The 288,358-nt window shown below is 45.0% G+C and overlaps 2 protein-coding genes across 3 annotated transcripts; both read left to right on the top strand.

Moving 5' to 3' along the window:
• Nucleotides 1–36,055: 36,055 nt before the first annotated feature.
• On the top strand, nt 36,056–44,391 carry NDNF (neuron derived neurotrophic factor; the record flags this gene model as incomplete). Its single annotated transcript, XM_080697712.1, has 3 exons — nt 36,056–36,243; nt 40,651–40,775; nt 42,998–44,391. 3 exons carry the CDS (start codon nt 36,056–36,058, stop codon nt 44,389–44,391), a joined length of 1,707 nt encoding a protein of 568 aa, XP_080553838.1.
• A 49,209-nt stretch (nt 44,392–93,600) lies between these two features.
• Nucleotides 93,601–213,416, top strand: PRDM5 (PR/SET domain 5; the record flags this gene model as incomplete). Of its 2 annotated transcripts, XM_080697311.1 has the most annotated exons (14): nt 93,601–93,693; nt 100,063–100,146; nt 130,036–130,158; nt 142,537–142,714; nt 143,611–143,785; nt 145,691–145,812; nt 149,650–149,726; nt 158,176–158,260; nt 159,427–159,584; nt 171,120–171,213; nt 174,770–174,930; nt 178,031–178,124; nt 188,516–188,601; nt 213,252–213,416. In XM_080697311.1, 14 exons carry the CDS (start codon nt 93,601–93,603, stop codon nt 213,414–213,416), a joined length of 1,695 nt encoding a protein of 564 aa, XP_080553437.1. The 2 variants fall into 2 exon arrangements, with proteins under 2 accessions (XP_080553437.1, XP_080553438.1); XM_080697312.1 differs by lacking the exons at nt 188,516–188,601; nt 213,252–213,416 and adding an exon at nt 208,647–208,669.
• Nucleotides 213,417–288,358: the final 74,942 nt, after the last annotated feature.

Raw genomic sequence — 288,358 nt, 5'->3', positions numbered from 1 at the left:
CTCCGTCCTGGCTTCCAGCTGCCGGTGTTCTTCACACACGGAGGGGCCCGTTCAAAGATACACAGCACAGAGTCCAGGCTGACTCGAGGTTGGAGTCCTCAAACCTACCTCCAGAGACGCTGGCTAGCTGGTTATCATCTAATAGGAAGTGCAGGCTGGCCTGGGTTCTCCACATCCTCTGTTGACTTGGTACCCATCTCCCCCTCGGCCCTGCCCAACACGCTCAGCTCTCTCCCACGGCGGTAGGACTTCTGAGTGCTGGGGTAGCACACCTGTCTTTTTGCCTGGGCAGACGTGGACGAGCATCTGGGCAGAGCCGCCACCAGCTCTTAGCAGCCGCGGGGGCACATGTGAGCTCTGAGGTTCACCGCAATGCTGAGGACCCAAAGCTGGGACTCACCACAAAACACCGACGTCCTCGTGTAAGAGAGGCTCAGCCATAACTCGTCCCCGCTGGGACACTGCAGTGCCATGGGCTTGGACTGCGTCCCGCGCTCCCCTCTAATAGTTCGGAAGAGTTTTATTCCAGAGGCTTCCGTGGAACTCAACAGGTCCCCAGGCATCGACTAGCCTCCAGTTTCAGTCTTTCTCACTTTCTTTACGTGTCTCTACCACACTTACCTCAGCTTTACCTGGCCACTTCCACCATGGAGAAAAGTCACTAAAGTGTGCGGCCTTTCAGATCACTCACGTCTGACTTCTTTTGTGGCTCCTATGGGCGTACGTGATCAAGCGGTACTGAGGCTGCGTGGTCAGACTGTGCACCCCGTGAAGGGAAGGCACAGGAGTGGCTGTGACTCCTCGACAGAGGACATTCAAGGCCCGCTGCTGCACTAGTCTTTATATGCAAGGTGGCCTATTGTCACCCCAAAGGTAGCTGTACAAGGATCCTCGGAGAGATGGTCCTCGCAGAATCTGAGATCCTCGGAGAATCCTTGGGGAGAGAGGTGCGCGAGTGCAAGCCAGGAACATCACGAGGAAGCCCTGGGATTGGTCCAACGTGTGCAGAGCAGGAACAGGGACACTGAGACCCGGACCACCCTGGTCGCTGGGGTGGGTCTGCGTGTCTGCGACCCGCCAGCAGTGCGAGGGGTAAGAGACCCAGCAGCCTCTGCCTCGACCGGCCACCCTCGTATCTGGAGACCCCATCCGTACACACTTTAGAGGATTCACCCCTCGCCTAATCAGTCTGATTTTGAACCAAAATAAAAGTAAATAACGATCCAATCGATTGTTTTGGTCTTTGGCAATGAGATTAATCTTAGACCCACTTCACAGAGCCATCATACGAAGGTTAGGTTTCAAGTTTGTGAGCAGCAGGTTCAGAATGACAAGAATTGCTAGTTCAGGCTTATTTCAAGTGTTGAGAAGTTTACACTGCAGGCCTTCGTATGGCTTTTCAAAAGAATGTAGTTAGGACACTAAACAAAATCAACAAAAGTGTCTAAATGTATTAATGTTTTCAAAGCCTCTAAATGATTAATATTTTAAAAATAAACATCTGAACTGACTGGTTACTTTGCTATTGTGTTGCACATTAGAGCCATTATCAGAGATCAAGTTTTCATTTTTAAATCTCTCCAATGGTTCTAATGAGGTTAGAACAAATAACAGAAATAGGTACAAAGGAGAGATAAGGAAGGAGAAATACAATTTTTATTTAGGCATTCCACATATCTTTTCATGACTGTCACTCCCAAATTTCTGGACTCTCTATAACTCTGTTGTCTGCACATTAATTAACCCCTCCCCCAATAAATAAGCAAAGAGAGATACAATATTTCAGAAACCTATAATTTCAGGTGCTTTTCAACATCGTTTATTGATGAGGTAATAGAAACCATATCAGACTAAGGGTCCTGATCAGACCACTATACACCAGCTTGAGGTCCCGAGAGTCCTGCCATCCTTGTGGACCCTCGCGTATCCACCCGTCACCAAGTTCCTTTTAAAAGAAGAGCCCAGACTCTAAAGTGCGTCTCTCACTGTCAAGATGTGCCAGATTCTCCTTGAAGGTGCACTCTTTCCTTCCTAAGTCAATCTCCGCTGCGCCTCTACTCACACGTGCTAATATTCTTTTCCATCACATATGTCAAGGACCTGGTGGTCCTGAGTCCTGTTCCCGCTCCTCTGGGAGTCCCCGGGACCCTCCAGCAGATCCCTCTTCTCCCAGGACAGACAGTTCATTTTCAATAACCACTGATGCTCACGGGCAGCCTGTCTTGGGCTTCATGAGCGAGGCGTTCGCCAGCACCATCAGGGATCCACAGAGACCGACTGCATGCACAAACACTGTCAGTCTGTGTCTCTGGAAGCTTGTGTACCACATATAGTTCTCAAACTAGTTGTAGTTCATTTCTGACCATAATTCTTTCAAGGCCTGTGTTAGATAGCTTGACTCTACCTCAGCAAGGAAACCACATGTTTACCAAATTTCTAGTAAACACATGTGAGTTTTATTTTCAGGTGCTTTGCAATTTATTCATTTGATTTCTGTATTGTTCACTATAAAATATAATATTTTAAACAAATTATTTCTGTTATTCTCTTTGTGTTTTCCCCTCTATGTGAATTTTAGTAAAAACAAACCAACGAACAAAAGCAGAAACAAAAACACCTGTTAACATTTGACCTGGAAGGTTTGTTTCTAAGTCAAATGTCCACTAGATGGAACTATTGTTTCAAGAGAAAGAGGGTGACGACTTGGCAAGATCTACTAAGAAAGCTTTCCCACTGAGAGATTGTAAAAACTGATAGATAATTCCTCGTTCTTTCCAAATTTTTCTTTTTATATAGTTAGAGTAGCTCTATACATGCATGCCACTTGACAGTTTATATTCTGAGAATCTTTGCATCTCTCTTAAGACTTTAAGATGTCTCACTGCTGAGTTCTCTCGAAAACATTTTTCCTAAATGTTTCACAGGTTTAATGGCAACAAATGAAAATATTTGAGCTGCAAACTGTGCCTTACTTTAGAATCCCAGAACTGTGTTTAATGAGTCATAAATAAAAAATTACTAAGGTTTAAGTAAAAACCCTAAAATGCCTAATAATATTAATAATAATAATACTCTCAAGTGTGGAGAATATACACAAAGACGAAATGTATATGTCTAGCCCACACATCTGTCAGTTTCTCTCAGAGAAAACATCTTTGTATTCACACCCTTTTGCCCAGTGCACACAATTGTATTTCAGTGACATAGTTCACTATTACCTAATGCAAATAGCAAAGTTGCAAATGGCGTTCCATTCTTATTGGCGGTTGCTGTCATAAGTATAAAGACCTCCTTATTGAATGACATCTGCCATGCTTTCCATTATTTGGAATACTTAAGAGTGCTTCTTGGGCAATGTTTTGTTTTCTTACTATAATGTTTATGAAGAATATTTTTAGTGTTTACTCATCTCTTGTGGTATTTTATGCTCTGTGATTCAATGTGGCTTTGGAATGGATTGTTTCTCAGGGAAACACCATTCTGAGGAGGTAATTTCATGGTGTATCATGAAACACTTTAGTTGGCGACATCAGACTTCATGACAAGCTCTGGTCGCGTGTGGCCCCACGAGTGTGCACTTTCACCAGCTGATACCAGGAAATCAATCAGCCCCTTGGCAAATGTTTTGAAGTAATAATTGGAAATATGAAATGGCATGTATTTCAGGAAGCAAGTTTGACTCACTATGATGTCATCAAAAAACATTGGTCCAGCCGGGCATGGTGGCACACGCTTGTAATACCAACATCTGGGAGGCTGAGACAAGAGGATCTTGGTTTGCGGACAGCCTCGGCTACTTAGTGAGGCCCTGTCTCAAAATAAAGAATAAAAAATAGGGCAGGTGGTGTAGCTTGGAGGTTGAATGACCCTGGGTTGCATCCCCAGACCTGCAAAAAAAAAAAAAAAAAAAAAAAATGGTCCTTTTTACTATATGAAAGCTGGGGGCAATTTTAAAATGATACTAAAACAGATCATAATACCCTCTTTAAAGCTCTCACAATTGAACAAGTTATTTTTAAACTTTGAGAGTAAACAGTGTTCCTTATTTACTTGGTGAAGTTTAACAAATAAATGAGGATTCTTGAAGCCTAACATAGTAATGTCATACCCTTTCTTTAAATTGTTAGCCAAAACAAAGTCCCAAGCATTAGGTTTTGATTTAATATATGTGAAAATGCAAAAAAAAATATAGTCTATCACAGTCTGTAAATTTTCCTTACAAAACCTTTGTAGTTTAAAAAGCCTAGAAATTCCTTTTCAAGTCTGAAGGCTAGACAACTCAACTGGTGTACTGGCGACTGTGGGCCTGACTGTGAGTGGGACCGCGCCGCGGACAGGGCTCCGCCAGCGAGGGCCGACTCGGCCCACCCACTCACGCTACGTAAGTGGTCAAGGTGAGCTCCGCCCGCCCGTGGGGCGGCCAAGGAGGACGGTCTGCGGGCTCTTCATCAGTCCATTCCTTTGTTAATACCTGTGCACTTGCTCTACTTTAGAAGGAATCAATGTTTTGAAGTCTTTATGTCTACTATGCTAGATGTCTCATCGGATATTAAAAAGTTCTTCTGTAACTCACTGTGTATTCACAATGAGCCCAGCTCCTCGGCCGGCCGGTATGCTGGCGTTCCTTAGTGCGGCTTCAAAGAGTGTTCCTGGCCACAGTCCATCGATCCTGTATCTCCACCCAGCCTTTCTAGGAATCATCCTGTAAAGACTCCATCACGAATAAGTACCAATATCAGTAGGTATTTTCCTCATGGCTGGGATCCTGTGCTTCACAACGGCCTAGACCTTCAGGTTGTTCAGAAGCTTCAAGACAAATCGCAGGTCAGTCTCCCAATGACACTGCTCCATCCGCGGCCACAAGCACCCTTCTCAGACTTACTCTATCATCCGGTGCCTCTGACCTGTCTCCCCTGCCGCTTACTAATCCCCACAGTTGTCCTCTGCTTCCCCAGCCAACCGAGGCTGGGCCCGCCAAGCTCAAGCTCAAGCTCATCTTCCCCCATCAAAGCCCTGTCAAGCACATCCAACGGCCGCCTGTGTCTGTCACACCCCTCTCTCCCTGCAGGGCTGGCCTTTTCCACCAGGGCACTGCGCCCTGCCCTACCAGGTCTCCTCTCTGTGGCTTCTCCCCTGTCATCAGCAAGGCAGGTGTTGAGCCCCCCTCAAAGCCTTTTGGACCTGACACTCTTTCTTTCAACCTTCGCTCTCTTCTGCACTCAGCAGCCCAGCCTCCAACAGGGCTTTCCGTGCAGGTCGTCAGCACCGGTGCAGGCCCCGCTCTTTTCAACCTCCTGTGATCTGGCTACTGCCCCCATCCTGCAAGTGAAGCTGTGCCCGCACGGGGCACACTGAAGACTAAGCCTGCCACTCAGCCTGGTGGGCGCTTCTCAGTCACCTCACACCTGGAACTGCCTCTCCTTCAATCACAGTCCTCTCTGAGCTGCGGTGATGCTTGGCTTCCTGGACACCCTTCCGTCCCAATTCATGCCTTAGAAAGTGGGCTTGGGCTGGGTACTGTCCTCTCCGCCTAACGCTGCGCACTTTCTGATCGGTCCTCTAAGCCCAAGTAAGTGTCTGATGCCGGGACCAGGGGACTTGTGTGCCTCTCTCTTGGGTCGCTGGCCCAAGTTTCCCTTCTGAGCCTTATACACGCATCGCACAGCCTTTCGGACCTTTCTTTTGGGATGGTTCATGTGCATCCAAAGCATAGCAGTTCCTAAACCCAACCTCACCGGGCCTCCCTTTGCCCAAATCTGCGCTGAGCTTCTGATCCTGGAGGCACTGAAGGGCAGCTGTAAGCACCAGGTGTCCCAGATAAGGACCCAAAGTGCCTTCCTAGAATCGTCCCTCTTCTACTCCACAGACTCTGGCCAAGCACCCGCCTCCACCGAGCTGCGACTGTCTCCCCGCTCCCCGGTCTCCTTCAGTTCCCCAGTGCAGGACGCCGTGGCTTCGCGCCTTGCTTTCTGCCAGCATTTTCTATCAAGTTATTTCTACATCCAGGCTTGCTTTCCAGTCATCGTTTTTTTTTTTTACAATAACGGTAAAATAGACTGGACAAATGCAAATCTGATTGTCCCCTGGGTTAAACACACCCCTCACCCTCATGACCTGGAGGACAAAGTCCCCGGCCTCAGACAGTTTACAGTGCTGTGCAGAACCCCAGGCAGGCAGCGCTGGCCTCCCGTGGTCCTGTCCCTTGGGAATCCACCATTCCAGCTCCTTAACGCCTTCCCTCCGCAGGCCTTGGTCTCTCCTGCATGGGCATCTTCATGAGCGGCTTCCTATCCCTCTGTCCTTCTTAATTCTCACCTCTGGACCCCCATGCGAGGCTCCACCAAGCCCCTGAGCTCACAGAAGCTTCCTCTGAAAACGACTAACGTCCATGGGTCCGGTATGCATCCGATGCACCTCCAGTGGCATTCACACTTGACAGACCAGGCCCCTTGTTTACGAACCCGCAAGCTCAAGGATTAGTCTACAGGACTGTGCGTTTCATGCACAGACGAGACCACAGTGCCTGACAGTGAGCAGAAATCGGTATCTACTGAAGAGTGTAATTATGCAAAAATTACAATCTTAATAGAATAGTGTATGTCCAGCCAGGTGTGGTGGCACACGCTTGTAATCCCAGCATTCGGGAGCCTGAGACAGGAGGATCCGGGTTCGCGGCCAGCCTCAGCTACTTAGTGAGACCCTCTGCGACTTAGTGAGACCCTGTCTCAAAAATAAAGAATAAAAAATTGTGTTGAAGGTGTAGCTCAGAGGTTGAATGACCCTGGATTTCATCCCCAGTACTGCAAAAAAAAAAATATATATATATATATATATATATATATATATATATATATATATATATATTCCAATGTGATGAATCAGGCAGAGGCCTTCAGTGGTTGGTTAGGTTTTTGTCTTTCTTTTTGCCTTGAGACGTCTAAGCAAGTCAAGGACACAGTCACCACACACACACACACACACACACACACACACACACACACACACACACGGCTCACTGTGGACAGGGCGGCAGTTCCTTCCAGGCTGTGTGAACACTAGCTGGAGTGTGGAGGTGCGGGAGAGGTGCTTGGAAACTTTCACGATGACACATCGTGAACCAAACGCTCACTTACTTTATTTTTATTTTACTAGATAGCATATAACTTCACAAAATTCAAGTCTTTCCCATGCCTGTCCTTCCAAGCAGCCCCCTCCCTAGGGACGGCAGATGTCATCGTTTATGTGTTAGTCCTCCTAGAGATCATCTACTTATGTGCAAGCTATTGGGTAATTTTTAAAAAATAACTTCCCTGCTTCCTCCAGCCTCAGGCCACTCGACACCTCTGGGGCCAGCACAGTGGAGCAGACACCTACGGCCCGCTCACGCCATTAGCCGTGTGCGCTATTAAGAGACGCTCAGACCAGGTCTGAAAAATCCATCGTTCTCAGCACACAGTCCCCCCGGAGCCAGGGCGGATGAGCCCCAAAGCTGCGGCATCCTTGGCTTGGAGACGTAATGGTCAAAAGGTTCCTGCGCACCCACATTCTGACGAAAGCTGTGAGCCACAGAAAATCAAGTTTTGCTTCTTTTCCCAGGCCCTGGCTTCATTCGGTTGCATATGAAGTGACATGCTCGGATTTTCTGTTCTGTTTGCTTGAAAAAGGTATTCTTCTTCTTCCTTTGTTTTGCACGTGTGGTATGTGTGGATTGACTGAGAAGTGTCAATGTTGTACAGCTCTTGCCAGTACTTAGGCCTAGTCTACCTTTAGGGGTAGTGTGAGATTCTGATACTGCAGTCTCTCTCATCTTAAAGCACTTCAAATCAGGGATGTGAACCCTGAAACATTTTTCAACATAATGTTATTTAAAGCCTTCTAGTAGACACATCCCAGAATTCTAAGACCACTCAAATTGATCCAGATTAACCTTAGACTGCTACGTTTCCATCCTTGGTACTTTTAGTCAGGCTCCCCCAATTTTACTGAGGTGTAATTGACAAAAACATACCTATTTACGCAGAGTACAGCTGTGATGTTTTGATTTATGTGTATACGCTGTGAAATCACTAAGTAAAACTAAGTAACACACTCATTACCTGGTTTGTGTATTTGGTTTTGTGATGAGAACATTTTGATCTAGCACTCAGCCACTTTTCTGCACAGGACCCATAAGGTTCCTGTGGGCACTGGGCTTCAGGGACCTGCACAGCTCATCCCTCAGTGGCCCGGCACCCTGCACCTTCGACTCACGGCTCCCTGCCCGTGGCGACGCCAGGCTCTCCCTCTGTGGCGGCCCCACGTTCTCTACAGTGAAACCATGTGGTGCTTCTCATTTTGCACCTGACACGTTTCACTGGACACAGTGTCCTCTGGGTTCTCCATGTTATTGCAATGACAGGACTTTCTTTCTTTCTTTCTTTCTTTCTTTCTTTCTTTCTTTCTTTCTTTATTGTGGTGCTGGAATGGAACCCAGGGGCTTTCTACCTCTGGTTTATACTCCCAGACCTATTTTATATTTTATTTGGGAACAGGGTCTCACTAAGTTGCTGAGAGCCTCACTAAAGTGCTGAGGCTGGCTTCGAACCTGCGTGATCCTCCTGTCTCAGCCTCCCAAGTGCTCCTACTCCCTCCCCCAGCCTGGAGTCCTCCACCGTGATGCCTCCCCTGGAGAACCCAGCATGGAGCAGCAGAACAGGGTACGTAAAGTCAGTAAGATACTTAACACGGCTCAAAATGGCATGTCTAACTCAAAAGGCAACCTCATGCCTGTGTAGGATTTGAAAAACAGATAGAAAATTCCCAAACCCAGGAGAGGTAGGAAGCAAACAGCCCGTGTGTATGTGTGTGTGTGTGTGTGTGTGTGTGTGTGTGTGTGTGTGTGTGTGTTGCTTCGGATGAAACCCGGGGGCATTCTACCTCCAAGCTACACCCCCAGCCCGATTTTTTATTCTTTGTTTAGAAACGGGGTCCCACTCAGTTGCAGAGGGCCTCACTAAGTAGCCGAGGCTGGCCGTGAACCTATAATCCTCCTGTCTCAGCCTCCTAGGTATTGGGATTATAAGCGTGCGCCGCCAGGCTTGGCTCAAGTCCTTCATTATTTAAGGATGCCTCCTATGAACTTTCCACCACTTCGTAAATATATTTGCCAATGGAATACTGGTATAGTGTTCTCTTCCATGCGTTTGAGGTATCAATAACATGCTGTGAGTGTTAACGAAACTCTGCCGTGCTACTTTTATTGCTAAGAACGCATTCAGCAGGGTGTAAATCCTTCTGTCTTGTCTGTTCTGAAGCGAAGCTCTAGCTCTACTTCACAGGCCCGTTCATTTGTTGGGGTGTGTGAATTGGCTGAATCCTCTACAAAACAAGGCATTTTGTGTTTTCTTTATGTTAAGATAAAATAGCGTTTAATTTGGTATTCGTGTTGTAAGGTTCTCTAGCAAACATGAACAAGATAATGCAGGACATATGCCCGAGAGGCTAGTGTGTGTGCTGATGGGAGTGTGTCCATATTCCGTATTTCTGGTAGGCTCTGTGAGAACCCACACCCCAGGACAAAAGTGAGAGTTCTGTTTACAGTGGGCTGTGGATGGTCCTCTTCTGCCAAGCTTAGACTTAACGTATCATCTTCCAGGAATAGGGCTGTGGTATAGCTCAGAGGCAAAGTGCTGGCTCAGATGGGTAATGCTCTGGGTCCCCTCCTAGCCCTGCACATTTATTTCAAGTTAGCATTCTTTCTTCTGCCGAAGACTACCTTTGAGTTTTTGAGCAGGTGATTATACAAGCCATAGTAGATTAAAAATGGCCACATGGTTTTTGCAGTCCCTCCCATCAGAGGGAGAGCTTAATCCTCATTTCTGGAATCTGGGCCGGGTTTGTGAATTGCTTTGAACAATAGCTGGGGACAGGAGTGGCGCAGTCCCTCCTCCCAGCAGGCCTCAGGACCCTTGCTCTCTGCCTGTCCTGCCCCATCAGCCCAGCAAGCACTGGGGGCGCTCTTGAGTCCTTGGAATCTTTCAGGGTTTTCTCCCAGGACATAAGGTCAGACAGGACCCCTTTCTTCCTCATAGGACTATCGCCCGCCCCATGTAGACAAAGAAACTAAAACATGAGCTATTATGCTAGGTCATCCCATAGGAAATATATTGTTTATTTTAATGGATATGAAGAGAAGAAAAATGTAACCCGCATAGGAAACAGATACTACGGAGCAGGTTGTTCATTCCCTCTTGATCCATTTCGTAAAAAGAAGGTCTGTGGCTTAAACTCATTAGTCAAGTAAGTAGTAGTAGTAGGGGCTGGGTTAAATACAGAAAGTTTGGAGGTAAATTCTGCTTTAAGGAAAATCGGCTCACATCCCACGTGGCACAGGCATAGGGTCCACTCAGCTGTCTCTTCTCTACCCCACGGACCTCTCTGTCTCTAGGCTCCTCCCCACCCACCTTGCCAACACCTTCCTGCTCACTGAAATTGCCCAGGGAATTGAAGCTTTCTTTGCAACTAGCGAGATGGCGTTTCTAAAAATACACTGCTCTGCCCTGGTAGACAGCTGGGTGCCAGGGCATTGGGCTTCCTCGCGGTGCGATGGCTGGCCCCGTCCTGGCATACAGGCATCGCAATGGCAGGCGCAGGCATCTCCACCTGCCTCCTGCCTCAGGGAGCCCCGCTCTGGCAGCAGCCACCTCTGGTTCTGGGACTAAGCACCACGCCACTCCGTTTCCCTTGGACTCCTGGACTCCTCGCCGCATCGTCCCGGCGCCTGGCTTTCCTCTCTCCTGTGTTTACATCCTCTGCCAGTCTCCAGGACTGTCCATAGCCCCGCGATGCAGCGATGGATCCATCATCAGTGCCCAAGTGCCGGACCGCCATCCCCTTTGCCTTTTCCCTCTTCCCCTTGCATCCCCATTGCTTTCTTCTTTGTGATGTTGTCTCCTTCCTCCAGGAGGCCCTGCTGCCCTTGAGGCACAGATGCAGAGCTGGCCCAAGGCTGCAGGGTGTGCGCAGGGCCCACGTGGGCCCTCGGCTTCTGAGCCTCTTTCTGCATATGAGTTCTACTTCACTTAGGACGAGGCAAAAATTCTGCTCTAAAATTGATCGGCCAAAAGATTACCTCCAGTTCTTGAGTGAGACTCTGTACTTAACACGCATTCCTCAGAGGCTGGCATACAGTTTCCCAGATACACGAGGTCTAAGTACTTTCAAAATCAAAGTCACCCTCCCATGTTTTGACAGATGTACTTTGAGTTTAAGGGTTTCAAGTGACCTGAATTTCAAACTTATTTGAATTCTTATTATGATATTCTCTTCTTATTGAAAAAAACACAGTCCCTACATTTGCAATTTCTTTGACAGAGGGATTTCCTCAGATTTTGACTGAGTACTTTAAGTTTGGAGAATGTAAGTGGTGGAATCCTGTGATTCTCACATTATCGAAATGTACTGGAGTGAATATTACTATGATGTACCAATAAAATCAATTTAAAAAGACATGTTTTGCTTTAAAAAGGTACAGAGCTACTGATATAAGGATAGGTAGGAAGACAAACGATGAAAATCCAGGTCTCTACGTGATTATATTTTAGAGAGAAAATTACATACAAAAATTAAGCTGAAAAAATAAAGAGAATTTAGACTAGATAAATCTAAGCTTACATTAGGGAATATCAAACTTTTCCTTTATTACACCAAGAACTTTCAGAGTCACGTCAGACACCATTGGTACGGAAACTGTTTCCCCAAATTAATGCGATGATTCAATTACAATTTATTATCCAGAGAAAGTGGCTCCGCTCCTTTTAAGTGACCCGAAATAATGCAATTTTTTCTTCAACAGAACATAATGAGAGCCGAGAAGTTTTGCTCAGAAAATGAGGACAAATCCTGTCTCTCAGTACATTCCACGTGCAGATCTTCCGTCGTACAGGGCAATGATTCCTATCTGATCTCCTCTTAGACTAGAATCAGATTTGGCACAGTGCAGTAAATATTAACACCTCTCTTTCCTGCACGTGGCACTTAAAAGTACAATGTGGCAAAATCCAATGTCGATGGGCTTAATCCACTAAGAAATTTAATATATTTGAGTCTGATAATGCACACTGAAAAGCTTAGGATAGTTTCAAAATAATGCTGTCCTACCAAGGTTTTATCCTCTGCCAAGAAAACCTTTCATCTGCCACGCTACCAGAAAGTAGCGGAAGTGGCTGCCCGGGCTCTCCTGTATACACTTGGATGCTTCTCTGATTTGAAGGGAACTATCCTGAACTTATTCTAAAAAGGCAGGATAGGGTGTGATCCTAAAAGCACAGCCGGGGTTCAAATATCTTCTTGGTAGGAAATACGACAGTGTCTGTGGCCGCAGCCCTAACGTGGGATCACAGCAGTACCTACTAAGGACGGCTCTCAGAAGGACAAGCACCCAGGACCCAGCCCCCCCCCTGAACACGGCGAGTAACACCCGGAGATGCTTTGCTCCCAGGTAACTGAGCTCCAGGGCTGACAAGATGCTCGCCACGGAGACAGGCTCTATCAAAGGTGCACGTACCATCACCTGCCGCTTCTTGGGAGCTGGTGATGCTAAGATCTTTCAAAGCACTGCGGTCCTTCCGTCTATCCACGGGCTTTGCCCAGGCAAGCTAGCGTGCTACACATCTTTCGGAAAGGACTCACACTGTGTCCGTGACAGCGCTTAAACGGTCTTCAAATACAGGAGAAGGCTCAAGCAGCCACGCCAGGCTGGACCACCGGCCTCCCCTGGACGTAATCCTCTCCTTTTGTGACCCGCAAGGTTTGTGGCTGGAGGTGCTGAATACGCACAGGTCAGTGCGGAACAGCACCTGTGGTTAGACTGGCTTTTACCAGGTGCCCCGAGGAGCCGACAAATCAGATTCTGGGCAAAATCTTTCTTTATAAGCGACCATTAACATAAGAGCAGGGAGAAAGGACTACGGAGTCTGTGGAAGGAGTTGGCAGAGGGCTGCAGGCCCCATCTGGAGCAGGCTCAGCCAGATCGCAGTGCAGGGCTGGAGCCAGGTAGAAGAGTAAGACCCTGGTCCACACACTTACACCCGTCGCCTCAGTCCCCTCATCTGTGAAATGGGAATGTCTCAAGAATTAGACCACATTTGTGAAAAGTAGAAGATGGTATTTGTTACATTTTATCAAACTTGAAATCAAGCATTTGGCCATCCTAGAGAGGCTGGAGGTTCTGAATGACTTTTTCCTCTATAAATGGTTTTCTGGCCAGGCATGGTGGCACGTGCCTGGAATCCCATTGCTTGGGAGGCGGAGACAGGAGGATCAAAGGTTTGCAGCCAGCCTCAGCAACTCAGGGCGACCCTCAACAACTTGGTGACACCCTGTTTCCAAATTAAAAAATAAAATAGGGGTGGGCAGCAGGTGTAGCTTGGAGACAGAATGCCCCTGGGTTCAATCCCCAGTACTGCAAAAACAAAGAAAGTTCTTTGATCAGGTGGAGGCAAATGCTCTGTGCACTTTGGAGGAAACTGAGTCCAGAGAATTAGCTGGAAATTATTTCGTGTCTATTTTGTTCCAGGTGCTTGATACACTCAAAATAGTTTAACACTGACAATAACCCTATCGGGAAAATTAAATTGTCCCCACTGACAGATGGGGAAACCCAGCCTCTGAGAGATGGAATCACTTTGCAAGCCGGAAGCTCCCAAGTTATTAAGTAGCAGTGAAGGAAGAATCCAGAGTCTTCCTGCTAGGAAGCCTGGGCTCTTCGCACCCACCACACCTGCGCGCCGTTCCTAGTCGCAGCCTTTGAAGAATAACCAGGCTTTGTTCGTGAGTGGCCTCGAGGCAGTATGATATCACTGGCACAAAACCACGAGGAACTGGGACCACAGTGCTCCATGAAGGGTTTTCTTCAGCTGTGACCGAGCAAGCATGGGGCATAGAAAACAAGCGTTTTTTAAGGGAACTGAATTGTGGGAACATCTTTCTCCATCAATGCTGCGCTTGCTGTTCAGTCCAGGCCGCATCTCCACCCTGGTTCTTTCAGCCCCCGAACTCCCTTGGCAGCCAGCGGTTGGTGTCTGGTGCATTTAGCAAGGCTGGAGAATCAACTAGTGCGCCACTGCTGTGCCGCACACCCTCGGAGGGCAGGAGTAACATCTGTCTTTTTATTAATGTATCTTCAGGGTCTCAAAGGTAATAGGCAATCAGTAGGTACCACGTACCCAAAGGAAGAAACAAAAACGCACCTAATCTCATTTTGTATAGACTCCTTTTGGGCAAATAGTAAGTTTTGATTTCTTTGCACTGAGGACTGAGCTCAGTGCCTTGGAAGAAGAATGAATCTAAACATTTTTATGGTGTACTAAATTAATCTTTGGGATTTCATGTGAATTATGGCTGAGGTTTCCAATAAACTCGTTAATCTTTTTCTTTATAAAACAATGATTCTTTTGTGAGATAGTGACAATTCCAATTTAAATTTAATGTAAGTATGCTATGATGTTAAAACTATTCTATTTCTCAAACAATGCAAGGAAAATATGTTGATCTTATCTACGTATGCTTAAAATTAGGCGATTCTCTATAGTGATGGTTAGTTTAGTAGGAGTCTCTGAATGTGTCAAAGTCTACACTATGCCTTCCTCCTTCAAATACCTACTTCCCTTCAACTCAAGAGGAAGGACAGACCCATCCCTTCCTTCTTCTTCTTTTTTTTTTTTTTTTTTTTTTGGTGCTGGTGGTTGAACCCAGGATTATTCTACCTCCAGCTACAGTCTCAGCCCTATTTTATTTTTTACTTGGAAATAGGCTCTCACTAGATTTCGAAGAGCCTCACTAAGTTGCTGAGAGTGACTTCGAACCTATGATCCTCCTGTCTCGGCCTCCCAAGCACTGGCGTTATAGGCATGCTCTGCCACACCTGGCTACCAATCCCATCCTTTTTTAAGTTTAAATTTAAATTTTGGGTTTTATGGTTCTGGGATGGAACCTAGGGCCTTGCACGTGGTTGGCATGTACTCTGCAACTGAGTTCTGCCCCCATCTGTAAATGATACTTTCTTTATCAATCCTTCCCAAAGCCCTGCTCCCACCTAAACCATAATCCCCTTATATACATGGTAATTACCTAATTCCCCAGTGGACTGCAGGTTCCTCAAGGCAAGGGCCGCATGCATTCTTCTATTCCCAGAAGCTAGCCCGGTGTCTGGCAAGTTAGAGGTGCTCAGCAAATATTTATTATGTGACTAACCCTCGAGAAGAATGAAAGGCAATGAAGGCGGGAAGTCTTGCCTTTACGCTGGTAACTGTAAGAGTCACCAAATTAGAGGTAATCATTAATTCTGAGGGACTTTAGAGAATCGCTTCCTGAATTGTGTAAGAACCCCTTTCAGGGAGGAATGGGGGAGGGGAGAGGCTGAAACTAACCAACAGACAGAGAATACCGGCCTCAGGAGGGCCCCGAGTGACCCTGTCTCATCCAACCTTGAGGGTTTTAGGATTTCTACCTGTTTTAATCCTTAGGGCTACTTTGTATGACAGTGGCCCTCAGGACCCCAACGATTTTTTGTTAACGTGGATAATTTATTTCCATACTCAATATATCATGAGTTACAGCAGAAGTCTTTAAAATATTTATCAGTTATATCAAAAACACTACAGTAAGCCTATAACATGTTAACATAAATAGCATCATTCTTGAAAAAAATAATTTTCCAAGGAAAATAGTTCAGTGAGAAAAGCGACGTTGTTTTGTGTTTTTAAGTCTCTTTAATGTCTGGGTTAATAGAACACAGATGGATTCCGGAATCACTCCTATAGTCAAGCGGTTGCGATTTTGTTTGGCACAGATAGACAGTTGGAAATGAGGAGGTATTCTAAAAACCTTTTCAAATACTTCTGGATAATATTCTTCTTCAGTGTTACACCAAAATTCTGTAAGTGGTAGTTTCTTAATCCTTATAATTACTATATGGAAATATGAAACCACATTAGTCAGTTTTTGTACCGTGTTATGTTGAAGTCCAGGGGTCTACGTATTTTGCACTTTGAATGGACCTTTACACTCATGCAGGATTTTAGAACATCATGTATTATTAATCATTTGGAAAATACTGGTTCACGGTATTATGCAAATCTTCCAAATGTTGATATATTTTAGTGTACAATGTCTAAAAGCACACCAAATTGAGATGATCCTGTTACTAGAAGGGACTGTAAGTACTGGGAAACCATCAGGCTCATGGTGGTAGATCAGGCCCTCCAAGTTCTGCTCCAATTCTTTTATTGGAAATCAATATTGATGTTTGCTTACCTTGAAGGAACAGGCTCACTCCATTCGCCTGGAAAAAGAAATGTGTCTCCCAATATACAAACCTAAAAAGCTGGAGTCTGCTGCTTGTGCTTTTGCGTAGAAATACATATGTCATGGAAAAACGCAGCTGATGTAGCTCAGGGCTCAGTGGTCCCCGTGTTTCCGTTCCAGAGGAGCACTGCGGTAGCCCCGCATACAGTGGAGGGCATTCTGAGTACTTCCCATTCTGCCACACAGAATATTAGACTTAGTCAAGGGTTGAAGCTTAATGAAATGAATGATTTTTATTGCTTCATGAAAAACATGCTTAAGTGGCACTGACATTTTCGGCAGCAAAACAGGCCACAACAGTGCGGGCAGTTGATGCTATCACCGGTACCCGAGGGGCCTCCCAGCTTCCCACCATTGTTTCTGTATCATTAGTACCAATGTCAACACAGTTTTTTTTTTTTTAAAAAAAAAGGCAAATTAATGTCTTAGAATTCATAGGAAAATAGCCTTGGCTTTGCAGACCTCCTATGAAGCATTTCAGGAACCCCATGGGGTTCACGGGCCACCCACTGAGGGCCGCCATGTTGGGACAGAGGCTTGACCTGGGTATTTTCAGGAGCAGAACCCAGCTGGGCTTTCCAATTGGACTTTTTTCCCATTGACTGAAGATTTTTGAAATCTAAACATAAGTTTGCATATAAATAAGATCTGCCAAACACTTAAATATGTTACACTGCCCAATCGTCATGAAACATCTGTAAGTCAGCTATAACTTGTTCCATTTTTACATGAAAAGAAATGCTGATGTTCAAGAGAAGTCTTGTCCTATAGCAAATCAATTAAATAATGCATGTGCTGTCTAAAGTGGCTCACTGTCCTAGCCTCTCAAAACCCTCAGAAGACAAACAGGCAGACAGATGAGACAGACAGAGAGAGAGAGAGAGAGAGAGAGAGAGAGAGAGAGAAAGAGAAAGAGGGGGGAGACGGGTTGCCACTAGTTTACCCTATCTTTTTGAAAAGATAGGGTATATTAATATCTGCAAATCCTGATGTTGAAAACATGGGTATTTTTAGAAGTTGTCATAATGCGTCCTTTACAGGTCTGTTGGAGGAGCCCCACATAGACTCAGGTCTGTCATTAATAGGCTGAATTAATGACCAGTCACCGCAATACCTTTCAGACTTGGTTTCTTCCTAATGGCGATCGATCGTCCCTTTGGGGAGACCTGTGAGGGACATGTGGCCCACCCACTGTGCTGAGAAGGGACACCGTGAAGTCCCCGTCCCAGCACCTTCTAGAGGAGAGTGGGCTCCTTCCCCTCCAGGATCCCACAAGGAGGCGCCAGGATGGATTGCAGTGCTGACCACGCGTCCTTGTAAGGCCGTCTCTCCACCAAGGTGGACGCTGCCTCAGAGCTCTCAAGCGGCACCTGAGCCACACCCGCGGCCTGCAGCAGGCTCTTAGTCTGTCAGTGAGTGCCTGGACGCCGGCTGGGCTGGTCCTCTCTTCAGTGCAAAAGTGACTTCTACTGGAAGCTGAGGTCCCCGCGGTCTTTCCCCACTCCCGCCCGTATAACTGCAAAATTAAGCATGCACTGCGAGATCTCAAATGTCCTCTTTAGTGTTTAAAAATCCCAGGGCCTACGCAAAGTGACTCTGAGACACACAAACAATTCCACACGTCCACACAAGGCAGTATTTTTACCTAGCAGCCGCAAAACTCAAGAAGCGAACACTGCCCTCTGTGAAGTGTTCGAGGGATCTGACCAAGAGCACACACCGTCTTGATGTGGTCCTGGTAAAGTTCATTTCCACCCTATTTATCTTCATCTTACTGACAAAACGGGGAGCCGGCAAGTGTGTGTGTGCCTGTGTGTGTGTGTGTGTGTGTGTGTGTGTGTGTGTGTGTGTGTGTGTGTGCGTTTCACTCTTGACACTGCATCTTAATAAACACTCTACAGTCCGTTCTTACCACGCAGCTCTCCCGGAGCCATACTTTAAAACACCCGGGCTCGCTGGAAAGTAGGTCCACCTGCGGAAAGGCGAGCCCCCAATCACCAGGTCCTTTTATTTCCTTCGGGCGGCTTCCCTGGGCGCAGACCGTGCTGCTAATTAGGTAACTTCTCATCTGCACGCTCACCTAGCCGGCCCAGGCTTCCCGCACCCCCGCGGTCCTGCAGGGCCGCTTTTCAATGGTTCACACAGCTGCCGGGTGAGTCTCCAGCCCGGAGCGGAGCCTCGGGAGGGCGGGCCGGGCGGAAAGTGGGGCGCCGGGCGGTGTGCGCACCCCGCTCCCCCGCTCCGCCCGCCTCGGCCGCCTCCCCACCCGGGCAGAGCCCGGCCGGGGGTGCCCCCGGGTCCTGGACGGGGAGAGGCGCAGGGGGAGGAGGAGCAGGAGAGGGGCAAGCCGAGCGCGGGGAGGGATGGAGGGCGGGGGCGGGGGTGGAGGGGGAGGGGGCGGCGGGCGGTGACAGTCGGGGCGAGCACACGCTCGGCGAGTCGAGCGAGGCGGCGCCCTGCACGGCTGCCCGGTGCGCCCGCCCGCGTCCCGGCCGCCCCGGAGTTCGCCGCGCCCGCCGCCAAGTTGGGCGCCCGGCCGCCGCGACCCCTGCGATCGGCCCGGCCGCGGACCCGGCGCCCAGCACCCCCGCCCGCTCGGGGCCGGTCCTCCCCGCTCCCTCCGCCGCAGAGCCGTGAAGGTAAGGGGCGGCCGCGAGCAGCCCGACGGCCCGGACCGCTGGACGGCGGCCCTCGGGCCCGGGGCGGGGGCGCTGCGGGCCGGAGGCCGGCCGGTGGGCAGCCCGTCCCGCCGCGGCGGGGCCCCTCGGCTCGCGCCCGGGTCCGGGGCGCCTGGCGGCCCCCTGGCCCCCCGAGCTGGCCCGGCTCCGGGCAGCGGCGGCCCCCGAGGGCCCGAGCCCGGCGCCGCGCGCCGTCCAGCCCCCCGCTGCTCTCTGGGGTGCTTTGCACACTGCAGGGTTCGGGGGCGGCGGTGCCCCGGCCGAGGTGCGGGTCCCGAGCCCCCCCGGGGCGCCCGCGGGGCTCTTTCGGGGCGCTGTCCACCCCGCTCTGGACAGGGGCCCCTGCCCGCACCCTCCCGGCGCGGGGACCTCGGAGCCACCGCCTCTGCTTTTGTTTCCTGAGTTCTTCTTTAGCAACTTGTTTAGTTTACTAAATGTGTTTACGTCGTCTCTCCATCCCACTGAATCACGAGGAGAATTAATCCTTCTTTTCTTTTAGCTGCGGCCGCCCCAGCCCAGCGCCGGCCCCTTCCCCGCCGCCTCCAGCCTCGCCGCCCCAGCGAGCCCTTTCTTGTTCCCAGGGAGGGCATCTGCACCCTCCGCCGCCGCCCGCCCCGCGCCGTGAGAACCGGGGAGCCCTCAATGGAAGTAAATAGGACCCCGCTCGCTCACTCTCCGCCCCCTTCAAACAAGGAAAATCCTCCCGGGCCGCAAAAAGAGAGATAAAACATCCTCCCGAGGGAGGGGTTGCCCAGGGTTTGATGGAATTGGATTGTTTTATTATCCTGAAAAAGTGTTGGGTGGAGGCGGGAGGGCCTGGGAGCAGAGGGGGGCACCCAGGGCGAGCCGTATTTATTATTATTCATTATTGTCTATCAAGAGCCATAATAGGGCCGTGACCCAGGCGCAGGGCTGTGTTTACACTGGGTTTGAGTTGATGTCAGCCTCTTCTTGTGGTGATTTCAGAAAGCGAAAACGGCATTGATTCCTCATGCTCACAGGATTCATGTCAAAGAGATACTGACTTTTTTTTTTTTAATCAATTTCCTTGCGCGCCAGTGTGGACCAGGTTGCAGTCTTAAAAAACCTCATTCACCTCACCCTGCCTGCGCTTGCTTGAAGTTTAAAAAAACTTCCCAACATAATTAATGACGGTCCCAATTCCCATTTTCAATCTAAACCTACGTTCAGGATTATATTAAAATAGCCCATCGCTTAACAGTGGCACGGGCTTAAGTTCTTGGTGGGGAGGGAAGGACAAGTGGGAAGGGGGGCCCAGAAGTTAGAGAGGCGGGCACTATGTTAAGTGACACTCCGAAGCCCTCGCCTCTTCTTTAAGGAGAGACAAGTTACAGTCTCCTTCCCTGCACAATTCCGCCCCTCCGAGAATGCCCTTAATCTTTTCCACACACTTGGAACAGAACAGCTTCAGTCTGTCTGCTTGTTTTCGTTTTTTGTGTCAGGACGTTTTATTCATTAAACCTGTATGTCAAAGACCCAGGCTCAGCGTGGCAGAAACACTGTTTTAATTAGTAACTATCGTGAAAAAAAGAAGCTAACGCTCTGTAATGGGCCTAAATTGCCGTGCATTATGTGTGGTTTAAATTACGCCATTTATTTCGGCAGAAATGAAACCACGAATATAAAACATCTTTTAATCACTTGCAGATCCGGCTTTTATCTCTGAAGATGTAACAAAATATATAATTGAAAAATCCCCCCTCCCTCCGTTTATTTGTCCTGGGTCTTATTTAACATGTATGTGTGGAGTAAAAATGTGGGAGGCTAACTCGGAGCTTGCCCAAGGCAGGGCCAGGCTGGGCTCCCTGGGTTGGTCCCAAGCCACAGCCAGTCCCTTAAAAAAAAAACTTCCAGGGGACGCTGGAGCCTATCTGTGCTTCTGCTGGCCGCCCTGGCTGCAGAGATCCTGGCCACACAGAGGCTCTGCTGGAATCCATAGGAGCCCTGTGCTGATTCCAGTACCTGAGCTGAGGCAACTGCTTTTCTGTCCCTTGCTTAGCTGCCGGTGAGGAAGGGCTGCATCCAGCGGCTCAGCGCTGGGGTCCGTGGCTTGAATGCGCCTGTGTTCATATCCCATCTTGCTCGAGGGTGACCGCGTTCTTCAGCTGACCATAAAGGCAGCTATATTTCCGGTGGGAGGGGGCTTACTCCGTCTGAGTGTGACCGTGTGTTTGCTGGAGTGTGCAGATGTCCGAGCGTCTTCACACTCTGGAGATAATACCCGGTGTTTCCACAGCCTACACTCTTGACCACTCATATCCTAACCCCAAAGTGCAAGGGACATGCCTTCCTTTTTGTAGATATTTTACTAAAAACTGCAATTTAACAAAGTCAGACATTTCAGTCTTCTGAAATATCTGGAAAACATGCTATTTATCCTTGTGTACGGTAATATTAGTTTTGCCAAGGTTAAAAGCAGTGGGGCTTGTTTTGCATTTAAAAACAAAAGGTACAGGATTTGAGCAGTGTGGGATGGGAGCGAGCGAGCAGCCTCTCTGTAGATGGCTCCCTCTGGATGAAGACAGATTGGACCACAGACCAGCTGGGTACTGGGTCCTGTTACAATGTCTTTTTTTTTTTTCTTTAGGAACTCACTAAACTAGACTTGATTTAAACTTCACTTTAAATTCAACAGACCTCAAGTTTATAAGAAAAGTATAGAAACTTCCAAGATTACCTGTCATTATCCTTTCAATAGTTTCCGGACTCTTTGGAAACAGATTTATTTTAGTAAGCTTGTGAATAGTTCTTGGTTTTATTTGACATTTTTCCCCCTAGCAAATCTGAACATGACTCATATTTAATGTTTCATACATTCCTCTGAAGAGTCAAGTCTCACTTATGAAAACTCTGAAATGAATCTTTTCTTTACAAAAGAAAACACACGGCCACATAATGTAATATAAATATATAGTAAACCTATCAAATGTCTTTTAATTCTAATTTTGAAATAACTTGCTGCCTTTCATAATTATGAAACAAGAACATTTTTAGAAATAATGGGGTTACATAAAGTTTGAAAGGAATTTGGTAAGAACATAATTATGCACTGTTAGAAATTAACTACTTTGAGCAGAACTCTTAGGCACTTTCTCTGTGGCATGGAGACTTTTAAATAACTATAATAACCGAATTCCAGAAATTGAGTTAGCAACTGGCATATTTGTTGACCGGAAGGACTTCAGCTGATATCAAACAGCGGTGAGGACCGTGGTCCACGGAGACCGCACTAGTGTCGTCAGAGTTTCTTCTCCTAAGAGGAAGGGGAGGAAGAAGCTCCCTTCCAGCTGTGCACTCAGAGAACGTATGTGTCGTGGTCCAGACACAGACAAAAATATCCAGCTTGCGTGGATCAGCAGCCCAAAGCCACTGTGCCCGAGTCCTGCTCGGAGTCAGTGCTGTTATCTGCCCAGTGGAGATAAAATGAAACCGAGGGCTAGCATTCTAAAAGAAGCAGAGAAGATCTGAATTCAGAAAAACCTGTAGAGTGTGACGTCTTGTTTTTCAAATCATCAGGACTGTTTGTTTCAGCTCTAGCGCAGGAACCCTGAGCCAGCTGATTGATGCAAGGACCAACTGGCAGTGCCTCCTTCAGACAGTTGGAGGCAACCTTGAGGGGCCTACCTAAAAGTCCTGTGCCTGAGAGGGAGAAGCTGAAGTCCAGGGCCCCGTGTGCTCAGTGGAGTGGTCCCTCCGGTGGAGAAGCTGCAGGCAGCTGAGCGTCCACTGCAGTGGAGCTGGTTGCAATGTACAGCAGGAGCTCGGTTCATATGGACCAGGAACACCAGGCACTGCCAAGAGGAACTCTGTGCGTTGCATTCCAGCAGTAAAATACATTTTTGACTAAATTATCAGCCACACACACACCCTTCCACTCTCTAATATACGTGTGCTTGATCTGTTATCTCCTTAAAAACAGAATGCATTTATAGTTTTTATTTTATCTATTTTTTTGCATGTTTGGGGATGAAACCCAGGGGCATTCAACCTCTGAGCTACACCCCCTGCCCTATTTTTTATTCTTTATTTTGAAACAGGGCCTCACTGACTTGCAGAGGGCCTCACTAAGTAGCTGAGCTGTCCGCAAACCGCGATCCTCCTGTCTCAGCCTCCCGAATGCTGGGATGACAAGTGTGCGCCACCACGCCCGGCTTGCATTTTTTATCAATAAGGATACACTAGTGTGGGTACACAAGCACGTGTGAATTTTATAATGTAGATTTAAGGATTATGTGTGTGTTGATAGCACTCAGTAAATGCTGTAACTTTATATTAAATAATAGCCTTCACCAAACCCCTCAGCATTTTCAGGAGCTTCAAATTCGAAGTGATTCTGCAGTAAACAGACCCCGAGTTGCTGAGATGTGTGCTGCCCAGTGAGCACTGGGCAAAGCCTGCCTCCCTCACCATGAGTTCTCCTGCCCATCCTTCAGAGCTGGTGAAAATAGACCATAAAATACATTACTTTCTATGGAAAACTAAAACCACCTCTTCAGTGGGAGATAGAAGCTTAACTCTAAGGATCCCAGTGGCAGGATATGGCTCCAGTAGACGGGCCATCAGGGCCTCACATGGGAGAGCGGGCCTGAATGGTCCTGAGAAGCCACCCTGTCCTCAAGTATTACCAAGACTTCTCAGGGACTAAAACACTATCTAAAAAAAAAAGGAGCTTTGCTTTTACTTTTCAAATTAGTTTTCCTTTGCCAAATGCCCTATAGATACGAAAGTACTCTGCAGTAAGTAACAGAGAAAAATGACATCTATTACATCTGACTAAGCTATTGATCGGTAGATAAAAGCAGATGACAATGAGGCTATCTTAAGACAAAATTTTAGGGAGAAATGATGCATGCACCCAGCTCCTTTGGCTACCTTCCTTGAGTTTTTCTTCTGATCATTTTGTTTCTTAGGTTTTAATGTAAGTTACACCCAGGCCAGCTTCATGGGTCACACTTAGAATTATACTCAGTTGAATTCTCTTCTGTGACCATCTTGAATGATTTTCAAGGGAGTTTTGCACTGGACCCCACAATTTTTCATTTTACATGAAGCATGAAGAGTCATATAACCTGTCCTTGGTGTGAAATTAAGTCATGGAATTTCAATATCCAGGAGTTAGAACTTTTGAAGTTACCTTTGCAAGGTTAGACCCAGTGAAAACTTGCATTTGCAAATGTGTTGTTGAAATAAATGAAAAATAGAGGATACGCCTTTAAACAATTTTTGAGGTTTCCTGTTGTAAAATCATATTGATTTTACAGCTTCCGATAATGTCACTTTTAGGAAGCAGAAGTCTTTAAAAAGTAGGGGGTCCTTTTACATCATTTTGGTGCCTAAGATTTTGTGTTAGGTATAACCAGGAAATAAAAGATCTATGACTTTTGTTTATTTAAAAAATTAAATTACACACACACACACACACACACACACACACACACACACACACATATATATATATATGTACTGAGGGTGGAACCCAGGGGCTTTTCTACCTCCGAGCTATACTTCCAGACCTATTTTATACTTTATTTGGAAACAGGGTCTAAGTTGCTGAGAGCCTCACTAAGTTGCTGAGGCTGGCTTCGAACCTCTGTGATCCTCCTGTCTCAGCCTCCCAAGTGCTGGGATTACAAGTGTGTGCCTCCACACCTGGCTGGAAGTTTTATGAAAATTAATATACAAATTAATGACAGCATTTTCACTCGGCATATCAGATGGTGACTGGCCAAGATGTTAAAATAATAGAGGGCAAAAATGATTCTAGTCAGCCCTGTACACAACACCTGGAAGTCAACCAGGAAAAGGTGTGAAAAGAACAAGTCCACCCACTATTGATTGATATAATACATTTTAAATAACATTATAATTCTAAGAGACTTGTAGACTGTGCAGTGTAGACAACAAGTTACAGAGGAAGAATTCTTGAGAAGTGAGTGGGAAGCTGAACCTCCCCCAGGTAGTATTAGGTACACGTGACCCATGACATCAAGAGATATCCCAACTGTGCATGGTGACGTACCCAGGAAAAATTGGCAAGCCACAGAATCCCTTTTGGAAGTGGTGATATTTGGTAGTAGTTCACAGCTATTTCACTACCCCACTAATACTTAATATTCTTGAGGGCTAAGAACTGAAGTTAGATCGATTCGCAGATTTTTTAAAGTAAAGTATTTAAAAAAAAAACCGGATGAACTTGGGCATCTAAATGAAATAGTGAGAGTTATTATAAACTAGGCAAAAAGATATTTCAAATGTCCTAAAAGTTTAAAATCCTTTGTAATAATAACAAACCATGAACCTAGACTGGGGAAGATGTATACATACCCGTTCATAGTCACACTTCAGCTGTCAAACTCAGTCTGTAATTCTTAAATCTCTATGTTTAAGTTTTGTCTCCAAGTGATGGGGGCCACCAGGCAGCTTCCAGTGGCCTCTGCTCTTGGCCTGATGTTTGTAAGGATCGCTGAACATGGTTCACCCAGCAGTACCCGCTGTGGTTTCTCCTTACGTTTCCATATGAGGAGAGGAGACCCCCACCACCATAGTATTCCTCTCAGGAGAGAGAGCATGGCTCTAACTGTGGGTCCACATCCCCACCGTGGGTCAGTTAGTGATGTATCATCACTAACTGATGTAGATTTATATGCTTATATCTTTTCATCACAACCCACGGTAAACGCTTCACTTTGACTGCTGGGTCTTTTGGCATCATCTACCTTTTGCAAGCATCCTTTCTTTTAATCTTTTAATCTTTTAATCTGTAAATAATAATGCAGAACATCCCAGGAATGGATCGTAATCCTCACCTCTAATTTCTGCATGTGCATCTAAACCCCTTGCTTGATCCATCGCCTGCGAAGCCTAAGCTCAGTTATGTTTGAGTCAGTTGGCTTCCAATCGAGCTTTGTTTATTGAGTAGTATTGATGTCAGATATAGCGGAGAGAGGCTAATAAAAAGAATACTAAGGTTTTACTCCTCTCTCTGTGATTATCAGAGCCTAGTTATAGGAGAGACCTTCCCTTCACCTGATAGGTAAGTAACAATAGAACAATAACGTGCTGAAACCCTTCTCATCTCTCGATTTTGAAAGCAAGTCAAAACGTGGGCCATTTGCTGTTGAGGACAATTTTGCAGCTAGTTTGAGAAGCTGGCCTACACTCTTTATGGTGAATGGAAACTTTTTTATTTTAAAAGGACATTCACAACCATTATTTCATTTCATCCCCTAACAATCCTGAGAATAGTTGTCTCCATTTCATACGGGAGGAAACAGACTGAAGAGATCCAAAAAGTGGGAACACCAGAGTGGTACCAGAGTGGTTTCATCTGGTCTCTTCCACTCAGATCTCACCCTGCCTCCAGTGGTCTTTGTTTATTTTGCTTTGGTAGCCTTTCAACTCTGCGAGCTTGGATAAACAAAAGTAAAACTTGCATGATACTGAAGTATGCAAGAGTACAAAATGGGCCCAAACTTAAATTCAGGTGCTTGTAAGAAAACACAGAACGGATGGGAAGGCCAAGCAAGGGGTAGGAAAAGCTCCCCTGAGAGATGGCGACATGAGCTAGGAGACAGACACAGAGGGAGAGGGGAGAGGGAGGGAGAGAGAGGAGAGGGGGAAGAGAGAGGGAGAGAAGGAAGGAAAAGGGAGAGAGGAGGGAGAGGAGAGAGGGAAGAAAGAGGGAGAGATAGAGGGAGAGAAGAGAGGAAAAGGGAGAGAGGAGAGAGAGGAAGAGAGAGAGGGAGAGAGAGGAGAGGTGGAAGAGAGAAGGAGAGATAGAGGAGAGAGAGGGGAGAGAGAGGAGATAGGGAGAAAGAGAAAGGGGAGAGAGGAGAGAGAAGGAAAAGAAGAGAGATAGACAGATAGCTGGCGCACCTGTAGTCCCACCCACTGTGGAAGCTGGTTCAGGAGAATCATAAGTTTGAGCACAGCCTTGGCAATTTATTGAGATGACGTCTCAAATAATAAAATAGGATGGGGATGTGGCTCAATGGTAGAGTGCTTGCTTAGCAGGCATGAGGCCCTGGGTTCCCTCCCAGCACCATGGGAGGAAAAAAGCAGTCTTTCTAGTTCTCCTTCCCGCTAGGTTCTCCATATTATCAGGAACCAGTATCTTTGCAGTATGTTATTGAATCTTTTTAAAGACGTATCTTTGTTTTTAAGAAATCTGGGATTTTATAAAAGAACTGGTAGAAGGCCATGGTAAAGACTGCTATTTTCAAGTTTGTTCCTTTTTTGCAGAAACAACTACATACACATGAGTTCCCCCTTTCTCTTTTTTCCTAGAACTAAGAATGGTTTAGTATTTGGCCCTTTATCCATGCCAGGTTCTTGGCACATCTGCCACTTATCTGTGTACAGTTTATAATATCTTCACTATAATCATTTGTGTGTTACAGTTCTAGGTATCTCAATGTTTTGGGGAGTTTCAAAGTAAAAGTCCATGTGAATCCTAGGGTTAGGAAAGACAAAGTCCTCTATAACCTGACCACCCCGGCAGCCCACCCGGGCGTGGAGGCACAGGCCTGCAATCCCAGTACTTGGGAGGCTGAGACAGGAGGATTGCAGGTTTGAGAATAGCATCAGCAACTTATCAAGACCCTGTGTCAAAATAAAAAATAAAATAAGTCTGGGGTATAGTTCTGAAGTAGAACACTCCTGGCCTCCATCCCCAGCACCACAAAGTGCAGTCCCTAAAACTGTTAACAGAGCCATATCCTGGGAAATTGCCAGAAAGGACCAGTCTCAGAACCTATCCCAGACCTTTTGAATTGCAATCTTTATTTTAGTGGAAAACTTGGGTGTTTTGCATGCATATCGAGGTTTGAGTTGCTCTGCTCAGTACTGTTCCTGTTCTCAATGCATCCCACCAACCAGGATGCACAGGACTTCAGGGGAGGCCAGTGCTCGTGCGCACGCCTTTATCCTCAACAGGACATTCCTGTGCTCCTAAGGGGACGCGGTATCTGCCTACCACCCCCGCATCCGGCACACACTTTCTGCCTCCATGGCCATGTCCACGTGCTGTACACTCCAAAGCCCCAAAGAGACACCTCTAGGCAACCTGCTTCATAGCGATCTCGTAGGTTCAGCAGTCATAAAACTGTCAACACATCCGTACCGTATTTCTTATTTCACGTGTGTTATTATTTGGTGAAACAGTTCCATACTGAGAGCAAGAGTCAGTCTTGATATTCTTGATTTCACCGCATCCATTATATCGCGCGAAACCTTAGGGCGTCTTCTTGGCGTTGGCGCTGGTATCTGCACTGGGCCCGTGGAGATATGAATAGCACCTCCTCCGCTCTCGGGGGGTCAGGGCGGTGTGACCAGGATTTACCAGGCTTCTCAGCAAAAGAGGGAGCAGAAAGTCAGATGCCGGGCCTTACACCGCAGTAGAACCTGCCACCCAGGGAAGCGGGGCACATCCTAGCTGAGGTGGGTGCTGTGCCCCGCGCTGGAGGCGCCTGCTGGCAACCGGAAGTGGCTCAGGAGGAGGTCTTGGGAACACAGGGATGGAGGGCGGAGGACCTTCCACGCGCAGACTCCGTCATTCGGCTACAGGGAGGCCATTGGGCCTGTGGTCAGCCACAGAGTGAGGCAGTTGTTGGGGGGTAGCAAGGGTGTCCTGTAGACAGAGGGACGAGGGATGCTGCAGGTGAGGAGGCCCTGGGGAGGCAGGATGCAGGAAGTGGAGAGTTGAGGTTGGCTATTTGGATGGAGAAGGGAGAAGGAGCGTGTGCAGCAGGATTTGAGTGTTGTCAGGACGTGGGGACTGAGAACTCCAACTCGGTGGCACTCAGATCCCCAACTTGGGATCTGGAAGGAAGGGAGGTGCTGCCGAAAGTGTAGGTTATAGTGAGTGCGTAAACTGAGTCTCAGAGCGGCCCAGGCTCTGCCAGTCATGGTAGAAAGGGGGTGTCCTGGCAGAGGGGGCATGGGGCTCAGTCTCCAACAAGCCCAACTCTGGCCAAGCAGCTCGAGAGGTGAGGATCAGGTGCCTGGCTCCAGAAGGAGCGTGCTCGGGAGCTGAGAAGGAGCCTAGAGTCAGCCGGCAGCCTTTCCCGACTTCCTCCCACATCCAGAACATTCCAAAGATTTCACATTTTCTTCTTTTGTGAAGAAAGAAGAAACCCAGGGTGGGTTTCTATGGATGGAACCCAGGGCTTGTCACAGGCTGTGCAAATTCTCCACCACGGAGCCACAACCGCAGCCCAGTGGAAAGCTTTCAAATAGGGATAAAAAATGGACATAAAATGCTTATAGATCATGTGAGTTAAGAAGGGACTAGAAGAAACAGGGTCGGTTTTAGATGGTCTGGTTTTAGAGGGACAAGGATTTTGCCTTATCAGCCCCTGGGGCCCCCAGAGGGCTTGCAGCAGGGACTTAGTAAACACAGTTAACCAAGTGACCTTGGACAGAGAGCTCAGATAAGAAGCCATCTAAGTAAACAGCAAGCTGCCCCATCCGCCCTCCAGTCTCCTGGACACTTTAGAGCACTCTGTCTTGGTCTCTCACTCCAGAGAGTCAGGACGAATCTGAGTCCAGCACCTCCTTGGGTTTGAGCACGCCCTCAAGTGAGCTGGCCGGGCCCCAGGGCTGTGCTCCACCCTGAAGCCACGGCCAGGGACTAGCTCCTCCAGCCTTTAGCCCATGACAGTGGGCTTTAAGGTGCCTGATGTCCTCCTGGGCTTAGCACAGAGGCTGGGAGCCGGGGCCAGGGCCTGTCTCTGGTCCCCAGGGCTCTCCTGGTGACTGATCTTCCCCACCCCAGGGAAGCCATTCCAGGTGTGGCGCCTGGGAGACACCTGTCCTCCCCTTCTCTCTCTATGTCCTCTCTGGTGAAAGTCCTTGACTTCCAGCACACTGGGCTCTGCCTCTTATTCCCCTCCCTCCCTGGCACCCACGCCTGCCCTCCTAGGAGGCCTGGCGTTGCCCTGCCCTTTCTATTTTATTCTGAGACAGGGACTCACTAAGTTGCCCAGGCTGGCTTCAGCCTTGGGACCCTCCTGCCTCAGCCTCAGTCCCTGGGATCAGGCAGGAGATTGTGTGTGTGTGTGTGTGTGTGTGTGTGTGTGTGTGTGTGTGTGTATTTCTCATCATATGAAGGGAACACCTTCCTCTTTTCTCCTCTGCCCCACTATTTAATATAAGGATTAGTTTAAAATAAATATATTTTGTGCTACTGGGGATGGAACTCAGGGGCATTCTACCTCCGAGCTACACCCCCAGCCCTATCTTTTTATTTTTTATTTTGAAACAGGGTCTCACTCACTGAGTTGCAGAGGGCCTCACTAAGTAGCTGAAGCTGTCTGTGAACCACGATCCTCCTGTCTCAGCCTCCCGAATGCTGGGATGACAAGTGTGTGTCACCACGCCTGGCAGGATTTTTATATTTTTGACCCAAACACCTTAGGCTCTCACACCTTGCCTTGCCTTCCTTTCTGGTCCTCATCACTTGTGGGAACACCTTCCTCTTTCCCCCTAGGCCCCACCATTTCATATAAGGATTAGTTTTCAAAGCTGCATGTAAAGATGGCCAGCCGTTCCTAAGTCACTCCACGCCCTTGCGCTCACCTCGCCGGATTCTTCTCCGTTACGCCTGTGTCCCCCCGCTTAGGGTCTCAGTGCCGTGTGACGGCCATCAGTGTGTTCTGGGATCCCCTTCCTAACTCCAGCCCACCTGCACGTCCCCGCGGTCGGGTCACCTCTCTCACCCTCTGTCTCCTCCACAAAGCTCCAGCCTCCCTCCCTCTGTGTGGACAACTGCAGTCGTCTTCCTCCAACCCTTTCATGTCCACAGAAACCAGATGGCTTTGCATTTGCCTTTCTAAGCTTCTTTTCACTAAAATCCATTTTCTATACAATAGGCAGTTATTGCTAAAACAACAAAGCCCTGCATGGATTAGACCGAGGTCCTGCCGGCTCCAGGGCTCCCCATCATACCCAGGCTGCAGTCCAGCCGGCCGGGGCTGCAGAGTGCCCTGGGACCTGCGCTTTGCCCTCCTTGTCCCCCAGCCCCTCTGTTCCACACTGGCGGTCTTTCCTTCTGTCAATACTCTCAGCTTCGTGCCACCGCAGGGCCTTTGCACCAACCATCTCTCCACCCAGAAAGCCCTTCCCCTGCCATTTGATACCCAGGCTTCCTCTCATCCTTTAACTCTCAGGGCAAACGCCATTTCCCTTCAAAACCTTCTCTAAACATTCCGTCTGAGGTTATCCTCCTTGAACACTCTTCTATGCAAGGCTGGGTTAATTCTCTGCACTGTGATGGATATCTGCCAGTCATGTTTCAGTGTGTGTGTGCGCGTGCGCACGGGTGTTATCTGTCAGTCTCCAAGGAACGCATACTCATGATCTTATCACCGTCCCTCAAAGGTAGCCTGACTCTTGGCAAGGATTCAGGACACGAAGGTCAAATGCAAACAGTAATGAGTGAATGGCTGACAGTACTGGGCTCTGCTTCCTAGACGTGGACGCTGTGTCTTCATTAGCAGACTCTGAATGTCTAGGGGCTTCTATGAGCTCATACCTAACACAGCTGAGTATGGAGCACTCGCCGGCATTTGGCAAATTGATTATCAGCATCTTCTCCATCCTCTTGATTTTTGCACCTTTGGCCATATTCGAATTTTGATAGATACCTGTGGAATCCAAGGAGGATCTCCCTGATCAGTTCTTAGATAAAACAACTATTTCAAAAAAATCAGACGTGAGAGTGCTGCCTCCTACCCACCAGTGTCGGAGGACCATGAGGATTCTGTCTCGGCTTCCGGGCTGTAGCTCAAGCCTTACCGTGCGCCCAGGCTCCATCGTTGCTGTATTCAACTGGAGCATACATGTGCAGCTTTCAAACTGCTTTGGGGGACACTGTGCATGCAGAGAGCTGCTTCTATCCATCCTGTTTTAGATGCACAAAAAAGAAGGCTCAGTTGCCAAATAAAAGCAAGAATAGCAACCAAGTACATAATTACTCCTCCTGGCACTGAGCATTTCTGCCGAAGATGCACCTTAAACCAAACCTAACCCTAACTCAACCATAACCAACCCTAACCCTAACCCACCCTAAGCCAGCATGGCTTTCTCCCAAGATGGACAGCCTCTCAGCTGTGCACGTGCGCAGACAGAGATGGGGCCCACTCATGATCTCCCAGGTCACCGATGAACTCCATCCATCACATCTCCCAGTCACTCGCCAGCTAGTTTCAGACCTCCCCTTCTTCCTCCAGGAAACTGAGTCTGGCTTCTGGGTCAGAGATGTGCCTCTCCCCGACCCACTTATTTTGGCTAGTTCTCTGCTAATTGTGCTTTGGTTGGCACCGATGGTGGCAGGAAACTTATTTCCAATATGTTCCTCGTGAGTGGTTCTCGCACTGTAGGGATGGCTGTCTTTTAAAATCGAAATGCCCCAACTTTGGCCTTGCCCGGCCGGTGCCCCAGCAGGATCGGAGTGGGTGGGTGACCGAATGGAAACCTGACTCGAGTCCTTGCCAGGTTCTGACGTGCCATTGCTCTTTTATATTAATTCAGCTTCCTTTCCAGATGGAAGGCAGCGGTCATTTCGGGAGGCTCGATGGCTACAGCTGAAGTGCGGGGAGGCCCCTAATCCAGGAATGACCCTCGTAGCGAGCCCGGCCCCACCGTGACCCACTCGATGACCATGGCCTGTCCTCAGAGAGCTTGAGCACGGGCCGCGGCTCTCCTTCGTGGGGCTGGGCGCTGGCACGTTTCCACCGCACCCTCCCGTGGGCATATTTCCACTGCAGAAAGTGAGCTCACCAGGCATTCGACTCGCTAGAGATCGTGCCTCAGGGCAGCTAGGGCTCCTTCACATCCTGCTGCCGTCATCCTCTCCTCACAAATATGGAAACACTGGCCACGTGATTCTTCCTGTCCCTCTAATTTCCATCCACAGCAGAGGGTATTGTTGGCCTTTTACCAACAACCAGCTAACTTCAGTCAACATCTTCATTGTTTGCAAAAGAAAACAAAATAAGACAGCTTCTGAGAAACAGCCATTTTTACCACTGCGTCTCTGCTTTACGGGGCCCTCCACCTCAGATTCATTATCAGACGTGGCACGGACGATCCAAACCAAAACAGATGCCCTGGAGTTTAAAAATAGAAGTTAAAAGACTAAATATTTGCATTTAAAGAGGAAAAGAAAATAACTGAAATCTCCGTGGCAGTCCATTTCTTGACATTCTCCCCCCTAAATTATAATCATGCACTTTCGACTCTGTAATTAAGCATTAGATTTCATTTATTCCAGATGCGTTTGCTTCCAGTGACTCAGGATACCCCCTTCTCTTTGGCCTCTGAGAAGCTCTTCGAGTGTGTGGCCTGTGTGTGACAGAGCGCGGCTGGTTTCTAAGCGACTCTCCTTGCTGTGCTTTATCATTAGACACTCTGCAAAGCAGGTTTGCACAGATGACTTTGATCTTTAACGTGATGTCGATAGACACACTTGGCGACATTCTTAATAAATATGTTCCTATGTTTTGCAAGGAACTCGCAGGCCTTTGGTTACAGCTGTTAGAGCAGTAGAGGAATTTGCTTTGATCTAGTATCACAGGTGGGTAGAACTTTCCGCTGCCTGGTGGCCGCTGTCACCCCTGGGCAAGGCCACCGTGCCTTCGTTACATCACACCACGCCTTCTATGCAGAAAGCCCGCACAGCTCCATATAAACGCAAGGAACTTTTTATTTATGACATGCGCAGAGTATTTGGTGGGGTACTGTAACTAAATAACCATCTCTAACTATTAATGGCAAGCATTTTAGTGATTTGAAACATTTCTCTACTCTGAAGATTTTTAGTTAGTACTTGTGGTTAAATTCATCGAGTACATTTTTAAGTAGTAAAAAGCTAGCCAGATGTATATACTTATCACCATTTACCCAATTTCAAATAATGAAGTTTGGTGTTCACTAAGTGGAACAGTAGCTTCACCAAGAAACCTAGAGATGCCCAGGAGCAAATCTTGTTTACTTCCTTTGCTCTTAAGTGTATCGTGTGTTTCGTGGAGATGGCGGGCATCCTGGGAGTTCGGTTAATACAGGGCAAATTATCCAAGTGCCCTTTAAGTTTCTGTTTGCTTATTATCCGACTACTTTGCAATCCATGAGCGCTTCCACAAGTTTGTGGGGAAGGAGGGTCAGTTGGACCACTAGTTTAGTGGCCCTAACGGTTCCATAGAATCAGAAGTTCAAATTAATGCTGAAGATTTTGTTTTAGGATGTTTGTACCTTTCCAATGATCATTTTCTCTATTCCTTACACCACAAAACAGTGGTACCATTCATTGATTTACTGCATGCTCTTTCAAACTGGTCCGCAGCTCACTCACCTCTTGAGTCTGAGCCCCTCAAGGGTCCCCCAGAGATGCTGAATAAAAGGGGAGACACAGCCTTAAAGCTTTGAAAAGAAAACCACTCCGAGTGAGGCGTGGTGGCACACACTTGTAATCCCAGTACTTGGGAGGCTGAGACAGGAGGATTGCAGATTCCCGGCCAGCCTCGGCAACTTTGTGAGGCCCCGTTTCCAAATTAAAAATAAAACAGGGGTGTAGCCTGAAAGTAGAAGGGCTCTGGGTTTCTTCCCAGTACCACCAAAAGGAAGGGAAGGAAGGAGGGAGGGAGGGAGACAGACGGACAGGCGGGCAGGAAGGAAGGAAGGGAAGAAAGAAGGAAGGAAGAAAAGGAAGAAAAATAAAGCACTCTGAAGACGAACGTTCTTGGAGCTGTAGTGTTAGTTGCTCACCAGAGGGAGCAGTAAATGGCTCAGTTTTTAAATTATTTTTAAAAGACCTTTTTTTCCAGCTGTGGTGGCCCATGCCTGTAATCCCAGTACTGAGGGAGGAGGGCCAGAGGCTTGAGACCAGCCTTGGCAATTTAGTGAGATCCTCAGAAATTTAATGAATTCTGCTTAAAAATAAAAGCTGAAGGTGTAGCTTGGAGGTAGATAAAACCTTTCAGGACCATTACTCATTTATCTTTACCTTCATATCAATTAATTGGACTCATAATGTTTCTAAATATTTTGACCTAGAAAATGTGTGTCTACATACATACGCCTCATGACTGAACATATTTAGAGCCATTTACTCTGTGGCCACACTGTTCAGATTTGTAAGTGTAGAATGCATGGTTAATCTTCACACAATTCTATTTCAGAAACAACTTTTCCTCTTAGCCTGGGACACACTGGCATTCCAAAGTCTAAACCATCTCTCCTAGTTTGTTTGTTTATTGTGGTACTGGGGATGGAACCCAGGTGCATTCTACCTCCAAGCAACATCTCCAGCTCTATGTTTTAGTCTTCATTTTGAAACAGGGTCTCAGTGAGTTGAAAAAGGGCCTCACTAAGTAGCCAAGGCTGTCCTGGAATCACGATCCTCCTGACTCAGCCTCCCAAGTGCTGGGATTACAAGCGTGCACCACCACGCCCAGCTCTCCTAGTTTATTTTCCAAAGATGGAGGTATATCATATGATTCACTCCTTTTCTTCTTCTCCATGGGTCTTGGCAGCATGGGAAGGTGTGGGCAAAGGACGGGGAAGGCCTCTGACAGCCCACTCAACCCCAGAATTCCAGATTACTATACAAGCTTCGAAGCTTCATTCCCCCTTGCCCGTCCTCAGGAGGACAGTCCGCTTCCTCACAGCAGGGTAGCAGCACGCTTTTCCTGGGTCGTGGACAGTTGTGCAGCCAGATCCAGTGTCTAGCGGCCTTCTACCCGACCTCAGAGGCCAGCCTCTGCTATAGAGGCAGCCAGAGCCCCACTATATAGACAGTTTCCTGCATCAGCCAGCAGGCGGCCCCAAAGGAAGTCACACTGAAACAAATCCTGGTTAATGTTACTGAACTTAAACTTTAGGTCTGGACGAGTTCTAGCTACCCAGGATATGTCTCTGGCTTTTTGTCAAAACTAAAATAGCGTGATTTTCTGAAGTGTGTGGCCTTCCCGGCTTGCCTGCAGAGCTAACACCAGTGGTCCTTTCTGTTGCCCAGGATGGTGCTGCCCCCCTGGCGTCTGCTGTGGCTGCTCTTACCACTCAGCTCCCGGGCCCAGAAGCTGCCCACCCGAGATGAGGAGCTCTTCCAGATGCAGATCCGAGACAAGGCGCTTTTCCACGACTCATCAGTCATTCCAGATGGAGCTGAAATCAGCAGTTATCTCTTCAGAGATACACCTAAAAGGTATTCTCCCTGCTGTGCGTTCTGTACCATGAGCTCATGAGGGACACCTCCAGATGCAGGTTAGGTCATTTGCAGATCAACCTACGAACAGCTTTACCTATATTTCTCTAATTGCAACTTCTAATTGTTAATGGAGGCTGTTGGAATTTTGCTGATTGTGAGCTCCTATGGGATAAAAGAGGCAACCCTTGCATTTTTTACATCTGAAGATGATTATTTTCTTACTTGTAGGGAGTAGAAAAATTCCAAGAAGGAACTCTGTGGGATTAAAGGCATTTAATTGAGTAGCTAGGATTCTTCAAGAGTTTGCATTGCTTTATAAGAATAATATTTATTTATCAAATGTCAGATTCTGAGAGAATCAAACCCAAACATTGATAAGAACTAACATTGTTCATTTACCTCAACATCAACAAATTGGCCTTATATAATATTTCTAAATATTTTGACTTTTAAAAGTTATATGTATACATATTTCATATAATACATATTACAAATGAATTTACATTTGAAGTTATTTTCTTTGCCATTCTCTAACTCCTCTCTGCCTTTTACAGTTAATGTTTGGATGACTACATTTCAAAAACAACTTCCTTTAACCTGAGACATATTGACATTTCAAAAGATAAAACTATCAATCCATTGGTAACTCATTTTCCAAAGATGGAGGTGTATCAGATCTTGGGTCATCCTTTTAGTTTGGTTGACAACGGTGATGGAAGGCGGTGCTCTAAGCCCGTCTGCTTCGTGGCCCAGGTGTACCACCGCTGCTCCGCTGGGATGAGGGCAGGCAGCCAGTTTTCCTGTTTTGAGTGTTGTGAAGTATCATGTGGGTGTCCTTTCATCGCCTCCGAGTGAAATGGTTGTGTGAATGAGTGCGACAGACTAGCACCGGTCTGAGTAGAACCAACTCTGAATATTCAACTGGCATTCGTAAGAGTAAAGGGGGGCTGTGTGGAAGGACCTTGCCCTCCACAAGGGCTCACTTTGTGAACACGAAAAGAACACAGAAGCCCGGACAGTACTTCAGGTCACCACTAATATGAATGGAATTTTCACCAAACATTGTTTGCTTTTCATCTGATGTTGTCCCTTGACATTTTTTTGAGTGAATCAGACCAAACTGAAGTTTCCCTTTAGGAATCACTCCCACCTCCCAGCTGCAGTGGATACTGCTCTACAATTCTTACCTGCTACAGAACTCCACAGTGACAATCAGACGCTTTGCTCTTCCAGAAGCTTAAAAATAAAATAAGCCTTAGTCTTAAGAGTTGTGCTAAACCTACATCCTGTTTTTTAAATACAACATGTTTATTTATTTGTGTATTTAGTGGTTCCTCTAACCTACGCCCCCAGCCCTATTTTATCTTTTATTTTGAAACAGGGTCTTGCTAAATTGTTGAAACTGTTCTCAAACCTGAAATCCTCCTGTCTTGGCCTCCCAAGTACTGGGATCATCAGCTTGTGCCACCGAATGCTGCTAAAGAACATATTTTATATGAGATGTCACACAGCAGTACCTGTCCTTTCCCTCTCTTTATCTCTCTTTCATTTGCTCATTATTTATTTTCATTGTTTGCATTGCTGAGGCCCTTGGTATCCACATTTGAGCAAAACATGTGTTTCCACCAGTTAGTAAAGAGTTGCAGCTGCCTCTCTACGGGCAGGTTGAGGAGTGTGCTGTGTAAGGAATGTAATATTCCAACTAAAGATGGATGGAGTTTTGATACACTTAGTAGTGGTGTAAAGAACAAGACAAGAGATAGTTAACATAATCTCATATTGGCACATAAAGTCCCAAAGCACAGAGGCCTGTGGTCGGTTACCCCTCAGCCTGAGCCTGCTTCTCCCTTGGTCTGTTTCTGTCCACCCCATTGGACAGTGGAAGTCTGGACAGCGATTGTGTCCTATCCTCTCTGCTCACACTCTCTTCAGTGTGGCTTGTTTGTGTTAACATTTATTCCTCATCCTAAATGCTTTTATATTAAAATACCAACTTAGAGGCGCTTTCTGCTGTTTGAATGGTGTCACGATTACCTTGGAGAATGCAAGCATTGTTGGGTTTGGTGCTAATTGTCTCTGCCTGTTTAAGTTACCCAGACACAGGTGCTCACTGGGGAGAAGTGCCACTTCCTTGCTTAAAAGCTGGACAGAGCCGGGCGTGGTGGACACGCTTGTAATCCCCACACTTGGGAGGCCGAGACAGGAGGATCGCGCATGTTCGAAGCCAGCCTCGTTGGCTTAAGAGACCCTGTTTCCAAATAAAAAATATAAAATAGGTCTGGGAGTGTAGCCCGGAGGTAGAAGGCCTCTGGGTTCCATCCCCAGTACCGCCCCCCCCCCCAAAAAAAAAGAATTATTATTTTCGTCCCTGAGTCTACCTACTCTGATGAACCCGAAGTCTTGCTCTCTGGTAACTTTCATTTTAGTTAAGGAGATGAAGAAAGGAAAGCATAAAGAAAGAAATATATATGTTAGTTAGGGATGAGTGCTTGGCTGGGACGTGGGGTGAAGGAGAGCGTTGTGGTAAGAAGGTGGTGATTCACAGGATCCCAGTGGCCATGGGGTGGGTGGTTAGGCTGTTGCCTGCATGCAGGGCCTCTGGGTGCCGGGCCAGCAGGCTCGGGCTGAGGCAGGAATCTGCACATCTGCTCTGAAGCGCCGAGGTCCTACTGGAAATCAGCCCAAGCCAGAGAACTTCAGGTCCTTATAAGACTCAAATTCTGCAGCTCTGGGGATCTTGAGCCAGGGAGGGTTGTGTCTACAAAACGCTCTGCTACCGAGGGAGGAATGGTCCAGGGATCAAGAGTAGGACCTCCAGGCAGGCTGCTACAGGCTCAGGGAAGAGATGGTGAAGGCCAGAGCCAGGCGCCCCAAGTCCATCGGTTCTGGATATGCTTTAAAAGTGGAGCCAAAAGTGCTGCTGACCCGTGGTCTACAGGGTGGAGAAGAAAGAGAAACCAAGAAGGGCCCCAAATACCAGTGGCCGGAAGGTCGGAGCTGGCATCTACTGAGAAGGGATAGACCGCAGGGGAAGCGGATGTGGGGAGAAAATCAGAAGTTGAGTGAAATGTCTTGAGTTGGAAACTCTCTTAACTTCCTAGAAAGATGGCAGGAGGCTGGCTGCACCTGGAAGGCGGTGGGAGCGCAGGCTAAACCATCAGGTTTAAATCTGGGAGCTGTTCATGTTGGAGAGCTGCAGCGCAGAGCCTGTGGGATCTCACGGGGAAGGAAGGGAGGTCGCAGAGCCTTCCTGCACAACGGCTGGGCTCAGCGAGGTGTGGGAGCTTGTACATGGTGGATGTGGAGAGCAGGGTGCACAGCAGAACCTGCTGTTTTTTGCCATGAAAGCTGTGAGCAGGTCTGGGCTAGAATCACGCTTCCTCATTTGCAAGATTATAGGCTTTACAAGATAATTAAGTGGAATAATCTTTGTTATCTGGAATAGCAGTACACAGCATTTTCATTGCGAAGCAGTATTGTTACTGTCCTTTAAAAGTCTTTTGAGGTCTCATAAAAAATTGCTGAAAGGAAGAGACAGAGCCGACTGTCTTGACTTTTAAAATTCTGTTTTCAAGCTTAGCTCAATGGAAAACCTGAGGGAGAAAGAAATGCTAAAAAGGTGTGTCTTCCTGCTGACGGACACAAGGAGCTTTATTTTAAGCATTGTTTTCCAAACAATGATTCGATTCCTCTCTCCAACACAGTATGGACTAGTAAAGCTGTGGACAGACATCACTACCATGAGGTGTGGGGACAGTATCGTCTTGCCGGAGATGGGCACACATTTTAGAACTAGGTTGTTCTGGGAACAATCCTTTTTAAATTTTTTTCAGTACTGGGGATAGAACCCAGGAACATTCTACCTTTGAGCTATACTCCCAGCGCTATTTTTTATTTTTTATTTGGAAACAGGGTCTCACTGAGCTGCAAAGGGCCTCGCTAAGAAGCTGAGGCTGTCTGCGAACCGTGATCCTCCTGTCTCAGCCTCCTAAATGCTGGGATGTCAAGCGTGCGCCACCACGCCCGGCTAGAGCACAATCTTTTGAGCTGGTGGGTGACTGTCCGTGTGCCCTGAGGGTAATGTCCCTTGTGTCACCCAGCATCTGTGGCCCACACACCGGTCCACAGGTGACTTACTTCCCAATGGGCAGGCCTGTGTTAACTCTTACACGCAGGTGAGGGTTGGTCCCTAACTCAGAGGACTTCTGCTTCACTGTCTCTTTCATCTGTTGATGGTAACTCTGTTTGCAAAACATTGCTTGGGGGCGTAGCTCTCCCACGGGGAAATCTGTATCACGTTTTGGTGTCCAGTAGCATGAATACAAAGGAAAGCTAGGCATTTTCCAGTGAGCCCTGGCTGCCAGCGTTGGAATGCTGGCGTCTGAACTGGCCTCTTTTCCACAGATACTTCTTCGTGGTGGAGGAGGACAACACGCCCCTGTCGGTCACGGTGACCCCCTGCGACGCGCCCCTGGAGTGGACGCTGAGCCTCCAGGAGCTGCCGGAGGAGGCCAGCGGGGAAGGCTCAGGTGAGCAGCGGAGGCTGGCACACTGGGAGGCTCGGGAAATGCAGGGCTTCTTTAAGTAAGGAGCACCAGCCTGGAGCGTGGGTGAAGTCGGACACCTCGGGATAGAGATGTAGGTGGCAGGGTGGCCTCAGAGGACACTGACCTTGGCACCGCAGGGGGTCGGGAGAGACCAGCAGAGGCAAAGACCACACCGGAGCCCTGGCCTCTGTGGGGGCCTCTTGCAGTCTTCCTGAACTGTCAGTCGCACAGCTGGGGGGCGTTAAGGATCACAGCTGCCTTGGTTCCCCCCAGGGGTTCTGATGCAATAGTGTCCTGGAGCTGGGGATCTTTAAAGCATCTCACAGGTAGCTCTGGTTTGCAGCCAAGGTCAAGGATCTCTGGGCTGCGGGGAAGGATGAGTGGAAATAGAGGAACAGAGACACTTGTCACTGCGACACAAAGTCACAACGAGCAGGTCAGCGGAGTGGGCTGGGCATTCAAAGACGCAGGTGGAGAGAAGCCAGGAGAGGAGGGCAGTGGGCGTCTGCCTGGGGCCTGTGTGCGCAGGCTTGCTGCCTCTTTTATGATGTCAGAGCTTAAAGGAGCAAGGGACGCCTGCATCGTAGCTCCTAGAACGAGGGGCAGACACTGAGCAGCCATGGGAAGGCTGCATTCATCCCTATTCTGGGATGACCAATTTCTGCATAGCTCACTGTCAGCCTGCAGCAGAGAGGCAGGAAAAGGTCCGTACCGGGCTGGGTACCGTCCTCCCCAGGCCCGGTACACACTGATGTCTGTGGCCGCTGACGTTAACAGTCACCAGAGATGAAGAGCGTTACATTGGTTTCCGGCCTTCTCTGTAACATTCCTGGCCACGCATTCTGGACACTGGACCCTAACTGCGCGTACAGATGCTTTAATGTCTGCATCTAAATCAAGGTGTCCAGTCCGGCTACCAGCAGTAGTGAGGTAACCCACCATCGACGTGCAAACTAATAGAGTCCTTTTGGTAAGTGGAATGACTGACGGAATGAGCCATCTCTGCAAAGTTTGCAGTCTTCCACTAAATGGAATCTGTCTGGAAGAAATCACTTCAACTCAGAAAAGCCTTCCACATGTTTAAGAGCGTTACTTATAGTGGTTGAAAATCGACCAGCAGTTTTGTTTTTATGAATATAATGTTACAGACGATAAGTAGAATTCAGAGAGCAGAGGTTGGCTGGGCGTGGTGGTCCACGCTTGTCATCCCAGTGCTTGGGAGGCTGAGACAGAAGGATCGGAGGTTTGAAGCCAGCCTTGGCAATTTAGCAAGGCTCTCCGGGACTTAGTGAGACCCTGTTTCCAAATAAGAAATAAAATCTGCTGGGCGTGGTGGCGCACGCTTGTAATCCCCACGCTTGGGAGGCGGAGACAGGAGGATCGCGCAGGTTCGAAGCCAGCCGCGCTGGCGTAAGAGACCCTGCTTCAAAAACATAAAATAGGTCTGGGAGTGTAGCCCGGAGGTAGAAGGGCTTCCAGGAACCCCAGTACCACCCCCCCCCAAAAAAAAAAAAGAAAGAAAGAAAGAAAAAGAAATAAAATTTGGCTGGGAGTATAACTTGGAGGTAGAATGCTTCTGGGTTCAATCCACAGCACCAAAATACATATATACATACATACATACATACATACATACATACATACGCACGCATGCAAGCAAAGGTTTCTCTAGGTCCACACATGCCAAAGGAGAAAAGTGATTAAGCTATAGAGAAAAAAGAGAAAAGAATATCAGCTGCACACAAATGAGAAGAAATGGCTGGCTGGGAACAAGCACTGTAGCAATGAGGGGCTGTCTCTGGATAAGGAGTCAAGGGGTGGTCTTCTAGCTCGTTAGTTCTTTTGCTTTCCTTTCCTTTCTTCTTTGTCTTGTGGTACTGAGGATAGAACCAGAGACATTCTACCTCTGAGATACATCCCCCAGCCCTATTTTATATTTATTTGGAAACAGGCTCTCAGTAAGTTGCTGAGTCTGGCCACTAACCTGCAGTCCTCCCGGCTCAGCCTCCCAGGTAGCGGGATCACAGGCATGTTCCACGATGCCCGGCTTCTTGTTATTTTCCTCTGTTGTCCAGTTTCCTCCCATGAGCGTGTATTGTGGTCATTACCGTGGAGATCATTTCAGGCCTGGAGGAAGGCAGACCTGGTTTGAGGCCGGCTAGCCGCAGCGAGTGACGCAGTCTGTGTCCCTCCTCATCTTGCAGGCGATCACGAGCCCCTGGAGCAGCAGAGACAGCAGGCCACCAGCCAGGAGAGCACGGAGCTCTTCTCCTACAAGGGCAACGATGTGGAGGCCTTCGCGTCCTCCAGCTCGCCGTCCGGCCTCTATCAGCTGGAGCTCCTTTCGACAGAGAAGGACACACATTTCAAAGTGTACGCCACCACCACCCCAGAGTCGGACCAGCCGTACCCCGAGTTACCCTACGACCCCAGAGTAGACGTGACCTCCGTGGGCCGCACCACGGTCACGCTGGCCTGGAAGCCGAGCCCCACCGCCTCTGTGCTGAAGCAGCCCGTCCAGTACTGCGTGGTCATCAACAGGGAGCACAACTTCAAAAGCCTGTGTGCGGCGGAAGCGAAGCTGGGCGCGGACGACACCTTCATGATGGTGCCGAAGCCGGGTCTGGACTTCAGCCCCTTCGACTTTGTTCATTTTGGATTCCCTTCGGATAATTTGGGGAAAGAACGCGGCTTCCTGGCAAAGCCTTCTCCCAAGCTGGGCCGTCCTGTGTACTCGAGGCCCAAGGCCGACATTCAGAAGATCTGCATCGGAAGCAAGAACATCTTCACCGTCTCGGACCTGAAGCCCGACACGCAGCACTACTTCGACGTCTTTGTGGTGAACACCAACAGCAACACCAGCACGGCCTACGTGGGCACCTTTGCCAGGACCAAGGAGGAAGCCAGGCAGAAGACGGTGGAGCTCAAAGATGGGAAGGTGACGGATGTGTTCGTTAAGAGGAAGGGAGCTAAGTTTCTGCGGTTTGCTCCGGTCTCTTCTCACCAAAAGGTCACCTTCTTCATCCACTCCTGTCTGGACGCCGTGCAGATGCAAGTGCGGCGAGACGGGAAGTTGCTTCTGTCCCAGAACGTGGAAGGCATTCGGCAGTTCCAGCTCAGAGGAAAACCTAAAGCAAAATATCTTGTCCGACTGAAAGGGAACAAGAAAGGCGCTTCCATGTTGAAAATCCTGGCGACCACGAGGCCCGGCAAGCAGTCCTTCCCCGCCCTCCCCGAGGACACCCGGGTCAAAGCCTTCGACAAGCTCCGCACCTGCACGTCAGCCACCATTGCGTGGCTGGGCACTCAGGAGAGGAACAAGTTTTGCATCTACCAGAGAGAAGTGGGTGAGAACCACAGTGAAGACCAGAAGAGGAGAGGGCACAACCGGTGCCTGGGGCCGGAGACGAGGCGGAAGTCGGAGAAGGTTCTCTGTAAGTTCTTCCACAGCCAGAGCCTGCAGAAGGCGGTGACCACAGAAACCATTAGAGGTCTCCAGCCGGGCAAGTCCTATCTGCTGGACGTGTATGTCATAGGACACGGGGGCCACTCTGTGAAGTACCAGAGTAAAATTGTGAAAACCAGGAAGATGTGTTAGTTACCCGTACCCAGGTGTGCTGCTGAGAGCTCCCGGAAGGACGTCCGTCACTTTACCTGTGAACTGAGTACTCCTGACCTGTAGGAAGTCTCCACCCGGCGCGGACCGTGGAAGGAAGGATGTCAGCATGTATATCGATGTTTACATAAGTGACCAGAAGGAGACTCGTTCTAGTGTACCCCGTGGTCCCTGGCGTCTAAGACGAAGGACAGCTGGAGGGGACTGCTATCCCCTCTGACCACTGCATGAGCTGCTTCTAAGTTATTTTATTACCTAAAAATTTAAAATATGCCATTCATTGCACACACCAACAAATGCAACCATCCCTCTCTATAGATGCTAGGATATACATATATATAAATATATATATAAATTATTTTATAAAGTTGCGTTTTAAATGTCAGTGTTTCTATGATTGTAAACTATTCAGTTCTTTTCCTGTTGAAGAACAGAGCTAAGTATTATCAAGTGGACAGCCCCCTAGTCAGTAATATTGCTATTGTACATTCTTATTTGTTGAGTAAGATGTTTAAATACTGTATGTATCTCATGTACAAAGTTGACGTACAGTGTATTCATGTACATAAAATTAAAGATATTAGATTATATACCGTCCATTTACCCAAGCAGCTACTTTGGTGTGTTCAGTTTCTAATGTGTCCCTAGAACTGCGCCTTTCTGTAATTTGGCACCAAAATTGACCCTTTTTTTTTAACAGTTACCAGGAAATGCCCCCCTACGGTTACTGTGGCATTAGGAACGGTTGCTAAAATGCGGATTTTGACATTTAACAGGAGCCAGCAGTTGTGAGGGCTGACGGTGCACCCCGAGACTTGTTTCAACAGAATAAGATGAGCCAAACACTGTTAGCTTGATAAACAGTCAACAAATCGTCCCTGACAACTAAAATATATCGCATTTTAAGCATGTGTCTCAAGCACAAAGTTGAGATGTTCCAAGCATTTTCCATCTGCTTGAATACTTGTAAAAGGATTCATCTAGCCCCTGTTGGCAACAGCTTACCGAACACCCGTCAGGACTTGGGTTAGGAACAAGAACACATGGAAGCTGCTATTTTATAACATCAGCAGCCTGCTACTTTCAACTTTGATTGTTCATGGGCTTTAGGAAGTAATTTAGGCATGGGATAAAACGTAGGCAAATCGTAAGCAAAGCTGTTTATTGAGTCGGCAAGAAGGTAGGTTGGAAGCAGTTGCATTCTCTACAGATGCTGATATAAATCACAAGTGTAGCTGGGTGTGTGGCCACGCCTAGAATCTCAGCACTGAAGAGGCAAGAGACGGGACGGTCACAGGTTTGAGGCCAGCTTCTACAACTTAATGAGATTCTGTTTCAAAAATATATAAATAATAGGGGCTAAAGCTCAGAGGTAGAATGCCCCTGGGTTCAACCCCCATCACCCCCCAAAAATCATGAGGTACCACGAAAATTTAGAAGCATCTGGAATGTAAAGTCACCTAAAACAGTATGATGTCAGGAATGAACAGTATGTGAGTCCCCGCCACCTCCTCTGCCCATCTATAGACATCGGTGCAACAGATTGGATAAATGACATTGTTAGATGCCTTTTCCCACCTGTTTGGGTTGCCTTTTGTCAAGTTCTATGACTGTCAATCAGAACGGCTTGTGACCACAGGTGGGGATGGGGTAATCCCTCCGCCTCCTCTCTGTCCCTGTGAGCTGGCTCTACCTTTCACAGAGTGGCATTTCTGAGCAGTACCCTACAGCCTACAGCCGAGGTCATGGGATGCTGGGTCTGAAGAAATGTGCTCTGCTCCTCTTAGGAGAAAATGTCTCTGGAGAGCATGTCACCCAGTCCCTTGATGTCAAGATACTCAAATGAATTCAACTGCACCTGAAAGATCTGTTAAAATGAGGAATGTATGCCCAGTGATGGTGCAGGCAGCCACTATGGAAGGAGAGACTTCACAATGGATTGCGCCCCAGTGATGTTAGATCCCAAGTTGTGAGCGTGGGGCCTGAGAAGCAGCCTCAGGTAGACACAGCTCTTGCCACCGAGTGATGTGCTAACGGGGCTCCCATGGGCCAGGGAGCGATATTGCCCATGCGTGGAAAACCCTGGGAACCAGCCAAGGCAATTACCCCCAGCTTTTCCTTTTCAGCCAGCTATGATGGTGGTTTCTATGTAGTCAAGGTAAATCCAAGAATCCGTTCGTGCCCTCAGTGAAATTTGCCTCGTTAAAATTGTAGAAAAATGGCATACACGCTTCATTCATTGAAATTTCTATCATTGACAATGGGGAGAACCTGGTAAAATCAAGCTCTGATATTTACTAATGTGCTCAGGCTTTGGGGGAATTCTGGATAACTAGAGACAAAGAAAAACTTGCTCTTAATTAACGAAAGAACTGGAAACTAGCTAATAATAAGCCTCAGCCTTGTGGCCTATCCACGCACTTGCAGTCCTAAGAGATCATTGTCATGCGTCCTTGAGGAACCTCTGGGCAATTAGTTCACTATCTTTAGAAGTGCACAAAACAGAAATTAAACATCAGAGAAGGAAACACAAATGTAAAGTTCTCACGGAAACAACTAAATGGTGGCAGTGTCCAGCTCCTAAATCCTAACCAGAATATAAATCACCCATTCTTGGTATTAAACAAAATTGTAGAACATTTCCAAAAGGAAAAGTCTTTTTGTGTTATTTATAATTTCAGAGCAACTTACTCAAGACCATTTCCGATTTCCTTACGTATGTGTGTGTTGCCTATAACTGACCACTTCAAACTTGTGAGATTTTTATGGTCATGCTGTTGTTTTTAGAGTCACAAAGTATCTCTAGACTAAGTTTGCATGCACAGAGATTCAAGCTGTAAGATCATTAGTCCACTGCTTTCATGATGATCCCTTGAATCTAAAACTACTCAGCATCTATAAACATTTAAATCAACTGTTTTCTTGGTTAGCTTACTTTATAATCATATTAATCTTATCCAGATTAATTTTTTAACATTCATTAAAGGATTGGTGCTGGAAAAGATGTATACTTTCCTGATGTTGGTGAGAACACAGCAGAAAACTTACAGTTTTAGCATCTGAGAAACCATATGATGATACTTCGGCAAAAAAAAAAAGATAAATAAGTAAACAAATTTTAGAGTTTGAAATGGCTTAAAGACTCTTACTGGTAACGAAGCCACACCACACGCACACTTTGGGTATACAATTCAAGGGATAGGATGGATGAACCTAAAACCAACCCAGGATACTTCTCAACACTTCACCAACCCCTTCTAGAAGCCTCTAGCTTTACCGTGACACTTTTCAGATGAGAAAATGGAGGCCCAATTAAGATGAGAGCCCAGGCTCCCTGACCCCTGGTTCACGTTCACTCAGGCCTTCTTACCAGCTCCTCTTCACTCTAGAAGCCTGCAGGGACTCCTCCAGGGTACAGTCCTTTCTCTCAATACTCTAATGTTAAAGCCAAACAAAGCAAACACAGGTGTGCAGTGAGCCCCCACCTCCTCCCTGCTGTGATTTGGTGCTGGAGGTAAGGCCCTGGGATTACCCTTCTTCCTTCCCCAGGGCTGTGGAGTTCTGCTACAGACCTGAGTCCCTCCATCTGTGGTTTCTGCAGGACCTGGGGGCTTCTTCTGTGTCTCCCCAGAGGTTTTGGGCCAGAAAAGTGCACATTGATGTGGGCTTAGAACCTTTGCTGCTACTTTAAAGTGGGAAGGGAAGGGGAGCAGAGAGAGAGGAAGCAGGATGTGTAAGGAGGGCAGTGTTACACAATTTCTGGAAGGATCAAGAAAAGCAAGAGATCTGGCATGGCTTGGCTTGAGTACGGCTTTGGACTCTGTCCTGCATGCAGCTCTGGAGACACTGACCTGGACCACTGTTCTCTCTACTGAAATCATATTCACTGATAGACGTTTTTCATTGCCTGGAACGACCAATCATTGATTTTCATTTTCATTTTCCATTCCCAACCTTTTACTGTTTTGTTTTTTAATTTTTTTTTTATTGGTTCATTGTAGCCATACATCTTAATGGGTACAAGATGGTGGAGGCATACATGCACACGTCACTCAATTAGCCCTTCCCCAATTCTCACCCCCATTAGCTCCCCCTCCCCCTTCTCATGTTTGGCTCAGTGATTGACTTTGACATGTTTGTCAGTGTGCGGTATATTAGGGCATTTCCCTCTCCCCCTCCCATGCCCCTTATTTGCTCATCTATGGTTTCTCTTCCTTTGTCTAGACTTTCTCCTATGACCCATTTTCTCCCTAGCTTCTGCATATTAGAGAAAGCATCCGATTTCTTACTTTTTGTGACTGGCTAATATCACTTAGCATAATGTTCTCCAATTCCATTAATTTGAACAACAAAAAACCCAGAATAGCCAAAGTAGTTCTCAGCAACAAAAACCATGGAGGAAGAATCACAATACCTGACTTTAAACTATAATACAAAGCCATAGTAATAAAAATAGCATGATACTGGCACAAAAACAGATACATAGACCAGTGGAGCAGAATGGAAGACTCAGAAACAAATCTGCACATTTATAGCCAACTGATTTTTGGCAAAAAGGCCAAAAACATATGCTGGAAAAAAGCCTTCTCAACAAGTGGTATTGGCAAAACTGGTTAACCATATGCTGAAAAGTGGAAATAAAACCCCACTTTCTCACCCTATACCCTTTGGGAAACTATTTCAGGAATCAAAATTTAGAATATCTCTTCAGATCTTCCATACACATGATGGTGCATGCTTGTGCTCCCAGTACTTAGGAGGCTGAGACAGGAGGATCACAGGTTAGCAGCCAGCCTCAGGAACTAAGAGAGGCCCTCCTCAACTTAGTGAAACTCTGATTCAAAATTTTAAAAATAATAATAAAATAGGACTGGGGGTATAGCTCAGAGGTAGAATGCACCTGGGTTCAATCCTCAGTGCCACAAAAAAGGGAACTAAAGAGAGAAAAAGGCATTTTGAAGTAGTGTTTCAAAATGCAAAAGAAATAAAAGGCCTTCAGTCTACATCACAGAAAAATAATTGGTCCAAGACCACAGAGTGCAAGGTCTCTGGCATGGTGGAATTGGTACAGTTTTACGGATCCTGAAGGAGACGGAACAGGATCAGCTAAACCACAGAGCCAGAGGAGGGGCAGTGCAGAGAAAGACCAAGTCCTAGCGAAAGACCCATTGAAAACAGGACTAAGAAGCAGCAGAAGAGCAGGATGCAGTCTTCACCCCACTGAGCAACAGAGGAGGACTCTCAGGAAAGTGGAGAGCCTTCTTGGAACTGGAAAGTTAGCTGAGAGCCAGGCGTGGCGGCGCACGCTTATAATCCCAGCATTCAGGAGGCTGAGACAGGAGGATCGTGGTTTGAGGCCAGCCTTGGCTACTTTGTGAGGCTCTTTGCAACCCAGCAAAACCCTGTTTCAAAATAAAGAATAAAAATAGGTCTGGGAATGTAGAATGCCCCTGGGTTCCACCCCCAGTCCCGCAAAAAAAAAAAAAAAAAAAAAAGAAAAGAAAAGAAAAGAAAAAAAGGTTGTTGAGAGAACCAAGCCAGGAAGGGCAAACCTGACATCAGGCAGCCTCCCAGAATTCAGCCCAGACTCTTCACACCTGGGGATCACTTCTGAATGAAGGCAGCGGAGCCAGAGTAGGCTGGTTTTGGTTAGGGTTGATGTAATCAAAATAGAACAGTCTAGAAAGCTCAACCATCCCACAACTAAGAGATACGATTTGTTTTTTAAGACTGGTATAAAAAAGTTTTAAGCAGTAATCTCAAAATGTTGCTTTCTTCTCTTCTTCTGTATTCTCAGATATACCTGCCAAGATTAATATCCAATCAAACTGCCATGATTTGGAAATAAGCAAATACCCATGTCTTGCCTATAATTATCTCTTGGTGCAACCTCTCTATGTAAATCAGGCAGAATAGAACCAACCGTTGTTTCAAGATATACTTGGCAAAACCTCTAAATATTCAAGTTGAATTGTAACTCTGACTGCATCTTCCTCATGAGAAAAATAGTTTGCAACAAACGGAACCAAGCCCTTTCATACTTAGCAGGCAGAGGGATTTGACTGTTCCGCCTTCTACAGAAGGGCTCTGACCTGCTAAGTAGGATTTAGCACATTAGCCGCTTTTACCCCGCAGGCCCAGATGCCACGATGCCAGAGAAACTGAAGATCTCTGCAGATCCTCGTGGCTCAATAATTCAGAGCCATAACAACAGACGTAGGTGGCTGTACTGCCTATGTGGTAGGAGTGGCTGACTGCGGGTACCAGGCCCCGCTCCAGTCTAGGTGTCTCTACCAGCTGCAGCTGCAGGAAGCCAGAGCAGCATCGCCCTAGATGTAGCAGGCACTTCGGTGGGACAGACAAACACGCACACACAATTTGTAAATAACTAAGTAGAGCTGTGCGGGATGAGGCATGCGTGTGATCTTAGTAAAGCTGTGGGTGTTGGTGCACACCCGCAATCCTAGTACTTGAGCCACTCAGATAGGACGATCGCATTCCCCGGCCAGCCTCAGCAACTTAGCCATACCCTGTTTCAAAATGAAAAAGCAATAAAAATGATTGGGAATGTGGCTCCGAGGTAGACTGCCCCTAGATTAAAGCTCCCCGTTAAAAACATGAAATCCAGCCAGTTTTATCCGGGTGAAATGTCACTTTTGGAAAACCTGGAATAGAAACATGATCTCTTTTGATTGGCCATGATTAAGTGATAATATTGAATATCTCCTTCCTGCCGAAGAAAGACTGTCATGTTTCCTCAAATAAAGAGGCCGTGCTGTAAATTACAGCTTGCTGAATCCTGCTGCCCCATCTCGAGCATCCTGTGTGCTCAGTTCGTCTCTGGGTGACCATCCGAGATATGAAAGCAGAGAGAGAATAAAAACATTTACTCTTAAATCGCACTGTGTCCAAGTCCCACCAACTAGTGGCGGAGAACTGTGCCTTAGAGAGCTGGGCCCGGCGGTTTCGCTCCTCTCGGTGCTGATGCCGGGTCCTTGCCAACCCCACAGGCAGGCATCCAGGAGCCCAAAGCCAAAATAAGTTCAAATAAGTGTGCCTTTCTGGAGTTTCTCGTGCCAAAGCATACAGAACACTTAGGTCCTGCTATGGAAACCTTGGAAGAACGGAACTTCTGTTTTTAATATCTCCGAGGACTTAAAAGAGTTCTTAGACCACTTACTACCTTTTGTAAAGCTCACTCCTGCTTTAAAAGGCTCCTGGTGGCTTCCCTATATTAAAAAGAGGAAAAGAATAGAGTTTTGATTGTGCTGGGTTTCTTCTCTGCTGAAGGTATGCAAGCTGAATAATTATAATAATAAAAGGGAAGCAGCTGGGTGCTTGAACTGGGACTGGGGGTGTTTTTCTATCTCTGTGGTCTTAGGTCTACTTCTCATTTGTAGAAGCCTGATGATCTTCGAGTTTCTTTGTGGGGAAAGCAGAGATGTTAAGGGCCTCTGAGCAGATGCCAAGTGCCAGGCATTGGAACCCCAACCCTGCAATCCTTGTAACAGCCTCAGAGGAAGACCCCCTGTTTTCCCATTGAACAGACTAGAGGAAAAAGACATTAGATGGTGTGCTCATGGTTGGAGAGACAATACAAGGTGAAGCCGGAATGCGTACATCTGGCTTCAAGTACATGCAGCTTTCTCCATCCCCATGCAGTGTGGTGAGCTCTGCTGCTCATGTGTGAACCAGAATTCACCAGAATAAAAACACGATGAGTTGGTGGACAGAAAGGGGAAAGTTATCCCCCTTTCATCTGGGCCTAGACACTTGTTAACCAATTGTCTTTGACCTGGGTAAATACAGGGAACTAGAGGAGGAAGAGAAGTAATTGACTTAGCATCATTAAGTTAGTCTTTAGTGTAGATTTCTCCATCTTCTATCGTATCCTACCACAATAAGTATTTGCTTATATCTTTTATTCTGTAGAAGTTGCTATAATGCTACCGTATGATAGAATTGTATCTGCACTATGATGTTAATAAAGCCTTAATGTTTTCGCTGAGGAACACAGAGCTACCTGTGGTGCTTTCTGTTTCTCTTTGGCCCCTGCCTGTATCTGCCTTCTTTTGTCCTGGTTGCTTTAATGGCCGTTACCCCTTGGACGGTCACCCTGTGGACCGTGTGCCATGCCCTGAGTTGAGAGAAACTGTCTTTCTTCCACATGACCACCTTAGGAAGCTGACACTGCTCCTCTCTACAGCTTACTGATGAAGACTCAGAAGCTACGTAACTCCCTCAATTTCGTGCTGCTAATCACAGGAGCAGCTCTGAGTCCAATTCCATCCTTGGTTACAAACGCCACCAGGCTGGTAGGGAAGGTTCTCTGACCCTGACACAGAGTTCCCCGGCTCTGCTTTACAGTTTGTTGGACTTGGGCTTTTCTACGCGGGACTTGCTGTGATGGCACGTTGGGAGCGTGCTATTGATGTTCTTCTGAAGTGCTTTACTACGGCTTCATTCCCATATAGATTCTTCTTTATGTAATTGGCATTTAAGAAGGTCTCATCCATGAGGCCCTGGGTTCCATCCCCAGTAGAGTAGGTAAGAAGAAGAAGGGGAAGAGGAAGAGGAGAGGGAGGGAGAGGAGAAGGAGGGAGAGGAGGAAGAGGGAGAGAAAGAGGAGGAGGGAGAAGAGGAGGGGGAGGAAGAGGAGAAGGAGGGAGAGGAGGAGGAGAGAGAAGGAAGAGGGAGAGAAAGAGGAGGGAGAAGAGGAGGGGGAGGAAGAGGAGGAGAAAGGGGGAGGAGGAGGGAGAGCAGGAGGAAAAGGGGGAAGAAGAGAAGGGGGAGGAAAAAGAAGAGAAAGAGGAGGAGGAGGAGACAGAGGAGGAAGAGGAAGAAGAGGAGAAGGAAGAAGAAGAGGAGGAGGAAGAGGAGGAAGAGGAGGAGATGGAGGAGGGAGAGGAGGAAGGAGAGGAGGAGGGGGAGGAGGAGGGGGAGAAGGAGGGAGAGAAAGAGGAGGAGAAAGGGGGAGGAGGAGGGAAAGCAGGAGGAAAAGGGGGAAGAAGAGAAGGGGAAGGAAAAAGAAGAGAAAGAGGAGGAGGAGGAGACAGAGGAGGAAGAGGAAGAAGAGGAGAAGGAAGAAGAGGAGGAGGAGGAAGAAGAAGAGGAGGAACAGGAGGAGATGGAGGAGGAACAGGAGGAGGAAGAGGAGGAGGGGGTGAGGAGGAGGAGACCCCTCCTCCTTTAGATGGAGTCCTGCAGTGTTGGCCTTTCCTTGCCTGGCTTTCGCACTGAGCCTGGCCCACCCATGTCTCTGTGTAGCAGAAAGCGCTTCTCTCCCAGGCTGCATGGCCCTGTACCTGTACGCCACACCGCGCTTACGCTTGCATCTGTCGGTGGGCATCTAGGTTCCCTGTCTCCACTACTGTATGAAATGCTGCAGTGAATAGGCAAGTATAAGACCTTTTGAAGACCCTGATTCTAATGTTTCAGATCAATACCCAGCAGTTGGATTTCTGGATGGCATGGTAGTTTTATTTTTAATTTTTGGAAGTAGCTTCCATTCTGTCTTTTGTTTAGTTTTCTTGTTTTGGTAACAGCTGTCCCAATTGCTGTGAAGTGGTGTTTCCTTGTGGTTCTGACTTGCATTTCCCTGGCTCAGCATCTTTCCACATACCGTTTTTGGCCATTTGTGTGTCTTCTCCAAAGAAATGTCCACTCCAGCCCTTGGCCCATTTTAAACGTGGTTATTAGCTTTTCACTACCATGTTGCAGGCGCTTTCCTATACATTTTTGCAATTGTATCCTCATCGTTTGCATGGCTCGCAAGTATTTTTTCCTCTCGTTCCTCGATCGCCCCTGGGCTCTGTCGACTGTTTCCTCTGCAGTACGGGTTTTCGTTTGCACAGCCTCGCTTGTTTGTGTTGGTTGGACCCCTGTGCCTGCAGCCGCAGGTCCATCCTTCCAAGGTAAGTCTCCACTGCACATGTGTTTGGAACCACAGTCAGACAGTCCAGGCGCTCGGGGTTTCCTGCTGGATGGGTCTTGGGAAAGAAAAGACATACCCTTGTACTCTTTCCTGCCGAGCAGTTATCTGAGGGGGATAAGAACATCTTCAGGTCACTGTGGGGGTCTCCCCTTGGAGTGCTGCTCTAGGGCTGACAGGAGGTGGGTACCTAAGAGAGTGGAGAGCCAGGTTCGGTATATAGACCCCCCAGGGGTTAAATGTCATAACATTTGTCTCTTCAAGAGCTTGAATAAAATACCTTACATTTTCTACTCTTGAGAGAGCTCTACAGGACTCAACTAAGTGCCATGGTATATTTAAAGAGCATATACTGAAAAGATGACTTCATCAGCACTTTGGGTAAGATAAAATACACAGTTACCACTAACAACTGGCTTGTCCTACAAGTCCTGATTTTATATGCATTTACCAAAAATTATGTATATATTACATAAGTGCACAGAAGATCTAAAGTTGTTGATAAAAATCATGTAGAGAGCCGGGCGTGGTGGCGCACGCTTGTAATCCCAGCATTCGGGAGGCTGAGACCTGGAGGATCGCGGTTCGTGGACAGCCTCAGCTACTTAGTGAGGCCCTCTGCAACTCCGTGAGACCCGGTTTCAAAATAAAGAATAAAAAATAGGGCAGGGGGTGTAGCTCGGAGGTCAAATGCCCCTGGGTTCCATCCTCAGACTCGCAAAAAAAAAAAAAAAGTAGAGAATATAATAACAATGACACGTGACTTTGATGTCTGCTTTCAGGTGCCAGATGAGGGATGCCTTTTGATTTTTCTTTCTTATTGTGCGTTTGTCTGGTTTTCTTATATAAAGGTTTTCCTTGCCTCACAAATGTAATTAGGAAGCATTACTTCTCATTCTCAGAAACACTTTGTGTAATATTGGGGCTATTGTTTTCTTACCATTTGATTTAAAAAGCCACTGTGAAACATCTCGTTCCATCATCTTTCAGAGTTTTATGGCACTTGTTCTGTTATTTGCTGATTGCGCCCTATTCAGGTGTTCTATTTTTTCCTGAGTCAAATTTTAAATTCATATTTTCCCTTGAAATTTGCCACTTACAATCTCAAATTTACAGCTCCAAATTTGGCCATAGTATTAATTTGAGAGTTTTACACATTTTACCTAGTTACGGTTTTTTATTGTTTATGAAATGGTGTTTTGTTTATCTTGCAATCTTCCCAAGGCCATCGACTTTACTGTCTGTTGGTTATCTGTCATTCTTCCTACAGAAGGTAACTTCTGGCTCCGTTAATCTTTTAAATTTCCTTTGTTTTAAATTGTATTGATGTATAATCTTTATTTTTTCTTTCTTCTGCTATCTTGTATTTATACTGTATGTAATGGCATGAGTCGATCATTTGACTTACTTACTCTGCCAGGCACCGTGGCGTGCGCCTGTAGTCCCAGCTCCTCGAGGGACTGAGGCGGGAGGATCCCTTGAGCTCAGGAATTCTGAGCTGCAGTGCACTGTGTGATCAGGTGTCCACACTTTCATCAATACGGTGACCTGCTGGAAGTAAGGGACAACCAGATTGCTGAAGGAGGGGTACAGCTGCCCAGGTTGGTCACTTATTTATTTTACTTTTTAGATCTTCATAATACATACATTTCCTTCCAGGTGTCACAAAGGCATCCGTTCCAAGTACAACCCAAGCTGTTCAATGCTTGTTTTTATATGAAGTGTGTTTTGTTATGCTATAAGACACTCATAATTCTCACTGTGATATCCTCAATGATCCATGAATTGGGGTATTATGTTTTGGTTATTTGCATACACTTAATTTTCTGGTGGTCAGAGAATGTGGTCTGTGTGCAATCAATTCTTTAAAAGTTTAAAGATTTTTTTTGTGGCTGCTACATGTTCAATTTGTAGAAATGTTCCACGAGAGTTTATAAAGAATGTATATTCTCAGACTATTAAGTTTGAATCGGCAGAATGCCTTTTCATACAGTTTATAAATTGAATAGTTAGCCGGGCGTGGTGGCGCACGCTTGTAATCCCCGCGCTTGGGAGGCTGAGACAGGAGAATCACACAGGTTCAAAGCCAGCCTCAGCTACTTAGTGAGGCTCTCAGCAACTTAGTGAGACCCTGTTTCCAAATAAAATATAAGAAAAGGTCTGGGAGTATAGCCCGGGGGTAGAAAGCCTCTGGGTTCCACCCCCAGTACCACAAAAAATAAAATCAATTGAATAGTTTCAGTATTGCATATACATCTCTTTTCTTGGTCTGTTTGATGCATCGCTTTCTGAGAGAAGTATGTTAAAATCTTCAATAGCTACATGTGTCAAATAGTCCATTTAATGATGCTAAATTTCATCTCTGTGTTACGAAGTTGTGGTGTTAACACATATAGGCTCATGGTTTTATAACTATAAGGAACATCGTTTACATCATTAAGGGATAGTATTTATACTAGATGGTTATTTCCTCAATCAATCTGTTGTCTAATACCATTATTTCTATTCCAACATTTTTCAGGTTAGCATTTGGTACCTATGTCTTTGTCCCTATAAAATATTTTAACTTATATTTTATGTCAACAACAAAATAGAAAAGAAGTGAGACTACACAATTAGCGATAGTGATATATTGATTATAAAGGCCAGGTAGTTATTCAAGTTGGAATTTTAAATTCTGAGCTCTTCCTGAAGGTCAGAGCTGAAAGGGAGACAAGGCCAGTTGTAGACTTTATTGCCATGGGAAAAAAAAAGGTATCCTATCCATTCCTTAAAGAAATAAAGTTTTAACCTAGCACTAAATTCCAAATAAAATTGGCTGTGAGAGTACTCAGCAGTGGCCTGGCCCCTTCTCCTTGCCAAGGTCTATTTCTGTCCCTCAGCTATGACACTGCCATATGCATTCTGTGCTGTGTGCAAAGACGTGAACTTTCCCCCATCTGAATCTTTCAAAAGCTCTCTATAAAACATGCCTACAATTCTGACGTGGTGCTCCTCATTGGAGGACAGAGAGGAATGAGTTGATAGCAGAGGTCTTCAGCAGCCTATCTGTCATGAATACAGTGAGGGGATAAGATGGTCGCTGCTTCTAATCCCTCAATAAAACACCAGAGTATAAGGTTGTTTGAGTGTGTGTGTGTGTGTGTGTGTGTGTGTGTGTGTGTGTGTGTGTGTGTCTGGTACTGGGGATCAAGCCTAAGTGCTAGGCAAGCACTCTCCACTGAACTTTATGCCCAGCCCAAGACAAAACTTTTAAATCCAAGGTCCAAAGCTGGGTGTGGTGGTGCATGCTTGTAATCTTAGCATTTGGGAGACTGAGACCAGAGGATCACAGTTCACAGACAGCCTCAGCTACTTAGCAAGGCCCTTTGCAACTCGGTGAGACTGTTTCAAAAATAATGAATTAAAAAGAAAAAAAACCCAAGGTCCATGACATCCTGGACCAGCTTGCACCTGGAGACCTGACTTGTTGGAACTCCAGACAATCTCATCAAGATTAGGAGTCCATTGCCACTGACTGGTGCTCACACACGTGCTGACATGTGGCCCCCTCCCCCGTGGGCTCTCGCATCAGCTCAACACACAGCTGGCCCGGGTTATGGGTGCAGATGGGAGCTGTAGACAGAACACAGCCCAGGAGCCTTTGGACCTAAAGCCCTCTGGTCCTGCAGAAACATCTCATCATAAAATGAGCAGCAGCCAGAATTACCGAGCATTCTAGAAAAAAGTAGAGACTTCTAGTGAAATCGACCTGTGTTGAATCCCCGTCTATATGTGGACCATATGTGAGACATGGATCTTTTTCCTAAGAAAACAGAAATTAAGTTAGTGCAGGCTTAAAGTCAGGTGGGCTTCAGTTTCAGTGCGGGGTTGTCTACACATTAACCAGGACACCTTGGATAAGTCACTTAAGTAAAGAAACGAAGGCTGGAAATGGTTCAGAGAGACCGCATAGTTCACACGGTGGGACTGAACTCTGACTTTGACACCAGCTCTGCCACTCTGCAGCGCTGCCCCAAGCAGGAGCCCTGGGGGACTGAGCCTCATCACCCAGGGTCCAGCTGCTGTTCCCAAGGAGGCCAGAGTGTGAGCAGGAGCTCACAGTCCTGCACACACTCACACTCGCCTCCTTCCCCAGTGGGAGAGGTCCGCTTCCTTTGTGGTGTGCCACAGAGCACTAAAGGGATGGCTCAACTGCATAACAATACCTGTATAAAAAGTTCAAGTCTTAGGGAAAAAAAAGCCCAACAATATCTCTTACTTTCTTTTGCTTAGAATTGGCATTCTAATGTTCTGAATCCATTTGAACTGGGTGCTTGTTTGATTTCTACTGGTGGATGCAGAAGCATTCCTGGCATCCAGGAGCATATTTAAGCTTCTTGTCAGCAAGCTGACTAACAGGAGCATGTTTTAGGTCATTCAACTAAGATGAACTGCACAGAATCAAACAGCAAGGAGGAATATTATATTCCTACAGTGAGCCGTAGCACCAAAGGAACATTTGCTTTCAGAAGTGGGAAAGGCAGAGAAGATGGGCTAGACGTCCCCTCATTTCTCCGCTCCTGTGACTGGCAGTTACTGGGAAAGATTGTTGTCCCATTCAGCCGAGGACCGCGAGTATGTGCACCCTCGCGGGGGTCCAGGCGCTCCAGAGAAGTTTGGGATCCGCACACTTCGCCAAAGCGAGGCTCCATATTTTCACTCCCGTGCTGTTGACTGCTTGGAAAGCCAACATTTCCAGCCCATTGACCTCCCATTCATTGCATGACAAGGTGTTATTTTGACCGGCCAGCACCCCGTGTCCCTCCTGGAGCAGCTGCCGATTCCTCAGTAATTAGGACCCTTGTGGGGAGAGCAGGAAGCGCCTTGTATGTCATTTGCTCCTTAGTTGGGGCTTTCACTCCTACTGGCCGTTGTTTAGGCTCGTCGCAGGGAATGCGGGCAGGAGAGTTGTGGTGTCTGTAATGCTGTGTTAACAAAGCGCATGGAATTTGGAAACCCAAACAAATATCTCTTCATCATTTTCTATGGATGAGAGAAAGATACTGCTAACAAAACAGGCTGCTCGGTTGTGACGAGGATCGGATCTTCAAGTTTAGGCAAAAGAGGCTCTGGCTTCAGAAGCTTTCGGGACGGTTGTCACTATTAAGGGAGCCCTCTGAGTTTTCTAGTAGGCACAGAACCTACGTATCAGGAACTCAGCAAGGCAGAACCCATCTGTGCCGTGACTTCCTTTCATAGGTGGGTTAATCCTCACTGCAGATTCAAGACCCAACTGAACATTGCTGAGTGGGGAACATCACTATCCTTCTCAGGTTTATTGTTTTTTTTTAATGAGTATATTGTAATTATACATCATAGTGAAATCAATAGAAACATATGTACACAGCACTTGGAAGTTTTACTTTTATTATTTATTTATTTATTTATTTATTTATTTATTGCGGTACCAGGGATGGAACCCCCAGGCCTATTTTTTTTATTCTGTATTTAGAAACAGAGTCTCACTGAGTTGCAAAGGGCCTCACTAAGTAGCTGGGGCTGTTTGTGAACCATGATTCTCCTGTCTCTGCCTCCCAAATCCTGGGATTGCAAGCGGGCACCACCACACCCAGCTTAAGCTTTACTATTTGTGACTTCAGCTAGCTCTCCCCAAATTCAACTTACCGGGACACATGGGCAGGCCTACGTGGATACACGGGCACAGACTTACACATCACAATTCCTCACAGTCCCCTCTCATTTCTCCTCTTCACAGAGGCCGTCATTGCTAAGTCACTGAAGGGGGCAGCGAGAGCTGCCTCCCCTCAATTCTACTCCAGACTGACCTTTATTCCAGGCACGATGGGAAGCCTGGTACCAGGCCGCAGAGCTCGACACACCAAGGAGCCATAAAGCAACTCAAAGTTGCCGCCACCGCTGCAGACAGCGGCCTCGGGAGGGGAAAGCACAGCACCGGAAGGACGCCTGGTTTCAGATAAAATAAGACCTTTGCCTCCACGCTTTGTTTTTTTCTTCTGTTGACGTGAGTTTTGCCTGTTTCTTTTTCACTGTCTTCGCTTGCTCCGCAACCAGAATGGAGTCCTTGAGAAACACGGCCAGAACAGGGGCTTACGTGTATCTCGAAACTGTAAAACTCAGTGGCTCTCCTTTGACAACCTCCCCTCATAATCGCGAAGAACTTGTTACTTCCATAAAAGAAGGGAAAGTGTGTTATAACAGAGTGTGCGTCTGCAGCTGCCAAGCCCTGCCCTTTAAACCTAGTGTGCAAACGTTACTGTCTACCTCGGCTCAGCCAGAGCGTCTGCTTTAGAGCGCAAAGGCCCTGTGTGGGGTCTGCCTGGTGTTGACCAGAGCTTCTGCGATGAGTTTCCTTCCCCTGCGCCTGTGATGAGAAGCTTATGTAGCGGTCCTGCGTGTGGCGGGAGGTCCTGACATTAAAAGCGCTCTGTGACCCTCTGCATTTGCAATCTAGAGAACTCGGGGTGTTGGAAGCGTGGGCTGTAAATCTGCAATGTTGGGAACCAGATGGGCTTGAACGATGAAGCGTGTGACTTGTTAACTCAGAAACCGAATGGAAACCATCTCACCCTCCACGCACGGAGGTGTCTAGTAGCTCCCCAAGTCCCTGAGATAGAGTGTTAGAGATGAGGAATCCTTGAAGAGCCCCCTAATCCAGCCTAACACCTCACTTTAAAGAGAGACTTAGCCAGGCGTGGTGGCGCACCCTTGTAATCTCAGCATTTGGGAGGCTGAGACAGGATGATCACAGTTCAGCTCCTTAGTGAGGCCTTTTGCAACTCCAAATAAAGAATAAAAATAGGGTTGGGGCATGTAGCTCAGAGGTCAAATGCCCCTGGGTTCCATTCTCAGTACTACAATAAATAAATAAGTAAAATAAATTAATAGACTCAGAATGGGGATGCAGGTAGCTCAGGATCACACAGCAAGTGACACAGTCTGTTTTGAGATCCCTCCTCAAAGGCTTTTTTCCTACCCTATTTCCTTCATTTATCTCTTCGGTTCACTGACAACGGCTTCAAAATTAGCTAACAAACCTTGACCCAAAAGTCATATTATCCTTCAAAAATATCTTCAGTGATCAAAATTCTGTGCAAATCAGAAGTTCAGATGTAACTGGTAAAAGCACTGGCCAGGAGTGAAAAGTCTCTGCCCTACATTTTCCAACTTGCAACCACATGGGTCATTTAACATACTTTCATGGAGCTTTACTTTAGAAATAACGATCGCGGCCATAAAAACAGGACCGTGAGTGATGAACACGTAACTCAGTTCTCCTACCTGCCTACCCACCCTCCACCGGTCCGTGCCTCACAGAATCTGATTTCTCTCCATAAATAAGTCAAGCCTGACCCTTGCAGGGAGCAGCAATCATTAGTAAAAGCCTTGCCAAACTTATAAGGTACCTGTTGCTGGCGGGCCTCTGGATGCATCTAAAACACCCTGGCTTTTGCCCCACTTTATCAGACCTTCAGCTCCAAGTCCGCGGCGTAGATCCTCAGATTCTCCTGGACTAGCAGGTAGGAACTTGACCTCTCCAGACACATTCAGTATTCCTGCTGCGGCTTCCCAGGTGACTTTGTGTTCTACGCAAAAGTCAAAGCAGCATTTCATCCGTGTGTCTGTCTAACAAGTGCTAGAATTAAGAAGCCAAGGATGCCCACATGACACTATCAGCTTTTGCTGTAAGTGGGGTGCCAGAGGCCACAGTTCTGAGAAGGGCCTCATCTCAGTCCTGAGGGATGGCGTCTGTGGAGGCATGGGAGCTTCATGGACACTGCTTTATGCCAAAGGAGAACAAAGAATGGGAAGATCCATATGGGAAAAGATCAGACTCACCAAAGTTTAGCATAGCATTAAACCTTGGTCCGATAAGGGACTTAGCGTGCTTAGCGGTGATTTCCACAAAGCGGTATCTTCTGCTAATAAGCCATATCTTCATGCCTGCAATCCCTGCAGACCAGGAGAGCTGGATTTGAAACCAACCAGCCAAAACCCACTAAGGATACTCAAAGAACAAAACTCTTTTGGCTGCACTCATGTGATCAGCCAGGCTATGAAAAGGTTTTCAGAAACTACTGAAATGACTTTCAGTTGCCGACCTGCAGCCCAGAGCCAGGCTGGCTCCGCTTCCCAAGAAGCTCCGCTCTTGTGAGGCTCTGTCCCGCTCTGCCTGGCACCCTGTGCGGTGCTGCTAGACCTGCCCCAGGACTCTGGGAAGGTACAGAGCTCTGTGGACAGGCCGGGGAGCAAGAACTGCAGTCAGGGAGCGTCTTGGGCTGCCTGGGGCGGCTTACAGTTGCATCCGTGTGTGCAGCAGGCCAGTGGGGAAAGCGCGGGGAGAGCTGCTGGCGTGGCGCACAGGGAGGCTGGAAGGATGGATGCTGGGCACAGAGCGCGTGGAGGAAAAGACTCACAGGCACAGAGGAAGGCCAGGTGACACCGTCACGGCTTGGACAGAGCTTGGCCATCGCGCTAAAGCGGCACGGGAGGTCACTGCTAAGAGATCAGATGGGGGCGTGGTGGCGCACGCCTGCAACTCCAGTGCTTGGGAGGCTGAGACAGGAGGATTGCAGGTTCACAGCCAGCCTCGGCTACCTGGTGAGGCCTTCTGCAACTGAGTGAGACCCTGTTTTAAGATAAAAAATAAAAAAATAATAGGGGTGGGGGTGTAGCTCAGAAGTAGAATGCCCCTGGGTTCAATCCCTGGTAACGCAAAAAAAAAAAAAAAAAAAAAAAAAAGGGAGAGACCAGATGTTCATCTCTGGCCCTTAGAGAAAAGGCTTGCTGCCCCTCCCCTGGAGAGCAAAGGCAGTTCCAGGGGCAGGAAGGACCTTGAAGGACTGAGTTTTAATATCTTGATCTTGTGTTCTGGGCCATGGGAAGATGCTGGTGTGTTTTAGACACGAGTGTCAAGACCAGGAAAATATTATTTAAAGAGCATCCCGGCTTCTGTGAATAAACAGACATGTGTGGAACCTCAGTAGGGCCCAGCTGTACCTCTCCTGGGACCTCCCAAAGGAAACGCCACTAGAATATCATAGCCAAGCACGCTTATCCAGGTTCACAGCAGCACAGGGCACAGCTGTCATATCCTGGAGCCAACCTAGGTGTCTACAGAAGATGAACAGATAAAAAATGTGGTACGTACACACAGTGGAGTCTCACTCGGACATAAAGAAAAGCAAAATTATGTCAGTTGCAGGAAAATGGATAGACCTCGAGCACATTGTGCGGAGCGAGACTTCCGGCCACTTTCAGGAAGCCGAGGGCTGTATGTTTACTCTCATGTGGAAACGAGAGAGAAAACAGAAAGCATGAGGGTCTTCAGATAGATGAGGGAGAGAGTGGAGAATGGTGGAGGGGCTGGGGGAGGGTGGAGGACGGGGGGAGGGGGGTGGTTTAAATACTGCCGCATCCACACATGTCACTAACGTGACCAGGAGGAAACACGCCAGGTGCCGTGTGCACGCGTCCTTGGATCACATCGGACCCCGCTACGGTGTGTAACCACAACGCACCAGCGGAAGCTAGAATAGGTTAAGATAAGGGTGTAAACGGAAGTGCAGAAACCAGGCGGGAGCTCGCTTGGTGTTGCAAAGAGGTGCTGGCAGCGCGGGCTTGGATGAATTTAGTGAAACTGAGCTTAGGGAGTATAAAGGGCGTGCGATGTCTAGGAATTTAGGGACTCATCTGATGTGAGGATGTGGGGGAGCGAGGCACCAAGGATTCTCTCCTCTACCAGTCATCTTGCCTCAGGGGCACCAACTGGAATTAGGAAAAGTGGAATAGGAGCTTCTCGAGGTCTCTTAGTTGTAAAATCTACCATGTTGTAATGTTAAGTTTATACTCTGATAGCTGTTACTTGTGGTTAGAGTTCTTGTAAATTTACAACTTAGAGCACCTGAAATATAACTACAGTTTAAAATGTTGACTATAAGGAAAATATAAAGTCAGGATGCATAAAGATATTGTTTAGCTCACTAATATGTGAGAAGGAATACCCCTCTCTCTCATTCTCTCCTCCCCCTTCTATTTCTCATCTATTTGTAATTTCTCAAAAGAAATGTTAAGATTATGAAATCAGATGCTCCTTCGGTTAGTGTCTTAGAGGATGGTTAGCATTGAGGGGTTTATCCAGCTAATTTTGTGGACAAAAATTAGCCACATCTCCAATAGACAGAGCTCTATAAGCCAGCGTTTGCTATGGCATCTCTGTGAAGTGTTCACTGCGGTGTGAAAGCCACCCAGCAGCCTCTTCTGACATCTCAAGTTCACAGGACTGTTCGTCAGGCTGTGAGCGAGGCCATTTAAGGGGACTGGCATAGTGTGCACTCGGGCTCCTCCATTTATCTCCTGTCATACTTGGCTCCAAGACGGGTAGAGCATAGATGCCTTGGGCATCAACAGGATCAGCCAGAAAGTGAGTTGTATGTAGAATAGTGGTTAGAATATTTCTTTTGGCTTTTAAGAGCAAGTTTTCCATTTCTTAGCTATTTGCTAAAAAATCACTTTAAATCCAGAAGTTTCAGTCCATAAAGTCAAATTTAGGGTAGAAAAAGGCCCACTCTGCTTCTTAAAATGAAGAGTGAAATTCATGATGCCTTCCTGCAGGCAAAAGCAAGACCGAAGATGGTTTCCCCGTAATGTTTGCCTGGCCCCCGCCTGCCCGCTTGGCAGCTGGGAGGGCTGGAGGAGGCCTGTGGTGAGCTGAAGGCTAACTCAGGTTCTGGAAGATCATCAGGACCGTGGTCTCTTGAGCCAGCTGCATGCTGAACCTTCCTGTCCTCATCTAAGTAGAACACTTCTCGTGACTAGCCACGAAGCCTAAATGGCTGAACGTTTTCATACTCCATGTTGATCTCAGACTTCTCCCCCTCTCAGAGACTCCCTTTGGGGCTGTGACCTGTTGGCATCTGCTCACCTCCCTGGGGCAGTCTGAGCCACAGAGACAGACACGCAGGTGTGGGCTCCTCTACGTGTAGGAGAAGCCACAGATGTCTTACTGAGGAGCTGAAGGAGTCCTATCTTGAGGATACAGTACTGAGGTATGGATTCCCACAAAGGTATTTTAAGTGGTAAAAAATAAAAAAATCCTGCACTGAATACTTCTATGGAGGAATTCAAAGACGCTGACTTTCTAGGAGGTGTTGCTCATGGTGTGCTTCCTTGTGAACTTGGATCAGAGAATCCCTGCAAGGCACTTTTAGACAACAGGGTGAGAAGGAGGCGTGGCCTCTGCAGCTTCAAATTTGGAGAATGGCCGTTGAATTCTCCCAGCATCAGAATTTGTCTGGCGTTTATCACTAAGTAAGCTCAAACGCCCAAGTCCCTTCTCTTCTTAGTAAAACAAAAGGTGAAAGAAAACCATCTATTTCTCACTGAATCTATACAGTTTTAGGATGCAAAGCAGATGCCCGTGTGGTGTGACTACTTTGGTTTGTGGCATGCCTATCAGTCATGCTTGCATGTTGATTTCTTGGGTTAGAGTCAAAAGCCTCCTTTCTTTTCTATGGGTCATTTAAAAAAACAGATCAGTACCTTCTCCCAAGACTTGGGACCAGGGAAACGGGAGCCACCCTCCCCAGATGAGGAAGCGTTCAGGTGTTTCACAGCTATCTCAAAGGTCAAAATACGGAGTTTTCCACCGTGAACATCCACCATTCTCTAAGGCAGATTGAACTTTACAAAAACATTAAAAAAATATTGGCTAAGTAAGAGTAACCAAGACCCTGTTCTTCGGATAGTCCCATGGCCGAGAGCAGTGGCTGCGGTTCTGAGCCCCCATGAATCCTGAACACTGGCTTGCCGCTTTCTGCTCTTTCTGGAGCTCTTGCCCACTTCTGGGTTGTCATGGAGCCGGGAGTTCTCTGAGTACGTCCTCCAGCCAGTGTGCAGTGACTCTGCACTTAATCGGTCTCTGCGTCTGTCCTGGGGTCAACTTTGTGGGATGCTTTTCAACATATGAAGAAAAAAAAAACTATAGGTTTGTGGTAATATTCATACAGAGTGAATTCTTTGCGTATTTTTACATGTACTTTTAGTTATGAAAATAGTCTGAATGTGTCCATCTTTGTGTCAATAAGAATATTACCTCCCTGGAGGTCAAACTGAAGTCTGTCTCTTAAGAATGGCAACCATCCTGTCAACTGTTTATCGTCTACCAGACATGACTTAATAAATTATGAGGTTAACCCAGTAACTCACACTCCATATTAATCGTGAATTTGCATGGATCACTTAGGAAAGTTTTGGTTCTGCATGGACACACTCCTTTGCTTATGGAAAAATCCCAAAAAGAATTTGAATTTTGTGTCCAAGGATACAAGCACTGATAAAATTCAATAAGAATTTATTGCACATTTGTACTGCCAAATATAGGGAGTTAACCCATAGACTACAACAGTCTATGTCAGAATGCAATTTAGGGGGTTTCCCAAAAGGACAGTCCCCACGCTGGGGAAAAGAAGCCAAGACCTCTGAATCATCCTGGAGCCACTCAACCACCAGCTCACTGTTCTACACAGCGAATAAATCCTGTGACTTTTGAGGCCACGCGGGCTCTTGAAATGCCTGCCTGCATGCCTGCACCTGACCTTGTGTTGTGCTTGGATGACAGAGCAGACAGCTCCCGCTCAGACCACAGAGAGCTCTGCGCAACTTGGGCTACTCTTGTTTGCTTTTCTACTCAGTTATGTTTGGCCTCGGTGACCCAGACGTAAACTAGTGCCAAATATATGGAGTTCAGTACAGCTTGAAGAATAACCATCTAGGCTTGATTCTCATAGACTTAGAATTTGGATAGTTTCTGATCATTGCTCATTATCCTCAAATTTATGCACTAGGAACTAACACAGCTTATGTTAGGGCACTATCTTTCAGATCTAGTTTAAAAATGCTGTCTATACACCCACCCTTCCATCCACCCACCCATCCACTCACCCACCCACCCACCTATCCACCCATCCACCCATCCATCCACCCACCCACCCACCCACTCATCCATCCATCCACCCACCCACCCACCTATCCACCCACCTACCCACCCACCTATCCACCCATCCACCCATCCATCCACCCACCCACCCACTCATCCATCCATCCATCTATCCATCCACCCATCCATCCACCCACCCACTCATCCATTCTACATTTGTTGGACTTCTCTATGCTGAAAGCATTGTATATTAGTTGTTATAGATTTTACCACAATGCAAAAGATTGCTGAAGAGTATATGATTCCCAGTTCACAAGTTCAAAAAAACAAAATTAAAAATTGTATTTCTTTATTTTCTTTTAGGGGCGTTCTACCTCCGAGCTACACCCTCAGCCCTATTTTTTATTCTTCATTTTGAAACAGGGTCTCACTGAGTTGCAAAGGGCCTCACTAAGTAGCTGAGGCTGTCTGCAAACCGCGATCCTCCTTTATTAGCCTCCCAAATGCTGAGATTACAAGTGTACATGCCAGCCATTAAAGTGTTTACACATGGATTTTCCACTTTGGTTCAGAATATACCCATCTAATAGCCATGATGCATCAGTATGCTGACTATACCATGTAGGAAACAGTATCATTACAGCTTTGTCGCTGAGAATAGCAACCAGTAGAGTATAGCTGAAGAAAGAAGGCAATGAGATGATCCTAGAAGTGTGTCCCAACTCGGTGTGTTTTTATTTCCACATATTGGAATGCTTGGGATGTCTGTGGCTTCTTAAAATTTCTTTTGGAGAGTAACTTGTATACTATAAAATGCACATGTCTTTTCTCAGCTACTTAAAAATGTTTCTCTTTCTCATTTTCAATAAAGTCTCAGTTTCATATTCCACTTGGGGTTTATAATTTCATATTCTCTTCCCATGATTGCATGAGCACTAGACCCAGCAGAAGCCAGCCAGCCCGGCAGTTCATGAGGACTGTAGAGCAGGTGGGAAGATGTGCGCTGTGTGCTGCAGCAGCTAGCCTCCAGTGTTCAGTGTCTTCTGTCTACCCACTTCTATCTCTATGCATGCACAGAAAATATATGTCTACGAGGAATCCTGAATGGTACGTGGCTATTCTTTCATTCTTCATGGATTTCTGTGTATTTCAAGTCTTCTACCATAGACGTGTTTTCAGAACATAATTCCTTTAATTGCTTGGAACCCTGCACTCAGAGGTAGCAATGTTAAAGTTTGAGAGTGAATGCTGTACTCCTCAGATTCAAGATCCATTTGGCCAACACTCAGAGAACTTGCTTTTCTAGTTTCAAATTCCTTGTTATGCAAACAGCTGCCCTTACCCTCTAGCCCTGTCCTTGGTTCAATCCTAACTTTTTTTCTTTCAGTTCTGATATTTGTTCTTTGTTCTCACTTAGAAAGAGATCAGCTGGCGTGGAGATACACACACACACAGGCAAGGCACAGATTTTGCGTGTGAGTAAAAACAACAGTTTACAGATCCCAACCCAAGCCTGCTCTCAGCTCTGTAAAATAAAAAATATTGTGCCCAGAAAACACATGTCTACATGGAACCCTGGATGCCGTGTGGCTAGTCTTTCCTTCTTCATACCGTATTGTGGAATGCCAAGTGTTCCGCAGTAGACATGTTTTCAGAAAAAAATGCTTTAAAAACTAAATAGCTCAGAAATTCACTTCATGTAGCTGTTTTTAAAGAGGAGAAAGCGCCTTTAACAAAAGGTATCCTCATTCAGACTTCCTGAGCCCTCCTTGACTGTGGCCTTCTAATTGGAGCTTAGAGGCAGGAACCTGCCCCCTGTGGTCCAGCCCAGGAGCGGCAGTAGCTCATTCAGGGCTAACCTCTTCACTTAACCTTTCAGCCCTCCCTTTGTAAAAGGAGGATAATAGCCATTCTTGAAGGATTCTAATGGCAAATTAGCTTAGGTTTGTAAAGCGGTCCAGAGATGAATCGCGGTATTAAATACCTTTGTATTGGGGGCATTATTTAGAGAAATAATGAGGATGGTAATTAATTACCCAGAGTGTCTATGTGGTCAAAGAAAGCCCGGCTTCTTTAGAATGTATATAGCTAAGACGTGGAATGGAGGCAAGGGCCTGACGAATGAGAGCAGGCACGGTCAGGAATGAGAGTCAGATGCGAACATCAGAGTGTGCGTCCTTCCCCGTATCTGTGCTTCTTTCAGAAGTTCTACTTGTTTGAGGCTGATTGAAGGTCAGGGGAACCTGAGATGACAGAAAAGACGCTGTCACATGCAGCGTGACTTAAATGTGCGTAGGACAGGCACCAGCACCGAGGCGCCGGCGATTGTTTAATGGAAGCCCCTCCCGTGCATGGTAACACACACACAGTTTGCTCTCCCCGCTGCCCAGGAGTGAAAGTGTCCAAGCCTGACCCAAGCTCACCTGGCTGGAGAGGTGTTTGTACTACAGCTTCCGAGGTTTCAGAACATAAGAGGCGAATCTCAATACTGACTAAAGTCAAGTGGTTTTGAAGTAATGTCTAGAAGCAAAACTTACCCACTTCTATCTTCATAAATCACGGGCTTGTAGCAAATCAAAATATATTAGAGGGGGGAAAATTGTGTTCTTTAAATTGTGAGAAGGGTAGGAAAGAACAGGGGAGCGGGGGAGGCTGTAGCTTTTTTCCTAAGGGTGGAAGGACCTTCTTCCATCCTGACGAAAGGCCCAGCTAATTGTGTAAGAAAGTAGATTATGTCTTTGATTTCTTTGGAGGGACGCAGAGTTCAAAATCGGTAGTGAACATGTGGTTTGTGTTGAATTCATGTCAGTGTGATTCGTTCCAGGTCTTATTCCCGCACCGTCTCATTCCTCTTTACACCAGACTGGGGAGGGAGCAGGGACTCGAGAGGTTCCACGCTTCTGAAGCAGAACGTGGCAGCCGGGATGTGGGATGACTTAGCCCACGCCCCGCAGTGATACCGCATCTTGCCCTAACCCTCGCGACGGACTCCCTCTCGCTGGGCAGTCACTGTGAAGTACAGGAGCTGTCAAAGCAACTCTATAAAGCCAGGAGTTGCCTTCCACACTTCTATCCAGAGACAGCCGAAAACTGGCCCGACAGCAACCACAATCTCACCTGCAGCCCAGGAAAAGGCTGCCTTTATCGTGTTGTGGTTTGTCTTTCAAAAGTTTTGGCTCTAATTTGCTGTTTTTGAACATCAAACTAGACCTTCCAGAAATCTCTTTCGGGTTTGCAGTTTCCTTGCCCTATGTTTCTGGCTTTGTCACTTTGATGAACAGTAAGCGAAAACATGACTCGATGTTAGGAAATTTGATGTACATGCTTGCTGAACATAATATTTACAGAGTTCTTCCACTGTGCCAACAAGAACCCATAGTTTCACAAGCCACGGGCCTGTACCTATGGTGTCAGAGAAACAAACGCTCCTACCTGAGGATCTTTGACTCTCCTTCTAGACTATGAATCAGGTATTCTTTTTCTTTCTTTCTGATTATCCTAACAAGTACTGTTCCAGTTATTCAAAATAAAAGGATAGCACAAGGGTCAGAGAAAAGTTTGTTTCCCATATTTCCTATTATTTTTACTAGTAAATGCCTTATCAATGGAGTATGAATTTTTAGCCAGCTAGTCAATAAAGATTCATTATTCTCTCAGGAATATTAATAACAGAATAAAGGTCAAGCATTGTGGAACAACATTAAGGCACCGTATATTGGCTATTTTAATAACCTAACATCTTTTATAGTTTGACCTTTATACTAAAGGCCTTGACCTTCTGAGACGTCAGACTTACAGTATTTTGCATGTGTTTTGCATAAGCAAATAAATGTGAAGAGAATTAAAAGCTGAACTGAAATCTGGAAATACTTAAGACTTTCTTTTTAAAGTTTTTATTTCTCAGCAAATGGGTTCCCTAAGAAGTTGTTTGAAAAGTAGTGAATGCAGTGGTCCAGTTACCTAAATAAAACCCAGAGAGCATTAGGCTTCCACATCAGCTCTCGTGGTCTAAAAGAAAAGAGCATGCTTCCACCAGCTCATAGAAACAGGCTTCAGGCCCTCTCAACTTTATAAACTGTGATATTATCACATCTTCATACATCTTCTGGCCACTGGCCAGAAATACTGACAGGGAAAGAGAATGGAGACCCTTCCTCATTTAATCAGGCTTCGAGATACATCTTTTGGTGCCCGGTTGTGCCTAATCTACCCCCAGCACACTTGTCAAAATGCTGACCATTGTGTGGGGAAGCACCTGCTTCTTATGCAAGCTGCGAGGGAAGGATTAGTGCTCACCCAGACCACTTTCATCACACACGGACAGCTACTCTTTTGTTTCTTTTGCATTATACTTACTGCCGTGGGCCATTTGCTCAGGAGTGCTTCTCCTTTGAGTTCCATCCCGTGGCACTTGGTCGGTCTTCCCCTCTGGGGGCTCATGATAGACCACGAGGAGAGCAGGTTGGGCTGCCTGTGAGCAGCTCCTCCTGGGTTCTCTCAAATAAACAATGGGAATTGTTTGGGAAGAAAGTAGGGTTGTATATTTGTAATGGCAAAATAAATCATGACCATCAGTAATATACCATCATTTGTCCAGTTTTAAATCCTTGTGGGTTAATAAGACCTTAGGAATGAGTAATGACTAATATTTACTGCGTGCTTAGTCTATGTCAGGCTGTATCTTTAGATTTTATAGCCATCATTTTGCTTACTCTGCACAACCTTGATAATTACTGTGATATTTGTGATAAATCTTTTCTTTCTTTACAAACAATTAACAGTTTGGACACAACACCTGTCTTGGGCTTCACTGAATTATGCAGTGCTAGCTAAAGTGGACGTCTCATGAGGGTCCACCTAATTACCTTTATGAGTTTTGTCAGAATCCAGGCAAATACTACGGTTCAAGTTTTTGCATCTGGATGACTTTTCTAAGCGGTCAAGGACTGATTCTGTGTTTGTAAAACAAAAGAGAAAGTTGCTGTGAGAATTCAGTGGGTGCTTAGTAATAAGCGCTCAGTAGACACCACTTCTATTGTGGCTGCTATTTCATCACCCATTCATTTATTTAATAGCACTTATTTGGAGAGTCCCATGAGCTCCAAACAGTGGGAGCTACAACTGCAAATAGCGCAGACAGAAATCACAGTCCAGCCATGAATAATAGCACTAAACCTTGTGTCTACAATTTCTGATAGACACACAAATGGGCAAAGCAGGGGGGATATTCAAGGTGTGGACACGAGACGTTGACAAGCAGAGGGTGGTGGTTGCCACTCCTGCCGCCTGCACGAGGAGGCGCAGTCAGCTGTGTGGCCCTCTGGGCCCTGTTGCAGTCCACCAGAGGGGCTCCTGGGAGCCAGTGATGCTGTGTCTTCTGAATGCTGAATAATGCCTCTTGGCCCACCCCCTGGTCTTTAGAAAAGCAAAGGTCAGAAGAGGCATTTGTGAACTCAGACAAAGACTCTGAGCCTGAATGTCTTGATTTATGAGCTTGTGGCCTGGGGTAGAGAAGGGGTGAATTAGATGCAGAGAGAACATTCAGAGGGAAATGGGCTTGGACCAGTGGGCAGGCCCAGACCTAGTGGTGGTGGGCACTGAGGATGGGCGGTATGCCTGCTGGGTGGCCCCTGGACAGGACTGACCCCCCTTGCACGAGGAATGATGGAGACTAGAAGGGGTGTTCCCTCGTGTTTACTTCTAGAGGAATGGATTTCTTCTTGTTTTAGCTTTTAAAGGATGATAAAACTGTGTATGTCACTTGGGAAAGACATTAAGATTCAGTTTGAAGTCTAAGGGCTTAAGGAGCTGTGATACAAACCTGCCTGTGAGAACAGCCATTGCCAAGGAAGAGAAAGGAAAGGACTTTGTTTTAAACAAAATTTTAGCCAGAGCTTTTCCACTACAAATAACCTTTGTAGAAGTGGATTTTTTCAATGCTTGATATACAATGATATTATTTAAGATAGTATAAAATGTTTATTAATGTGTTTTTGAGTATACTGATTGTAAAAAATTTCAAAATAAACTTCTGAGCAATAAAAAATAAACAAAATCCCATGTGTTCTATTCTGCTGAGATATAATGCTGGGTTTTGCAATAAGGGTTTTGAGAGACTCTACATGTTCTCTGGTCATTCACATGAGAGAAGATGCTCATCGACTTTCTTCTAGAAGGAACATGAAAAATGCCCGGGGTTCTTATTCTAAGCAGAAATGCAGTATTTAAGGTATTCCTTTTTAGTTGTTTCATTAAATGCTAGTAAGTATAAGGCATAGATATCATATTGTATGAGTCATCCATCTCTTGCTGTGTCAAATACTAAAGGACCAAATTCCAAGTTAGACTGTACTGTTCTTTAGAGAGCCCCAGTTGTTTTATTTATTTACAGAAGACTGTGAAATAGCTACATAAATATGAAGATACTCGCCACCGACACCTTCTTCTGCAAGGGCATTGGCTCTCTGGGGTGGACTTAGATGGAGCTATGAGTTTCTAGCCTGGGCAGCCATCTGAGTACTGGCCCCTCCCCTGCACAAAGAAGGAAAGAGGGAGCTGGCAAGTAAGGGACCAAGCGCAGGGCCTGTGTCAGGAAAGAAACAAGGGAACGCTGCAGATGGGCGGCCACGCGAGCAAACAGCAAAGAAACAAGGGAACGCTGCAGATGGGCGGCCACGCGAGCAAACAGCGAAGAAACAAGGGAACGCTGCAGATGGGCGGCCACGCGAGCAAACAGCGAAGAAACAAGGGAACGCTGCAGATGGGCGGCCACGCGAGCAAACAGCGAAGAAACAAGGGAACGCTGCAGATGGGCGGCCACGCGAGCAAACAGCGAAGAAACAAGGGAACGCTGCAGATGGGCGGCCACGCGAGCAAACAGCGAAGAAACAAGGGAACGCTGCAGATGGGCGGCCACGCGAGCAAACAGCGAAGAAACAAGGGAACGCTGCAGATGGGCGGCCACGCGAGCAAACAGCGAAGAAACAAGGGAACGCTGCAGATGGGCGGCCACGCGAGCAAACAGCGAAGAAACAAGGGAACGCTGCAGATGGGCGGCCACGCGAGCAAACAGCGAAGAAACAAGGGAACGCTGCAGATGGGCGGCCACGCGAGCAAACAGCGAAGAAACAAGGGAACGCTGCAGATGGGCGGCCACGCGAGCAAACAGCGAAGAAACAAGGGAACGCTGCAGATGGGCGGCCACGCGAGCAAACAGCGAAGAAACAAGGGAACGCTGCAGATGGGCGGCCACGCGAGCAAACAGCGAAGAAACAAGGGAACGCTGCAGATGGGCGGCCACGCGAGCAAACAGCGAAGAAACAAGGGAACGCTGCAGATGGGCGGCCACGCGAGCAAACAGCGAAGAAACAAGGGAACGCTGCAGATGGGCGGCCACGCGAGCAAACAGCGAAGAAACAAGGGAACGCTGCAGATGGGCGGCCACGCGAGCAAACAGCGAAGAAACAAGGGAACGCTGCAGATGGGCGGCCACGCGAGCAAACAGCGAAGAAACAAGGGAACGCTGCAGATGGGCGGCCACGCGAGCAAACAGCGAAGAAACAAGGGAACGCTGCAGATGGGCGGCCACGCGAGCAAACAGCGAAGAAACAAGGGAACGCTGCAGATGGGCGGCCACGCGAGCAAACAGCGAAGAAACAAGGGAACGCTGCAGATGGGCGGCCACGCGAGCAAACAGCGAAGAAACAAGGGAACGCTGCAGATGGGCGGCCACGCGAGCAAACAGCGAAGAAACAAGGGAACGCTGCAGATGGGCGGCCACGCGAGCAAACAGCGAAGAAACAAGGGAACGCTGCAGATGGGCGGCCACGCGAGCAAACAGCGAAGAAACAAGGGAACGCTGCAGATGGGCGGCCACGCGAGCAAACAGCGAAGAAACAAGGGAACGCTGCAGATGGGCGGCCACGCGAGCAAACAGCGAAGAAACAAGGGAACGCTGCAGATGGGCGGCCACGCGAGCAAACAGCGAAGAAACAAGGGAACGCTGCAGATGGGCGGCCACGCGAGCAAACAGCGAAGAAACAAGGGAACGCTGCAGATGGGCGGCCACGCGAGCAAACAGCGAAGAAACAAGGGAACGCTGCAGATGGGCGGCCACGCGAGCAAACAGCGAAGAAACAAGGGAACGCTGCAGATGGGCGGCCACGCGAGCAAACAGCGAAGAAACAAGGGAACGCTGCAGATGGGCGGCCACGCGAGCAAACAGCGAAGAAACAAGGGAACGCTGCAGATGGGCGGCCACGCGAGCAAACAGCGAAGAAACAAGGGAACGCTGCAGATGGGCGGCCACGCGAGCAAACAGCGAAGAAACAAGGGAACGCTGCAGATGGGCGGCCACGCGAGCAAACAGCACAAGGCATTGAAGAAGGCTTCTCTCGCCAGGAGGAGACGCGCTTGGGAGACAAGGAGAAGGTCGAGCGGGCAGCTGAGAGCTGGTCATGGAGAGGAGGCTCTGTCCCCAGTCAGGGCGAGGTAGGCACCGCTAAAGATTGCTGGCATTTGGTATTGTAATCGCTGTTTGGATCGAATGAGCACTTACCACCTGTGAGACGAAAGACTCGCAAAGCAGACGCGTTCACTTGGCAGGTAAATTCCCCCAACATTTTTATAAATTTGCATTTCCTCGGGGTCTGGGAAGTAGGGTGAGGGTTATTCCCTGTAGAAGCCCTATTTGACTTTTTATTTTGAAACAAGGTCTCACAAACTTTCTGAGATGCTGGCGTCGAACCTGAATCCTCCTTTATCAGCTTCTCAGATACTAGGATTACTGGTGTGTGCCCCCACACCTGGGTACAAATAATTTACTTCTAAAAGAAGGACTATTCATGGTAGTTCATGAGCACTGCAATTTGTGTAGTCTTATATTAAATAAGAGTTTTTATTAGAAATTAAACTATTCAAAGCCGGGCATGGTGGCACACACTTGTAATCCCAGCATTTGGGAGGCTGAGACGGGAGGATCATGGTTTGTGGCCAGCCTCAGCTACTTAGGCCCTTTGCAACTCAATGAGACCCTGTTTCAAAATAAAGAATCAAAAATAGGGTGGGGGGTGTAGCTTGGAGGTAGAATGGCCCTGGGTTCCATCCCCAGTACTGCAAAAAAAAAAAAAAAAAAAAAAGAAAAGGATTCAAATAAAACTCTACACATTGTTATACTTTTAGAATGAATTACTTCTAGATCCTTCAAAAAAATCAACAAGTTACTTGTTTAGTTAGTGAAACTGAAATGCTGGTTCCATATTGAGCATGGACAAGTGTCTATTGATATTTTATGAGCTTCTTGGAAGCCACGGTGAATGACTTAATAAAGACACCAGGCTGATGCGCTCAGGCGGTCAGAGGCCTGCTCGCCTCAGGTGAAGATGGGGTGAGTGTTGTGCAGGGCTCAGGGCAGGGCGGTGAGACCCAGGCTGCACTCTGAGTTCTACACTGTGTTCCACCTGGACGCCATCGCCGGCTTTCGAGTTTATCCAGTTTATCTGGCCCAGAGAAATTTACGTTCAGAATCTAACTCTGACTCCAAATGAAGATTTTTTTTGTCCCTAAGAAAACGCTAATAACCTGTCACCGCTTCAGTGCGTCACATCCCCTCTTTGAGGTGATATCAGAATGTTTCCGAGTCCACAAACATGGAGGGCGGGAGGAGCTCTGGCAGCCCCCCAGTACGAATGCTGGCTCCGCTCCTTTAAGTTTCTTCTTGAATGGATTGGTGAAGCCCATGAGCTCACAGATGGGCTTGACGATTCAGAACAGAGCTGAAAGACAGAAGACATCGTCTCCTAGCAATAAGTTTATTTAAGAAAATCCGTCAGTGCTACACTTATTACACAAGAAATGTGCTTCGTATCTGGCTTGAATCTGTCCTCAAAACTTCATCACCAGATTAGCTTCACAAAGGCATTGCATTTTGCAAATTCCAAGAGGTTAAAAGGGGGTAATCAGGCTGGAGAGAGAAACAGGAGAGAACTTGGCGCGTGGTTTGCAGAACGGCCGTCTTCAAAGGGGTCCTTTCAGTGGCGCATCATGAGACATGACTTAATATCAGGGCCCATGTTAGTGGGCGCGTTATTATGGCTTGAATGAGTTCATGTGTCTTTGAGATGTGAATATATCCCTATTTTTCAGTCGGGTCTGATAAAACTGTGCCTCAGATATTTCTTATTAGATTGTTTTCCTTACATTCTTTCGGGGCAGGTGATTCTGGTCAACTGTCAATTATACTTAGTGGTGAAGGCCAGGGTAGTAGAAAATTGAAATCTACAGAGTAGACAAGCAATTCAATTTAGCTATTAATTTTTCATAGAGAATTGTGGTCCAGGGCACAGATGTAAAGTTAGGCTGTCTCTACACATTTAGCTGTGTGGTTTTAAGCTTTAGCTTCCACTTAGGAAAAATGGAAATAATAATAAATCCAGCTCATTCTAAGATTGCTGTGAGGATTAGACAAAAATGCATGTTAAGTGTGTTTAGCTCTGTCTGGCCTGTGCTGAGCAGCCAGCCATGCGGTGTGTGTGTGAGTGTCTGGTAAAGGGACTCTGTGTTAAATGGTTCATCAAAGTGGCCTTTGATTCTGCTTTTTCCTCTTTTAGTGACCATGCTCAGCAGTGCTCAGGAGCAAAGAGACTTGAGCAATCACAGTAAATACAGACTGAAGAGTTGACTGAATTTTTTTGATAAAATCAGGAAAACTATGGCTTCAGAGACTCCTTCAAATCACATTATCATTTATTTCAACGTGTGTGTGTGTGTGTGTGTGTGTGTGTGTGTGTGTGTGTTATTGTGGATTGAACCTAGGGGCATTCTACCTTCAAGCTACACTCCAGCTATATTTTATTTTATTTTTTTTTGAAACAGGGTCTCACTAAGTTGTTGAGGGCCTCATTACTTTTCAGAGGCTGGCTGTGAACCTGCAATCCTCCTGTCTGAGCCTCCCCAAGTACTGGAAGCATCATTTAATGATCTTTACAACATTAAAATGTATAGGGTTAAAATATTGGTGAAATGTCATTCTAGCTCCACATTTCTCATTTAATAGGAATATGGAATTATAATTGCATAAAAGTTTTAAGCTAAGTAGTATGAATGAATGCCCTATTTCAACATGGTGAGTTTAGTGTGTACTTTTGGAAGGATGAATTCCATTGGGTGGATTGTGTCTCTTCCAAATTTATACATTGAACTTCTAACCCCTGGTACCTCAGACCATGATTTTATTTGAAAATAGGATTGCTAGTAGATACAATTATGTAAGATAGAGTCAACCTGGAGTAAGGTGGGACCCGAGTCGACTAGGACCTTTGTCCTAAGAGAGCCCCGTGAACATGGAGGACGCCAGAAACACCCCATGTGAAGTAAAGGCAGAAATCTAGGCACTGCACCACAGTCAAGAGATGCCAACGTTGCCGGCAAGCCCCCAAATCTAGAAGAGCATGGAGCAGGCTTTCCTCATGGCCCCGAAGGAAGCAGACCCACGCCACCTTGCCCTCGGATGCCTGTCTCCAGAGCTGTGAGATGGCACATGTCTGTGTTGAACCCATCCCCGTGCCGTCCTTTGTCAGAGCATCTCTAATAACTAATACAAGGAGGAGAAAATATGAAATTAGGAAATAAGGACTTACACATTCCAGCAACACGTTACAGTTGCCAGTTCTTAGAACTGAAGCAATCTTGGAGATGCACTGGCTCAATTCCCTTGTCCTGCACCCAAGGAACTGAGTTATGAGGAGATCTCTATATAGATAGACGGTACCTTGGGAATAGGGCAGGATCCCATTTCTGGTCCTGGGCTCTGTTACTTATGACTTGAGAGGGACAGTACCTATAGCCAAGGTCAAGAAAGACTATAAATAAAATGGCATCTGGGTTAGGCAAAGACTACCTGTCTAGAATGTTCAAGGGAGGTTGAGCAGAGGGGGCAGGGCGTGTGTGCATTTCTGTGTGTGGTTTCTGTGCCTATCTTAATCTGGGAGTGAAAAGGACAAGCAGGGATCCTTGCAGAGTGTGGAAGGAGGACATTTCATTGGGAGCAACCTGCAGGGGTGTGCAGGTTGGATGTAAGAACACAGTGTCCTTGGAAACGACGAGGGGCCGATTAGACTTGTCCATAGGGTTCCTGAGGAGAGTCAGCAGTAAACAAAGCTGGGAAGGTGGTGTGGGCCATCCTGCCTGCCTCAGAGCTGGGGAGGAGAGCCCTGCCATGGACGGTGCTGTCAGGCTTTGCTGGCTGAGACGGTAGACTCTGATGTGGGCCCACGGGTCCCTTCCATCAGGTTCTCAGCAGGGCATGCTTGCCACTGGGTAATTCAGATCTGATCGTAATAGCATCTGGGAATTCCTATAATTTTTTGCATGAGTGAACACATATGTGGTGTCTATGCACGTGGGAGAGACCTCCACACGAAGCCCCAAGCACCGCACTTTTGTTTGAAAACTGTCAGCTGATCTCAAGGTCTTCTGGGCTTTAGACTACTTTTAAAACCATGAGAAGAATTCCCATGATTCCCCAAAGAGAGAAATGGTTTTGGGAGCAGATTATGTCTATTTATCCTTGTACATCCCTAAGAGAAAAACTGTTAAAAGAAGCTTTGCATTATACAAATGCTCACTGATAGCCATTTTGATTACCTATCCTGTTTCAGCCAGCATGCTCAGGCTTTGAGCCAGAGTACTTGATGACCACAACTTAGGAGGAAGAAAGATTGATTTTCTCACAGTTCCGGAGGTTTCCAGCCATGCTCGGCCTGGCAGAGAGAGCAAGGGGAGGGGACAAGGCCACCTTCGTCACCCACCTCCTCTGGCCACACACCGCCTGCCTACATTATCAACCAGTACATCCATTAGTCCATCAATGGTATCACCACTGATAATATGGGAACATCTGATTCAGCCATGCCACCTTGGAAGACTCTGGACTGTCGACACCCAGGGTCCTCCAGGGGATACTCCATGTCTAAACCACAGCACGTGTGCTAAGAATCCTTGCGATGCCAACACACAGGTTTTATTTTTAGCATGCTACCCTTGCCAGGCACTTAGATCATGCAGCAATCACTGTGGGATGAACTGTATTTAGGTTATCACAAGGGGAAGTGTTAATGACTGCATGGTACCTTCCGTTTCTGGGTGAGGAAAATACTATTTTTTGAATCAGGGACTAATCAAATCCAAGTTGAAGCAATAACACTTCATAAATAATGCCTTCTTACCCCCAAATTGTTAAATATTTTACAAATATCATTTTTCCTCAATCTTTTTAGACTATTATTGTTGTTATTATTATTTTAGATCTTGGGAATTGCTGTCTTTATTTTTTCTATGAGCTGAAGGTATGTATTTCCAAAATTTATATGTTGAACTCTTAACTCTCAAGGAAATAGCATGGGAGATGACTGGGGAGAAAAGACAGAACTCTCATAAGTGGAGCCACTGCCCTTGTAAAGGAGGCCTGGGAACCAGGTGCCATGACCCACGACTGTAATCCCAGTACCTGGGAGGCTGACATGGGAGGATTGCAAGTTTGAGAAGAGCCTCCGCCATGTAATGAGACTCTCGGCAGCTTAGTGAGACTCTGTTTTAGGACAAATAATTAAACAAAGCCCTGGAGTTTGAGCTCAGAGGTAGAATGCCTCTGGGTTCAATCTCTAATCGCACACACACACACACACACACACACACACACACACACACACACACTCACCTGAGAGACCCCAGGCCTTTTCAGCACCTGTGTGTTCAGCTAGAACATACTGCATGTAAACCAGGAAGTAGGCTCTCATTAGAACCAAGCCTGCTGCTGATTGACTGTGGACTCCCAAGTCTATTAAACTATGAAAAATAAGTTATTCTTACTTATAGGCCATACAGTTTGTGGTACTTGGCTATAGCAGTCAGAATGAACTAAGATTTTTTTAAAATGGGTCAACTGAGCCAGGAATGGTGGCTCATTCTTGTAATCCCAGTACTTGGGAGGCTGAGACAGGAAGATCACAAATTCTTGGCCAGCCTCAGTTACCTAGTGAGACCCTGTGCAACTTAGTGAGCTCCTGTTTCAAAAAAAAAAAAATGGGCTTGGGATGTAGGTCGAAGGAAGAATGCCCCTGGGTTCAATCCCCAGTACTGAAAAAAAAAAAGAAAGAAAGAAAGAAAAAATCAATTTATAGCAAAATATTTCAACGTGTATCCATAATCTCATTTCAACATGTTACATATCATTTGTAAGGCCATAGGTTTTTTTAGACATATTCTCTCTGTTGTAACTTGCACACTGGAACTTTGTTTTTTTTTTTAAGGTATATTTCATGACTCTATGGAACTATGCATCTCAAATACTCGCATCTAACTCACATTAAAATAGTTCATAAATAACTGAGAATAAAGTTAGTCCCAAATGTTTATCTCCAAGTTACAGATGTTTTCTTTCTTTTTCTTCTTACATGCATTAGAATCCTTTTAAACTTTATAATCAGAGTTAAATAAATAAACGTTTCCACTGGGAAAATCCTGGACTTTCACCAGCTGTGAACTTCCCTGCATTGGTAAATTTATGTATATTCTGTAGTAAAACAACAGTGTGTGGCACTGGGATGAATGCACAGCTAGAATCTAATCTGTTTAATTGGACAAGTTCAGTCTGAGTTCCTTGTGTCCTTTATGAAACCCGATTTGGACATTTTACGATGCTGACAGCCTCTGAGTTATAGCTCGGTGCTTGGCCTGGGAATATCCACAGGATTATTCAGAAAGTAATATTCCAGTTGGGGGTACTTTATCTTTTTACAATGGTATATTTAATTTTGCTGTGCCTAGGAATATTTGTCAAACAGACAAAAAATGTTTTGGCAAAGATCTTTGGTTCTTTTCACTAGTTTCCTAAGGTAATTCGTGAATGATATTTCAGTTTCTTTGACTAAAGACGGAAGCATTTTATGAATTTGAAAGGGAAGTCAAGGTTGTAAGCAGGTTCAATGTTTGAACTCAAGTATCAGGGGCTCAGGTATTGGGTTCTTTTCTTGGTCACATGCGTCTTGGGTGGACCAAATGTAACTTGAAGCAGTGCTGCCGCACAGATTTCAGACACCACTGCACTTGCTCTGTTTCATCGGATGAGAAGACGAGGAAGCTGGCATTGATTTTTCAGCATCTACGGTAAGCAAGCTTCCTGCTCTCAGTGCTGCAAACAGTAATTCACTCCATACTCCCTCGGGCGCTCTCTCACCCACACACTCTCACACCAGCATCTCAGTCAATAAAAGAGCAACCCCATGTCCAAAGACTTCATTTTTCAACACACAGCCAGAAGTATTTTAAAAAATTTCATGTTTATAGTTCTATTTTTTTTACCTTTCCCTTCATTTTATGTTTAATAGCACAAAAATTGCAAAAAAATTCATTCTTCTTATTAAAAAAAAAAAGAAGAAAGTTAGAACAATATGTTAAAAGCTGGAATCCCGAGTCAGGCGTGGTGGCGCACACTTGTAATCCCAGTGCTTGGGAGGTGGAGACAGGAGGATCGCGCAGGTTCAAAGCCAGACGTGCTGTCTTAAGAGATCCTGTTTCCAAGTTTCCAAATAAAAAAAATATAAAATAGGTCTGGGAGTGTAGCCCGGAGGTATAAGGGTTCCATCCCAAATGCCACCAAAAAAAAAAAAAAAAAGAAAAGTTGGAATTCCTTTAAAAGCTCTCTCTTGTCCTGATCATATTTCTTTGTTACGGTTTGTCTATAAACTGTCCCCTGGAAAAACTCATGCAGTAGCAATACAAACAGGTTCAGAGGTAAAATAATTAAATTATGGGGTTCTCATTTTATCTGCAAATAAATCCATTGATGGGCTAGTGGATTATTTGGGTGGTAATCTAGACAGGTAGGGTGTAGATGGAGCATGTAGGTCCTTGAGAGTATGGCCTTGGGGACCACATGTGCTCCTCCCTGCTTGGTCATTCTGCTCTGGCCTCTGTGATTTAGTGTGAAAGCAGGTCCCCCCCCCATATCTGGGGAGTGCTTCTGAACCAATTAAGGGTAAATGATTCCTGTGATGCCATAGGGCAGGCAAGCTGTTGGCATAGCAACAAAGAAAAGATGAATAAAGACACTGAGCCTAGAAAGTCATGGGCACTGGGACTTAAGGGGATTGGGAATACCATGTATCCCTCACCCAGTTGCTGACTAAGCTATACCCTGTTTGGTGATGTTAGCCCAGCCCAGCCTGTCTTTGTAAAGATAAGGACCAAGTCCTAAATATAAGACCCGGCATCTAGGGAGTGGCAGTGCTTCTCTTTGGGATACTCCACCCGCTTCTCTCTATGTGGTGCTTTACTTTCACTTTGCAATAAATCTCTTAGCTTTGCAATTGAGATTTCTGGCTCTTTATTTCTATATTTGGCAGAGAAAAAGAACCCATGGTAAACACGCTTCAAACTGTAATAGTACCTACCATTTTTGCTTTGGGGTTAGTCCTGTGTAGAGAGACGTTGGCAATCAGGAGCTCCAGGAAACCTTTCTAATTCTCAGCTTTGAGCTTCTGGTCTTTATATCACAGTGGAGAGAATTCACTGATTCACTCCCTTCTACTGAGATGCACAGGTTTATACGTGTAGGGTGTGTGTAGGCTTTTGTCAACCTTTTCCATCCACTTTTAAAAGGTTCAGATCCTTTCAGTATTTTACTTACATCTACATCCCCATACATGTAGGGTGTGTGTAGGCTTTTGTGAACCTTTTTCCATCCACTTTTAAAAGGTCAGATCCTTTCAGTATTTTACTTACATCTACATCCCCATACAGGTGTCTAACATGGAGAGGTGGGATTTGATATTCTTCATGTGATGGTCTGCTGCAGAAGTAATTGGTTGAGTGGCACTATGGCTTCCCGGTCCAAGGCTGAGACCCAGTTCATTCACATCAGCCTGATTTAGACGTCTGTGAGACCCTGACACATGTTTTGGAGTTCTCTTTCCCTGTTGGGGAGAATTTATCCCTCCAATACCAGGAGGACAGTCTCTTCCACCCATACTCTCCTGCCTCTGGAGAAGTGAGAAGCTTCTGGGGAATTTCTGGGTCAAAGACAACGTGCATTTTTAAGTTTGACAGATATTGTTCAGTTTATACCCAAAGTAGCCCTACTGGTTTTGACTTATACAAAATGTGTGCTAGCACCTGTTTGTCTACACATCCCTGACATTTGGGGCTCTAGCAGCCAGCCCAGATTTTGCCTAGCTGGTGGGATTAAAAGTATTATTTGATGGTCGTTTCCATCTGTGTTTCCATGACTACTATAGATACGAACTGTCCTTTCAGTAACTTTATATTTTTACTTCTAGTCAATTTTTGTCAATTTTTCTTTCAGGTATTTGTCTTTTTCTTATGGATATGTTGTTCATTATATATGGAAATTATTGTTCTTAGTCCATAGTTTGTCTTTCAACATTTTATGATTTCTTGAATTGTTTAGGTTTTAAAGTTTAATGTGTTCTCCCATTTGTGCAAATAATATCTGCACATTTTAAAACATTTTTATTCCTTAAGAAGGGTTTCTCTACTTCAAGTTTATAAGACAGTCTTCTCTCTTGTATCCTAGTAAGTTTAAAGTTTTTAGTTTTATGCATTGGACGGTCATCGATGGTGTGAAATATTGATTGAAACCTTTGGTCCCTTGAGGTTACCAAATAGTGCAAGGCTGATAGTGGAGACAAATCCCTATAGGAACAAAGCATTACTTTTTCACTGGATTCACACAGAGTGTAGCGCCTGGTGCTTGGTTCCTAGTTTGACACCAAGTTTCAGTGAGGTTGGACCCTGCTAACGCCTTTGCCAATGAGGCGTCTGGAAGGGAGTTGGAACTGAAAGTGCGCTCTGTGTGTTTAGAAGTACAACATTTTGTTCTCCATCTGAGAGGTTGGGGAAAATGAAAGAGATGTGTCTGTTGAACAGAATAGTATAAACCTAAAGACTGAAGACCACAAAAGGAATACTTCTGTTCTTGCTGGACTTGAAGCGGCCAGGTACAACACGGATAGGTGGAGGGTTTAATCTGTAAATGTCACACCAACACCCCTTTTTTTTTTTTTTTTCCTGTGAGCCTTCAAATCCTGGAAGGTTCCAATATTTTCCTATGACTTCACTTGAAAGAGCAAGCTCAAAGCTATGGGTCTACTAAGGGCCCTTCACTCAAGGGATGGTAGTTCTAACTTGGAGAACTACCAAGGGGGTGGCAGGGGGACCCCCCACCTGAACGCTGTAAAGAAGATAGTGGTTCTCGGGACAGACGGGTTGTCACTGTGTTGGCAATACACCCAGGGAAAGCTGAGCCAGTCCCTGAGAACACAGACCTCACACCAGGTGCACTGGAGGCCGGCGACAGAGAGGGGACATCCTAGTAGACAGAGAACAGAGGCGGGAAGGATGCAGACCACGCCCACTTCTCACTGGTGGCAGGGACAGGAGTCCCTGTGCAGGGACATGGATGGAGGAAGGATGCAGCTCCTACCTTCCGAGGAGCTCTTCACGTGTACATCACTGTGCAATTCCCACTGTGTTTGCTTCAGATCTCTGCCTCATGTCTATTCTCAGATTAAACAAGTTCCCTTCGACCTCTCATTTGTGTATGTAAAAAGTAAAATTCATAGGTGTTTTATTTGACTCTTATTTGAAGAATTGGGGTGACTATGTAGGTTACAAGCTGTAGTTTAGTCAGGCGTGGTGGCGCACACTTGTAATTCTAGCATTTGGGAGGCTGAGACAGGAGGATCTCGGTTCACCGACAGCCTCAGGTACTTAGCAAGGCCCACTGCAACTCAGTAAGACCCTGTTTCAAAATAAAAATAAAAAACAAATAGCTGGGCGTAGCTCAGAGGCTGGTTCCATCTCTATTACTGCAAAGCAAACAAAAAATAAAACCAACACACACAAAAAAAACAGTAGTTTGTTAATTTATTAATATAGGGAATTAAAATGGTAGATTTTTCTAACGTGAAATCACCCTTGCAGCCTATCTTAAGCCCCACATATTGTTGCATATTGTTGGGTTTTCTTTCCTAATATATTAATGCATTAATCAGGAGTTTTTATTCACCCTCAAAAGTGAATTTTTTTTTCTGTAGTGTCTATTTTTGTTGTTAGGCTATTGAAGGTTGTGATATCGGTTGTTTAGATTTAATATGTTTTCTAATTACAGATATGTTCACATAAAGGGAGTTTACCGGCTCCTTGATCTGTCTTGAGTTCAATAACTTTTGTGTAGATAAAATGTTAATTTACCTGTTGAATTTTTTTTATCGTTGTTTTATTACTACGTCCTGAGACAGTTTAAAAATTGTATTTCCTAGAAAAAAATTATTCTCTTCCTGCAGGTGACATGCACAAGTTCACCGGCACCAGATTACCAAGGGTACCAGCCGAAAACCCGCAGCTCTGCCAAATTTTTTGACTCAGGTACTCTTTTTACATGATTGCTTTAGTATCCTCATGTTTTTCTTGAATGTAGTTTCCCTGAATTTTTTTTTCCAAATAAGCCCCCTTTAAAATCAACCTATTTTTTTTTATTGTTTTCTGTCTGACTACTTTATTATTTTATCGTCATGTGTTTTTCCTTATAGTTCTTGGGCTTAATTTATTTCCCCTCTTGCTTCCTGGTTACAAGATATAGCTCATTCATTTTTATTTTTTGAATTAATTAAAAAATTTCCTTTGCAGTTAATTACCACTGTGCTTCCACTCTATGGGTTTTGTTTTATAGTTTTTTGTTTTCTTGCTAATATATTCTATTTTATTATTATTGATTTTTTGTTTTGTTGCTCTGCTCAACATATTTTGTCTATGTGACATAAATTCAGGTTTTCTAAATTTAAGACTAACATACACTGTGGTTGGTTTAGCTCTTAGGCTCTAAGAACAGGGATGCTGATTTTGACTCTGTGCTTTAGAGGGTCTTGGCTTTTAATTTCTAAACCCAATTAACTCAGTCCATCTTTTTAAGGTATCCTCCTCTTTGTATATGTTTATCTTAGAACCAGTGTTAGGATCTTGTGCGGATGACTAAACATATTCCATAGAGTAAATACTTCTTTTATGCTAAATAGTAAGGAATTATTGGAGCTGCTTCATATCTTATGTTAGAACTAATTCTCACATGGAGTCACATTGGGCAAGAAAACCTTTATCCTCTATAAAAAGTGAGGTTGGTGTAAATTATTATTTTGAGTGAGTGAAAACATTCTCTACTAAGTGTTTTCTTTAAGTAAGTTGCCAGGCATGGTGGCTCATCCCTGTAGTCTCAGCTCTTGGGAGACTGAGACAGGAGGGTCACAGGTTTGAGGCCAGTCTCAGCAATTTAGTGGGACTCTCAGCAACAAAAGAGACCCCATTTCAAAATAATAAAAAATAATAAAAGGACTGGAAGTATAGCTGGAAAATAGGTCACCCCTAGATTCAGTCCCCAGTACCATAAACACACACACACACACACACACACACACACACACACACACACACGTTAAAACCTTTCAAGGTAGCGAAATTAAAAACTTCTTTTAAATTGAATTTTGCTGTACTGTGAGTTTTGTAATGTATTCCTTTTGAAAGTTTCCCAGCTAATGTAAAATCACAAGCATAAGAAATATTTTACCTATCCTAACTACCCGACAACGATTTTAAATTTCATGGACCAAGTTCTCACCACAGATCTATTTTTTATAACTCCCACTGAAGTGAGTGGAAATTGAGTTAGACTATCTGAGGGCAAAATTGGAAATTACATTTGCAAAGATATTGGCTTTTCCTGACTCCTGTTTTATTGAGAAATTGGACATTTAAACTGGCAAGGATTATCTGTATTAGAGCATTTGAACTCGATCACACTTAGACATATTGGGAAAGGGAAAATATTTTCTATGGGTTGATACTTTTCAGATTTTGATTTTCATTTGCCATAAAAAATCTAAAGCTGGAGAATTAAATACCTCCACATTTCCCCCTACTGAACCTGACTGTTAAAAAGCATTGCAATTGCATGAGTAAAATATTTTTACATCGTATAAAAGTAATGGAGCGCAAGGAGACAGGCAGAGGGAAGAGGGGAAGGGAGAGGGGACGTGCATAACATATTGGACCCAAGAACCCAAATAAATTTCCCAAAGACTTGTAAGGTTAACTCAGACTCTTTCGTGCCTGCTCATTTTGTGAACATTAATACAAAGCTTCCAACTATTCCTGGTATTTTTTGTGTCCACCTTAGTTATCCCGTCATAGAGCACACATATGCAAAACTCGGTCTCCCGTGGACAGAGTTCTGCAGGAATGGTGGTTTCCTGTGCTTTGCCGACGGGGACCACCGGCTGCTGTTGAAAAAACGCAGCTAGAAGACATTTGATTTTGTTGTAGCTATTTTATTAGCTTTCCAAAGCACATGAAAAGCACCTTACTTTCAAAACTAGCTGATAATATGAGTGATGCACTATTATTTCAACCTACTGAATGGACAAACCCTAAAAAATAACCAGCATTGTGGAGCCTATGTGGCTTCTAAGCTCTTGATGGATGTGCAGGTTGGGAATAGCTTCCTGGAAAGATATTTCGTGTCATGTGTCATGCTATTTTTTTCCTTTTAATGTTGTATTTTTAAGTGATACATAATAATCACATATTTAAGGGACACAGTGTGACATTTTGGTACATGCTTCCAAGTGCAATAAGATTAAGTGACCTGTCTATTACTCAAACAATGTCAATTTCTTTCTGGTTATAGACCAAGAGTGTCTGTTCAGTGACTCAAAATTAAAGAAAGTTGCTCATTTATGTCTTAACCAAGGACACGAGTTGTCCTCCAAAGAATGTTTGAAAAGAGGAAGCTTTCCACAGGATCTAAAACTACTCAAAGTCTTAATGTTTTGAAATGTGTGAGTAATTGTTGGCAACCATAGTTACCAGCGGCTGTAGACCAGAACCCAAGAGCAAGGTCAGACAGGATTGTGGATTACACCCCGTTTGTAGAGAAGTCGCTGACCATTGCCAGCTCCCGGTCTGGGAAGGCTGTTTGAGTGTCTTTCTCTTCTCCATATTTAGAGTAGTTTTAGATCCTGTGGAAAGCTTCCTCTTTTCAAACAATATTTGGATGACAACTCTTGTGTCCTTGGTTAAGACATAAAAGACCGACTGTCTTTAATTTTGAGTTACCTGACAGGCACTCTTGGTCTATAACCAAAAGAAAAAAAAAAAAAAAAGGAGTTCAAGAAGCCAGGCTTAGTGGTGCATGCTTGCAAGCTCAGTGCTTGGGCAGCTGAGACAGGAGGATCACAGGTTTGTGGCCAACCTCTGCACTTAGTGATGCCCCCTGCAACTTAGTGAGGCCCTGTTTCAAAATAAAGAATAAAAATCACAGGGCTGAGGGGTTTCACTTGAAGGTAGAATGCCTCTGGGTTCCATCCCCAATACCTAGAAAGAAAGAAAGAAAGAAAGAAAGAAAGAAAGAAAGAAAGAAAGAAAGAAAGAAAAGAAAAGAAGTGGGCTGAGGGTATAGCTCAGAGCTAGAATGCCTATGGGTTCTATCCCCATACCAAAAACAAAAAGGAGTTTAATGCTGCCAGCAAGATTGTCCCAGTGAAATCCCAGTCATGAGCTCTGCAGGGTGTTTTTAGAGTATTATGACCAGAAGTTGTACTAATTGGAAGCTGATATTCAGGTTATTGGTAAATATATTCAAAGGCCTCCACCCTCTGGGCTCAGCCCTGCTCTGATGAGAGCTGTGTTGACTGGGCCCTTCTCCACTACGGGGGGCAGTGCTTCCCCTGCCCTACCCGCTCTCTTCTTGTTGGAGACTCCAGCAGGGCTGTGGGCTCAGAGGTTTCTGGGCTATTCCCGGCCTCCTCCCAAGCCCCGCGGCTTCCTGTAACCTTCGCGCTGGGATGTGAAGCAGCATGGCTTTGGGTGATGCGACCTGGTACCCACTTACCCTTCGATTTTTATTTATTTTATTTATTTATTTATTTATTTATTTATTTATTTATTTATTTATTTTGGTGGTACTGGGGTTCCTGGAAGCCCTTCTACCTCCGGGCTACACTCCCAGACCTATTTTATATTTTTGAAACAGGGTCTCTTACGCCAGCGCGGCTGGCTTCGAACCTGCGCGATCCTCCTGTCTCCGCCTCCCAAGCGCGGGGATGACAAGCGTGCGCCACCACGCCCGGCTACCCTTCAATTTTTAAATGACGTAACTTACTTTAGTTTCAACAGTCCGTGGATTTTTTTCCAGTTAAAAGATTTAATGATTCTTCTCTGCACACTGTGGTACTGCACACCAGTGTGTGGTAGAGTAAGAGATGTAGGGAATTTGATGTCTGGAACATTTCAGGCTTCAAGGGTCTCTTTCCTGCGGTTACTGCTCGTGTGGAATTAGTGCTGAGGAGAGATGGGTTCAGCAGAAGAATAGGATACTCCTAGGCTGGGTGTTATCCTTCCTCCCTCCCTTCCTTCCTTCCTTCCTTCCTTCCTTCCCTCTTGGCTCACACCAAATACATCTTTATTCTTTTCTCCTCCAGAAGCGTGGTTTCATATTCATGGGCCACAGCACCCCTCTCACTCTCATGAAATTAAAAATAAAACCTGTGTTGTTGTTCTTGTCTTGTTTTTGTTAGACTTTTATTCTACCATGGCACTGGGAACAGTCCTTGGTATGGAGACAGTCGAAAAGTCAATGGCATGCATGTGTCGTAAAATAATCATTATGAAAATGTAATTCAAGTCTTCTCTCATATGGTAAAAAAACAGGACCTGCCTACGTATATGAGTTTCAATGTAATAACTGGAGTTGCTTTAGGCATATCAATGAAAAGAATCCTCCAAAAGCGAACTTGAAAGAAAGGAGAAATGTGTTTGGAATCATTTCTCCTTTGTCCAGATCATGCAATATTTTCTGAATAAGCAAGTCAGGTGCGTGGCAGTACTTTAAATATCAACTTTTTGATTTTCTTATTTAATTTTTAAGACTGGATTTAAAAATTTGATATAAAGCAGACTTTTAATTTCCCGTTTTTCAAAGATAATATTGAAAGGTCACTCTAGCTTTTAAAGTTTTCAGAAATGACTCATTGTATTACCACTGTCTTACAAGGCTTCAAAATCAAATTTCCAGTCCATATTGTGTATTTTGATTTGGCAAACATATCCTTTTCCGTGCGCTGTAATGGAGCTTATTATGAAAAACTATCGCTGGCTCCCAGGTTGGAGTCAGATCTTCAGAACAGTCAATTCATTTGTGGATTAAAAGGACACTGGCTGCTTTAATGAGAGACACCGAATGCTTGGGTCTGTTGTCAGACAAGCTTCTGACAAAGATTCACAGAAGATTCCGAGTTTCTCTTGTTCTCAGCTTTGCCCTTCCACATTTGTGTATCCGGACCATTTCTTATTTGTAAAGATGCCACTTTCAAAAGCGAACTTTCTAAAGCTGGCTACTTTGTTCTCCAGAACCACCACACCAGCCCAAGAAATAAACTGTGCCCAAGAGGGGTCAGTGGTGTAGGAGGGCTCTGAGATCAACAGCAAAGACGGACTCTCTTCCTCTCTAGTGACCTTTAGAGCTGTGGGCTGTGGGCCATCTGTGCCCAGAGGCGTGGCGGCTCATTTGACAGAGAACAGGCCTGGCTGGCAGGGGAGGATACCCCCACCTCTTCATGGCCTCTGCTTCCAGCCTGGCCAGTGGCTCAACTCTGACCCCGTTTCAGTCCTGGTTCCAAGGATCTGGGGAGATCTACCCTGAGAGCAAAGACCTGCCCTTGCGTGGAGCAAAGTGAATCCCAGCTCTCCGGAGCAGGTTGGAACTCGGATCAGCCTCAGTGTGGCTTGCATTCAGGGCTCATTTTCGAACACCTACTCAGTGTTTCTTCTAAATCCAATCCCCACCCCCAAAGAAACTTGCTGCTTTACTGACTCACTCACTTCCTGATACAGAAGCGACATATAATCTTCTATGGGAAGGGAACAGAACTCAGAGTCATCAGAACCTTGTCCCCTCTTCCCCGGGCAAAGCTACCCTTAGACTTCTTGGAGAGATTCACTTATTCTTTTTTTTAAAAAAGTTTCAAAGCTAGGCATGGTGGTGGCGCACACTTGTAATCCTAGTACTTGGGAGGCTGAAACCGGAGGATCAGGGTTCACCACCAGCCTCAGCTACTTGTGAGGCCCTCTGCAACTTAGTGAGACCTTGTTTCAAAATAAAGAATAAAAAATAGGGCTGGGGGTATAGCTCAGAGGTAGAATGCCCCTGGGTTCCATTTCCAGGACCACACACACACAAATGAATCTTGCAATTACACGAACATTTTTCATGATGTCGTGTGTGTGTGTGTGTGTGTGTGTGTGTGTGTGTGTGTTACTATTTCCCAATCTCAAATCATGACCTACCACTTAACTGTGCTCCAATGCTCTCTTCAACCCTGAAGAAACAGGGCCTATTTTCATGCAGTGTGTGTGTCTGTGAAATGACTAATAGAAGCGTCAGTTGAGACCATCAAAAGCTTTCAGAGCAGAAAATCACCCACATATTAAGAGAAACGGGTGGAATGCAGCCGGACCTTGAAGGCCACGGCGGGCTCCCAAGCTCCGCTGAGGGCCCGGTCCCACCTGCCCACAGCATCCTAAGATCACCTGGGCAGCACCTGGGGCTGGAGGTCATGGTGGCCACACCTGAGCGCTCCCTGGAGGTGCCTAGTAGGTCGGGGGTCTTCCACCAAGGAGGACGCAGGACTAGTGTCTCTCCCTAAGAGTGAGAACTTCTGGGGGCCATGAGCACGAAGGAACTGGCTTCTGCCGCTTCAGGTATTAATACCTTATGTTGTTTGGGACAGGTTCTCAACTGGAAACCGGTTAGTTCTCCGCCTATTAAGGAACTTTCTCATCTCTCGCCATCGGCAACCTCTGAAACAGGCCTGGAGGCCACAAAGATGCCCCAGGCCGCTCACCTGCGGGCAGGTGGCCATTGCCAGCCCTGGAGGACGGTGCCAAGTGGTCGCCTGGGTGCTCTGGGCCCGGGGCTGGATGAGTGGCTGAGCCAGGGCGCGGGCAGCGGGGCCCAGGCCCGCGGGGTTTGCATCCCTCGGAGGCCAGATCCCGAGGCGCGGCCGGCTGGGCTGGGCCCGAGCGCCATCACCTGCCCCGCCGGGCCGGCCCCGCGGCCAGGCCGGGCGGGCGAGGAGGGGCCGGCGGGGGATCCGGAATCGGCGGGAGGTGGGGATTCTGGGAGGAGAGCTCCATTTCCTCCTTCCCGCCGGCTGCGCCGCCCGCGGCTTGGGGCAGAATGCGCGGCATGTACGTGCCCGACAGGTTCGCCCTGAAGGCGTCCCGCGTGCAGGACGGGATGGGGCTCTACACGGCCCGCAGAGTGACCAAGGTGGGTGCGGCGCCCGCCACGTAGGTCGGGCAGCCGGGCCGGCCTCCTCCTCCTCCTCCTCCTCCTCCTCCTCCTCCTCCTCCTCCTCCTCCTCCTCCTCCGGCCGGGCAGGCAGGCAGGGCCCCCGCCGGCCTCCGGGTGCAGGGGGATCTGAGGACGCTCCGCCATGGGGCCCGGCGGCCAGCGCAGGCCTGGCCAAGGGAGCCCCAGCTGGGCCAGAGCGCATGCCGTGGCCTCCGGAGGAAACACACCCTCCCTCCTGTCTCCTCTCTCCACGCTCTCTCCCCCTCTCCTTGCGGTGCAAATGTTCTCAGACTTGAGCTCTTCCCTTGCAGAAGTTTAGGGGCCTGCTGGAGGCGAGGGGTGTGGCTGGCAGCCGGGGCCACCGAAGTGCTCCAAGCCCTGGGGTTTGAGCCCAGAGGCTCAGGGGCTGGGACCTGCTCCAAGCCCTGGGGTTTGAGCTCAGAGGCTCAGGGGCTGGGACCGGCCAGCAGTGAAGGCCGGGTTCTGAGCTGGTCACCCAGGGTCACTGTGCACGCTCCGCGCTTGGTGGACCGACCGCCTGGCTGGGTGGCTTCGCGGTTGCCCAGTCTGGGTGCAGTTACACTTCCTGTGCAGTGAGTGAGTTGGGCTTCAAATCCGTGGCTTCTGGGTCTGAAGCTCCTGTTCTTGGCAGGATAGCCGTTGTCCCTTATGGAAGAACGCAGGCGTTAGAACCCCTGCCCCAGCCTCTCCCAGCGCTTGTTAGCAGAGATTTTGAAAGATGGAGGTTTGGGCAGGCACAGGCTTCTGGGTTAGGTGTGGAGGATGTACCTGGACACATCGGTGGCTTCCTCTGAGTGTGTCTTCTGCCCACACCTCAGCAGCAGGCTCAGAAGCGTGGACCATGCTACTAAACTTCCAAAGAGTGGTCCATTCACAGCAAGACCTACAAACATCCTCCAGAGTGAACCTGGCAAAAGTAAACCTTGCATTTACTTTTTTGAATGGGAATTAGGGAGACTGCGCCATGCTAACAGGAGTAAATACTTATCTGAATTAGAGATTATCCAGCAGGTGTTGACAAATGGACAAAAGTTAAAACCAACACCCCCAAAGCTGAAGGCAGCCATTGCCAATGACTTGCCCACCAACGTGAAGGTCCGCTTTTATTTCATTCTGGTAAGAGAGGAAGAATTCCCAAATGGAATTTCCTTGAAGACCTCTGGCATAAATGTAATTGTCTAGAATATTAAGCACAGTTCCTAAGAGTCATTCTGTTTAATGTTATAAATAGTAAGATACCTAACAATTCTTTAAAGACTGGAATTATTACATAATTCTTGTGTTTTATATTGCTATGGAGAGTTTAGAAACAGCTGGCCAATAGATTTTCTTCGGCCATTTTTGGTAACTTCAACTTTTTTTGATGCATTTGATTATTTGGAAGTACTTAATTATTTGGAAGATAAACAGTTTCTGAAATCATCATGTATTACTGTGGAATTGAACTTTGGGCTTGGTAGACACTTATCTTTTCTTGGCTAATGTAACTTTAGTATATAAAACAAATTTTCATCTAGATTACAGCTAGAATGCTCTTTCTCAAAATGACTGTGCAGATGTTTGCAATAAATCCACACTACTATCGACAGTTTACTTAAGATGCCAGGACATTCTATCACAAGCTCACGGGCAGGTTCATGGGTACCAGAAATCACCCCAAGGGAGCTTGTGTCTTCTTCACCTTCTACAGGCCGAAGATAGAGTGAGGATTCTGGACAGACTCCAGAGGACTTGCCAGGTGCTGCTGAGTACCAGCATCTCCCTTGCCCACCTGTGTACAGCAGCCACTCAGTACTTAAACATCTCCCAGGTTATCCCAGGATCAGGGCTTCAGAAAAGACACAGTTTTATCACAGCGAATACTAAGGACCTTAGTTAAAGGTTTTCTTTTCTCAGTTCCCTCAGTTTCTGCAGTGTTCCCTAGAGTGGGGATCCTGCAGCGGAATCATGGGATTCCTGGCCCTTACACCCTGGCTAGAGCTCCTTGGCTTACGGCCTCCTCCTCCTCCTCTCCTCTTGCCTCTACAGTGTTTTTTAATGTAAAAATGTATGTAGTGGCAACAACCAGAAAAGGAGAGTCTGTCGGAAAGTCCTAGATCAGCCCTCCAGAAGAAGGCCTGAGCCATCTGCACGGCCACACATCGCAGGTGGCTAACGATAAGACTAAACTCTAATGTGGTTGGTCTTTCTGCTCTCCACGTGCCAGGCCTCGTTCTCTGGGCTTGCACGGTTTTGCGCGTCAATAAAGACTTTAAATTTCAGGTCTGAAGCAGCTTGACATTACCAAGCTGATTCACTAAGTGTACAACCACATGTCAAGCAAACACCTTGCTTGACCATTCTTTTGTATCCTGGTCATGCTCCCTTGTCGGCTGATGGGATAACCAGTGGGTGCTGGTTTTGGGCCTTAGGCTTGTGGATCAGCTTAGCCGGTGATGCTCTTAAAGAAGCAGTGGGTTTTTATCCTAAGGCTAGAGCTCTGCCAGCAGGCGTGTGCTTGCATTTCCTGGTGGCTGGAGATACCTACTCTGGAAACAGTCAGAGAGAAGGCATAGTCGAGCCTCTGCCCTCTTCTGTGCTCTCCGTCACTCCGACACATTTCTCATAGCCACCTGGTCCCTCTCTGTGTTTCCTGCTGTCATTACAGGGGCAAAACGATGCACAGCCAATGCCCCGGAGCCAGTGTTTCCTGGGGAACGCTCTGATTTGTTTGATGATAGCAGTGACTGTTAATGAACTCATCCCACAGCCCCCCCGGGCAGTTGTGGAGGTGGGACTGTCCTCCTGGCAGTGTGCAGACAGCAGGTACTGGGTGCTCTGCTCCGCGCCCCAGGAGCCTGCTCCAGCCTCAAGGGGCTTTGTGACCCATCCTTCAGGAGGGAACTGAGGCTGGGATGGGCCCTCAATAACCCTTGCACTTGGCAGAATTTGAAAGCAGGTCATTTCATTCCTGGGTTGAGTGTCCTGCGCCTGACACGTACAGTGACCCAGAGTCTGAAGCTTTTTGATGACTAGCTGGTGCACAAGTGGAAAATCCCACAGCAGAGCCACCTGTGATGGGCCACAGTCAAAACACAAGTGTCCAGGGGATCGTGTATAAGACTACCTCCAGGCTGTGGATAAAAGATGTTGTGAAACACAAATGAATTGTGTGCTTACACTTGGCTCCCATCCCCAAGTACTTAAAAATTAAGAATCTGAAATCCAGCTTCAGGTCCCAAGCATTTCAGATAGAAATACCAAAACTGTATCCTCTTCATTATAGAGAAAAATGATTACAATGAGAAAAGCCCTGTAATGATAAAATGCTATATCCAAATACGAACACTGTCATGCTTGCACACCTAAAAGTTATTCAGAAGAGTATAAAAATTATACTCTCATTCAGCGGTGTCTTGTAGAAGTCCGGCGATGTATCTCCCGTGGCTCTTCTGTTCTGCATGACTGAGTCTGTCTGTGCCGGAGATGTGCTGCAGCCTCCACCCATGCAGGTCTCATCCTGCACCAACGGACCTTTATCACAGTGAATGTCGAGACCCTTACTGGCTATTTTGGATCCAAAAGTGAAAAAGTTCTGGCTTTCATCACACTTGCTTCTGAGTGAAAGAAGACAGATAGGGCAGGTACCTAGTCGGCAAATGTTATACTATGTTGAAATGTGATTAAAGCCATAAAAAAAAGAAAAGGGAAAAGTAGGGCTGGGTATGGTTGACTTGCCCAGAACGTGTGCCGGGTCTTTGTGGTGAATGGTGTCCATTAGGGAACCCCGGTAACTCTGACTAGGTGAAGTCTGGGCATATTTTGAAGGATGACAGGAAATCAGCCTTGTTTCTAAGGGAAGGGCATTCCAGGGGGCAGGGAGTGCTGACTTTGCTGCTGTTCCAGAAGAAGGAAACCAGAGTGGCTGAGATGGTCTCCAGGGGCCCAGGCACCCAGGAGCACTCAGGAGTTGTGGGAAGAGCACTGGGGGAGCACGTCTGTTAGTCTGCGCTGGGCTTGGCACTCACTTTTATTGGATGGGGAGCCACGGTGGGGTCTTGAGCACAGGAGGGGTGTATGTTTATCAAGGGCTACTCTGGTCGCCGTGTGGAGGCTGGTGGACCGCAGGGCCCGCGTGTAGATGGAGACTTACTAGAGACCCACTGAGAGGCTTCATCTAAGATGGTGGCAACGTGGGCAGAGGCTTCTGAAGGCGGGGGAACCAGATAGGCCAGCAGCAGAGGACACAGGGGGAAAGGAAAGGAGATCTATGCCAAGGGTCTCAGCCTGAGGGACCGGAGGGATTGGATCGCCAGTCAGCGACTCACATGGGGACACTTTGCATCTCCGTGCCCCTGTTCACACCCTTGGGCCACACCTGATGTTCACAGGCTGAAGTCTTCCCAGTCAAGCCTGGCCCACGCCTTCCCATTCATAGGCTGGCCACGCCTTTCCACTCTAGGCTGGCCACGCCTTCCCACTCTAGGCTGGCCACGCCTTCCCATTCAAAGGCTGGGCCCTACCTTCCCATTTATAGGCTGGGCCTCGCCCTCCCATTCATAGGCTGGCCACGCCTTCCCACTCTAGGCTGGCTACGCCTTCTCATTCATAGGCTTGGCCCCACCTTTCCACTCTAGGCCTTCCCATTTATAGGCTGGGCCCCACCTTCCCACTCTAGGCTGGCCACGCCTTCCCATTCATAGGCTTGGCCCCACCTTTCCACTCTAGGCCTTCCCATTTATAGGCTGGGCCCCACCTTCCCACTCTAGGCTAGCCACGCCTTCCCATTCATAGGCTGGGCCCCACCTTCCCATTCATAGGCTGGGCCCCACCTTCCCACTCTAGGCTGGCCACGCCTTCCCATTCATAGGCTGGGCCCCACCTTCTCATTCATAGGCTTGGCCCCACCTTTCCACTCTAGGCCTTCCCATTTATAGGCTGGGCCCCACCTTCCCACTCTAGGCTAGCCACGCCTTCCCATTCATAGGCTGGGCCCCACCTTCCCATTCATAGGCTGGGCCCCACCTTCCCACTCTAGGCTGGCCACGCCTTCCCATTCATAGGCTGGGCCCCACCTTCTCATTCATAGGCTTGGCCCCACCTTTCCACTCTAGGCCTTCCCATTTATAGGCTGGGCCCCACCTTCCCACTCTAGGCTAGCCACGCCTTCCCATTCATAGGCTGGGCCCCACCTTCCCATTCATAGGCTGGGCCCCACCTTCCCACTCTAGGCTGGCCACGCCTTCCCATTCAGTCATGGGCTCAGCCTTCCCATTCACACACTCAGGCCACACCTTCTGGTTCACAGGTGTGGGGCAGGCCTTTTTTTGAATGTGTTTCCTACACTTGGGCCACACCTTAGGGTGTGCACACTTGGGGCCATTCCTGATGGTGTACACACTGGGGGCTCCTGTCATGGTTCACAGCTCAAGGCTGTGCCTATGGCTTGCACACACAGGGTGGACACCCGTGGTTCTCACCCAGCTGCGCCTTGTGCTCAAACACTTGGGTCTCTTGTATCTCACCCCCTGTTCTGCGCTACAGCCCTGGATTTTGTATCAGAGCAAACAACCTTACGACTCTTGTGCAGTGTCCTCAAAGTGCACACTCCGAGCAACCCTGGAGCAGTGTGCCCACCTCTCTGTTTGAAAGATTGGCAGGCAGAGTTAAATTTTATTTACGAACTCTCTTCCTCTGAGAATGGCAAACAAACTTCTTTCTTGTGCAAAATCGCAATGAATTTATGGTTTTTATGGAAACCAGGTGAGTTTCTGCCTGGTGGGCTTGTCTCTCAAGTAAGGAAAAACTCGAGTGATTTTCATTTTGAGGCACTTGGCAGGGGCTATGCAGAGGGCCGAAACCTGAAGTATGATGTCCCGCCTGGCCGGAATTGCAGAGTTAGGCAGTTTAACCCTTTAGGTTGGCTCCTGTATCGTGGATCCAGACTTTTAGGGAGAGAACAGATTAGGTTGGATTTTAAATGTGTGAATATGTTTTGTCGTGTAAATTAGTTGATATTTAAGCCAGACGTGGTGGGGCACGCTGGTAATCCCAGCATTCAGGACGCTGAGACAGGAGGATGATGGTTCATGGCCAGCCTCAGCTACTTAGGCCCTCTGCAACTCAGTGAGACCCTGTTTCAAAATAAAGAATAAAAAATAGGAGGGGTAGCTCGGAGGTAGAATGCCCCTGGGCTCCATCCCTAGTACCACACACACATACACACAAAAATGTCTTAATCACTTAATCATCGGGAGGGGGAAAAAACAGTTCGAGAAGATGAGAGATGGCGTATGGCCATAACTAACCTCTCTGCTATCCCCTCAACGTCACCATCTCTCCCAGGGTGAGAAGTTCGGCCCCTTCGCCGGGGAGAAGAGGATGCCGGAGGACCTGGACGAGAACATGGACTGCAGACTCATGTGGGAGGTGAGCAGGCTGTGGCCCCCACACTGGAAATGACCCCGTTTACAGTGCAGAATGCCGTCCTGAGGCCCTGCGCCTTCGTACTGATTCCAGTTCAATTCAGCCCCATTGAAATTTGCCCCCGTGAAAGCATTGGCACGGCTTCATCTTGAACTTTAGTATTTAAAACTAAATGGATCAATGAAAGCCTTTTCTAGACATTTCTTTCAGATCTCTGGAATGTATAGTTGACCACTGAAAGATTTTTTTCACATATAAGGATGTTTTAGATTTTAAAATTATCATGCATCTTATTTAGAGTTAGATTTCTGTAAGTGAAATTCTGTTTCTTTCTTCTGTTGTTGTTGTTGTACTGGGGATTGAACCCAGGAGCATTTTACCTCTGAGCTACACCCCCAGTACTATTTTTTTTTTATTTTAAAACAGGGTCTCGCTAAGTTGCAGAGCCTGTGATTCTTCTGCCTCAGCCTTCCAAGTACGAGGATTACAAGCGTGCACCACCACTCCTGCCTGTTTTTTCTTTTTCTTTTTTTTTTTCTTTTTTCTTTTGGTGGTACTGGGGTTCCTGGAAGCCCTTCTACCTCCGGGCTACACTCCCAGACCTATTTTTACATTTTTTTTATTTGGAAACAGGGTCTCCTAAGCCAGCACCCGCGGCTGGCTTCGAACCTGCGCGATCCTCCTGTCTCCGCCTCCCAAGTGCGGGGATTACAAGCGTGCGCCACCACGCCCGGCTTGCCTGTTTTTTCTTTAACTTTTATTTACCCAATGCGGTTCTAATTGTATAGGAACAATTCTGAGTTCTATGTGTGCGAGGAAAAAAAATCTTAAAATGTCCCCAATGTTTAAAAACATGTGTTCAAGGAACACTGCCCATGGTCTTCTCAGTCTCTCCTCCAGGATCATCTGTATGTTCAAGTGTGAGTCGCTGTAACATGAGGATTCTCATCATAGTTTAGGTCAGTTACATTCATCGCTGTTTTTTTCTAATATTGGAGTGGGCTGAGGGATAGAGATGGGGAAGCAGAGGTGTAAAGAAAAGTTTGGAAAACTTGGCCCCAAGAGTTCTGTTTGATGGTTCTTAGGAGGAAAAGAGCCCAGAGCCAGGTAGGCAGAGAGGAGGTCCTTAGAGGTCACAATTCAGAAAAGGTGGGGGTACTAGAACCGAGAACGGCCCACAGTCAGGTCTCCAGAGACACAGGCGCTGGGGATTTTACAGATATTTAAGAAGAGACTTATTTCAAGGGATTTTCTTATGCATTTGTGGGGTACGAGTCTGAGCTCTGTAGGCAGGCCCCCAGGCTGAAGGCTCAGACCAGGGAGGTAATACTGCAGAGAGAGGCAGAACGTCTTCTTTTGGGAAGCTCAGTGATGCCCTACTGCGATGGGCTGATTGGTGAGTCTCCCTGGCCCTGGAGGGTAATCCTTACTCAGAGTCAACTTGCTGTCCAAGTCCACTGCATCTGCCAAGCAACGACCCAGCCATAGATTAGTGTTGTGCAGACACTGGGTGGGACTGCTTAGCCACGCTGACCCGGAAGAGCATCCTATTGTACTATCTGCAGACAAAATACATTTATAAGCATCTGCCCTTTTACGGAAACCGCTGGGGACCGGGAATGGGAATGTCTGGGAAAGGATTCTGAAGGGTTTCTGTAAAGGTGCAAGTGATGGGAATGGAAATTAAAACACAGTTCTAGCTATAATATCACGACCTAATGTAGCATGCTGTTTTTATTGTTTGCTTTGATGATCCTAAAATATTTTTACTGGCTTTCACTATTTTTCAATAAGGTGTTAATTTTCTCAGCAGTTCTTTCTTAAAGCAAACGTTTATGCGACAAAAGATAACCCAAATAAGTCACAAATGATAATATATATAGCACTATTTAACAGGTTACTAATGACTCTTGATATTTGTTTTATGGCCTGAATATATTAGTGTGATAGGTTAATGTTTTGCACAGCTGGTTATGAGGCATTAAACACATAATGATTATAATTTTCATTTCAAAAGAAAAACTTGCAGACAGGAAGCTTCAGACTGCTTTTGTGCAGTCATGTGGCAGTTTCATAGTAAGCCATCTATTTTTTCATTGTGTGTGCGTGTGTGTGTGTGTGTGTGTGTGTGTGTGTGTGGTTACTGAGGATGGAGCCCAGGGGCATTCTACCTCCGAGCTACACCCCCAGCTCTATTTTCTATTCTTTAATTTGAAACAGGGTCTTATGAGTTGCAAAGGGCCTCACTTAGTAGAGGAGGCCGTCCGCAAACATGATCCTCCTGTCTCAGCCTCCGGAATGCTGGGATTACAAGCGTGCGCCTCCATGCCAGGCTCTGGGAAGACTTTTAAAAACAGCAGGTGCCTTTGGAACTGCAAAGGTTCCCTGGCCCTTGTCAAGTGATTGTCTTTGAGTCTTGCTTTTGTTTTAGTTTGGAGAGGCTGAGAGTCAGAAGGAGTACCACGCCCAGAGCTCAGGGTAGCTGGCTCTGCTACTCTTGGCTCTCCTGGGGCCCCTCATACCCTCTCAAAGGGAGATGGGGAGCCTCCCTCCTGGTGGGCACATTGGAGCTGGTCATTCCAGGCAGTTCTGGTAAGCCTAGTGTGATGGCTCATCCTGCCCCAGCTGGCCTCAACTTGTGCTGGGTTTGTGGACCTGAGCTGGTGCTAGTGTTGGTGTTGGTGCTGGCGGCGGCAGCAGCTATAAGTGGTGGCACACAGGGATGCGTGCAGTGTGGCTTGGTTCTGGAAGAGGCCCGGAGACCTTGAGTGGCCACTTCATACCAAAGGGCATGAGGGGCTGGGCAGGTCGAGCCTGAGGGCTCTCAGGCCGCATGGGGCAGTGTGTCAAGGGTTCCTGGGGTGCATGGGAAGCCCAGACACCTGCTGCGAGCGCCCCTCCTTCCATAGTGACCTGGGGCAGTGCTCCTGAGTGGCCTTGTGCCTCCATCTCTTCTGGGACTAGAATGTAGTGTCCAAAGAGGCCCAGTCTTGTCTGTCTTAATGCCTTGGTAACCTCTGTTTTCCTCTTTTCTTTTCTCTTTCTTTCTTTCTTTCTTTCTTTCTTTCTTTCTTTCTTTCTTTCCTTCCTTCCTTCCTTCCTTCCTTCCTTCCTTCCTTTTTTTTTTTTTGTGTGTGGTGTTGGGGATTGAACCTAGGAGCATTCTACCTTTGAGCCACACCCCAACCATAATTTTTATTCTTTATTTTGAAACAGGGTCTTACTAAGTTGCAGAGGGCCTCGCTAAGTAGTAGCCGAGGCTGGCCATGATCCTCAATCCTCCCATCTCAGCCTCCCAAGTACTGGGATTACAAGCGTGCGCCACCACACCCGGCTCCACTTTTATTTTAAAATGAGAGCATTAGCAGAAGGATTCTGTGGTCCCGGGGTGGGGGACCAGGGCTGGCCTGTAGCACCTCGCGGTGATGGCTGGTGGGATGTGCCCGGGTGTCTGGGGAGCTCTCTCCCTCCCCTGGCGGGAGTCTTCTTGCCCGCTCTTTCTGCTTGCTTTTTACTAGGTTGTTTGCAGCTTAAGCTACGTTTCCCTTTGCCCCCTACGCACTTAGACTCCCCTCGGAGACTACAATCTATTCCTGTACAGTTGCCAAAACTCCCAGCAGTCCTTTGTAAATTTCCCAAGTTACACGCTCTCTGCAGCGTCTCCCCTGGTTTTTGAGCCACAGTTCAAACACCTCCTCCTTCGCCGCCGGCACTTTTCTCGCAGTGGGGACCTGAAGCACCCACGTGGTTTGCAGTTTCCTTGCCCCTGCTCAGGCGTGGTCCATGTGTTCCAGAGCGAGCATCATAAATCAGAAGGACCGCTCGGACCCTTCAGGCAGCTCTGTTCCGATGGCTCTGCGCCTTCCCCGCATTCCTGTTCCAGTCAGCTTTCTTGCAGCCATAATCTAAAGACTGACCACGAAACTCAGAGGAAAGAAGACTTATTTTCTTAAGGTTTCAGGTTCAGGCCATGTGAGGTTGGGGACCGTGAATCTCAGGGCATGGCAGCTGGAGACAGAGAGGACATAGGGAGGAGGAACCATTGATATAATCCCAAAGCCACACCCCAGGGACCCACCTCCAGCCACACCCTACGGGTCCAGGTCCACCTGGTACCACACAGGTAAATCTATTACAATGGATGTATCTACTTCTGGGATTACAGTCTTCATGACTCAGTTATATCAGCCCTGAATATTAATAAATGAGCTCTTTAAGGGACATTTTGTATCTAACTAACACTTTCCCAGAGCAGTCCTCTGCTTGACCAGCAAGAACCTTTTTGTAGAAACCAGCCTGGTGAGTCCTTAAACTTGACATTGCCCTCGCATTCCCAGAGACAGCATTTAGTTCTGCACCTTGTGTATCCTCTGAGATCACAGAGGCTCCGCCATGTCCTGGTCTCCCTCCCTCCACGCACGCTGGGTCTCACGGTCTCTCAGCCTTTGAAGGGATTGGCTGGTGTGGCTGGGTGCTCTGTGGTGTGGGTGGGCACCGGAAAAGGTGCTATGTTCTTCATGGTCTCTCTGTGGACAGAACATTCTCGTTGGATAGCTGCTTAAGAACTGGTGCAGAATCCGAGGGAGCCAGATAACCATGGAAGATCTGAAGCCGGCGTGGTGGGCACACTTGTCATCCCAGTACTCGGGAGGCTGAGACAGGAGGGTCCGGGTTTGCAGCCAGCCTCAGTTACTTAGTGAGGCCCTCTGCAACTTAGGGAGACCCTGTTTCAAAATAAAGAATGAGCCGGGCGTGGTGGCGCACGCTTGCAATCCCCTTGGGAGGCGGAGACAGAAGGATCGCGCAGGTTCGAAGCCAGCAGCGCGTGGTGGCTTAGGAGACCCTGTTTCCAAATAAAAAAATGTAAAAATGGGTCTGGGAGTGTAGCCCGGAGGCAGAAGGGCTTCCAGGAACCCCAGTACCACCAAAAAAAAAAAAAATAATAATAATAAATAAATAAAGAAAGAATGAAAAAATAGGGTGAAGGGTATAGCTTGAAGGTAGAGCCCCCTGGGTTCCATCCTCAGACTGCAAAAAAGAAAAAAGAAGCAAAAACGGAAGATTTGAATGAAGTTTCCAAATTCTGGGTGGTATTTTCATGGGGGGAATCTCATTAACTTAGGTGCAGATTGATTTCTTAGTGTTATATCAGCCATGACTCATGCCAAGAAAAGTGTTTATTTCAACGCAAGGAACATGTGGAACAGAACACATAGGGCTTACTTTTGCTTCTCAAAGGCCTCTGCTCTCTGAGGGTAGATATTCTCTCAGTTCTTCATGCCCAACAAGGACTTTTGGCGTTTTACACTTATTTTATTTTTTCTTAAATCTTTCCCATAGTAGCATAGTAGATCAGTGAGGGAAAAAAGGCTATTTTTTTAAGGTCTGAGGCCAGTGGAATTACTAGGCTGTTAGTTATTACAGTCTCTTAGATAACTGTATTATCAAATGCAGCTGTCAAGTTATCTTAGTTTCACTTATTTTTGCCAACAGAGAAGACTGTACCTCTGGGTGAATAACATGTTTCCAGAACATAGCTGTCAAGCTATTTGATTATGAGACGTGCAGGTGTTTTTATACAAATCATTACCCTCCTATGGTCAAAGTAAATTGTTATTGCAAAATAACGATACATACCAGGTGAGCTGGGGCCCCTTCTGCAACTGACAGGCTTTAAGGCATTTTCGTGTCAGCTAAAATGCATGCAGGTTGCTTGTGGGGTGTCTTTCTGAGCCCCGGCCCCACTTGGCTTACACACTGGCAGCGGTCCTCCATTGGCAGCTCTTCCCCTTAGTGGTGTTCAATGCAGAGCAGATAGACGGGAGCCAGGCGTGGACAAAGACCTGCTTCATCAATGAGGTCCAGTAACTCTGTCATATGCATGTGGTCCAGAATCTGGATGGAGAATGTGGCTGAGTTTCTTAAATCTGACCTTTGTACCACCTGTGAGAAAAACTGGGTCTGTAGGTTAGACTCGAATGAACTCAGCCATCAGGAGTCTGGGAGTCTCAGCTTCCTGAGACCCAGCGGGCAGCAGAGCGGGAGAGGCGCCAGCCTGGAATCAAGGCGACTGGTTCTGACAGGAGGTCGCTTCCTACATGGTGGGAAGACCAGGGCATAGAGGAAGCCCTGGTCTGCATCTCCCTGAAGAAGAGTCACCAAAAGTAAGTTTTTGGCCCCGTGACTGTCAACAAAAAGCCAAAGAAAGAGCTAAGAGGTAGAGAAGCCTGACGGCCTCATTCAGAAGCCTGACACGCCTCTCTTCTAGACTGTTCCTCTCCTGAGGAAGGAAGGAAGGAAATAGGAAGAGAGGAAAAGGGTTCTTTACTGAGAACTCCTAGGTGCAGAATAAGTCTTTTCTCTTTCTCATATTTAAAAACTGATGAGTTTCTCTTAAATTCTTTTTTTCTTTTTGTAGTAATAGGGATGGAGCCCAGGGGCATTCTATCCCCAAGCTACACCCCCAGCCCTATTTTTTATTCTTTATTTTGAAACAGGGTCTCACTAAGTTGTGAAGGGCCTCACTAAGTAGCTGAGGCTGGCCCTGAACCCATAATCTTCCTGTTTCAGCCTCCCAAGTACTGGAATTACAAGCATGCGCCACCACGCCCAGCTTCTTTGGAATTCTTCCCCAAGCAAGGGAATGAACAAATGAAGACAAACCCAGCAAAAACAAAACTAAACAAAAACTCTGGGCAGGAGAGGGCAAGGATGTCAGTGTCAGGCGTCTGCAGTTTATTCCTGAGGGTGCAGCGAAGCCTGCTTCAGGGCTTATGTTTCAGTAGGGTCAAGTCAAGGTAAAACAACTTTCAGTAAATATAATGCTAGCCGGGCGTGGTGTCGCACGCTTGTAATCCTGTGCTTGGGAGGCTGAGACAGGAGGATCGAGCAGGTTTGAACCCAGCCTCAGCTACTTAGTGAGGCTCTCAGCAACTTAGTGAGACCCTGTTTCCAAATAAAGTATAAAATAGTCTGGAAGTATAGCCCGGAGGTAGAAAGTCTCCCAGTACCACCAAAATAATAATAATAAATAATAATAATAATAATAATAATAATAATAATATAATAGGTAGTGATGTAGGATGTATATAAAGTAGAATAGGGTAGGAAAATTGCTCTCTGATAAGAACTTGAGCACAGATATCACTGCTCTGAACAATTGCAGAATAAGAAATATCTAACTACTCGTCTAAGGAAATCAAAGCCGGGATATGATTTGGCAGGTAGATTGATAATCTGCAGTCTCTGTTCCCTTGGGGAAGTGGTCAGATATTTGCTGAATCTGAGAGGCTAAAAGTCTGAGCCCAGCATCTTTAGAAAGTGTTAGTACTGGCCGGGCCTGGTGGCGCACGCTTGTAATCCTCGCGCTTGGGAGGTGGAGACAGGAGGATCGCGCAGGTTCGAAGCCAGCTGCACTGGATTAAGAGACCCTGTTGCCAAATAAAAAGTATAAAATAGGTCTGGGAGTGTAGCCTGGATGTAGAAGGGTTTCCAGGAACCCCAGTACCATAAAAAAAAGTGAAAGTGAATGTGATAGTATTGGCAGAAAGGAGCAGGTGGAGCTTTGGGGACCTTGTGTGTCTGAAGGATGGTATTGCAGACCCAGAACATTGCTGGCCCTTCTAGAGACGTTAGAGACGTCAGAATCATGGCACTTTGTGGCAGAAGGCTGGAAACCTAACATGCACACTCCTGGAGAGCAGAGAATTCCACTCTCCTCGGAGGCCTCGGTGCACACCTTTACCTGGAGGCATTGTTGGACGGGATGGGTCCCACTGGGGTAAACTGACATAAGTAGCCCGTCCTAAATCAGCCCACTTTCTGATTGGCTCAAGGGGAACAGTTTTCGCTCTGCCTGGCATAGGCCCGGGGAGCTTGTTTTGGAGAAACATATCTAGATCTTTAAAAATTCTTTAATATAAAATACCTAGTATTCAGTAAAAAATGACCAGATGCTGGACAATAGGACCATAAGGCCAAAACCAAGAGAAAAGGTGGGTGATGGAAACAGACCCAAGAGTGATCAGAAGACTTGGAAATAACCATGTCCGGTTATTGTTATGTCCTATCAAATGAAAGAAAAGAAGAAGCAGACAGATGGGAGGCTGAAGGGGTCTACTAAAAAGTGGGAGTGTGAGTGGCAAATGGATATTCTAGAACAGAAAAATATAACTGAAGTTGAGAACTCGGTGCTGGAAGTCGATGGTACATGTGACAGCAAAAGGCGGGATTAATGAAAAGGAAAAATCTAAGAGAAAATGTTGAAAATGAAGCACAGAAACTAAAGTACATTTAGATGTGAAAATACCTAATATAGATGTAATGTTAGGACCTGTTAGTGTTAGAAAAAGAGGAGAGAGATGGGCAGAAGCGAATTTGATAAGGGCTGAGAATTTTCCAGGACTTGAAACTATAACCTGGGAAATCAAAGTTCTTGAATTTCAAGCAGTGTCAGTATAAAGAAAACCGCACCTATGTGCATCTGAGTAAAACAATTAAAAACTAAGAAAATTGTAAAAGCAGCCAAGAACAAAAACAAAATAAAATGAGAGATGAACGCTACTTTTCAGAACGTAGCAGTAAGATCGACAGCTGTCATTTAACAGAAGAAGTAAGATAGTAGACACCTGAATGATATTTTTACGGTATTGAAAGAAAATGGCCACCAATCTAGTATTCTATACCCAGCCAGAATATCATTGGAAAAATGGGGCATAGTCTTCTACATCTTTGGACATCTTTCCAGGTGACTGGTTCTTCGAATTTTTCTCACAGTATTAGCATTAAACATAAATCTTTGTTCAATTTTCAAATGAGAAAACTAAGACCGCTTTCACATCTTAGTCACTCTGAAGTCACTGAAGGGACAAGAGGAGTGGCAGAGGGCGTTGCAGCACACAGGACTGAGATGGGTGCTGCAGACACGCCAGGAGGAGATGTCCAGAACAGAGCATGGGAAACTCAGCAAACCATTTGGAAGCTGCTGATTGATCTCCTGAATCCCAGGTGCAGGCGGCCTTTGCTGACTCTGTGAGATGCCTGCCCTGCTTGGGGATGGGGGAAGAAGAGCCCTGCAGTGTCAGAGTTTGAAGACACAAATTCTTGATGTAGATTTTTATTTTGCTGAAAATCATTATTTTATTATTTATTTATTTATTTTTGGTGGTACCGGGGCCCCTGGAAACCCTTCTACCTCCGGGGTATACTCCCAGGCCTATTTTATATATTTTTAAAATTTGGAAACGGTCTCTTAAGCCAGTGAGGGTGGCTTCGAACCTGCGCCATCCTCCCGTCTCCGTCTCCCAAGCGCAGGGATTACAAGCGTGTGCCACCACGCCCGTCTTGAAAATCATTATTTTAAAATAAAGTTCTGTCCAATAAAGTTCATCTCACTTAGAGTGGTAACTCATCTTCAGAGTTGGCTGCATCAGATGTAACTCTGAGAAGGACTTGGAATGTTGATGTCAGACATAAAATATTGCAGGAGGCGACGTGACGTGTCTCAGGTCTTCCTCACTCCGTTTGTCAGTGGTTCTGAAGCAATGGTGGTATTAAAAAAAGGGAAAAAAGCAAATAAAGATGTTTTCAAACAAAGAATAACCAAGAGAATATTGCCAGCAGTTTGCTCAAGAGAAATGCAGGTGGCGCATCCCTGATCCAAAGTCTGAAATGATACTGCCTGGCGTTATTAGAAAATCCGTAACTTGAAGGTTTAAAAAAGAAACAGCTTATTGATTCCCACAGTACTTTCCAGGCTTGGGTTTGCCATTTTGTAGATATTTTTCTTTTCTTTCTCACAAAGATGGTAATTTGACTGAAATGTAGTTTTTAAAGAAGTCAATTGGTTGGATATTAAAGTGGACATTTTGTTTACATGTTTTTCTCTCTCTTTGCAGTTATTTTGTGATTACAGCTGTTCTGCTGTTGGGATCTTGACTCCATACCAGGTTTCCAATGTGTTTTAGTTTTTGCAGAAAATGTTTTCAATTGTTTAAAATCTTTTATTTTTTTTATTGTTTAGAGAAGTCCTTTTAGGTGTTTGGAACAAAGAAGTCTTTTTACCAAATGTTTTTCTTTTGCGGATGATAACATTTTGTCTTAGGTTCCAAACGGAACCACTTAGCGTAGACGGTAGTGGAGAAATGCCACCCAGGAAGCCATGGAGAGGGCTGCCCCTGCTAGGCAAACGGCATGTGCCAACAACCTGGCACAGGCCCCCTGGGAAAACAAAGCAACGGATGTGCCGTGTCTTCTGGAAGGCATGTGGTTGTCCTCTTACCTGCGTTTCACAAAATGGCTCCTACCGAAGTGTTCAGCCCAACTTCTGTCCATCCAGCCAATTGGACTCAAGATTAGCAGCGCACTGGCAATCCACGCCCAGCTGTCTAAGAGAACCCTGGACCAGCTCCGGCGCGGTTGGAGGGTTCCACGGTCTGGGTGGTTCTGAGCTCAGCTCATGGTGCTGTAGCAGTCCCAGACCCCAGCTCCAGCTCGTGCACAGGATAAGGACGCACATTCTGTGAGCCAGGAGGGCACGGGCAGTTGATGAATCCGAGACCTCCCGGGTCCCCACCTTGCCCACCTTGGCAGTGGGGACAGGTTCCCTCAGGTCTAGGCAGGATGGCTTTCTCGGGGAGCATTGTTTCAAGAGCCCTCGCGACAGCTGGCCTCTCTCACTGTCGGGTGGACTCGTGCGCTCCTGCTCTAGCAGAGGGAACGCGGTTGCAGGCACTCAGCCCAGCTTAGCTGGAGCAGCCTCTCCTCACGGTGCGTCCAGGAGGGAAGGTGGCCGTAGGTCAGCTTCAGCATGCTCAGGGAGGCGATGGGCGTGTGTACTCAGCGTCCACACGAAGGGCCATGTATGTCCTTTGTGTATGCGGCAAGTATGTCCCCATACCTTACTCTGTGCAGAGGTGTATTAGGTGTGGGGTTTACCTGTAGAAAGAAGGACCTAGCAGAGAGGACGGCTGGTGTGGAGTCCCCCATTTGCTTTATTTCCATGTTCTCCAGAAGGTTTTGATTAGGGAGCAGAGCAAGCACACTTAATGAAAAAGCTTTTGGTTCGAAGAACTATTAAAAAGAACAGTGCTTCTATGTGTGTCCAGAGGTCGGGGAGGAGTTTTCAGGTAGAGATAGAGTAAAATGAAAGTAGAAATGAAGGGGTGCATAAGCCGAGCAGTTATTGCGGTTCAGAGGCATTTCTTTTTCGTCACATGGGTCGCCATTGTGTAAAGAAGTAGAGCAGTTGTCCTGCTCCGTGTCTTTTGCATTATATAACAATGCCTGAGACTGGACCGTTGATGGGCCTTCGAGAATTTCATTTTGGTTCATGTTTTTGGAGACTGGAGAACATGCTGCGGTTTGGCACGGACATTCACAAGTGCCGGTGAGGGCTTCAGGGCAGAAAGGCAGAGGGAAGCTGAAGTCACCCTCAGGAGAGGGCGCCGAATGTCCACCAGGCTCCGACCCCACCTCCCCCTCTCGACCCTCTGTCAGGCCCTCCTCCCGCACGGCCAAGATAAGTGCCACGAGTGCTGCGGGGACGGACAACACTGAGACCCTCTCAGCCGGCCGCATGAGGCTAACATCCAGGGGATCTTGTTTTCTGGGTGTCCACTCTGCTGGTATTTTTGTGTGCATGCCCGTGGACATTCAGGATTGAAAGGTGTGTATGAGTGTTTAAAAGAATATCTTATGTTGATGTTTGCACCAGTAATAATCCTTGCCTGATAGGTGGTCACCAGGAGTCTTGTGCTTGTTCTTTGCATACTTGTAAATGGGATTTGTGAAATTTTTATAGTTGTTTGCTTTATCTATTATCTATTTATCTATCATCCATCTATCTATCATCTATGTATCATCCAACCATCTATCTATCTATCTATCTATCTATCATCTTGGTAGGGCGGGTAAAACCCAGGGGCATTCTACCTCTGAGCTACGCACCCAGATATATTTTACTTGGGAGGCTGAGACAGGACAATGACAGGTTCAGGGCAGGCTCAGCAACTTAGACCCTGTTTTAAAATAAAAATAGAGCCAGGTGTGGTGGCACAGCTTGTAATCCTAGCCTTTGGGAGGCTGAGACAGAAACTTGGTGAGGGGTGGCAGTTAACCCAGCCTGGCTTTCACAGGGCAGTTTGGGGTGGAGGGGTCTGGCAATTCCCAGGACCTGGGGCTTGACATCTGCCCCATGATCTTATCATGAGATAGCCTTGGGATGCTTCCCTCGCTCAGCCCCCTTTCTTTGGTCTGTTCTAAACACACGCATATCCGTGAGCTCACTACCAGTGCACAGGATGGTTTCATAAGCGGATGAATTTCCAGTAGCTAAGATTATAAGTGAAGATTTGCATATTCTAAAAAGATTTGGGATTGACAGGCCTGGGAGAGCGTACTGGCTGGGGCGAAGGTGTGAAGAGCTGGAGCGCAGCTGTCAGATGAGAGCTGTAATCTTCTTTTCCCTCTGTTCATCTCTGTTTTTCCTGTCCTTTCTTTCTTCTCTCCTACCTTGGAAGCACAGCCAGAAAAGCACAGTAAGGAGTGTAAAAGAAGAGTTGATCCCATGAGCACAAATGCACTGTAGCTACAGCACAAAACACGATGTACTGATCACAGTGTGTGCAAGAGAAAAACTTGATATTAGCTGGGCGTGGTGGTGCATGCTTATAATCTCAGCATTTGGGAGGCTGAGATAGGAGGATGGTGGTTCGTAGAGACCCTGCTTCAAAATAAAGAATAAAATATAGGGCTGGGAAGTAGCTCAGAGGTAGAATGCCCCTGGGTTCATCCCCAGTATTGCAAAAACAAAACAAAACAAAACAAAACAAAACAAAAACGTGATATCTGCTTCCTATATAATAAGCTCACTGTGCCCACACTGAACACTGCTCTGAAACTAAGCGTCCACTAGTGAGATAATTGAAGGCAACACTCGTGTGTGTGAGACAGCGAGTGTGGGGTTGCAGGGAGCCCATCCGAGGGAGACTGTCCAGACACAGGCGGGCTGGGCTTGGTGTGTTTGCAATATCCTCTTGCGAGAACCACCTCCTGAGTGGTTCTGTAGGAGATGAAAAGAATCCAGGCTTGTGGCATTTTTAAAGCTGGAAACTAATGTTTCCCATATTAGCTTGTTCTACTTTACAATATACATGAAGATTGGTTGAGAGTTCTGTTCACATCTTTTGCCCATTTTTAAAAAATTGGACTGTTTTCTTATTTGAGTTTTAAGAGTTCCTTGTATCTTTGGAATACCAAGAAAGACCATCTGTCAGGCGGGAGCTTGTCTTTAGAGTGTCTTTCATGGAGCAAATGCTTTTAGTTCTAATAAAGTCCCATTTATCCAAGTTTCTTTCATGGATTCATTCTTGGCATTGGACTTAGAACGTCATCATCATCATCCGCTACCTGGGTGTGGTCAAGCACAACTGGAACCCTTGTATTTTGGAGGCAAAGACAGGAGAATCATACATTCGAGGCCGGCATGGCAACTTTGTGAGGCTCTATTTCAAAATGAAAAAAATAAAAAGGGCTAGGGGTTAGCTCAGTGGTAGAATGCCCCTGAGCTCAATCCTCACTGCTGCCAAAAATATATATTTTTATACTTCTGTTGGCACTTTGTAATTACACATCATATTGAGGTTCAAAATGAAACAAATCAATACACTAATAAAATACAGCATCATTACCAAACCTAAGGTTACCCTGATTTTCTCTCTGTATTATATTCTAGGAGTTTCATCTTTTTGCATTATTCATTAAGGGCATGTGAAATAATTCATTTTGAAAAGTTGATGAGAAGACTAGCTTTTTCCTGTGGACTTGTTTTGGCACCTTTTACCAACTTCTTTTTCTGATTATTATTGTTTGATGAAAATTCTTGCAGATTCCTCTCTAATCAGGTTTCTGGTTTTCTAAAATTTTGAATCTTAGAAAAAACCCAAAGCTGTTGGGTTTCTCATCATCTATACTTTGGGTAAATAAAGTTGGGAATGCTTTCATTTCAGCCTGAATTATATCAGACGTGACACTCATTTCCTTCTCAAATGTTTCCAACTTGTTCACTTTGCAGATCTCCGGCTTTTAGACCCGTTTCTTTTGCCTCGTTGGTCACAGAGCCCTTTCCGCTGTAATGCAGTATGTATTTCTAAACACCACCCTTTTGGGCTTTGTTGCTCAATAAAAATCACAGGCTGATGGGAGAAATGGGCTTCAGGGTACAATACACAAAATCTACAACCTTGACTTATAAAAGACAGGAATTTAATAAAACTGGTAGCACCGTTTAGTGATTAAGAAATGATCAATTCTACAATAAATATAGCAATTCACTTTTAGAAAGACTGGATGTTTCCTTGTAGAAATGAGGAGTTGCTGTGTGTGGTGGAAGGCAGGTTATGTGAAATTGGATGGAAGGTTCTAGCATCTGACGTGGGGGTGTTCATCTTATAAAACGTGGCTCTTTGGGTGCGATTGCTTTGTGTGTTTCTCTGTGGCTTATTTCAACTGGGTTCAGTTTTCTGTATTCGCCTCGTATTTCTGGGAGACAAAATTGTGCATGGACCAATTCAGAATTTGTGTAAGGCTCAGATTATATCCTAATTCTCAGGTTAGAACAGTTGACAATTTAAGTTTTGTAGCATAACAAGCTATCGACACTTTTATTTGGTCTGATGTGATTATAAATCAGAGTGAGTTAGAGAGTGACAGAAACATACACACACTCAACTCCTGGAGCGCTTCCTCCCCGTTCCACCCTTCCCCTTACGTGGCTTTGAGATTGGAACTGGTAATTTTATACACCTACATAGCATTATTTCAGCTTTATGGTCTTCAAAATACTGATGGTTTTATGGCTTAGTAGTGTTTTAGAAACACTTGGGTACAAATGACTTACCTACTCCATCATGGTACCAACCCTTTAAGCAGCTGTTCTCTACAACGAAACCACCACCACCACCACCATCAACAACAAAATGCCCCAACAACACCTAGAAGCACTTTTTCACCTAGGGAATAGCTGCCAAAAACGTTCAGCCCTCTGTCCTTCACTCTCAACATGCACGCCCATTCGAGCCACCAAGCCTGTCTAGCCATTTTGACTTCGCCTGTTACCGCCTGGGTTTTATATGCCACACTCCTCCAGCCCTTAAAGTCTTCATGCCCTGCAGGTCCATGGAGATCTGTCTTTGGCTTGTCTTGCTCTATGGCCAGTTTCCTCATGGACACTTACTTGTTTGATTCCTGTTCTCAGTTGACCTGGCCTCTGGAAACTAGCCAGCCTTTGCTGCTGTGGCTCCTGGGAGGGGACGATGCCTTCAGGGCTGAGCCTGTGGGCATTTGAGGCGACCCTTGCTTGGGAAGCAGCTCCTGCCCTTCACCTGCCGCCCATGATCTGCTGGTGTGAACCCAAGGACCAAATGCCGCCGGCCCCTTGGAGTCAGCCTGCAGGCTGCAGTCTTTCTCCTGTCGCATGTTAGCCTGTTTTCTGTGTTCACACGGGCTCTGGCTTGGCTTCCAGGGTGGCGTGCACCCAAGTTCTGGCTTGGCTCATAAGAAGGTCAGAACCCATCCTCGCCTGTTAGATCACGCCTTCCCGACATCACCACCTATGGAGAACACTGTTCACCTGCTGCCTGTCCAGGGAGAGGCTCCCCTTCAGCCAGGAGGACCAGGGCCCTCTGCGTCTGCTGTCATTAGAACAGGACCCGCCGTGGCTTCCTGAGCAGAAGCTGAGGCGCAGGCCTGGGAAGTTCACACACAGATGGTCGGGGCTGGAGGCCCAGTTGCTTCTGAGATGTGAACAGAGCCCTGTGGCCTGGGCAGCTCCACCCACACTGCGGTGTTGGAGAGAAGGTCTCAGCTCTCCAGCCCGGCCCCACTTTGGCTAGAATCTTTTTCAGAAGGGTGTTCAGCAGCAGTGGTAATGATAAGCAGGCTGCGTCAGTCCTGATTTAATGTCATTGTTCATACATTTCCCCCTTCAGAGTATGGGCTTTGATTTAAATTTGTGGTTGTTTTAATTTTTAAATGATCTTTTATTCTTAGTGAACTGAATTTTTTTTTTTTAAAATCGGGAATGTCATGGGTGAGAAATGAAACCAGCTCAGTAGATTGAAGGCACATGATGCTTCATTGGCTTTAAGCTTCTCTTGCGATTCTGAAGCCGAGAGCCCAGTTTAGTTTTACCTATTTAACTTGACTTCCATTGTGTCTAATAAGACCAAGAGAAAAGACAACCTTTCCTGTCCCTCACTCCCTGCGCCCGCTAATCACCATTGTTATGTACCTCACGCATGCATTCTCCATTGCAACAATTTACCGTGGGATGTCTGGAGACCTGGTTTTGATGACTCGGGAAACTGACTGTAAAAATCTTCATTAATAAAAACAACTAGACCTTCAAGAAAGTGTAACCCAGAAGCATGCACGTCAATAAAAAGGCACCCATTAAAACGCTTGCATCTCCAGTCCCTGGAAATCATCTACTTTGGTGGTGAAAGAAGAAGAAATAGCCATTTCTGCAGAAGATTTCTGTCATGTTTGGAGAAGTCATGGAAAATGGGGCAAATGGAGCCTCTAGAGGGGGGAAAGGTAGATTTTAGGAATTATTAAGTTCTCCAGCTACACAGTTTGAGTGAAAGAGCAGGCACATTGTCCAAGCGCATTCAGGACGGTGGCGGCACTGGCAGCCTGCGGGGTGCACAGAATCTGAATTAGGCCGACCCGGCTCAGTGGTTGCATAAGCCCAGGAGAGCCCAGCAGACACAACGGCTTTGGACTCAGTGAAGCTCTTGGCAGTGGTGATCCTGGTAACTTTCTGCGGGAGACAGAGAAGTGTGGGCTGGGTGGCCTTAGAAGGATTGCTGGCCGGCTGGCCACCGAGCGCCACAGTGCCATTGGATTTTAATTAAAAGGCAGTGTCTGCCTTGCCTCTTCCAGCTGAATGCTTTTATCCAAGACTCATGAAAGTTGAATATAAACTTGATCCCAGGCTCTGTATGAGCTTGGCTGAGGCTACATAGAGTGTAGATATTATCTCTCTTCCTTAGTTGTGGCAAAAAAACCCCATTATCTACAAATTTGCCATTTTCATTGTATATTTACAAGTTTGGTTTTCTTTCTGCAGTGCCAGGGACAGAACCCAGGCACTCATGCCACGTGGGCAAGTGCCCTGCCACCGAGCTGCCCCCACCGTGTACACTGCCGTTACAGGCACCGGGCAGTGTTCAGCACGTCTACACTGTGGTGAACCATCACTCCAGAACTTCTTATCTTGCAAGCGTGAACCTCCAGACCCACGCAACGTCCCCTTTTCCCTCGGTGACTGCTCTGCTTCTCTGCGAAGGGGACTGCTTTGGATATGTCAACTAAGTGGATTCATACGGGGTTGATTTGTCTTCACTGCGATGGGCTCATTTCCTGTAGCATGTTTTCATAGTTCATCTGTGCTGTAGTGTGTAGCAGAATGTCCCTCCTATTTAAGGCTGAACCATACTCCATGGTATGGACATGGCCTATTTCCTTTATCCCGTTGTCTGGTGATGGGGTTTCTTCTACCGCTTGGCTATTGTGAGTAGTGTTACCCTGACAACCTGTCTACAAATTTCTCTTTTTTTTTTTTTTGGTGGTACTGGGGTTCCTGGAAGCCCTTCTACCTCTGGACTACACTCCCAGACCTATTTTTATATTTTTGAAACAGGGTCTCTTACGCCAGCATGGCTGGCTTCGAACCTGCGCAATCCTCCTGTCTCTGCCTCCCAAGCGCAGGGATTACAAGCGTGCGCCACCACGCCCGGCCCTACAAATTTCTCTTTAAGACCCTTCTCCCACTTTCTTTAAGCTTATACCCAGAAGTGAATTTTCTGTTGCATAATGGTAGTTCTATTTTTAATTTTTTGGAAACTCGATTTTTTTCCATCCCAATAACACAAAGCACTGGAGTTCCAATGTCTTCCTGTCTTTATCGGGGCTTTCTAATTTTGTAACTAGTAGCTATTCTCATGGGTGTGCGATACAGGCACTCTTTTAAAGTACCTGTTCGGTGTTCTGTTGGTGTCTTGAGTCACAATCTCGGGGTGCAGGGTGGTGGAGGCACACATGCACACACCTCCCCTGTAGCCCTTCCCCAGCTTGCTCCCTCCCTCCTTCTCACGTCTGGCTTAGTGATGATTCTGACGTGTTTGTGGATGTACATGATGTACAGTAGGGAATTTTCCTCTTCCCTCCTCCCGTCCCCTCAGCTCAGCTGCCTATTTGCTCATCTATGGCTTCTTCCTTGTCTAGAGTTCCTCCTATGTCCCTTCTTCCTACCTCCTGCATATTAGAGAGAGCATCTGAGTTTTTTCTTTCTGTGATTGACTGACTAATCTCACTTAGCGTAATGTTCTCCTGTTCCATCTATTTCTCTGCAAATGACACATATTCCAAAATAGTTATCAGCTAGAGTGATGAGCCGGTTGTGTCTGTGATGGAGCTCTGGGGTGGGGCCTGGGCTCGATGCTCACTGTACAGACGTCTTCAGGGTTGGCTGGACCCGTGTGAACGTTTGGGTTAATGGCATTATCCGACAGCTAAGACGACACTCAGGGTTCAATATAAGGAGAACACTCAGATTATGGGGGAGTCGGTGCTCCTGTGGGATCACGTGGACCACACAGTCTGCAGGGAAGGGCCTGGAGCCTGTGGCCTTAGTCAAGGTCAGCCTGAAGGGCAGACACAAAGAGGGGTCTGTGTGTGACTCAGAGTGTGTCATGGGGACGCTGGCGAAGGCTTAGCTTTCCTCTTTGAGGATGGACCTAACAGGTGAAACCAAACAAACAGAACACCACTATGTGGAACCAGAGAACTGTGTTTGTCATCAATGCTGGAGAAAACGTGCTGGTCACCATGCCTGAGTTGTCCTGCCTGCCTCCCTCAGGGGTGGCGAAGAGCACAACAGTCCCTCACACTGTTAGCGGAGCTGAGGCAGGGGCCAGTTGGCCTGTTCAGCCCAAGCTGGACTCTGGGTGGATTCTTCTCCCCTTAGGAGGAATCTGGAATCTTGCCGAGCAGTGGGAGTTTACTCAGGTGCAATGGTGAGCCGCATCCACTCCACACAGGGACCCCGGGGTATCTGGAGCCCTGGCCCTGTGCTCGCAGGCGCTGGTCTTCAGCATTTCCTGCCTAGCCAGCCTCTGCATTCGCCCGTCTCCTGGCTGCCTGGAAACTCCTCTCTTGAGACCACCCACTCGGTATTGCTCTGGCTGCTCTCATGCCAGTGGCGGGGCAGGGGGCTGGAGCTGGTCCCCGCGCCTCCCTTGCTGGACCACGAGCTACTCCACAGCAGAGAGCGGGTGTTACTCTCTTGACTTCTTTGTGCAAACAACCTGTGCTCATTGAAAAGGGATGCCTTTGTGCATCCTCTGCTGAGTGCTGTGCTGGGCGTGTGGGTGCGCAGTGTTGATTGGAATACAGGAAGAGCTGAGTACTTTTTTCAGTTTAGGTCATACAGTTGTCCTGTGGGTCTGAAGATCCTGCATGTTGCTGGAGAACATTCTTCTTCATCTCCATCCTCTCTCTCTCCCCCATTTCCCCCCTCTTTTATACAGTGCACTCTACACAAGCCTTTAAGCAGATTCTGGCAGACTTTTTTGCTTTGCAGTTCATGCATCAGATGTCTGAACTGAGCATGCCCCAGGACCCCAGGCGTACAGACCCTAACAGAGGTCCCAGACCTCTGGGTGCTGAGACAAGGGCTTCCCCAGTTGCGAGAAAGGAGGTTCCCCGCTCCCTGGTTCCGGCTCCGTGCAGTGCTACGCCTCCCTGATGCCAGCCATCTGCTGAGCCTTTGGTATTAGAGCGTCCCAGGCTCTGTTTGTATTCCTGGTGGCTCACATTCCCAAGCCTGGCAGGACCTTTTGCTGTTTCTACTTAGTAAATTAAATGTGAGAGGTGCAGGCTGGCGGGCTGCCTCTGTGAGCAGCTTCGGTTTACTACCATCGGGTACAGAGCTGTTGTGAGGTTACTTACTGTATGTTTGGTTAACAACTTGTAGCTCTGATTTATGTTTAACATAGCAAATTTGGAGCCATGATTTTTTTTTCTGAAGTTCAATGTGTTTTTTTTTTTTCCCCCACAAGTCAAAGATACCAGCAAGCCCTTTGTCACAGTAGAGATTTGCCATTTAGCCAAGCACGGCTGGAAGTTTGCAAAAAAAAAAAAAAAAAAATTCTACTGTGAAATTCTCGTTTTTTTTTTTAATATGAAGAAGATTAATGTGCATGGGCTTGAATAAATTGCATGTAATTTGACCTGTAATTTCTCTACTGTATGATAAATGACTACGCACAAGTGCTTTTGTCCTCTGAGGAATTTCTACAGAAGTTTAGATAATTAATGTTTTGATGTGCCTCTGTGTTAACTTCAGATTTAATGAATCATGTGTTTGTAAAAGTCTTTGCTTCTGTCAGTCCTTATTGAAACTCAGATGTATTCTTTTGTTGTCTGCATTTAGGATGGTAGTCGTGTATTTTATTAATCTCAGGTGTTTCACAACCCGAAGGAGGGCTGTGCTGACATACTGCCCGGGACTTGGACTTGCTCCCAGCCTGCTTACGCATACGTGGACTGCAAGGGACCGGAAAATGAGCGCACGCCTAGGCAGGGATTATGATTCTAGATACCCTCCTTTATCTACGGGCTTCACACTCAGGTCAAAGAGAATATAGGGCAGCTTTCCACAAAGGAAATCTGTTTTCTTGGAGGTGGTGGTGCAGAGCTGGGCTGCGTTAGCTGCTCTCCACGCCCCCTTACAGACTCAGCACATCGAGGCCCTCTGCTCCCAGGCAGCCCACAAGCCCTCCTCACCTTTGCGTTCTGTGCGTCTCCCCGGTGCCATAGCCCGGCCACCTGTCATCCCAAAGGAAAAGCAGCCTAATGGCTTGTCAGATCACCCACCTCGACCTCACAGTCTAGACCCTTATCTGGACCCATGAGACCCTCCGGAATTCTGAGAACCAGTTCTTCTTATCTCACCAGCAGACTGACTTGAATGTGTGAGGCAGGGTGGCCTTTGGTTACATTTAGCGACAGAGCTGTGGATGGGCCAGGTCTCAGGGCGATGTCCAAAGCCCCGCAAGATTGGGCTTGTGTGTACAATGTCTGCAGCATCTCCCTTTCTCGGGTAAACTGGAAGGAGCAGCTTTCTAACACAGCTGTTTGTATTAGAATTGTGACGTCGGGGACACATTTCAAATTCTGGTTTAGGTAGATGCCTAAGAACTATAGTTATTTCTGTAGGTGAGGGTGCTTCAAAGCAAATTTAATAGAGCAACAGTATGTGAATCCAGCGGGCCTTAGTAGTAAGGGATTCTCACGGCCAAGGGTTAAGTGTTAACCGTGTCCATGAGGACGGCGTGCTGTCTGCCTTTGAAGTTGTTCCGCCTTACAGGGGTTCACCGGCAACAGCCGGATGCTGTCTCCACGTCACCTGTGAGTGTGGCTGTGTGGAGCGGGGGTACACTTTGCTGATCATTGGAGTTTAATATTAGGGCTTTTGTTTGTGCAGCGAACCAATGTCTCTCACCTCTCTTCTAATGAAGAAGGCTGCTGATGAAGCGAGAGATCTTTGGACAAGGAAAGGGCTTCGGTTGCTTTCTAATTTTAGGTGACTTATTTTATAGGGTACTTTGTGGCAAAATTCAGACGTTCCCTTCTGGAAAGCCTTGGATTTGGAAGCACGTTTTAAGAGCCCAGGCTAAAGTTATGTTTACCTTTTGAGCGTCAGTCGCTCCAGCTTCGCCTCTTAATTGTGTTCTACATCTGTAATTTTAATGGTTTATTATGTCTTTATGAGGTGTAAAGAGCAATAGAAACACATTTATGGATGATCGTTTCCTTGTGTGCTTCATTCTGGGTACAAGTTGGATACAGCCATAGACACTGGTGAAAATATACTTAGGTGGTTTATGTAACACGTGGGAAAAACCCAGCCATGTAGTCTACAGCTTAAGATGTGGAGAAAATGAATGGAATGGGAATTGTAGAAACATTGTTTTAAAAATATTTTTATATTATAAATGGAACCGATGATCTGTTTGTAACCCGAGAGTTAGCAGTAAAATACATAAAGGACAGGTAGCGTTTCCTGTCCCTTCCCTTTGACTTCACTTAATATTAAACTAATTCCTTACATTAAAATGTTTATTCCACTTAAAGGAATTTGCACTATTTTTACATAATGAATGATATTTGGAGATTACAAGTCATCTTTATTATCTCAAATCAAACAAAAGAAGCAAAACAAATGAGGGCTCAGTCCTATAACTGCAGGGATCTGGGATAGAACCAATACCCTGGGGGAGCTTGGATACAGATTCCTTCAGGAAGCCATTCCTACCAACCCCGACAGAGTTCCACATAATCCCATCCAGCTCAGGCCTGTAGATCTGTGAGAGAAGAAACAGGCATTGCTTTAAGCTGCTTTATTTTTTATTTATTTAAGCTGTGTTAATAACATATTGTCATGATAGTCTATGCAACAATAAGAAACAAGTCTAGATTTTGGTACCAGGAGTGGGGTATTTGTTTTCTCTTATTGTCTCACACACAAGCTTAGTGGCTTAGGATAACATTTTTTTTTTTTTAACTATCTTATGGTTCTGTAGGGCAGAAGTCCATGTATGTCTTATTGGGTCACGTTTAGGTGCTGGCAGGGCTGGGCTTTTTGCCTAGAGGCCTTGAGGAACCATCTGATTCCAAGTAGGGTGAGATTACTGGCTGGATTCAGTTCCGTGATGCTGTGGGAGCCAGGTCTTTGCTTTATTTTGATTGTTGGTCAGAGACTGCTTGGCCCTAATTCTCTTAGTGATATACAAAAAGGTCCCACCCATACTCAAACAGGCTGCATCTCATAAGGTGTGTTCATGGGAGTTGGCCTTAGAATTCTACTTACCAGCTGGTATCTTGGTATCCTTATCCAGGTCATAAGTAAGTAAGGTAGACTAACATGGCGTCCCGAGTGGTAGCGTTGGTGGACTGAGATAGACGGGAAGCCCCAGGTCTCTGGAAAGGACCACATCCCTGAAGATGTGCATCCCCCAGACAGTCCCAGGTCCCTTCCTTAGGACTCCCCTCTGGGAGTCCCCGCGGCCCAGGTGTGTGATAACTCCAGTGCAGGAAGATCAGGTGGAGGGAGGAGCCCGGTTTTGTTCATTTGCTGCCAAGGTCAGCCCAGGTTTGGACGGCCTTTTGTGCCAGACTTTGTTGGCAGAGCACTTCTTGATGTCAGCCACTGAGATCCTCCCTCCTGGTGACATGAGCCCTTCTGCAGAGTTAGAAAGTGAGCTCGGGTCAGCAGTGGACCAGCATGAGCTCCGTGATTCTCTGTTTCCATTGGGTTGCAGGAATCAAGGGCTTCTCTGAGCCTTGAATGAAGAAATGAATTTCTTCAGGAGTGAGCAGAGATCAACTCCTTGGAGAAAGTTCTTTTTTTGGTGCGCTCTAACCTGGCATGTTCTGTAAGTCACCCACCTGCACTGCAGCCATTCCATGTTCTCCAGGACCTTCTGTGGGCGAGAGGTGAGGGCCGCGGGTACCATCTCTCCACTCCTGTACATCACTCCTGGGAGTGGAGCATCCTTGGTGAGCTTGGCAGGGGAGGGAGGATGGCTTAAGAAGAATTTTCTGCTGTTTTTTTTTTTTTTTCTTTTTGCTTGCATATCACAAATATTTCTCAATCTTGTCTGTACTTACCTCAGTGGTGCCTGCCCTGGTGTGAACTGCCTGGGATTAAAAACTTCCATCTCATCTTTTTCTTCGATGAGATTAGATGCCAGCTTTATGCAAAGCCTACAAAGCCCTGCTTCCCCTTCTCACTATCTCCTTATCTCTGTTTCTCAATTTTAAAAAAATTGCTTACCGAGAAAGAGTGTTACTTTTTAGAATCTAGCCTAGGACTATGATTACAGGATGATTCAGGGGTTATCTTAGCAATCTGGAGGTATTTGGCCATCTTAAGTGTGTTTTTATAGTAAGATCACTGGTTTGTTTCTGTGTTGTTTCAAAGATGTGAATGAAGGGATAACAGTTAGACTTAATGTCAGGTGGATTCAATTTTAATAGCTATAAAAATTACATATTTAGGAAAAAGGTGAAAACATATTACTACGAAAGAAGAATTGGGTTAGGAGATCAAGGTTAGAGGAAATATGATGTTTTTTTAGGTCCCATTTCTTTCTCCTGGACTACACCATGCTATTATTATTCAGTGTTTCTGTAGCCTTTGCCAGAAGTTTTTGGATACAAAGCATTTTCTTGAAAACACCATCAAAACTAAAATCTCTGGAATTTGAAGACTGTCATCCTTATTTATTCTCCTGGATGTTACATATGATATCATGTCTGATAATAAGAATTTTGTTACCAAAACTTGCTTATTATGATTTGGCACATTTTCATAAGCCCTTTTAATAGGCTGCAGGGAGACTTTTCAAAAGCTGACTACAATTATAAGTCTGTGCAAGCCTCAAACCTGTATTAAAGCCTCAAGTACCACTGAAGTCTCATAACATTTTAAACATATTTCAATGTTTTGTAAGCAATGCTGATGGATCCAGCGAATGCCGTGACACTGCCAAAAGGCGCGCTGCTTTATTATTGTGCTTTTCTGATTTCCCGGTGGGACAGCACTTCACCTAAAGGACTCTTCAAGGCAAAGTCCGAACTGCCTTTACATGTTTACATTAAATTCCTTCTTATCTCCTAAAAATATTTTTCAACTTTCAAAGGTAATAAAGGCAAGGCTCATTTAAAAATATACACATTAACAGAGCTATTAATGTATAAAATATTTATGGAGAACATTCCAAATAAGAGGCTTCCACCTCAGAGTGGCCAGCTGCCCGGGTATGGATTTTCTCAGCTTCATCCACCAGGCAAAGTGGCTCTGTCCATCTGGTCTTTGCGCATCTTTGATGTACCATGGGGCCTTCCTCAACACAGGCTAATCGACTATCGAGGCAACTTCAGCTAAATGGAAGATGTGGCGACCCAAAGGGCTTTGTGATTTTTAAGCCGTGTTGATAGAAGACCATAATGTCCTTGTGCATTGACCCCTGTCTCGTGTTGAGAGACTTGACCAGATGCTGTGTGACTTTAAGAGGACAGCCAAGACCGTGAAGACACTGGCGACTCTCATCAGACGCGAAAGGAGGCATCTGTCCTGCAGAAGAGAAGATGGAGAAGGGACGATTCCTGCCTCGGGACTTGGAATGGCCAGCATATTGCAAAGAGAAGCCGGAGGGAGGCAGAGCTGGTGCGCACGAGTGGGCCACCGAGTGCCTGCTCAGTGGGCATCAGAGGACTGTCGGCTCGCTGCCGTGGCAGCAAGGATCACTGTGCCACGCCGACCTCGGGTGTTCAAGCAGAAACCATTGCGCTGGCATTTGGGAAGGCGCGCCCTTTGCCTGCAACAGTAGGTCCCGCAGTTTCCTAGCGTTGAGCCCTCCGGTTTAGGCTCGGCTCCGACAGCCCTCCTCCGAGCGCTGAGCTCTGTGCCCTTCTTCAGGGATGCCAAGCGTGCCTGACGTTGTGACATTCTGGCTGATTGAACACTGCGGGGGTGGCCTGTGCCCTCACCTCACTGAGAGTTGCAGACAGCGTGCCTGAGATCCACATGTAATGACACGATGGCGCTTAGTCCTCTGAGGACGCTTGTGCTCCAAGTACGAGTGCTCGAAATTACTGCTCTTGAAAAGCCCTGTTGGAAGACAGGAAGGAGTGTATTTTCTTTAGCAAAGAAATCACACAGGATTTCTCATGATGTTTATGAAGGACCTTCTTGCCGTCCATTTTGGAACTGTGTTTTACTGCCATTAAGACCCTTTTGCCCTCGGAACCTTGCTGGGGGCGGGCAGCTGGAGAATGATTCTCGCGTGTTTAGCTTACAGAAGGAAATGACGGAGTGAGTCGTGTTCCAGACACTTCTCCTTCAAAACTAACCATCCCAGTCGCAAAAGAACTTTTGTCTACAGTTGACCAGCTTACCCAATATATTACTGAAATTTGGGGAATGCGTTCTACTGACTACCTATCTTTAGTATGGTTTTCTCTAATTTAGCTGAATCTTCGTTGCGGCGTCTTCTGCTCTTGTCTGGGCGGGGAGAGGCAGCCGCTGTGACACACCAGCAATGCCTTCTTGAGTCTGGGCAAGGGTGCAGGTCCCAGGTAGCGAGGACCTTTTCTTTTCTTTTCTTTTTTAGTACTAGGGATGGAACCCAGGGGCACTCTACCTCCAAGCTACACCCCCAGCCATAGTTTTTCTTTATTCTTTATTTTGAAACAGGGTCTCACTGAGTTGCAAAGGGCCTCACTAAGTAGCTGAGGCTGTCTGCGAACCGTAATTCTGCTGTCTCAGCCTCCAGAATGCTCAGATTACAAGTGTGTGCTGCCACACCTGGCTCACAGTTTTTCTCTTAAGCACTTGCAAGGTGACGTTGACCACATTTAAGAGGGCTGGTGGCTGCAGGGTCCCACGTGGGTATAGTTTGCACTCCGTGTGAAGTGGCAAAGCCACTGGGATACGATGTGGTGAGGCCTGGAGTTTTCCTTTTCATCTGAGCGCTTTGTTCCTTCGTGTATTTCAGCTGATGGCTCTGTGTAGCTGATTTAGGAAAGAAGAAACAGACTTTGGAATTGAGGTGGTTTTTACTGATGGGTGATAATGGTGAATCTATGCTGGGTCCATGTCTAAGAAGGTCTTAGGTGAGACCGAGACAATGCTCTTCTCTTCCATAAGGAAAGCTTATGGTGTTTGGAAGACTAATTTTGACAGGAATAAAAGATACACTTTGTCTACAGAGACCCATGAGATGCTGGGACATGGTGCCAGGAGGAATTCTCCATCTTCTTTATTCCTTATACATTATAACTGTTCAGTTCATTGCCCCAGAGCTCAGTAGCAAATTAAAACAGATAAATGGAGGCTTTAATAATAGCCATCTGTCTGGAGCCGTCGGGTTTGGTGGATCTGGGAGACGAGGTGGCTTTGATTACCCTTGGTTGCCTCTTGCTCGGCGACCCCTCCACTGTGGTAAGGAGCAGAGGATGAAAGTCATCCCAGCGGGTGCAGGCCAGTGGAGCGGGGATAGCCTGCAGAGAGCAGGGCCTGCTGGGACCTAACCTCCGCCGGGCTAGGGTGTTTGGAGTGAACCAGGCAGGAACTCTGTGAGCACACAAAAGTAGCTCTTGAGCATGAACACGTCGTCACAGACGGTGAGGGTGTCACAAGAACAAAAGTAACACTCAACTCGTCAAGGTGCACACACTCGGATCCACAGTGACACCTCGGGGGAGTTTTAGGGTTGAATCGTGCATTTCTTTCAAGATAGACTATTGCGTGAGAGGCTAAGGGACAGAGAGTGCACACAAGCTAACAGATGAAAGAGAAGCCAGGGAGCACCGGGGGCGGAGAGAAAGCCCAAACACATCAAGAACAAACAGGGCTCCTGCTAAGCGCTCCCCGGTGCTCACCGCTGAAACGCACAGCTGTATTCCTTGCATCCTTGAGGAGGGGATTCCAGACGTCAGCCATGTCTGATCTATATATTGTGCTTGCTTCTGGGTAACCAAGTGTGACCAGGAGGCCCCCGTCTGCCCTCCTGAGCACCCGCTGCCGACAGGTGCGCTGACCTCTCCCCCCGCAGATGTTGGTGAGTTTGTGTGGACTTCTACAGCAGTTATGGGCTAAACAGTTCTCTTGAGAAATATAATCTTTCAAGCATCTAGTCACATGGCCACCGGCCATGCTTAGTTTAGCGATTGGTTAGTCTAAACAGTTTTGCTGTCGTGGCTGTGACGTTTCCGGGAGGAAGGACTTTACTTTGATATATGGAACTATTTGCCTTCTCTGCCGAGGGAAATGTGGACCGGGGTCGTCTTTGAGGAAGGGGCACAGGTGTGCTTCCTGCCCCTCTACAGCAGTGCTGGTTGGTGTTGGCATCTCCCGGGGCAGTGAGGACTCTGAACCGGGGGACCAGCAGGGAGGGAGGGCAGTTTCAATGTGAGTCTGAGATGTGGCGAGACATCAAATCATTTCCCACAGCTTCACGCCTAAGCATGTGAAATATTAGTAGGAGGTATTTACCAGCCCCAATTTTTCTTTTAGAGAAAATGATAAAAATTGAAAATTAAATTCCTGCTTCCCAGTCAGGTCCTGGCATTGCATTAAAGGGACTTTTCAAGGGTCCTTGAGGCTCTTTGGGCATTTAAGAACACAGGAACAATTTGAGACGCCTGCGGGGTATCAGGCAGCAGGAGCCAGCTAAGCAATTATTTTCCTGTGCAATATATGTTGGGAGCTCGTCTCAGTCTTTGTAGGGCACAGAGCAGATAATTTTTTGTAATTTTTTTTTGCTACTGGAGATGGAACCCAGGGGCATTATACTCCAAGCTACACCCCCAGCCCTAATTTTATTCTTTATTTTGTAACAGGGTCTCCCTGAGTTGCAAAGGGCCTCACTAAGTAGCCAAGGCTGTCCGTGAACCGCGATCCTCCAGTCTCAGCCTCTCAAATGCTGGGATGACAAGCGTGCACCACCATGCCTGGCTGAGCAGATAATTTTATAGCAGGTCTTGGGTGAGAAGAACTCGGTAGGCCCAGTAACTGTACAGGTGGCCCCTGGGTCTGCAGCCTGGGCATGATGTGGCATCTGCCAACTTGGCCAGTGTTAGCGTCCACAACTTTCTGGGTTCCAGTACTGTGACCTTCTTCTGTAAGGACGCTTGCTTTTGGTTCTCAAGCTCATGGTCTCACTACTTGACGAGCCCTCGCTGCTCCCTCTGCCTGGGCACGGCACCGCCTCCCTCTACACTCTACTCAAGGCCCCTCATCAGAGCCCGCCAGCGGCGCCCTCTAACACAGCCCTGCATCCTCCTCTACTCTGCCGTGTGGTCTTCACTCACGCTCTGGCCCATCGTCACAGGAAGTTATTATAGTCTGCGTTTACTTTTCTGTGTGTGACTCGATTACTTTTAAGTGCCATGAGGTCAGGGGCTTCCTCTGTCTTGTTCATAGAAAGAGTGTTAGTCCTCAGCAGTTAAGAACTGAAGCATTGCGTATTGAATGAATGAGCGTACTATGGCTGCCCTCTGTTTTCTAAAATCAGATTGTGGAAATCCAGAATTCACTCTTCCTTGCCTCAGATCTGCAGCAGCGGTAGTGTGGCATTTCTTTATTTTGCTCGAGTGGAGATCTGGAGGGCTGACCCTGTCCCCTTCCCTTCTGCTGGGTTTCAACAGTTTCTAAACACAAAATGTGAGCTGAATGGAGGTCGGCATCTGTGTTTCATAAAAAGGGGCCAATGCCCAGGTACAGGGATTTTGGAGAGATGAGATTCCCAGCATCTTGGACTTGGGAATGTCCAAAGAGAAAAGGAAACTTGCTTTATTCATCCACTAGGAAAGAATGACATCGTGGCCCTCTGGTTAGAGTAGCCGACTCTCCCTTCAGACGCCAGTTCAGGGAACAGGTAGGGTGGGAGAGTGGCTGATGGGACTGCTCCAGCTCCACCCACTTCCCCTGGGATTAACAGGGCTTTTCCCTCTTTGGGAGGTGGGAGAGGGGCAAGCTATCCCCCGAACAGCTGCAAATGCACCATGCATTAAAATACACCTACAGAGAAACAATTCTGACCAGGAAACCACCGTCCACACTGGGTGTTCCTGAGAGTTGATCGTGCTTGAGTGTCGGCTACACATCGGCCGGTGAGACTGTGGACTCTGTAGTCCTTGAAGGGAAGAACACTGCTTAATCCAGGATCGCTTCACATCGGTCAATCACAAAAGCATCTGGTTGGTGTGTTTAGCAGGGCTAAGCTGACCTCAGGTGGACACTCAGGGGCCTTTGTGTTTCAGGTCCGCGGCAGCAAGGGGGAAGTTCTGTACATCCTGGATGCCACCAACCCGAGGCACTCCAACTGGCTTCGCTTCGTTCACGAGGCGCCGTCGCAGGAGCAGAAGAACCTGGCCGCCATCCAGGTGAGCTTCTTCGCCTTGCATTCCTGCTATGCCCTGTGAGGGGCGGATTGATGCATAACTGCCCTCCTGTTTTAAATTGGTTTCCAACGGTCTGCTTTAAGGAACAGCACCCAGCTCACAGAAGCAGGGACGGCTCATGTCTTAGCACGCACGCTCACCCCAGGCCACTCACTGAGTGGACTCTTGGTGCTGGCCCATGCTCTGATGGCACTGTCCTTGACAGACCTTGGTTTAAGGACTTTTACTCCCTTCAGTGACTGTTTCTTGCTGGCACTTTTGGTTCGATTGCTTGTCTGATTCCTAGTATCTATTCTGTTGTTTGAGAAACGCTTCATGGAGAGAGTTTCTTGGGAATCTTACCCGGGATAGACTCTAAAGTCTCTTGAGGGTGGTCGATTACACAGGATTCCCCAGAGAAGCAGAACAGGAGGAAGTATTTGTGTGTATCTATGGAGATTTATTGTAAGGATTGGCTCATGTGATTGTGGAGAAAGCAAGGCTAAATGATGTGGAACGCCTCTCCCAGTTTCAGCTCACAGATTGGAAGCTCTTATGGAACCAGGAAGCCTGCGTGGTGCCCATCAGGCAGGAAGAGGCAGAGCTCAAGGCCGTCACCAGAGCCGTCATACTGGGGCTGAGGTGCAGGGGCAGATTTACATTCTGCTCAGGACTTCAGCTGATTTGATGAGCTCCACACCCGTAATGAAATCAGCACACTTCAGTCAGGTCTACCAGGTTAGGTGCGAATCTCATCCCAAAGCATGCGCACAGACACACCAGAATGATGTCTCACAAAGTATCTATCACCCTCTGGTCCATCTAAGTTGACACATAAAGTGAATCATCAAGGCTTGGAACCATGGTTTTTTTTGTTTGTTTGTTTGTTTTGTTTTGCTTTTTGGTGATACTGGAAGTTGAACTCAGGGCATTCTAACTCTGAGCTAGACCTACCCTCCCAGCCCTGTTTTATTTCTTGTCTTGAAATAGGGTCTCAGTTGCAGCGAGCCTCACGAAATAGCTGAGGCTGGCCGAGAACCTGTGACCCTCCTGTCTCGGCCTCCCAAGTGCTGGGATTAGAGGCGAGCACTGCCATACCTGGCTAATGTTTTTGAATTCTGTTTCCCTGGATCCTAATATTCTGTTTCATATAACATTAGGCTCTGATACAAATTGTGAGTTGAACTTAGGGAATCCATCAATGGAAATAAAGGAAAAAAAAGAGAAGTTGCAGTCATTGGAGGAGACCTACTATTAAAATGGCCAAATGACTAAGAGAATGAGGAAATAATGCATTTCTGCCACAAATTTGAGGTATTACACGTAAAAGCTCAGCCTACTGGGTCCTAACTGCAGAAGAGGACGTAAAGCCGGGGTTGGTGGGAGCAGAGGAGGAGGGAGCATATAAGGGTAATAACAAAATTTGAATATCTACCACACGCACTGCTCTGGAATCTTCAAATACATGTGGTCATTCATGCATAGAAACTCTGAGAGTTTGGCAATTTGTTGAAGATTATTTTGATTTCATCCAATTTTGAGTATAAAATCAAGAGTGACTTAAGGAAAAATTAACAGAATAAAGTTTTAAAGCGGCCAGAAAGCACAGGCATCTAGCACATTCCATTTTCTTTTTTTTTTTTTTTTTTTTTTTTTTTTTTTGCGGGTCTGGGGATGGAACCCAGAGGCATTTGACCTCCGAGCTATACCCCCTGCCCTATTTTTTATTCTTTATTTTGAAACCAGGTCTCACTGAGTTGCAGAGGGCCTCACTAAGTAGCTGAGGCTGTCCGCGAACCGCGATCCTCCAGGTCTCAGCCTCCCGAATGCTGGGATGACAAGCGTGCGCCACCACGCCCAGCTACATTCCATTTTCTAAAGCTTTTTAAAACCAATATTTTTCAGCACAAGTAAGTATTAGTCAATGTGATTGTATTAGTCAGTGTGGTTGTATTAGTGTGGTTGTATTAGTCAGTGTGATTGTATTAGTCAATGTGATTGTATTAGTCAGTGTGATTGTTTAGTCAGTGTGGTTGTATTAGTGTGGTTGTATTAGTCAGTGTGATTATATTAGTCAATGTGGTTGTATTAGTCAGTGTGGTTGTATTAGTCAGTGTGGTTGTATTTTCAATGTGGTTGTATTAGTCATGTGATTGTATTATTCAGTGTAATATTATTAGTCAATGCTGTTGTATTAGTCAGTGTGGTTGTATTAGTCAGTGTGGTTGTATTAGTCAATGTGGTTGTATTAGTCAGTGTGATTGTATTAGTCAGTGTGGTTGTATTAGTGTGGTTGTATTAGTCAGTGTGATTGTATTAGTCAATGTGGTTGTATTAGTCAGTGTGATTGTATTAGTCAATGTGATTTTATTAGTCAGTGTGATTGTATTTTCAATGTGGTTGTATTAGTCATGTGATTGTATTATTCAGTGTAATATTAGTCAATGCTGTTGTATTAGTCAATGTGGTTGTATTAGTCAGTGTGATTGTATTAGTCAGTGTGGTTGTATTAGTCAGTGTGGTTGTATTTTCAATGTGGTTGTATTAGTCATGTGATTGTATTATTCAGTGTAATATTATTAGTCAATGCTGTTGTATTAGTCAATGTGGTTGTATTAGTCAGTGTGATTGTATTAGTCAATGTTGCTGTATTAGTCAGTGTGGTTGTATTAGTCAGTGTGGTTGTATCAGTCAGTGTGATTGTATCGGTCAGTGTGGTTGTATCAGTCAGTGTGGTTGTATCAGTCAGTGTGGTTGTATTAGTCAATGTGGTTGTATTAGTCAATGTGGTTGTATTAGTCAGTGTAATATTATTAGTCAATGATGTTGTATTAGTCAGTGTGGTTGTATTAGTCAGTGTGATTGTATTAGTCAGTGTGGCTGTATTAGTCAGTGTGGCTGTATTAGTCAGTGTGATTGTATTAGTGTGATTGTATTAGTCAGTGTGATTTTCTGTATGCATATGTGAGAGGTAAGTTGTGTCAAACAGCTAAGTTGGCATTTCCATCCATTTTCATCAGTGTGACCAACATACCTAACAGGCACAAGTCAGCAGAGGAAAGGTTGTAGTCACTTGTGGTTTCAGAGGTTACGTCATGGTCAGCCAGCTCCAAGGCAGAAACATCATGGTAGAGGAAAGCTGCTCAACCCATGGCGGACAGGAGAAGAGAGAGGCCGAGAGAGGAGAGGGCGAGGGACGAGCTGTCTCCAGGCCCGCCCCAGCGACCCACCCCCTCAGCCAGGTCTGACCTCCGAACCCTGCTGTGTTGGGGAGCAGCAGGCTTTCCACCCATGAGCTCTGTGGGGGATACTCTAAACTGTAATCGTGATGAAGAAGGATCTTTGGCCACCAGATATTCACGCTGTTTAGAAATTATTCATGACATACCTTAATCCAACCACAAGTTTAAACAGACTTATTATTTTGTTACGGGAAGGGATTAATTTGGTTATTTCAAGTGTATTCATATTTTTTCATGACTTCCTGAAGCATTTTCCTCTTACCATGGGACCTTTGGTGATGCCATCATTTTTTACTTAAAGACTTGGTGGGTTTCTTCATAAATGTTGCTACTATTAAGATTGCCTAGAGAAGAGGGAATTTAAACCAGCCTATTGTTTTGATAAGTTCTTCATTCTTACCCTTGTAGAAAATATTTTCTTTCCCTATGCTTGAATAGTGGCTTTAAGATTTCCCCAAACTCATGCCAGGTGTGGTGGCGCACACTTGTAATCCCCGCGCTTGGGAGGCAGAGACAGGAGAATTGCTCAGGTTCGAAGTCAGCCATGCTGGCTTAAGAGACCCTCTTTCCAAATGAAAAGTATAAAAATAGGTCTGGGAGTGTAGCCCGGAGGTAGAAGGGCTTCCAGGAACCCCAGTACCACCAAAAAAAAAAAAAGATTTCCCAAACTCCCTTAGCTTGAAATTTTCCCGGATTGTCTGATATTTCCATAGAAGCAATGGCCTTCCCCACTTGCTCCGACACTCGGGGTGTGATGTGCTCGTCTCTGGTTTTTGCTGACTGCAGGTAGTCCTCGTTCAGGTGCCCTCGACTGTACCCTGCCGATGCTGATCCCTCGGTTCATGGAGAAGCTTGTCACGGTGTTTACCCTGGTACTTGACTGTCCTGTCCTACCACGGTATGGACCTCTGTGTGCCCTGGATTTTAGTAACCACTCTCTAAGTCCTGCACCGTTTTCACGCGTGCTTGCTGCAGTCAAAGCAGTACTTCTCTTCCTCTATGTTCAGTGGGGTTCTTTTTTGTGTGTGTGTGGTACTAGGGGTGGAACCCAGAGGCTTTCTACCTCCAGGATATACTCCCAGACTTTTTTATATTTTATTTGGAAACAGGGTCTCACTAAGTAGCCGAGGCTGGCTTCGAACCTGTGTGATCCTCCTGCCTCAGCCTCCCAAGCGCAGGGATTACAAGCGTGCGCCACCACGCCCGGCAGTGGGGTTCTTTTTAAAGAGTATAGGCAACAACCCAAAGTCAGTTGTGGTTTTAGGACCTCAGATAGCCACACGTGGAGCCAGGTGAGGGCCGGGTGATCCGAGGACCAGAGGCTCTGGGAAACTTCACTCTTGCACTGATTACGCTCCAGAGCCGTGGTGAGAGTCTTTGGCACAGAAGCAGTGGCGCTGGCTTGAATTTCCCTAAACATCGTCTTCCCAGCAGGGATTGAGTTCATTGTTTTCAGCGTTTTTTTGGTTGTTGTCAGGGAACACACCAGGGATCTTAGTGAGCTCCTTCAGGTAACATCTTTCTTATTTGAACAGTAGCTGGACTTCAGGATTGCCAGGTTCAAAGTCACGTCTGAGCTGGGGGCAAAGGGTGCCCTGGCTGGGTCATGGTCTGGAAGCAACGTAAGCCTTCTAATTGGCTGGGACGACCCGCAGGGGCTGTGTTCAAGAAACACCGAGTTGGTAAGAGAAGATCATAATGTTTTTGCATTACATTATGAGTCACTTGCATTCCAAATTGCATCTGAAATTTGGGGTATTGAGGAAATTTTTTATTTGAGCTGTGTGTCCCAGGAGTGGAGCAAATGAGAAACATTTGTGGCTATGTGGCTTGCTCGGTGGAAAACGTCAACACTGGGTCCAATTCTTTTGGACAAGGGATTAAGAATTTGAGTCTGTTTTGGCAGGGACTAGAACTCCTTCTCGGAGACTCAGTTGTATTTCTAGTTTTGCAATTTATTTGATTTGGGGAATTTGCTTTGGAAATGATGATTTAAGTATCTGAATTACCAAAGAAGGATCTAGTAAGCAAACAGTACTTCCCACATGCTCACTTCAGAAAAATCAGCTGGATGTATGTTCAGACTTTTGAAAAGTTTCGAACTATGACTAGAAAATAACAAATGTGAAATACGGGGCTTAAAATGAACCCAAGACATTCTGAAGTGCCATAAGAAATGGGTTCTTATTCAGTGTTGATTTTGTTGCACTAATCCTTTAGTTCAACAAATATATAAATATATATATGTATTAATAAGAAATGCATATATATTTAAATAAATATATGTGTATTTTATTGCACTAATCCTTTAGTGCAACATGTGTGTGTGTGTGTGTGTGTGTGTGTGTGTGTGTATTATTTAAGAAAGTATTTTTTGACTTGTTAGTGTTTTTCAGGCTCTTAAAAATTTTGATTTTTTTTTTTTTTTTTTTTTTTTTTTGCTGGCTGCAGTGGCATCTGCCTGTAATCCCAGTACTTGGGAGGCTGAGACAGGAGGATCGTAGATTTTAGGTCAGCCTCAGCAACTTAGTGAGACCTTGTTTCAAAATAAAAAATAAAATAGAACTGGAGGTGTAGCTTGGAGGTAAAATGTCCCTAGGTTCAATCTGCAGTACCAAAACAAAACAACAAAAAGCCCAAACACAAACTTTGGTTTGTGGGTTTTTTTTTTTTTAATAGAAGACTATGTAGTTAATTCTACTTAGTTAAAATACTGAATTATGCCATTTAGAATTGAAACTTCGAGTGTTTAGGAAATTTCAGAGATAGAGTGTTCATCTTGGGTTCTTAAGGACTGCCTTCTCTGTAACTGTTTGCTGTCGACCTTCAGCACACGTGGAAAGCTGGCTTGGCAAGAGAGTCCTGGTCCCCTCTCGAGGGGCGTCAGGGCGCGAGGGGTAAGTGAGTCGAGGAGGACCTGGAGACCGAGCTGAGGCATCAGCACAGCCTCATGCTGACGCAGCTCCAGGTAGGGTTCGTGGCTCCGGGAGAACTGGTCTCTCACAGGCGCTTGCTTCTCCTTGCCTGGACCGTCCTCAGTCTTCTCTGGTGCTCCAGAAAATATCAGTATGGTGGCCGAGAGGTCACGTGTGGCTCTTTAAGCTGAGAAGTGACATTGGCATTTTTAAAGCACAGATAAGACTTTCTCCACTGTCAACAAGCCACCAGCCCACAGGCGGCTCACCGAGATTCGGTGCAGAATTCGAGTGGAAGCGGTGCCCAGTTAGTGGAGGAGCAAGAGGAGAGGAACTCCTAAGGAGGCCCCGCTTCTGCACAGCGAGGAGGGTCTCACCCGGCTCCGGCTTCTCTATTTCTGTGTTCTTACCAGATTTGTACAGTATTTTCTAGAATCCGTCTGTTGAAGAATAGTATGCTAAAACTGCCAAGTGATTGAATAGCTAGTGGCTCTGCCTTCTTCTCAGAGGTCCCCTTCCAGCAGGCTGTCGGGCGCAGGTGTCTCTCACTAGGGTAGATCACAGCATGCGCTCGGGAGGCCTGTCAGGCAGCCTGGGGATGACAGCCAGGTAGTGTCAGGGGATGAGAAGGTGCCCACTCTTCTCACTGCAGGCATGAGAACTATGAAATGCTCCACTGGTTAATTAGGATATCTAACTCTTCTGCAGTTTGTGTACATACATGTATGTCTACATTTATCTCTGTCTACATATCAGAGCATCATGTTGTACATAAGTATGTTTAATTTTATCTGTCAATTAAAAAGAGTACAGTACAATTGCCAGAAGTGGGTCCTAAATTGGTTTCAACTCTAAGACCTACTTGTTGTCACATGTAGAAGAGTTTAATTGCTTATCACTGTATAATTTTCGTTCAAATTATAGTTTATTGGCAGGGTGAATAGGCAGTCATAGAAATATCCTTATGTGAGGCCCTTTGCGACTCAGCTCAGTGAGACCTTGTTTTAAAATAAGAATAAAAAATAGGGCTGGGGGTGTAGCTCAGAGGTAGAATGCCCCTGGGTTCCATCTCCAGTATTACAAAAAAGAAAAAAAGAAAGATTAAGATGTACGTGAGTCCTTAATGATGGTGACTGTGGTGGTGAGCACCGTGGACTCTGTGCCAAGAAGCAGTTCCATGACATAGCTCTGAAGCTGCTAAAATTTGCAGAACTGTTTGAGAGGCTGAGCCCAGAGGATCGTAGTTTGTGGACAGCCTCAGCTAGTTAGTGAGGCCCTCAGTAACTTAGTGAGACCCTGTTTCAAAATAAAGAATAAAAAAAATAGGGCAGGGCGTGTAGCTCCGAGGTTGAATGCTCCTGGGTTCCATCCCCAGACCCGCAAAAAAAAAAAAAAAAAAAATCTATATCTATATATCTATAGATATAGTAGCCGGGCATGGCAGTGCATGCTTATAATCCCAGTATTTGGGAGGCTGGGACAGGAGGATCATGTTTTGCGGCCCCCCTCAGCTACTTATTGAGGCCCTCCACTACTTAGTTTCTGTTTCAAAATAAGGAAAAAAAAATAGGGCTGGGGGTATAGCTCAGAGGTAGAATGCCCCTGGGTTCCATCCCTATCACAATATATGTATATATATTTATGTATATATATTAGAATAGTTTATATCTTGGGTTCCTGGAGCTTTAAGGCCACCCTATCCTTCTGAATTCCTTGCAAAGCAAGACCCCCTGTCTCCCCCACACAAAGCCCAGGCCTACGCAGCTCCATCCTGGCCTCTTTTTATCTTGCGCTCCCCTGTCCTCTTATTAGGGGTAGCTAATATGTTAAAAGATGTGATGACGTTAGCATGTAGACATCCTGAAGTTCACAGTGGGAGCTTTCAAGATCAAAGCACATCCGGTCAGCTGGGGGGCTTTTCTTCTCCTCCTTCTGTTGCCGCTTTTCTACGCGATGTCAGAGTTGTTTCGTGAGATGCTTCCGCACGCGCGCCTGGAGGAGGACGTGTAGGCCTGTTCGTGATTTGAGACTGACGTTCTTTGTTTGTAGGCTTCGTTTTTTGTTTGATATGGTGTCTTGTTCTTCAGAATCATATCAAGCTGTTCCCAGTTGCAGGCTGATCAGGAGCTACAATTCAAAAGAGACTTTTTTTTCATTTTTCTTTACATGTCTGAAGCTTCCATATCCTTATAGCATGTGATTAATGCAATTTAAACCTAAAATTGGTGTGTTCTGTCCTTGTTACATACAAGCATCATTTTTCTGCTTCAGTTTGTCTTGATTTCCAGAGGTTCTCTTCTTATTGTCCTCAAGATAATAATTCTTGAAAATACTTGCCCAAGTTAGCATATCAGTCACTTTTGCTAAGAAGACCGCTTTAAAGATGGTTCATAGCAACGGAGCCTCATTCCTTGCTGAGACCCCCCTGCCAACTGCTGGGACCCACGCGGGGCCCGAAAGCGGGGCCCTTGCCAGGACTTGTGTTTTCCTGAGGGAGGAAGAACTCAGCGGCCACACTTGCGTTGGCTAAGGCTCCCTTTGCTCTTGCCCGTGTGTCCTGAAGGGGTCTGCCAGTACCTCTGGGTCACATCCCTGCTTGGTGGAGTCCTCTTTCAGGGAGGGGAGCGAATAAATTGGTGTGGGCTCTTACAGTGAGGTCTTATGTTACATAATTTTGGTTTACTCTTAAATTATTATTATTTTCAGTACTGGGAATGGAACCCAGGGGCATTCTAGCTCCGAGCTACACACCCCAGACTTATTTTTTATTTTGAAACAGGGTCACACTGAGTTGCAAAGGGCCTCACTGAGTAGCTGAGGCTGTCCGTGAACCGCGATGCTCCTGTCTCAGCCTCACAAGTTCTGGGATTACAAGTGTGCGCCCCCATGCCCAGCTTACTGTTAAATTATTATGACAGCTCTACTTTGTGAATTTTTCTGTGGCAGTGACTCGTTCCCTGATTTATATTTTTTAGGATCATGCCCTGAGCTCCAGAGAAATGATATTGAAATGCAGTGTGAGACTTATTCCGGGTACGAGTCAAAAACAGTTCAGCGAGCGGACATTAAATAGGAATTTTTTAATCTTTTGTTTAAGTTCTCTTCTTTCCCTTCGTGCCGTGTCTCTGCCACTGCTCTTTGTGTTGGAGGAGGGGTCCAGACCTTTTTCCCTCACGCTGGCATAAAAGGTTACCAAGTGTGGTTTTGCAGATGGGTTCCTTATGCCCGGGTTACTGGTAGTGGCTGAGCTTTACTGGTGTAGCTGGACAGCGTGGGCTTTCAGTGTGCTTTCTTTTCTGCACAGTGCATCGTGCCTGCACCAGTTTTCCACGCCTGATTCTGTTTCTTCATCCACATGTGGTCAGCAGCCGGTCCACAAGTAAGCAAAGCCAAGCCAAGTCGCAGGGAGATGCTACTCAAGTGCCATGTGGTCCGTGGGCTCTCGGGCACTGAATTTATTTGCAGCCAGTGGGGATTAATATTTTCTGTGAAGCTGGGTAGAGTTACTTTAGCTGTTTTGAAATGGCAGAGCTGAAGCGCCGTGCATGGCATTGCTCCTCCTGGGGCGCACGCAGTACTTAAAAAAGACAATGGGCAAATTGTTAGAGACGTGGTAAGTCCTCAGACAGCCAGGGATGTGACATGCTTTAGATGTGGAGCCCTTCTCTGGCCAGGCGGTGGGGGCGACGTGGACCCCACCGTGCTGTCGGTAGGAAAACCCAAGTGGAGAAGCTGACTCCGGGGAGCATCGTGGGCAGAGTTAGGACCAATTGTGCTGGACTCTCCCAGTTTAGCACTGAAAGTTCCATTCCTGGGGAGCTCCTCAGTTGCACTGCACCGAATCCTTGGTCGCTTTTGGTCCAGCTCAGACAGAGTTGGTCTGAGATGTGGAGGTGGAGCAGCAGGCGTCCCGGGCCACAGCACCCTGGCATCCCAGGCCACAGCGCCCTGGCTCGCTCAATCCCACCACATTCTAGTTTGGCCAAGGGCAGCATGACCATATGAAAGTTCATCAAAAGTAGCGCCAACAGTGCAACTTTGAGCAACAGTTTGGTTGAACCACATTTTGAAAAAGATGAAATGTTTTAACCCCTGGCTCTCAAGAGCTGGTAAACAGTGGTCACAGCTACCGTTCACAGGTGCTAGGGTGCTGGAGTTGGCTGGGTTTTATAAATATCCTCACCTTCCATCCTTGCGACCAGCCTGTTGGAGACATTTTCCCCTTCATCCTCCACCCGAGGGCCTGGTGGTTTGAAAGCTTAGGCTGTTGGCTCATTCGTGCCGCTCACTAACCCAGAGGGAAGCGTTGAGCCCGGGCGTCTGCTTGGCCCCAGCAGCACGGCTTCCTGGTGTTAGAGAACAGCTCCAGTATCATTAGTTATTCTCTCTTCCTGCAAAAGCCATGCATTCATCCTAGAAAAATTCCATTCTAGAAAAATCCATTTCATTCTAGGGAGATTGTAAAACATATGCTATGAAATTCAAAAAGCCCACTACAAAGTACTTGCAGCCCCCTCTACTAGAAACAGGCCTATGAACACTTTTGCTTAAATATCTACTTATTGGGGACGTGTTGGCATATATTTTTCTATAAAAGTGATACTTATTAGCTATTTTACCAACAGTTAGACATTTAATTTTCTCCAAACTTCAGTTATTGGAAATTTAGGCAGTTGTAATTTTTTAATATTACAAAGAGCTTATTGGAAAAACAATTAGCCAGAAATTACGTGCATATAAAATGAAGTGGAAGGAGACTTACGAGCATGAAAGACTACATACTGCCGGCAATAACGCCGGCCACGCGCAGAGGTTGTAAACTGTCTTCTGTGATGTATCCAAATCCCAGCACTTTCTGAGCGTTTTCCCCAAAGCTGAGGGGTGCAGCTAATCCCTAAGAGCTGAACACAAGGGGAGACTCTGTGAGGAAGGACTGTGTGGGGGGAGCAGCCAGGGTGTCTCTGAAAGGCCCCTGTGTTGATGGCTTGGTCCCCAGCCTGTGGCACTACTGGAAGGGGGGGGGACCTTTGGAAGGTGAAGCCCAGGGGGAGAAAGTTAAGCTGTTGGGTCAGCGTCAGGGTCAGAAGGCTCAACGGCCATCAACTAAGGGACAGGGCGGCAGCCAGGCCCGCGACACAGGGAGTGGTACGGGTCCAGAGCGCTGGATCCTCCTGCTCACATCCTCCCTGCAGGAGCATGGCCTGGGATGAGCCTGCACTGGAGGAGTTGCTCCAGAGGACTCGGGAGGTCAGGCGCAGGGAGGTTCAGATCATGGGAGGCTGGGAAAGGGAATACGGTCAGGAGGAGTTGTAGGACTTGTGGGGGCCGCGGTTCAGTGAAGACTAGCTCTTCATCCTACGGCAGAATACTTGAGGTCACATCCTTGGCAAGGAGGAAGGTTCATTCTGGCTCACCAGAGCTCACAGAGGTCTCAGCTCACGGTGACCAGGAAGCAGAGAAAGACTGGAAGGGGCCAGGGTCCCAGTGGCCCTCCGAGGTCACACCCCCAACAGCCTAACGTCCTCCCCCTGGGCCTCAGCTTCCAAAGGTCCAGCCTTCCAGTAGCAATCCTGTAGGTAGACCGGGGGCTGCCTTGCGCTTCCTGCTAGGAGTTTGTGAGCAGAAGCGTGTTTGCTCTTTACAGCTACTTTCAGTAACGTTGTTGCGGGTGTATTAAGGTTTTCCTTTTTGATGGACCTCCCTCGGTTAACATCCTACCTGTTTTAGGATTACAGTTTAAGATAATGTGATTGTTTATGAAAATTAAAGTTATCTTTTCCTGGTGCTGTGACTCAATGACTGTGGAAGAGGTTTCCATGAACTTTCTTGGGTATTGATCAGAAAAGCTCCAGGCTTTAGGACTGAAGTCTGATTAGGGAGTCCTGCTTGCACTGGGAGGCACTCTGAGTCCCTGGCTGGCCACCTCTGATTTGATTGGAAGATACATTCTACCTCCGAGCGACACCTCTAGCCCTATTTTATGTTCTTTATTTTGAAACAGGGTCTCACTGAGTTGCAAAGGGCCTCCCTAAGTAGCTGAGGCTGTCTGCAAACCTGTGATCCTCCCGTCTCAGCCTCCCAAATGCTGGGATTACAAAGCACCTGACTCAGCTGGAGTTTTAAAAATGCAGTTATAACTTGCTGTGGACACATGGTACTCAGCCTAACTTAAGATAATTTCTTACCATCAGAAAGTAATTGCTTAATACTATCTTTGCTTCCAGGAAGGAGAGAACATTTTCTACTTGGCGGTTGAAGACATAGAAACAGACACGGAGCTTCTGATTGGCTACCTGGACAGCGACCTGGAGGCGGAGGAGGAAGAGCGGGGGTCGATGGTGACCGGGGTCTCAGAGGGGGACACGGAGAATCTCCGAGGACAGGCAGCAGCCGGCAGGAAAGGTATTCCCTCTTGAAGCTATAGAAGAAACACACTTCGAAGTGTTTGAGGATGGATGCCCAGGATGAGATGTTGAGGCTCTGACGTTAGCTTTCATCAAAGCATCGCTGGGCTGCGCACTGGTCTTTTGTGTGGCAGGGAAGGGCTGCGGATGGGCAGAGATGCGCTTAGGATGGTGGCCAGGGTCAAGGGTGGGCTGGGAATATCATCCTAGTTAGTGACCAAACGCTTCCAGGGAACCAGGGGTAGTGGCGCTCACTTGTAATAACCGCGTTTGGGAGGCTGAGACAGGAGGGTTGCGCAGGTTCGAAGCCAGCCTCAGCTGGCTTAAGAGATCCTTTTTCCAAATAAAAATATAAAATAGGTCTGGGAGTGTAGCCTGGAGGTAGAAGGCCCCTGAGTTCCATCTCCAGTACCACCCCCCCCCAAAAAAAAAAATGCTTACAGGGAGCAGAGGTCACACCTACTTATGTGGCCTGCAGTCCTGGACACAAAGACCGCTTGCTTGTCCCCTTTCTTGTCCCCTGCTGGGAATTGGCTTTTCCTGGCTCTCATATTTTCTGTGTGCAGTGTCAGGCTCAGAAAGGAAGTTTGAGGAACAGATGACCCAGGTTATGCAGGTATTCATGGCTTGTAGCAGGCTGTGGAGTCTGAGTCCATTCGGGCTGGCCTGGTACCTTTTTTTTTTTTTTTTTTTTTTTTGTGGTACTAAGGATGGAACCCAGGGGCATTCTACCTCTGAGCTCTATTCCACAACCTTATTTTATTTTATTTTTTTTGAAAAAGGCCTTGCTAAGTTGCTGAGGGTCCCGCTAAGTTGCTGGCGCTGGCCTCTAACTGCCATTCTCCTATCTTAGCCTAATTTCATCCTGGAAATACCCCCCTCCTCCCTGTGCAGATCACCACGGCTGCGAGGAGGGCTACGCCTGCCCGCAGTGCGAGTCCAGCTTCCCCAGTGAGGAGATTCTTGCCGAGCATCTGCACTCCCTGCACCAGACGCCCACGGAGGAGAAGGAATTCAAGTGCAAGAACTGCGGGAAGAAATTCCCCATCAAGCAGGCTCTGCAAAGACAGTGCGTACCATGAAGGGTATCTTGAAGCTGCGTCATAGCTGACATGTAACAGTTGTAGCTGGCCTGACTCCTAATCATAACGTGTGTGTGTGCGCACGCGCACACGAGATAGACAGACAGAGTCCAGGAATCCTCCACTGGCCTTCTTTGGCCAGCAGCCCGTCTTTTCTGAGTGCAGGGGTTGCTTTTTGCAATGTTCTGATCATAAGGTTTACAAATAAGCATTGTTTATGCAAAGCAGCCTTTGTGCGTTGAGCTGGGCATCCCATATCAAGCTCTTTGCTTTGCTAATCTGATGTTTAGATATGTGTAATTCAGCCCAGCGCTTTGAGGTAGCAGATCAGGCCTCTCTTTTTTCCATTCGACGCTCCGTCTGGAATCAGTCACAGAAAAATTCCAGAAGTGGGAAGAGGGCAGCACTGCCTGTTCCACAGTGACTTTGAAGGGATGATTTCAAGGCAGATAGATATCCACACGAAGTGACAACAAGCTAAACTAAATCCCACACAAGCCTCGGACTCTGCCATTCTAACATTTGCACCACAGAAAATTATGCTCTTACCTAAATATTTTCTATGACCATGAACTATTAAAAGCGAGAATGCAGGTACTTAAACTTGCAAATTTGTATATTTAACAGAATCTCACCTTATATATGAGTAAGAAATCTTTTAACAGGCTAATATTCCTTTTTTGTTTCATTAAAGTAAAACCCTAAAGTATACTGCTTCATATTAAGACCATTTCCATATACTGCATGGACTTATTTTTGCTTATAAATTTGAGAGTAAAAACTTCTACTTAAATTTAGCCAATGTTTAAAATTTTAACATTTTTATAGGAAGTTTAAATATTTAGAGATTTTATTATAGTTTCTTAAAAAAAAGCTAAGCAAGTCTCTCTCTATATCTATGTCTCTCTCTCTATATATATATATATGTATATATAAAATTTTTTTTTGGCAGTACTGTGTCACCATGCCCGGTTGTATATGTATATGTATATGTATATGTATATGTATATGTATATGTATATGTATATATGTATGTATATAGATATTGTATTTATATTTATATTGTATATATATTAGTAAAAACACAAAAAGAGCTTTTAAAACTGCATTCTAGTTAGCTTTACTAGATTTAGTGTTCCACGTGGAAGAGACCCTTGCTGAGCTACAGCTTAGAGTTCAATAAGGCACTATTAAAAATTTCTTAAGCGGGCGTGGTGGGGCATGCTTGTAAACCCAGCATTTGGGAGGCTGAGACAGGAGGATCGTGGTTTGTGGCCAGCCTCAGCTACTTAGTGAGGCCCTTTGCAATTTAGTGAGATTCTGTTTCAAAGTAAAGAAGAAAAAACAGGGTGGGATGTAGCTCGGAGGTAGAGTGCCCCTGGGTTCCATCCCCAGTACCACACACACACACACACACACACACACACACACACACACACACAATTAGAAGAATAAAGCTAGGCGTCGTGCACGTGGCGTTATTCACAGTTGGCCTGTCCTCTGGTGTTCTGTCTCAGAGTTCCCCTCTCCCTCTCTTTCTCCCCCGTCCCTCAGTGTCCTGCAGTGCGCGGCGAAGGCCAGCGTGAAGCGGTCCTCAGGAGGGCTCCAGTGCTCCGCTTGCAGTTCCTCCTTCAGTTCAGCCTTGAGGTTTTGTGTCCGAGTTCTGAGTGGGCTGTGGCGTAAGAGCGGGTCATGCATGCAGTCGGGCTTCCCGTGATCCATCACGACACTAACTTAACTGCGGAGCCTAAGTGCTTCTTTCTCACCTGCGCAGACAACGCATGGGCTGCCCCGGGCCCTCGTAGAAAGCATGCCTTGCCAGCACCTGCTGCGGTGCGGTGCCGGCTTTGCCTTCACCATCTTCTCCCTGTCCCCTCTGCTGTCTCTTGTAGCTTTGATCAGCACCAGGAGACTTGCCGGGGCAACGCCAGGTTTGTGTGCAAGGCTGACAACTGTGGGAAGAAGCTGAAGAGCAGGGACGCGCTGAGGAGACACCAGGAGAATGTGCACACAGGTGAGGAGAACGTGCACACGGGCCAGGAGAACGTGCACAAGGGTTAGGAGAACATGCACACGGGTCAGGAGAACGTGCACACGGGTGAGGAGAACATGTACACGGGTCAGGAGAACATACACATGGGTGAGGAAAACATGCACAAAGGTGAGGAGAACGTGCACATGGGTGAGGAGAATGTGTACACGGGCCAGGAGAACGTGCACAAGGGTCAGGAGAACGTGTATACAGGCCAGGAGAATATGCTCATGGGTGAGGAGAATGTGCACACGGGCCAGGAGAACGTGCACACGGGTGAGGAGAACATGCACACGGGTCAGGAGAACGTGCACACGGGTCAGGAGAACGCGCACATGGGTCAGGAGAACGTTCATCTGGGTCAGGAGAAGGTGCACATGGGTGAGGAGGCGGGAGCGCCTCAGGCAGGCCTCTGCCTGGCCTCGTGGCCTGGCCTTCATCCTCGCGCCCGCATGTTCCACACTGTGCAGGTTGTGTTCTTCCACCCATCACTGTTTCCGGTTGATCTCAGCAGCCTGGTAGTTTTCCCGCCTCTGAATTAATCACCGTGGCGAGCCTACGCTTGCGTCTGATGTCCTTGCCAGTCAGGTGCATGGAGAATTAATAATTTTTTTTATCACAACGTTCGTGCTTCACCGTAGGAAATTCATCTTTCACAAATGGTTGCAATTGCTCATGGTAGATGCGCATTGCAACTACTCAGTGATGCCTTTCTGCCTTACTGTTTTTATAGTAAAATGCAGTTTTTAAAAATGTTTATATTTCTTTAATGCCAGAGAAAATTCCTTACTTTGACCTGGAAGGTGATTCTATTTGGGTGAATAAAACATGCGTGATTTGAATTGTCTCTGATGGCTAGCTAAATAGGAAGCAGGGCACTGAAGAAATATAAACAGCTTTAAAATGCCACTGCCCTGGGTTTTTTCCTAGAAGGTGGCGGAGTGGGTAGGACTGTGTCTCTTTATATGGAAGAAGGTGGATTTTTTTCCCTTCCCTTCTTGTTTAGTCTCACGCTGAGGTGCAAAGTAGAAAGGTACTCGGCACCCATACCTTATGACTCTTTGTCGCCCAAAAGCACCGACTTTAATACTAAAGCTTGGAGATCGGCGTGGATGTGACCGCACGCTCTGGCCTGTGATTTGGTCTGGGCTGTGACTAGCAGGAGCTGCGTGGAAGGCAGAGTCTTCTGAGATACACCTTTGCACTGGTGTCGGCCACGAGGAGTTGGCTGTTTTCTGTCTTTCCTTGTGAGGAACACGGCTGATATGTGGCCGAGGCATTTCTCTGAATTCATAGAATACTGGGGCCTTCCCTATGGTTGTAGAAGGCAACAATCACTTCTTGATAGACTTGCCTCTGGGCCCAATCTTCAGTACTGCAAAAAAAAAAAAAATAATAATTAAATTAAAAAATACTGCTCTGGTGCCTGACGTGGTGGCACATGCTTGTAATCCCAGCATTTGAGAGGCTGAGGCAAGAGGATCTGGGTTCGTGGCCAGCCTCAGTTACTTAGTGAGGCCCTTGGCACCTCAGTGAGACCCTGTTTCAAAAATAAAGAATAAAAAAAAAGTATGGCTGGGATGTAGCTCAGAGATACATCTCCAGTACTGAAAAAAAATTTTTAATTAAATTGCTGCTTTAAATTTTCCCCATCTATGTCTGCAATGTATTGTAACAAAATTTTCATGTCAGCTTTAAAGTTAACTCTGCTGAGACAAGTGAAAAACCAGATGCATACCTCGGTTCTGGAAACTTCTGCGACCTTGTAACTGGGCATGTATCTAGGCATTGTTGCTCGAAGCCTCTTGTAATTGGCCTCGGATATCCCAATATTACTGTTCCTGGAAATTCATGGATATTTGGTAGGAAATCATTCATAAAAGGAAATTGTTTTATTATTACTTTTCCTGTGTTTGCAGATCATATAAAATGTGGAATCTTGCTGTATTTTAGCCAAAATATGCATACCTTTTACTGGGTTGGCCCGTGATTTCAGTTTCTCATTTGTGGTCTCTCTGAGCTACTCAGGCATTTGGGGAAAGAATATTCTCTATTGAGCAAATAAAGCAGAATTCACATGTAAGCAGAACCTGCATGTAAGGTGATAGAATTCTTCATTATAGAAAGACAAAGGCGTTCAGAGGCATAGAGGGTCTGGAGGCCTCTATGTATGACGGCATACTGCCTTGTTAGGTGATTTCAAATGACAGTGCTGGGAGAAAAGCAAGCTGTGTATTTAAAAATGGGCCCCATCGTCCCACAGAAGCCATGGCACACGGCAGGCAGGTTTTTCGACTCCTAGAAGCACACTTACCCGACAGCACGTCAGGTCCTGGAGTGTGTTCAGCAGAGTCCTGTGAACGCCCATCCCATCACCTGCTGCTCCCCTGTGCTTCTCAATCTTCTCCTCACATGCTGGACATTGAGCCAGGGCTTTGCAGTGCTAAGCAAGCACTCTGCCTCCCAGCTACATCTCCAGCCCTCCTGAATATTTTTGAGTTAAATGTGAAATCAAGTATCAGATTTACCTGTATATAGGAAAACCAGTCTCTAAGATCGGGCTTTGGCTTGGGCAGGCGCGTTGCCCTTGAAGCTAAGGAAGCTGGTAGGTGGTGAGAATCTTCAGTCACCCGAGAGGCTGGGTGCTGGACTCGCTTCCCATCTTCCCCAGAGGCTTAATTGTGTGGATGCCAACAAACAGAGTATTGTTCTAGGGTATGGCATTTATCTGTCTTCTCAGACCAACAGTCCAGTCGCGAGCTTTGTTGCATTACTTTTCAAAGAACCTAGATTCCAGTTCTAGGTTGAAGAAGAAATGACAAGAGGAGCAGAGGTCAGGCTGGATTGTGGCTGACCAGTGTCACCTGAGGCAGGGGTGCGGCTAGGGGCAAAGGGCGAGGGATGCTCGGGGGCACCTGCTTCTTCCCCTCCCCTGCCTCCTCTGACTGACCTTCTAGGAGAGTGTAGTCTCAAGGAGCAGCTGCTCTGAAGGACGGGGTGACAGGGAAGAGCTCAGGGTGGAGGATGGACAGTCTCATCTCGCGGGAGCTGGAGAAGAGGGCACGCTCTTTCTCAGTGGCCCATCACCTATTATAGCTCTCTATAGGGAATTGATAAACAAATCCATGTGCTCTAGTACTGGATTGGCTTGGGAGGATTTTCTCCTTTGGTGGCACTCCACTTGTCGGTCACCAAGAAGGTTTTTCTGGCTGTCCCTTTAGCATCCCCAAACCCATGCACGGATTGGAGGTGCTGTTTCCTTGAGTATCTTGGTAGTTTGAAAAATAAGATGGAAATTCTTTTGTTTTTATTTTTCAAGTGTGTTTCTCTTGCATAAGCACAGCCCTGTAATGCAGCCAAGTCACCTCATAGTATTGATTTTACTTGCTGTGGATTTGCTTCAAAGGAAGAGAGAAGTATGTGTTTATTTGTTTCTATCTGAAATCAGTCAGTGAAAAGACTGTGATTATTTATGAGGGACAGATATACTGCTACCGCACCATATTAAAGAATGTTCATTGAGTCTTTTCACTTCTATAACCATTTGTATTTAGAAGAGCTAATATAAATTTAATCACTATGCAAGAAGACAAAATGTAGAAAGTAGTATATCAAATTGACAATTTCTTAAATGTGAAAAGAGTATCTGAAATACACCCGATTCTTTCTCCGAGCTTAATGGGTATCTGCGCAGCCATTCTGAGTTGCTGGAGTATTCTAAACTATGAAGATGAAATTGCATACCATGTAGAAACACCAAATCTGTTTGTCTCCTAGTAGTCTCGTTGAATTCCCAAAGGTATTTCACTTCTCTTCTAGATCCTAAGAGAAAGCTCATCTGTTCAGTGTGCAGTAAGAAGTGCTCCTCAGCCTCGAGCCTACAGGATCATAGAAAGGTCAGTAAGACAAGCCCGCACCATGGCACAAGACTCCGTGGTTTGTGCTGTCTGCCGCATCTCAAGCTTTTAGTTGATTTTATATATTAAGACAAAGTTTTGTCATTAATCCAAATGATAACCTGTTTAGAGTGTAGAAAAGCGAACTGAAAAAGGGTGTTTTGAGTTGTGCATTGTTCAGAGTTAGTTCAAGTGTGTCTTCTGCACTGGGGGTCATGCCTAGATTTACCCCTCTCAGGCACCCTCCCCTGGCCTCAAGCTTCATCGTGTGCTGCTTTTTCGGATATATAAATTAGTGAGAAAAGCCATACATTTTTGTATATGTATAATGTGCTGGGAAGTGGGCTTTGGTTTTTAAAAAGAATGCTTATAGTCTAGTCTGGCACAAGAAAGATGAGAGCTGCATTATAATATGATGTAGTAATATGAATTGCCAATATAATGTTTTGTTGAATTTGATATCACTTTGATTTTTTTCTGGAACTTACTTATCTTTTACAAAATGTATATACTATTATTTGGAGCATTGTAATTATATATCCCTCCTGAGGTATAGAGTTGTAAGAGCAGACATGCACACAGCACTTGGAACACTTTTGTTTTGTTTTTTTGTGGCACTGAGAATGGACCCCAGGGGCCTTCTACCTCTGAGCCACACCCCCAGCCCTAGTTTTTATTCTTTATTTTGAAACAGTCTCACTGAGGGCCTCACTAAGTAGCTGAGGCTGTCCGCAGACCACGATCCTGCTGTCTCAGCCTCTAGAATGCTGGGATGACAAGCGTGCCCCCACGGCGGGCTACTTGGAGCACTTTTCTCCGGATCCTACCCACCCTCCCTCCCACTTCCCATACATGTCCTTGAGATTGGAACTGGTAATTTTATATACATACATAGGATTATTTCGACTGTTCTATCCCCTGGCATCCCTCCCTCAGGCCCCTCGATCACTCCATTAAAGTCTCTGCTCTTGTATTTGATGTTACCCGTGTTTCCCAATTTATATCTAGCTCCCACACATAAGAGGAAATGTACAAATTATTCATTTTTCTGAGACTGGGAAATTTTGCTTAGCATAATGTTCTCGAGTTCTGTCCATTTTCCTGAAAATGACTTAAGTTTGTTCTTTATGGCTGGGTAAAATTCCATCGTGTGTATGCTGTGATCCATTCATCTGTTGGTGGACACCCAAGCTGCTTCCACAATCTGGCTCTTGTGAATCGGGCTGCTAGAGACACGGGTATGCATGTATTGCTATGATATTCGAACTTCAGTTGTAAAGGAGCTTTGCAAAGTTCAGTTCCTTTGCAAAGAACCAGTACCACTGTCATCCAGTCTTCTGAGAAACCTCCACACTGATCTAGAGCACTGCACTAGTCCCCCAACAGGGTGTAAGCGTTCCTGTTTCCCCACGTCCCCTCCAGCATTTACTATTGTTCGTGTTCCTGATGACTGCCATTCTAACTGGAGTTAATTAGATTTCAGTGCAGTTTGATTTTGATTTCCCAAATTGCTAATAATATTGAACTTTTTTCATTTCTTTATTGGTCACTTGTATTTCTTCTTTTGAGAAGTGTCTATTCAGTTCAATTGCCTACTTATTTATTTGTTTGGTTATTTATGTTTAGTGTTGAGTTTTTAAGCTCTCTGTGTATTCTAAGTATTGGTCATCTACCAGAGGGGTGAGTGACAAAGATCTTTTCCCGTTCTGTCGGCTCTCTCTGTAGACTCTAAGTAGTTTCTTTTGATGCACAGAAGCTTTTTAATTTAGTGCCATTTCATTTATTAATTCTTGTTTTAGTTTCCTAAACTTTTGGGATCGCATTCTGGATGTCTCTGACAGTAACTCTGTATTAGGATATTGGTTCTCTTTCCTTTTCTAGAGTTTCAGAGATCCTGGTCTAGTTTCTAGTGTTTGATCCATCTTGAGTTGACTCTTGTGCAGAGTGAGAGGTTGCCGTTTAATTTTCTACAAATGGATAACCAGCTTTTCTAACACCAGCTGTTGAAAAGGCTGTCTTTTCTCCAGTGTATGCGCTTGGTATCTTTATTAAAAGTCAACTGGCTATAAATATGAGAATTTGGGGGGGAGTCTTTTATTCTGTTATGTACCAGTACCATACTATTCTTATTACTACCACTTTGTAGTGTAATTTGAAATTAGGTATTTCAAGCCCGGCATGGTGGCACACGCTTGTAATCCCGGCGCTTGGGAGGCAGAGACAGGAGGATTGCACAGGTTCAAAGCCAGCGGCGCATGCTGGCTTAGGAGACCCTGTTTCCAAATTAAAAAAAATGTAAAAATAGGTCTGGGAGTGTAGCCCGGAGGTAGAAGGGCTTTCAGGAACCCCAGTACCACCAAAAAAAAAAAAAAAAAAAAAAGAAAAGAAATTAGGTATTTCAATGCTTTGACATGATTCTTATTGCTGAGAATTGCTTTGGCTATTCTGGGTCTTTTGTTTTTTCATAGGAATTTTGCAACTGATTTCTCTAGATCTGTGAGGAATGACATAGGTATTTTAACGGGGATTGCATTAAATATGTAGGTCACTTTTGGATGGATGACCATTTTGATTATATTTATTTTACCTATCCAAGGGCTTCAGAGGTCTTTTTATCTTCTAAGAACTTCCTCAATTTCTTTTAGTGTTTTATAATTTTCATTGTAGAGATCTTTTACCTCCTTGGTTAAATTTAGTCCTAAGTATTATATAATTTTTGAGATTATTGTGAATGGAATTGCTTTCCGGACTTTTTTTTCAGTGAATTCGTGATTGGTGTATAGGTCCACTAGTGGTTTTCCTAAGCTGATTTTGTATCTGGCTACTTTGTTGAAGCTGTTTATCACCTCTAGAAGTCTTCTGGTTGAATTTTTTTGGGTCTTCTAAGTAAAGAATCATGTCATTAGTGAACAAAGATAGTTTCAGTTCTTCTTTCCTTATTTGCATTCCTCTAATTTCTTTCTCCTGTCTTATTGCTGTGGTTAGAGTTCCAAGTACTATGTTGAATAGGAGGGGGGACAGTGAGCCTCCTTGTCTAGTTCCTGATCTTAAGGAAAGTTATCTCAGCTTTTCCCACTGATTGTTATGCTGGCTTTGGCTTTATCAGGTATAGCTTTTATGATGCTGAGATAGGCTCTTTCTAGCCCTAATTTCTTCAGCATTTATATCATGAAAGGGTTTGGATTTTGTCAAGTGCTTTTTTGATCTACTGAGATGATGAGGTATTTTTTGTTTTTAGCTCTATTAATGTGGTGGATTATATTTATTAATTTGCATATGTTGAACCAGCCTTGCATTCCTAGAATGAAGCCTACTATTGTACTTTTTATTTCCATTTCATTAATTTCTAATTTTGATTATTTCCTGCCTTCTTTTGGCTTTGGGGTTTGTTTTTGTTTTTAAGGAGCTTTGAATTGCAACATTACACTTCTTACTTGTAATCTTTCAGGTTTTCTTATGTGAGCATGCTATGAATTTTCCTCTTAATACCACATTTAGGGAGTCCCATATATTTTGGTAAGTTGCAGCTCTATTTTCATCTGACTTCAGGAAATTTTAATTTCTCCCTTTATTCCTCCTCTGACCTAGTGTTCACTTAGTAGTGTATCATTCATTCTCTCTCTATTTTTCTGATTCTTCTGGATCTTCTCGTGGTTGACCTCAACTTTCAGTCCATTATGACCTAAAAGGATGCCAAGAATTATATATATATATATATACATATATATATATATATATATATATATATATATTTTTTTTTTTTTTTTTTACTTTGTTCATGCTTGTTTTGTGGCTTAGGATATGGTCTATTTTGGAGAAGCTTCCATAAACAGCTGAAAAGAATGTATAATTCAGCTGTTCCTGGAGGTAATATTCTGTAAATGTCTTTTATGTCTAATTGGTTTTTAGTGTTCTTTAGGTCTGAAGTCTCTTTACTAAGCTTTTGTTCTGAAGACCAATCTAATAGTGTGAAATAAACTGAAGGATTATTGGGTTGGGGTCTATCTGGGTCTTCTGGTCAACAAGTGTTTGTTTGACATAGGTAAGTTTGCCAATGTTAGGGGCATAAATATTTACTATGGTTATGTCTTTATTTTAGATTTTTTTAAAATCAGTAAGAAGTGACCCTCTTTGCCTCTTCTGATAAATGTTGACGTAAAGTTTGCTATGTCAGATGTGAGGGTATCTACCTTCTTCTTTAAGTCTCTATTTGAATGGGAAATCTTTTTCCATCCTTCCACCTTCAGCTTGTAAATATCTCTACCTATACAGCGTGTTTCTTGCAGGTAGCATATAGTTGGGTTATGAGTTTTAATTCAATTGGTCAGTCTATGTCTTTTTTTTGTGGTACTGAGGATGGAACCCAGGGGCATGCTACCTCCAAGCCACACACCCAGCCCTATTTTTTATTCTTTTATTTTTGAAACAAGATCTCACTGAGTTGCAAAGGTCTCGCTAAGTAGTAGCTAAGACTGTCCACAAACCGTGCTCTTCCTGTCTCAGCCTCCCAAATGCTGGGATTATAAGCATGCGCCACCACGCTTGACTTAGTCTATATCTTTTAATTGAGGAGTTGAGACCATTAACATTTAGTGATTTTTTTAATATCAATATGATAAAGCATTCACTCATAGGTTTGTATATCTAAGTGTTATTAGAAGAAACAAATATTAGGAGGATTAAACTTAACATTTTGTAATAAATGTAAAAATTACTGAGCTCTTATTTTTTGTGCAAATTAATATGAAAAATAAATGGCAGTTATTAACTAACAACATTAGCAGTTAATAGAACTAAAATAAAATTAAATATAAAATTAAAATTAAAACAAAATTTTGATTTTTGTTCATCTAAGGAGAGGGTCCAAAAATACTCATTATCTTTTACTATAAGAGATATAAATGATCTCTTCCTAATTTCATATATTTTTTAGAATGTTTAAGAGCAGGAAACATTCTCTTCATGACTAAATTTGCAAGAAAATAGGTGATGGTACTAATAAAATTACTTTTGTGGTTTGCAAAATTAATTTTATCTCTTTGCACATACATATTCTAAAATTATTTGATAGTATTTAAAATTCATATGATTTTTGTTCTAGTAGTTTCAACCATGTTCTGTAAATTAAGTTTATAATATCTGAGATAGATCATTTATTTTTCTGAAACACCTGTCACTATATCCTTTCTATTGACTGCTTTTGATACTTTGATGGAGAGTAATGGAATAATCATGTTCTGGGAGTCAGGGCAGGAGGTTTCTTCTCTGTCGCTACCTCCCAAGTAACCTGGACCTGTTTCTCATTTCTGAAATGGAACATTGAAATAATTAATGTTTTTGTTTTCATTGTTGTTGGCGGTTTCTTCTCATAGTGCCATTATATATTTTTTCTAGCAGTGATTTTATAGATTATTTAGAAATATGAACTGCCTCATGAATTTATATGTCATTTTTGTGCGGGATCATCTCTGTATCATTCAGGTTTCAATATAAGCACATCAATTACATTTAAAAGAAGTTTCGAGCAGAAATGCTCATTCTGAGGTCCCTTTGTTAGTTTTCCTGCCTCTTCTCACCTTTACGACTTGGGAAGCAGAACTCTAGACAAAAAGCTTAAATCTCCTGGAATAGATATTTTCTAAACATCCTCTTACTAGAATTCTATTATTCTTTTATTTTTTTCTTGATCTGTTTAAATCCTAGAGGTTGGAATTTAAGATAATTCACCAAATAAAGTGTTTTAGAAAAACTAGCCTGGAGAATATTTCTTATTTTTTCCCCTGCCTCCCATTTATTTCCTTTTTCCCTGAAAGGAATATCTTGATAGGAGGAGCTTATACCTGGTGTTGGTAGAATATGGGAGCTATAGCTCATGTCTTTGAGCTGAAAACTTACAAAATGTTAATAAAATATTAGCTTTATGCATCCCTTACTGTATTATGACATAGTCACTGAAGCTTAGCTTTTCTGAGTCCAGGATTAGCTCTTACTGATTACAATTTTGACTATCATTTTGGTTGGGTAAGTCTAATGTCTAATAGAGTTTAGTTGCAGTATTTCAGCTCACCAATAGATGGTGCCATAGAACAATGAGAAATTACAGTATAGTATATATACAGTCATGCATTAAAATAAGGTATATTTTAATCTTCCCTTGAAACTATTTAATTTATGACTGAAAATGGTAAAAATATTATGTACAACTAATATGGAAACTGGAAATCTTAGAAAACATATCATTAGGTATAATTTTTTTTATTTTTTTGTTGAGTATATAGTTCTAGAGATTGAACCCAGGAGCACTCTATCTCTGAACTACACCTGATGCCCTATTTTATTTTTTATTTTAAAACAGGGTCTTGATAAGTTGCTAAGGTTATCACTGTGTTGCCAAGGCTGGCTTTGAACCTGCAAACCAGCCTTGGCCAGTCTCAGCCTCCCACGTATGGGGATTACAGGTATGTACCACCACACCCAGCTTCTATTAGGTATAATTAAATGGTATCACTCATTTTCACTTTAAATAGAATTGCCTTATTAAGTCACCTTAGGAGTTTTAAAAAAATAGCTTAGGCATGTTTTCAAGGTTTTTATTTTATTTTGCTTTTATAGTTCTGAGACTACCCATTTTAGTAGCAGTGATATTTAAGAAATGAGTTTTCTGTAGAATGTTGTCTAATGGTTACCATTATTATATAGATTATTTTAACATTTGATATACCAGTTAAATTTAGTATTAAAGGCAAAAATAAATGAAAGTTTTATTGATGTCTGGCTCAGAAGGCTTCTCAGGCTTGCCTTTATAAAACTGCACATTACACGTGACTGAGAGAGAGCTGAGACTACGAGGCCGCCCATGTTTCGGCTGCCGCCACCTCCCCACAGAAGTCGGGCTCTGATGGCCTGAGGTTTCCGCCGCTGCCTGTCCCTCTGCCTCCCCTGGCTCCCCTGTTTTTCCAGTGAGCTTTGGCTCCCTCAAGGTCAGAGCCTGTATGAGTGGTGGAGTGTGGGCAGCCAGGCCCTTCCTTTCCTTCCCGGCCTCGTGGAGCCAGGAGCTGGGCCAGGGCTGGCTGAGTCTCCGTCTCTCCTGCACGGCACCAAACAGGGTTCCTCTCCTGCTGCATGGGTCTCCAGCGCCTCTGCAGTGTGGCAAAGACCCTGGTTTCCTGTAGAAGCGCCTTGGCCTGAGCAGTATTGTGAGTGCACCTTCAACGAGGCCGGAACAGGCGCGTGACTTCACCAAAGCCGTGTCTGCATCTTCAGCCACCGGAGTGGTCGACGTGTCTGCCATATAGCTTCTGACACACTCTCCTTTTAGAACGGAGAGCGCTGCTTCTGATAAGGAGCTGGGCCTCTGCCTCTCTACCAGCGTCTCTGATCTGCAGTCTGGGAGGGAAAGGGCTAACGTAACCTTCACTTGGAATACTTGAATTAGCTAGCTGTTTGCTAAAGTCAGGTCCCCTTTTTGTTTGTTTATTTGTTTTTGTGGTACTGAGGATGGAACCCAGGGGCATTCTACCTCCGAGCTACACCCCCAGCCCTATTTTTTTATTCTTTATTTTGAAACAGGGTCTCACTGAGTTGCAAACATCCTAAGTAACTGAGGCTGTCCTCAAGCCGTGATCCTCCTGTCTCAGCCTCCCAATTGCTGGGATTACAAGCATGCGCCACCATGCCCAGCTTGTTTTGTATTTTTAAACATATTGTATTGTATGTATTTAAGGTATTCAGTATGATACTGACACACATATGCACGTCTAGTAATTATTAGAGTAAAACACATGAACATGTCTGCCACCTTATGGCCACCGTTCCCTTGCCGTGGCCTGAGCAGCCGTGATCTACTCTTTCTGCAAAAGATCTTGGACACAGTCCCTGTTACTGACTACATCCTCTTGTTTTATGTTAGTGCTTGGACCTGTGCAGCCTCATGGCTACTGCTTCTGTACTTTCATCCACATCTCCTGGTTTTTTTATTGCGTCTCTCCCATCAGGGAAGACCTGTGCTGTGAACTACATGCTTTTAGAATCTTGTTTCTTCTGGCCTTTCATTCACATCTTGCTCTAGGCTATTTATGTTTAAGTTTAAAATATTGCAGCCTACTATAAATGGAATAGTATTACCTGCAGGTAATACTAAAGAACAAAAGAGTTCATATAAACGAGGTATAATTTTTATAGAACATATACATGTATCATGCAATAAATAGGTCAGCTGTATTACCCTTCAAATGGCACGAAGCTTGGGTTTTCTTTTTGTGGTATGTTTGTACTATGTAACATACATATTGCATTTTTAATTTCTGTAGGGTAGTATGAACATTAAAGCATAACAGTTTTAATGTATAGTTGGGACACTGCAGTGTGATTCTCCATATGTCTACAGTCTGCCCTATCTCTGGGTAGTTTATTAAGACTTAACAGTTGATTCAACTGTCAATTTTTGCAGATTCATGAGGTATTTGATTGTCAAGAATGTATGAAGAAGTTTATCTCAGCTAATCAGCTGAAACGTCATATGATCACCCACTCAGGTAAGCAGTATGCTCTTTCATTTATCTTGAAATCACTACAAAAGACTTGTTTTGTCATGCTGGGAACTATGAGGGTGACCAGGAGCCCTGGCCCTAAGTTCTAGTTTGGCCATTCGCTCGTCATGTGATTTTGAACGAGTGGCTTAAGTCTTTGGGTCTCAGTTAACTTATAAAGCAAAGGTGGATGGACGAAAGCATAGCATCCATCATCTCAGGCACCATTCAGTGGTGACCTCCTCTTCTCCGAGCCTCGGTTTCTTTGTTCTTGACCTGTGACCCGGGGTCCTGGTGCCCTCCTTTCAAAGTGACTGGAGACTCAGTGAGATCACCTGTGTTCTGTGCTGGCGTGGGACCTGCCATCCAGAGCCAGAAATCATAGTTCCCACATTTATAGATACTTTTACATTCTAACTCTGGTTCTATAAAAGTGAGAATTTATAAGTATGCTTTAAGAAGACATTTTAAAGCCATAGTTACATTTTAAGCAAATTTGAATAATAGGTCTCTGCTATTTATGCAGAATTAAAGAATTTCAAGTCTAAATATTTTTTTGTGCTTTATGGAGTTTCTTTGAAAAAGTTAGGATGTCTGCACTTTGAAGCCATTTAAATACAGAATGGTTTTTAATATCCACATTGTTTAGAGACAGACACAGGTGTTTTAGCAAATTAAAGTCAAAGATCATAAACTGTAAGTCTTAAGGTATGATTTGTTTGATCAGCACAGAATTTTTTTAACTTGGCTGTCAATGTATGAATACTGCATAAATATGGATTTATGTACCTGTCTAAATGTTTCGTTCGTGCTGGGAACCGGAGCTGGGGCTGTGGGGCCTGCAGCGGGTGGGTCTGCCCCAACTCCATCCCGCCAGACCACCAGCACCCAGACCCACCCTGATTTAAACTCACATGTAGCCGCAAGCTTTTCCCGTGGAATTCTTTTTCATATGAAGTTACCTTCAGTTTCAAAATAGGCTGGTGGAAGAGTACGCTCACCTTCTGCTTGTGAATAACACATACCTAGCACAGATGGGTCGGAAGATAGCATTTTAGTTTGATTATGCTTTATATTACCACTGCACCAGGAGTAATCTAAGGCAAGGATGTTTTCCTTTTTATGCTTTGGCTTGATAGAGAGGTGAGATTGTCTCCATCCATTTTTCACAGAAAAACGACCTTATCATTGCGAGATTTGTAATAAATCTTTCAAGAGGCTCGATCAAGTGGGTGCCCACAAAGTCATACACAACAAAGAGAAGCCATATGAATGCAAGCTCTGTGGAAAGGGGTTTGCACACAGAAACGTTTACAAGAACCACAAGAAGGTAAAAGTGTACTCTTTTTTTTTTTTTTTTACGACTTTGCTGATTGTGATTTTCAAGTGTCTTTGGAAGGAGTTTCTGCCGAGTGCCTGGGTCATGTTGCACTCATGAATAGCTAGAGAGACCTTGGTCTGCTTTGTGAGCACTCGCTCAGACATAACTCTCTTCCAGAGTTTCTGTCTTCTATTTTCTGTCAAAACTGTCCTCCCAGCCTGGCGTGGTGGTGCAGGCTTGTCATCCCAGGACCTGGGTGGCCGAGAATCAGGTTCGTGGACAACCTCAGCTACTGAGTGAGGCCCTCCACAACTTAGTGAGACCTTGTTTCAAAGTAAAGAATAAAATAGGGCTGAGGGTGTAGCTTGGAGGTAGACTGCTTCTGGGTACAGCCCCCAATATTACTACCAAAAAAAAGCTGTCTTCCCAAGCAAGTGTCTTTGAGCTATTAGCAAATCAATTAACTAGTGCCCAGCTTTGGTTATTGAGGGTTTCGCTAATGGCTCATACTTCATTCACTCCCTGCCTTCCATAAGTCCCAGCACTCTATTCATGTAACCTTCTTGAGATTGTCTCTGTCTGTGGTGCCCTTATTTTGCTAGGTCTTCTTCAGTTTCTCTGGTATGAGTCAGCTAGTATGAGTCAGCTCGCCCTCCCCGTGACAAAATCCGGAGATTATCATTTTATGGAGAGGAAAGGTTTATGGTGGCCCATGGTTTGGATCCATGGTCGGCTCTGTTGTTCTGGGTCTGTGGCGAGGCAGAGTGCGGTGGTGGAGCAAAGATACTCACCTCGTGGCATCCAAGAGGAAAGGAGAGAGAGGGGAAGCAGCCAGAGTCCCAAAGGCCCCTCAGAGTCTTGCCCTGCGGTGATCTCATGTCCGCCCATCCCTTGGGGCCTGGGTATTCAACACAAAGGCCACTTAGGGACACTTACCCAGGCCGCAGCGACGCCCTCCACCCAGGAGCTTATCCTGGGCGCTTTGCACTGTCCTGTGCTCTTGCCTCCTGAGAAGTGGCCAGTGCACCCGCAGCTTCTGTTATCAAGGTCCAGTGAAGGATTCCAAACAACTCTTTTGCTCTGACAGCAAGCCAAAGGCCCTGCTCTAAACTGCTTACCCCATATGCAAATGGTGTCTTTTTGACAATGCATTTAGCATGCCCCCAGAATGAATTTTTCATCCCTTTTTTTCTCCCCAGATAACTTCTCTTGTGAATTTTCTTCTTTCTACTAATGACAAAAGTGTATAATTATCCAAGTCTCTTTCTTTAGCCTTGGCTCCTCTATAAAATTAAAAGCCAAATCATAAAGTCTGGACCCTCAACATTATCTCGCTACCTGCTACCTTCCAAATCATCCCTTCTCTTTTAACACATAGGCATGCATGCCTGTGTGGTGCTGAAGACTGAACTCAGGCCTCACGCAGGCTAGGCAAGGGCTCTACCACTGAACTGTACCTCCGCCATTTTCTTTCTTTTCTGCCCCAGCATCTTGATAAATTATTTTCGCCTAGATCACTTCTTCCCTACTGATCTAATTAGACTCCTTGGTATTTATTATCGCTCAGTGCCGTCCATCCTGCCAGGTCAACCATCCGGGAGCACAGCCCTGTTCCCTCAGCCTTGTCCTCTAAGGTGATGAGTGGATTTCCAGGCTTAGACTCCCGGTCATGCTCACACAGGTCCTGCTGTGCAGAATTCTCTAGAACCCTCGAGGGCCCTCAGGCTCCCGAGCCGCTCGCCGGCTCTTCGCCACGTGCGCCTTCTTCCTGCTGCTCCTGTCCATCTCCCCTTCCTCTTCAGCTTCTTAGTTTGTGCTCCTGATTTTTGTTTATATCTTCACACTTAGATTTTTCTCCAGTTCTTCTTTCAGACCATGTTTGTTTTGTTGTTTCTGTGTAGATAAAAAATAGTGTTTGAATCGAATTCAGGAAATGTGTCCAAAGATATTCCACATCGCAGAAACATCCATGATGTGACAGATATTTGCTTATGGGTTTGGGTGGATGTGTTTGTGCGTGCTATTATGTAACATGTTTAAAGCAACTTATTTTTTCACTGTAAATAATATTCCATGGGGATTATAGTTACTTCAATATTTATGAGGAACTTTCCAGAAAACAACACTTAATTCTTCTGAAATTAGGATATCAATCTCAGCTTTAGTCCAAGAAGAAAAATTAACGGGAGATTTACCAAGGAATACTCAGGGTTGATTGATAGCAGGCTGAATCGTCTCGGCCCAATCTCTTGCTGACTGCCCCATGAAGGACTGGAGTGTTTTATGTTCAGGGGCAGGGCTGCTTTTATTCCTGCAGCCTTGGAATTTCATGACTGTAAAAAATTATCTGGCTAGTTTCCTGTTCAGTCTCCGGAACCCTCCCGCTCCTTCTTTGATGAAACTGATCTGCCCCCATTTATGAGTTTTTCACACTTTGGCTTATGTTATGTGCCATATGGGAATTTGGCACGGGATCTTTACACCATCTCTCATACTTAAAGCCATAAATCATGTGAAAGGAGTCGCGATGTGGTGGGAAGGCTAGAAGCCATGGTGGCTGTAGCTCCAGAGAAAGCACACCGTGTTCGTTCCCGCACCCGGAGCAAGTGCTGCTTCAGAGCCGGGTCCTGCTGTATGTCTGGTGCGGTTACGCAGAGATATCTGAAATGTTCCCCAAGAACCATGTAGAACATGAATCGATCTTTTCTTACATCAGCAATCATTAATGGCTCGTAGGAAACTGCAAAATAAGGAGATGCTGAAAAAAAATAATAAAGAGCTTCGTGATGTAGGATGCCCAAGACTTAATAGTTAAATAAATATTCTTTAGTTTTTTGGGCATGCATTCTATGCTTTTTATTATACTTATTTATCTGCATTCGAGCCCTTTCTTTTAACAATTGGGTTTGCATGATCGAAGATTATAATTCATTGTGATTAGGACAGTCTGTAGTGAAATTTTGAAGGGGCGGTTTTCATTTTCCAAACGTGTTTACTCATTTCGTGAACTTGCAGGCGTGGAGGCTCATCAGGTGAAAATCAGTGTTTCTCTACTCTTAGCCTTGCTGACCCTCATTTGATGTGGTTTGAAGTTGTCGTTTAAGGTCTAGTTAGAATACTAATCGGGGTCTGAATTTAGCTGCATTTTGGTTAAATCCCAGTTGTACAGATGTTTTGGAGCCACGGGAGACAGACGAACCCAGTCAGTCAGTCATCCCCTTCACTTGCTCCGGTCCAACTGAGCGCAGGGCCCGCGAGCTGGGCACCGCGCATGCGCAGGCCTGCCTTGGCACACGCGTTCAGACGCCCGGGCTGGCGGGGCTCCACAGTGGGCAGCGCTTGCTTGGTGACAGGGCTGAAGACAGAGGGGCCCTGTCCTGTGGGAGCCTTAAGCCAGCTTCCTGGGCACAGGGAGGTGTCCACTCACATAAAGACTTAATTCATCCTCCTTAGGGTAGCCTTCCAGGGGTGAACCAGAGCCCACCCAGGACGCCTGGTCAGTTTTTTCTTAGGATAATTAGGATAATGAGCGTCTCAGTAACGTCTCCTCCAGGGGTGTTCAGACTCTGGGCTGTGAATGCTTGAGCTCTTGAAATCAATTTATTAGGTCATGAATGGCCACTAGAAATAGAATAGGAAAGTAAGACTAAGGGTCGCTTTAGGAAGTAGTGCGGCGAGTGCCAGGAGCCTCCCCATCCCCCGGTACAACCCAGGCTCACACGTACATTTCACACTTAGGCTTGCAGAAGAGGGAGTTCTTTGGGATGCATTAGAGAAGAGTACAGGTTCCAGCCTCTCTTCTGGAAGCCGAGGTTGTGTGGCAGATGGTGTTACAACCTGGGTGCATCATTCAGGAACTTGGCTCTTTGCCTTCACGTGTGGCTGAGGTGTCTCCATTTTGGTTCCTGTAAAGCTACTCGTGTTTTAAACTGACGATCATATCTTGATGCGGGTCTGGGTGTCGGAGGTGTGCATGCATACAGTACTAGCTGAGCCTCCCCCAGTTCCCACCCGCCCTCCTCCCCTCAGTGAGGGCTTTGATGAGTCTGTGTGTACAGTCATGTTCCTTGAGGAATCTCCCTCTTTGGGTCTCCCCTCCCGTCTTTCAAGCTAGGAGCCCTCCCTCCCTGCACTAAGGCCCCCTCCCCGTCTGGAGCCCCCTCCCGTGCTGTGTTACAGTCTCCCCTGGCTTCCACTTGGGAGGAGGACATCTGACCCTTCACTTGTGACTGCTAATCTTACTAGCATAATAGTCTCCAGTTCCATGTATTTCCCTGCAAATGGCATAATTCTATTCTTCTTAATGGCGAGTAGAATTCCGTTGTGTATATACACCATAATTTTATGCCCCATTCATCTGCTGATGGACATCGGGGCTGGTTCCATAGTTCGTCAGTTGTAAATTGTGCGGCCCTAAACATAGATATCCATGCATTACTCTGGCAGGCCAGTTTCAGTGCCCCGGGGTAGATACACAGGAGTGCTGTAACGCAGTCATGCGATAGGTTCCTTCCCATTCTTCCCAGCATCCTCCACACTGTTTTCCAAAGTGGTTGCACTGATTTGCAATCCCACCAACAGTACGTCAGAGTTCCTACTTCTCCGCATCCTTGTCCACACTTATTGTTTGTGTTTTTAATGATTGCCATTCTACTTCGGTGTTGGGTGAAATCTCAGGGTAGTTTTGATTGGCATCTCTCTTATTGATAATGATACTGAACCTTTTTTATACATTTATTGGTCATTTGCATTTCTTCTTTTGTGACGTGTCTGTTTAAGCTACTTACTTCTTAACCTCTGCCATTTTGAACAACACCTTTTGCATAAGATTTCTTAAGCATGTGAAGGGCGTTTCTGCACGTTAGATCTTCTATATGCAATGTCTGGGTTCAATATTTATTTTACATTTCGATTGCTCTTGCCAGCTGCCTTCTTTAAGAGCTCTATTTTCTCCCAGCAGTGGATGGAAAGGCCCCCATCTGTACCCTCACTAGCATTCGAGTGTGCCAATCTCTTTCTAATCTGAGGATTGAAAGTGCTTCTCATGGCATTTTGGGAGTGGTGGGTAAAATGGTGCTTCTTTTTATAAACTTATTTTTTCATTTAACTTCCTACCAAAAAGTTCCTGTACATACTCTTTGCCCATTTTCCTGTTGGGCTAACTGGCTGTTCTCTCATTGGTTTCTAGGAGTTTCATACATACATGAGTTTTAATCCTTTGCTATTTTTGTTTCAAATTATTTCCCTGTCAATCAACTTGCATCTCCCCCCCCCCCTCTCTTTCAGTACTGGGGGTGGAACCCAGGGACATTCTACCTCTGAGCTACACCCCCAGCCCTATTTTCAATCTTTATTTTGAAACAGGGTCTCACTGAGTTGCAAAGGGAATTTGCATCTTTTGAGGAAAAGAGTTTTTCCTTTTTATTTTTAAAGTTTTATACATTTAGAGTTTCATGGTTCTGACTCCTTATTGCTTCTATTTTTTTGTCTTTTTTCATTTGGAAAACTTTCTTACTCCAAGATTATGCAAATATTCATCATTGTTTTTAAAAGTTATTTTAGTTTGTTTCTTTTTAGTATTTTAATCCCTCTAAAGTTTATTTCTAAGGTAAAAAATGAAATATTTATTCCTAAAACTTCTGAAGTGTAAGTCTATTTTCACATCTTGTTCTGTTCTCTTGTGTTATCTTACTATTTTAATAATTTTAATTTATAGTGTTTTAATCTCTGTTGGGTAAGACTGTCTTTGTCATTTTTCTCCTGAATCTCCCTACATGGTGTTTTGGGGATTAATTCTAACAAGCACAATTCCAACTGCTGCTTCGTTCTGTCTTCCTAGAGATGAATATTGCATATTAACTACAGCCCTACTTTACGAAAGCACTTCGTGAAACACTTTCTCTCATGGGTCGTTCAGTTCAAAGAGGCTTGTTCTTTTTTTTTTTTTTTTGGTAGAAAAAGCAGGAAACAGAAACACACCTCCTTTTCCTCTGCACTCTGCAGCTGCTAACGTAATTCCCCACTACCTGTTCATCTCCTTGCTTATTTACTAAAGCCGGCTGTTGAGTCATGACGTGCAACCTTTCCTGTATCATCTTCAGTTTCACCCCACCTGCAATCCTAACAAGTTTGATTCACTCATTTTCCATCCAACATTTCTGCTAGAAGGTTAAATAAAAGAGGACTTGGGGAATCTTAGGTAGGTTAGCAAGAGCAAGGTGGCAGCTTCTAAGAGACAATGCGTGCCTGTGGTGTTGACACTTGAGATAATGGAGAGGGGGCTTAATTGTGCATACATTTTACTATTCACCCCATCAATCTGCCTGTTTCATCTGTCTCTCTATCCATCTGTCCACCTACCTAACTTTGTGTGACTAATTTTCTGTTACTAAACATTATCATTTTAGCATCTCATCTCTGGGGTTTTATGTTACCTAGAAAACAATTGACTACTCAAGAACTGGCATTACTTTAGAGAGGATAATACTTGTAATAGAACTGAAACTGTTCCACTGTTACTGTTACTCTAAAAATCTGAACTTTTTCTCTATGGGTAAAATATGTCAATGAGGAATTACCTCTTTATTTAGGCATCCTGCCAGAAAACAGATTTTCAACTGGAGGGGCTGGTGTGGTGACTACGACTAGTGTAGTTGCCGTAGCTCATAACGACAGATGGGTCATTAAAATTAGGATGCCTGTTTCTACGAGGGAAGCCTTGCTCTTCCACTGTGTGAGGGAAGCCTTGCTCTTCCACTGTGTGGGGAGTGTGGGAACCACACCTTCGTGAGCGGCAGCCACGGCGTCTGTTACCTGGACTGTTGCGGGAGGCCCAGTGGCTCCTGTCCATCGTGGAAGAGTCCACACACTCTGCCTGGACGTAGGTCAGCCGTAGTGAGCGGAGGCCGTGGTAACCAGGCTGAGCTTGCAGCCCGTGGTCACCTGCACCCAGGAGGTCCGCCTGTGTGTGAGCAAGGCACTGGTAGATGTGTCCTTGACTACATGCGGCTCTTCCTGCTCTTCGCAGGTAGCCTGGCTGGGGTGCTCTGGCTCCGTGGTCTCCAGCTTTGTACAAAGGGAGCCGGGGTGCTCAGGCAGAGGGAAGGGGGCCTATGCGTGTCTAATTCTGCAGGAACTTAACCAGAATCTCAGACTCTTAACTTGCCTGTGTGCCGTCGGCTACTCGTTACTCTATGGAAACCAAAGAGACTGCATTTTTCACATTATCTCATATCCCTTGAGTTTCAATTCGTATTTCTGAGGCGGCGGCCTGTTAAAGAAGGTGGTTATAAATTTGGCAGTAAAAATTTAATCCACACACCTTGTAAACTGCTAGATAACACATGTTTCATGTAGCTTTAGGTTTATTATGTTGTTCAGAGGGACAATAATATGCTTATGAAATGTAGGCGTGCTTCTTCAATAACAAAACGTTTTAAAGAATCTTTCTGTTTATGCAGATCACTATTACTGTGAACCACCTTATGATGTGAGACTATAATGCACCAGTAAATGTATGAAAAGAAAAATCTCTTTAATAAACATCTCTGGCTGGTCTTGTTAATTTATTTATCTTAGTTCTTTCTACTTTCATGCGGTTTTCTTGTTTTGGATATGACTCGAGGAGAAACACCATGGGCAGCAAATACTGTGGATATGGAGCAATCCATATTATTGGAAGTCAAGGCTGAGACAGGAGGTTCGCAGGTTCAAAGTCAGCCGCAGCGATTTATCAAGGCTCTGGAAAAGTAATGAGGCCCTGTTCAAAAACAAAATAGAGCTAGGGGTTTTAGCTCTATTTTATTTTTTAAAACCTTTTTTATTTTAAAGATACCCCTGAGGTTCAATTCCTATCACTACACACAGGAAGGAAGGAAGGAAGGAAGGAAGGAAGGAAGGAAGGAAGGAAGGAAGAGAGGGAGGGAGGAAGGAAGGAGAGAAAAGAGAGAGAGGCCACTTTTTCTCGCACTTAGGTACAGCTTTCTTTCTATGTCCCATGAAACCCTCTGCGCTTTGTCCGACATCTTCCTGGACGCCCCTCTGTGTGTGCAAGGTCTCTGTCTAAACCCATATTCTATGTACGAGGTTTTCTTCTACTTTTGACACTCAAAATACGTTATAGGTGCTTTCCCTATTAGAGAAAATAAGTATGTTTGCTATAGTTAACCAGGGACACTTAGAAATTTTCCTTTTGTAATAAAACAATTGTTTGTGAACTTCTCACCAAGACACGGGCTGGTGGGGCTGTCTGCACACTTGTCAACTTGGTACAAAATGCCCCCATTATTACCTAGAAAATATGCATTTCCCATGCCACTATGTGAGATTGCTTTTCTACCTTCAGCAAACACTGGATGACCCATTTTCTTCCTCTTTGCTTTTAATTTTCTTTCATCTTCCAGATACCTTGTCATTAAAATTTTGCCCCCGTCAGCCCACTGACCCACACCTGAGGAGCTGGGCACCACTGGGCATCTCGGCCGGAGCCCTGGTCTCCGCGGGCTCGCACACACCCTCGGCCTGAGCCTGTAGGACTGCCTGTCCTCGCCTTGCTAGGCGCGGGTCTTGGAGGCCTGCTGGCTCCCTCCCTTCCGTGGTGTCTCCTGTTCCCAGGCCCCGCACCGAGCCTGCTCACATCTACAGGATCGCGCCAGGCGGGCGTAGCCTGACCACTGTCACCCTCGCCTGGCATATTGCTCTTTGCCCACCTGTCTGCTTTCCTTGGTCCCCACGCCTGGGAACCAAGGGTCCCAGTCCTCACAGCATCTGTTGACAGTCAGGTGAGACTCTTCAGAGTAAAAGATGAAAGTCTGCCCGGAGCCAGCTGCCCCTCAGGTGTCCCGTTCCTCCGCCCACTCCTTTCAACATGCCTCTGTGCTCCGGGAGCCTCCCGGCCCCACAGCCTCAGCCATGCACAAGCCTGTCCCCTCCTCCAGGGCCGCAGGTCCCTCTCTGCGGTCCCCCTCGCGGCCGTGTTTCCCTGACCTCCTCTTTAAAACCCTTCCTTGTCTTCTCCAGCATTCACCATCTCTCCTCTTCCCTTCTTTTTTTCTTATTTTAATTTTTAATTTTGGGGGGTTTTGGGGATTTGACCCAGGGGCATTCTACCTCTGAGCTGCATCCCAGCCCTTTTTTTAAATTTTGAAACAGGGCCTTGCTAAGTTGTTGAGGCTGGCTTTAAAATGTGATTCACTCAGCCTCCCAGTAGGGGCTTCCAGGCGTGTGCCACCGTTCCCACCTCCCTCTTCCTTTTCCTGCCTAGCATGGTCTCTTCCTAAGTTAGCACGTATTTTATCAGTTTATTGTTATTCTTCTCCTGCTGGTGAGAAGCCTCATGACAGCAGGTGCTGTGTTTTGAGATCGATGCTGTGTGCCCACTATCTAAGCCAGGACTAGCGTCATGAAGGGCTTGGCACAGACCTGGCATGGACCCACTGCTGGATGGAGTTTTATGAGGGCTGTCTGCAAGGAGTTCTTTTACTGGTTTTCTTGAGAAAAGAGAGTCATGTTTTCTTTCTTCATATTAATTTGTTTATTTATTGTTTATTTATGTGTTTATTTATTTAGTAGTGCTAGGGATCGAACCCAGAGCCTCATATTAAGCAAACACTCTAACACTGAGATACACCCCCGCCCAAATTTTATTTTTTTATTGTGCCATAATCACTCTTTTATTAACAATGTATTGAGCCTTTGTTCAATGTTGCAGATATTTTCTTTGCTTGTCACCTATGACTTTGATTTGCAGTCTTAAATTTATTTCTCTCATGTGAAAATGTGGTTTTCTGCCATACTTAGGAAGTCTTGGCCCATTCAAAAATAATTTAAAAAGCCACTCAGACTTCCTTCTCCTACGTTTAGGGTTTTATTCTTCACGTAAAACACACACCTGGACTGATGTGGTACTGAGGCTGCTGTAGAAGCGAGGGCTGCTCCGGCTTCATGTTTCCTGAGTGTCTAGGCAATTCCCCGAGAACATCCAGCACACATTTCACCTGTGCTTCTCCACGGGTTCCCAGTGCCGTGCTTTCTCACCCTGAGCTTCCACACACTTCATGTAATGAAAGAAGCCGACTTGTCTTGTGTCTTACTCATCTACACAATTCCCCGCTCTCCATTTAGTGGCCGTGGCTAACACACACATGTGGCTGTCTTTAGTTCACCCGACTCTCAACCATCTGTGGTTTCCGTACGTTTCACCCTCACAGCTGAGGACGGCCTGCGCCTCCTCCTCGCAGCCTGTGGGGACGGGTCGTGTTGGCACCTTGAGCGGCGTAGGGCCCACGACGCTGTGACGGTGTGGACGTCAGGACTCTGAGCAGCGAGACTCTCCTTCATCCTATTCCCCGGTCCCCAGATGTCATAAAGATGCAGCAGTTTTTACAACATCTTCCATGGTAATAAAAGAGCCTAGTTCAATTTTAAGGCTTTTTTTAAAGGCATTTATGAGCCTCGTTATCTTTCCCTCATGACGTGGCTTTACTCCCCGATGTCTGCCAAGCGCATTTATACCAATGTGCAACAGGAAACAGGTGGACTGGGCACCCTTTGGGGTCTCTGTTTATTTTTATTATTTATTATTATTATTATTATTTTTTCAATACTGAGGATTGAACCCAGGGGCATTCTACCTCCAAGCTACACCACTAGCCCGATTTCTCATTCTTTATTTGGAAACAGGGTCTCACTAAGTTGCAGAGGGCCCAAGTAGCTGAGGCTGCCAGAAACCTGCCATCCTCCTGTCTCAGCCTCCCAAGTACTGGGATTACAAGTGTGTGTGTCACCACGCCCGGCTGGGGGGGTCTTAGTTTGTGGCTCTAGGGTCCAGCTGGAGTTGCCCTGCTTTGTCTCATAGTGGGGTGTTTTGAAGGGATGGCATACCTCAGAGCTTAGCAGGGTCCGCTCCACCTGTAATTGGACCCGTGGTAAGTTAGTGAAGGTTTGCGGACCTTCATTTCCTTGTCTGTGAAATGGTGACAGCAGTAGTACTTTATCCATTGAGTTGCTGTTGGAATTAAATGGAGTAATTCCAATGGAATACTTAACATGGCACTCAACACAAATATTTAATGAATGTCTCTTAGGGTTAATTGTAACATGCATAAACATCATTGTGTAATTGGGGAGGAAAGCAATATTGAGGACTAGAGTATGTGAAATTCTCCAGAGAAGCGTAGGGAAAGGGTGGAAACGTTTCCCTACTAACTACTTCCTTTGCGTGTGTTGGGGATGTTCAGTGTGGTCCAAGTCTGGTTAGAGGAGGTTTACCTGTTAGAGAAATTATACACCATTTTGCCCTGAGAGAAATCTCAGTGTGGCCTGAGATCAGCAACTTAAGATAGGAAGAACAATGTCCATGGCTATTTATCACATTCTTAATTAATACGAGAATTTGATGATAACACGGCTGCTTTTATCCCGGGACACAGGGTATCCGTGTTGACGTTGGGGCGGTGGGGGAGGCTCCTGGAGGAGGCTGCCTCCCTTCCCCTCTGTCCCCCTTCACACCTGAATCCTCATCTCCTCCTCCTGTTTCCTCTGCAGACGCACTCTGAGGAGAGGCCCTTCCAGTGTGACGAATGTAAAGCTTTGTTCCGGACCCCGTTTTCCTTGCAGAGACACCTGCTCATACACAACAGTAAGTCGCAGCCAGGCACTTGTGAGTGGAAGGCGGGACCTCACGCTTTGTCCTTAGACCTTTGACAACACGCAGCCCCTGTGCGCGGCTAGACGACCCGCTTGGAGCAGGCCCAGGCTCATGGTTCTGCCTAACATCTCTTCTTCCTTCATTGCTGCTTGGCTGACTCCTAGGAAGACTGACTGTTTTGCAAGATGGTTCATTTTATATTTTTCTTTCCCGTGTGTCTATGATTTGTGTATAAAATGTGCCCTTGATTCAGTAAAGTATCTTTGGAATTTGATTGGAAATAGACATTTCCCTTTTTATCTGTGATGATTAAGGGAACGTGCCTGCCTTGGTTCTGTTAGCTCATAGACTTTTACATCTAATTTAACCCCATGATTTGAGGGGGTGAAGAATATTAAAATGGTGGAGAGGAGCCATGATGCACAGGGGTGCACGGGGTCAGCGTCCGGGTCTCTGGTTCTTAGTACCTTTCCTGTTTACTATTTGGCCTCTGATTCCTTACATAGTTTAGCAGGGATTTTTTTTTTCTTTTGGATTAAAGTATATAAACATACCATGAAAATCTAACAGTTTCACCGAGTGCTATTTTAGGATTATATAGAATTTATAGCCGTTATCTCTGAAGGGCATGACTACATCAAGAAGAAGAAAATAGTATTGCTAAGCTGAACTTTAAAATGGTCCTCTGTTTAGCTGTTGAGGTAACCAGAGATTTATGCCAGTGGATCAAAAATTCAAGAAAAAGTAGTACAGCACGGGTATAATTGGAACCACTGATTTTTAATTTGAGACACTCAGTAGGCAGAAACTCTTCTGTGCATGTGAAGCTCCACTGTTGCTTAAAGATTCTCTTTCTAAGGAAAGCAAGACAATTAATCAGTCTTGACAATTGGTGGTATAGGACGGTGTCTCAGAAGAAATTTTCTCTGGTCAAGTTGAAGGGTCTAAAATGACAAATTCCAAGGATCTCGAGGTTTGGTGGGTGCTGAGTGTCTGATCATGGCACACCGCGGTCTGCTTCCTGTAGAGAGAGGCCGTGCGAGTTCCCAGGCCGCCTGGGTTCACCTCAGCCTCACGGCTCTGGAGAGCTTGTTAGCAGGGCTTTCCTTTTCCTGCTAAAGAGCAACGGCGTGCTGAAGAAGTAAAGCGTGTGCAACAGCAGGACTTCTCAGCCATTTCACCACCATCTTGCTTAAGAGCAGTAACTGCCGTGAGACGAACGGGTTTCAGCGTGGGAGCATGAGGCAAGCAAGACTCATTCATCCCATGTTAAAATTTATATGCGGAAATCTGGTCTGATGCCCAGGATAGTTTTCTTTACAAAAATGAAGTTGTATTTCTTTTTAATAGCAAGCAATTTGTATCAGAAAGAACCTAACACCTTTAACTTCAGTGTCTGGCTGTCCCAGCTTGAGAGATGGGTTGAAGTGACTGTGTAGACCCTGTGCGTTGTGGACATTCTGAGCATCCGTCAGAGGCATCAGGAACCTGAGTGTTGGTCTCTGGCCAGCCTTCTCACCCTTCCTGAGCTTCTGGAAGGAAGACCAGTGAGTTAGATGGGTGGGAAAGCCAGGAATGGCAGAGTAGAGAGGACAACACAATACGTATGGCCTTAGAAGCTGACATCTGCATTCTGCCTGGAAGTACAACAGCTTGCCGTAATTACCTTGGAAATCATTGCTGTCTCCTAGTGCACTGGAAGCCTGAGCAAGCAGATTTTTGGCTTGCTTCTGGGTGTCAAGAGGGGAGAACTGTGATAAAGCTAAGAGACAGAAATCTGATAAAATGGGAAAAATCCCATATCAGAATATGAAAATTCTGATTTATTCAAGACAAAGACATCTAAGATTACTATACGAAAGAAGGTCAGCACTTCTTTGGTATTTGATATAACTGATGACATTTTTGTACAGGGACCAACAATTTGGCTCATTCGATAGTTTAATGAAGATGCTTTGGTAGAGCCATCTTGAATGTCTTATTTATTTTTAAAAATCTTTTTCAAGCTAGGCGTGGTGGTGCACACTTGCAATCCCATCATTTGGGAGGCTGAGACAGGAGGATTGTGGTTCAAGGAGCCTCAGCTACTTAGTGAGGCTCTTTGCCACTCAGTAAGACCCTGTTTCAAAATAAAGAATAAAAATATAGGGCTGGATGTGTAGTTCAAAAGTAGAATGCTCCTGGGTTCCATTCTAGTACCACAAAAAAAATCTTTTTCAGCATCTGAATCAACTTAATATTATTAGCATTAATACTTACAGTCCTGTATCAACTGATATTTTCTCATTTCTCATAAACAAATCCTAAACATAAAGATTATGTAGTTTATAAGAATAGTGTCCTACAACAAAAACATACAAGTTAACAGGTCAACCAATCTCTGTTTAGATCATGTGAGGGTTGGATTTTGCCTTGTTTTAAGCATCAAATATCTGCAGGACTTTAAAAGATTTTAACTTGCTCGAATTCTATTTGAAAAGACAAGGGAAGATAATTTTTTTCTTGTTTTGTTTTTTCTTAATTTTAGTCTGTCCTTCCTTCCTTCCTTCCTTCCTTCCTTCCTTCCTTCCTTCCTTCAATTTAGAATGAAGAAATCCTGGAATCGCCCCATTTCTAAATTTGGTGCTTGTTCTAAGGGAAGGTAGTTAGATAAGCCTTCTGTATTGTACCTTGTAGTCAATATGAAATACGAATTGAAGCTAACGTTACTGCTCTCTAAAACAGGGAAATAGTCACATGCTCATCTCTCTGGTTCCCGTAACCACGTAGCCGTGTACCACCTGTGTCTTACAATGCCCTGTTATACAACGGTGTTTTCTAACTATGCACTTTCATTGCTGAAGTTATATTTAGAGTGGACCACCAAAAGTTAAGAATGTGTGTTGGGAAGAGCTACAAAGACAGCATCCTAGGAAAGCTTAAAAGCATGGTCAGATCCCTAAACACATTTTCTGGAGTTGCTTTGTTCCAGGTCTAGGCTGGATGATAGACGCAAAAACTCTCGCAGTGCCCAGTGGCTCTGGGTGAAGCCAGCGTAGCTAGCATTCTCTTTTCCCCTGCTCCAGACTGCTCCTACGGGTCAGGGAAACTGTGTCACAAATCTGACTGGGAGTTTCTGAGGTTGTGCTGAGGAAGGGCGGGAGCCAGAGCCTCTCCCTCCAGAACGGGACGGCTGGGACTTTCCTCCCCATCTCCTGGAGGCCAGAGGCCCAGTTGGGAGGGCCCCATGGCATGTCACTTTGCTGGACCGAGGCGTTGTCCAGCCCTGGTCCCTGCTTTGTAAATAAGTACTTTAAAACAAGAGCACAGTGCCTTCAGGGGGGACTAATTGAGTCTCCTCGTTTTTTGCATTGAGGAGACCTCTGGTCACGCAGTGTGTTACTAACTATGGAACTGGGATTGGTTGCAGAAAAAAAAAAGGAAAAAAAAGAAAATGTGCTTTTATGGTACTGATGGGCTGTCAGGACAATGAAGGCGCGCGTGGCGAGGGGAGTGCCTGGGTCCTGCTGCCGTGTCCCACGTTTCTGTCATTGGACTTGTTTTGAAGGTGAGAGGACATTCAAGTGTCCCCACTGCGAGGCCACCTTCAAAAGGAAGGACACGCTGAATGTCCACATCCAGGTGGTGCACGAGCGACACAAGAAGTACAGGTGTGAGCTGTGTAACAAGGCGTTCGTCACGCCCTCCGTGCTCCGAAGCCACAAGAAGGTAGGTGGAGGCCGCCCTGGGCGGGGCCTTGGGGCCCTAGGAACAGGCGCTCATAGGGTGACTGTTGTGGTGGGTTCATATTAATTCATCAAGATATTTGCTCAAATAAAAAATGCACGATTGCATTAGCTCTTGAGAAAATATCTTTGTTCTCCACTTTTCAGAATAGATTTTTCCCCACAAAGAATATCAGTTACATTAGATGTAGATTCCCCATAACCCTTAGCTATGCTGATGAGTATGTCAGGCAGGATATTCACCGAGCAGGAGCTTACCAATTTTTATTAACTGTAGGTTTTGTCTTTAAAAAGCCATCAATAGTGCCTCAATGATGTTATCCTTTATAGTGAATTCAGATGTTCTTGGGAGGTGATCGGTGGGCCTTCCAGGATCTTCGTATCTGGAGAGTACAGGGAAGATTCTGGAGCAGAATGGGGACTCGATACATGTTTGCTCAACTCACAGTAGATGGAATTCTAGCTTATAGGTCATTTGGAGGTGACTTTTTTGCATTATGGTAATTGAATTAGTAGCGACTCAAGCAAATCACCATTTTGTTGTTATTGTTGTTTTGTTTTATTTTTGCGGTACTGAGGATGAAACCCAGGGGCATTCTACTTCCAAGCTATACCCCCAACCCTACTTTTTATTCTTTATTTTGAAATAGGGTCTCACTGAGCATAGCTGAGGCTGTCTGCGAACCGCGATCCTCCTATCTCAGCCTCCCAAATGCTGGGATTACAAGTGTGCATCAACACGCCCGGCTACCAATTTGACTATTTGTTGAATATGTGCATTTAAATATAGTTTTGAGGTAGTGACCTCACGTTGCAGCTGATGCATTATAGACTGAGAGAGGATACGGCTCTCAGGCAGAGGGTGCTCCTGGACAGGCATGGGGCTGAGAGCCCCACCCAGCAGAGCCTCGCCTCTCAAAGGGACCGAGCCAAGCACCTTTTCTCTCCTGTATGTTTCAAGCTGGGAAAGAATAATATTGTCTTCCTCCCAGCATCTCTAAATAGAGCAGCCTTTCAAGCTTTGGGCCACATTACTTTTTGCATGTGTTTAACAAATGTTTTGGTTTCAGGAACTGAAGGGAGGCAAGTTGTCAAGTGATATCTGCGTCAGCCCTGATGGGCCGCCATGAGCGTGTTTTCCAAGTGCAATACCTTCTTTGTCTCACATGTTTGTCCAGCACTGTCCCTACAGTGAGCTGTTTTTAGCCTTTCTTGTCCATATCTAAGGTAGTTTAAGTTTGGACTTTCAATGTCTTTTAAAACCAGACAGCCAGATTCTGTGCTTAATAATAAGATATAATTTTAATTAAACAAAAGGAGTATTTTAGTTAATTTTACTGATATAGGCTTTCTTGATAGAGACTTTATGCCCTTTAGTTTGAAACGTCTACCACAGACACATACTTAGGTCACATAAGTGAACAAAGAAATATTTACATAAAGCAAAAGTCCAGTGGATCCCATGGAGACATGAGGAGTCGGTTGGGAATCACCTGTGTGGAATCATCCAGCCTTGTAATAATGGACATGTACTATTTATAAACGCTCTCACTCTAACCAAGAAAGAATTGCCCAGCTCCCATGTCATAGGATGAGAAGATGGCCTCTTACGTGCTCAAAGGTTGTTCTTCTCACTTTTAGTGGGCAGGCCGAGGGAGCGAGCTTTCCTGAGCTGTAAAGATGCAGAACTCTTCTGTAGACGAGCTTGTAGTGCAAATATAAGACTCAGCGTCTGCCAAGTGCAAAATAAGGACATGTTTGCTCTAGTGCCAGGGTAACAGTGGGTTGGACTACGCTTCTCCAACTTGAATATAGGACGCATTCTGTCAAGGGGAAAAATCTAAAAGACCAAATGAAGATATTTTAGTGTGTACAAATAGGATTGTACACACTCAAATATAGATTATTACACACCCATGGAAATTGGTGGACTAAATGCCAATAAGGTTATGGGGATTATTAAAGTTCACAGTGAGTGACTGTGGGAGGTGAAAGTGTTTTGGAGCCAGCGGTGTGTGCAGGGTGACAGCCATCCATCCACTCGTCTGTCGGCATCCACTGGGTCCCAGCCAGCTCTTCCCTGCTGACAGCAGCCCCTCCTACATCCTTCCTATCCTATTTTTGATAGTCCAGGCGATTCAGATAACATACTTGCCAGTAGTTTGTCCAATAACCAATGCACACACAGGTCCTGGGAGTTCTGTTCTGTGATGCTTTTATTACTTTTAGGTCATTATTAGACCTAAATTAAACAAGGACTGTCAGCCTTGTCTCACAAGGAAATCTGCAGAGACTTGAAGTTGCCCCCCTCTCCTGTCCTTGACCTTCTCCTAAGTTTGAGCAGCACTGGGCTGGACAGCGCTGACCTCTTTTATTAGAATGGTCTGCTTTGCTGTAGCACGGTCTCCTGACGAGATGTGAGGAGAGGCACACATTTTAGACCACGCCAGCCACCCCTTCCCCTTGGGCAGCCACTGCTTTCCTGAACTCCCCGACACCTATCGACACTCGGTTCGCGACCCTCTTCTCCCTTTCGCAGTTGGGTCCCCTGGTGTCTGGATTGCAGGTCTGTCGAGGGAGTAAAGGCTGCTTCAGATTGACTGCTCAGTTAACACCTGCTGCTTTCAAAGGTCGAATTGGATTTATACTCCTTTCTGCTTTGCCGCCAAATCAGTCCAGACAAGCATCACATAAGCAACAAGTGGCTTGATTGAGAATAATTCTGTCCTCGAGAATTAAGTACGCCCGAAGCGTGTGAAAAATGTTTCGAGGGAAGTGTTGCTGGTGGCATCGACAGCGGCTGTAGCTCCATTCGGATTATGTGGTTTCGCTCACGAAGACTGGTCTTCGAGTTAATCACTTTTAGATGGGAGCCCTGTGAAGGCTTAAAAAATTGCTTTTTTTAAAAATTATAGCCAATGCACAACTAGCCATGATAACTTGTCTAAAATCTTGTTGTGATATCAAGACGTTTTAACGAAGCCTAATCCCCGAAAAATGGATTTACTGTTGTCAGAGGCACCTAGTCACCCTGACCCAATTCTTTATACTTATCCTTGGCCTCTTTATTCCTTTCCACATAGACACATACAGGGGAAAAGGAGAAGGTCTGCCCTTACTGTGGCCAGAAGTTTGCCAGCAGCGGGACCCTGCGCGTTCACATCCGGAGCCACACAGGTATGGTTAGCACCCTCCGGGACCACACGTCCGCGCTCCCAGAGGAACTGCTGCTGACGACGCAGTAAAGCAGCTCCTTACCCCTCAGCAACTCTGAATAATTCCATTCCCCAAGCTGAGTAAAATACCTGGACTGGAAATAATTTGTTTAACGTTTGGCTGTATTCTGTGATTTGCCCGATATAGGAGTCTAACAATGGAATAGCGAATGAGAGTTTCACTATTTTTTCTTTAAGAAATCTTTTCTTAATTGGTGCATTGTAACCATACATCACGATGCAGGTCAGGGCGATGGAGGCACACACACAGCACCCACTGAGCCCCCCAAGCCCCCCACTACCCTCTCCCTCTCACCTTCCGAGCTCAGCACAGTGACTGGCTTTGATGAGTCGGTGGGCATCATGTTCACTGAGGTGCTTCCCTCTTCCAATCCTTCTCCCTCCTCTGGTCTCCCTCCAGTACATCCCCTCCCTCACCCCACTAAGGCTTCTCCTCTGTCTGTGTCCCAATTTCTCCCCAGCTTCCACATTCCACCTACTTGACTGACTCATCTCACTCAGCATAACATGTTTTTGTTCTTCTTTATGGCTGAGTAGAATTCTACTGTGTGTATTATCCTACAGTTTTATAATCCACTCATCTGTTGATGGACATCTTGGCTGGTTCCGTAGTTTGGCAATTCTAAATCTCACAGCTCTAAACACAGATATACCTGTGCTCCTTTTCATAGAAGGCTGGAGGCTTCCTCCTCCGCCCCTTCCCCTTACTGGTACCAAGAATGGCCCCGTCAAATTTAAAAAGTCCTGGGAATGCCTTAGAGTGCTTAGGTCGCATTGATTGCAAGCAAGACATATTCTAAAATCCAAAGAATATTTATCAGTGGTTTGATGATTCCGTGTGTGCCTCAAACTGTGCCCAAACGTGTGCAGGTTTTGGCCTATTAACGTGGCTTCAGATCAGGGTAACAGACTGCCTAAAAGCTGACGGGAAAGCTGAGCCAGAGCGGCTGAGGTGCGCATTCCAAGAAGCAAGTGGCCCTGGGGGACAGGGAGGCCAAGGCACAGAGAACCTACAGTCAGCTCTGTAGACAGACAACAGTGTGTGTGTGTGTGTGTGTGTGTGTGTGTGTGTGTGTGTGTGTGTGTCCACGCAGGTAACTGCATGGCCTTGTTTGCGGATGTAGTTACTTACCTGAGACTGGGTTTTTCTGTTCCTGTCCCTGCCCTACACTTCCAGTCTTCTCTCTGATTGCCATGGCTGCCTGGTAGCGTGGCTGGTGGCTCTGTAGGCTCCAGGTGTCTGAGGGCCTGCGACACCAAAGGCCTGGCCATGGCCGCATCTGGATGCACTGCGTCCTGGCACAGGTTTCGCCTCCCGTGTGGACATCTGGTTCTTCCTTCTAGATGGCTCGCTTTTCTCTCCCCCAGATGAGGAGTGGCTGTTGCCTTCCCAAGCTACCGCCTGCTCTGGCCACAGGGCTTCTGCGGCCATTTTGCTGCTCAGACACCAGGGTTCCTCATTATTTAGAGTTTGTTTCTCTTCCTTGGTTTATATTTTTTTGCTACACAATCTTGTAAATTTACTTGGTGCTTGCCTGGTGCCAAATTGAGAAGCATAGGCGAAGGGCTGTGGCCACGCTTCAGGAGGTCCTCGCTGTGGGTGATTAGGGAAAACGTAGGACCGTGGATGAAGATACAGCTGATCAGAGGCGCTGCTTGATAAGGAGGCCCCGGCCTCTGCTGTGGCGGGAAACATGCCCGTCATTGTAAGGCTGGGTCTGGGTGTTAAGGCGCCAGCTGATGCGCGCAAGCTTGCCGTCCCCAGCTCTGCTTTGGGGTAGGAACTGTTTGTTGCTGATGGTTTTCCATGTTATGACTGTAAATAGGGGAACATCAAAGCTTTTCAAACTTGTGCGTATTTGTAGTTGTATTTCAGAACTTTAAAATTTTAAAATTGTTTGCAGAGAGCAAAAGAATGTTCTCCTAGCAAGACATTTATTGACATTTGAAATCGTTTAGCAGTGGCTCCGGGCACTGTGAGTCACCAGGAGCTCAGAGACCTGGCCCTAGCCGTCCGTCCTGCGCGCGGCTCAGGTCTAGGGCGTCTCCACTGCGCCCTCCACGTGGGAGCCCGCCTTGCCTCTGGGCCAGCATCCGGCTTTGGGGACAGCTGACTGGAATTCAGAACCGAGCCCCACCTCTGACCCGCTGCGACTAATTGAGAAAATTTCTCAGCCTCTCTGAACCCCAGTTGGCCATGGAGCAGGGGTCTGTGGGTGCGGCCCCCTGAGATCTGGCTGGAGGAAGCGTGTGCGTGTCCTAAGAGAAGAGATAAAGCAGCCTGGGCAGGCCGCAGCACCAGTGCAATAGTGAAGGCGGTCCCAGACCTGAATCCGCCCTTAACTGAGGATAATGTCGTTTTTCACGTAATATCTAGAAAAATCTATAAAACTCACTTTGAGCACTGACATTCAAGAACTCAGGAAGAAACGCTAACCTGTCCGTCTGAGGGCGGCCAGCAGAGGTGGCGCCGGCCTGGGCTGTGCTCTTCCTCAGGCCTGCCGCCTCACCTCTCCGTGGGTGGATGTCGGGTAGGACAGATCACAGTTGTTACGTGGCTTGAGACCTAGCTTACCACGGATGCACGGCTTAGACAAAGATGCCGCGTGCCTGCGCTGGATGCTGGCTTTCCCTCCGGCGTACGGCTTCTCCTCCTGTCGAGTTCGGAGGCTCCCACGGTTTATTATGTGCAAATCCTCTTCTCAGTTACTTTCTCTTTCCGCGGTACTGTGGGACGAGCCCAGGAGCATTCTACCTCTGAGCTACATCCCCAGCTCTATTTTCTATTCTTTTTAATTCTTTTTGGTGGTACTGGGGGTGGAACCCAGGGGCTTTTACCTCCAGGCTAACTCCCAGACCTATTTTATATCTTATTTGGAAACAGAGTTTCACTGAGTTTCTCTCTGTGAGACTCACTAAGTAGCTGAGGCTGGCTTTGAACCTGTGCGATCCTCCTGTCTCAGCCTCCCAAGCACAAGGATTATAAGCATGCGCCACCATGCCCGGCTTTATGCTTTATTTTGAAACAGGGTCTCACTGAGTTGCAGAGGGCCTCACTAAGTAGCGGAGGCTGTCCATAAACCGCGATCCTCTGGTCTCAGCCTAACGAATGCTGGGATGACAAGTGTGCGCCACCACGCCCGGCTTTCTTCTGTTATTTTATACTTATCTGTTTCCATGACTAGGTCTGTACGTGGTCCACAGAGAACTAAACTAAGGCCTACACTTTTTCTCATATACCGAACCACGGGCATTCTTTTCATTTCTGACTCTTTCTTACATACTCTTCTCTGTACACATAACACTTTTGCTTTTATGCTGAACTTAACCACAGAATCACACACATCCCCTTCATAACATTGGGTGATATTGTGCATGCAGCTTGTTACCCGTGGGCTGAGAACGTAGCTCCAGATAAGAGAAACTCTCCCACCGGAGTGAGCTATAACTTGCTACTTCATATCAGATTCATAGCCAGAGGTGGCTCTGGAGTCAGAACACAGGCTCCAAATCCCCCGTTACATGAACTTCAAGTTCCTTTAGCCTCTCCAAACTTTTATTTATGTATATTTTTTTATTTACTTATAGTACTGATGATAAAACCCAGGGGCCTTCTACCTCCAAGCTACACCCCCAGCCCTTTTTTATATTTTATTTGGAAACAGGGTCTCTCTAAGTTGCAGACAGCCTCACCAAACTGCAGAGGCTGGCTTTGAACCTGCGATCCTCCTGTCTCAGCCTCCCAAGTACTGGGATTATGAGCGTGCGCTACCACGCCCGGTTCTTTTCAAACTTTAGTTTGCTGTGGTCCCAAGTCCACAGAGCTATTTTGGGAACAAATGCAGGTGCGTTTAAGGAACAGTGCAGGCGCCCAGCCCAGGGTGAGCGTGGTACTCGTGAGTTGCCGCTACAGCTCTGGGGATGTGCTCTGTCCTGGGTCTGTCCTTTGCTCGCGGGCCCCTCACCCACATGCACCTGCCCCAGTCTGAGCCTCTGCTTCCCGTGTCCTGGTGCTGATGGTTTTCTAGGCTTCCTCACAGAGCAGCATGACCGTGACTGCCGAGGACAGATGGGGCTTGCAGGCTCCCGCGGCTGAGTGCAGAGCCAGATGCGGCAGACCGGCTGCGGGTCCATTCGCTGTGGTCCTGAGCGAAGCCCAGGTTCAGCGTGGTGTCTGGGGCAGCGCTGTAATCCAGCAGCAGTTCCTATGCTAGCAGGACAGAGATGGTGCCCTGTGGCCCGCTGAAATGGCTGAGTTCTTCCCGAGTTCATGACTGACTGGGTGAGGGACATGGGGGTTCACTCAGCAAGGAAGCCACAGACTGAGGCCCGAGTTACATCAGTGCATAAATCATGACAGGCATCTGAGGACCTGCTTGAGGGGTTTTCTAGCTCCGGGCCAGAAGGTTAATTACTTGCCTGGAGCTCCAACCAGCTTTTCGTGTTGACAGACACCGGCTGCGCTGGCCCCGCTGGCCCAGGCTTGCTCCATGCTGTCGTTGGAATGTAATAATAAATCACTGGCTTCGGACATAATTCAGTATATTTTTTTGGTAAATACTTGTGATCAGCTTAGAAATAAAGGGATTGGTGTATCCCAGTTGACTTGGATTTTAACCAGTGTTTGCTTTCTTCTCTAATAGTATATTTTCTAAAGGGATGAATTCATTGTTTATAGAATGTGTAACATTATAAAACAGGAACTACAGACAATTCTAAGTGATTATAGAACAAGGACGACATTATTAATACACATAGAAGAAGCAGTTAACTAATTATAAACGCAGATAAGATTCCAGCGTGCTCTTCATGTTTCTGTAGGCGTCCGCTGACTCCACGGGTCAGAGGGAGCTCACTCTGTGGTATCTGCTTTCTAGGTTGCTCATGACCAGCCTTAGGACAAATCAAAGGTTCTCCTACCTGCAAATAATCAAGACTGCCAAAGAATCAAAACCCCCTGTGCAGGCGCCTAGCGTCTGGCTGCTAAATCACTCCACGACTACCGTTCAGATACTGCTCACCAAAACCAGGTCAGACGGAAGGTCTGGTCAAAGTCCCCAAGGTGGAAGGCTGCTGGGTTATAGAATGAGTGGTTTTCCCCTCGAGATCTCCTCTCTAAGAACAAAGCCCAGTCAGTAGCTAAGGACTCTCCTCCCTACTATAAACTGTCCCCGCATCTGAGCAGTGCAGAACATCATGGTGGAAGTCCTTCCAGGTGAGAGCCTTTGGAACTCCGGTGGCGCTGTGGCTCCTGTCCTGGTCTTTGTGGCTCTCCCCGGGCTTCTTCCCGCTCCGGCGGCCACGCTCTCGCGGAGGCTCCCACCTCCCATCAGACATCGGCAGTCACAGGGTCATTACGTACGTGGTTGACCAAAGTCTGTGTCCCAACAGGGGGCCTTTTACTTTGTCTTCCTACTAATTATAGTTTTAAAATATTCATTAACTCCTGTCCTTGTTGTTCTCCATCACACATGCCACTTTTCATCACCGTATGCAGTGTCGGTTTTGCCCTTAGTCAATGTCATTCTTGATTATTTCCGACTGAAAGGTCAGTAATCCCGTGGCATTTTTTTCTTTCTTCTTTTCAGTGAACCTTTTTCTTTCTCCTCTTCAACGAACCTCGCTCACTTAGTTTGACACGAGAGGGAGGGATGCTGTGACTATAAGAGTCTTTTGAAAAGCAGGAAGCATCTCTTGAAAAGGGTCCATCTGGTTTGATTCAGGGGCACAATGACTTTGAAAAGTGACGTTCCTCTTATTTTATCTTTACCTTTACCTCCCACTTTCTTGCCCTTGTAAACTCTCCGAGCCGTTAAAATACAGTGAGTATCCTTGTACAGACGCAAGGAGCAAATGTCAGGCCTGGGATTTTACTGTCTTTCTTTCAAAGATGGCGTCCTGAGGTTTAGCTTCTTTGGGTGCAGTGAGACCCCTCCGGGCTCCATTAACAGGAGCGTTCTAGAGGAAGGAGCCGTGGTACAGCAAGGTGAGTGTCTTTCATCGGTCTCCGGCTGAGGGGAAGAGGTATTTCATGCCACAGAAAGGAGCCGAGAACGGACTGGAGGCGCGCCATTGGTCAGGCTAGCGTCTCACCTCTTTCTGGGGCACACTGCTCATTATTAGGTTCCCAGTGCTGGAGGGACAAAAGAGTGCATTGGAAACGGGATTGGGCGGTCCTTCCAAAATAATCACTTTCCAATTTCCATTTAGAGTTGCTTAACTCGCTATTTTATCACAGTTTTTCAGTCCACTGAAGTCAAGCAAGCCAGTCCTCTGATATTTTTGGAAAACAAACGCAATATTCTTCTCTAGAATTCCCATGTAACCTATGTCTTAAGGTGCAGCTGTGTGGAAGCACCTCTGTTTTTTCACTAAACTTAATCTCTGAGATTTTTTTTTCACTTGAAATTGTTGCCTTCTTCCAAATTGATTTTTTATATTTTATTTTATTTTATTTTATTTTATTTTATTTTATTTTATGTGAATCATATTGAAAATGGCATACATTCACACAGTGCTTGGTGCCCTCTCCCCAATTTCCCCATTCCGCCCTCCCAACACTGGGTGTCCAGACTGCCCATGCTACATTCACACTTATACACATATTCGAATTTTATTACCAAATTCAAAGTAAGTGGCCTCCATATCTTTAAACATTTGTTTCAATTATCTCAACTCTTTAATTTGGCCTCATTAAAAATAAATGAGTCCGACTTTATTCTGTTTTAAGGAACACTTTTTCTGTGTGTACATTTTTTGTCTTTTCATAGATTTATGAGAGTTCTCTGAAATCTGTGTTGGGTTTTTGAAATACACTTAATGGCAAAATGAAGTTACTAAAGCACTTCTGAAATGATCTAATTTTACTTGGAATCTCTGAAATCTTGTATATGTACATTATATATTAAGCTTTCCTACTCATTTATCAAACATTTGAAAACATGGAGCACATCAACTATACTCTTTCATAAAAACTGTGATAAAATACACGATTCATTTTCTTAGCCATAATCTTAAGGGTTGATCAAAGTCATGATTAAATCTACTCATCCAGTGTGTTTATTAAACAAAACTTTTATTGCTTAGTCTTCTGTTAGAACGGTCAGGTCCTTTTTGCAAATTAAATTTATAATTTCATGGCAGGATATAAAGACTGAAGTAGCTTGATGGATTTTTATTTATTAATATCATGTCATGCGAACATAGATCTTTAGAAAGATTCATATGGAGATGTTGGACATTGAGGGGCTGTGTGCTAATAATAGATGGATATTCAATGATTCTGTGGCTCCAGGGCCCTTTGTCATTAAGTTGCGTGCTAGTCTAAACATTCACAAGTTTTCATAGGAGGCTGTGTTAATATTGCTATGTTATTAATCTTTTAGACCGGTGTAGAGCTCTTCTATTAAAATTCTATTGCGTAGAACAATGCCTATGGCAAGAAAATGGAATCTTGAAGGCACGTATTAAACTAGAATCTGACTCTTCCTCTCGGTTTCAGCTCTACTTGTGGGTGGGTGGTGGCTGAGGTCAGACCTTCCACGCTGGAGACCCAGGTGACCTGCGTGCGGCCAGGCTGGTTGGGGCGAGGGCCTCGCTGTGGCCCCCAGGTGTGCCTGCTCGGACCACGGCTTCCTTTGGAAGGCTTTGTCCAGAACCTTCCTCCCTCGCACGGCCAAATGCTTTCAGGCTACTTCTGTCTTGGGTGTGCTCACACTCAGAATATGGAGACACTTATTTCAAGCCCAGTAAGCTAGAAACTTAAAGGTGAAGAGTTTGTTTCTTTGAAGTGCTTTTGAGTGATGCGTGGAGGAGCTGCATTCATTCCATATTTTGCTTTGCCCAATGACTTCAGCCGAGGGTCTTCACCCACCTGCTACCCAGCCCAGAGGGCTTTCTTTTCCTCCTTTCTTTCTTCCTTGCTTCTTTCTTCCTTGCTTCTTTCTTTCTCTTTCTTTCTTTCTTTCTTTCTTTCTTTCTTTCTTTCTTTCTTTCTTTCTTCTTTTCTTTTCTTTTCTTTTCTTTCTTTTTTTGTGGTCCTGGGGATGAAATCCAGGGGCATTCTACCTCTGAGCTACACCCCCAGCCTTATTTTTTATTCTTTATTTTGAAACAGGGTCTCACTGAGTTGCAGAGGGCCTCACTAAGTAGCTGAGGCTGTCCGCGAATCGTGATCCTCCAGTCTCAGCGCCTCCCAAATGCTGGGATTACAAGTGTGCGCCACCACGCCCAGGCCCAGGGGTCTTTTTTAAACTTACTTTTTTTGTTGTTTTGTCTTCTTACTATAACTTAATCTTGGTATAACTTAATTTCCACCTGCATTTCCAAATCCCAGGGCAATAACTAGAAGATATTAAGTGCTAAAAAAATCTATTAAAATAATGAATAAATTAACTTCATTGAGTATCCACTTTGCAGCCCTTTAAAATAAACTTAAAATTGAGCTTTTATAGTTACCATGTTTCTTGATGTATTCAAAGGGAAAAAAGAGGTTTTCATTCTATTTGGTGTCAGAATATAAAGACAAAAGGACTGATATAAATATAAAGGCAAAGGACTGATAGCTTTTTATAGTTAAATAAAAAACATTTAGCTGCTAAGCCCACGTCAGTGTTATTTACAGTGCTCATTAAACCTGAGTCTCGGTAGCTAAATCTCGTAGTGGAGTATTTCCCTTTTGAAGCATGCATGTTTTCTCTTTTCTGTTTTTACTGGTGCATTGTGGCCTCAGAACATCACGGAGATCATGTGGAGCGTGGCACGCCTTCACACAGCGCTTGTGTGTTTTCAAGGTGCCGCTCGCTGTGGCCTCCGTATTTGGTCTCTTGCGGAGCCTGCCCTAAAGCAGGGGCGCATTCCCGACCGTCTTCTGCTTTCTCCTAATGAATGTTGATAACTGAAGAGAGCCTGAGTCTCCTCACTGCAAGGATCTGGGGACTGTCACCTGCCATCGTGAGAGGCGGGCTCTGTCATTAACTCCAGAAAGCCTAGCCCAGTTCACACCGAGGCCTGGCCGTATCTTGACTTCTGTGGCCACGTTGGGGTCAGGAGTGGTTCAGACTTTGGTTCCCCCCTTGGACTGTGTCATGTTGAGCAAATGCCGAATCCTTCCCGTGCCTCCGCCTGGCAGGAGCTGCCGTCTCAAGAGCAGCGGCCGAGGCCAGCAAAAGGCGAGCTTGTGGCTGGCTGAGCCCCGGCCCCGTTGCTGCCTGGTGAGGGTGTCCTCTGGGTGACACAGGGAGCCCAAGCTGAATCCGGGGGCCCAGGGAGGAAGGAGGAGTGGCTCTGTCGGGTGGGGCCTGGCTCAGAGGGGAGGGACAGATGGACGGACAGAGGCTGTGTGCACTCAAGACAGATCTTTTGTCTTCTTTTATGATACTTTATCTTGGTGCCCTTTGAATGTAGCTGGACTCCAGCATCCTGCTATGTTTTTTCATTGTTCTATGAAAAGTAAGTTAGTGATTTTGAGTTACTGTCTATTCCACGTCCTCAGGCTTCAACAGGCTGCGCCTTCAAATTCGGCTTGGAGTTAAAATTGTGTCACCGTTCCGTTATTTCACGGTAGTTTCTTTTCTTAACATGACGTTATGTGTCTGCTTGTCTTAAGCATCCTGGTTATTTTCTAAATAACAACGTCTAGGTGAGAGGCCTGTGTCGGACTGCGTGGGTCACTTGTCACGTCGCTTAAATGTCAGTCATTCTGTGGAACATATTCCAGTTTTACGGAATTACTTTGAAGCTCATATCCCTGAGATGAATCTGCTTACAGGAAACCTTTATAAACCAACTAAAACTTATCCATGAACTAGTGAAGGAGACTCCTGTAATGTATACGACAGCAACAGCACAATTTGATTCTTAGGAAAACTTCTTAACAACATCTTTGTGTGTGTGTGTGTGCGGTACTGGAGATGGAACCCAGGGGCATTCTACCTCCAAGGTACACCCCCAGCCCTATTTTTTAGTCTTTTCATTTTGAAACAGGGCCTCACAAAGTTGCAGAGGGCCTCACTAAGTAGCTGAGACTGGCCGCAAACCCGGATTCTCCTGCCTCAGCCTCCCGGATGCTGGGATGACAAGTGTGCGCCACCGCGCCCGGCTGAAAGCATCTTAAAGTTAGGGGAATGGGGCTGAGGTAACAGGAAGACTCTGCCAGGCCTCCTGCTGGCGGGCGCTGGTCTCTGAGGCCAGGAGGTGCCCTGGGTACCCTACCCCAGGTGGAGGGGAGGCCAAGGCCTGTCTTCCAAGCTGTGCTGAACCTTCGTGACACGCGGTACACGCAGCACACTCTGCTCGTGTGTCCCCCTGACGTGGCGCCTCCTTTGTCTGCAGGCGAGCGTCCCTATCAGTGCCCTTACTGCGAGAAAGGATTCAGCAAAAACGACGGACTGAAGATGCACATTCGAACGCACACCAGGGTAAGGTTATGTTCGTTAGCCTTGATCACAACAGCGTATTTACTTTAAAAGGAGTACATTTAACTTCACATGGTTAAAGACATGATGCATCTGGAATTGTTTTGTATATATGGTAGACGTTTGAAGATAATATTTTAAAGGGCAAATCAATGAAATAACCCATGTCCCTCAAAGGCTCTGATTTTTTTTGAATTATGCATCAGTTTCAGGAGTTATAAATGACACACTGCCGGTTAAGTAGATTTTAACGTCTTAATACCAGAACATGAGCAAGCTTTGTCTTACAGACTATTTGCCAGTGATGGGAACCTTTTGAGCAGAGGCACGTCTGTCCACACTGACCACCAAGTATTTCTTAAGCAAGAATATTTGCAAGAAAGACTTTACGGATAATTTAGATCACAGAGAGAGTGGGAGTCATGGGGCAGCTGCGTATTTCCTGCGGTGCCCATCGTTGCCCCATGTCAAAACCACCCACTGGCCTTTGTGCTGTTGCTATGGCTTCTCCAGACTCAAGCGTCTGTCTTCCATGAGTCATAAACAATATGTCACATGCCAGATGCGCCACTGGCTCCCGGGGCAGCTTCAGGGACGATTAGACACTGACTCTGGACTGGAATACCATTTGTGGACTTTGCCCTGACACTCTTGGCAGCCTTCGCTTTTACCTAGCTGACCTGCATTCTGGCTTTTTGAAAGTATCATCACTGGGAGTCCGCTTTTCATTACTGTAGTCAAAATACCTGATGTCAGCAACCTAGAGGAGGAAAGATTGATGTTGACTCCGGGGTGCAGAGGTCAGTCCATGATGGCTGCGTCATTGCTTTAGTCCTGAGGTGAGGCAGGACATCATGGCGGACAGGTGTGGTGGATGGAAGCTACTCAGCTCATGGCAGCCAGGAGGCAGAGGGAGACAGACAGACAGACAGACAACTGAGGACAAAATGTAGTCCCCACAGGCACACCCTCAGTGACCTACTTCCTCCAACCATGCCCCAGCTGTGTACAGTCCACCACCTCCCTGCAGTCCCTTCAGCGGTCACTGGGTCAGTCCACAGTTGAGATCAGAACCCGTCACCCAGTCACATCCCAAAGCCCCACCTCTGCACACCACTGCACCGAGGACCACGCCTTCCACACAGGAGCCTCTGAGACAGTCCATATCCGAGCCACAGCATGGCCTTTAAACAGGTAGACAGAATTGCATTGCTATCCAAATGCTAAGTGATAAGCAAGGTAATAAGGTACTATATGGTTTATTATATAGTAATAGGTAACCAGAGCCAGTGTTAACTATTGTACAGTGTTGATGCTAAGTACTATTGTATTTGTATAATGTGTCTGTACTTGTGTGTGTGTGTGTGTGTGTGTGTGTGTGTGTGTGTGTGTTACTGGGGATGGAACCCAGGGGCTATCTACCTCTGAGCTATACCCAGAGTCCAAGTTTATGTTTTAAGTTGAAATGATCTCACAGAGTTGCTGGGGTTGATCTTGAACCTAGGATCCTCCTGTCTCAGCCTCACAAGTACTGGGATTACAAGTATATGCCACATGACTATCTTTGGGTGTTTTAAAGTGATGGACATTTTTTAACAGAGTGTAAAAGTAAACACTTTCTAAATATTCCTAAACATAAGTTAGCTGATGAATCACAGTATCACCATTTACCAATTGAGATATATTGAAAAAATATGCCTCTTAAACATTGTTATAAAAATAATGCCAGGAATTTTGATGGAAATTTATATTTTCCTTAAGAAGACTTGAGAGACCCAGAAATGTGTGGACTCTAGGTTTCTAATCACAGTTATGTACTACTAAATCTGTACATCTGAAGTTGGATGGCAAATTTGCTTAGGTGTCAGTGAAATTTGTATAAATTGCAAATCAAGTTAAATGAAGAGCCTTTCTTGATGTAGTAGGTAATTAAGGCACATGTTGCTGGAGTATACAGTGGTATCTCAGTCCAGGCATATGGCAGCACTTGCTTTTTTTCATTGGTGCATTGGAGTCATGCATCTTAATGGGGTACGAGATGGTGGAGGCACACATGCACACATCACTCATTCAGCACTTCCCCAGTTCCCGCCCCATTTTCTCCTCTCCCTCCTTCTCATGTCTGGCTTAGTGATTGACATTGACATAGGGAATTCACCTCTCCCCTCCCATCGCTCACCTAGGTCGCCTTATTTGCTCATCTATAGTTTCTCCTCCTTTGTCTAGAGTTTCTCCTGTGACCCACTTTCTCCCTAGCTTCTGCATATGAGGGAGAGCATCCGGTTTCTTATTTTTTGTGGCTGGCTAATCTCTCTTGGCACAGTGATGCTTGCTCTGCTCTAGCCGGCGTGGCACTCAGGCCGCTGATGCTCAGGTGGCTGTGTACCTTGGGCCTGCCCCTGGTAATTCTTCGAGTTCATTTGTGATCCTCCTGCCTCTTGCTCTCTTAAGACAGCCGTAGAGATGGAAATCAATGAACACAGTGCCCGCAGGGGATACAGTTAAAACCCATCTTGTTTGGGAAAGTGAACTAGATTACTTGCCCACTGTGGTACTTTATTATCAACAAGAAATCACTTGTTAAATAGTCGCTGTTCCCGGGTAGTTCATTGGCCAAGGCCTCGAGGTTGCGGCCATTGATCTGAAGGCCCTTGCTTAGGTCTGTGGAGACAGGAGAGTTCATTTATCCTGTGAATTCTTATTAAGCCTAGATTGTTAGGACTGTGCTCGGTCCTAGATCTGCACAGGTGAGTATGTGATGCAGAGTCCCTGGAAGTTTCAGGAAATTCCATATGGCTGGATCGTGGAGTGTACAGAGCATGCAAGAAAAAAAGAAAGATTGAATGAAAAGAAAAAGAGGCTTCTAGGGTCAACAGACGACACATGATGAAGACCCCGCACACGGGAGGGAAGTGTTGGGCTGGTGAGATACCCAGAGCGTCGGTGGCCTCAGAACTTGGGGTTTTCAGGTCCTGCTAATTCTTGTTTTGGTTTTGTCTCTGGCCAATTCCTGACCAGGAGCAGCTCCACCCATCAAGTGGCTCTAACACCAAAGAGCCCTCTCGATTCTCCAGTGAATCCTTCAAGAGTGGCCTCTAGACGCCCCTTAGCCTGCAGGTGAATTTTTCGTCCTGTACAGTGATAAGGGCAGATTCAGCAGGACACTCCTGGGCAGACTCTTTAGAGAAGCGGCACCGCCCATTTCCACGGATGCCGCCCTGGCTCGATGTGCAACTCTTCCCCATATGGCTCCAGAGTGAGTTGGAAACCACATGTTCTACTGCTGAGAGGTTCTGTCTGCTATCCCCCTGTGAACAGACAGGAGAGATGTCTGGGGCCGAAGGGAACAGCGTTTTCTTGCCCCTGCCAAGCTCAGGAGCCCCCAAACCAGGGCCATCCTGAGCACCTGTCCACAGCTCACCTAAGCTCTCAGGACTGGTGCTGTGGCTGGGATGCAGTGTTCTCAGCAGGGTGGCCGGAGCGTGCATCACCATCTGAGCAGGAGAGTGAGGAAAACCTAGACAGCTTTGCACTTGAAGGGATCATCCACGGAAAACTTACTGATTTGTTTTGCTGTTATTAGGAGTAATAGGAAGAAAACCAGTTTGCTGTGTTGGGGAGTTGGAAATCCTTATGAAGACATATGAGCTTTCTTGATTATCTAACACAATGTCCTAGAAAATTAAAAGCAAAGGGAATGCTGTGACAGCTTCAATTTAACTTTTGCTTAACCAGGGCTTCAGATCATTGCTGCCATGTAGAGAACTCCTGATGAAAGTGACCTTGTTTGACTCAATGTCGTGTGATTCCAATTGTAGCTCTTAAAGATTTGGGAATGCACGCTTTAGTCTCAGTAGGCCACCTAAGTTGTACTGAGTCAGCTTGCATGTTGTGTTCTGTGTGCTGAAAGAATGGTTAGGGGAATCTGTGCGGCCCTCATGGATTCTGAGGACGGGGAAATCAAGCAGGAGAGGGGCCTGATGGGAGTATCCAGGGGCGTGGTACCTGCTCATAGGAGGAGCCCACACACAGTGTGTTAGGAGGGCGTAAACAGGGGCGGGGTCAGTAGAAACGGAGGAGAGTTTGAAGGAGAAGCACGCTGTAGGCGCCACATGGGTGGAGGAGAAACTGCTGAACAGCTTTCATGTTCTGACAAAGCAACCAGGGAGCCTCCAGAGGCTGATGGGGACCAGCAGGAGAAGCTAGGGAGTACTGGGGGTACAAGCGGGACTTAAACCCCAGTGGAGCCAGGGAGGTGGGCTGGGCGAAGACAGCGGGGGAGGGAGGATCCATGGAGGAATCACTTCCCTGGCATTGCCCGTATGCAAGAACACCAGTGGCAGTGTCAGTACCACGTGTGGTTCAGAAGCGGGGAGAGGGGAGGGCGCCGGGGAGCCCGCCAAGGGCTGGGTGCATGTGGTCACTGGCACTGTGAACTGCATGGTGATGTGACTATATGCACCAGTAAAAGTGAAAATAAACGAATAAATACAAGTGGGAAGAAGTAAGTACAGATGAGTTAATGACAGTGTAGCTAGTTCTAACAGGAAGCTTGCTTTCTTTATGTGAGTTCTTATATATCATCTTGCTTTAAATTTATTTGGTCATGAAATAAAGGGAAACTGAATAATTGTTTAAGCCAGAAAGCAGATAGACCATTTTTTCTTTTTCCCAATACTCCTACTGAACATCGATCACAAACCTTACCAAAAAAAAAAAGAAAGAAAGAAAGAAAAAAAGAAAGTAAGTAAGTAAGTAAGAAAGAGGAATAAATATAAGGCAGCTATTTTTCTGTATTACCTGCCAACCCAAATTTACAAATTCTCTTTTGGTTTCTGTTCCTAAATAAATCCTTTTTAAAGACTTTTGCTCAGGCAAACAGCCTTGTACATCACCTCCTGACCTGTCACTACCTAGCAGGGAGGGCACTTCTCTGACTCACTATTGTTTTTTGTTGTTGCTTTTATGGCACTGGGGATTGAACCTAGGGTCATTCTTCCTCTCAGTTACACACCCCAGCCCTATTTTATTTTTTGTTTTGAAACACAGTCTCACTGAGTTATGGAAGACCTCACTAAAGTTGCAGAGGCTGGCTGAGAACCTGCGACTCTCCTGTTAGGCCTCCCGAGTACGCGGAGTACAAGTGCTACCACGGCCAGCTGGGGCCAATCTTTGAGCAGTGACCTGCAGGGGGCACTGTCTCTCACCTCACAGGACCTCGTAATGTAGTGCTTGCTGGGGGAACCGCAGGGCCCAGGAGACTGCGGGCGCCCCATAGCATCTCATCCAGTTCCTGCTGAACTCCATGAAGCCTCAGAATCCGAATCTATTCCAAGGGCCTGGGTTGCCTGGCCTCAGAGAACCACTTTACCTCCCTGCATGGGAAGCTCGGCGATAATTAATATGGCTGTTTCAAGGTTGTCCCCTGAACCCTCTGGAAGCTGATATGCCAACTAAGTACATGCGTAGAGCAGTTTGCAGATTTACGTAAAATATAGTTCTATAAATATTTAGCATTTGGGGTTGATTTCTGCTTCACCAGCTCTGTATTATCTTTAGACTTAATAATATACTTTAGGATTAAAAGAAAACGATATTCTGCTTGAAATCTATACAGAGAGTTTTTCTTTGTTTTTAAGAAAGGCAATATACAATTAATTTTTAAAAGACATGGGGCCATTATTCTCAGGAAAGTGATACATTTTTTTCTATATAATTTTCTCTCAAAAAAAAAAAGAATCATCTGCACTCTATTCAGAGTTTTAATTACCGGAATATCATGGAATCTTTTTTTAAATCATAAGAATCTTGAAGAACTATTTATATCACGACCCCATTAACAAATTTTAAGAACAACGCTCCACCGAGGTGCACACGTAATTTTCTTTCTTCCTAAAGTGACCTAGTTTTATTTCATAATCTGGGTGCACTTTTTGATTTATAATTACATTATTTATTCAAATGTGATAGTAAACAGAAGAAAGCATGCTTATCGAACACAGAAAATGCCCTGAGTCGTATGTGCTAAGCATTCTACTGAGCAGAATCCTATGACATAGGTGTAGCATCCCGTGTTAACTGAGGAGGCGAGGCCTAGTGAGATGAAGTAGCTTGTCCAGAGCTTCTTCACTGCAAATGACCGGCCCCAAGAGTGGAAACTGGATGCCCTCGTCTCTAGCAACTGTTCTCCACACTGTGCATACAGCCATCAAGGTGTCCTCGAGTGCGGTGCCCGTGCCACCCCAGCCTTTCAGAACGGTGCCAGTGGCCGTGGCAGCATCCCATGGGTGGTCCACCGGCCTGGCACGTGGTCCTCAGGATGCCTGTCATCAGGGCTCTGATGGGGCGTGCCAGGGTCTCTCTGGAGATGCCAGCCTGGGCTCCTACCCCTCACTTGCACTTTGTAAGAAATGTTGTTAGAGCCGGGCGTGGTGGCTCACGCTTGTAATCCCAGCATTCGGGAGGCTGAGACTGGAAGATCCTGGTTCGCGGACAGCCTCAGCTACTTAGTGAGGCCCTCTGCAACTCAGTGAGACCCTGTTTCAAAATAAAGAATAAAAAAATTGGGCAGGGGGTGTAGCTCAGAGGTCAGATGCCTCTGGGTTTCATCCCCAGACCTGAAAAAAAAAAAAGAAATGTTGTTGGTATTTGGAAGCGCCAGGAAAGGGGGCATCTCGTGTCCCGTCTTTCATTATACAAGTGTCGTTTGAGTGTCGAGAGGTTTATTCTCCACATTACCTACCTCGCTCAGCTTGCCAGTGCTTCACCTCTGGAAATCAGAAGAGCATTTTTTATATCAGGATCTCTCAGACCTCTGAAGATGGCTACATTCAGCCTAATATTTTTGCAGAAAGCCACATGTAGGCCCGCGATGCCCCAGGCAAGCTGACATCAAGGTCGGAGGTCAGGTGGAGCGAGCAGGGCTCTGAAGTGCACCCGACCTGCTCCTCCAGGAGGCTGTTGAAAATGTCACCTCAGCGCTTCCAGGCATTACTGTACTTCACAATGGCTGCGGAGGGGAGGCGGAGGCTTGAGGTCATCTGTGTAGGCTTCCGTTTCAAATAGCTGTGGATGGTCCCTCCTCCTTGCTTTGTCCAGGAAGCAGCTTACACTGATCTTCCTTTGTTGGAAGACACACGCCCAAGGGTGAGCGCGGGTCGCCTCCACAGCATGAGAGGCCCGAGGTCCTTGCAGTCCCTTTCTTCTGGGGAACCTGAAGGAGGGTAGCTAGGGGAATGGCTGGGCGGAGGCCTGGGCTTTCTCTTCCCAGAATGGATGGGTGGTGTCTGACCTTGCCCTCCTAGTGGATCCTCTGTTGACTGAGCATTGTCAGAGTCTCAGGCGGGGAGAGGGGCCCCTGGGATTAAGAGTGTGGCCTCACTGAGGCTTCAGCCTACGGCAGAACACACCCTCTAGGGTGTGCTAGAGATTTTGAACTTTTCAGATTTTAAAACTATATTTTTCCTTCTAATTTTGTCTCCTTTCTACCTAATATTTTATTTCTTTATTCCACCTCAGTCACACTTTGCACAGTGTCTTCTTGTTCCGTCCATTTTCCTGTGAATGACATAATTTCATGCTTTACGACTGAGTAAAATTCCATTGTGCACATATACCACATTTTGTGATCCATTCATCAGTTGACAGACACCCAGATTGTTTCCAAATTCAGCTGTCATGAATTGTGCTATACACATGGATACGGGTGCATTTTAACTTGGATTCTTTTGGAAATATACCAAGAAGCGGCGTGGCTGGGGATACAGTGGTTCCCTTCCTGGTCTTTTGAGGAACCTCCATACTGGTTGTATTAATTTGCAGTCCCACCAGCAGTGAGTAAGCGTTCCTATCCCCCCCCCCATCAGCATTTATTACTTGAGGTTTATATTCTTGAGGATTGCCATTTCAAGTGGAGTTAGAACCTGTGTAGTTTTGATTTGCATCTCCCTAATTACGATTGGTGTTGAACACTTTTTAATCTATTTGTTGGTTATTTGTACTCCTTCTGTCGAGAAATGTCTATTCAGTTTTTGCCCAGTCTTTGACAGGGTCAGGATTTTTTTTAAGTGTTAATTTTTTTAGTTCTTTATATATTCTAGTTATTTGTCCTTTGTCAGAAGAGTGCCTGACACAGGATTTCTCCCATTCTGTAGGCTTTCTTCAGATTCGTGATGGTTTCCTTTGCTGTACAGAAGCTTTTCAATGGGATGCCATGCCGTTTTATTCTCAGTTTTATTTCCTGAACTTTGAGAGTATTTTTAGGGAAGTATCTACCGTGCCTACATGTTAGAGAGCTGGTCATATGCCCTCTTCTAGTAGTTGCAACGTCTCTGGTTTAATTTTTAGATCTTTGGTCCACCTAGAGCTGACTTTTGTGCAGGGTGAGTGATTGGGGGCATCTAATTTTATTCTTCCACATACATAAATATTCTTAATTTAGTTTCCTGTGCCACTCTGTGTTCAAAGTTGTAAATGGAGGCTAGGTGTGGTGGCATCCCCATGCTTGGGAGGCAGAGACAGGAGGATCGCACAGGTTTGAAGCCAGCAGCGCTGGCTTAAGAGACCCTGTTTCCAAATAAAACTCTAAAATAGGTCTGGGAGTATAGCCCGGAGGTAGAAGGGTTTCCAGGAACCCCAGTACCACCAAATAAAGGAAAAAAAGTTGTAAATGGGAATAATAGAAACCAGAGTTGAGAACCATTTTCCAAACACCTTTTCATCACCAAATGTTTATTTATACCATAAAGACATATTGGATAGATAGATTGTTTTCTTTTGTTAACCTCATTCACAGTGATTGACAACAGTGCTGGCCGCTTGTCGCCTTGATGTTATGTTGAAACAGATGACTCGGATAGATTACTGGTGTGAGGTCGGTACTCTGGAAATCGTAAAACAAGGGACGTGAGCACTGGAAAGGCTCCTGTAGCCACAGAGGCTTCTGAAACCTTCACCCAGGGGCACTGATGTATCTGGGGCAAGTTGCGATTGGCATGAGCCGCTCATCCAAGGACCAACTGTTGCCACTGCAGAAAACTGCCAGCGTTCCGATGTTCTGCAGAGGCACTTCATTGCTTCTATCCAGAGCGATAGGGACTGGAGGGCCTCCTTCAGCTTTACGAATATCCTTGAGGGCTACAGAGTGCCAGGCTGCCCCACCCTACCGCTGTGGCACTGGATGTATATAACCCAGTGTGTGTATGCAAGGTGCATGGCGATCTCAGTCCAGAAACTCAGCTGCGCCGTGGGAAGATGCCGGAGGCTTCCCAAGACAAGCCTCCGGTGCTCAGGCGGACTCTGTGTGAGTAGGCCCTCTGTCACCATCACATAGGTCCTACCTGTTCACACACATCCCATCTATCACAGGCGCTCGGCGACCCTGCTCGGTCCTTGGGTACTGCAGTGGGTTGCTGTTTCAGCTCTTTCTTCTGTGTGGGAATGAGCACACTTGGTTCAACCTGCCATTGTAAGTTAAGATTACAGTTTGCTGGGACGTGAAGTGCCTGGCTGCTTTAGATTTATATATAGTTTGGACACAGAGGCAACAGCGAAGGGACTAAAATTTACATGTGTTTTTAGACATGTAAGCAAAGTACTCTGTCATTGCTAAAAAAAAAATGATGTTCCACCTAGAATATAGTCTTTAACATGTGGGACAGTTTATCACCAAGTAGTGGATGACTCAGTGACTGGATTTTGATTTTTTTAAATATGGAGTTCTGTTCCCGTTCCCCCTTTGGCAAGGCATGAGTTAGCTCCCCAGCATCTGTCCCGTGAAGAGTCCTTGCCAGCGCTGCGGGCCACGTGTGTCTGCCACTCATGTGGCACTGGGCTTGAAACCCCAGGGCCTCTTGCCCTCACCCCCGCTGGAACCCAAAGATGGCCTCTTTGTTCTCTGGACAGAGTTCCAGTGGAGATTGTTTGTGGACTTCACTGGACAGGAGGAGCTTGAGCCTCTCTGAGCACTCAGGCCTCATGGTTTCTTAGTTCCTTTATGCACAAAATAAGAATTCTGTTGAGTGACTCTCTGCCAAGAGCATTAGTTACATTGACTTCACAGAGGATAGCCAGCTGCCATAAAAACAGTGGTAAGTGCAGTCTGGAAGGAGAGGGGCCGCCTCTGGGGTGTCCAAACCAGGAAACAAACAGAAAGAATCAAAATAAAAGAACACCCCCTTGGGGTACAAGGGAATGTCTCAGAGCCGAGACTTGTAATCCCATGAGGTTCTGTGTCTTAAGCGTTTGGTAAAAACAAGGACATTGCTTCAAGTCAGTCTTTGACCTGGGCAGTTCGCAAGTAGTTCTCTTCTGTCAGTGTTTTTCCCAGAAACAAAACCAATACAAGGCACCATCTTGCAGGAGAAAGTCTGTGCTTGGCCACTCCAGAACTTGGTACCACCTTGAAGTGCTCCTCCCTGCTCCTCCCTCTCCTTCCCACCCTGCCCAGCAGCACTGGGACCACACGCTCGCTGCCTGGTGCCAGAGCCACTCCCCAGCGAGGGGTCTGCTTGGCGCAGGGGCAGTGGAACGTCTCACGGTGCTTTCCCTAGGCCACCGAGTGCCTTCTGCCAGTGGGCTTTCCGCTGTGACGTTTTACATGGGAAGCCGTGTTAGCAGAATCTTTTCCACTGAGTCCTGGGCACATAGGGATGGTTGTTCACCATGGTTGGCATGGCTCTTGAAATAAATGAGTATAAATGAGTGAGAGGTTCTTTCTGAAGGAACACACCAGACCCCAAACAGCCAAGGCCAAGTAGGTAAAAAGCCGCCACTGCCTATCTAAAGAAAAGGGGACATTAGATCTGTTCCTAGGTCTGTTAATGGCAGCAGGTCCTCTTAGGTCGGAGTTGGGAGTGGCACCTCGCACCGTCAGAATCGGTCTGAACTCTCTATACCTGCTCCAGGGTCTGTACACTTTCATCAGAGAGTGCATGCCATTTCATAAACACCCATTTGTGAAAGAACATTGAGTTCAGATTTGTTGACGGAAAAGAATTGTATCAGATGTAAAGAATAAAGAATAGTGAAGATACAAATTTTTTGAACTTAAAAATTTTTGTGAGATGTCCTTCAGAACTTAAAAGCATTCATGGTACATTTGGAAAATAGGTTTTCCTATTTATTATAATATTCTGCTGTGGGTTTTTCTTTTTGCCTTTTTGCCTTTTTCAGAACATTTTATGATTTCTGAGTGAAGTCACCTTTAGCCAAATCTTCACAGAAAGCTCTGGAATCTCACCTGTGCAAGCAGAGGGGCTGTTTTTCCCAGGTTTTCTGAGGTTCAGAGGCGCAGTTTTCACTGTTAGCTCCCATCACTCGTGTAGTGTCTTGACTCGGGAGTGTCATTTATATTGATAGGATTCCCCCTGACTTCTGCCCACCCCTGGGGGGGATCGCTTCCCTGTGATGTGCGCTTTGCAGAGGTGAACACACGGCTGGACCTGGATTAACTAGCTACAACGTCCGCCACACCTTTCTGCCACACTCTTATTTTTTGCAAACTGATATAATGGGATCAGCATGTTATATCTTCAGACTTCGATCTCCCTTTCATAAGGCTTTGAATCTACACAATCCCTTTCTCCCTCAGACCTCTGAAAAAACTTCATGGTTTTATTAAAAAATGATAGTTCATCTCACCACCCTCCCAGATGTCAGAAACATGCTTGGCATTTTGGGAACAGGCAAATTGAATTAATTCATTTCTCTGGGGACTGGTTGGCTCTGCCCTTTAATTGGACGAGCTTGCAATTGCATTGATTCTGCTTTTCCCATGCTTCTGTCTGCCCTGACATAATGTCCCAACATTGACAGGGGTATTGGTATTGGCTGGCCTCATGGGCACCGACATTCTTGGTGCTGTTATCCAAAACAAATGACCACACAACTTAGAGAAAGGAAGATTTATTTGCTCATAGTTTTTGGAGATTTCAGGATTCAGATCATGTGAGACTAGGGTCTGCACATCTCAGGAAATGGTGTGGTAAGGAGGGAGGGAAAGAGAGAGAGAGAGGAATAAGGAAAAAGAGGAGAAGAAGAAGCAAGAGGAGGAGGAGGAGGAGAAAGAGAAGAAGAGAGAGCTAGCTCTGCTCAGACATCATGGAGACCCAAGTCAAGAGCCAACAATCAAGATGATTCTAAGATAAAAGTAGAATCCCTAAGGTGACACCCCACCTAGCCTAGGTTACCACCCAGTAAATCTTTACACATCGATGAGATTACAGCCCTCATGACTTAATTATACCAACCCTGAACATTAATACAAGAACTCGTTAGGGGACATTCTATACGTAACTATAACAGCTGTATACTGTATTTCAAACTGGACAGCAGCAAGAGCTATGGGTTGATGGGGCAAGTTTGCTGGGACTCCATCTGTCCTGTGTTCTTCCTAAATCCGTGGTACTCTTCCTGAGGGTGAAGGCCACGTGTTGAGCCCCTCTGTGCTTCCCACATGTCTTAGCATCTTGCTCAGTGCCCACTGGAGATTGCTGATGATGCTCAGTTACATCAACATGAGAATTATCTTGATTCCTGTCGGATCGTTGGCAAACAGAGCTCGAAACACTTAAGTTAATTGGTATGTATTTTTTTTTTTGAGGTACTGGGGATTGAATCTAAGGGCATTCTACCTTCAAGCTACACCCCCAGCCCTATTTTTTATTCTTTAATTTGAAACAGGGTCTCACTAAGTTGCAGAGGGAGGGCCTCACTAAGTTTTAGCTGAGGCTGGCGGTGATTTTCCTGTCTCAGCCTTCCAAGTACTGGGATTACAAGCCTATACCACCACACCCAGCTGATATATAAATTTAAAGTATTAACTCCTCTGTAGAAAAAGACCTCCTTTAGAGAAGTAGTTAGTGTTTTTCTTTCTAAGTTTGCCTTTAATGTTGGTGGGATTGCTGTGCCCACCACTGTAAATTACTCAGAAGTATTACACTGGCTAATTAAGCTCCTCGTAACATGGGAAAAAGCCCAAATGTGTGAGACCTTGATTTTTAATAATTTTTTAGCATAAAACAAATAGAAGCAGTGACAACAGTGTATGCCAAAAGAACAGGGCAGTTACATCAGTAACCTGTACACTTGCGACTCTCACAAGCTATTATTCTCATAGTTGACTTCTATTCTAGTATTTAAAACTCAATATTTTTGCCTTGGGCACTGCAACCCGTCTCTGTGTGTAGGTGTGGGCAAGTCTGTTTTCATCTTTCCTATCTCTCTCATCCTTTTATCACATTTACTTTCCTTATCATCCTTTTTCTTTCCTTCATATATTCATCATAATTTGCACTGCTATTTCAAAGTGTGGTCTGTCATTTTCAGCATGGTGGGTATAACTTTTTCCTGATGATGAAATTTTTCCTCTTCAATTAGTTTTCTTTTGTCAGACTTTGGGAGAAAACTCTAAGCAATTAGTAATTATGCAGTAAAAGAAGGAGTTTCTCTTCAGATAATTTCCGTAGTAGCTCCCTTCCTCCTGGCCACCGTTCCTTTTCTCCCGCACAAAGGATGTTCTTTGCAGTGTGCTCTCACTTTGTTCTCAGAGTTGTTATCAGCAGATATATTTTCAGCTCCCTGGATAACTTGTTTTGTGTGTGTGTGTGTGTGTGTGTGTGTGTGTGTGTGTATAAGAAAATGTTGCTGTTTAAAATAACACTCCCATTTTTAGAGCTGGGGTTCTTAAGACTGCGTGGTGCATTGCCATTTTTAATAGCCAGTTACAGACTGAAGTTTCTGTTCATTGTCATTGTACCACGCTTCAGTGTGAGCTGGAAGTGTTTTGCCTCTAGAAGAGGGTGTGAGAATGTGGCCTGGCCATTGGGTACATGTGGACAGGAGTGTGATGTCATCCCTAACTGAAGGAGCCATCCATGTTCGTCCTCGAGGTCCTGCCCTGGAGGATGGTGGACCACATCCCCAAGTTCATCCTCGAGGTCCTGCCCTGGAGGATGGTGGACCACATCCCAAGTTCATCCTCAAGGTCCTGCCTTGGACATGGGTGGGCCTCATCCCAAGTTCATCCTCAAGGTCCTGCCTTGGACATGGGTGGGCCTCATCCCAAGTTCATCCTCAAGGTCCTGCCTTGGACATGGGTGGGCCTCATCCCAAGTTCATCCTCGAGGTCCTGCCTTGGACATGGGTGGGCCTCATCCCAAGTTCATCCTCGAGGTCCTGCCCTGGAGGATGGTGGGCCTCATCCCAAGTTCATCCTCGAGGTCCTGCCCTGGAGGATGGTGGACCACATCCCAAGTTCATCCTCGAGGTCCTGCCTTGGACATGGGTGGGCCTCATCCCAAGTTCATCCTCGAGGTCCTGCCTTGGACATGGGTGGGCCTCATCCCAAGTTCATCCTGGAGGTCCTGCCCTGGAGGATGGTGGACCACATCCCCAAGTTCATCCTCGAGGTCCTGCCCTGGAGGATGGTGGACCACATCCCAAGTTCATCCTCGAGGTCCTGCCTTGGACATGGGTGGGCCTCATCCCAAGTTCATCCTCAAGGTCCTGCCTTGGACATGGGTGGGCCTCATCCCAAGTTCATCCTCAAGGTCCTGCCTTGGACATGGGTGGGCCTCATCCCAAGTTCATCCTCAAGGTCCTGCCTTGGACATGGGTGGGCCTCATCCCAAGTTCATCCTCGAGGTCCTGCCTTGGACATGGGTGGGCCTCATCCCAAGTTCATCCTCGAGTTCCTGCCCTGGAGGATGGTGGGCCTCATCCCAAGTTCATCCTCGAGGTCCTGCCCTGGAGGATGGTGGACCACATCCCAAGTTCATCCTCGAGGTCCTGCCTTGGACATGGGTGGGCCTCATCCCAAGTTCATCCTCGAGGTCCTGCCCTGGAGGATGGTGGGCCTCATCCCAAGTTCATCCTCGAGGTCCTGCCCTGGAGGATGGTGGGCCTCATCACAAGTTCATCCTCGAGGTCCTGCCTTGGACATGGGTGGGCCTCATCCCAAGTTCATCCTCGAGGTCCTGCCCTGGAGGATGGTGGGCCTCATCCCAAGTTCATCCTCGAGGTCCTGCCTTGGACATGGGTGGGCCTCATCCCAAGTTCATCCTTGAGGTCCTGCCCTGGAGGATGGTGGACCACATCCCCAAGTTCATCCTCGAGGTCCTGCCCTGGAGGATGGTGGACCACATCCCAAGTTCATCCTCGAGGTCCTGCCCTGGAGGATGGTGGACCACATCCCCAAGTTCATCCTCGAGGTCCTGCCCTGGAGGATGGTGGACCACATCCCAAGTTCATCCTCAAGGTCCTGCCCTAGAGGATGGTGGGCCTCATCCCAAGTTCATCCTCGAGGTCCTGCCTTGGACATGGGTGGGCCTCATCCCAAGTTCATCCTGGAGGTCCTGCCCTGGAGGATGGTGGGCCTCATCACAAGTTCATCCTCGAGGTCCTGCCTTGGAGGATGGTGGGCCTCATCCCAAGTTCATCCTCGAGGTCCTGCCTTGGACATGGGTGGGCCTCATCCCAAGTTCATCCTCGAGGTCCTGCCCTGGAGGATGGTGGGCCTCATCCCCAAGTTCATCCTCGAGGTCCTGCCTTGGAGGATGGTGGGCCTCATCCCAAGTTTATCCTCGAGGTCCTGCCTTGGAGGTGGGTAGGCCTCATCACAAGTTCTTGCCTCTGATTGTACCTTAGGAACACCCTAAGAGCTTTCAGAACATCAGCACCTAGCCCTGTAGAAACCATTAAACCAGGCAGTCGGATGGCCCCGGGCACCAGTGTTCATTAAAAAGATTCCCAGATGACTCAAAGGTATAGGAACTAGCCTAGAAGTTCGGAGACCGTGAGGAACCGATTAGCTTGGTCCGTTTTGTCTCATTCTTCCAATCAGACAGCTGCAGTTTGGATAATTTGGAGCTAGTCTGGATAATTCTGTGCATGTTTTGTGCCAGACAGGCTCTCCCATCACCCCCACGAGACTGACAGGCCCCCTTGGTTGGTCAGCCATTTCACTTCCACACCTTAGTCTGTGTGTGGCAAGAGGAGATTAGTTGCAAAGGGACCCACTGGCCCCTTGATTCTATTTAAAGACCGTGTGCAATACTTTAATATAAAAATGGGATGCTGTTACTCTGCGTATTTTTAGTTTTCTATATGTCAGTTGTACAATTCATCTTCTCAGTTTATAGAAAGTATGTTTCCCATTAGCCACAATGCAGAACCAATTATGGGTCTGTTGTGTGGAAACCTGCTTTAAATGTTCGCCCAGCTTTCCAAGGCTTCCCTGGGCGTCATGACTTCTAGGTGCTCCGTCTTCTAGGCCACGGGTGTGTTCTGTCATTTGTTGAAAGATCACGCTGGCTATGAAATAAGACCATAAACACAAAGCCACTCGAGCCATGGACATCTGCGAAAGGAGTTTTCGAGCAAGGCTGTTGTTGGCAGGGGCGAGCGTGTGTGGCTAGGGGCACTTGCGCTTTCAGAAATGGGGCCTCTGAGAGGTGCCGTAGACATATGGCATTCTGTCCCCGCTGTGCGTAATGGGGACCCGAGGACCCCATCTGCAGACCCTCCTCGAAATCCCACCTGTGCTTTTGTTGCAAATGTGATGTTTTATGGTTCTGATTGTACCTTAGGAACACCCCATGGAACCCAGCACTGGTCACAAAGCCAGTCTCACTGGAGAAAGTATGGGAGTCCGAAGCTGGCAGGGGTTTCGCAGTCTGCCCCATGAGGGCACAGGTCACAGGCCAGTAGTCAGGGCCAGGCACAGAGCCAGGGTTGCCGCCTGGTTCTCCTTTGTGCTTCAAGCATCTTCTGTGTTTGGTACAGATGTCTCCCAGCCCTGCACATGGCCTGTCCTACAAAAGCCTCAGACACCTCTTGCTGCTGGCTCCCACCACTGGCCCGCACCGCTGGGCTGAGGAGGGGTTCCAGCTCTCCAGGCTGAGGTTTTGTGCCCCTACAAATGGGGCTGTTGCTGGAGCTCCGGGTCATCCCTGAGCAGCTGGGATGATTTACTGTTGACAAAATCCATCTTCCTGATATCAAAAAGTGGCTCCCTGGGTAGAGAAAGGAATGGCTGGGGAAGAGAAGGTTTTATGGTTTTGATAATACATGTGTCGCAGAAAGCTCATGTGTTGGCAATGCAGAATGATTCAGAGGCCAAATGATCAAACTAGGATTCTAACCTCATCGGTGTGAGTCAATTTGTCGATTCATGATTGTGTGTGTGTGTGTGTGTGTGATACTAGGGGTGGAATCCAGAGGCTTTCTACCCCTGGGCTATACTCCCAGACCTATTTTATATTTTATTTGGAAACAGGGTCTCACTAAGTTGCTGAGAGCCTCACTCAGTAGCTGAGGCCGGCATTGAACCTGTGTGATCCTCCTGTCTCAGCCTCCCAAGCATGGAGATTACAAGTGTGTGCCACCACGCCTGGCTGGATTCATGATTTAAATGGACGTTCTGGGTGGTAATTATAGGCAGATGGTAATTATAGTAGATGGCTGGGGTGTGGTCTTGGCCACCGTATCTGACCCCAGGCCTTTCCCCACCCTCTGTCTGCTCCCTCGCTGCCATGAGCTAGACAATGGTCCTCCTCCATTCCCTGCTGCCATGTTTTTGTCTTGGAGTTGGCCGACCATAGACTGAGCCTCTGAATCCATGAGCCACATAAACCCTTTTCCCTATTAAGGTATACTTGTCAGGTACTTAAGACATAGGGACAAAAGACTGACCCATACAGAGAAAGAGTGGTGTGTTTAACTTTAGGAATCACATGAAAATATGGTTTTTTTAATTCCTTTCAGCGTTTTTGTTAGGAAACGTCAAACCTACCGGAGTAGAGAAAATATAATAACAAAGGCCCATGTATCCTCAGTTAAGACAAACAAGTACTCATTCTTTTGCTATCTATGGCTTCCCCAGTACCCCAGCCCATTTCACGTATCCTGCAGCCATAGTGCTTCCATAAGAAAGGACGAGCCACTGCTGAAGCAGAAGAGAAAATGGAAAGCTAGAACTGCATAAAATGTCTGTTTACGTAGACACTTCATACTTAAGTAATTCATACTGTGTCTGTTCTTCCTGCATGTTTAAGATTATCTTTTATATTTGGAAATAAGAAATGATTATTCAGCAAAAGCCATCCCTTTTTCTGAACTCTAAAAGGGTTATTAATAGCTATAAAATCTTTTAATCAAGAAAAAGCCAAGAAATGAATTAACTGTCATACTTTTGCATGAGTGTGTGTGTGCGTGTGTGTGTGTGTGTGTGTGTGTGTGTGTGTGTGTGTGACAGACAGACTCATATCCACATCCGAGTTCCCTCAGTGAGTTCCTTCTCTGAATCCTATTTGACATACAAGTTGCCCACCAGTGGTTATTTCCCTAGGCATGGACCATGGCGTGGAGCCAGACATTTAGAGAAGAGGTGTGTCCCTGAGCCTGTGCACCTCTGAGCTGTGATGACAGAGAAGTTAGGATCTCACCCGTGAGTTGACTTCTCAGCAAGCCAGTTTATTTGTGTTCCTACATCGCAGGCTCCAGCCTTGCCCAGCACATCCATAAGGCAGCCTGTTTTCTTTTCATGGCTTACTAAGTTTTCTTTCCAAATTGTATTGGGGTCAGGCTACTGCTGTCACTTAAGGACACTTACTAAGCCGCATTCTTTGATCTTCTGAACCCTTCACCTTGACTTCTGAACACAAGGGGAAGCGCTCATTTGTTCTATTTTTCTGTGTCTACTTGACTGTGCTGTGATGTGAAAGCGACCACAGGAAATTTTGATTATATGCCAGCTGTACATGGATGATCTCCCATTTGTAGATGGGCCCACGGAAGAATCCGGGGATCCCCATTATCATTTTTGGCAGGTGGTGCTGCGGGGCAGCTTTTGGACCTTGTGGTATGCAGCAGCCAGTAGATAGACTCAGGAAGCTCTAGTGCATTTTTTCTGAAAGGACTTCACACCCAGCATTTATCAAGCATATAATTTTGTTTTTGCAGACCCTTCTCAAAAGATGTTGATATTTATTAACCCAGATTACTGTTCTTTGGTATAGATGGGTATTAACAGAAAAAGATGGCTTTTTATTCCCTATATGCCAAGGTACAAGACACAGAGTTCTGTGAATCCTGCCTTCTGAATGAATTCTGACAAATGTTTGATTAAAGCCAGACTGATTAGATGGCTGATTAATTCTGCCTTTGCAGATTACACTTCTTAACTGATAAATAGGTTATCTCCATTTAGTAATGATTCCTAAGTTAGGATGACAAAGGACAGGCTGTTCGTCAGTTAAACTTGTAATCATTCAGAAACAGAATTAATCAGGGACCTAATCACGTTGTCTCTAGTTAAATCCAGCTAATGAGTGAACACGCGTCATTTATACCACACATTTCACTCTGAAAGTGTTAGAAACAGTTTCCATAATACTTTGTTGAATCAGAGTTTGTGTTCTTGTTAAAGATTTCTGTAGCAGAGCCAGACAGGGTAATGGGATTATGGCGTCACTGGTGTTCAAGTGATTTGCATGAGTTCTCGTGTGGGGCCTTGGGAAGCCCTGTAGTATCCAAAACATGCTTACAGGTATCAGCCCACTGTCTGCTGCTATAACAATACCTGAGATGATCAACTTACAAGAAAGAAAGGCTTATTATGGCACTCAGTTTCAGAGTCCCAGTTCATGGTCACTCACCTTCCTTGCTTTGGGCCCGTGGTAGGACAGTTTATCATGGCCAGGAGCACAGTGGATGAAGTCTCTCACCTCACGGTAGCCAGGAAGCAGAGAGGGAGAGAAAGGGAGAGACCAGAGCCTACAGTCCCTTTCTAGACACAGCCTGATGACCTAACTTCTTCCCACTCAGCCTGCCTCTCAAAGGCCCCACCACCTCCCAGGACTGTGCCCTGGGTGTGATGTCTCCTTGGGCAGGTGGGCAGGAGCTCAGCCTTGGCTCTGCCTTCTGTGGCTCCTGGTCTCACGCCAACCCTGTAAGTTGGCTGCACAGACTTCAGACCTGGATGAAGCCACCCTCCACCCCATACTTGCCATCTCACCCACACTCTTGGTGGTCTCTCCTCTCGCCTGCAGGAGAAACCTTACAAGTGCTCTGAGTGCAGCAAAGCCTTCAGCCAGAAGCGAGGCCTGGAGGAGCACCGGAGGACGCACACCGGGGAGAAGCCCTTCCAATGTGACGTGAGTGTGCATCCCTCTCCTCTCCTTGGCTCTCCAAGGAGCAGGAGGCGCACGTGCGGGCCCACGCACCTGTGTACGCGCCCATGTGTGTGCTTTGTAGCATAACCGGTCTGCTGCTAATGTCCCATGTTGTTTATAGCATTTGATCACATGGTCCTTGCAGTCACATTGAACTTACTTCATCAGGGTTTCCTGGAGGCAAAACAGCTGACTTTCCTGAAGACACCCTTACAGTGCCACTGTGTAACTTCCAGGGTGTAACTCACAGTGATCTGAGGAGTTCCCATGTGGCTGCCCAAGTCCTTGGTGGATTGATGGTAGTTAAACCTAAAGTTTATCTGGTGGTAGATATTACTTTTTAATCCAAATAGCATATTTCTAATACACATATAAACTTATTTATGTTAAATAATGCTGTTTAGATTTTATCCATATTCGTGACACTTGAAATGGGATTATTTGATGTATCCATTTACGTTACCTTTGAGGGGAAAATATTGCTCTTCTCAGTAAATTTAAGATGAACATTGATTAAGTTAGGAGAGAAATGGCTTGTCTGTGAATTGAATAGTGTTAGTATCCTTTTTTAAGAGCGGACAGTTGACAAAGAATTGAAATGGTGTTAAGGAAAGCAAGAGGGTGCTTAGTTTTGGCACACAAATGTCAAGAGTGTTCATGTGGCTTGGTGTAAGAAGAGACACTAAAGTTGTGGTGTGTGGAATGGCATAGTGCCACAGCACAGATTCTCTGTAACTGCAGGAAGAAACTCAAGAATCTGGTCCCAACAGCTTGTCTCAAGGGTACGGTATAGGTCAAGCAGTCCCTATGAAAGGAAAGTCACATAATCAAAGTCAATCACCAAGCCAAACATGAGAGGAGGGAGAGGGTAGGGAATGGGGTGGGAATTGGGGAAGGGCTAAATGAGTGATGTGTGCATGTGTGCCTCCACCATCTTGTACCCCATTAAGATGTATGGCTACAATGCATCAATTTAAAAAAGAAGGAAGAAAGGGAGGGAGGGAGGGGGGAGGGAGGGAGGGAGGAAGGAAGGAAGGAAGGAAGGAAGGAAGGAAGGAAGGAAGGAAACTCACAAATGCAAGGTATTTTCTCTGTCCTGTGAAACTTCATTGGTAACGTCAAGTAGACAGTGGGTGGCTCATAAAACCCCTTTATCAGCAGTGCCCTTCTTTAAGGAAGAACCCACTGCAGGGAAAGAAAATGGGACAGGATTCCAGACAGCATGTGCTTGCCACCACCAGATAAATGACATCACAAAGCATGACCGTGACTGAGTTCACCAGGGAAGGAAGCCCTGGCACGTGGAGAAAGGGCTGAGGGTCTGGCCCCGAGATCCATGCTCCAAGTTAGGAACCCCCACGGGAGGACAAAGGCAAAATCTGACCAGAGGGTCCAGGGAAGGAAGGAGAGGTGGTCATTATGGAGAGTAAAGGAGAGAGGGGAAGTGGTCAGTGGTCAGCTGGTGCTGGCATTCAGGTTACTGAGGGCTCAGGCATGCCCCTGGACCCAGCGACGTGGGGACAGCTGTACATTTCAGAGGGGGCTGGGGAGTTCAAAGCTGGGCAGGTGTGGTGGTGGGCAGGCTTGGACCTGCTGGGAGATGACTTCAACCCCTAAATAATATTTTCCTTCTGATTATAAAATTTACTTTTAATATCAGCAAAAATCCAGAAATACAGAAACAAAGACAAACAATGCCATCCCCAGATCCCCAGTGGATGTCCAGGGAATATGTGTGTTAATGTGCTCATGTCCCCTCATGTGCTTACCTGTGCTGCTAACAGCACCTGCTCCTTACTGCACGGTTATAAACTGAAGGGCATTGGCCGCTTAATGTTTTCTTTCCCCTAAGTTTTCTCTTGCCTGTAATCATTTCTTTTTAAACTGTAATCTTCTTTAGTGCACACCTAAAAAAGGATTTCCTCATCTGGTTGTATCAAAGGGAGCATAAGCATTCCCCTTATTTCACTTTTATAAACCATCCCATGTGAGCATCCTGTGCACAAGTCATTGAGGAGGAGGGACTCATGCCGCTGCAGCTCCTGGGTCTTTGAAGGCTCTGTCCTTTCAAGACACTTTTCAGGATGTAGTTATGTACCAGTGACAATGTCAACATCATGGGTACACCTTTATGCACATGTTAACTTCCCTTTTAAACGGTGTGTGTGTTGTGTGTGTTATGTGTGTATTTTTTTTAAATGTACCTTTTTTGTATGTGGTACTGGCAGTTGAACCCCAGATCATTCTACTTCTGAGATATACCCCCAGCACAATTTTATTTCCTACTTTGAAACACGGTCTCCCTAGGTTGATGAGAGTCTCACTACTTGCTGAGGCTGAACCTGTGATCCTCCTGTCTCAGCCTCCTCAATACTGCTATTACAGGTGAACGCCACCACAGCTGGCTGGAAATATGTTTTAAGTATAGTATATATTTGAATTTTGCTTTTTCTCCTAATTTTAGAGTCTCATCTTTAAAAGCAGTTGATATTTTTATATCAATAATCATAATTCATGTATTTTATAATCATTGTATTTTATGCTCTTTCATTTTTTGGGGGGGTCTTTTCTTTTCCCCTTTGAGTTTTACCAGAGCCACCTGGCTTTGTTTTTCGGTGGCTTTCAAGGCATATAATCTGTTTCTAATTCTCAATACAAAGCTTACGCTCATCTGCTATTCCCAAAGAGAAACGTCATTTCTTGAGATCAATTGGATGTGCTGTGTTTGTTCTGGGAAGTTCTCCTGCCTGCTGCAAAACCACCTCAGATCTAGGTCCCTACTGCACTTCCAGAAGGCTCCATTCTCCTCTGTCTCCACCTAACGTGGCTCTCCACTGCCTCCTGTCAACAGTGGTGTCTTCTGTCCAATCCCCTGACAATACTTGTTGCCAAATGAGAGGAAAAGAAGCGCTAGCTCCGTTCCGTGCCTGCGGTAGAACATCGCTTTTCCAGATTGTCTTTTTAATCTTCAAATCCATGGGATAACTACTGTTGTTGTCACTTTACAGATGAGGGAGCTGGGTTAAAAGGGATACTGTGTGCATGTCAGCTTCCTCAGTAAGTGAGAGTCAGAATTCAAACCCAAGCTGGTGATTCAAAAAATGCAGGAGGACCGGGGTTCCCAGAAACCCTCAGCTGTTTAGTGAGGCCCTTTGCAACTCAATGAGACCCAGTTTCAAAATAAAGAATGGAAAACAGGGATGAGGGTGTAGCTCAGAGGTAGACTGCCTCTGGGTTCCATCTCCAGTACAAAAAAAAGAAAGAAAGAAAAAAGAAAAGAAATGCTTACTGAATACTTGCCCCGTGCACCTTGCCTCACCCGGTGGTTGCAAGAGTGAATAAACGTGTCCAGATCCCTGCCCTCGTGCAGCGGAGACTCTCGTGACTGTGAACAATAGACGGGACTGTGGGAAATGAAATTTGAGCAGAAAAAGGGTCCAAAGAGAGGTCAGGATTCAGTTTTGAATAAGGAGGTCCAGGCAGGCTTTGGTGGCCGCTGTGTGACCCGGAAGCCGCTTCCTTTCCTGACACGCTGCTGCTGCTCGTGTGTGAATCAAAGCGCAGTATTAGCCCGTCTCCTGACCAGACTCGGGGCTTATCCCTCCCGCATTTCTTGTCACCGTGAGTGCAGATCCTCCTCCCATAGAGAGGGACACGCATTTCTTATGAGACTCCATATTTTCACAGACCTCACCTCGATCGGAACGCGGCTTTCTTCAGAGTGTATTTGTCAGCCGCCTCCTCTCAGTACATTCTTGTTTTCCCTGTGTTTTTGCATCAATTAAAGATGCTGCATTTTGGAATAGATTCAGAGAGTTTCGCGTCCACGGAACATCCCACTTTGAATTTCATTCTGATTCATTTAGTAACTTAAATAATTAGGCTTTACATGCTATGTGTTTCTTTATTCAAGGACTGTTTCATGCATATTGAAGTAGGTGCCGATGTGGCAGGTCTTCTAGGAAGTAAACTTGTTACCTTCCTCTAAGAAAATATATATAAGAAGAAATGAAGACATGGAAGAGTGGAGAGTAGCTTCCCACCGGCGCTGCCCAAGGCAGTGTCCTCCGCGGGCATCGCGGGGACCGAGTGGACAGGAGAACGGCCCGTGCATTTATGTCACCTGGAGGCCTACTTCCAGAACATGCAGCATCTGCCTCAGAGCCTCTGCTGTCTCTGGAGAGCACTTCCAGGGACCTGTTCCTCCTGAGGCCCTCCACTCCAGCTGCTGAGTGCGGCCGGGCACTGGGGCTCAAAAGACACGGCTAAATGCGGTAACTCCTGGGGCGGCACCTGATTCCTCTCCCCATTCGTTTGCTGTTGGATTTCATTAATTCCAAGTACAGCTTTTGTTCTGGGGCCCGTGCAGATGTGCTCAATCTCAGAAATTTGTACAACGTATACGTACCGTACAAATGGTAAGTCAGTGTGTACTCAGGCTTTTCCGTACAACATGGTTAGTGTCTGTGGGTTTTTTTCTAGGTTTGCGACCTGGCTTTCAGCCTGAAGAAAATGCTGATCCGGCACAAAATGACTCATAATCCCAATCGCCCCCTGGCCGAGTGCCAGCTCTGCCATAAGAAGTTTACCAGGAATGATTACCTCAAAGTGCACAAGGACAACATCCACGGCCTGGCCGACAGCTAAGCGCGGCTACAGAAAGGCTCCCAGTGCCCGAGCGGGGCCGGCCTCACTGTTCAGCACAACAGAAGCAGCCAAAAGAACTTCCCCATGCCCAGCTCTTACTCACCTCCCTTGGAGTTTATAAATGCATATGTAAAAAACAAAATAGTTAATTTTACCAAGAAATTATACAAATAGAAAAAGTCTCTGTAGCTTTGCAAAATATTACTTGCACTCTTGTTTTTATAAAAATGGAGAAAGGAACTCTGACTCTATGGACTCTCTCTGTAATGAAGTTTGTCGGGGTGTGTGTGTGTGTGTGTGTGTGTGTGCATATGCACACCTGCAAACACTGGCTATTGCAGCCAATTACTACGAATTTAGGTAAAAAATCAAGATATCCAGCTATTTCTTTGCAAGTAAGAATGCGGTCAAGCAGTCCAAGTCTGAAGCCTGATGGCAGGGTAAATACTTGCTATTCTATGAAACAGAACAAGAGTTGTTTGGTTTTATTTTTTTTAACATCATAGCTCTACACAACTAGGCTCAAAATAAAGAGGTCTGAGAACTATCGCATCCATTAAAATATCCTTCACTCTAGAGAATTCTCAGGAAATGTCCTTTCCACTCATCTCTCAGACATAGGCCTTCATGCTTGTAAAAGCAAAGGGGAAGGAGCAAACAAACATGCATGAAAAAACAAAACAAACAAAAAACTAACAATTATAAGAGTAAATAAAAAACAAAAAAAGGGAAAAAACTAGTGACAATGAGAAAGAAAACAAAGTAGTACTGCTACTTTACACATATAGGGCTCTTACAATGTCTGTTCACTAGAGTAGGTTCTGGAGCATGCTCCAATAGCTTTGATTTGCTCTGTAACCTATTGTCGGCTTTTGGACCCACTTTCTAAATGTTTGCATCTTCTCTCACCTCTCACCGCTTTGTGCTCAGGTGTCAGAGTGGAAGGTGTCACTGTAAATGAGTTCCCTGTAAGCGCAGGGCTCCCGGCCTGGGCCTACACCTTCTGGCCTGGGCTCTGCGCCTTCCGGCCTGGGCTCTGTGCCTTCCGGCCTGGGCCTGCACCTTCCGGCCTGGGCCTGCGCCTTCCGGCCTGGGCTCTGCGCCTTCTGGCCTGGGCCTGCACCTTCCGGCCTGGGCTCCGCACCTTCCGGCCTGGGCCTGCGCCTTCCGGCCTGGGCCTGCGCCTTCTGGCGTGAACCTGCACCTTCCAGCCTGGGGTCCGCACCTTCCAGCCTGGGCCTGCATCTCCTAGCTGCACTGGCGAGGGCGCGCAGTGTACTCTCAGAGCGACCCCGTGACCCTGCAGGTCCTGCGGGCTGGGCACTCCGGGCCTTTCCTGTGTGTGGGTTATAGCCAACCATGTCTGGGCCAAGCTGCTGACCTTAGCCCGCCGTCGGCTGCTGGGGCAGTGTCTGCCGGAGGAGTGCAGAGGAGCGCGTCCCTGGCTGCCCTGCCCGGCCCTAGAGGGCACATCCCCAATGGCTTCTGCTGAGCGCGGGCTTTGGACTCTTGCTCCGTCCCTGAAGCATGGTGCCGGTCGCTGGAGATGCTGGCGCCCGGCCGCTACTTCACCTCAGCTCCGCGGTTCCTTGCTGGGATTCCTCGGCCGCGGAGCCCCAGTCCTGGTTCAGCCCACGGCCCAGGATGGCGCCGCCGCCAGACCAGGTCAGTGCGCGCCGGGCTCTCTCTGGATCTCGCGTTCTGACTGCTGGATTTCCTTCTGCTGTGGCTCCCATTTTTGTGTTTTTGTTTATAAATATCTTTGCTGCTTTGTTTTTCTTGTCCAGGAGTTGTCTTCTAGGTAGTTTATTTTTGTTACAGCTACTAAGATGTGCTGCGTCCCACAGTTAGCATTTTCTTCCTCTGCAATATAGATGTTTAAAACCTGTAAAAAACAAACAAACAAAAATTATATATATAATTTGAAATCACCGGGATATCTTTTAAAAATACAAATTCTAAGCCGGTGTGGTGGCGCACGCTTGTAATCCCCGTGCTTGGGAGGTGGAGACAGGAGGATTGCACAGGTTCGAAGCCAGCTGAGCTGGCTTAGGAGACCCTGTTTCCAAAAATTAAAAAAAAAGTATAAAATAGGTCTGGGAGTGTAGCCCGGAGGCAGAAGGACTTCCAGGAACCCCAGGACCACCAAAAACAAACAAATTCTAGAGTTAAGATCTAAAAGATCTCCAAGTAGGATCTTATGGAGGGTTTTATATCTGAAACTATAGGCAGTGTTTTATGGGAATGTGTTGTGAACCTGTTTCAGGCTGTGCCATTTCTTTCAACCACCCGTTGTAGCTCCAAAGTGTCTTTTGGCTAACTGTGATAGTGTGTTCAATATCATTGCAAAAGAGGGCTGCTGTACGTTTGATCTGTGTTCTGTCTGAATGATGGTCGGCGGCTCCTCTGGCTCCTGCGTCCTCTGTGTGGGACACAGAGAATCCTGTGTTCCATACAGATGACTGTGTCCCATGTCGATGCCTCACCCTGACTCTGTGACAAGTGGGCACTTGAAAGGAGCCCAAGTGCCAAATCCCTGTGATCCAGTGAACGTCAGCCTTGTTCACAGGACTGCAGGGAGGTCACCCTGAAGCCAGGCTGGGCCCTGTTGCTCCTGAGGACTGACGGGAAGGGGCCTGTCACCAGGCAAGTGAACCCAGAACAGGTCCTTAACAAGATTTCCTGCATGCTGAGTTGATATACTCAAAACAGAATTGAACAGTTACAGGTCTCTTCGCATTTGTGCAGTCTAACCTCTGGATCACTCAGACGTAAAGGTAAGAGTTTCTTTAGGTGTTATTGACAAATAAAAGCCATCAACAGCCATGGAGGACCACACGGCAGGCTGGAGCATAGGCCTCCTTTTTGGATCTTTTTCCTCTCCTTTCTGGCTGTCAGAGCTTTAGGCTCAGGTACTTTTCTGGGAAAGGGCTAAACTCAGATACTGGTGAAATCACAGCTGAGTAATTGTAAGAGGTGTTAAATAATGTGGCTGGGTTCACATACCCTTTTATAATTACTACCTTTTATACTACCATTCAAGATATTTATGTGTCTTTAATTTCTTATTCTTGACTTATGTTTGCGCACTCGCTCGCCCTCCCTCTCTTCTGTGACTGGTGTTGGCTGTCTGGCAACCTTTACAGGTCAGTCATGACCAGCAGTTGCAGCGTGAACATGTTTATTTTAATTCTTTCTTGGGGTTGCAGAGGATAACTGGAATGTTACTTCCAAGCAATGTGCTTCTTACCACCTGTGTGCCTGTCCATCCTAAAGGGCCTCTTTTCTGGAGCCTCTGCGTGTGCACTTTGGTTCCTTTGCTCTAGCTCTTGTCCTCTGCGAGCTGGCTGGCTGGACATTTGCTGGGACCACCGCTGGCCTCACAGCCTCTCTGTGCCTGAGATTTCATGGGCTGCTCCTCTCCCAAAGGTGGGAGGGAGGGAGAAAGGGAAATAGAAGCATCAATTTTTCTTTACAACTCTAAGTATTCCTCATGCAAACGTGCTATCCAAGAGACTATCGAATCCTGATTTTTATTTCTGAATATCTTTTGCTTAATATATGAGTGATATATTTTATTTTCATTCTCCTGTGCTTTTATCAAAATGTTAGAACACTAGTTAGGATTCCTGACTTTCCATCCTGGATGACAACACTGAGAGGAGCACTTTTAGTCTGTGGTGATGAGTTTTTAAATTTTCTAGCACACGTGAGAGAACTCTTGTGGAAACAAAATCTGCTATAAAGTAATGAAGTGGCTGTTTGCAACTTAATTGCATCAAAACCATGAACTCAAACAAGAATGGACACATGAACATAAACACATTTTTACTTTTTAGACACATTATTAAGAAAAAGAAAAAATTCTCTGAGAAGATAAAAGACAGAAACTTGAATTAATTTTTTATGGCTAAAATCAGTTGGTACTTGGAATGAAAAAAAGATAAAATGACATACTGAAGTAAAAATCAATTTATATTTGTTAAAAAAGAAAGAAGAAAATTTATTCATATAGTGATTACTTGGAATATTTATCTTAAGGAAAAGACTATGTTATGTAAGAATAACATTTCATAATGTTTCAAATATTTTATAGACTTCAATGAAGTTTACAGATAAATTATTGTAAACATAGGTCCTGAAATGCATTCCTAAGAGAAAAAATGTTTTTCATTAGTTCAGTTTTCCTATAAAAATAAGCTGATACCACAAATGTAGTTAATGTTTTGATTATTTAAGTGCATAGTGTTTAGACATGACTAAAACTGCAAATTAGACAAACCACAAAACTAGTGCATTAATGAGGAGTGCCCCGGTGTGCCTGATAAATGGAGCCTCATCATCCCCTGATGCTCTAGAACACGAGTCTTCACATCATCAGTAGAGGCTCTAAGAGCGAGAGAACTGTTTTCCCAATCAAATTAGATATGTTCACGCAATTTGTCGGAACAAGCCTTTCTTCCTTGCTGACAAGGATGGGATTATCTTACAGGGGTTGTTATAACAATCAAAGTATTTCTTCTTCTCTAAAATATTGGTAGCTTTTGAACATCCAGTGTGAAAGAACTTGCTTGCTGTGAATGGTAAATGTAGCTGCCCTCTGCATCGACAATTTCTGTTGCTTTTCACTGTTAGGCTTTTTTTTTTTTTTTCTGGTGGAATTTTCTGAGCCAAGATGACTGGCATTAACTTCTTCTTTGCCACAGGATTCGTAGGGATTCCATTAATGACTCCCACTGAATCCTAGCTACTGGCACAGGAGGGACAAGACCAGGGAAAGACTTCCCTCCAAACCTACAGAATAGAATCATGGTTGACTGATACAGCTACTTAGGCCCTCCGCAACCTAGTGAAACCCTGCTTCAAAATGAAGAATACAAATTAGTGTTAGGGGTATAGCTTGGAGGTAAAATGCCCCTGGGTGCCATCCCCAGTACCGCAAATTAATAATAATAATAATAATAATAATAATAATAGATGAATGGAAACAGCAGTAGAGAAAGGCTTCTGCTCCAACACAAACTTGCAATATATGCAACTGGCCTTGGGACCAGCCAGCAAGCACGGTCAGGAACCATCACAAAGCAATTTTCTAACTGCCCCTGCAGCACTAGGAAAGACAGAAGATATTTAAGGGGCTATGGGTTTAGCTAAGGAGCTCTCTGCAGAGAAGAATGAAACTCTAAGTGATGTAGCTCTGTAGGTATGGTATAAGAAAAGGGAGATTAGCTCAGGAAGGATTGTTCACTTTGCAAACTTAAGGGGGAAAAGATGGCTGGGCCATGCTGGGTTGAGGATAATAGAATGGTTTCACAAATCCAGTCTCTCTAACCAATAGATTCCCCAAAGAAAAGCAACAGGCAGAAATCAGTGAGAAATACTGTCTATAAAACCTGGAGCCCGCTGGAGGGCTGCTAGTGCACGGTGCCTGGTAGATTTGCAGTTCAACTGCACGACTGTATTTCTAGGAATGATATTCAGTGTGCTTTTCCAGGACACTACATGCTAAGAAGAGAAAGGACTTGGAAAGGGCTATGGAAGCTGCATCTGGAACACAGAGTAGCCCCAGGTGGTCATACATTCCCCGAGAGCCTCAGTGTGGACCAGGGGCCAAGACAGTACAAAATGAGCAGCCATCTGGGCCCCAAAGAAGAAGACTGGGACAGCTACTCAAGTAGGTGATGATTCACGGAGGAAAGGCCTTTCTAAGGATAGAACCCAGGGCAGTGGTGGAGGGAAGGCCGCACTCCTGAAGCAGCGCCCTGGCTTCCTAGTCCTCTCTTTCTATCCATAGATAGAAGCAGCTTCATTCCCCATAGGACAGTGTCATTTATCTTCAGCAAGTTTCAGGAGTTTGCAGCTTTCGAGTCCTGGATCAAGACAAATCACCTAAGTTGTCACGTTTGGGTGGTGCACAGCTGTTATTAGTATTCTTTGTTGATGGTATTCTTTTTAACCCTTTTAATGACAAGGTGGATAGGTGGAGGATCATGTCTTCATTCCTTATATTGGTTTATTATCTTTTTTTCTCTTGTTCAATCTTGCTAGAGGGTTATTAATTTTACTGATCTTCTTTAAAGAACCAGCTTAAAATTGTGGGTTATCTTCCCTCTTTCAATTCAATAGTTTTTGCTTTATGCCTTTTGAAGTTCTGGTTTTAGGGGGCATACTCATTTAGGAAAGTTTTTTTTTTTGGTGAATTGATCATTTTATTATTATGTAAAATCCTTCTTTGACTTGGTAATTTTTTTTTTGTTGTGAAATCTACTTTAGCTGATACTAAGTTAGCCTCTACGGTATTCTTTTGACTAGTTTTTATTTTATATGCTTTTCTCCCTCCCTTACTATTAAAACTAGGTATTTATATTTGAAATGGGTTCCTGTAAAAAGTGTGTGTATATGTGTGTATGTATGTGTATCATATGTATATATAGCTGATTTATATTCTTTAAATCAGTTCTGATAAGGTCTTCTGATCTGCATGTGTAGACCATTCACATCTTGCGTTTAGTGTGATTATTGATATTTTGGGGTTTAGATCTACTATCTTGTTACTTTTGTTTGTTTGTTCTTTACTTTCCCTCTGTCTTTTTTGTTTCCTATTATGTGAACAATTTTATTGCTCAATTTTATTTTGTCTTTTGTGTATTTTAATATCTCTGTATGGTTTGGGTTTTTTATTGGTTTTCTAAGAGATTTCTCCAACTATTCTTATCTTTTCATTATCCACTTAAAATCAGTGTTGTACCACTTCAAACTGAACGTAGGGATCCTATACCATATATGTTTCTTTATTCTTCCCTCTTAAAGTTCTTTTATATGGCTACATATTTTAAGAACTCCATTCATCATTCTTAAAATTTTTACTTTCAACAGTTGAACATTTTGAAGACCTCAAGTGGGAATGAGCCATTAGTAGATCTCACCACTCTGCTCTCAGCGGGCACTCCAGAGGCTCCACACACCCTTTTGATAACCACTCTGCTCTCAGCGGGCACTCCAGAGGCTCCACACACCCTTTTGATATCCACTCTGCTCTCAACGGGCACTCCAGAGGCTCCACACACCCTTTTGATAACCACTCTGCTCTCAGCGGGCACTCCAGAGGCTCCACACACCCTTTTGATAACCACTCTGCTCTCAGCGGGCACTCCAGAGGCTCCACACACCCTTTTGATATTGTTCCCCACACCCTTTTGATATTGTTCCCCTTCAGCTGCAGAATTTCCCATAGCTAGTCTTTCAGAGCAGGTCTACTGGCAGCTGAATTTTCTCATTTAGTCTTACTCTCAAAATATCTTTATCATTTTTGACAGATATTTTCAGTAGATATAGAAATTCAGGTTGACCCTCCTTTTTTTTCCATTACATTAAAGTATGTCACTTCTGGCCTCTCTGTTTCTGATGAGAAATCTATACTTACTTGTTTTGTTTTTCTGCTGTAGTTTATTTCTTGGTGGCCTATTTCTAGGGTTCATTTTGTTTTGTTAGGGTTAGTTATCAGGAACTTGATTATCCTGTGCCTTCATGTGGACTTCCTTAGTTTGAAGCTCGCTGTGATTCTTTAGTGTGTAAGCATGTCCTTGTCACATTCGGGGATGTGTCTGTTGCCTTTGTTCTTTCAAATGGTCACGTCACTTTGCTTTCTCCTCTCCTCAGGCGACATCGACATCAGTGTCGGTGCCTAAGTAGGACTTCATCATATTTAAAACTCCCAAAGGTGAACCCACAATTAGATTACACTTGTGTCATTTGGCCATGTGTGAGTGTGTGTGCAAAACACATACGGAAATATCCTAAGAGAGTTTTAAGTGACCATTTTTCCTAGGTTCTTATTCCTGGAAAAATTATCAAGGTCTCAATATGAATTTCACGACTATATTTCAAACAGAGAACCACAGGTTTAAAAATATCTTTTAAAACACCTCTTAAGATCCAACCTGAAAAGGTTGGCCAAAATTATCTTTAATATCATTTCCATGTGCTTTAATAACAACCAATTTTATACCTGGTGAGCATTTGGGTAAGAAAAATTTACTACTCAAAGTTTATGGGGGACGTCCTTAGCTGTTCTTAGCTGTTTCTAAGAAAGTTACAACTACCAAAGTAAAAACTTTTGACTTAATTTAGCATTTCATTAGTTAAGAGAAAGAGCTGCTTAAAGAGTCAATGGCTTCTAAAACTGGAATTCTGACGGAGACATAATATCCTGCATTCTAGAGAAAATAGCATTCCTGAAGTCACCTCGCCTGTGGAACTGGCTGTTTATGAGCCATTTTCAAAGGCGACCTTCAGCACGCACTTTCCCAATGTTTCTACTGAACCAGCAATTTGAATGCACAAGTACTACAAACCTCTGTGACATTGACAGGGTTTATGGTTTTTCAGTAAAAGCCAATTAAGATGGACTAACCTAAAAGTTACTTGCAAATATAGTTGGAAGTTTTAGGGATAGCTTGCAATTTTAAGAAGTCAGGAACTCCAAAGTGATCTTTCAGCCATGGAGAATTTGACTGTTATAGTAGAACTATGATGTGTGGTATTTGAATTGCTTAGCACCTTAAAATGGCATTTAGTCAAGGAAATCAAGCACAATTCAGGCTTATCATACATTTCTTCTTCTATTTGCCTCTGTATACCAAAGGAAAGGCTGTGACTTAAATGACAGTTAACCCAGTTCATTTTACCCTGGCCCACCAATTCTTCAATTAGGAATTAAATACGTCTGCTCATATTTAAGTACAGATGAGCATAGCATACTGTTGACCATAGTATTCTGTACCAGCAACAGAAGCTACCAGTGTCAGAGTTCATCCAAGATTTGAAAGTCATTAATGCTTGCAATGTGATTTCTGTCTTTGGGTGCCACAGTTCCCTTCATGAATGTGACTAAGCAACCTCCTTAAGAAGGGAGTTTTCTGGTGGGAGGGGAGAATGGTGGAGTGGTCCAGAGTTGCTAATATGTGGAGTGAGCGTCTAGAGAAAGATGCTTGGCTCATCCATGCTGAGGTGCAGGCTGGGAGCACTGGAGTAGGAGCCACTGCATTGCTTCTGGAGAGTGTGGAATCCAGGAGTCAACTGCAGACAGTCAGCCTCATGGAACTGTGCCTCCATGGAACAGCCCCGATGCCGCCCTGAGGTTCATGAATAAGATATCAGCAGCGAAGGCAGCAGGGACTGGTTGCATTCTGCAGACAACGTCCTGCTAAGATATCACAAGTTGTTGAGGACTTCCCATCAAATAGATGTCAGGGCAGGCTTCAGTCGCCTCCAGCCTAGCCCATGACTTTCATGGCCTCTGGGACTTGCTCTTGGTGGAATGTGCACATAAGGAGACCACAGTGTCTGAACAACTTTCCAGAACACAGGGCAGTCAAATGTGGCAGATGCTGCAGTTTCTGCAACAGACACCTTCCAGTGATCATGCTTTGACTCCAGGGTCTTGGAGCACACCATCTGAGCCTACCTGTAGCTAATCAGCCAATACACCTAGTGCGAGCCCTTCTGATGGCTTCACCTCCTAGCATTTTGTCATCCCATAATGCTCTGAACTTTCCATCCATAACATAGCTCACACCACTGGTCATAGCTGCCCCTAGGTCTTGCAGTCTTCTGCCTTAGTTCTTCCCCTGTAACTTCTGAATCGTAACCAGCAAGCTCTCCCGAGCCCTCCAGACTCTCTGAGTGTGTTGCTGTTTGGCTTGGCTGATGTATATCTCAAATAGTGCCTACTTTTCTTCTCATATCCCACAAGCCTCATGGTCAGGAGGTCAACATTGGTGCTAAGAAATTCAAGGTTGATTTTCATCATATTAATTACATAGAGAAAGAAAGGAAAAGTTATATGATTATCTCAGTAGACTCAGAAAAAGGGATTGACAAAGCTCAACAGGAATATTTGATAAAATTCATGTGTAACTAGGAAGAGAAAGAGATTTTCTCTCCCAGGTAAGGTAGAATATAAGCAAGACTCTATAGCGAATGCAGTCCTTCACATTGAGCAGTAGAATGGCTTTTCTGTGAGATGAGGAAGAAGAGTCTGTCACTCCCACCACTTTTGTCCAACATGGTGCTGAAGGTGCAGTCAGTGTCACTCCCAGACTGCATGATCGCTGGCACAGAAATCTCATGAAGTCCACAACTGCAGCTCAGGAACACGTGAGTTTGCCAAGGTTGCAAGACCATTACACAAAATCAGTTGTATTCCATAGAGTGGAAAGAATTGATCAGAAACTAAAATAAAACCAAACAAATGTAAAACAACATCAAACAGATGAACAACTTTGGGATAAATGTAATAACGATGTGTATGATCTGAAAACTACAAAACATTGTTGAGAAAAAATTTAAAGGACAAATTAAATGAAGGGATGTGTTTTACCTGTAGGTTGTTAGACTCAATATTGCTCAAATATAAGTTCTTGTCAGCTTAATCTGTAGATTCAATGAAATCCAGACCAAAATTTCATCAGAATTTTTCAAAAGGAAATTAAAATATTAATTCTTAAATTTAGATTGAATGAAAATGATCAAGAATAGACAAGACTATGTTGAAGGATACCGTGAAGGGCCTTATTTCAAGCTGTAGTAAAGACCGTACAGTATTGACATCGGAAACAAACGAGTCAAAACAGAACGTCAGAAACCAGCCCACGAGGAAGGGGCAACTGATAAAGGTACAAGAGAAGTTCAGAAGGGAGCGGTCTGCCTCTGCCAGGCGGCGCAGTGCCAGTGGAGCCAGATGTGAGGTTCTGGTACCTGAGAGCCAGGAGCGGCAGCACGTCTTTAGGACGATGTGGGAAATGGTAAGCAGCTCTGGGGAAATTTCCAAACAAAGAGTAAAACAAAATTATAAAGCAATCGTTTCCCTAAACAATAAGATATGGTCCTTAAAAATCAAAATACATAAAAACGCTACATAATTAGCTTATTTACTTGAAATTAGGTTCTCGGCTTGGATAACTAAGTAATGACTGGTACAAAATATACACTCAAGGACTTGTCGGATGATTGGATAAGTACTGATTTCTGACTCTAGCCTCTTAGCACTTCCTTTCCACTTTTATCTTAAAACTTTCTCAGAGGATACAGCAGGAAAGAATGAGATGCTTCAGATAGTTACTGTCCGGGGTAGAACTGGTTTACTCTGGAAAATTCACCTAATACCCAACACTGTCTCCCTTTCCTATAGTGTATGAGCCAGAGAAGAGTGGGCCACTGATCCTGACCTGTAGCAGTGCCTGAACTTCTGTAGAAAACCTGCCCTCTTTTCTGGAAGATAACATTTCTCTCTTCTACTTAAAGACAGCCCATTTCAAAACAACAGGAAATATCTTAAGCTAAGAGGGAGGGTCTTATGCCATTTGACTTACAGTTTCGTTGGAGTTAATTTAACCGTGTGTTGCCCACAGCTGTCCACAGTAATTTCCTGCTATGAGCCCCATCATCAGTGGCAATTTGCTCACCTCCCTGAGGCAGGAAGTCAGTGAGAAGCCTCTGAGAACTTCATGTGGCTCAAATGAATACCAGCTATATCAACGGGCTTATGAACTATACTTTGATTATTATTTTGTGTTCAGTCTTGAGACTCTTTTGAGGGTCAATTTTGCCATTTCTTTATAATTTCAAATGCTAAATTCAATCAAACAAAATAGAAGTCCTGAAAAATAAGTTATATCCTTGAAGAATACATTGTCTGTCTCTGAGGATACAACCAATTCTGAAACTGCCAATAACAAAACCTAAGGCCTTCCCACAGCATCAGATCATAGCCCGAGGGCTCAGGGCTCAGGGCCTGTGTGCCCTGGATAGACATTTGCAATATAGCACGTGTCGAGATAGGACGGTAAGGCATAATATCTTCATTTGTAAAAGTGTTTGTAAACCTCCATATTTTAGAAAGGATTCAGGTGGCTTAGAAAGGATTTCATCTGTTGAACATTTGGTAGAGGTCAGTTAAGAGTATTAAATGACCAGGAACCTCAAAAGACCTGGAATGGATGATAATTCTCCATGCATTATCTGCTGGATAATGTGATTTTTTTTCTTACTTAAAAAGAAAAAACAAATGAAAAGGTTCCATTCTGCTTTGCGGCTTTACATTGAGGCTGAAATTCATTCTCCATATATCAATTTTTCATTTCTGTAAAAGTTTTGTTATCAATTTGTATTGGAGGTAAAGCAGTGTGCGTGCCTCTGATTCTAGAGGTTGAAGGGTCTCAACATCTTATGTAAACTGTAGAGCTAGGAGAGCATCTGCTCTGTCCATATTCCTAAGGAGAACAGGGCACAGTTAAGTCTCCCTTTCTCATGCTTCAAAGCTTGATTCTTCCTGAAATCACCGTTTCTGCCATCACTCCTGCGCCGTTCTTGCCAGTCTTCATTGCCTTTCCTCTCACAGGGAGACATTCACCCTGCCTTTGGTGGGCAAAATGAAGTAGAACTTGTTGGTCAACCCATTGGACAAAACAGATGGGAAGCAGAGAAGTGTGTGGCATTGAGACATGCAGGGCCCCGAGCCATCTAATTAATCCTGACACAGCTGACCACGAAGCAGAGACAATACGGATGTGCCCCTGGGAGGGGGGGGTCGCTCAGCACCTGCTGAACCAATGCATGCTGCAAATCGCTGCTCAGAGGGGCACTTCGTACAAACCGAGTCTCGGGGATGAATCCCACACCACGAGACATCCCAGAAACGATCCGCTTTCTGGCATCTTGCCACACAATGCTGTCACCCGGTGTAACCAGTGTGTTCCTCCAGATTGGAGACAAGAGTGCCAATTTATCTGCAGGGCTCTCTGCAAATGTGGGTGCCTTGCGTCACTCAGAACCGATTTGTTAGCTTAAAACATCTGCACAGTTGTCTGTTTGCGTGAAATGCAGTGAGGTCCGCGTGGCCTTCCCTGGCTCCCACTCACTGTCTGAGAGGTGGTCTCCGAGTCAGCCTCCCTGTGGGAATGCGCTAAAGCCACCCTGCAGCCATTCTCTCTGACAGCCAGAGCCATGCACGCCTAAGGCACTTTCAGGCCCAACACCTGGTTAAGGCAGATACCGTGCGCGGCACAGATCTTTAGCACAAATGTGACCTGAACTTAAGAAGCATGAGTGGCTGATCTCACCTAATATAATGTTCTCTAGGTCTTTCCATCAAACTAAGGATGATTAGGAATACCAGTGGGACTCCAGATAATGGAGGGGAAACTTCAGCAAAGCTGAAAGGGAAGGGTAGGACAAAGAAGGCTGAGGTTGATTAATGGAGGAGCTACATTTGAGTATGTGTAAAAATATGAATGTAGCATGGTCAGCCTGGACACTCAGTGTTGGGAGGGGGCATGGGAGAGGGGGTGGGAGAGGGCACCAAGCACAATCTGAATGTATGCCATCTTCAATATGATCCACATAAAATAAAAAAATTTAAAAAAGAAACATGAGTGGCTGGGATTGAGACAAGACCTGTTAATGGTTTTTTTTTTTTTTTTTTTTTTTTTTTTTTTTGGTGGTACTGGGGTTCCTGGAAGCCCTTGTACCTCCGGGCTACACTCCCAGACCTATTTTTACATTTTTTTTTTATTTGGAAACAGGGTCTCCTAAGCCAGCGCGCGGGGCTGGCTTCGAACCTGCGCGATCCTCCTGTTTCTGCCTCCCAAGCGCGGGGATTACAAGCGTGCGCCACCACGCCCGGCGACCTGTTAATGGTTTCTGTCAATAGGTTATTCTAAACTGAAAACCACCACCCTTGGTTATTTTCTTCTTTTTTTCTTTTTCTTTTCTTTTCTTTCTTTCTTTTTCTTTCTTTTTTTTTTTTTGGTGGTAATGGGGTTCCTGGAAACCCTTTTACCTCAGGCTTATACTCCCAGACCTATTTTTATATATTTTTAATTTGGAAACAGGGTCTCTTAAGCCAGTGTGGCTGGTTTCAAACCTGCGTGATCCTCCTGCCTCCGCCTCCCAAGCGGGGGGATCACAAGCGTGCGCCACCACACCCGGCGGCTATTTTCATTCTTAGTGCAGTAATTGGGCTCCCTTGCTCGGCCACATGTCAGAAGGTCACACTGCACGGTGCGTGTGTTGGTGACAGTCGTGCAGAGTGGAGGTGGCCACAGCGTCCTTACTAACTCTTCATCCTAGCACATTTACCGGAGGTGTGGCTCAGCTGACAGGTGGAGCATTTCCTACTTCTGATCACCTCATACAATAAGCACATGCCTTTAAAAGCCTCTTTACAAAGCCATTGATTAACAGTAATATCAACAATCCAAACAAAAGCAGCCAATATTGCGGACTCATCATTCCGGTGTCTGCTTCATTCTCAGGCCACAGGGGAAGGACCATGGTGTCCTAACCAGATCAGAGATAATGGCTGCCCCAGTTCGAAATTATCAAGGCTATTTGAAATCAGAGTTCATATCCACTCTCAGTAAATGAGGCTAATAAAGTAAAGCTTTAGTACTACATTTCAAGTATGACTCCTTTATTTATTTATTTATTTATTTATTTATTTATTTATTTTTGTGGTACTGGGGATGGAACCCAGGGGCATTCTACCTCCGAGCTATACCCCCGCCCTATTTTTTATTCTTTAATTTGAAACAGCGTCTCACTAAGTTGCGGAGAGCTTCACGAAGTAGCTGAGGCTGTCTGCGAACCGTGATCCTCCGGTCTCAGCCTCCGGACTGCTGGGATTACAAGCATGTGCCACCACGCCCGGCTTTAGTATAACTGCTTTAACACTCATAGTTTTATATATTTTAGAGTATATGTAACATATAACTGCTATTATATGCATGAATTTTATGAATAAATATTCATTGAAGTTACATATTTGGAACATCTAAAGAATCAAAGACACACCCAAATACAGACTTTTGCCACATTTGAAATAAATTTTTAAAACATTGCAGGGTATGAGAAATTGCTGAGATGCTCAGTATTCAGTGCTAGGTCCCAGAGTTGTGTTTTTTTTTTTTTTTTTTCAGTTTAAACCTAACATAAACTTATAAGGCTTTTCTTCTTTTCAGTCTTAGAGCCTAAGATACATGTAAGAGTAATAGTCGAAGAAAGGCATTCACAGGTAGAGTCTTATTAACTAATAACCAAAGATTAGAGAAAAAGACTCCATCAAGAGTTCTTTCATATGACGAACTTCTCAGGAATGTGGTCTATCAAATAGTTGAGTCAGGTGTTCCCAGAGTATGGCTTGCCTTTTCTTGGAGATAGGGTTGAAACATATGCGAAATCGCTAGTTCCGTGACTTATTTTGTGGAGGGGATTCGAACTTGGGGAGGGTGTGGGAATAGATGTTGCCTTTCATGGGCCTTACTCTGTGACACCAAGATTTTATTGTACAAGACCTCCTTATGGTGTCAGAGTTTCCTGGACCCAGTAGAGATTATATTCACTATTATTTTGTTATCACTCCCACCTCTGCACAGTGTCATTTTTAATGAGCTTCTATTGGTGCGTTATAGTCTCACATTATAATGTAGATCCTGTTGACAGTAACATGCATGCATACAGCACTTTGTGCCCCGGCACCTCCACATTTACCTCCTTCTCATACAGGATACTGAGATGGACGTAGGTGAAGTCACACATGCACACGGTCAGTGGTAGCATTTCCATCACGAGCCTCAGTCTTTCCCCACCCTTCCCTTAGCCCACCGCCCTGGCTCCACTGAGCTTTCTCCTCCATTATGTGGAGTCCCTCTGGTATTCCAATTACTTCCTAGAGGTGCATATTAAAGAAAACGTATGACCTTTCACTTTGTGTCTGGCTTATCACACTTAACATAATGTTCTCCGTGTCCTTGCATTTTCTTGTAAGTGGCATAATTTTGTTCTTCTTTATTGCCAAGTAGAATTCCATTGTGTGCATTTCTCATACTTTTGTAATCCATCCATTTGATGATGGACACCAAGATTGCTTCTATAATTTGGCTATTGTGAATTATGCTGCTATGAACATGGGTATGCATATATTACTGTAGTTCTCTGATTTCAGCCCCTTTGGAAAGATACCCAGTAGCAGTATACCTGGATCATATGGTGGATCCATTTTTGGCTTTCTAAGGAATTGACACATTCATCTCTACATTGGATGAACTAGTTTGCAGTCCTGCCAACACTGAAAAATTGGTCCTATATCCCCACATCCTTGCCAAATTATTGTCATTTGATTTCTTGATGATTGCCATTCTGATTGGGGTTAGATGGAATCTCAGTATAATTTTGATTTGCATCTCCCTGATTGCTAGTGATGTTGAACATTTTTTCATGTGTCTACTAGCCATTTGTATTTCTTCTTTTATGAAGTATCTATTTAATTCAGTTGCCCATTTCTTGATTGTGTTACTTTTTTAGTGTAATATTTTTTCAGTTCTTTGTATATTCTAGATATCAGTCCTCTACTAGAGGGATAGCTGGCAGAGATTTTTTTCCCATTTCATAGACTGTATCATTTTTAAGGCAAGCAAAAAAATCTTAAAATTATAATTAATTTGCTATTGCACATTTTTATAGTACTAAGATTTGAACTTGGAAGCATCCTTACCTCTGAGCTACACCCCTAGACCTTTTCTTTCTTTTTGTTTTGTTTTGAAACAGGATCATGCTAGGTGGCTGAGGGTCTCACTACATTGCTGAGGCTGTTCTTAAATCTACAATCCTCCTGCCTCAGATTCTCAATATCAGGGCTACAGGTGTGTGTTACCGCTCTGAGCTGCCAGTGCGTAATTTAAAGGAACATTTATCTGCTGTATAATTTTGATAAAAGGCCTATTGTGTCCTTCTCTTTGAAGTTCAAGGAATAGTTATTATTATAATAATTGGTAATAAGTATGTCTATAAAGATAAAGATAATTAAATTTTTACTGGCAATGAATGTAGTTCCAAGTTCTGCTTTTCCACTTCATGGAAGTTATTATTTCCTTGATTATTGTCATTATAATTGGAGTTAGATAGAATCTCAGTGTAGTTTTGATTTGCATCTCTCTGATTGCTAACAATGTTGAACATTTTTCACGTACTTATTGGCCATTTTTTTTCTTCTTTTGTGAAGTATCTATTTAGTTCAATGAACCATATCTTGATTGGGTTATTAGTTTTAGGGTTAAGTCTTTTAAGTAATTTAAATATTCTATATATTAGTCCTCTATCAGAAAAATAGCTGTCAAGAGCTTCTTCCATTCTGTAGGCTCTCTCTTTAGACTCTTGATAATTCTCTTTGATGAGCAGAAACTTTTTAGTTTAATGTTGTACCATTTATTAATTCTTGTTTTAATTTCCTGAGCTTTGAGGATTTTGTTGAGAAAGCTTCTACCTCTCCCTATATGTTGGCGTGTTGTTCCTCTGCCCCCCTCTAGTAATTTCAAAGTCTCTGATCTAATTTCCAAGTCTTTAATCCATCTTTAATTGACTCTTGTGGAAAAGTAGGCATTTAGTTTTATTTTTCTGTGAATGTATAACCAAGACCATTTGTTGAAAAAACTGTCTTTTCTTCAACATATGTGTTTGGCACCTTTGTCTAAAATCAATTGGCTATAACTGTATGGATTTGCTTATGTATCTTCTATTCTGTTGGTCAGTGTGTCTGTTTTGGAACCAAAACCATGCTGTTTTTATTATTTTATCTCTGTAGTGTAATTTAAAGTCAGGTTGTGATGTCTCCCGAATCATTCTTATTGCTGAGAATTGTTTTGACTCTTCTGGTATTTTGTTTTTCTGTATGAAATTTAGGACTGATCTTTCTAGAAGAATGACATTGCTTTGACTTTGTAGATCACTTTTGGTAGAAAGGCCATTGTGATAATATTGATTTTACCTATACAAGAGCATGAGAGATCTTTCCATCTTCTAAGATCTTCTTCAATTTCTTCCTTTAGTTAATGCTGGCAAGGAGGTGAAAAAATGGGAACTCTTTTACACTGTTGGTGGGATTAAAAATTATGCAGCCACTAAGGAGATCAGTGTTGAGAGTCCTCAGAATTAGAAATGGATCCACCATATGATCCAGTTATTCCGCTCCCGGGTATCTTTCCAAAGGGGCTGAAATCAGGATATTATTGTTATATATGCATATCCATGTGGATAGCAGTACAATTCATAATAGCCAAATGATGGAGCCAACCCAGGTGTCCATCAACAAATAAATTATGGGGCATGCACACAATAGAATTCTCATCAATAAAGAGGAACAAAATAACGTCACTTGCAATAGAATGGATGGACCTGGTGAACACTGTTAAGTGATCTTAGCCAGTCGCAGAAAGGGAAGGGCCCTGTGTTTTCTCTCTTATGCAGAAGCTAGTGATTTCAAAGTCTCTGTAAGAGGGACCTTGGATAATGGAGGAGAAACTCTAGTAAAGCCAGGGACATGGTTTTGGGGGGGAGAGGGAGAATTAATGAAGAAAATACTTCCATGGACATTATGCACATATGTGAGATATCAGCGCCAATCTCAGTATCATGTATGGGGAGGAGAGCGGGGAAGGAGCTGGGGAAAGCCCACCAAGTGCTGTGGGCATGTATGTCACTGTCCCTGTGACCTACATTATGACGTGAGAATATAGTGCACTCATAAAAAGTATAAAAATTCAGCAAAAAGTGTTGTTTTCAAGTCATAATGATCAAGTGGTCATGTTGCCAACTATAAAACACATTTAGCGTGCTTATTTATATATAACAATATCGATGTCATATATGTACCCGTAGATAGATATACACAGACTTTAAAAATATAACATAGGGGATCGTATAAAGCAGCAAGTATTAAAAATGATGTCAAGTTTGGCAGGGTATGAGAGCTTACTCTCTTTGCAAGGTAACAAATTTGCCTGACAGTTTCACGGATACTGGCCTTGTACCTGAACACTCTTGGGTCAGACAAAAGACAGTTTATTAGCTGAACATGGTGGTGCAAGCTTGTACTCCCAGCATTCAGGAGGCCAAGTCAGGAGGATTGCAGTTCAAGGACAGCCTCAGCTACTTAGGGAGGTCCTTTGCAACTCAGTGAGACCTGTTTCAAAATAAAAAATAAAAAAATAGGGCTGTATGTGTAGCTCAGAGGTAAAATGCCCCTGTGTTCCATCCCCAGTACTACAAAAAAGACAGTTTATTTATCATAACAAAGGAAATGCTAGGGAATTCGCATTTTGCACTGATTCATAAGTGCTCTGGGATAAGGAGTAGATTGCCCAGCTTAATGCCTGCACATGTATTAGGCTATGTTACCAAAGAGGAACCATAACCTTAGGGAGCCCAAGTGTTTTCTAATGTGTAGCAAGTCTCTCTGCCCTCACTTTCCAGAGAGACTTGTTTTATTATACTGGTGAGCAATAAAACCTGCCCTTTACCCTGGAGGGAGGTGGTGTTTCTCTCTTCCAAGACTGCTCAACTAACATTCTCAGAATGATATTCCAGAACACAGGGATTTGTTGTCTCCCAGCACCAGAAATGTGTATTGTCAGCATGTGTGAGGAGCAGGGGCACATGGCACAGGGCTTGGGAAAGTCATCAGGCCTTAATCCTCTAGGGGTGCAGGAAAACAGGAAGACATGTCTACCACTGGGACTTTACCCCACCACCTCTCCTGGAAAGCACATGTGCTATTCAGAGCTGGAGAGCCCTAAGATGGGCACGTATGTACATCACTGGCCCCCTGGAAACAGCCCTGCTGGCCTGACTCCTGGGCCTTGCAGAAGGCTGAGTACCAACAATCTGGCTATCACAAGGCTTAATCTCCTTGAACCCCACAGACACCCGGTGAACATCAACATCAGCACACCAAACGCAGCTTCAGTTGGCTCCGCAGTCAGCAAAAGCCTCGAGACAGGGGAGCACAGGGGCCAGAACTGCTTGTCTTTAAAGAGCACATTAAGACATCTTCTTAGGCAGCAATATGGGAGAATCCGTGCCAAGATTCCCTTCAGCCTGCCGTGGTTCACCCAGCATCAGCAAGCAGCAGAGCCAGGGGAGCTGGGGCATAAAGGCCTGTGCTCAGGGAGCTTTAGAAGCAGAGATCTGCAATGTGGGTCTTTTTTATTTTAGCTTGTATGATAGTTTTATGATTTTTAAAAATATCATTTTACTTTTACATTTTTACATTTATCATTTTACATGTACACATTAGGGTGGGACTTGGTGCCTTGGGGCACGATTGCTTTTTGTCTCTGAATGTGGCTTTGGAACCCAGCTGAGGCACTTTATGTTCTGGACAGTCCATGGTTTAAATGTTGACTCCCGGCAGTCTACCTGATTTTGAAGCATGTTTTTTTTTTTCTTTCATCTATTAGCAGAGATAATATTTATTTCCTATAGGACTACTGTGAAGTTGTAAAGAAGAACACACCTGTGTGCTGGAAACAGTAGTACACACCAGTAATCCCAGCCACTCAGAAGGCTGAGGCAGGAAGATCACAGTTTGGTGCCCAACCCCACAGCTTAGAAAGACCTGTCTCAAAGTAAAACATATTTAAAAGGGGCTAGGGATGTAATTCCATGGTAGAGCACCCCTGGATCAAATCTCTAGTGTCCCTTACACAAAAGCACTTAGCATAGGGTGTAGAGCATAGAAAGTATTACAGACAGCTTGTAGCATGGCCAGTGCTCCAGGCCTGCCCTTTGCATGAGTTTTGGCCACAGATTTTGCAGAGCTGTGGGATTGTATAATATGAGCCATTCCAGATCAGTACTCAGACAAAAGCTGGGAAATGGTCGTGGATAAACCCGCCAGACCGTCTTCCTGTCCTGGACCCGGTAGACTTCTGTTGTAGGGCTGTGTTTATGTTGTAGTCTTCTGTGCAATAATGGGAGGGGAAGTCATGTGAGAAGCGGCCCAGCAGCCCCTGGTAGGATGCGCACACACATACACATAGCAAATGTGCTGATCCGTCCAAGATTGGGAGAGATCCCTGCTGTCAGATGTGCCCCTCAGCAGCCAAGATGTGTGCGTGCGTGCGACTAGCAGAAGTGCTTTAATGTGGATATAATTACCATCTGCCCTGTGGGTGAAGTGATGTTTGGAGCCCACACGATCTGCCCGCGTTTGCAGTAGGAGCCGCGCAGTGCTAAGCAATGTGGTTTGTTTCATGAGCACTGACTCTTCTATTCTTTGCAAACAGAGCCAGCCCTGGCTCTTTGCTGGGTGAATAGAGTTTGTAAACTCTTTTTGTATGGTCCCACACAGCCTTCAACTTTAAAATTTGGCTTTGGTTGCATAATTACTGTTCTCCACGTTTTAATTCCCCATGTGGAAAAAATATGTTTAGGTACAGCTAATTGGACATGTTTTCTAAAGATGCATTAATAAGTCAAATGGGGCTCAAATGTGTCAGTGTGGGTTTTCATGTAACACGGTTCCAATTAACCTAAGTACAATGCCCTGCATATGTTCCATGGCATGAAAACACACTTCACCATTTTATTCTGAATGTCATGACATTTGATTCATTTCTGTCTAAATCTGAAGGTAAAGTATTTAAAAAAAATGAATGACAAATCCTCATGTATTTTTCAACATGGATGTTTCTTCGATGATCATCTCTAAAGATTATTTTGAATGTTTATTGTCAAATTTATTGACTCTTCACCTAAAACTACTGCAGCTGAATAAAAACAGGAGATAGTTTCAGTGTTTGTTGATTTTCTGGAGTCAATTTCATATGGGCTTTAGTGCCTGGTACTAAGTCTACGTTCGCATGATGAATTAATGAATGGCCATCCAGAATAATGGTCAGTCTCTCCGTCCTACCTGCTCAGTTACTTACTGACCACGGCTATAAGTAGCACACCAGCATACAGATTACTCTCTGAATTTCTACAGTTTTTGTTGGTGGTGCTGTAGGCGAATCCTGACGATGTACCTGTGTTACTTGACCTCATCTTTTTTTCCTTATTTACTTCTTTTCGACATTCTCTGTTCCTCAAAACCCCTGTTCCTTTCCCTCTCCTCCTTTGCTCTACCTTCTCTGACCTCACTTTTAATATCTTCCTCTTTCCCCTCATCTCTTTACTCCTTGTTCATAAATTCTTCAGTGGCAGGAAAATATGGTTAATGACTGTCTACAACTTTGTATTCACATTTTATTGACAGAGTCTCCAAGTATGAATTACCCATGGATTTAGATGATCTGTGTGACTATTATTTTTTATTATCCTAATTAACAGCAAGTAAAATTAATAGATTATGGACTTATGTCTTTCCAAGGGGAATTAAGAAAACAAATTACAAAGTGAAGCATTTGAATTTATTTTCCAGTAGAGAATCTAATTAGTAATAAAACATCTTTGCAGTAGTGAATCTATCGATGATACCTCCTTCAGGCTGAAAAACGAACCTCCCCAAACCCAAAATAATAGACATATCTCCAGTCCTGAGATTTGGTATTTACCATAGTGCTGAGGGCTGTCTGTATTTCTACCATGTGGTAGGTGTGGTTGTGTGTGTGTGTGTGTGGGGGGTGTGGTTGTGTGCTTATGTATAGGATCTGCCAGGCTTGCACAATCCATTGCCTTGAATATGGAAATGGACACACGTTGATGTGATGTTGTCTTCAGAGTGAGGACAGACCTTTCCGCTGCAGCGTTTTTAATACTTGTTCTCCAATCCATCTGCTAGAACACTGAGTAAGACTGATATCAAGTTGGAGCCATTCACTTGGAATTCCTTATGGCCACCAAGAGCACTCATGTCTTCTTTGGTCAATAATTTTAAGTGTTCTTTTGGCTGTACTATTCTGATTTTAGGATAAAATTTTCTTACACGGTTATTTACGAGTGTCCTTCAGGCAAAGAACCTCCTCAAAAATTAACTTCTAGCTGATGTTCAGAACCAACTCACCGTATCACTATAATTGTTGTTATAGAAATGAAAGTATTAGGATTAGGTGTTTAAGGTGATTCCCATTCGGCGAGCAGGCTTCCACTTCCAGCTTTGGAAAAACAGATCCCTCCCTCCTTCTTTTCTTTGGCTTTCATATCAACCGCATCTGTCCCTTGTTAGAAATCGTGATGATGTCGTCGTTACTGTCATTTCCCTAACAGATAGTTGTTCTGAATTTTCTGTATGAAAGACTTCAAAAACCAAATAGACGTAGCTGTTCCCACGGTCTTCTCTAGCCATCACTTACCTTCTTTTCTGAATTAATGATATTGTTTTTATTGATAGGACGTATTTTATTTTTTAGTTTTTGGTGGTACTGAGGTTCCTGGAAACCCTCTATCTCTGGGCTACACTCCCAGATGTATTTTTATACTTTTTTATTTGGAAACAGGGTCTGGCTTTGAACCTGCGTGATCCTCCTGTCTCCGCCTCCCCAAGGGTGGGGATTATAAGCGTGCGCCACCACGCCCAGTGATAGGACGTATTTTAAAAGAAAAAAGCACTTCTAATTTATCCTATAATCTTTGGGAAGGTGGAGAAATACAACTAAAAATTGGAACAGTTTATGTATAGTGACAATGAAATACCCGGAAAATGTATCTTTGTGTATTAATCACTGAGTGACGTGGATGTTAAAATACCAACTGCCGAGTGACCCGTTATTCTGTAAAGCATTATTAATGGCTATGTCATCTTTAAGGAAATATTTTAAATATGGGTTACAAATAGCTCCTTACAATTAAGAAAGCATGAAATGATCATCATTGGCTCGAGTGTTAAAATGTGCCACACAGAGAAAGAAAACCGGATGCTGCATTGTCTCACCTGCTCAGTATTTTGGGGGCAAATTGTACACTTTCTGGGATGAGCATTTTTTTCAGTAATCAAAATAGGTAGTGCTACTTAGCGAGGCCCTTCGCAACTCAGTGAGACCCTTTTTAAAAAATAAAAAAGACTAAAAATGTAGGGCTGGGGTATAGCTTTGAGATACAAGGCCCCTGGGTTCCATTCCCAATACTGCAAAAAAAAAAAAATAGGTAATCATTTTAGGTTTATTTTTCTTTGCTTCTTAAATATCATGTACTAAAAAAACAATGACCAAATTGTGCTATAATACAGAATAATTCTACCTGCTCCCAAAGTCAGTCTATTAACTGCATGGCTACTTAAGATAGCTGTGATCATGGCTTCCAATTTGCTATGACATGAAAAATCAAATTTTCAAACTTCCCAGGCGTGGTGGCATACGCTTGCAATCCCACACTTGGGAGGCAGAGACAGGAGGATGGCACAGGTTTGAAGCCAGCCGCACTGGCTTAAGAGACCCCGTTTCCAATTTAAAAAAAAAAAATATATATATATATATATATATATATATATATATATATATATATATATATAAAATAGGTCTGGGAGTGTAGCACACAGGTAGAAGGGCTTCCAGGAACCCCAGTACCACACACACACACACACACACACACACACACACACACACACACACACACAATTTCAATCTTGTTAGAATTAAGCATAAAGTAAGAGTCATATTTTGAGTGATGGCCTGAGAGCTCCTGTATGGGGTGGAGACATAGAATTTTATTATGACAGCATTGGAAGAGCTAAAAGATGTCATTTGGTTTATGTTCAATAAGTACACAGTTTATTACCTTCATTTTATATCTCTCTTTCTGTGGACTCAGAGATGTTCCCTGATCTACCTTCCATTTTGTCTGGGACTTTTCTGAGTGTGTAAATTTTTGAGACAACCAGCGTGGGTGTGAATGTATTTGTGTACATAACCATGCCACACATGCACATACAACAGTGAGCTGCTGGACATGTGTACATGTTCATTTTGTGTAGTGAGTTGTTGAGGTAGCTTTTAATCCATGAAAGTATTTAAATTTACCACTTTATTTCCAATTCTTCAACTATGTACATGGGATTTTTATTATTCATCATAAAAGTTATGTAGGACACATGGATTCTAATGTTTAATAGACCTTTTTTGGGAAGGTTGAACTCCAGCATTCTGAATCCTACATGATGGAAACTTTAAACACCTTAGTTGCGGAGTCCGGGGTGTAGTGTGTGCGCCTGGTATTACTCCTTAAGAAAAAGAGTTTCTGGTAATAGCTACAGTGCTTGGCTCTGTTATGTATCACACTAAGACTACGTAATTGAAGGTGAAGGAGACTGACCTTGGGAGTAACAGAGACAAATTAGACAGAACGTGCTGATTTCTGATGTAACAGATGGCCACCTGATGAGACGGTTTTATTTATAGATCATGAAGCCAAAGGACTTCATAGGACAGGGTTGCCTTTAAACAGCATGGTTGATGGATAAAGTTTTTAAAAATTCAAAGCAAATGTTACTAATCGTTTGGAGTATGGCCATTCCCGTTCATGGGGTTATGTCTAAAGCGTATATCCAACTTTCTGATCAGTGCGTGCTGGGTTGGTACATGTGGAAAAAAATGAATCCAGCATGGCAGAATCATCTTCATTCTCTAACTTCAAACGTCTTAATAATTATTAAGTATCTGATGTCTTTTTTCCATCTCTTTCATGGATGGAATTGTAAAACACCAATTGTTCTCTTACATGATTTCCTGTATTTATGGGTAAATTTTCTAACTTTCCAAGAAAAGTCAGAAATTCAGATTTTGTAAATATTTGTATATTAAAATAACTATCCAAAGCCAGGCATGGTGGTAAGTCCAGTACTTGGGAGGCTGAGACAGGAGGATCGCAGATTCTTGGCCAGCCTCAGCTACTTAGTGAGACCCTCCACAATTTAGTGAGACCCTGTTTCAAAATAAAGAATAAAAAATAGGGCTGGTGGTTTAGCTCAGAGGTAGAATGCGCCTGGGTTCAATTTCCAGTACCACAAAAACAAGCAAGCAAGCAAACAAACAAAAACCCATCCACCAGTCATGGACTACATGCCTGTAATCCCGCCACGTGTGAGGCTGAGACAGGAGGATCACCAGTTTGAGGTCAGCACACAGTAACTTGGCGAGACTCTCTTTCAAATTAAAAATGCTACCGGGGTAGCTCAGAGGTATAGCACCTCTAGGTTTAATCCACAGTGTCACACAGACATATGTGTGCACGCACGCACGTATACACACACACCACCCACCACTTTGCAGATTCCCAACGGTTCTTGGGCTAAGTGAAACATATCCATCAGTTGGATGCGGACGAGGGCTCGTCGTGTGTAACTACTTAGAGGACTTCAGACCACAATGAATAACTGGATGTGAATCTTTGTCTCATAGTCACCTGCTCTCCCATTTAATAATCAGGAGCTCTTTTAAATGTTTTCGAAGTTGGATCCAGAGACGCAAGTAACACAGCCCAACCCTTTACAGCTGAGATTATGGAGTGAATTAGTCCGGGGACGTAACCCAGGCTTGGCCACTCAGCTGCGTAAACCAGAGAGGGCCCTTTACAAGGTCACATGTGTAAGGAATTCGTTGAGGAGTGAGGTGCTATGCAGTTTCCAGTGCTGGGCAGGTAGCAGCGTTCAGTGTGCTCTACGATGTTAGTTGTCAAAGCCACGAGCCGTGGGGATGGCTGACACATGAGAAGTCTTGCAAAAGCCAACCTTCTGCTTTAACAAACTCAGCGTTTTACTCTGTTTTAATTAACTGTGTTAAAATTGGGAAAAGCTGTTTTCTGTCCTCTTTCTTCACACTTGCCGTTTATTTCCTGATACATGATAATGGAGCTGGTTTAGAAACGGACATACACTGCCGCACAGGAAGTCCCAGCAATGAAGGCCTTGATGGGTCGTGAGCTGGTGGGTGGTCAGTGACGGTGCCCAGGTGGTCGCCAGTGATGCGAGAAAATGGGCACCAGGTTGCCATTCCCGGAGCCTCGGGCTTCGAGGGCTGCGTGTAAACATGCGCAACTGTGATCCAGGCATCAGTGAATGGACAGATGGACAGAGATGCTCCTCTGTCCTGCTGTTGGAAGTTACAAACATCAGCTCTCCTCTCTGACCATGTTCCATAGGCATTGAGTGGAACTTGGAAATGGCTTGGCCTTCTTCACATGGAAGATTTCTCCAGTTTGACCTGTGGAATATCTAACAGCAAAAATCAAGATAAAGAAAAATATGCATGGCCATGTTCAGTTACATCATAGAGTTTAAAAGGAAAAATTTAAAACAAAATCATTTGACTCTCTGTCTAGTAGGTACAAGAAAGCAGAAGCAGGGTCCGCGGATACAGTGAACCAGAAGGGATGCGGGGCAGGAACAATTGATGGAAACTACCATGGAAGTGTTTGCTGTTTTTCTTCAATAGGTCTGGCCAAGGAGTTTGGGTTGAATCTTTCTTATTCTCTCTCTCTGTGTGTGTGTGTGTGTGTGTGTGTGTGTGTGTGTGTGTGTGTTCTCCATTTTTCTTTGTGTGTGTGGTACTGAGGCTTGAACCCAGGGGCATTTTATCTCTGAGCTACACTCCCAACTCTATTTTTTGTATTCTTTAATTTAGAAACAGGGTCTCACTAAATTGCAGAGGGCCTCACAAAGTAGCTGAGGCTGTCTGCAAACCTGCAATCCTCCCGTCTCAGTCCCCCACATACTGGGATTACAAGTGTGTGCCACCACGCCCAGCATGTTCTGCAAATTTTGAAAATGCATTCACTTCTTTTTACAGGAGGGGATTTTTTTAAATTTTTTATTTTTTAATTGGTGCATTGTAATCATATATCACATTGGAATACAAGACTTGAGAGGATATACAAGCACACATCATCCAATTAGCCCTCATCCAGCCCCCATCCCAATCCCTCCCCCTCCCTCGATCCCATGCTTGTTTGGTGATTAACTTTGATACATATGTGTATGTACCTCCTGCCTTTCAAAGAGGCTCCATCCTCCCCTATTCCATACCCTCTGATTGGTCACCTTAGTTGCTTCACTATAGGGCCCTTTCTATAGCTCGACTTCTTCCTGTTGCCCCTTTCCTCCTAGTTATTGCTGATTAGGGGAAGCATCTGATTTTTATTTTCTGTGATATTTCTCTGTGCATGCCACGTTGCAAGTACCGATCCCACTCTTGACGGCCCCAGTAGTGGCCTGGCTACCCGATGGACTAATCCAGACCTTGCTGGCTCAAGCAGCGGCCTTGCCTCATAGGAGGCCCCAATTCTGGTCTTGCTGGCCCCGACACCAGCCTAACCCCTTAGCTGGCTCTGATCCTGGCCTTGGAGGCCCCAGTAGCGGCCTTGCCTCACAGCATGCTCTGATGCCAGTCATTGGCCCCGGCACCGGCCTAACCCCTTAGCAGGTTCCGATCCCAGCCTCGGAGGCCCCAGCACTGGTCTAGCCTCACACATGCTCCGATCCCAGCCTCGCTGGCCCCAGCACCAGTCTAACACCTCGGCAGGCTCCGATCCCAGCCTCGGAGGCCCCAGCACTGGCCTAGCCTCACACATGCTCCGATCCCAGCCTCTCTGGCCCCAGCACCGGTCTAACCCCTTGGCAGGCTCCGATCCCAGCCTCAGAGGCCCCAGCACCGGCCTTGCATCCTGTCAGGCTCCAATGCCGGCCGTTGGCCCCGGCATTGGCCTAACCCCTCGGCAGGCTCCGATCCCGGCCTCGGAGGCTCCAGCACCGGCCTTGCCTCACGGCAGGCTCCGATGCAGGAGGGGATTTTTTAAACAGTGCTATTCTTTTTTTGGAGTTGTACTGTATAGTGTGTAGCAATAGTAGTGATCCTGCATTCATGCAAAAACCTCAAATGCTTAAAATATTTTTCTCTCCCATGTAGAAAACCTTCTTTTATATTTACCATCTGCTAAGTACTCATTCTCCTTTTCCATGCTCTGACTAATCATGACTGTAGCTGTGGTTGGAGGCATACTCAATTCATTTTTTATTTCTGAACCTCCTATTTCTTTATATGAATATTTAAGTGAGTTGGACTAAGCATCATTAGCTCTAAAGTTTTGAGATGCAGGTCTGGGGATGCAGACCTTTGAAGAGCACTTGCCTACCATCCACAAGGCTGTGGGTTCAATCTGCAGTATTGCAAAAATAAAAATACATGCTTTTAAAAAGGCCACATGTATAGAGAGGAAATGTCTGAAGATTTTGGACATGAACATTTTCATAGCTAAATATGATTTTTATCAGGGAAAGAGAAGAAAATGTATTTTCCAGAAATAATAGACTGAAAGGTGGTTTTTTTTTTTGCTTTCCATTTTTGAAGAAAGTGTAGTAAATTAGATACCTGATTAATTTAAGATACACTCACAATGCATATGAGTTTCCACTGCTGTCTTAGCGTGGGCTGCTGTAACAAAATGCCATAGGCTGGGTGGTTTCCACAACAGAAATGTACTTCTTAGAGTTCTGGGAGCTGGAAGTCAGCCAGCCGGCTGCCAGCGGGGTCAAGTTCTGAGGCGGGCTCTCTTGCGGGCTTGCAGATGTCTGCTCTCTTGCTAGGTCTTCACATGGCAGAGAGGAAGCAAACTCTGGCCTCTTCTTCTTGTGAGAACACTTACATACAAGCCCATCCTCATTATCTAATCCAAGGGCCTCACCTCCAAGTACCATCATACTGGTAATAACTGATATGGGAAGACACTCAAACATCCAGTCTGCAGCAGCGATGTAGTCTCTTTGTGTGAACAGATAATAATTGGTCCTTCCATCTCACCATCTGTGTTATTTGCCATATCTGGTATCTGCTTTTTTTGATCCCAAACTCTAGGGTTTTGTTGTCGAAAGCCGAGAATGCTGAGCAAAGTGTTTTTTTAGCCTTCATTAAGAAGGTGTGTCTTACATCATTTTTATTTTCTAGTTTTCTTCTGTTTTTAAAGACTACAGGTTATGTAATCTTTCTCTGTGGAAGGCTAGCACTACACCTCTACTGTTTTCAGAGACCCGGAGGGGGCATAATTACCTAATTACTCATGTGTTACCCATGGTTAATATGAAGGTTGGCTGAAGGAGACTTGTTGGCTTGGGATTTGGACTCTGTGGTGTCTGGCTCTGTGTGCAGCCCCCCGGCACTCACACACAACCTCTGTTTGTTAGTTTCAGGTCAGCCTATGATTCACCAGTCTTTGTAGTTATATTGTTTGAGGAAATGACAGAGTCGTTGCAGTTTCCATGACTTAATTTCAAGGTTCTAGCGGCTATGTTCCACTAAGGCGGTGGGACATTCACTGCTGGGTAAATGTCCTGAGGGGGACTTTTGGATTCTGACATTTTTTAATACCCAGCCTTACTTGGCAATTCCAGCCGCATGTTGAAATTTCCCCCTCCTTTACTCTTTCATCGGACCCCTGGTCATTACAGGGAGACGTTATTCACAGATTCATATTCAGCTACTAATGAATTCAGAGCTTCGCTGAAAAACTGGAGCCATTTATCCATGAGAGACATACAAGCGTATTGTGGTTATTACTGAATAGCGTTCACAGTTAGTTTAAAGGGGGGTGGGCTACAAGTTGTCCAGCAAAAACCCATTTGGTAAGCATACACACCTTCACTTCCCACTTCACTAAAATTTCTTAGTTGTTGTTGTTAAATGAAAAGGGAATTTTAAAAATGTTTCTGGGCAGAAGAAGCTACTTTAGAATTTATGTTCACCATAGTACAACTTCAATTTAGTCAATTAATAGTTGCAACATAATGCTGGGAGTGGTGGCACACGCTTGTAATCCCAGTACTTGAGAGGCTGAGATGGGAATATCTGGGTTCGCGATCAGACTCATCTATTTAGTGAGGCTCTCTGCAACTTAGTAAAGCCCTGTTTCAAAATAAAGAATAAAAAATCGGGCTGGGGGTGTAGCTCAGAGGTATAATGCCCCTGGGCTCAATCCTCAGCACCACAAAAATTTTTTAAAAGTGAAGAAAGAAAATTAAAATGTTTCTGAGCAGAGGAGCATACTTTAGAATTTACATTTACCATAGAACTTCAATTTAGTCAAATAGCTGTAACATAAGGCTAGTAAGAAGTCATGCTTGAAAGAGCCTCTCATGGGGATAATCACGTTGCTGATAATGTACATTGTTGTCTCAGATGTGGAAATTTTAGCATCCTCAGATGATTTATAAATATGCCCTGAGTATATCTGAGTGGGTATGTGCGCTTTCTCCTTACCTATGGGGTACATTATGTGTCTATAATACATGAAAACTGTGATTCTATTTTGGAAATAATTACGATGTCACTACTTCTGTATTTGCCATCTAGGATAAGAAATAGAATATTGCCAATACCCAAGAGAGGATAGTTCCTGCGTGGCTTCTGACAGGTCATTACGGATAATGCGGCCTAAACTTTGTGATACAAGTCCCTTTCCTAAGCCATCCATGCAGGAATCCCCCAGAATGCTCGGGTTGCTTGCTTTGAACCTCCTGCAGTTGGAATTGCACTGCAGGCTTTCTTTTGGAGAGTCTCTTATTTCAGCATCATGTCTCTTAGATTGAGCTACGCCATGACACAAAGCTGAGGCGCATTTCTCATTCTTAAATAAATTTGCATTATATAAGCTGCAACGATTGAATATCCACTTGACCATTGATGAAATTTGGTTTGTTTCCAGTCTGGATTGTGTTTTTTTTTTAAATAATAAGGCTATGAACAACTTTGAATGTGTATCTGGGAGAACATGTATTTGTCTAGAGCAATGATTTTTTTAAACATCAGAATCACTTGGAGAGCTTATTAAATATAAGTGGCCAAATTCTCCCTTCATAATTTCTTTCTTTTAACGTTTTTATTGGTGCATTGTAGTAATACATCTTAGTAAATCTGAGTTGGGGCCTGAATACTAGCGTTTCTAACACGTCCATAGGCTGAGGCTGATATTAACCATCTGGGGAACACACGAGAACGTCTGACTCTGGGTATATAACGAGCATGGAAAGAGTCAGCTCAGAGGTGGGATGATCTTCAGTCTTAGGAAGCAATCCCAGAGAGTTTTCCAAAGTGATTAAGCCATTTCTATTCCATCAGTGGAGAACATGATATATCCTTGTAAACATCTAAGACTGATTTATCTGCCTTCTTATTTTTGCTGATATGGGGGGCATATAATAATTCATGGTGTTTTGAACAAAATTACATTAACTATGGTCTGACAGATACTATGTTTGAAGAAAACATACAAATAATGTGTCTTTTTGAAAATATTCGATGTGTGTGTGTGTGTGTGTGTGTGTGTGTGTGTGTGTGTGGCTCTGGGGATGGAACACAGGGGCATTCGACCTCCGAGCTACACCCCCTGCCCTATTTTTATTCTTTACAACTCAGGGTCTCACTGAGTTGCAAAGGGCCTCACTAAGTAGCTGAGGCTGTTCATGAACTGCGATCCTCTGGTCTCAGCCTCCCGAATGCTAGGATTACAAGTGTGTGCCACTGTGCCTGCTCAAAAATATCCAATATTTTAGGGAGCTTGGAATGTAGCTGAGTGGTAAAGCTCTTGCCTAGCACATGTGAAACCTGGGTTCAATCCCCAGTACCATAAACATAGTTTAGTAACATACAAGTTATTTAAGCAAATAAGTGAATATTGAGCATCCCAAGCCCTTCCTTCCTGACAAAAAGCCAATGGTAAACCGGGCATGGTGGCGCACGCCTGTAATCCTAGCATTCAGGAGGCTGAGACGGGAGGATTGAGGTTTGCGGACAGCCTCAGCTACTTAGCGAGGCCATTCACAACTCAGTGAGACCCTGTTTCAAAAAATAAAAAAGAATAAAAACTAGGTCTGGGGTGCAGCTTGGAGGTAGAATCTCTCTGGGTTCCATCCCTAGTGCTGCAAAAAAAAAAAAAAAAATCCAGTAGTAAAGATCACACATGAGCCCCTAGACAGGCCGAGGACTGGTCCTCCTGTGCTGGTAGCCACAACGCGCACCGGATGTCACCAAGGTTTCTAATGCCCAGGACACCAGGTGAGCGGGTGACTGTTCATCAGAGTCTAGAGTCGATGCAGAAATTGATGTGGAGCGATTTCTGCCACTGGAACCTGAGCGGCTGTGCGTTCCTTGGCTCTAATTAGAGGCAGCTTCCTGCCAGCTGGGCCGGACATTCTGTTAGTCACTCTGAGCTTTAGTAGCTCGTGTCCTTCAGTGAAGACTTCATTTCCCAGCACATCTTCGGGGATCGCCATGAGACTGGTAACAGATTATCACCATCTGTTGGTGATTATTCCACCTGACGTGTCCTTGTTCACCGCAGTCACACCTTGAGAGCCAGGTCAGCAAGAGGAGGGCCGGCACCGCAGCCGGCCTCGGGCACCAGTCACAATAGCCCTGGGGTTCCCTCTTCTAGTCTACTATTTTTTTTTCTTAATTGGCAAGTTGGGGACTATAAAACCTCTTCCATATACTTGCTTTTTAGAATCTGAGACAGATTCAAGGAAAAATAAGAGAACTAACTTCCTTATCTTATGAAAGAATTAAGAACTATCTCATTTGTTATGTTTGCATTTAACATGACTTTTTTTAAAAAAACTGGGGTTGAACCCAGACACATTCTGCCTCCAAGCTACACCCCCAGCCCTATTTTTTATTCTTTTATTTTGAAACAGGGTCTCATTGAGTCGCCAAGAGCCACACTAAGTAGATGAGGCTGTCCTTGAACCGAGATTCTCCTGACTCAGCCTCCCAAATGCTGGGATTACAAGTGTGTGCCACCATGCCCAGCTAACATGACTTGATTTCTAAAAAGATATATTGATTTGTTAAACTTATAATTAACAAAAATTCACAAATGCAGACAAACATGCTCATACATATAAATATGAAATTCGATTTCTTAAATCAACAAACAATAAATTAGTGACTATTATATTAACCATAACATTTGGAATATGATTGCAGATTAAAAAAGATATTTTTATGTAACATCTGAATATCTACACTGAACCCCCTCAATCCTGATTCTCTCATTCAAACAATATTTCTTGATTTCCAGTGACAGGCCTAGTCTAGGCATGGTGAATATTCTACATATAGAGGGAAAAAAATGATAAAAAGTCTGTCCCCCCCCCCCCAGTTTACATTTTAATTAAGGGAGACAGACAAGTTATCAAATACACATGTAACATATATGTCAGTGATAAGTTCTGTGAAGAAAAAAAGAAAAATTCTATCATCATAATTCAAGCCATTTCATGATTTGGGATTTTACCCAGGTTCATTGAGCTATAACTAAAAAATATATTTATGGTATTCAAAATGATTTTTTGTTTTGGTATAAATAAACTTTTATAATATATATTTATGGTATGCAGCATGATTTATGGGATATATTTATATACTCATACATACATACATACATACATATTATGTGTATTGCATATATTATATATATACATACCTACATGCAAACATATTGCAATGGTTACTATATTGAAGCAGATTAACACATCCATAATCTCACAGTTACTCACTTTGCGTCTGGGTCAAGAGCAGCCAAGGTCCACTCATTTAGTATGAACCCCTATGTCTAGTCATTTTATTGCCTACATATTAGCCACAGCACACAGAACTGACTTCCCCTGTAGTCAATAAGACTGACTGCCAGAGGCGGGCCTAGAGGCAGAGTGGAGGTTTGCCTCATTCTAGGGAATACCCGCTGGGAGTATGGACTGGACGCTCATTTTACCAGACTCGTCTCTTGTCTGACATTTAGGCAGTGGGAGAGGAAACCGATTTTGAATCAGAGCATTAGAGCCATAGCAGTAGGAAAAATAAAAAGGTAGACAATAGATCCAGCCGGGGGTATGAGCAGTGACCTGCAGGACAGAGTGTGTTTCTCTGAGAATTCAGAGCAAAGTCAAAATTCTGAAAGCTCTTCAGTATGAGAACCAGAAAAAAGTTAAAAAAAAAACTATTTAGTACTCTTGATAGGATAGCTGAAGACATGAAGCAGAAACTATGAAAGAAATTGCATAATAAAATATAAATTTTATGAAGGCCATGACCATCTGTTCACTACTGTGATGCTTTCATACTCTTGCTCAGTAAAAACTGTTGGATAATGAAAAAGATAAAAAGGCAGATGGATGAGATAAAGAAATATATCTAGAGAACTAAATATAGAAATAATAGAAATAAAATTGGTAGTAAGAAAAGACAAAACTGAAATCACTATATAAAGTAAAAAAAACACAGATATATGCATTTTAGTAAGAGACAAGTTTCTAAAATATATGTTGAAATGTTCTTAGAATATTAAAGATATGCCGAGAATAATTTAAAATATGGCACACATTGTTTAGTTCCAGAAAAAAGGAACCAGAGATAATATGGTCAATGTAGAAATTATTAGAAAACAAAAAAAGAACATGGGTTGCACATTGAGTCCAGTAACAGATGGACTTTTCAAGCAATAATCGCTCTAGGTGATGATAACTACCAGCTTCATAGGAGAGAGAAATGGGGCCGTACTGTCCATACACAGAAGGTATTCCAGAGCATTGCCAAGGATGCCGAGTATTGTGGAAACGCTAACTTGTTTGGTGTGGCATGCGTCATAGATAGAAGAGAAAATCTGCAGAAAAGTAATCTAGAAGAATAGAAAAATGATAAATCTCTCCACTCAGTATAAATATCTATGCATGTTATCTATATAACTTTCTTTGGAAGATGTTCTGGGAATTAGCCATTTTGCTTTTAGGAAATGTATGAAATAACTTTTCTAATTTCCTTGAATCTGTATTCAAATATTTTGTTATTATTTTCTTTGATTTTTATGTCTCCTGACAAATTTTACTAATAAACACCTCTTATACTTCAAGCAGAGTATAATGAAGGAGGCCTCAGTTTTGGAGCTAGAGAAATCTGGTTCATATTTACCACACATGGACTTTGATGGAGACACTGTACTTATGTAAGAAAGCGTGCTGTGTGCCAGCCTGTGGTTCCGTTGACCCTCACAGGCACTGGATTGGGGAGGACATAGCCTTCCTGGGTGATTCATTTTTTATTGGTGTATTGTAATCATCCATGAAGTTCAGAGTGAAAGAGATATGCGTGCACACAGCCCTCGGTGAGCCTCCCCACCTCCCTCTCCCGTGCACGGCACCGAGACTAGCCCTGATGATTTTGTGTCTGTACGCCATGCTCATCGGGGTGTTTATCTTCTCGAGTCTCTCTAAGATTTCTGATCTGAGCCCCTATAATCTAGCATGGGACACGGAACACAGAGTAAGTACTATTTCATTAGTGTGTGTTTGAGTGCGTGTGTTTACACTGTCGGCCACAGGTCCTCTCAGGAGCAAGCTCTCTGGGAGAGGTTCGGGCTAGGTTAAGGAGGCTGGACAGGAGGCCTCCTGTGGTGGAGAAGTCAGACCCGAGCAGAAGGCTTGCTTGCATTTTGTCCCTGCACCATGGAGCTGTATGACCAGGTGGCTTGCCCCTCTGTTTCTTTCCCTGTCAGTATAATGGAGAAATGATTGCTTACTTGCAGGGTGGTCGCGGAGGATGAGTTAATGCTTGCAGAGCCCTGGGAATGCCCTGCAGAGAGCAAGCCCTGGGGACAGGCCAGCAGATACTGCGACTGAAAAGCAGAGATTGATGTTGGTTTTCAAATTCAGCTTATGTGTAAGAGCCTTGGGAGTTTTAAAGCACTTTGTAGACTGAAAGAGAGAAGACGTTGCTGTATATTACAAGGAGGAATGCAACTTCATTACCAGTACAAACGTCACATTGTCACACTGTGATTAGGTTTAACCCCACATTTGTTTCTTTTTTGTGGTACTGGGGATGGAACTCAGGGGCATTCTACCTCTAAGCTACACCCGCAGCCCTATTTTTTAGTCCTTTTAATGTTTGAAACAGGGTCTCACTGAGTTGCTAAGGGCCTCACAAAGTAGTAGCTGAGGCTGTCTGCAAACCGCGATTCTCCTGTCTCTGCCTCTCAAATGCTGGGATTGCAAGCGTGCACTACCACACCCGGTTTAACCCCACGTTTCTAAAGTCAGAATAGTACGGTCTTTTAAGTGCCATTTAAGTTTGAAAGCAGTCTTGATTAGAGTATGTCATACCCCAAATTGAAGACTTACTAATATCTCAATTTCCTTGTCTGAAAAAATAGGCACATTAATATCTACTTCTGTAATATTAAATATTATCAAAAGTCATCTCATGGCAAATCAAAGATCTGGAAATTAGACCAGAAACTCTGAAGCTACTAGAGGAGGGCATAAGTCTAACACTCCAACATATAGGCACAGGTGGAAACTTCCTCCATAAGACCCCCCCAATCTCAGGAAATTAAATAAAAATTAATAAATGGGGTGGCATTAAACTAAACAATTTCTGCTCATCAAAGGAACCATCAAGAATCTAAAGAGAGAGCCTACAGGTAGGAGGATATCTTTGCCAGCTGTGTCTCTGATAGAGGACTAATACCCAGAATACACAAAGTACTAAAAAGCAACCCTGAAACGACAAATAAGCAAGAAACGGGCCATTGAACTGAATAGACACTGTTCAGTAGGAGGGGGAGGGGAGAGGGGGTCCTGGAAGGAATCACTTCCAGCCACAATATGTACATATGTGGGACCAGCAGTGCCGATCTCGCTGTCCTGTATGGGGGCGAGGGGGCGAGGGGAGGCCCTCCAAGTGCTGTGTGCATAGGAGTCGCCATCGCGCTGAACTGCATTATGCCTTGAGACTAGAGTGTGCCAATAAAAGTATGAAAATAAAAGTAAAGGGCAGCTAGCGTGGCGGTGCACACCTACAAAAACAGAAAAAATAATTAAATGTGACGCTACACTCAAATGATAGCAGTCATGTTTAACACTCACTTAGCTGCTCTTGTTACAGATGACAAACTGTTACCTTACAAGGCGTCTTACAAGCTACGCCTCCTTTGTGAGTGAGTATAGACATGCCACTTTTGGAGCCAAGAGCCCCAACCTCGGCCTCCTGCGGCGACCTGTGGTGACGTTGTGTGCTCCGCGAGGAGGCCTGCGCCTCTAAGGAGGGGGCTCCCTGATCTGAGGATGCTGCTGACCAGGGAAAACCAGCTCTCGGGGCCCGGCTCCTCGCACTGATTTCCTTGGGAACAAGAGCCGCTCGGCTCCTGGGACTGGATTTGGTGCTGTGGGAGTTAAGTGCCCTGCCTCTCTCTCCATTCAGCACATTGCGGTTCTGCATCCTCCCCTACTGTACTTAGTGGGGAAGGGATTAATTCTTGATGACTTCTGTGGTTTCCAGGTCTAAAACTTGGCATCTGTATTAGAATTAGAGCAGTGGCTGTCTTGTTGCTATAGTTCTTATTTTAAATCTATTTATTTGCCTAACTTGAGGTTGCCTACTCAGCATGATACTGTTTTTTATATTGTAGTTTGGGATTTGGCAATCCTTAGATTTAATGGACCTAAAGTGTTTGATCTCATTTGATATTAACTATATAGGTCTGATGCAAAAGAAACTTATTTTATAACATTATTTATTATTATTATTATTATTATTATTATTATTATTACTACTATCGGGACTGAGAATTGAACCCAGGGACATTCTACCTCCAAGTTATACTTCCAGCCCTATTTTTTGTTCCTTATTTTGAAACACAGTCTCACTAAGTTGTGGAGGGCCTCACTAAGTAGCTAAGGCTGGCTGCAAACCTGTGATCCTCCTGTCTCAGCCTGCCAAGTACTGGAATTATAAGCTTGAGCCACTATGCCCAGCTATAATATATTTTTTATTTAAAAAAATCTAGATGTTATAAAGTAGCTGTCTTTACTTCTGTCGGTACTGTTTTTGAGTCAACTTCTTTATTTCCAAATTAGTTTCAATATTGAAAGTAAGTGGTCTGTTAGAGAAAATTTATAACATAAAACAAACATCTATACTGTAGCCAAAACATCTAATTATAAGCACTGACCATTCTCATTAGTGTATTTATATTTTATATTTTGTTGTATAATTTCTTAATGGTAGGAAACATAAAAATAGTTTGCAAATTTTTATCCATGTACCAAAAAAACCCTTTGTTTAGAAGATCAGAAAAGTAGTTTTCCCTTGTTTCATAATTCAGCTTCTTCATTAGATAGTGTCAAGATAACTACACTGAGAATAAGTCTGAAAAGTAAATTTAGAATTCGCCCATCTTTGTAAATAATAAACAATAATACTATTCCCGTAAAAAGCCAAGAGACATGAATGCTAGCACAAAAACCAGAGCTTGCAGAGGAAGCGAGTTAAATGCTCCCGCTGGAGGAAGAGCACTTCTCTTAAAGAAGAGTGCTCTGAGTCCGTGCCAGTGGTCAGGCCTTGGGCGGCTTAGAAAATCAGGAACTACTTTTGTTTCAAATACCAGTTCCTTCAAAGTGAAGAAGTTCACATTCGGTGGAAAGTCGACGTGGCTCTCACAGACCTTATTAAAACAGAGTTGCAAACCCCAGGGAACCTTCATGTAAATGGTTTTAACCTCTAAAAATTTAAAATTCAGCTCAATTTATTTTTATTAGACTAGATCCTGGTCAGTTCCATTTCCTGCAGCTTGGTATACTGAGTTTGTTTTTAAGACTAATTATCCTCACCTACGTAAACTTCCCGGGTTTCAGACTACTTAATTGGCTGCCTGAGTGTCTGCTATCCAGATGAGAGATATCTATGGTGCATCTTCAAAGGGGCACACATGTGGACCAGATGCCACCTAGCTTGAGGGTACAGGATCAAGTGAAGGTTACTGTGGCAGCGCGGGCTGGTGTGGCCAGCTTCTGTGGCTGACAAGCGTTCAGCCCCTGTTCAGAGCAATGAGCTGTCACTGTGACCGGTCACTTTGGAAGAATTCGAGGAGTTATGCATTGCCACAGCAGGTGGCAGGCAGGCACCCTTCAAGAGTGAATGAATGAGTGAGTGAATGACTTAGGGAGTTGAATAAGTTCTAACTGGACATAATTTGGATACACAGGCAAATCATTAGATTAAAAATATATAAATTAAGCTGGGTGTGGTGGCGCACGCTTGTAATCCCAGCATTTGGGAGGCTGAGACAGGAGGATCGCTGTACACAGCCTCGGCTACTTAGTAATACACTAAGAGGTTTAGGATAATTTTTATTTGTCCTACATAAAAGGGAATCGTAGTAATGTATACCTAAAGGGGAGAGCAGCCCCTCTCGTATTTGCTTTTGAAGCCAGGATGGAAGCAAAGCCAGGAGGTCTCCACGTGGCAGAGGACGCAGCCAGGACCCCGCTCTGAGCATCAGGAAATCTCACATCCTCTCGGATTTCACAGGCTCAGGGAGACGTGAACTAGTTGACGTTTTCACCGCAGTGCTTTCACACATAAAGGAGACACCTTTCCAGAGTAAGTAGCAAATTTTCTTTTCCTGTTGAAAGTCAGCTCTTCAAGTCAAAGGGCAAATGAGGAAAAATGTTGCTTTAGACTTTCCTGAGATGCTGCAGCTCGCATGCCGTAAAGGAGACATCCTCGAGATATGTCTGCGCGCGACCCTGAATCAGAACCTCAGGTTGTCGGGCTGCTGAGAATTCATCCCTTTAACCAGACTACTACATATGTACAAATCAGAAAAGGTGCAAGAATTCTTTATTGACATTAGATTCCTTCAGTCTCAGTTCACATTGAGTTGTCACTTGAAGTTTTAATTGGCTCCAATCAGGTTGCTCATTTCCAATGGAACTGTGCAAAGTTTTAATTGTGCAGGAAGCTCCCTCATTCCCTCTGCTGTGGCCCCTTGGCAATAAAAGGCAGCATGATTTTTACATACATGCATGGCTACTCTCTGAAAATATTTTGGGGTAAGACGGGGCTGAGATCTGTGCTTTCTAAGATATAGACATTGAAAAATTAGTTGTATTGCTAAGGAAGAATCAACGAGTCCTGTGGGAGAATCCAAGTTACTAAAGAAACAATGGAGACGGCTAGAAAAATTCTAGAAGGCCCTTGACACCAGACAGGGGAGTCCAGACTTCAAACAAGGTCAACAGGAAAGGGGCTATGGGGTCCAGGAAAGGGTGTGGCACCAGTCGTGCTTTGTTGTTGGAGAGAGCGGTGCCAGGGCTGTGCAGAACAGAATGCAAAGGAATGTACTGGGGTACAGAGCTGCGTGGAGCTTGAGTGTTGGGCACTGGCTTCAGCAGAATTGAGTCTGCAGCCCTGGGCAGGTAAGTATGGGTTCCCACATCTGGCTTCCGTGGGGCCTGGAGTATCAATCTCAGTGCAGCGTTGAGATCCATAGAATCCCTCCTTTTGATTTGGGGGTTCCAGAAGAGCCTCATGGCATCCTCTCCTTGGAGATCTGAGCCCCAACTCTGTGAGCCCCCCCCACTCCTGTGACCTGATACTCCTGGTCTCCACAGTTTTGCTTCCTGGGCCCTCTATAAGTGTTTCGCCCTCAGTTTTCAGGTACTCCTTTGGTGTCTGGGTCCTCCAGAGCATGAAGAAGCCAGTGTCTGTATTACACCCCTCACTGCAATATCTCATGTGTTTTCTGTTTTCCAACTAGACCTGACTGGTAGAATGGAGGTCACCTGTAGGTAATGTGGACGGAATGCAGAAGAATGCAAGTGTGATGTGTAGTCACATCAGCCAGCACAACCGAATGAGAGATATCTTCAAAGAACTGGAGGATAACCAGGGAGATTTTAAGGCCATGTTGTGTCTCACTATCTAAAAGCAAAACTGAGTTCTGAAACGTGCATCATCCACCCCAGGAACTTCCTCAGGAACATGTGATCTTGTCTAATTCTTAGATGGGAGTTATCTTGGAGAACACACAGGGACCCTGAAGATTCCCTGTCAGCCCAAGCATCCTACATCCGCAACCAGGGAGATACCTGGCCTGCAGATGTATGGATGGTCAAAGGCTTCTGAGGACAACCTGGACTAGAGAGGCTGAATAAAAAGATAGGAGCTGAGCTGCTTTTTAGTTTTAATTTTTTAAAATAATAGACTCCAGAAGAGGTCTGCAGATCTACTGAACTATTCCTCTAAAAAAGGAGAAAGTGAGGACATGAGAAAAATTCTGAGACCTATTTTTTGGCAAACAACTTCCTCGTTTTAGGATTCAAGGTCTCAAACAAAATTCTGTAGTTTCATAATTTCTTATTTTTTGGGTTCATTGTTTTATAGGAGTTTAACTTTTATGGTATTGAAATTGAAATGTAGTTGTGTTCCTAACCAAATATAAAGTAAATGTACATGGATAGTCTTTGAGTTACTATCTGTAGTTTGATATAAGGTTTTTTCGTTTCACCGTGGTGTGGACGTGTACCCATATGATTATTCTATTTTTTAGTTCAGTTCAGTATCAGTACCTTACAGGTGATATTTAATACTTTGTTATAAATTAGCCATTCTGCCAGGTGGTTTTGCCCAACTCTGGGCTAATGTCAGTATTTTGAACATGATGGAAGGCATGTTCAAAATACTGACATTATTATGTCAGTATTATGAAGGCATGTTAAGCGCTGATGTTGGTAGGAAAGGCACACACCCTGCGTTTGCACCTGTGAGCTGGCTGGCTGACAATGATGGGCTTATTGGCTATGGGCCCATGTAGTAGAATATTATTCTGATTTCAAATTAGTGGGTATATCTGTGTCGAATCATTAAAAACAAGATTTGTCTGTCCAATGAAATCTCTAGAACAAATTAAGTGTGCTAGAATAGGTGACTTGAGAAACTTGGATCCAGAGGAAAAGCATTTTTGCTGAGATATCTTTGATACCATGGGTGGGGTTCTTATTTTGGCCTTGTGAAGGAGAGTTGAGCCCAGGAATCCAGGAATCAGGCAAGGAAGTCTTACCATGAACATCAAGGAATGGATAGTGCACCCCACTTGTTAGGAAAGTACTTTTATAGTCAGTGGAGAAGGGAAGGACAAGTTCCCTGGCTGTAGATAGCAGGAGACACTGGCTTCCTCCATGAAGGGCAGCTGGCTGTGGCATCTCGACGGCACTCCATCAACGACAGCCCACGTTTTGTCTGCAGATTCTTCTGAGTGATTCTGTTTCCTTTCCTTCCTTGGCATGGGTCTGAGAATTCAGTGTGCACATTTTAGACCCAAAGCAGAGCTACTTGTTCCCTGAAGGGAGGGAGAGGGGTTCTGTTTGTCTGTTCTGTTCTGTTCATACCAATGCTCCGGAGTGCTCTCCAAACCACACCCCCACCCACTCCGCCCTGCCCGGACGATGCTTTCTGGAAGGACTGTGGCTGCAGCTAAATGTCCTTACGTGGTCAGGGGTTTCCATTTGGAATCTGGTACTGGTTTATGGAAGAGAAGAGAAGGAAGCTTTTCCTGTCCTGGGGATTTCTTATGTTTTTCTGTCTCTTAGATTTTCTTCCCTTAAAATGTGGTTGTGAAAAGCAGATGTCCAGTAAAGCTGAGAGTTCATCATTGCACGGAAACTCAATACTCTGGGGGAGACACTCTCTGTAGAGAAAAAATAGAACTTATTTTTCCTATACCTACCAAAGAATGATAGACATTGACTGAAAAACATGACCTTTAAATTTAGCCTGCTTTCAAATCTAGTGATTATTGAAAGAAATTGTGAAATGCCAGCTAAAGGCTTTTTTTCCTTTTATAAATAAATTATGTTTCTTTTGTTGAAAAGAATCAAATAAAAACACCCGAAATTAAGTTGATGCCCTAAAAATCACAAAATGAATACTACGGTCCGCTGAAAACCTTCATGGATCCTGCCTCACCTGCAGCAGTACTGTCCATAGTCATGCTGTCCACGTATGGTGAAAGGCGCGCTAGGCTCTGCAGGGCAGCATCCTGGAGACTGGGAAAAGCCCACCACTTCAAGGTCACCTTGAGCCTCTGCAAGAGCTGCCCATATTCACAGCTTGGCTTCTTGTCTCCCAGAAACATTAAACATGTCAAATTATTGCACGAGCATCCATACTATGTTGAAGTCACCCTTATTTCCTGGCATTTATCTATGGAAGACACATAATTCATCACACTGATTTTACATTGAAGAAATTAATTTGAAACAAGCATAGTGTTTCAGCAGAGGCCGAACTCATAACCATATGGCTATATTGATTATGTTAATATGGCTATATTAACAAGTTATCCACGATTTTCTGGCTCTGACTATGAAGCAGCTCTTTGTCTCAGATGCCATATAATATTATATACAATACATATATAATATATATAACATATATAATATATATATATAATGATGCAGTGGTGATAATAATTTCTACTCAGAAAACACAGCAGCTGTATTTATTTTCACCAAAGTAATAAGTAAGCAAACTTCTATCTGATGTAGTCTTTGCTCAGTTTGTTACCTTCTGAAAATTGCCTTGAAAGTGAATTAGAACTATCTAAAATACAGCTAGCATGCCCATTTCCAGAGAACAGAACACAGCCTGGAAACGCTTTATCAAATCCAGGCTTGCTTACTGGCTGCATTTAACGCTGCACTCTTGAAGCGCAGCCCAGTCCTTGTGGACTAACCCAGCCTCCCTGCCCTTGGTTAATCTTAAATTTGTGCTTTGGCCATTACAGCCTTGAAGTTTCCACTGTAAAAGTATATTTGAGGGCTCTTTATATTCTCTAGTTTTAATAATATCATATTGGCTATTTACATAATGTAAAAGAGCCAACGTCTCTAATGCCTCTTCCTGAAATAGACACTGGGTGATCCATCTCTGATTTACTAAAAACCAAGTACATTGCTCTGCAAAACTAGTCTCTTTTGGTCATAATCACCAAAAAGTTTCAGGCTAAATTAGCAATAAGTCTTTTTGATGCTGAGAGGTTCAGAAAGGTGGGGGCTGTGGGTGTTTCATGTTATAATGACGACAGGGAAACAATCACAGGCAGGACGGTAGGGAAACGCAGTCACAGGCAGGGGGCCAGAGAGTTGAGCGGTCTGATTTCATAGCACCATCTCGAATTTTTTTTCTGGATGTCAAGTCTTTTGAGCATCTAAACAAAGATATATCTAATCCTGTAAGTAAGAGAAAATATGCACATATACAGTTTTTTCCTTAAGATTTCTTAGCACTTCTTAGATTTCTGAAAGTGTCAAGAGACTCTGCTAGAATCAATGGGGCAGGGATCTCAAAGCAGAAAAAATAAAGAAAAGATGGAGGTTATTATTATATAGCCCACAAGGAATCTCTAAGAGAAAAAGATACCATGATTGTGATAAAAGGAAGGGTCAGAAGGACTCATTTGAGGCAAAATAATGAAATTGAAGTAGCCATGGCAAGATCTAAATGTGAGATAGAACTTCAGAGAAGTATCTGGAAGGTTTGTTATTTTATGAGAAATTAGACTGTTTCAAAAGTTAAGAAAAACTCACTCTACAAGAGTTATTTTTATCTTGAGGCTTGTGGCAGAGTCCTCGATATCTCCCCAGGATGCTGGTATAGCTGACCACATTGAGATCAGGGGGGATATCGTTGTTCTGAATAAGACAGCTTGGGAATGTTAGAAGCGATCTGCCGCTAGGACTTTGGGATCTACGGAGGAGGTGGAAGCTGAGCACTGGAGCGTAGGTGGTGTGGGGAGTGTGTTTGAGCCATGGATGAAAAGGAGCAATTCTGAGCGTCCTTCAGCTGTTCCAGGTAAAGGACATCATACTAGGAGGTGACAGGATCCTCAGTTCAATGGAGATTAGAAAACCACATGGTTTGAAGAGTGTGTGGCTATACTCTGGTGCCAATTTGGTGGCAACAGAACCAAGAACTTAGGTCCTAACTGTGGACCTGCAATGAGTTTTGTGAATTTTCTGCCCAGAAAAAGGCCACAGGAGGACCACATGATCACAAAGATTCCTTCCAACTCTAAAAACCTATAAAACTGCAGAGAGTGGAAATGAACAGGGAGATGAGCACCGTGCACTGACCACGTCTGACTTATTTCCAGAGAAAGTTTTCCCTCTTTTGTGCCTACACTTGTGCATTGGGTGTGCTGACTAATCACTTCACCTCCACCAGCATCACCAGTTTCCTGAACTAGAGGGGTGACTGACCACTCTTCCAATCTTGACAACTACGTGTCTCTACCAGCAGATGGGAGTGAGCCCTGTCAGCTAGCTTTCTTTTGGAAAAGCAGAACTGTACTGATTAGCTGTGTGCAAATGTGGAAACTCACCCCTGCCAGCTTTGGCTGCAGAGCACTACAAGAAAGGGCTGAGGTTCCCAGATGAGGGTAGCGGGCGGTGTTCTCCCAGGATGCTTTGGAGGTGGTTCAGTATATTTGCATCTTGGCACAGCCAGCCTGTTATGAATTCTCTGTGCCTGGCAGGCTGCTTCCTACTCCTATGATTGCCTTGCTTCGGTAGATGAGAACAACTGCAAACACAGAGGAGGAAAGAGTCAGTTCCAGTGGTCTCTGCTGTGCCTCACGTCTTTCATTGGGTAGATTCTTGCAGAATGAGGACGGGAGGGCCACAAGGAGACCTGGCTCCAACCCTTGCATTGAGCAAAAGCACAACTCCTTTATTCCTGCACTAGAGTTGGGTGTCATACCACTGCTGCTGCTGCTGCTGCTGCTGCTGCTGCTGCTACTGCTGCTGCTGCTGCTGCTGCTGCTGCTCCTCCTCCTCCTCCTCCTCCTTTTTCTTCTTCTTATTATTTTGAAGAGATTATGTCAATCCAAAGTAAAGAATACTCATTCATGTCTACTCAAAGATGACATGTATTCTTATTTAGTCAGACATCGCTCAAGCCACACTTGGTAATAAACAGATCTATAGCTCTCTGCTTCTTGTCTAAAACTGTCTAAATAATTGTCCTGTAACATTTATTTTTTGGTGGTACTGGGGGTAGAATCCAGGGGCTTTCTACCTCCGAGCTCTACTCCCAGACCTATTTTATATTTTTATTTAGAAACAGGGTCTCAATACGTTGCTGAGAGTTTCACTAAGTAGCTGAGGCTGGCTTCGCACCTGTGCTCTCCTCCTGCCTCAGCCTCCCAAGCACTGGGATTACAAGTGTGCGCCACCACGCCTGGCTGTCCTGTCACATTTTGAATAAGAAAAATTATTGATCATGGTTGTAGAGAAATTATTTTTGGAGGAGAGAGAAAATATCACCTGAGATCCTTTAATTGACTGGTGATTAAAAAATGTAGAACAGATACTAAAAGTCATGTCAATCCAGACTAAAGCAAAGGTTGTCAGTTCAGTCCACACTCTAGCGGATAGGCCATATACGGCAGCTATGAACATAGATACGCATGTGTTAGTTTGATAGTTTGGTTTCCATTCTTTTGGGCAGATACCCAGAAGTGGTATTGCTGGGTCATATGGTAAGTTTATTTCCATTCTTTTAAGAATCCTCCATACTGTTCTCCAAAGTGGTTGCACTAATTTGTATTCCCACCCACAATGTACTAGATATCTCACTTCTTTACACTCTTGCCAGCATTTGTTACTGTTTGTGTTTTTTAATGATTGCCATTATAGTTGGAATTAGGCGAAATCCCATGATAAGCTTTGATTTGCATCTCTCTGATTGCTAATGATGTTGGACAGTTTTTCATACATTTATTGGCCATTTGAATTTTTTCTTTTGTGAAGTATCTAGTTCACTTCCCCTTGTTTTGTGGTACTGGGGATGGAACCCAGGGTCCTTCTACCTCTGGGCTACACTCCCAGACCTGTTTTGCTTTATTTGGAAACAGGTTCTCACTAAGTTGCTGAGAGCCTCACTAAGTAGCTGAGGCTGGCTTCATAATCCTCCTGTCTCAGTCTCTCAAAGTACCGGGATTACAAGTGTGCACCACCACACCTGACCACTTGCCGTGTTTTGATTGGGTTATTTGTTCTCTTAGCTGTGAGTTTCTTGAGTTCTCTGTATATTCTAGATATTAGTCCTCTATCAGATAAATAGTTGGCAAAATTTTTCTCCCATTCTGTGGGCTCTCTGTTACCTGCTTTGTCTCTTCTGATAAGCTTGGGCTTGAAGTCAGTTTGTCTGACAAAATAGTTGCTATTTCTGCTTGTCTTTGAGTTTCATTGGCATGGATTATCTCACTCTAACCCTTCACCTTTAGTTTGTGACTATCTTTACTTGTAGGGTGTGTTTCTTGCAGACCGCATATGGGTAGATTTGGGTTTTAATCCATTTTGCCATGTAATGTCTTTTAATTGAGTAGTTAAAGACATTTATGTTCAGCATCATTTTATTTATTATTATTATTATTATTATTATTATTATTATTATTATTATACTTCTGGGGTTCCTGGAAACCCTTCTACCTCTGGGCTACACTCCCAGACCTATTTTTATATTTTTATTTGGAAACAGGGTCTCTTAAGCCAGCGCGGCCCTCCTGTCTCTACCTCCCAAGTGCGGGGATTACAAGCGTGAGCCACTACACCCGGCATATGTTCAGCATGATTATTGAAAGATGAATTTTAATTCCTAGCATTCTGCATTTTTACTTCTATTTGAGGTAGTGTTTGTTCTTCTTTGATTAGTTGTTTGAGGTATTGAATATTTCCTGGTTCTGGCATTTATTACTTATTTCTTTTTTGCAGTTAATCTCTGAGTATTTTCGCTAGTGCTGGTTTGGAAGGCATAAATTCTTTCAGTTTGTTTGTCATAAAAGAATATTATTTGTTTATTTATTTATTTTGCGGTACTAGGGATGGAACCCAGGGGCATTCTACCTTTGAGCTATACCCCAGCCCTAGTTTTTATTCTTTATTTTGAAACAGGATCTCGCTGAGTTGCAGAGGGCCTAAGTAGCTGAGGCAGATGAGACTGAGAGGCAACACACAGATGTCTTTCAGTTATTTAGTGTAGAAATTCATGACAACATTCAGTGCAATAGTAGAGGGGAGAAATGTGATTTACTCTGTGAAATAGACACACGTACATAGACACATTTCTAGCTAAGTCCTAGAAAAGTATCCATTGTCACCATCACATTTATGGTTTGTATTTAGTAGCAAAGTGTTGTTTCTTCCCTTGAATAAAGAACCTATTGCATTTTATCCTTTATTTTTATACTTTTATTGGCACATTGCAATTATACATCACAATAAAATTTAAAGTGATACAAACATTCAGACCCACAGCAGTTGGTGTGTTTCCTTCTGCATTTTTTTTTTTGCAGTAACTGGGGGTGAAATCTAGGGTCATTCTACCTCCAATCTACAGCCCCAGCCCTATTTTTTAATTCTTTATTTTAAAACAGGGTCTCACTGAGTTGCAAAGGAACTCACTAAGTAGCTGAGGCTGTCCACGAACCACAATCCTCCTGCCTCAGCCTCCCAGATGCTTGAATTACAAGTGTGCGCCACCACGCCTGGCATCCTTCTGTATTCACCCCACTTCCCCTCCTTCCCTGGATTATCCTTTATTTTCAAGCTGATTTTTTTAGTGAATGTTGTTGTTTATTAGGACTCATCAAGATAAAACAAGTTTTTTGTCTTTATTTTTCTCTCTTTGATCATTTACATTGTAGCTATGTATTTTTTCAGTATAAACTTCTTAGGAAAATGTTTCCTAATACCCCGACTGCACCTGCTTTCTAAAATCTAATGTTTCAGTTATACTCACAGAAAGGCAGCTCTTTATTAAGGCAATTCAGGTGTTTCCTTCTTTAAAATGGTTAGTAAATACTACGTTGTAAGTAGGATTGCTCTAATCATCAAATAATAAAGTTTTCATTATGTCATTAAATTCTAAACTTAGCTGGACAGTTACGTAAGTGTGAACTGCAATTCAACAGGGTCTCTGAAGCTGCCATTCCTGGCATCGCCCCCACACTGTGGTCGTGTGGAACAGAATGGCGCTCAGTTGATTGTGGGTGTGCCTGCTGAATTGCATATTGAAAACACACTTGTTAATAAATTTGATGACAACTTGTGAGATAATAGTATTGGTTTCAATATGTTAAATGAGTTTTCTCTTGTTTGTATTTCTGTTAGAAAGGAGATACTTAAAAAGTAAAAGTGACTTCTCATGGAGGGATGTCATATCCCAGGGTAGGAACTGAAGGTCTCATGGTAGAGTAGAATTGTCACAGAATGTCTGTTTCTCTAGAAATGGATGGTGCTCTTTAGAGGTCATAGAGAAATCATATTACTGTCTAGATTTATATTTATGTGTGAATGAAAGGAACCTACTGATTATTTTGCCCTGCTTAATCTTTGACATGGAGGGTCTGTCAACTCTAAGCTATAAACTTTCAAAATTGATGTTGAGTTAAATGTTTGCTTTCTATTTTAGAAACATGTTTGAAAATGTTACTAGGAAATTAAAACAACAACACCACCAATATAATGAATTACTCTCACCATAAATGATGGAGTTTGTGTTTTTACATAGAATCTTGAATATTTTTAAACTTGAACATACAATTTCTTTGCTAAATAATAAGGAAAAATAATTGGGAGTACCAACCTTGAACTAACAAAGTAGGGTACTCTTGGGCTTTTTTTCAAACATTCATTCAATAGAGCTTTTTTAAAAAGTGTGTTGACTAAATATTATCTTGGCAGTATGTTGAAAGATGATACATACACATAAAATAATGAATGAACTGGGATGCCGTTATTTTAAATGAAAGAAGCTGGGCCCATAAAGAGAAATGCCCATGGGCTCTTAAGTGGAATCTGAACAAGATCCACAGGGCGTAGAGTGTGGACCCTAGAACTGGAGTATGGGCTGGCTGCATTGGGGACGTGATGGTCAAAAGGCATACAATTTTGGTTACAAAGAGGGAGAAGTTCAGTAAGTTCCTGGACAGCATGAGAATGTCATAACGAAGCTGACCAGGCTTTACATGTTCTCGCCACACACACTAACTACACGAGGAATGCATATACAAATTACTTCATCTTAGCAACTCTACGATGTGTGCACATGTTGAAGTATCATGCCACACATCCTAAGCATGTATCATAACTTTTCAATTGTAAAAACAACAAGCTGGGCATGGTGGTGAACACCTGTTATCCCAGCATTCGGGAAGCTGAGACAGGAGGATCATGGATTGCAGACAGCTTCAGCTACTTAGTGAGGCTCTTTGGAACTCAGTGAGACCCTGTTTCAAAATAAAGAATAAAAAAATAGAGCTGGAGGTGTAGCTTGGAGATAGAATGCCTCTGGGTTACATCCCCCGTACCGCAAAATTAGAGATTAAATAAATAAATAAAGCAACACTCTCTGTTTCTCTAATATGATATCCCAATCCTTTACTTTCTTTTTCCCATGTGTGAGATTTTGCCTGTTTTTCCCTAGCAAATTCATCTTTCCTGTTTCTGCAGCTCCTATCCTATGAGTGACTTGTGTATTTGCGAGCCTACTTTTTAAATTTGAGATCTGACCTTGTTTACGTCACGGGCCATGAACCTGGAGCTGCAGCAACCTGGAAAGCTGCTCTGATGGGAACTTTGCTTTTTCTACGCAGTACACGTTGCTGGTTACTTAGGTCTGCTCTCATTTCCCTGCCCAGGAGACGACGATGGTGTGCATTACATCTCTAAATTCTGCTAAAGGGACAGAGCTATAACTTTGCAATGGAAACACATGGCCACCCCGTGGCTTTTCCATTAAAAGACCATTGAGAGGCAATTGGATTCCCTTTAACTGCAGCCGAGCATCTTAATAGCTGTAATAAAGAGAGTCATAAGGACTCTTTCATTGTCTCTCCGTAATCTCACGGCTCCCTTCAGAATTTGAGGGGAAATACTGAAAACTGCCAGCTTGATCTCGAGTTTTCTTTTTGGGAATGATTATGTGTGTTGTAAAACATGTATCTACAGATACTGAAAAATGTGTTTTAATCAATAAGGGGTTATTAAATATGAAGAAACATTGCCAATATCCCTGAATGTGTAAAATTGTTTTGTTTTTAGTAGAGTTACAGAATTCGGATTTTTTGTAATAGAATCAGTTTGTGTATGGGGGATGCTGGGGATTGAACCCAGGGACATTCTACCTTCAGGCTACACTCCCAGCCCTATTTTTATTTAAATTTTATATCTTTATTTTGAAATGAGGTATAAGTTGCTGAGGGCCTCAGTCAGTAGCTGAGGCTGGCCACAAACCCACAATCCTCCTGTCTCAGCCTCCTGAGTACTGGGATTACAAGTGTGTGCCACCACGCCCAGCTTAGAAACAATTTTTAAGAGAAAACAACTGTGCCACTATGGGCTGGAATGCAACAAGCGGAACCATGATAGTCATTCTTCATGGGGCTATGTCTGTATCCCAACTGCACATGATACACTCTATTGCTGCTATGGGAGTTATACTTTTTGTTTGAAAGAGAAATTTAATGCAAACAAATATATTTTATCTCAAAGATTTTAGAAGAAATTTTATGGAAATAGATAACTTTAATATCTTCTATTTTTTCAAGATCACTTATAGTTTTCTCTTTTTCCATGGGAGGGTTTCTGAGGCCTGTAGACTCTTCTTTAGCCCCACAAAGCCTGTATTTCCACAGCCAGTTGCCTTGAGTTTCTTGGGAAACCAACTCAAACAATACTGATTTCACAAGAACAATGCAAGGTAGATACTGCTGTCTCCATATTTACCTTTGGAAAAGGAGGCACATGTTCACAGTCACTTGCCTATTTCTGGTTTGTTCTGTTTTCAATAGAAAGTATATAGATCATGTATTGAATTGTACCAGTTAAATTGCATTTAAAATGTATGTGAAGAAGTTGGTACTTAATGCCAGGCATGGTGGCGCTCGCTTGTAATCTCAGTACTTGGGAGGCTGAAACAGGAGGATCGCAGATTCACGGCCAGCCTCAGCTACTTTGTGAGGCCCTCCACAACTTAGGGAGACACTGTGAAGGGTATATTCATTCAGTAAATAGTAATGAGAGTTACTGACTTGCTATTTTGAGGTTTTAGAAAAGACAAGAAAACTGGAGAAGATATGGAGAGAGAACGACTCACAGGCAGCGGGGTGACGGTCTGCGGGAGGAGTAACTTCCAGCGTTCCCTAGCACTGAAGTCAAATGTCCGTGCTGATGACGGAAAACAGTTCATCAGACATTTCAAGATGGAAGGCGAAGAGGACCTCGAGGGCCCCAATGCACAGACATGACTGATGTCTCAGAGGTGATGGAGTGCCAGTCACCCAGAAGGAGTCATTCCATATTGTGCACCTGCACTGAGATGTCCTCTTGCACCCACACACGTGGGTGAGACTCTGTCTTCAAAACTATAGCCCTGACAAGACTTCTCACTGCCCACTGCAGATGCCCCAGTGGAAGCCACCGTCTGCCCCGTGGTAGTCAAACAGTTCCAGACCTTTCCTGCGGTGTGTGTTCTCAGCCCTGCGGCCGGCACCGGCCTTCCCAGATGAGTTGGAGCATGTCACCCCTGTCACAATGCCTCAGTGCCTTCGCTCAGAAGGAAAGCCAGGCAGCCAGCAATCAGAAACGTTCTAGAAAATCAGTGAGTTGAAGATTCATTAGAATGCCAGTGATAATTGAGACCATTTCAAAGTAGTGAATGGACTCACCTATAAAGGGAATGTATGGGGATATATGGATGGAGAAGGAGAGAGGGAGGGGGGGAGAAAGAAAGGCAGACAGAGTCAAGGAAGGAGGAGGAGGAAGAGGAAGAGGAGGGGCAGATCATCCAAGGCCAACTCTCAAGTAAGCCAACACTGCGAGGGTGGAGAGAAGGGAGAGGAGCAGGTAGAGAAAGTGTCTTTTGACATACAAAAAATCTGAAACCCATTTCACACACAAGAGGTTTTTTGAACAGGAAGAGAGTGTCTTGTGTCGTATACAACTGAAAATTTGAATTCCAGAGAGAGACGTGCCTCTCAGACTTGATAGCGTGGGGTCAGAGTTATCACAGCAAATGCCCTTTCTTACAATGATGGCATGGAACCCGGACAAAGTCCTCTGGAGAGCCAGGAAGAAGCATGACATAAGAACAACAGATAAATAAGCCTTGGTGCAAAGTGGAGACTGTGCGAGGTGGTCAGAGCCTGTCCTCGGAGCTGGCACGGCACCCTGTGAACAGTGTTACCCATGTGGTCCACCGCAGGCTGTTTATCCAGGAACCCCTTCATTTATTTACCCAGCAGAAGTATGTTGTACTGGGCACTGCTGCTCGTGTGTGAGCTGGGTTGATCTGTGCACCTGGGCCCACAATTGTGCCCTTATACTGACTTTTCTGTGATGGTACTCGGTAGTTTTCTCTCCCTCTCTCGGCAGCAAGAGTTTTCCACAGAACTCTCCAGTGCTGGTCCAGTTGGGATGCTCATGAGACAGTCTCCTGCCGCTGCCGAGGCTCTCTGGAAAGTCTGGCTCCTTTTCTTCCTGAGGCTTGGTTGTTCAGCATTCCCTCTGATCCTTTGAGATAATTCCATAAATTGTATTTTCACTTAAACTGTCCAAAATCAGATTATCCTATTTAAAACCAAAGGGACCTCAACTAATACAATTTTTTCCACTCTGACTGTCAAGGAAATTAGGCTTTCTCTGCCTGGGTCCAAACAGCCTGGAGGTCCAGATCAGGAAAGGGACCGAAGGAGGCATGAAGCCCGTTTGAGGACCCTGCATCAGCGAGGGGCCGGGCCAGGACTCACGGGCAGTCTAACTGCAGGTCCATGCATTTTTAGCCACTCCTGTTTCCATGGCAGAACTCTAAGGGCTGGTGCAGTGTGCACTGCTACAGGTCGAGGAACTCCTCCGAAAAGTTGGTTCTTTGGAGAGCAGTATGAAGCCCAGATCTCAGCCATGCTGGCTTGACCAGGCTTAAAGTTCACTTGATCTAGAAGTGAGTTTGTGAAATAATCCTATTTTTCCTTTCTCGGCGTTTCTGGCAATGATTGAATGGCATTCTGCTCTGAGCTGTATTCAGTGTCAGGCCTGGAGTGTGACTACACGCTTTCATTGCCAGCTAAACATACACCCATATTACGCCTTCATAGACCTCTGTGAAGGTATTTTTTGAGGGCGAGTGCATGTGATGCCTACACATGAGTCTAATCTGCTTCCATAAACAAGTTTCTGGGCTCAAATTCCACCCCACACAGCATGGCGGCAAAAACCAAGCACATCTGCAGACTGTGTTCAAACACATTAAAAGCTTTGCCTGCTCAAAGTTTAACACCACGTTGGCAATGCTCCATACCCATTCATATTAAAAACACACAGGCATGGGAGGCTGAGACAGGAGGTTCGTGGGTTTCAGGACAGACTTGGCAAGTAGTGAGAATCCCATCAACATAGTGAGACTGTTTCAAAAAAAATCAAATAGGGCTGGGACTATAGCTTGGAGGTAGAATGTCCCTGGGCTCGATCCCTAGTACCACAAAAGAAAAAGAAAAAAAATAACTTAGAATGTGAGCAGTTTTAAGATTAATATTGCTTTCCAGTATGGTCAGTTAGTATTTACAATATGATTGATTCATCAAATGTTCTGGTAAAATTCTCACAAGAAGCAGTTACCCATCTTCCTTCCCCTATCCCGGTGTCTCCCATCCCGTAGTCCTTAAGCAGCTGCAGCTTTGTATTTTATGAGAGTTGACCATAAGTAGTTTTAGTGATGTCTCAAGCCTATTCAAACATGACTCTACTTGCAAACATCTTCTGGGATGACGTGAAAAAGCAATAATTAAAAATCCCTGTGGGTGGGAGCCACGCTCCCACGGACAGCAGTTTGGACACACTGACTTACAATTCTGCCTTTGCCTTGTGTTTTCTTCTTTGATTGAAATCGGTGCTCACGGTGACGGTGGTAACAAGCACAGAAGGAAATGTTAGCGTGGTTTTAGGATCGCATCTCATAGAAGCTTTAGGGCTCATATAACTTCTTCCTTACTGAGCAATATTCGTGGAACACATTTAAATCTTAGAGAAGTTCAAATCAAAAACACAAGCACGGATTTTGGATCAGAGCGGAGATATTGGTAAAGAGCAGTCTGAAGGGCACACCCCACCTCTCCAGAGAACCTGGGAGGAGCCCTTGGTCTAGAACTTGTTCATCTGACACTTGGGCACATTTTTCCTGAGAACTATGCACGATGGAATGACAGCGACCATGACGGCCTACAATAGGCTGTCGCCCTGTGTTTTATATATCCCTGCATCAAAGGACTTGCAGGTTAGGGGAGATTCCCTTACAAGGAAGCATGACTGTGGTTAGAGATAATGGGAGGGGGTGCAGGGTAAGACCAGAGCATTTAATTTAAAAGACAAGGTCCAGCAACCTTAGGGAGGACTCTGGAGGACTCTGTTCTCTGTCTGAGGTGCCAGCCCAGTTTCACAAAGGGCAGTGTGAGGCTAGCTGTAAGATGATTCCTGGTGCTCAAGGAGTGGGTGATGTCTTACAGCTACAGGGGGAAAGGACAGGTGTGTTTACTGACATCACGAAGGTGCAAAATAATAAAAATGATCAGACTTACTTCAATTCTGTCTGTTGGAAGATGTGGATCAGAATAAATGTGAGAGGAAAACAAAGCATGTCACACCACCGTCCCTGGCCCTGTTCATCGGTGACCTCAGGACTCAGTTTGACACAGCCTCCTTTCTGATGGGGAAATGCAGAAGAAAAGTAAAATATCTTGACTAGATCTTGTCACCGAGAACTCTACTGTGACTCTCTGTCGGTTGAAGGTAAACCTGCAGTGTTAGGAACATGGAAAGTATACTGGTGGTGGTGAGCTGCAAAGGTCGTGTGCTGTGCCTTGCAGTCAAAACAGCATGTGCTATATAATTGCAAAGACAATTTGGAAGACAGAATTCCTTTAGACTAATGGTAACTTTATAAGGGGCTGGAGCTTGTCAATGCTATCCAAATAATCTTCTAATGGAAAAAAAATGCTGTGCCTACAGAATTAATCCAGGTGTTCATTGAGTAAAATACTACTCTTGCAATCATGTAAGGCTAAGGATGGTATCCTCCAACTTATAGTGGCTATACCTAATTTTGAACTTTCCTACTCAGATTTTATTTCCCAAATGCCATGGGAATGAAGTGTTCACAGCTATCACAACACTGGATAAATGAAAAGCAGAGCTTAAACCCAGCTCCGCCCACACCCGGCCGCTCTGCTCAGCGTCCCCACACCCTGCAGGTGCCGCAGCACTGCTGTTCCTTCCCATAAACCTGGGCTCCTTTTTGAGTTGGTCTGTTGCCTCGGCTCCTCCTTGGGAATGCTCTCCCAGCTGCCCGTGGCTTCAGGAAACACCATCTGCCCTTCTGCCTGGCCTAGAGTTGCCCCATAAGATACTCCAGCTGGATCGGAAGGAGTGGCGCTTTCAAGAAAGGGCAAAGCAAGAAACGAGTGGGCACAGTATCGTGTTCCTCCATAACATTCAGCTCTTACCTTCTTCACCTTTTTTGTGCTCACAGGCAATGTTGTCCATGCGCTCATAGAACCCACACACAGGAGTTGACTTCCAGAAGCACCAAACATAACTTTCAAGCACCTTTTTGAACACAAAATGGCATATATCCCAGTACATTTTGACTTAAAAACAGACATGAAATGGCATTTGCCTGTGTTCCGGCCGCAATGACTTACAATCTTTATTCAAGACAGAAATAACAGAGAAAGATTTTTTAACCTACTTCCATATGGCAAACCTTTCCTTGAGCGCACCGTTGGAGGGACTGAGCTAGAGCCATGAGGTAGATGGTTGCTACCTTTCGTCCAGGCCAAGGAGCAGAGGAGCAGTTCTGGTGTGGATCAAGGGGTGGAACATAGGAGCTCTGTTTTGGCCGCATCGTGACTGAGATGTGTACCAATAGTCCAATGTGATACACGAGGAGGCAGTTAAATGTGGAAACAAGACCCGAGATAAATAATCTGGGCTGGAGAGCTAAGTATGTGTCATTGGAATTTATACGGCCATAGAATTCATGCTGGAGAGGGAGAGAAGAGAGCGGGTCTAGTGTTGGGCCGTAGAGGAGGAGCCATTGGGGATACTAGGAAAGTCGTGAAAACTGTGGGCTGCAGAAGCCCAGACAGGCAGCTGCTTCTATGAGAAAGAAACCTGGGCCAGAGAAGCCCAGAATTCTATGCAGCCACCATAGCTTGCCTGACGGGAGACACAGGGAGCACCTTTTGGAGTGTTTAGTGCTAAAATCACCAGAATGTGAAAGGAGAGAAGATTGGAGGCACCATTTCTTTTAAAAGTACTCTAGAAGCAGAGTAAGAATTAATTTTCTTCTAGAAAATCTGCCACAGATCAGAGAAAATAGTCCCACTTATTTTTTGCCACCAAATTAAAAAAAACATGTTGAATTAAAGCATTAATACTAATAGGAGAGATCTTTTGACTTGACCTTGTTAAACCATCAGAGTGAATCTTTGGCCAGATTTTTGCTCTAAGGGTGATTCTAAATTGCCTAAGAGTCATTTCAAATACCAAAGTCCTGCTAGCAGACAGAACCCGAGGCTTCCACGTCAGTGGCACCCAGAGTGAGTTTCCAAAACTCCTGCAGCTTTTGCAAAAACACCCAACTTCTGGCAGTATCTGTGGTTTTGTGAGCCTGGGGCTTTGTTTCTAGAAACTGGGTCGCAAAAACAGTAGAAAGACAAACCATATCAGACCACAGGACACCTCAGAATTTACTACAATGATTTTCAAATCAGTTTAGATGTTAATTAACATGGCCGGGGCCATCCTGGCAGAACGCTCCGCGCGCGGTTATAGAGACAGCGGCGGCCAAGGTAGACCCGAGACTCCTGGTGACTCTCCTCATACTCTAAGTGCCCTTCAGTTTCATTATTAAAACACAATTGTTACCAGATGGAAAGAGGCCTCAGAGACTCAACTCAGAGATCCTTAGACTGAGTAGGCATCGCCACTCAGTAATTCTTTTCTGTTTTTATAAACAGATTCTGTCGCAAAATTCAACTAATGCCTCCTCAAAGTCACTGAAATGTGCCCTTGTTCTTTCTACCAAGAGAACCGTCTTGTTCAGTGGAATGCTTGTCATGGGGCTTGGCAACTCTTCTCAGAAATAGTGGAAACTTTTCCACAAAGGGCCCCCAGTGATGGAATTTGAGTGGCTAGCTAGTCAGTTCACCAGCTAGTCATCCTCACTGCGCTCTGAGATATTGTAGCCTGATAACAGTGAAATGTACAATCCTTAAATTCAGACCTAAAATTCTGACGAGGCAAATTTTCTCTGAGGCAGAGGAGAGTTATTGAGTTATTTATTTTTTCTGTAGTTTTGGAGGAGAGTCTCTCTAGGTTGTGTAAGAAAAGACTTGAAAATTCCCTTTTGATGTCCTTAAAAATGTAGGTTCCATTTACAGGCTTCTTATTCTTTCCTTGGACTTTAGTATTAGCCTAGAGTTGAACAGGAACATGGCTGATTGAAATTTGTTTCTTCATGTTCAGGAAAAAATGTTAAAGATTCTAGCTGGTCAAGATAAAACTGGATAGATGAAGTTATTATATATTTCAGATTGGTCTTCTGTTTATGTACTATTTTATTTTTCAGAGATCGCTCTTGAATAGCATTTATTTGCGTTCACAATATTCATTTATAAGTATAATGCAGTCATTCCAAAAATTGATTAAATGTTTGTGAAATCATCTCCTCCCAAATTCACTGATAAAGAATTATATTGCTATTTCTCACAGCGATGGATGAGGAAGACAGAACATAATCTTATTAAGCCTGTTTTATTATAAGGCAAGGACCTCATAAAATGAAAGCCTAAGTATTATATTTCATGTTAATTCTGTGGCATAAATCAGTTGTATTTATAGGTGGAAAGCCAAGCTGGAAAATCCTCACAAGAGAAGAAGCTGATGGTCCCGTAAACTGCAAAATGTGTTAACAGCAATAAATTCTGCTCCCTGGGGTCAAAGAGCATTTGAATGCTCTGTGAACCATTGGCCTGCTCACACCAGAGAGCATTGTGGGACGGTACACGAGGCAGGTTGGCATCGTGGTGATGCACACCTGAGAGTGACGAGACGTCCCTGCCGTTACCAGCTGTGAGACAGACGCTAGGCGCCTGTGTCACCACGTGGCCTGAGCAAGTCGGCCCGTGCAGGCTCAGCAGGGAGAGAAAGTATTTTGCGTAATCATTTGATTAGAAAATCCTGCTAGCTAAAATATGTGAATAAACTTTATATACTGCAAAGAGCTGTTGGCCCCTGATTTTCATTTTCATGAACACTGTACAGCATTCCAATACATCTGAGGAAAATCAATGTCCGTAAGTGTGTAGCTGGCAGGAGGATGCGAGTTATTGTGTAACAGAAGGCTTCTGATAACTTGTTTGTGACTTTCTTTTTCTAAGAGTGGCTTTAAAATATCCTTACAGTTTGATTTGCATCTTTAAGAGGAAATCATTTTTTTGACGGAATGTCCCAGCCTTGAGCATCTTACTTTGTTGAGGAGCCACCAGGACAGTTAAAGGTCTGCTTCAAGACGGTTGACAGAGACACTCTGTGGATATCACCTTCTGATTTTAACACTCAGCCCGTAGCTGGCCTGTCGTCCAAGGACTATTTACTGACCACTGGAGTTACTTACTATTGGAACATATGAAGGACAGTGGCTCCTGCTTCTTGGTTATTTATGTTCTAAAGAAAACCTGTGAAAATTCCTTAAAGAATATCACATTTTGTTAATCTATTTCCACCTTATTCTAAAAAAAAATTGAAATACATTTGACATTCTTGGAGAATTTATTTCTATTTGTTTTATTTAATTTGCCATGATTCTGAGAGAATCAAAATCTAAAAAGCAATTTCTTATTCTGGTCTAAAACAACTACCTTGACAAAAATTTCTCTTTTAATGTAGAAGTTTCAAGTTTTCAATATATTTTGACAGAAACTATTTAACTTGAAAATTTTTAATTTCATTTAAGTTGTTCCTTTTAAAATTATTAATCAATAAAAAATTGTTTATTTATCAATTTATTACTAGGTTCATTACAGGGTCAATCATTCTTTTTTACATATTTTTATGACCCATAGCATTGGATTGTATTTTAAATATTTTCCATGTGCTAATTTATAAACGAAGGATTTGGGGTCATGAGATAAATTTTAAAAATTGCAATTGTGTTGAAAATTCTGGGAAACAATTCAGTGACTTAAAACCTTTTTAAAATTTAAAGGAAATGAGCATGAAATGCTTAACACCAAGCATTGCTAATGTTCAAATAAAAGCGGACCAACAAGAAAACTATGAGAATTAGCACTCCCTTTGCATTTATGTTGGCAAAGTTAAGTAGCCATTTATTTACCTCACATTCTATCATAGCTAGGACTACAATAAAATATATTAGAATTTACATCTTGTTTTTTAATAAAATTTTATCTCAACCAACAGCATTCTGTTCCTGTATCTATAATTAATAAATAAAATCTTATGCATGGTAATTCAATAAATGCAACACTACGGCATTATTGGAATTGCTTCATGGGGCGTCACTCTGTCTTGGCTTCACTAGACTTTAGAATATGCATAGTGTTTTTGATACAGAAAAAAAATGTTGGCCACAATTTGTGAAATAAGAAATTAGCTTTATCCTATATGTAGCGACAAAATTTATTCACAAAAGCCTATTTATGTGCTTTTTTTTCTTCAGAGAAGCATGGTCAAGTTAGAATTTTCCCTAATAAATGTATTAAGGGCCAACAAACGTGGAGGCTTAAGTTCCTTCTCAGTGTCATGGAATTTATTTCTGATTTCTCGATGGCTCCCCAGTTTTACTGGAATGCTCTTGTTTAATGTTGGTACTGAGTTTTATTTCTAATATGACTTTGTTCCTTGTCAGCAACTTCTCAAACATCGGCCATGAGGTTCCTGCAGTAGATGGTATGGAGGGAGCTGCCATCTCTGGGTAGATGGTGTGGAGGGAGCTGCCATCTCTGGGTAGATGGTGGGGAGGGAGCTGCCATCTCTGGGTAGATGGTGGGGAGGGAGCTGCCATCTCTGGGTAGATGGTGTGGGAGGGAGCTGCCATCTCTGGGTAGATGGTGGGGAGGGAGCTGCCATCTCTGGGTAGATGGTGGGGAGGGAGCTGCCATCTCTGGGTAGATGGTGGGGAGGGAGCTGCCATCTCTGGGTAGACGGTGTGGGAGGGAGCTGCCATCTCTGGGTAGACGGTGTGGGAGGGAGCTGCCATCTCTGGGTAGATGGTGTGGGAGGGAGCTGCCATCTCTGGGATTCCCACGCATTAGGAGCCGCAGGTGAGCGTCACTAGAGACGTGTGGGCCGCTCCAGGGGCTTGGGTGTGGGTGGGTCGGGTCTGTCCCTTGTGAGGCTTGTCTTTTCTTTCATGTAAAGGGCACATTCAGTGGTACATTTTTCTGCAGGTGCTGGTGCCCGTGTCTTGCAGTCTATGGATTTTGAGCTAATCATAAAGGGGTAGATTTTTTTTTAATGGAGTGGCTCAGCAGAAGTTTTGAAACAATATACTTTTGGACAGAGTTAGAAACAGTAAACTCAAAAATGGCTATTTTGAGTATCAAAGGCTAATCTTTTTTGTATTTTGAAAAGTTTCAAAACTGGGATTTCTATCTCCCACAGACATAAATAATGTCTGCCTCTCTGCCTGCCTCTCTCTCTCTCTCTCTCTCTCTCTCTCTCTCTCTCTCTCTCTCTCTCTCTCTCCCCCTCCCTCCCTCCCCTTTCTCTCTCCCTCTACCTCACTGAGTACTTGCACTCCCTTGCCACCAAGGGCTTTTAAGACTTGAAACACGCAGCTGTGGTCGACAGATGAATTTCTCATCATGTTCTTCATAATAGGTGTAAAAATCCTAATTTTGGGAAATTTGTCATTGGAGAAAGTGAAAGTAGTTTATATTAAGAAAAGAAACCATGAGATATTTCCCACGTGTTTTGCAGAGCACGGAGTTGTAGGAAACTCTTGTAAACGCAACGTGAGTGTATCCAGATAGAGCTGGATGGGCAATAAGACCACCGCCGGCCATCAATTACTTAAAGAAAGCCGTCTGGATACCATCATGCCAAGCACCTGAATCCATTTTAGAGGTGGAAGTGGACACATATGCTTAGGGAGTTTAAATCCTTTATGAGTAACACTCACGGGTGATATATAGATGTAACGCAAAGCCATGGGGGTTTTTAGCTGTAAGTTATTGCGGGTAACATGTTTGCACATCTTCCTGAACGCAGCAGCATTGTGCTATTTAGGCATGCTTAGAAGCGCCTTTCTGTTCTGGTGTTGAAGACAAGAAAAACTGATGCTTTGAGAGAAGCCGCTAAGTGTAAGTGGTCTATTTGTATCTTTGGAAGTTAGAAAAGTAGGAACTTTAGATACTTAATGCTGATAATCGGAAGAGCGTTCCTCTTAGTGTACTTAGAATTCTGGTCATCCTTGGATGGACTCATTACCAGGAGCACCTGTACTATCAGTATTACATCTCACTCTCAAAAATAATGATGGACTAAGTGATAGTTAGTGGTAGAGTAATAGGACTTAAGACTTATCACTAAGTTCATAGTGGAGCACTTTCTCTGCATGTGTGAGGCCCAAGGTTTAATCCTCAAGCTGAAACAAACAAAACAAAATAAAATTAAGTTTATTTCTGCATTTAGATTGGGCAAATTGGACATTTTTTTCTATAGTGAAGAGCATGTGAAAATTTACTGAAAGCTCAGCCCAAACCTTCTTGCATTCAGAATACCTCTGGACATAAATGTATTTAGATTATACTCTACATATATTAATTTCTTTTACTATGTAGCAAACATGTAGAAATAGGTTGGAATATACAAATGGCTGTGGGGAAGGCCACAGCATATATTACAGTGAATAAGCAGCACCGTTGTATTGGAAATGAATGCTCTTTCTGAAAATACATAATAATTAGATGAGAGGGAGCACCTTTTATTCAGACCTTTGCCAAGTCAATGGAGTCAATTTCACATGCAGCACTTGAATCGCTAAATTAATTCATAGCACACATATAAGTATACTATATATACATATTACATACATAACATATACTTAGATTTTTATATATGCATTTACTAAGTTTCAAGTTTTCAAATGTTTACTCATCAGAATGAAATGATAAGACATAATTTAATCTCAAATTATGTTACCAAAAGAAGTAGGTAAGTGAAGCACAGCTTTACCTGCCCCAGACGGTTTCCTGGAATCTCTCTCTTGTTTCTCGTGGTCCCTGCTGATCTCCAGACTTCATCATTTAGTCTAACGTTCCTCCCAAGTAACATTTCCTAAGCAGATCATTTTGTTCTGCTTTTATTTTTGCTTGCTATTAACTCATTGTTGACAGGCGGCGTGGTGGGCACGCTTGTCATCCCAGCATTCGGGAGGCTGAGACCAGAGGATCGCAGTTCGCGGACAGCCTCAGCTACTTAGTGAGGCCCTCTGCAACTCAGTGAGGCCCTGTTTCAAAATAAAGAATAAAAAAATGGGCAGGGGTTGTAGCTTGGAGGTCACATGCCTCTGGGTTCCATCGCAGACCCACAAAACAAAACAAAACCAAAACTCATTGTTGACAATGAAACAACCATCTGGAAGGCCGGGAAGTCGGCCTGTGACACTTGTGGAAACTGCTGTATTTCCACTGCAGGATAATCAGCGTGTTAATCCCACGTGCAGCATGGAGGGGCAGATCCCTAGGGGTGGAGACCTCCAGTTTTCTTCTGTTTTAAACACCAGCAACCCTCCGGAGCCAAGGGTGGCTGGGGAGTGCGGTCCTCTAGTCCTTGGGTCCAACCAGAACCACAGAGCCAGGGCACCCGGAGTCAACAGTTCACAGGACTGCGCTCCAGGGCCTGGCCCCTGTGAGGGTTGAGTGTTCTTCTAGGCAAGCAGCTCTACTTCTGAGTCTGCAGAGGCACATGTGTCAGTTCTCAAAGGGGTGTGTGTATGTGCGTGCGTGCGTGCGTGCACGCGTGTGTGCAGGCATGCAATTCCCTACCCTGCTAGTGAAGGCCATCCCCGGCCACTGGGCCTCCTTTGTCTTTCGCCTTTGCTGGGATTCAACAATATGCACTCTCTCCCCCCTCTGTTCCTGTCTCTCCAACTTCACAATTGCATCTTAGGAAATCTTGAGATGTGTGAGGCTGTCCACTGGCTAAAACAGAGAGGGGGGATGGCATGCCACATAGACGATTGCTCCTAAAAAAAAAAGAGATAAGATGAAATTTAACATATTAGTATCTCGTTCAGCAGAATACCCAACACAAAGAACTGTGATCTCTAGGACCACCAATCTACAAAGTTACTACGCACAGGAAGGGTAGGAACATACTACCCAAGTCGTTGAAAACCGAAGAAAGTGCAGTGAGTATAAGTGAGAAAGCAGAAAGTCAGACGCTCACTGTTCCAATTCCACCTCATGCCGTGCATTCCAGTAAAAATCAAACAAACAAACAAAAATACAGATCAGGAAGACTGTGAAAAGTGTTCACATTATCAGCCTTTTCCCTTCAATTGCTCTTTTAAGTAATTATCTAAATACTATACACTGAATTTAAGAAAAGGAGAGATGGCCGTTTCCACTATTTATACATTCTGTTCTCCTTTTTTTCATTTTGAAATTGAAGCAAGGACCATAAATCAGTTTGATGTCTAAGTGCAGGGCTGGTGACACTCAGGTCTTGTGGACCAGGCGGGGCAGAGCCTGCTTTCAGGACTCACTACACCCAGGAAGGAGTGCCCACTCACTTCTGGTGTGACACCGGGGCTCGGGGACAGCAGGACTTCTACAGGACGTCTCTGGGTCCATGTGGTACCAAGGTTAGGGTGTTGATTGAAATAGTGTCAGAGTCAGTTTGGAATTGAAAACTGGGGGTTATTAGAGATAGGAAAAGAACACCAGGCTCCCACTTGGAAGGGAAGATGACTTGGCACCGAGTGAAGGGGCATGGAAGAAAATGTACAGCTCACATTTTACTGCCTCTGCATGAAAACCAGAGGCCCCAAACTGCAGCTGTTTGGTGGGATTATAAAATGGCAAAACCATCTTAGAAACCTTAGAAAACAGCTTGGCAGTTCCTCAAAAGACAAAACACAATGTTACTACATGACCCAGCAATTCCACTCCTGGATGTCCTCTAAAAAAGACTGAAAATATATACCCACAACAACCTGCACATGGGCGTTCGTAGCAGCATTAATCATGACAGCCAAAAAGTGTACGCGACTCAAATACTCTTTGAATGAATAACAGAGGAGGAAAATGGTTATAATCAAGCAATGGACTATTATTAAGCCATAAGTGAATTTAGTATGGATGTACAATACTATATGGGTGAAACGTCAAAGCAGGGTGAGGGGAGAAGCCAGTCATAAAAGGTCGCATAGCACATGACTCCATGTTTGTGAGATATCCAGGTCAACAGGTTTCATAGGGAAGGCAAAGAAGTAACCCAGTGGCTGCTAGGCGCTGGGAGGGTTGGGGCCGCTGCTCATAGACATCGGCTTTGTTTTGGGGTTGATGAGAATATTATAAAAACAGGTAGTTAATGTTGCCTACACTACTCTGTGATTGAAAATCATCAACTGTAACTCAAATGTAATAAAGAGACCTCTGACTGGTGAAGTGTTATACTAGAGGATACCTATAGCCAAATTTGGCATTTAGTTCTGTCATTCTTAAAAGCAGGGCTTTGGTCATAAATTATAAATATACTTTTACTGCCAATGTTTCATAAATCTGCATTACAATTGCCAGGCAAATATATGGTGATATTTCCAAGTAAAGTATGCTAAGTTGAATGTGGGTACATGGAAAAAAGAAATTATCTGTGAGGGAAAATATATATGGTATAAAACACAAAGTACCAAGTATAGGAATTATTGTACACTCGGGTAAATATACCCACTTTAAGCAACACAAATGCAAATATAGTTGTCACTAGATTTGATAAGGTCAATGAAATGACCTTTAAACTGAAAAAAAAAGCATTTTTAGGAAGTTATAAAGTATATAATGATCCTGATAGAAATTAATAATCCCAAAATTGATTATCAAAACAGATAGTTGAGGTCAAATAATATATTTTAGAGCAAGTGTTCTTAAAGTTGAAAAAAATGAAACTACAGTGCATTGGATCCTAAACTGAAACCCAAAAGTGAGACCAGAGGCAGTCATGGGCACACTACTCAGAAATAGTGGCAAGTCCAGCAAACGTCAGCATTCCGCTCGTGCCAGGAGGAATCAGAAGGAACTCAGTTCACGGGTACATCATTGTTACGTAACTTTGGAACTGACCGCTAACGGAGAATTTGGACAGAATTTGGGAGGAAAGTGAAACAAAACACAGACTCCAGAGAGAAGTACAGTGGCTATACCAGCACTTCGGAGTCTAAGGAAAATGACCAGCGGACACAGGGGCCCCAGAGTAACCAGCGGCCGTGGGGTGCAGCAGGAAGAGTCTTGGTGAAGTAGGAGTGGGCGAGGGGGACATTCCAGAGCTCACCCTGGAGCTCAGAGCTGCTTCTGACCAGTTCCCAGTGTTCCTCTTTAAGGTCTCAGCCTCTGGGGATCAAATACAGCATTTGGCTAGACTTTTGTATTTCAACAAGAGTAAGAAATGTCTCTCCAATTTCTTTTGTGGTAAACTCTAGGCACTCCCAGCTCCTTTGAAGTTTAGCTTGTACCTTGGCTGGGCTTCCTAATCTCTTTATCCATAAATTGGGGATAATCAACTGGGGCCATAAAGGACCTGTGGTTCTTTGAATAAGATAATAGGAATGAGGTCCTTACCAAAATGTCCTCAAGGTCATCTCTGATGATTACAGTGATTTTTAAGTAAGATGGCCAAGTGCCTTCTACATATGAATAAAATAATAATGCACTTTCCTTGGTGAATTGAAAAACAGCTCATAGATTAAATGTTCTTGTAACTTTGGTAATATCTAATAAAAATATTACAAATATGCTGTCTGGGACTTTTTCATTATGCTGTGTAATTTTGTGTTATAGTTTTTCAGAGAATGATCTAAAAGGATTGCTAAAGTCAGTAGGGCAACAAATTGAAATCCAGAGTATACCAGTTTGTTGCTTTCTTTTATTTCTTGCCAGTATTGAAGTTAATGGTGAATGATATTGTCATATTTTCTCCACAGGCATCTAATCGTATGAGAAATTTAATTATTTGTGGGAACAGCTCATCAGCAGAATCCTTGTATTTTGATGCTCCATTGATGCCTCTTGCTTTGCTATTATCTGGGAAACCTTTCACACGAATGGCTTCACATTCTGAAAGCTGCATTTATTTTTAGTTAGCAACAAGTGGCATTAGAGAGATATCATTAGCATAATTTTTAGGCATTTCAAGCCATGCTGTTTCATTTTCTGTGAAGAGTTAATATTAGTTTGGCTTTGTACCAGTATCTTCCGTGAGCTTGTAAACCTTGGTCTACCTATCTCATGTCCCACGATTAAAAGAAGATGGCGCACTTCAAAATATGCTTTATAAATCAGAGGATGAATTTGTATACAGAGAAATAAGAACAAGGAGCAGATTGTAAAAATAAATCTGCTCAATAAATTGTTAACACCAGATGCTTTTAAAAATAGTCTTGGTGGTTTCATTTTGCATGTTACTTTTGGCTCTACTGTTTTCTGTTTTTACTTGTGTTTGAAGTTCAGTGGAAAGGGAGGAACTCTATTGGTAAAACACCTATCACAAATTGCCGACACTGCAAATGACCGGCTGCTGACCTCCGTGAGAAGAAGGGAACCAGCAGCTGGGGCACATGGAAGAAGGATGCTCACGGCCCATCTGCAGGGAAAAGGTGCTTAGTCGGTTTCCCTCCTACTTTCTGCAACAGATTATGATGCACTCCCACTAAAATAGAAAGAAAACACCATGGGCAGAAAGTGGATTCATCTGTTAACGTGTCCCTTCACAAATGCTCTTGAGATGAACTGCGGGGGAGGAACAAAGGCATGGGACACCCTGTCCTGGCTGGGAGTGGAAAGGGGGGCATTTTCTGCTCAAGTAGTTCTTTGAAAAATCAGTACCCAGGAATTTATTGTGACAAGTAGGCATTGAGTTTCATGTGTGGAAAGGATATAGCTTTTTCTTGGGAAATAAGTGGGTATACACATTCATAGAGAGACGATGTTTAGTTAATAAATTTTCTCAAAGGGGAGTATGTATGTCTGACTCTTCTGAGAAAGTCAAACCTACTCCAAGATGGGTCACTCAGCTCTGCAGCTACAGTGGCCGAAAACACAGCAGCCTGCTGGCTTAATCTTCTGTTAAAATATAGGTGGGAAGTTAATAACCATGGCCCAGGAAGGGGAAAGCAGTGTGTGCTGCCTGCCTGTTACAAAGTCAAGCACGTGGTCAGGCTTAAGGAATTCAAAGTATGGCTTTACATGTTGATTTTAAAACATCTCTAGCACATTTTGGAAAAAAAAAACCATGAAAATAAATTGCTTCAAATGAGAATATTCCTGTAGAAAGTTCTGTAGAATAGTTCTGTAGGAAGTTGCAGACATTGAGTAGAGAATCATCTCCCGGGATTAAATGAAAACCAAACCTTCTCCTGCTGGGTGGATATCTGTGAAGTCTTGTCTGTGCCACAAGGAACAAGCCTCCCCAAAACTCTGCACCATCCCAACCAGGTGGGAGGCGCGGCGCTTCCCTCATACTCACAGAGGAGTGTTCCGTGACTAACGAGGGGGACTCGAACCACAAAGACTTTGGGCCCCTAAGTGTTGTGTTTATTCTTTTGACATTTTTCAAGAAGATCAGGACTAATTGTTCCCTGTGCTCCTCTTCTCTTACTAAATGGAGACATTCTGAAAGTAATGGGATTCTGGAGTTCTCTAGGAAAGATTTGAAAAATTAAAAAAAAAACAATTAAAAAAAAGTTCCCATTATTTCTTATGGGCACTATCAAGATGTCAAAGAATAGAATATTAAGTCCTGAAGCAGAAAGAGACTGCTGTTCATCCTAGTGAAAGAAAAAAGCTCGAGATGGAATGAACTTAATTGTAGTTCTTTGAGAGAATGTGCTGGTATAAGATTAAGACAGTTTTGAAGTCTCTATTTGAATAAAATGGAAGAAATAAACACCCTCTCATTAGGTTTCCATCCAACTCCCCATCTCCCATGGAATCCTTCCCAGATGGGCATAGTAGTAGAAATAGAAGTGACTGCCCTCATCCTAGCCTCCCCTCCCTCGCCCTTTAAGAGCCACAGAGGGTCTCTTAGAGGGTGAAGGAACGGCTGAACTGGATAAGGAGGGAAAATAACCAGAAAGTCCATTATTGCCCATAAAGCTGCTCTGGGCACCTACGCACCTGTGGCCACCTCTGGTCGGCGCTGTCACTAACATATTTGCATGGTCACTTGACACTCGCATCTTTTTTTCTGCTCAGTGTGAGCATAGGTATGTGTCTAGGAGAGTTCACATGTATTAAAACAGTGGAGTCAAAGTGCATGGTAACTTTTCCTTCTGCAGCCCCGCACTGTCTCACAGAAGGTCTGGTCTCCTTCCACTGTCCACACAGTTCAATAATAACCAGAACTATCCCTGCAGGAGAACTCCTTGATGTAGACTTCTACACATCTACTAGTTCATCTTCAGTAATGGCACCTGGTCCAGCTGTTATGCCAGTGTGACCAGACAGCAAGCTTGGGCTTGAATGGACTGACCAGGTATGGGGTGAAGACTACCTCACAGTCGGAACGAGGTGTATTCATCTACCGGAGAAGTGTTTAGTGTCAGCGTGCCATGATAGGAGTATAGAAACTTAGAGAAAAGACATGAAAAATTATGCACCTGGAAGAATTAAAGGTCAGTAACAAAGCAGCAGCTGAGTTTTAAAGAAATTCGTATGCAACAAGTCTCTGGTCCTTTTACTGTAGGAAGGCTATATGCATTGTAGTGTTCTCTCCAAACACAAAGGCCGCCTTTGTGTGTGCTTTGACTCGATACCTGGAAATGTCCCAAGTGCGTGTCTGTGCCTCCATAATGAAAAACTTGTGATACTTTCATTGGTAATATTGGAAAATATGCCAGACAAAAATAAGAAGACAAAGAAAAAAGAAAATATACAAAGAATGAAGTAGGCAGTCATCTGTGGTCTGAGTAAAATTTCTTAACATTCTTTTCCTTCCCAAAGTAACCACACTGAAAGTATATATTTCCCCTAACAATTATACTGAAAATCTTGGGGAAAACAACTGGATTTAAGTAGCCTCTACAACATTAGGGGGTAAAATAGTATTTTAATATACTTTTTCTGGTTATTTCAAATTCTTAGAGTATATATGGACATACTATTTTTCCTGAGAAATTATTTTATGTTAAGTAAATTAGTAAGATGATAAAGAGTGAATTAGGTCAAATTCTCTTTAGTAATTGTGGGTGAGGAGACACTAGCAATACATGTTTTTTGTCTTAGCTAAAAAAATGATCCTCACTCGCCAGGCGTGGTGGCGCATGCTTGTAATCCCCACACTTGGGAGGCGGAGACAGGAGGATCGTGCAGGTTTGAAGCCCTCCGCATTGGCTTAAGAGACCTGTTTCCAAATAAAAATAATATAAAATAGGTCTGGGAGTGTAGCCCGGAAGTAGAAGGGCTTCCAGAAACCCCAGTACCACATAAAAAAAAAAAAAAAAAGCTTTGCTGGGCGTGGTGGCGCACGCTTGTAATCCCCGCACTTGGGAGGTGGAGACAGGAGGATCGCGCTGGTTCAGAGCCAGCCTTGCTGGCTTAAGAGACCCTGTTTCCAAATAAAAAAATTATAAAATAGGTCTGGGAGTGTAGCTCAGACGTAGAAGGGCTTCCAGGAACCCCAATACCACCAAAAAAAAAAAAAAAAAAAAAGATCCTCACTCAAACCAACTGCATAACTTAAGAGTGACCTCTTACTCTATTCTGATGCAATATTTTCCTCATTCTCTGACATTTTGTCATGTCAGAGACAGCCAGTCACAGCTATTATTCTGGAGGGCAATGGAGATTAAACCAGAATATGGGAGAGTCATGAGATCATCCATTGCTCCCACCAGGAGAAGGCCCCACCAGGTTCAAGGCAAAGGATTCTCTCGGCAAACAGGAGTTCACAAGACAAGTGTAACATGGGACACGCTGGCTAGATGAATGTAAGACATTCAGGAAAAATACTGTACTGCCTGAATAAGCTGTCAGTGTCCATTCAGAGTAGCCAGATTTTGGATAGGTGTTATTGGCTATAATGGTTTGAATTTAGAATGTCTCCTTCGCCCTCATGAAAACAAGGTAGCGACCATGTTGGAGAGAGGGCTTGGTTTCTAGGAAGGGGCTCCCGGGGCATGGCCTTGGGAGTACACGTCCTTGTCATTCGCCCTCCCAGCTTGTGCTTGCCTCCTGCCGCCATGTGAGCAGAGCCCACACGCTCGCCCTTTCTTTCTGCTTCCTGCCCCTGAGCCGCAGACCCAGCCTCCCATGGATGGACCCAGAATCTCCAAAAGCTGTGAGCAGATAAATCCTCTTCCCTTAAGTCGTGTGGGCCAGCACAATGGACGGCAGCAGTGGGTGCTGAGCCGTTGGCTGGCTGCCCCAACCCCGAACAGGTGAGAGTTGGCATTTGCTTCCAAGCCATCCTGCAGGCACTGCTTTTGCTGTGCTCTGCTTCTCCATGTACCAAGTCTCTAATACAGTGTATCCAGAAATAAGAAGTCAGCACTTATCTAAAATAATGCTGACCTCCAAAATCAGATCAAGTAATTTGGTTCTTAGGGCAGTTACTTACTGATTACAAAAAGAAAATCTTACTTCTATCAGTCCATTAGGTTTGCAAAGATATCCTATCATAAATACTTGCGTTTTAATAGGAAAAAATAAATTTTACATAAAACCCCATTAGAGCAATGAATGATCTTCATAAATTCTACTTTTGTGTGTTAATATACTGTTAGGCAAAAGCTCAGTATGTATTAAGTAAACAAATTTTTTCATGCTTGGATTTTCTCATTTACTCTAAGGGAATATTTTATTTTTGTAAATATACCCACTTATATAACCCATTATTTATGCCATCTGCTTAAACTATTATTGTTTTTAGTATCAACTACATGCTTAATTTATACAAATAATAGTTTCTAAGAATTTCCAATGGGAAAATGCCTCATGGATGAGTAGCAGACACTGTCTTTCATGGCTTTGGTAGCAGTACATTCTTAGAGTTAAAAGCTATGATTGTTTTTGCATCAAACACTCAGAAAAAAAAGCAAGATTCCAATTTTAGTACAGTATTTGGCCTTGGACCTCAGGAGCCTTCCTGAGGGTCTGTGAATGAAAAGTTAATTTCTTTGCATCAGGGAAAATTTTTGAGTAAGACAGAGTGATAGCCAAATATTTTTATCACATAAGAAATTACCTTTATTCTAAATTTCATCTGGCCGTAGTGGCACGTCTTATAATCCCTTTGGGAGGCTGAGACAGGAGGATCTCAGGTTCGCGGCCAGCCTCAGCTACTTAGGCCCTCCGCAACTTAGTGAGACCCTGTTTCAAAATAAAGAATAAAAATATAGGGCAGGGGGGTGTAACTCAAAGGTCGAATTCCCCTGGGTTCCATCTCCAGACCCACAAAAAATAAATAAATAAATAAATAAATAAATAAATAAATAAATAAATAAATTTCATAGGCAGCTACTAATCTACTTCTTGACAGAATTTCATGAGAATACTTCTGTGGGTTGTGTTTTGCTGGTGTCCTGCTTAGAGCAAGTTCTCTACACAGCACTCTGACCAGAGAGTTGCAAAGTGTGTTTTAGGATGGCAGACTTCTTAACTGAGACGGAGATTACAGAATGTTCACAAGTGGAAATGGGTTTGTTTATTTGTTTGTTTATTTATTTAATCTCTACTTTTATGGTACTGGGGATGGAATCCAGAGGTATTCTACCTCTAAGCTACACCTCCAGCTTTATTTTTTATTCTTTATTTGGAAACAGGGTCTCGCTGGGTTGCAAAGGGCCTCACTAAGTAGCTGAGACCATTTGTGTACCGCGATCCTCCTGTCTCAGCCTCCCCAGTACTGGGATTACAAGCGTGCGCCACCACGCCCAGCGAACATGAGTATATTTATCATGTGTAGGAGGGCACTGGCGGTTCCTATGGGCCACATTTAAGCAACTGCATTTGTATTTCTGTGTCTCAATGAGTTGAACCAAACTCATAGCAAGAGTTTTATTTATGTTTAATCTTACAAGATTTCAATTATTACACACCAAAATAGACAAATGTGCCATTTTTGTGCCAAGGATATTTTCACTTTTACTTAAGCTCCACTATTGCCCTGAAATAGTGTCAGTTAAAGAAATATTCTGAGTATCTGCCTCCTTACTTGATTTTAATGCTTTGTTTCCTTAGAAGAAAACAATGACCAAAAAATAATACTTTGAAGAAGGCAGAAATTTAAAATGAGGAACTTAGCCGGCAGGTGGGGTGGCATACACATAATTCCAATGCTTGAGAGGCTGAGACCGGGGAATAGAGGTTCGTGGCCAGCCTCATCACTTAGTGAAGCCCTCTGCAACTTAGACCTTGTTTCAAAACAAAGAATAAAAATAGGGTTGGGTGTGCAACTTGGATGTAGAATGCCTCTGGGTTCCATGCCCAGTCCCACAAAAAATAAAAATAAAAATAAATAAATAAATAAATAAATAAATAAATAAATAAATGTGGGCAGTTAGAATAGTTTAGTAGTAAGAATAGTTTAGTAGTAAGAGGTCTCAGTGCTGGCCCCACAGACTTGGGAAAGTCACTCAACCTTTCTGGGTGTCTGGAAAATGCAAGGGCTAATCTCCATGGGTATGAATACGGCTCTCCATGGCTTTCTGATATACACCCAGGGAGCAAGCCCCGTGGACCTAGAGGGCCCGGCGTGCCTTTTGGAGGGTTTCTTGTTCTGCAGCTACCCTGAAAGCCACTTTCCATTCATCGAGGATGCAGTGTTATCTGACAGAAGCGCCTGTTTCTGATTTTAGTCACATCTGAAAGGAATTTTTCCTAGGAGAAAGATTATGTCTATATACACTGCAAAACATTATGCTTCTCTCTGTATTCCAGATCTCATGTTATTTATATGTGGAAAGTTAGGATTTTGTCTTTGGTCATGAGCAAAACCTCCCTTGAGATTATAAGGGGGGGGGGGGAAGAAAGACCCTGAGTCAATAAATGGAACCAGTAAACCA

Source organism: Muscardinus avellanarius, assembly GCF_963383645.1.
Source record: "Muscardinus avellanarius genome assembly, chromosome: 6".
Classification (NCBI taxonomy): domain Eukaryota; kingdom Metazoa; phylum Chordata; class Mammalia; order Rodentia; family Gliridae; genus Muscardinus; species Muscardinus avellanarius.
The sequence above is the reverse complement of the archived record's forward strand: the minus strand, read 5'-3'. Positions and strand labels throughout refer to the sequence as shown.